At 32.3% G+C, this 248,223-nt stretch overlaps 10 protein-coding genes, 1 long non-coding RNA gene and 1 pseudogene across 25 annotated transcripts; 6 read left to right on the top strand and 6 right to left on the bottom strand.

Annotated features, from left to right (window-relative positions):
• Window positions 1-2,759: 2,759 nt before the first annotated feature.
• Window positions 2,760-10,666, bottom strand: LOC146530765 (hypoxia up-regulated protein 1-like). Its single transcript, XM_085199246.1, has 9 exons — window positions 10,505-10,666; window positions 10,076-10,392; window positions 9,648-9,790; window positions 9,103-9,263; window positions 8,580-8,734; window positions 7,837-8,047; window positions 7,073-7,305; window positions 6,413-6,524; window positions 2,760-5,875 (listed from the first exon to the last, which is right to left on the bottom strand). The coding sequence occupies exons 1-9, from the start codon at window positions 10,517-10,519 to the stop codon at window positions 4,505-4,507; spliced, it is 2,718 nt and encodes a 905-aa protein (XP_085055372.1). The 5' UTR covers window positions 10,520-10,666; the 3' UTR covers window positions 2,760-4,504.
• Window positions 10,667-11,144: 478 nt separating this feature from the next.
• On the top strand, window positions 11,145-32,035 carry LOC146530766 (forkhead box protein N3-like). Of its 3 annotated transcripts, none has more exons than XM_085199250.1 (9): window positions 11,145-11,298; window positions 17,225-17,439; window positions 19,969-20,066; window positions 21,086-21,150; window positions 24,550-24,828; window positions 25,220-25,294; window positions 26,478-26,702; window positions 27,377-27,541; window positions 28,124-32,035. In XM_085199250.1, the coding sequence occupies exons 2-8, from the start codon at window positions 17,225-17,227 to the stop codon at window positions 27,530-27,532; spliced, it is 1,113 nt and encodes a 370-aa protein (XP_085055376.1). In that variant the 5' UTR covers window positions 11,145-11,298; the 3' UTR covers window positions 27,533-27,541; window positions 28,124-32,035. The 3 variants fall into 3 exon arrangements, with proteins under 3 accessions (XP_085055376.1, XP_085055375.1, XP_085055377.1); XM_085199249.1 differs by lacking the exon at window positions 11,145-11,298 and adding an exon at window positions 11,544-11,814; XM_085199251.1 differs by lacking the exon at window positions 11,145-11,298 and adding an exon at window positions 11,563-11,814 and having other exon boundaries at window positions 26,490-26,702.
• A 1,163-nt stretch (window positions 32,036-33,198) lies between these two features.
• Window positions 33,199-38,856, bottom strand: LOC146530767 (E3 ubiquitin-protein transferase RMND5B-like). The gene is made up of 8 exons (XM_085199248.1): window positions 38,629-38,856; window positions 38,385-38,522; window positions 37,971-38,063; window positions 37,471-37,631; window positions 36,595-36,798; window positions 36,299-36,476; window positions 35,433-35,769; window positions 33,199-34,889 (listed from the first exon to the last, which is right to left on the bottom strand). Exons 2-8 carry the CDS (start codon window positions 38,518-38,520, stop codon window positions 34,823-34,825), a joined length of 1,176 nt encoding a protein of 391 aa, XP_085055374.1. The 5' UTR covers window positions 38,521-38,522; window positions 38,629-38,856; the 3' UTR covers window positions 33,199-34,822.
• Window positions 38,857-39,109: 253 nt separating this feature from the next.
• Window positions 39,110-40,361, top strand: LOC146530768 (prohibitin-2-like). Its single transcript, XM_085199252.1, has one exon. It carries the CDS (start codon window positions 39,213-39,215, stop codon window positions 40,110-40,112), a length of 900 nt encoding a protein of 299 aa, XP_085055378.1. The 5' UTR covers window positions 39,110-39,212; the 3' UTR covers window positions 40,113-40,361.
• Window positions 40,362-41,017: 656 nt separating this feature from the next.
• LOC146530769 (uncharacterized) lies at window positions 41,018-41,498 on the bottom strand. The gene has a single exon (XM_085199253.1). The coding sequence runs from the start codon at window positions 41,421-41,423 to the stop codon at window positions 41,097-41,099; it is 327 nt and encodes a 108-aa protein (XP_085055379.1). The 5' UTR covers window positions 41,424-41,498; the 3' UTR covers window positions 41,018-41,096.
• Window positions 41,499-41,919: 421 nt separating this feature from the next.
• Window positions 41,920-69,837, top strand: LOC146530770 (transcriptional regulator ATRX homolog). Of its 7 annotated transcripts, none has more exons than XM_085199255.1 (30): window positions 42,593-45,572; window positions 46,313-46,395; window positions 49,203-49,408; window positions 49,876-49,994; window positions 50,139-50,173; window positions 50,534-50,728; window positions 51,671-51,779; window positions 56,754-56,846; window positions 57,321-57,461; window positions 57,980-58,096; window positions 58,873-59,039; window positions 59,500-59,663; window positions 60,057-60,194; window positions 60,684-60,859; window positions 61,108-61,229; window positions 61,431-61,554; window positions 61,860-61,928; window positions 62,266-62,410; window positions 63,127-63,304; window positions 63,739-63,851; window positions 64,209-64,317; window positions 64,749-64,920; window positions 65,218-65,430; window positions 65,777-65,930; window positions 66,388-66,512; window positions 67,465-67,488; window positions 67,645-67,729; window positions 68,080-68,177; window positions 68,798-68,999; window positions 69,151-69,837. In XM_085199255.1, the coding sequence occupies exons 1-29, from the start codon at window positions 42,753-42,755 to the stop codon at window positions 68,987-68,989; spliced, it is 6,486 nt and encodes a 2,161-aa protein (XP_085055381.1). In that variant the 5' UTR covers window positions 42,593-42,752; the 3' UTR covers window positions 68,990-68,999; window positions 69,151-69,837. The 7 variants fall into 7 exon arrangements, with proteins under 7 accessions (XP_085055387.1, XP_085055381.1, XP_085055380.1 ...); XM_085199254.1 differs by having other exon boundaries at window positions 68,798-69,019; window positions 69,151-69,292; XM_085199256.1 differs by having other exon boundaries at window positions 68,798-69,004; window positions 69,151-69,292.
• Window positions 69,838-71,889: 2,052 nt separating this feature from the next.
• On the bottom strand, window positions 71,890-72,681 carry LOC146530771 (uncharacterized). The gene has a single exon (XM_085199262.1). The coding sequence runs from the start codon at window positions 72,535-72,537 to the stop codon at window positions 71,971-71,973; it is 567 nt and encodes a 188-aa protein (XP_085055388.1). The 5' UTR covers window positions 72,538-72,681; the 3' UTR covers window positions 71,890-71,970.
• A 385-nt stretch (window positions 72,682-73,066) lies between these two features.
• LOC146530772 (DNA repair protein Rev1 pseudogene) lies at window positions 73,067-75,996 on the top strand (annotated as a pseudogene). Its single transcript, XR_014878851.1, has one exon. The product of XR_014878851.1 is annotated as a DNA repair protein Rev1 pseudogene (transcript).
• Window positions 75,997-76,543: 547 nt separating this feature from the next.
• Window positions 76,544-105,251, bottom strand: LOC146530773 (tubulin-specific chaperone cofactor E-like protein). 4 transcript variants are annotated; one of them, XM_085199265.1, is made up of 8 exons: window positions 105,009-105,251; window positions 96,690-96,941; window positions 95,950-96,452; window positions 94,784-94,883; window positions 80,359-80,543; window positions 79,176-79,307; window positions 78,282-78,381; window positions 76,544-77,841 (listed from the first exon to the last, which is right to left on the bottom strand). In XM_085199265.1, exons 2-8 carry the CDS (start codon window positions 96,933-96,935, stop codon window positions 77,722-77,724), a joined length of 1,386 nt encoding a protein of 461 aa, XP_085055391.1. In that variant the 5' UTR covers window positions 96,936-96,941; window positions 105,009-105,251; the 3' UTR covers window positions 76,544-77,721. The 4 variants fall into 4 exon arrangements, with proteins under 4 accessions (XP_085055391.1, XP_085055392.1, XP_085055389.1 ...); XM_085199266.1 differs by having other exon boundaries at window positions 105,005-105,245; XM_085199263.1 differs by having other exon boundaries at window positions 77,582-77,850; window positions 105,009-105,245.
• A 936-nt stretch (window positions 105,252-106,187) lies between these two features.
• On the top strand, window positions 106,188-110,458 carry LOC146530774 (persulfide dioxygenase ETHE1, mitochondrial-like). The gene is made up of 6 exons (XM_085199463.1): window positions 106,188-106,401; window positions 106,765-106,882; window positions 107,351-107,495; window positions 108,500-108,714; window positions 109,053-109,323; window positions 109,916-110,458. Exons 2-6 carry the CDS (start codon window positions 106,766-106,768, stop codon window positions 109,954-109,956), a joined length of 789 nt encoding a protein of 262 aa, XP_085055589.1. The 5' UTR covers window positions 106,188-106,401; window position 106,765; the 3' UTR covers window positions 109,957-110,458.
• Window positions 110,459-119,904: 9,446 nt separating this feature from the next.
• On the top strand, window positions 119,905-232,303 carry LOC146530775 (amyloid-beta-like protein). Of its 3 annotated transcripts, none has more exons than XM_085199603.1 (17): window positions 119,905-120,063; window positions 223,797-223,958; window positions 224,126-224,261; window positions 224,640-224,861; window positions 225,130-225,321; window positions 225,439-225,596; window positions 225,872-225,979; window positions 226,242-226,367; window positions 226,660-226,797; window positions 227,135-227,281; window positions 227,640-227,735; window positions 227,887-228,069; window positions 228,320-228,505; window positions 228,806-228,904; window positions 229,136-229,237; window positions 229,633-229,791; window positions 230,050-232,303. In XM_085199603.1, exons 1-17 carry the CDS (start codon window positions 119,998-120,000, stop codon window positions 230,158-230,160), a joined length of 2,391 nt encoding a protein of 796 aa, XP_085055729.1. In that variant the 5' UTR covers window positions 119,905-119,997; the 3' UTR covers window positions 230,161-232,303. The 3 variants fall into 3 exon arrangements, with proteins under 3 accessions (XP_085055729.1, XP_085055731.1, XP_085055730.1); XM_085199605.1 differs by having other exon boundaries at window positions 225,932-225,979; XM_085199604.1 differs by having other exon boundaries at window positions 224,643-224,861.
• On the bottom strand, window positions 219,626-220,904 carry LOC146530776 (uncharacterized). The gene is made up of 2 exons (XR_014878868.1): window positions 220,241-220,904; window positions 219,626-219,859 (listed from the first exon to the last, which is right to left on the bottom strand). It is a non-coding gene; the product is annotated as an uncharacterized LOC146530776 (long non-coding RNA).
• Window positions 232,304-248,223: the final 15,920 nt, after the last annotated feature.

A 248,223-nucleotide genomic window follows, 5' to 3' on the forward strand; every position in this document is an offset into this window, starting at 1 on the left:
CAAGAGCTTTTCAAGCTGTCTCTTTAAAGCGTCAGCGCGTGGAGGCGTACATCAGTCCACACTTCGTATTTATTTTAATAACGACCCGAACTCCGAATTCCTTTCCTCTTAAAACGTTTAACTTGTTATTTAATTCTATCTTCACTGTTTTGAATTTACATTTTTTTATGTAGCTACAGTTTTGATATGACCAAATATATATTTTTTTTATCAGCTTCACGCCGTATCCCGCACACAGCAGGGTAGGCAGAGGGAACCTAGTTTTAAGACACTGTTCCCTGTTTCCTGCCGAATTCTGGAAATATTGCAGTTAGTACGTACTATATATATCTACTCGTATGTATATAAATAAACATTTTAAAGCAATAAACTTTGATATTTTTATTATAATTTATTCATCATGTATATCATAAAGACTGATAATGAAAAAAAACATCTACATTTATAATGGCAGTCCATCTCAAAACCGGTGTACTCATATGTTTCGCGTAATAACTCGTGTTTGAATCAGAGTTGTTCACTTTTAAAAGAATTTTGATTGCTTTCAATGGAAAACCGAGTGTAATATAAATCGTTTTGGTAATGTTTTACATGAGTTGTGTCTTGTAAATCATATTTAAGAAAATTACAGCAGTTTAATAGATTAATGTATGATTAAATAATAAAACTATTAAATACAGAAAAATTTCATTCAAAAAAGTTGTTTTTTTATAACATAAATTTAAAATTAAATCAATTTAGCTTCACGTTTTATTCCGCACACAGCAGGTAGGCAGTGGGAACCTTATGTTAAGAAACTGCGTTCCCCATTTTTATTTTAACATTTACAAAGAAAAAATAAAGGTATCAAGTAATAAAATACTTTTATAAAATAAGAGCCTAACAAAATAACCAGAGAGAGCTTAAAGTTACTATTTAAGTATAATTCCTGAAAATCCAAGAAAAATTTAGTTTGTTAATTTTATTTGAAAAGTAATAACAAAAAGTTCATGGTAATAGAGAAATGTTAGCTTATGAAATTTATATTTGAAGCCAAAAGTTAGATATACGTTTTGAAAATGGACTATCATAATTTGTTAACATTTTTTTTTTATTTTCTCCCTATGGTTTATAAAACACGGCGTTGAGCACCGTAAACTCTGGTGGAAACTACTACTATATACTGGACAACGTGTGAATCTAAATAAAACCGGCTAAGTGCTGGTTGAACTCGCGCACGAAATTTCCATACCATTATTCCATATAAGCAAACAAAAAATTCACATTTGCTATATGGGAGCCCCCTTAATTATTAGTAATTGTCGTTATAGCTGCAATAGAAAATTCCACTGCCTATCGCGGTTCATGAGGGTTTATCTAGTGACAAACAGACGGACAGAGAGCAGAGTCTTAGTAATGGGGTCCCGTTTAACCCCTAAAAATAAAAAAATGTATTTAAATCTCTATCTATTCTTTAGTATATGAAAACATAAACATCTATTAACAAAATAAATAAAAGCTCAACTCGGTTCTCATAATAAATCATTATAAAAATTGAAAGCTTAACCTTATCTAACGATTATAAAGCTACAAACGTCGCCATTACGATACAAAAAAACAACCTATCATATCCTACTAATGAATAAATATAATGCAATTATTTCCTTCGATTTCCGGAGCAATTTTTTTATAAGATTTATGACATTTCTCGTATCTTCATTCTTGTTCTATCATTTATCTCACATTTAATTTAGAATCGAGTTCTCGAGCTACATTCCGTACAGGTGAACGGAAACTAGGGTTTATTGCTTCGATAAAACAAAATATAAATTATGAATTACTAAGAAGACAACTTTTTACTAACTCCTAATGGCTCTCACGTTGTGGATGTTGTTAAACTAAAGAGATTTCTATCTAAATTTTGTTTTACTTTTAATGTGCATTTAATTCCGTAGTCAACGAATTAGGGTATTTGACGAGTTGTTATTTTTTATTTATAAATGGAAGTTTACACTATTATGAGATATTGAGGTACAAGTAGATTCATTAAAATAACTACATATATTCCAAGTAAGTTAGTACGTAGACGATCGAATCAAGTTTTTAATTTCTAAAATCTTTTCTATTTATTTTTCAGCTTCACGCTGTAAGTCACGCAGTCTAAACTCGTCTTTGAAAATTTACATATTTCACATTTCCTTTTACACGTATGTAAGTACCTATCTACAGTTTTTTTTAGATCGGGAACCTATATTACAAATATAGGTGCATTTCTTGAATTAAAACTAGACCCATTTAAGAGACTTAAAAAAATATAATGGCACTTTCTAAAGGAAATTGGAATACGTGTAACTAATAAAGCTTACCGCACGCAACGATACTTATGGAATCAAATCAAAACGTGTTGTTTTTATAGAACATTAGCTCCCATGGCGGCTAGCTGTATTAGATTTATTACACCAAGTTTTAAAACGTACCTATATAGGTACTAAAAAACTTCCGTACCAATTCAAGTACCCCACTTTCCACCGAATTGTAGAGGCATTGCATGTTGAGTGGCGGATCTCAACGCCGCGCTTTGCCTCGACACCAGAGCGAATAAATGAAAAACTTAAATATTTAATTTCCTCGAGTGGGAATCGAGCCAACAACCTTTCGCGTTTACATCCACACTTTGTAGCCCTGCGCCACGATTGGCCACTGTTATTCAATTAGATTATAATTCTTTATCTCATATTAATCAAATATCTAAAGGGATATATTATAAATAATAAAACAAATTAATCATTTAATAATTTATTTCCGTTTATTTGCGAATGGTTATTGAATATATCTCACATAAAACTTTACATAATACCATAAAGTTTCCCGGTACACATAGCGACATAGTACTTAACGCTAACACGACAAACATACAAATTATACATACTCAGGTATTTTTTTGTTACATCATTCATCCGTTTTACGCAGTATACAAAGTGACTCAACTTAGTGACGCTTCACTCTGCTCTCCACTTTCCGTCAATTTAGACATTTCATCGTGAAACAATAGTCAATACATCGTTTCTCTTAGACCAGAGAAATAAATATATTTTGTGTAAACGTTTTTTAGATGGAACTTGAACCCACAACCGATTGCCTAATAAATATAATATTTGTGTAGTTCAAATGTCGAATTGTAGAGTCGTAGTAATTAATTCATTTCAATAACATATTACATCAATGGCCAGCAAGTACCAGAACAACTAAACAGACCTTCCATTAGCTACAATATCACATAAAATTTCTCAATAAACATTTAGTTATTCAATGAAATAAAAATGAACTAGCGGTCCTATCTGGGGCTTCATCCGGGTTTCGCACGAAAATAAATAAGAATGGACGTAAATATGACAGTGGTGTTATACTCCGTTCCGTAAACATCTGGCCAAATAGACAATTACATTTTAATTTCTTGAAATGCCATTCTATATTAATTCTTTAATTATTTCATTGATTAACCAATATTATAATCTCATATGATTTGGGGCAAAAAGTTTTTCGAAATAGCCGCGTTCATAACAATCCGATAACAAACTTGAAATATTAAAAAAAACATTTTCATTAACAACCAAAAATAAATATAATGTTTTTGTATATCAGAACTAATTTGTATTTTTAATTGCTGCAAATAGTAACTTTGGACTTAAGTACTTAATCTTCAGGATTTGTCATACTAAACGAACATGTATTTCATTTTAATTTGAAATGAAATATTAATCAGTAATTTCATTTAATGTTAAAATCCATTTTATTACAAAATTAACCACATTAAAAATACAAATTAGTTGTATTGTTCTAAATAAGAAATATTCAAATAAAAAAAAAGGAATTGCGGCCAATTGAGATTTTATTAAGAGTCAAAACGACGCGTTCGCTTTTTGCACTAACGTTTTCTATTATTATTTCAGTACATGGTATTAAGTATATTAATATTAAATGAGAGCTTTGAAAATCTATAAATATAATATATGTAAGGGGTAAATGACACACATACAAACTTATACTGTAATAACTTAATTGTAGTTAAGCCTCCATTCCATAGGGGTATGACACTATTTAAGAAAGCATATTAAAAATAATCATGACAAATATTTTATAGTAACAATTTTTTTATATAGACAAACTTTTAAATTCGTTGCTTTCAGTAAATAAAGGGCTGATGTCACTATCAGAGACATCAATTATTATTTAACTGACAGAATAGTATAGTCAAACAATTAAGTAACCAATAACATTAACAAATAACAAAATATACTTAGTAAAATTTCAATGAGTTATAAGCTAATTAAAGTTTCTAAATACTGTTATGTGAAATGACTTAAAAACTTTAAAAAAATATATTTAATCATACCCCATAATTTATGATTGGGACTTTTTTTATCTAAACTTGTGCTTTGAATTCAGTACAAAAAGGGAACACACCTATTTTCAAAGTAAAAAACTAAATTAGACTAAATAAATTAAATTTTTCCACACATCACTATTATAATTCGGAATGTTCAACATTTTCTTCTAGCTGTGGTATTTCCGTAGTTTCCTCGGCAGCTTCCGCTTGGCCATTTTCTTCGACCTCTTCTGCTTCCTCAATAACTGGTTTAATGTCTTCTTTATCTTCTATGGTTTCCGTTTTGTTTTCATCTTTCTTAACTGGTTTCTTGGGTTTCCAAATTTTCATTTTGTTAAGTAAATATTTCACTTCCCTGTCGAGATTGGTTATTTTTTCTCTAATACTATCTACAGACAATTTGATATCATCATTCTTTTTCAAGGCATTCTGTTCCTCAATAGATTTATCCAACCATGATTCGGTCTCTTCAATTTTCTTTTCTAGAACATTTATTTCGACTTCCGTAAATATATCTCTTTCGGAATTTGCTTCTTTTGTGAAATTTTGAGCCATTTTCAAGAATTCCTTTGAACTATTAATGAGGTTACGTACAGCATTCACTGCATCTGGTCTCTCTCTATGTTCCCAGTGCTTGTAGAATATGGGATTTGTTTTTTCCTTCAATATGTTAAGCTTCTCCTCATACATTTCTGTTTCGGCATCATATCCATCATCGTACAGCCATTCAGAGATTTCAGCGCAAATCCTTAGTATTTCTTCTATTTGTTCAGGTGTACCGCACTCTGCGTACTCATCCATATTGATTTTCAATTGAGCATCGACGACGAAAGCTTCCAGATTATTCAATGCCGTTTCTCGTTCTATACGTTTCTTATCAACATTATTCAATTTATTTATTTTTGTTTTGGAAATTTTAAATTCGTCCGATGTTAGCGGCAATAGGGTTAGTATCTGTTCATCTGTTTGAATTGGCTCCTTCATTACTACGATTTTTGGTTTAGGTTTACTTTCAGCTTCTGTCGCATTTTGTTTTTCCGTACTAGTCTCATTTGCTTTGGCCGTATCATTTCTTGCCTCTTTAGGCTTTTCCTCCTCCTTTTCTTCGGGTTTTTCTGGTAATTCAGAATCCGAACTAAACAATTTGCTAATAGTGCTACCTATTTTGGACAAAGTACTATCTTTATCGTCATCTTCATCTGTAACAGTTTTCTCCGCAACAAATTCTACATTAACTAAGTTGAGTATACCAGAATCGTCCATATTGAAATGCGCTTTAATACCCTTATGTTCGATGTTTTCTCCTGTATTCTTAGCTAATACATCGCTAACACCAGACAGTACTACTTGTGATAGGTTCAATGACCCGATGCTCATTATTTCAGTCGACGGGATGTGGTCTAATTCTGCATAGTTAACATTAAAACTGAAATCATCTGAATGTTTGTTGAATGTGATGACTTTCTTTTGAGGGTAGGGATTCATTGGTCCAAATAGTGTTCTTTTTATCTGAAATATAGAAAATATATTTAATCCTCTAATTATTGTTAGCAGTAATCAAAATGTATGATGGAAACAATAATTAAAAGTAAATAAAATATAAATAAATTTAAGGTAACCCAAAGAAAACAGAAACAGAACAGAAAGCATTAAGACATTTAAACAAGATTTTGTAATAAAATTTTAAGCTTACAGTTTCCTGAAATGAAAGAAAAATAAATCAATATTTTAAAAAATCTACCATAAACTATTGTTACTTTCATATTTTCATTAATTATTTAACCAAATGAACTCATTTATTATGTAATTATTAATATACATAATATACATTGAGGCAGTCAGGGTACAGTGCGATGGCTGTGGTTTCAATTTTCACTCAGGGAAACAAAATAATTTCCTCGCTCTGGTAACAAGGCAAAGCGCGGTTCTGGCTTCCGCCACTCAATACATAAAGCCTCAAGATTTCGGCAGAGAGTAGAGATACAAGAGTGTCTTAAAGCACCTATAAGCGACATATAGCGTAAAATAGAAATTTAAAAAACTAACCAATTTATCATTGCCTTCAACATGTCTGGTGAACACAACTTGTATGGGTAGTATGACTGCATCTCGTACATTGAGGGGAGCAACCTTATATCCAGTTGCTAAAGATGCTGCCCTATAAAATATAACAAAATTATACATAATTATTACCATTATACAAGATGTACATCAGATCCACACAAATATTATATTCAGTAAGCATATAATTATGATTTATCTTCTAGTTCACATACACTAAATTTACAAATCCATCCATCAAGAAAAAAATATATAGTCTTAAAAAATATCTTAAACACAAGCGCTATATAATGTGCTTAGAGCTATAAACCATATGAACCGTAACACAAATGGTTTACTAGTACCCTCTGAAGAGATTTTATGCTCAAGTCCTGAATCCATCACCACACCAGCTCGCTATTAGCATGATGTTGTATTTTGACCTAAGCTACAATTATTACAAATGGTTCAAATTCTGATTGTGAATCTTTAATACAAAATTTACTAAGGCTTGACCTAATAACAATGTGTAAAACACAACAAAGTACACACGCTTCCAATGTTTTACATCAATAATTCAATAACTGAGACCCTATTCTACTTAAACAGAATGGAATTTTGGGTTATGCCATCCAACAACTTATGTGAGTGATGCATCATGCCTACCTGTAAACCGCTCCCATAGTAGCAGCTTCATCAGCATTGATAGATCGTGAGAGCTCAAGTCCACTGGTGGACTTTAGCACTTCCTGTACAGCAGGCACTCGGGATGCTCCACCGGCCACTACAAGACGAGCTCCGGTCCCTGAACCAGCTGCTGCGGCCACTGCGCGTTGAATTACGGCTGACACTCGTGGGTAGAGATCGGCGCACATTGATTCCAGGTCTGCCCGGGACACCTGTTGGTATATTTTTTTTTAAATGAAAGCATTAAAAGTAATTTTACATTTAATTTTGCCATATGTTTTGTCTACACTAAAGTAAAACTTTCAAGATGTAAGTATTATTTGTATGGCAAACATTTATTTATTTTTATTTATCCTGTATAAGTAGATAATGTACAGGAAACTATTTATTTATTTTGTCTGTTATCATATATATCAAATATATGATCTATATATAAACGAAACTCTACAGATACATACTCAAAAAAACATCATTGAGATGTGGGATTTTAATTTTGGAATTGCCAAACTGGTGAAGAATATTAATGATATTTAATATGGTACGTTATTTTCCATTTTTAACCGACTTCTGTAAGAAAATAATTAGGTTATCAATTCAACTGTATATTTTTATGTTTATGACCTTTACTTTAAAATCAAACTTGACTTCAAAAATACACTTTGCTTATAGTCACATTTTTATAATATTAAACAAGACAACTATAGACAAGACTTATTTGGATAAATAAAATAAGTTAAACTCACCAAGTGTTTGAAATCTTTATCATCCAGCAGGCTCTCAATTTGGGCATAATGTTCAGTATTGGCAGACAATACAATTTTAACTCTCTCTGCCTCTCTTAGTAACTTCTCCATAGCGCGAGGTGAAGCCCTGACGTCGCCGCCGCCATTCGCTTGCCACGCTTTGATTAGATGTTCCCGCAAACGTAATGTCATTTCTAGTCCTCCGAGTGTTCTTGAAATATAATTATAGATAGGAGTACGGAATCTTATGAAGACACTCTGAAGTTCAGTTTCCGCTGAATTTTCGAGACATTGCGATTTGCATGGCGAAATTCGACGCCGTGTTTTGCCTTTTACCAGAGCGATAAAATGAAAATATTGTGTATTTCATTTCCTCAAGTAGGAATCAAACTCACAACTGTCGCGTTTGCAGTCGCACACGATAATGCCACCCCGCGACGACATTCTCATTATATTTTTGGATAATACCAGACTCACCATTCTCAACTTTGTTTTCTTTCTATAACTTTTTTCAAAATAATAGTAGTAATTCGATTGGAGTAGCTGCTAAATCCCCATTCATAGAAATTATTACAATTAAATGATTTTGATTTCCTTGCTCTACTAAGATAATAAAGGTTGTGTAGAGTTATGCCACTCAACACACAATGCCTCGAAAATTGGCAGATGGGTGAAGTTCTGTGTCTAAACCCTCTACCTACCCTAAAAATCCTACAGAAAGAAATTTATATAACTTTTTATACCTATCATATCCAACACCAATGACTTGCAACTGTGGAACTGTCTCAACATAGCCTTTGTCCTTTATTTTAACTGTTTTGAATTCAACTAGGGCAGCTTTGGTGGAAACTGCTCCCATGTCAAAGAAGAGTGTGTACCATGCGGTTTCATTAATTTCCTGTATAAAAAATTGTATTTTATATCTTTTTTATATTTAAGCTATATAACTTTGGTATTAGTGAATGATGTATGAATAAAAGCATTTTCCAACTAAGATTAAGTGTAATTAATATTCCTATTACAACAATCTATGCAAAATCTTATCAAATTTAAAAGAGCCATTATGATAAAATTAAAAATAAGATCTTAAACTTAATAAAATTAAAAATAACTTTTTAAAAGTGTAATTCATTAATAAATAAAATTTCACATTGTAAAAATTAAATTTGTTCCAGTACATTATTATATGAAAATTAAATCTTAAGATATCCCAACAAACATATTTCTTGGGATATCTCAGTAGTTCATAGTGTAAAATAAACCCACCTTTCTCCTAAATATACCATAGTTTATGGCAATAGCTGTATAATCATTGATCAACTGCAGCACATTGAGACCAGCGAGTGCCGCTGCCTCTTTCATAGCTCTACGCTCAACTTGGTTGAAGTAACCAGGGATTGTTATGACACATTCAGATATAGGTTGACCTTAAGGAAAACATATAGATTAAAGATTAAAAAACTAAATAACACATACTTCTACACCAAGTACTACTGGTGCTACATAATCCTCCTGTAGCTGTAAATTATATGCTGAATGCAGGTGGCCTATTGAACCACCGAAGAGTTACAGATAAATCTAATAAAAATTGTTAAAAAACAATTATTTTTGTATTAAAAATATGTAATTACCAATTTTTAAACAGTCACACTATATCACAATATTTGTTAAAAAAACATATCAATGCCAAAAAGCAAACTTGTGAAAGTGTGAAGGGCCTTCTTTTGAGATATGACAATTTTGCTTTCCGGGGGCTATATATTTAATCACTTATGATAGTAAATGTAAGAGATCTATATCTAATATCATACCATGGCTTATTTCAGCAAAATCTTTGGCCTTCGCCAACAATTGTGCAACAAGCTCTTCAGGTGTATATTTAGTGTTGTCATCATGAACAAACTCAGGTGTCCCTCTGTCTGTTGGTAGTATATCATAGTATGGAAATCTTTCTCTAAAAAAATGAACAAATAATAAAGTAATAATTAACTCTGGCCTATGCAATGTTAGTTAAATGTTACAACAGGAAATATATTTCCCATATTTCATTATAAAATTAGAAAACTATGACATGCAGCCATTCTGACTTTTAAAATGCTATTACAAGCAGGTTTGCTTTATTATTAATCTAACTTGAAGTATAATAAAGTATAGGATTTCGAAGCAGCAAGTATAGCACTTGATAAAAAATAAAAATGTTTTTAAAATCTAATTCGCTTATAAATTGCATTACACTTACTTGTATGCTTGCACTAAAGGATGATCATATGGTTTTCCTAAGATGTCCAGGAGATATTTGTATGAATTCTTTGGGAATCGCACGCCTACTGTAACAGCGTCTTCTCCAAATGTCCTAACATCATCTCTAAATGCTACAACAGCTGGCGTTTTCCTCTTAGATTCTTTATTAAGGACAATTTCCATAGGGACACCAGGTGACACGATACCAACTTTCATCCATTCTGATCCGAAATCAATGGATATAACTGCTGCTGCATTTACTTCTTTGCTTATAAGTATTGACAATAATGCCAAGCACGTTACACTATACATTTTCTGTGAAAAAGAAGTATAATATTCTTTTTACATGATATGCCGAAATTTACTTAAGTAAATGACTTTTACCTGTCAATGCGGTCTCATGTTTTATAAATATATGTGAACTTACGATAAATAGAGCCATTTCCCCTTATAAATTCACATCCAGTCACTTAAACTTGTATATTTTCTCTGTTTCGATGCTGAAATAATTAGAATGTCTTGTACATTATTATTTTACTAAGTGGGCCAGCTACTTTAGTCCACGTCAAGTTTAACGTGTTTTCTTCTTTTTGGCTGATGACGTTGTTGCCAGAACATTGGTTAAAAATCTATAAATTATAAAACAATTAATGCGTGTTATTATTACAAGGTATATTAAATATACTTAATATTACGACATTTAATTTGTAATATGTACCAATAACGATAAGTTACTCACTTGTAAATTTTGTTCTATAAAAACTCAAAAAGTGTGATATTTGAAAAAAAAAAGTAATGAATTTTTAAAGTTATATTTTGTAATTAAATCCGTTGTAGTAGGGATGTAAAAAAATATTAAGGAAACTCTTATATCATAAATTAAAATTAAATTGTAATTATTTTATTTAATTTATTTAATAATTATCCATATTTTTTGGTACAATTAAATTACTTCTTTTCTTTTATGATAAATTATCAATAAATAAATATTTTTTTATAATAATGCCATGCATGTCCATCCCAGCAATGAGCTGTCAACAAAGTCATAGTAAAGACAAGTATAGATCATATGTTTATTTATGTAGGTTACTCTTTAGTTTATGGTTTGATTGGGTGTTTAAGGTGTTTGTTGAGTGTTGATTTCAAGTACGGAGGCCGCGGAATGCTGTTTATTGTTTTTAATTTCTAATTTGTGCGTAAAACATACATCTCATCTAAAAGGTGAGTTTATATTTATTATAATTCTCCTGAAATATTTACTTTTCTTATAGTAAAAGATCCCTGAATATTTGAAAATATAGTCATTTATAAAAAGACGACGCATTCATATCTATGTGCGCATTTTGGTATTGCTTCCTTGAATAACAACTAATGAATATCACGTTGCGACAGCTTAATATACAAAAAGCGTTTGGTATCGTTTACATGCGGTTCTAAAAATGTGACGGGGCGCATGACGAGCGCAGAGAAGTGGAAGCTGGCGCTCCTTCTAAATATGGAACTAGTGGTACTTGAAGCGAACTAGCAGTACGTTGTACACAGTAGTGGTAGACTAGGGTCCCTCTAATTATGTAATGGTCCTTCAAATTGCGCGTCAGCACGTGCATACGACGTTGCACGCGGCGTTCCACGTAGAAGGTTCAGCGCGCATCGCGCACGCGGTCACACTCTGAAATCCAGTTTCCTAGCAACACGCTGTTGACGCCACTGCTGACCCAATGAATACAAAAACACATGGTAATCATTGTTACATCACACAGACCACGCGTCAGTATTTTCGCATGTTACGTGCTGATAGGTATTTATAATTATCAAGACTACAATTTACAATTCTATCCTCGACTGCTTTTTGTGAACTTTGTGCCTCTCATTGTAAGTATATTTATTTATGAATAAAAATATGTTTTATAACATAATTGTGACCTTCATATTTATTGTCTATTACACAACTTTTCTTAGTTTTTCTTTTTGATAAATAAAAATATGACAGACACTTATTTGGCCTATATTGGTCATCATAACTGAAAGAAAATTATTAATATATATTTCAACCGTAAAATATTCTGCTTCTAAGTAAAAGTATATTTAACTCTAAAATTTTTCTTGCACATTATCAATTTGACTTTGTATATTTGACTGTAATCAAACAATATATAAAGCTGTATCAATATCACTGACTCCAAGGCCACATAATCTCACTATGATAACTAGATGCCAAGATACAAATTAAAGTAACTTTTGTATATTTACATGATATAATCAAAACATAAAAATTTGTAATAATTATTTTATTAATTGCTTTGTTGTGATATACAAGTTAATAAATAAATGCCTTAAGATTAATAAAATAAAATTTTAATAAAGGAAATTTGGAACAGTTTACATAGCTGCCGTATGTATCACTTACTTTCAGCTTTGCCCATATGGCACAGTAAAAATTAACAAGAATAGCACATAATACTTACTAAGTGTCCAAGGTAGAAGTAGAATCTAAACGTAGGTACACTGAGTTAAAGTAAATGATTGGAATCAGAACTTCCTGACGTTGGCACATTCAAACATACATTGATCTGGTTCTTAGTATAAGTATGGATTAATATTGCTACAAGTAGTTTGAAGTTTAAGGTATACATTGAAAAAATTGATAAAATGAAAAATTGTATGAAATATATACATAACTTCATAAGCACTTGAACATTGTGAAAGTTAAACAATAAAAGAGGATATATCTAGGTACCATTACATGCATTTTTTATAGACATGACATATTACTGCAATTTTGGCAATAAAATTGTCTTGTCATTCAAATAATATAAAAAAATTGCTAAAATAAATAATTTTATTTTTGTAATATAGTAAAATGGACTAGTTTCTGTAATTTAATGTTAATATTATTTACTGTTATGGTAATTTTAGTAATAAAATTATTTATTTAATTTACATAAGGAAGTGATCGTAAATCACGCGTCGTCGTATCAAACGCATTCTGTTGGTACTTAGATCCATATAATATTGGATACACGCCATGTCACTTTCTCTCTAGTGGCACCTTGTACAAGAAAATTGCTATAAGTTGTTTTTGTTAAAATTTTACGACTTAATGCTTACAATAAAGCTAAGATTACATTAGTATGGCAGAAGTCGAGGCCAGTCGTGGCGCAAGGGCCCAAAGTATGAATGTAAATGCGACAGGTTGTTGGTTCCATTCCCACTTGAAAAAATTGAATATTTAATATTTCCATTTTCTTCGCTCTGGTGTCGAGGCTGATTTCCTCCATTTAACACGCAATGCTTCCGGAAATCGGCAAAAAATGGGAAACGCAGTGTCTTATCACTAAGTTCTCTCTGCCTATCCTGCTGTGTGCGGAATACACCGTGACGTTAAAAAAAATGGAAGATGTCATTGTATACTACTAATATCACCATATTGCCTGTTGACTACACGAATAGTCTATTTTAATGTCGTGACGAATAATTCTTGTGTGTTTATTATACGTCGTAGTGAGGGATACATGTTGTGCTTGACTCGTGTTTGACTAAATACGGAACAGGAAAAGGGTCCTCTCCTCCTCCCATTAGCACAGTTTCGGCTCGCACGGGATATATTACTTAATAACTGTTAAAATACGAGTATATTACTGACAGCCTCGCGTCTATTTATTTTGTTTTATATTTTATAATGTAATATCATATTTAAGTGTCGTTAAATAATCTATGCGAAGTCATTTTTTAATCATAATTAATGGTTTTAAAATACGTTTCCCCTGATAGTTGGTGTTGGGTAAGTTAAAACCGTACCGTAAATATATTGTTTGCCTGTTAATCTTTTCTTGTCATGACTTTTCTCACTAGTTCCACCTTAGAAGTGACGTAAGCATTGTAAATTCTTATGATCCGGGCAGTTTGGATCCGCAAGATTGACGCAATACAATGAGATTAGTAAATGCCTGTAACATTATATCTATGTATTTTATTTTTTATTTGCTTTACGATATCCTACACATAACTGAGTAAGTAGAGGGAACATGGGAAACTAGTATTAAAACACTTCCGTTCCCCATTTTCCTACGCGTTCTGAAGGCATTGCTGGCTGATTGGCGGAACTCAAAGCCGTAACGTCCATATCAAATAGAGATTTTGGTAGATCGTCAATAATTAATATCTGCCTTACGTTCATTAACGCGTCTCTTATAATTTACTCAAGTATATTGTTGTTTGTTGTTCACGACCATCGATGAGTAATCGCTTATGACAAACTACTTGTAGTACTTGTAAATTTTGATATTCATGATATGTTTATAATCTGTATCGTTCGTTATCACTTTTTTTTCAACTTCACGCTGTATCCCGCATCTAGCTGAGTAAGCAAAGGGGACCTAGTGTTGAGACTAGGAGACTAGAGTTTGCGCCGCGTTTTCAAGGCATTGTGTGTTGAGTAGCAGAATTCATTGGTACCAGAACGTAGAAATGAATATATTAATATTTTGTTTTCTGCCGAGTCTAACAATTCGTTATTATAACATAAGAATATTTTTCTTTCAAATTAGATTCAAAATTATTTTTTAGAATCAAATGTTAGTATGTAATGTAGCGCGACAATTAGGCTCCCAACCTATTCCGAGACGCGTCGTTTAATTTTATCAAACGCTGCCCACGGGCACTGCAGATCCCAGTGCTGCAATATCGTACATCTGCACCAGGCAACTTTATTTTTTTTTAATATTCTGGTCTAAATTATCAAAATGTTTTAAATGTTATACATTTTAATATTTCTATTTTCATCGATCTGGTGACGAGGCAAAGCGTAGAGTTCCAGCACACAATACGCCTACGGAATTCAGCGGAAAATAGGAATCGGAGTGTCTTTAGACTTCCCTTAGGTTCCCTTTTCCTACCATTGCTGACGCTAAAAATATATACATCTTATCTATAAAATAACATCCACTATAATAATTTAAAAGCTGCACTCAGATTTGTACTATATTACATCATAGAAATATAATATTTTAGTGCATAAGTTTACCTTTTCAATGCTAGACTAGACAAATGCTAATAGTTGTCTTTTAGTTTTGCTGAAAGAAGCCTAATGTATAGTGAAGTAACGGCTAGTACTTATATTCTCATAATATATAAAAGTCGGAAATAAATTTATATGGTATTTTATCTCAATATGTAACTCGTAGAAACCCGGCGTTCAATTCCACCACTCAACACGCAATATCTCAAAAAAATCGACGGAAAGTGGGGAAAGACATTCCGTCTTGACACTAGGTTCTCTCTGTCTACCATGCTGTGTGCGGGATACAGCGTGAAGCGGATTTTTTTAACTTGTAGATTGTCTTGTGTTTCTGGATAAGCAGATAGAGAATATGACTACAACGCTGTTTTTTCATCATCTTTTTTAAATTTATTGTGTTATCATAGTAGTTTTATGACAATATCATATTAACCTAGTTTTTAAAGATTTTTATTGCTTAAAACTTAAACTTTGCGACCGTAAACGTGTTTCCAACTCGAGGAAACGAAATATTTAATATTTTCATTCCCTAGCTCTGGTAACCCGCTCTGGTCCCGCCACTCAACACTGAGAACGCAGTGTCTTAGCAATGGGTTCCCAAGTTATCTCTGTCTTCTATGCCATGTGTGTTATGCAGCGTGGAACTAAAAACAACAAAGATTATAAAACGACATTTTTTTTATTGAATAGTAACCTATTTACGATTGTTTCATTACACTTCAATTACACAATGGGGGAAGCAGTTGCTATAGTCATCATAGGATCAATTGGTCTGACACCCGTATTGTATGACATATGAATATATCTATATTGTTATTATTTACATTAATGATTATTTTATATTGGTATTTTTAAGGCCAGTCGTGGCGCAGAAGTGCAATTGTGGCTATAAACGTGACAAGTTGTTGGTTTGAATCCCAAATCGAGGAAATTAAATATTTACTATTTGCCATTTTCTTCGCTTTGGTGTAAAGACAGGGCGCGGCGTTGAGTGCCGCCACTCGCAATGCCTCCAGAATTCGGAGGAAAATGGGTAACGGGGACTTAACACGACGTTACCTCTGCTTTCGCTGATGTGTGCGGGATTCAGCGTGAAGCTGTATTTATACTTCCATTTTGAACCACCTATGATAAGGAAAGTTATTTATTATCAGTGTGTTATATAACGCAGAAAATATCTAAGAGATCTCGATTTAAAAATTGTATTATCAACGTCGCTACAATTTGTGCCAACAACTAGGAATGTCAGTTAGTCGGTCAGTGTGCCGTAAATATAGACAGTTGGAAAATAAATAGTAATTCAAAATGCTCATTTGAAAGAGATTTATATTTAGGATTCCATGGATTTATTTCAGTTCTGTAAACCAAGGTGAGGCAGTGCGCTTTTGTTTTGCAAGTTTTTCTTCAGCTTCACGCTTTATCCCGCATAGAGCAAGTTGGGCTAGGGTACCTTGTGTTAAGACACTCCTTTTCCCATTTTACGCTGAATTTTCAGGGCATTGCATGGTGAAGGGTGGGTTAACGCCGCGCTTTTGACATTGGTTCCAGAGCGATGAAATGAATATATTAATAAATAATAATTCATTACTACGAATAGGGATCGAACCCACAATCGTCGCATTACAGTCACCGCTCGAACCCCTGCGCCACTACGGTTGTTTAGCGATGATACACAAAATTTCAGTAGCGGCGTCTGCTGCTGATCGTTTGTTTATAGATATCGTACCGAGTCTTCCTACTTTTATTTGCTCTATCTAGTATACTAACAGGCGTTTACTATCATATAATTTCATCAAAATATATTCTGCTTTTTGACTTTAGACAAGTTTAATATATTTTTTTTAGAATGCCGGCGTGGCGTGTGTAACTCTATTTATAGACATCGAACGATATTTATTTTTAACTGCCAATTATTGTCGGTGTCCGGTTCACTATTAGTTTTCCTAACAATTTTTCTTCCGTATTTCTGATGACCTACTTTCTAGGGAGAATATTTATTAGTAATAATATCTCTACAATTAAAAGAAGGTAGAGAAAATCTCTACATTCCGCCCACTTAAGGTTCATCGCATCTTAAATAGAGAAACCCAAACCCGCGAATATTTAGTGAAATACTTTATCTAATTTTAGATGGCGCCGATGCGCGGCGAACGCGGGGGCTCTCCAGCTCGAGGAGCCAGGGCTTCCCTACCTTTGCCCCGTCGTCTCATACGACAGATTGCGAGGCACGTGGCCTCCAGTGGTCGGTCTCTCCGTCGCCTTGAAGTGTCCGGACGGATCATAGACAACTTCGACGACCTGGACGACGCCTCTGATGACTCTGATATGGATACGTTACAGCCTGCGTAAGTATCGAATATTCTTATTAGAAATCGACTTTTCCTTGTAATTAAATATTTATTTAAATTTATATTTTTATTTCTTCGCTCTGGTGTCGAGGCAAATTTTCTTAGTTTTAATTTTAACTTTCGAATTTTCCTTATTCAGAAGGTAGATAGGCTTTAATTTTGCGCAGGAATTTCTGCTTCCTTATCATTTTAAATTCATAATATAATTGTAAGCCGTTTTATCTAATTTACACTATTCGTCCGCATCATGCCATCAATCAATGACAAGTGGCCAAAATGCGTAGAGATAATGTTCCTTATCAAAATTTAAAGTAACCGAGTAAGACGGGACCTTGATAAGTTGAAATCGTGATGGATGTCGCTCGGTGGCTGATTGGTCGAGTGTGAGCGTAGGTTTGTAGGTCATAAATGTGGTATGACCTATATATTAAAACTAGCGGACGCGCGCAGCTTCGCTTACGTATTTAGGGGTGAATTCTAATAAACCATGAAACATGTATTCAATGAAATATTTTTAAGACTCTAAATTTCAAATTTTATAAGAATCGGTGGCGATTTAAGAATTTTTCCATACAAACTTTCAACCCCTTATTTGCACCCTTATGGAAAGAATTCTAGAAAACCATGAAACACGTGTTCAATTATATACTTTTAAGAGTCTGAATTTCAAATTTTATAAAAATCGGTGCCGATTTAAATTTTTTTCCATACTAACTTTCAACCCCTATTTCGCCCCTTTAGGGTTAAAATTTTCCAAAATCCCTTCTTAGTGGATGTCCATATTACGAAAGAAAACATCTGTCTAAATTTCAAGTTTCTACCATGAGCGGTTACGGCTGTGCGTGCGTCTTACCTCAGTCAGTGAGGACAAGTCCTTTTATATATATAGATTATATGCTAGCCCTTATCTTCTACATCATTTTTTTTCTGCATTTTCCTCAATTCGAATAAAAAAGAAAGAGATTCGCTGTTTTCTTTTTCGTTTATTTAGAGATGGCTTAACTAACGTCATGCGTTATTCTGTCTGACCAGTAAAATATTGATTTTTTTTTTCCAAATAATAAACCAGGCCAGGCGGAGTAAAATGCGACTAGTTTCGACTCGGGAAGTAAAGTATGTAATATTTTCGTATTCTTCGCGCTCGTGTCGAGGCAAAGCAGGCGTTGAGTTCCGCCACTGAACACACAATGCTTCCAGAATTCAACGATAAATGTCTTACCTCTGGCTACCCTGCTGAGTGCGGGATACAGCGTGACGATAAAAAAATAAACTAACCAAAGTTCTCAATTATTTCATTAATTCAAATAAGGTAATTTAATTACAAATGTATTACAATGATTGAAATGTTAAGGAAAATTTTGTTTGTTATTTGTATTACAAAACGAACGCAGACGTGCAAGTTGTAGTATCTACAATTAAAAATCTAGAGAGCCGGCCAGGCTGACTCAGTTGCCTAGGCGCTATATTTAGCTATAAAACTTCAATCTTTTTAACTTTACTGTCGTTTTTACTATCTAACCGTTGCTAGAATTAAACAGTTTTAAATAAATTTATTATTATTAAAACAAAAACCTCGAATGGAAAAAAATCGCTTCAAAATAATTAAAAACTGAATCTCAACATTTATTTTTGAGCTGTTTCGTTTATTACTTACTCACACAGAATGAACAATACAATGCATGTGCCCCCTCAAGTTCAACTTTGAGGGCAGGCATAGAGGGATGCCGAGTGGTTCGTGCCTACCTTAGAAATTTGACTAACAAAAATTGGGTCTGAAAAAAAAAAACTATAGAAACATATCTATCATAACTTTTCAAAGCTAAAATCCAAATCCTCCCCAGAAAATATATCTAGATAAGCCCGTAAGCCTCTTTTCAGTTCATAAGCAGTCGGAGTTTTTATTTCAATCTATATAATATTTTTTTATTAATCTTGTATTAAAACGTAATAATTGAAAGATTTTCGTATCATTCTCTCGTTACCATGTAATACTTAAGAGTGAAAGTACTATACAACGTAAACATGTTGGACTTGGCAATTGCTTTTGAATGTCTTTTCCTTCCGTTTATTGGAAAGTAATTATTATGTCATTTTAAATTTAAATGGTTTTTTTTTATAACCGAAGGCATATTTAGTATTAATGACAATAAAGTTGTAAGTATTTTGAATATAAAACAAGAAAGTAAATAATTTTTCTGAAAATTACAATTTTTAGGAAATGTCGGCCTGTTCGCGATCGTTGTGATTGGAAATACCACTTAAGATAAATTTTATTTTGAAGTTAAAATGTATTCTAGTTTTTCTGGTTTGATAAGATAAATTGAAGCGTTGGGCCACGCCTCCCCCCAAACACAATTTGTTTAAGGTAACGAAAAGAAGTAGACAGTAGGATTTAGGTTCTCCCTGCTTACGAAAAATTATAACGCTATATATATTTCTTAGATCAAAAAAGGACCTTAAAATAAAATGATAAGAATAAATTTCGAAGTAAGCTACTAGTTTAGTACATGTATGTTTCTCTGTTAGCGTTGCATGCGGCGGCAACGCCGGTAACCTGCCACCTGCGGACCACGACGACGACCTGACCAGCCTCAGTTGGTTGCAAGACAGAAACTTACTCAGAGGTATGTGGAGACTTGAAAATTATAGTTAATATATTTATTATATAAGGATTTCAATATAACATCTATAGCTTTGTATAATAAATTGTAGGTAGAATAAAGTAATTATCTCAAATATACCTATAGTTAATCTAAGCAACGTGACAGCTATATAATATCAACTTGTAAATTTAATTCCACGAAGATTATAAAGTTTACTTAATTAGAGCAAAATGTGTAGAGTGGAGAAAAATTAACTAGAGTCTACCGTAGGTATTGAATCATACTAAATAATTTAGTAATAAAGGATGAAATTAAGAAGAGAATTTTCTAAAATAAACAAACCTCCAAAGCAAATAAGATCCTAAGAATACCCGTTTAATGCAGTTCTAGCATCACTTATTATCTAATGTATGGCATTAGCCTATTTCCAAGTGGAAATTTGCGCAATTTCACACGGTCACGAATCGCAAGTCGCCGGTCACGCGAGCTTTTTATTGTCAAACGTTTTATGTCGCGTGTATTGCTTTGAAGAAGATATTAGTTGCGAAATAGGTAATTCCTCATATTATAACATTTATAGGAAATAATTGTTTTAGATACAGGTTGTCGAGATTTGCATTGAATAATGTGTGTCTAGAACAGTGGTTCCCAAGCAGTGGTCCACGGGCAACCAGTAATCCGCAGAAGCCTAGAAATAATCCGCTAACAATTTTAATATTAGTGCGGTGAGGCGTCGGACGTGGAAACGCTCACTTCATAAATAAATATTTCATTTCCTCTAGTGAGGATCGAACTCACAACCGTCACGTTACAGTCACACCCTTGTGCCGGCTGCGCCACGACAGCCCCAAAATTAAAATTTGGGTTTCATTATCACAGTTTTTATTGATTGTACCTACAGAGTGGTCCCTGCTAGCAATATTGATATAAAAGTGGTCCTTGAGTTAGAAAAGGTTGGGAATCTCTGGTCTAGAGCTATCAGTTTTTCTTAGTGTTAGGTTGTTCTATATTGTTTCCTTATAAAATATTTACTATTTCAGGTATAAATCTAACAAAAGGCGATATGGAAGACAGTAAAATAATAAGCAGTCATGTTATAGTAAAGGTATGTCGTATTATTTTGGATGTCGTCGTTCTTTTCTTTAAATAAGTTGTTTTATACCTATTTGGAAATTAATAAATATTTTAGCAAATAAAATAACTACTGCAATTCGTGTACGCAACTACAATAGATTTAAAATCATGAATAACGCAATTTTTTTTAGACAACCATTATAAATATCTCTCCGCTTTCTCTCTCTCTCTCTCTATTTCCATAAAGTGAACAAAATGAAAAATTATAACTAGAATTTATTATATAATATTTATAGAAAGAAATTATAACAAGATAATGTGCAATAAACTTTTCATATATGAATAATGCGTACGTAAATAAGATCCAACTTAAATATTATGTTAATTAACTTATTAACTCCGTGAAATATTATTCGGAAACAATGGACAACCTCCAATCTAAATTTTAATAAGAATTTTATTACTGAAATATTATAATTATTTCATATACATCACATAAGTAATAAATGTCTGTTTCGTTTTCTTACGGGTTATGATATTGTGGTTTTTTAATTTGGTTGTTGACATTGAAAAGTAATAATGCTTTATTGTGATATGTTTTATTGCAAGGAAATCTTACTAGTATGTGAATTTAATGTGGACAGTACATAACAGTGTTTGAGCCTTTCCATCACTTTGTGCTGATGATATCTTTCTGGGATATAGATAGATTATTTATATGATGAACCTACCACGGCTTTTTCAAATAGCACTAAGAAGTAATTTTGGATATTGTAGTTTTTTATAATATTGTTCTTTTCAAAGATTGAATGTGTAATATGTTAGTTATAGTATTAGCTAGTAAAAAATAAAATGGTTATTGATTTTTAGAGACTAAGTTAGTTAGTAAGTAAAATATAGCGAGCGAATCGTATATTATAAATGAATTATTAAACATTCTGAATAATATTTGAAACTACTAATATTGCCTACACATTGTAGGTACACGTATCGATTTTGCAATTTAGGTGAAATAAATATGTGCTTTAATAGATAAAATTGCCATTTGTCCATTATATAAACAAATATCGATAAAACAGCCAAAACTACACCATTGAACTTGACCTTCCCAGTTCATAATAGCGTACGTTTTCTGTGTCGTATTATAGTCGTATAAATTGCAAAGTAACGCAGTAACAATAGTATTATAGCTTGGTAGTCTCGACGGCTTGTTGTTAAATCAATATACTTACTTACTGCCAACCGTTCCGCAAAAACATGTGACCGAAGCAAGATTAAGCAAGATTTGTTGACTTTTTAAGAATTTCTGTAGAAAATTGTATTATTATAATAGATATAGTAAGGAAATATGTCTCGCTTAATTTGCAATGCCTCGAGAATTTCGCGGAATTAATTAAGTGTTTTAACACTATGTTTTAACTTCTTTAGGTTCACTCTGCCCCCTTCCATGTGCGAGATATAGCGTGATTAAAAAGTATATGTATAATAATCTTTAGGTAGTAGGTCACTTTGGCAGGTCTATTGGATAGTTAGCGCGTCTGCCAGCTGAGACATGATTATATATAGGCTTATTATACTATATTGTATTGTAAAAATGTAAATTCGTTTTTTATGGTATCTTCATAATAAATATTATTTTATTTATTATGACTTACAACATTATATCCAAATTTACGTTTCACAAAAAAAAAAATGTGATGATATTTACATTTTGTATTGTTTTTTTATAAATCAAATAAATTCCAATCATTTTTATTCCATTATAAAATTCTAACGTTTACAAGAGTCCGTTATACGTTTTTAAAGATAATATTGTAAAAAGTTAAATGCGCAATGAATAATTTATTTGTTTATTACGAAACAAAAAAACGCACCGACGCGACGTCTCACCTCGTTTTGTATATATTTATACAAGTGATTTACTCGTAATATATATTTAAGTATATATTTTTTTAGCTTTACGCTTTATCTTGCACTTATCGTGGTAGGAGCAGAGGGGACGTAGTATTACGACACACCGTTTTCCATTTTCCACCGAATTCTTGGGGCATTGTGTGTTGACAGGCGGAAACCAACGCCGCGCTTAGCCTCGTTACTAGAGCAAACAAATGAAAATATCAAATACTAGCGGCCCGCTCGCGGTTTCACCCGCGTGAACTATGTTATTATTAATTTCTGTATCCATGGCTATGTCCTAGTGACGTCTATGCAAAATTTGAGACTCCTAGCATTTGTAGTAACGAAGTTTCATACGAACTTTCGACCCCAAAAACAACCCCTTAGAAGTCGAATATTGTAAATTCCCGTCTTAGCGAGCACCTACGTCCTATAAATAACTCCTATGCAAAATTTGAGATTTCTAGCACTTGTAGTTTCTGAGAGTAAATGACCTTTCGATTTTATATGTATAGATTTAATTTCGTCAAGTCAAAGAAATCAAACTCACAACCTGTCGCACGCTTGCCTCAACTAAGCACTAAGTATATATAACATATATCTATGTAAGATTACGTAAAGTCGTTGTTTTTAACGTAACTCGTCTCTACAAACGCTAAACACTTAAATATATTTTATCAGCTTCCTCTACAATTTATCTTATATTCTTTATCTTAAGTTGTCACTCGCAATAGCCATCAAAAGGTTGTTTTATTACGATTTTAATAATATTATTAATTATACTTAAATAGTTTATGTGTTGTTATATTTTGTTTATTTTGACATTAATAATAATAATATAATTATTTAAATTGCACGAAATACTTTTCGATTCCGATATTACACTTTCCGATGAATTCTTGAGGCAATTTTGAGCTTGTTGAGTGGGAATCGAATCAACAACCACCGCCTTTACAGTTACATGCCTGTGCCTCTACGCCATAACGGTTTCGGAAGGTTTATTCAAATACACAAGTTTTACCAAAAAGTGATATTTTAAGATCCATTTTAAATAGAAATCATGTATAATATAAATTAAATTATATAATACATTGTGTATAAATAATTAATGTGTAATTTTTAACGCAATAAAATGCTTCAGATATGAAAACATAATTAATTTAATTAGCAGCAAGCAGTTGTAGGTCACGGGTATAGAAATAAAATTCGACTGTCACAGCCAATTAGATAACTAAGACCTGACCGCTATCAATCGTGAATGTGGCAGGAACGTGACTAATATATTTTGCGTTATTTTAATTTAAAATATTACTCAAAATTAAATTATCATAAATAATATAATATTTTAAGATATTACTATTTATGAAATAGCGTCCTTTCTTTCACCAAATAATCATTCTATGTGATATTTTTTTAGAGAATTAAGTTTAAAAAAATATATACTTTCTAAAAACTTTATAAAGATTTGGTTGGCCGTAATAAAAATGTAAATTAGTTAGGTATAGCGTATTCATTTATAATTTTTTTTTTTCAGAACGAATCCAAAACGCCACCGCCAATATGTCGCGTGCCCTCCCCTCCCCGCACCCCCTGCAAGGCTCCCCCCTCCCCACCCGCGAACACACATACAAAACCCCCCTATTCCTTCTCCTGCCTAATCTTTATGGCCATAGAAGCGGCCCCAGCGAGAGCTTTACCCGTAAAGGAAATATATGCTTGGATTGTAAGACACTTCCCATACTTCAAACACGCACCGCAAGGCTGGAAGAACAGTGTCAGACACAATTTGTCACTAAATAAATGTTTTCACAAGGTAATGTTTATTATACATACATACATAGCTTCACGCTTTATCCCTAGCGGGGTAGTCAGAGAGAACGGAGCGCCAAATGCTACGGTCTCTACACACCTATTTCGCCTCGTCCACTGTCATAAACCTCTTCATACATGCCCTCTGGAGGGTCCACATTCTTTTTACGTGATCTTCCTCCAGTATCTTTGATTCTGTGTTTTCGAAGGTCAACAGACGTCTCCCCCTAACTCTCCTTCCTTTACTACTTTTCCGTCATAAATCTTTTTTTGCCATTTTTTGCCACTCCCATATCACTTTGTTTCACTCCTTTATTATAAGCTGTTCTTTTTTTATATTTGTATGGTAAACTCATTTTTTATTAAATTGAGGTATTGCTTTTTTTTCTTTTTAGGTGGCAGCAGCACCAGGCTTAGGCAAAGGGTCGTTATGGACGGTCGATCCACAACATCGTTCAACGTTATTACAGGTTGGTTTAACTTTTGTTATTTATAGGCATACTATATTAGTACTAATATAATAAAGCGGAAGAGTTTGTTTGTTTGTTTGTTTGTTTGAACGCTAAGATCTCTGGATCTACTGGTCCGATTTACATTGTTTTTGTTTTGTATGAAAGCTGCATTCTTCAGAAGTGCTATAGGCTATATAACATTACATTACACATATATACTAATATATTTTAAAGTACTTTCTAATTTGACATGCAATTTATTCTGCCATATTAATAACAACCGTCGCGTCGCTAAGCAACCGTTACTGCGACATTTTGATATTCATCCTTATGAAAATAAATATAATAGTCACTTTTAACATTTTATCTAGATTGAAATTACAGTTTACTGTATAACATTCTAATAAATAATTAAGGAGATGTCACTGATTCGAAATGACCTAGCATTTGGGCGGCATAGTATGAGTATGACCGACGCGAAAATATTCTTATAGTTCAAGCAGGCGTAGCCGCGTCCGGGTCCACTAGTATTAGTATAAACTTATGTTTTTCTTAATTTTATCATAATTAATTATATAATAATACAAAACTTAAATGAAACAGTAGTAGGACATTAGCAAAAATAGAACGAAAGATTGCGATAACACTCGCTTGTGTCAATATGAACCATGAAAATGCAAAAGATTAAAATGGTAAGATAACAGACTTATTTCATCGACGCCAGATAAATTATTGCGAAATACTCGACGAAAACCTATTATGTTATATGTTGCTAATTGTATTAATAAAAAGGTATCATAGTTATCTTTATGTATCTAACTAGGAAATCATGAGAATTAAGTAATAAGTGTGCGATTAATGCTTATTTAACGAAAATAATTTTATTTTTCTCAAAGAAAATCGAACCTACAACCGCCAAGTTTACTTTTAACACTTCTCAAAGCCTTCGCCTCTGTGGTAAATGGAAATAACCAAGAATAAATGATATATCCTCGGCTTAGAGGGTAAACCTGTTAACAGCTTATTAAGCAAACATATTATACATAATATTACCAGAAGGTTTTACCATTTCAAAAATTGATTTATAATATATGAAATAAACTAAAAGTCAATTTGTTATATTTTTATATTTTATTTATTTTATTAGTATAGAAGTATATCATATGTATAATAATTTAACAATAACAATATAACTGTAAAGCGTTGTCCACAGGCGTTTGGCCGACAGCCTGTGCCGCCAGTAGAAGCAGAGACGACGGAAGTGGCCGAAGTCGGCAAGAACGCGCCCGACCCGCAGCTGTTCCCGTACCTGGCTCGCCGACTGGCCGACACACGGTCTCCGCCGGGCGCCGCGCCTGGAGCTGATGAGTACCTAGCGGCGGCTACTGTGCTGGCTATGAAGTATGGGCCGGCTGTACTTGATCAGGTAATTTTTTTTTCTTATTTTATTAAATACTAGAGTAATTATGATTTACAGGTGGATTTCGGAATTACTTTTAAGATATGAGATTTGATAGATTTAAGTAATATTGTATATAGAATTTGTAAATTGTAATTCTGATCATCTGAAACATAGAATTACTTAGCAGTTACCTACCCTGCCCATATGAAACCGTCTGATCTTAGTGGGACCCACTGTTATACGTGATACGGTGCTGAGGATTCTTTTGAAAGTACATATACACGACGGCCAGATCAGACGTAATATAAGTTCTTAATATATTTTCTCCCTCTGTATTGCGAAGATCGTATCCAAACCCCTGAAGACACGTTTATACGCCTTTGCTTTAGCGACCTGACCGTTGACCGTTTACGTTCCCCCAACTAAGATTACTTCGGTAGACTGTATAGCAAGTAGAACCTGTACATACTGCTCCCAGAATAAGTTATTTTTGTCTGCGCTACGTTATGTACGCTAAATTTGTAGTAACACTTTTAATCAGCACCCTTACCCGCATCAAGCCATCGTAGTGACGATTAACTTTAAGAAACCCATCCTATCTGGGTGGGTGTCCGGGATCGTGTACCTGTATACCCAAGAACAAACATAGGATAGATATTAGTCAGGGCACCTTTTAAATAATTCTCTCTATGTAACAGCTCCCGCCCGAAGCCCACCTGGTGATATCGCGTTGCGCGCGAGACGAGCACTCCTATGGGCGCAGTGGCTGCGAGGAGCGGCGCACGGCCGAGGCGCTGCTCAACCTGGCCGGCGTCACGCCCCCGCAGGCCGCCGCCGCGCCCGCGCACAGCTAGCGCGCACAGGTGCGTGCACATACAGACACACATATACGTACCCCATACACACTTATCCTGTTGATACAAGAATACACACACATCGCAGGCAGGTGCACATAAACGTTTTAATTACACTACATTTAGGCATATACATTTTTATGCAGGCACACACTCGCACGTATATATATAATAACGCACGCATTAGTAACTTTCGAGTACGCACACCTTTACGCAATTAACAAACACATACACACAATTTCTACCTCAATGTGTACATTAAAACATACTTAGTGAGACCTATGTACATAGTAGTTCAATATATTTTTGAAACTTTAATTTTATCATACAAATGGCAGGAATGCTTTTCATTCCTTTCTTAATTAAATTAAATATAAAGAGCTAAATAATATAAAATTACTTACGTACAGTACGTGAGGGACGAGGTTTCGCATCACTACGGTCCCTCTGCCTAAACTGCTATATGCAGAATAAAGCGTAAAGTTTAAAAAGAGTAATTATTTATATACATAATTTATACTATTAGAAGTAACAAGAAAATAAAATACAAATAGCGCTTTAAATGCTAAAATTCAAAACTAAACATTTCAGGGGGGCATTGGTTGTTGACGTTTCAGACTACCCGGTAGTGAAGATCGGGTATACGCTGAGAAAGGAAACATCAAGTGTAAGTCTTCCCAAGTAATGCTTCTCACCACAAACAAATAACATTATATTATATAATACTACCGACTAGTACTTTATGTACATTTAAAATTTACAACTACCCTCTATTATTTATTCCTATCGAGATATGCATATTATAGTAAATTAATATAATATAATATAATAAATAGCATTGTTCTGTGTGTACTGCTCAAATGTTTAATTTTTTATATATCTAAGTTATGTATGTATATACTTTATAGTGAAAACCTGCGGGCAAAGCCCCTTCGACATATATATGTGCGTTCCTAGAACAAAAATAACATAAAATTTGCTCGAAATCGTCTATTTGTGTAGTCATAGACAAAAGTTTACCATTCTCTAGTCCAATAAAGACAACACTAACTTTCAGTACACAGATGTCTATGGTATTTAAATTATGTAAATTAATATGAAATATCACGCTATCATAGATTAAGTCTCACTTCTTAGTTAAGAACTGACTATCTCCATTCTACTTTTTATATACATCACATTAGTATTTCTTACTTTTTAGAGGCCATTCATTAATAACGTCACACACATTTTCATGACTCTTTCTACTTTTGCGTGTAACTTTACATATTTTGCAATTTTTCACCAAAAAGTTATTAAATAAAAACACCAATTCGGAAATTTATTTTCGTTTATGGAAATTTCGTGTTTTACTCGTTATTACATTTTATAGTCACATAACGAAATTTAAAACTCCCCTTTCCTCCCCCTATGTGTGACGTAATTTATAGATGGTCCTTTATATGTTCGTCCGTTAGAAATTTAAAGCTTAAAATGTCTCTTTCGTCTAGCCTTGAGTTTTCGTGATATATAAAAATTTTCTATTGAGCAATACAAGCCAAGCGTTTCCTCTTCTAAACTAAATATTATAAACATATGTAGTCAAATTCTTAAATATCTTTTAATAAATTAACTAAAATTAAAAGAAATTAGAAAATATTAGTAATAGATGTGATACATAACATATTTAAAGAATGGAATAGTTAAATAGTTAATACCCCGCATTTAGGTTCCCATTTACTATTTAGAACATTCATTATAATAAGAAAACTATTGAAATAAGCAAAGTTGTTGTATTTCCGTGTGCTTAAATTTAATAAAATGCCAGTGTTGCCAACGTGCAAGAACGGAAACGGAAATATAGCATAGGTTTAAGTTAATATAATTTATTTCGCTTAAAAAACGACTTTTATATAGTAATAATATACTAAAGTGAGCAATTCAATGCGTGTTATGTGATCTAAGCGCAATGCATATCTTGTATTTCATTATTACCAGTTATCTTGTATTTCATTATTACATGATTGTTTTACTGAATAAGATAAATTGCTAACACCTTTTTTTACTTGAGATAATTATTAAAAGTAATTGATCATCAATTTTGGTAACAAATTCGTATAAAAACTATGTGGAATCTTTGTATTTGATTTTCTGGTTCAGGGTGATATGAAATAATTTTTAAAATAAAAGAAGTTAGCAATTTAGAATATTTTGTCGATGATATTGCTGTGACATTAAATAGAAATCATATCAATACAATCCAAAGCGATTATTATGGGTTGTGCTTCTACAACACTTAATGAAATCTTTACATTTTCAATATTTCTCCATATTTTTAATTTAAATAGCAGTTTATTAATCAACTTAATAATATTTAATGTCACAGTAAAATATAAGAATACTCATGAAACATTATAGGAGTAGAATTGATAGTTTAAATAAAAAATATATATCAGATCTTCTCCTATGATACGTCTTGCCTAATAACAGAATAAAGCAATACAGTGTTTATTTGAAAAGTGATAATTCAACCATAATAGTTTAATATTATTATTAATTATAAGATATTAGCTGTAAGCAAGCGGGTTTTGTGTTCATGACTTTGTGATCTATCGACTATCATTGCTTAAAATTTAGAAACTAAAGTTTCCTATAATGTCTTGCATATGATTAAAATAAAATATATCTTAACACCAATTAATATAAATTTATTGGAATTTTTAAATTTAATTCTGTCATAATATAATTTTTAATTTATTTTCTTAATAGGCTTTACTTTATTTAAGACTCAGTCGATATTGAATTTTAATAAGTAATATATTACATATTTTTGAGAACTAAATTTATAAGATGATCATAAAGTGCCTATTGTATGTGTTGCCAGTTTTAATGTGGTTTATTACTTTTAATTATTCAATGTTAAAATTTATTTTAATTGCTAATTTTCATCTACATTTTAAAATGCAAGCGATACATGGTAGAGAAAAATTGTTAATGAATATTATATCAACAATGTTAAACATATTGGAATTGCCTTTAATTTATTATATGAAAGAAATGAAGAATATTCTGGAAATTATTCGATATTTCAATTGTGTGGCTTCGTTTTGGTGTTTAGTGTAATTAAAGAAAGTTCTCTAGACTGAGCCATGACTGATTTGTAAAGCAATATTATTTATTAGAAAATAAAATTTGCGTTTTATTCTAAATGCAATATATAAAATTTTATTCTATCTATTCTTTGAAACTCTTTGATTGCAAGACATTACGTTGTTTCGTATTTGAATAGATGTCCTACACTAATGTTCGCTGCGTGCCAAATTATAATAAAAAAAAATAGTAAACTTTACCATAAACGAGCAAATCCAAATAAAAATATGTACCATAAATGTGAGCGTATTTATAAAAAGAATATATAACACATAGTTAGATTAGGCGATAAGTGATATTATAAATATATAATTTAATGCTAAATTAAATACATACATTTATGCTGTATTTAGAAGCGTCTTCCATCTTACTCATGATCTATTAGATAAGTGCGGTCGCGGTGACGTCAGTGATGCGATTCGACATCGATACTGGATCACTCCAATCGATACGTGATCGATTTAAAATATCGATACTAATCGATGGATTTACTTGCTGTGTTTTATTACGGGTTATTGTTTCGACATTATCGCGACCGTCACCTCACTAGCCTTTCTTTTGGTGGTATAAATGTGTAGTTAAAATTTTACAGCAATAATTAGTACCTAATGTAGGACTTGGCTGGTAGATGCTACGTGTATAATTGTGTGATACATTGCGATTTATTTACTAATAAGTGGTATATTATAAATGTAATATGGTTTCCAATAACACCGCGTAGTTTATTTAATAAACAAAGTTCAAACTGTCGAGCGGCAAGCTCAGTATTGGTGTAGCAATGTGATCGAAATTACCCGAGTTATATCGATATGATATTAAAATTGTTGCGGCTCATACTTTATCGGTTATAATTTATCGATTAATTTATTATAATTAGTTTGTAAGTTGTTATCGATTTTTTTTTGTATTAATCGGATTGTAAAACGATTCTTTCCAACTAGTTTTTTTTTTTGGTATTGGTTTGTTTTGTTTGATTGAGATGATCGTTTTATATATGTTTTATTTGCGGCGTTTCTCATGTTTATTGTGGTTTAAAGTGAAACTTTTTTCTTGTGATTTTTCCTATTAATAATAATCAAAAATAATGAAATTAATATAAATTATTAATATTTAAAAGGTCTCCTTATTAATGTATTAAAATGTAGAACATTTTTGTTTCACACAATCATATGGGGGACGTCGTTTTAGCTGAAATTTCAATACCAAATGGTATATCAAGTTGGTAAATGTAAAATGATTGTTGTTGTTATATTTAGTGCGGCTTGCAAACATTATTATAGCTATTGTTGAGAGTTATGCCAAAATTTTTATTTGTTCTAAAATATTTTGTCTGTACATATCCATTTAATAAATTATGTACTGAAGATCAATAAGGTGTTTTATTCATATCCTGATTTATTTTAATTATTATTAATTACTGCCGCCCAGTAGTGTGGGAGGGGCGTTATTTGTTATTAATTTTATTAATAACTAGTGGACCCGGACGCGGCTACGCCTGGTTGAAATATAAGAATATTTATTAAATATTATATAATATATTTATTTTTATAAGGATGAATATCAATACCATATAAGTTCATTTTGGGTGACGTTTTCTTAAAACAACAAAGAAACTTTGCAAACCGGTGCTTAGCAACGACGGTTGTTGTTAACATGGCAGAATAAATTGCATGTCAAATTAGAAAGTATTTTAATTTATTAGTACATATGTGTATTGTAATATTATATAGCCTATAGCACTTATGAAGAATGCTGCTTTCATACAAAACAAAAACATAGTAAATCGGACCAGTAGATCCAGAGATCTTAGCGTTCAAACAAACAAACAAACAAACTCTTCCGCTTTATTATATTAGTATAGATAGCCTCTTTATTCGGATATTACATTCATGCTACAATATTAAAAATATATAAATACAAGAAAGCAAGTTATGCAGCGTTAATCAATAAAAATCAAGCAAGGCCTCCGCTAATTTTCTTCATTTTTGATTTACGCAAAGTATTTCTGAGCTCCGACTTGAATTTTGAAGAATTTTAATCAACATATTGTAGGCTCAAGTGTGTGACTAAACGCGACAAATTATGGATTTGATTCCCACTCGGGCAAATAAAATATTTAAGATTTTAATTTCTTTGCTCTGGTGTCCCGATACTCAACAATGCTTCCTTAACACATTAGATACAGCATTTGATTTATATTTGAATTATTTTCAAATTTAAAACATTAGTAAAGGATTCGAATGTTATGGCTTCAAATCATTTGCATACGGTGGTTTTCATCGAAACGACTAACGTGATGAAATATGGCCTTATAGCCATTTTCGGTAAATAGACTATCCAAAACAAAATTATTTTTTCTATTTAAACTAGAACTTGCTGGGATTAGCGTTCAACCAAACAAACTTTTAAGCTTAAAAAATACTATAGAGAGACTTATAATAGAAAATGATTTTATTATAAGCCATATTTGTGTTTTTAACTATACATAATATTAAAGCCCGACTTATAATTACTCGGAAATAAATTATTAAAAAAAATAATTAAACATATTTTATTTAAAAATTCTATATAAATCACTTAACAATTCTAATTCTACATAAAGTTATATTTAAATTTAAAACTATGTAGAAAGTAGATTACAAGATATTTAATAAATTTACTTTGAAGCATTTATTACATAATGTAATAAAATGAAATAATAAACGTATTAATGACATTTAATATACATTTAATAGTACTACTTTAAGAAGAGACAAATAAATCTTGTTGGCAAGATTTACTTTTTTAATATTGAAACATTCTAAATAATATTTTATATTCTATATCTCTGTACATCTCTGAACTACATTATTTAATAACTATCTTACATATAAACATTACAGTTCCTAAGAATTTTAATCAATTCTAACAGCATTTTAATATTGACTTTTAAACTGTCTGTCAATAACTTAAATATAGGTTTGGCAGTTAAATATTAGATATTATATTGAAATTAACGGTTTTAGTTACTTTTATATGTCATACTGTATATAATATGTTTTAGGAAACAGAGAAAATGAAAAAAAAAAAAACACTCAAATGAAAAACGGACCTACAACCGTCGTGTTTACAATCCGATACACTAGGTTCTCTGTCTATCCTATAGTAGGATCGATATACAATATCGAAAAATCATACTTAGTAAGTAAATAATTAATATTTTATATATATGTAAGAATCTACTAGTAGTAGTTAATTGCTTGTATATTGCTTTTATTTTTTTATATTTTCTACTGAAACTAAAATTTATCAGCACACTTTTTCTAGTGCACTAATTTAGATCACTACAAATAGAATGTTACAGTTAATACTTTTAAAGTTAGGGACCTACATGACTACATGCATTTACACTGCTCGACGTTTAGCGTCCTACATTAGGTAATGCACTAGAAGTAGTGTGATAAAATCGCCGATACAATTTTAACAAGAAAGATTGTTGGTTCAAATGTTGAAAAACGTTTTTTTTTAATATGCGCATTTATTATATCCGTAGCAGTCGTGGCTAAGTTGACAAGCAGCTTGCATATACATTTTTTTTTAATCATAATCAGCTTTTTTACTCTTTAATGAGAGAATTATTTAAAAAATTACAAGTTTGATTTGTGCAGTAATATAAAACCTCCATCCATTTAGTCAAAAACATTTTTTTTAGCTTAACGCTGTATTCCGCACATAGCAGGGTAGGCAGAGGGAACCTAGTGGTAAGACACTCCGGTTCCAGTTAAGACATTTCAGTTCCCGCACAAAACTGAATTGAATTTGATAATAAAATATGTATGCAAGTCAATTAAAAATTTATATATTTTAATTGCATAGTGATTGTTAAAATAAAATGTTAACAAAATTTTACTTATTAACGCCTGATACTAATATATTTATTTAGTGATCATTCTAGTTATACCATGTTTAGACGTCTGTTATATTGCCCATAGTTGAACAAAAAAATGGCCAACAAAGCATTAAAACTACTACATAAAGCGATTTAAACAATAAAATATATGAAATAAGCAAAAAATAAAAAAACCCCCTGTATTCAAACATATAGTTTTGTTTGTATTAGTTTCATTATTAAAATGACAAATAATATTAATAATAGTCTTGATTTTGAGTATTTTTCTTTTTTTAGGAAAAGTATATTTGACGCGCTTCAGAAGGTGACTGCTCCATTGGACAATATGGACACTTTAATCTGAAAAAAACCAGTAATATCAAAAACAGAGTTGGTATATTACAATTAAATTGCAAATTATAATTATTGTATAAGTAATTATTTTTGATAACATATATTTCAAATTTAATTTTGTTATTTTCATTGCGTTATAGACCTTTTATATGCTTTAGAAAACACGACACTACAAAAAAATGTCTTTTTTTTGTACCATGTCGTTCATTAAATATATGCCATACGTAAAAATAATGAAAAATATTAGTTTAAGAAGCTTTTTCGTCAGGTCCTTATCAACTTATGGTATTACATTATTAAATCATCATCTGATTAATATGAAAAATAAACTAAGGACAAAATTTCTTAGATAGCATCTCTTTTTTTATCTAGCAAGGCCAATTGAAAATCGTTCAAAACGTTTCAAGTTAAGTGGTGGAATTCAAAAGCTCGCTTTGACCTCTAACCAGAGCAAAGAAATGAAAATAATTCATTATTGAGCTCTTACAATTGCCACAATACTAGAATAGTCTAATAACAATATTATATCATAATGAATAGGCGACGCACTTGAGCCCCATGGCGAGCTTATTGAGCGCGTCCCGCGATATGACGTGCCCGCAGAGCAGGCGCATTGGCGGATTGTGGTCGGAGGCCTGCTGGCGTAGGATGGGGCACGCGAACACGGAGTGGTAGGCGCCGCCCTCGTCGCCCAACTCCACCTCCAACGGCAGTTCGTCGTCGGCCCACGCGGCCAACACGTGCGGGTGCGACATTTTCTGGCGCACGTCGAGCAACGCAGGCAGCACACGCGCGCCCGCTAACACGGCACCCGCCAGGGGGGATGCAGGCGCTAGGCGTAGTAGCGTGCACGCCTCCAATACGAACAGCTCCGCCGCCTCCGCACCTGCGACCATCCCCCGCACATTTATTTATTTGTGTTGAGTTTTAAACCACAAAAACTTACGAAATACTTATTTCACTTTATTTCCGTCTGTTGAAAAATATCCTCAAACATACATTATGCATGTTTAAAGTTTCGTCTTATAATATTAAACTATATATGTAAATGGCCAGTTATTTTTTTTTATCTTTACGCCGTATCCCTCATATAACAGAGTAAGTAGATAGAATCTAGTGTAAAGACACTTCCTCCCTCATTTTCCGCTAAAGTTTACTCTTTGAAAGTCGGAATTCAATGTCACACTTTCCCAAAACAAAACAAAAAATGAAAATATTTAATAATCAATTTCCCCGCATAGGAATCAAACTTACAACTGTCGCATTTACAGTCAGACGTTCGACTACTGCGCCACGACAGGTTCAATTTTCAAATATTCAAAATTTGCAATTTTTATAAGTACATCAATAATAAAAGCACATCACGCTGCTCTTCCTCTTTATAATATCAGTAGAGAAGTATGGACGTGACGTACCCAGCGCCCTCACGTCGAGCAGGTGCGCGTAGTGCGCGGGCGGCGGCGGCGCGGCGGGCGTGCACCACGCCAGCGCGCACACGGCTGCCTGCAGCGCGCGCTCGTGACGCGCCGCGTGCGCCGGGAATTGTGCACGCGCGTACGCGATGGCCGCTGCCACGCCCTGCGTGCGCGCCAGCTGGAGGAAGGAATTACGGGTTTGATGAATAAAATAAAGTAGAGAACAGTGTCTTAGACATATATTTCTTCTACCTACTCTGCCATATACAAGATTGAATTGAAAAAAAAAACAATACCTTAAGCGCTTGCATCCTATGCAGTGTGAAAGGCAGCGGCGAATGCACCAACTCGTGTTCCCTGGCATTTGCCCATGCCAGAGCTGGGCCCGGGTCGCCCTCAGTCAGAGCTGCGGCACAACGCTGTAACTGGGCAAAGGTGCTCCCACGCTCTGCTGTCACACCCGCTTCGGTTACTAACGCATCACCTACTTCGTCTAGACCCTGGAAATGGAAAAAAATATTACTTTTCATTCATTGAATTATGTTTCTTTTTTTATTTTGGATGTAATATTTTTTTTTTATTGTAAATTTAAATTATGGACACCAAGTATTTTTTTCAATTAAAGATAACGGCAAATATCTTGTGCAGAACAGAAGCGACAATGTAGATGACATATCATTCTATGACTGGCCTACCCAGCCCAGTTGTATTTTCAAAGCACCCAGGGACATATCAGAATATTGTTTATATTTATTACGACAATACATCACTGCCTTCAAAAATTAAGGTGTGAAACACACAAACAGAAGTTTATTTCAAACACAAGATTAATAAATTATTAAAGGAAGGTACGCTTGTAACTATTATTCATTGAATAACTACTTTTAGCTTCACTCTTTAAAGACCCTGGGAACTCAGTGTAATGATACTCTATTCCCATTAAGATACTTCCAATCCCCACTTTCCACCGAATTCTGTAGTCATTGCATGTTGAGTAGCCCAACTCAATATAATAATAACAACTTATTTAACAAATAATAGACCAATATAAATAGAAATTAAAAATTATTTATAGGATAATTGTGTTTACACCCAGACTCTACACCATAATGGCCTTGGCAATTCACTTAAAACAAAATAGCACTTTGAATGTTTCTAAAAAATCTATTCACCTGTCTATACAAATGCTGAGCAATAGCTTGTTCCATGATAGGTCTATTTGTGTCAGAACAAAAAGATTCTGCTTTCGGTGCTACAGCTGCATAGTCAGCTATGAAGTGCCTGTCAATTGATTTACCTACTCTTGATACTGTTGCATGTAATTCACGGTGCTCTGAAAATCGCAAAATTTATGAAAATATATAGTTTTAAAAATTACATCAATGAATGTGATGCTTATGGGTTTGATTCCCATTCAGTGGAATGAGTTATTTACATATATTTTTCGGCGAAGACAAGACTAATGGAAATGAACTCCACCCTATCACACACAATGCCTCTTAATGATTACAGCGGTAAGTGCAGCACAGAGTCTTAAAATTAAGTTCCTTCAGTCTATTCTGCTCTATTCCTGATAATAAAGCTTACAGAAAGAAAAATATAATTCGTAAATAAATAAAAAATAAAGTATATAAATAATTAGGTTGTAAGTATATTTGATAAGACATCATACCTGTAGACAATTGAAAAACTGTTTGTTTGACAGAAGCAGCCAGGTCATTCACAATTTTTGTTTGGCCTTGTGATAGTGGTATATTTGGAGTTTCTGAAAATAACAATAATCATCATCATCAGCCTGTCCGTGTACAGTGCTGGACATAAGCCTAACAATAATAATCAACTAACAACATCTAATTTAATATTTAATTTCCTCATTATGTTTTATATAGTATATGTATTTATAAAATGTTAGTTGCATTAAGGATGCTTAAAAATAATAAAAAATAAAAAGGGCTATCAAAGTAACATAAATTATAGTCAAGCAAATTCATAAGCTATAATAAAAAGCTAATGCAATGATTTTGCATTTTTATTGTGCATTCTTTGAACTAGTAGAATCAAATTAATTTTAATTAATTTTACGTACCTTTAGAAATTTCATTTCTTAATTCTTCTACTTGAGTTATTAAATCTTCCAATATTTTGTTAGCATGGTCATTAAGAGTGGTGAATTTAGAAGTGGCTTTGTCCAAGTCTTGTTCTACTCCCATACAAGAATCCATTGCTATATAATAATAAAACTTTTGAATATAGTAGGTCTATTCAAATAAATGAAACATTTAATAAATAGTTTGTGAAGACTGAAGTCTAAGAAAATAACTAATGCTTACGTTCAAGCAATTTTTTCTTTGACAAATCACAAGTCAAATTCACAAAACAAAGGTATTTTCTTGCGTTTTCGCACTGCTGTTGACACAGACAGCGTATATATATAATTATCTAATCTATTTATTTTATTTTGTTTATATTAACATGTTCGTTTTATTATGCTACCATTTTTGATGAGTGCTTAATAAATTAAAAAAATATATATGACATTTAAAACTAAAAAATAAAATCTCACTTTTATTATAAGAATTAACAATAGATATCATTCAACCATTCATTCTTTGCTATGAATCAAACCGATATTTCAGTTTTTCTTAATTAATTAATATGACCATTAAAAGTAGAATATATATGTTATTATATTTGGTATTCTCATATAAAAATTGCTTGGTGCGCTATTTTGTGTTAAGGAATTTAAATTATATAAAATAATGATGATTTAGCCAGATTTAATTTTTATCTGTATAGGGTATAGACTTTGATATCGTTCATTCATCATTGCACAATTCGTAGTGTTCGCCGGATAGGTTAGAAAATTTATTCTTTTTTAAATTCTTTGAAATTTTCAAAGCTTTTTTGTCGAAAGATGGCCCAAAGTAAATTAAATGATATGGCGGGCAAGTTTGCTAAAGGGGGCCCACCTGGACTTGGTATTGGATTGAAAGTAGCTGCTGTACTAGGCGCAGGGGTCTACGGTATTTCACAGTCCTTATTTACTGTCGAGGGTGGTCATCGTGCAATTATGTTTAACAGAATAGGAGGAGTGCAACAGCATGTTATGTCTGAAGGTCTACATTTTCGTGTTCCATGGTTCCAGTATCCTATCATTTATGACATCAGGTCACGACCTCGTAAAATATCTTCTCCGACCGGCTCAAAAGATTTACAAATGGTAAACATTTCGTTGAGAGTGTTATCTCGTCCTGATTCTAGCAACTTATCTACTATGTACAGACAATTGGGTACTGATTATGATGAAAAAGTCCTTCCATCAATTTGTAATGAAGTGTTGAAATCAGTTGTAGCCAAGTTTAATGCATCCCAACTTATTACCCAACGTCAGCAAGTGTCATTATTAATAAGAAGAGAATTAGTTGAGAGGGCAGCAGATTTTAATATAATTTTAGATGATGTATCTCTAACAGAATTGAGTTTTGGTAAAGAATATACAGCTGCAGTTGAAGCTAAACAAGTAGCCCAACAAGAAGCTCAGCGTGCTGCTTTCGTTGTTGAAAGGGCTAAGCAAGAGCGCCAGCAGAAAATTGTACAAGCTGAAGGAGAAGCTGAAGCAGCAGAAATGTTGGGTAAATCTATGGGAATGAATCCTGGGTACTTAAAGTTGCGCAAAATCCGTGCAGCTCAAAGTATTTCTAGGATGATTGCTCAGTCACAAAATAGAGTCTTCTTGCCTGGTAATAGTTTGATGATTAACCTGCAAGACCCATCCTTTGACGACTTATCAGAGAAACTCACAAAGAAGAAGTAACATACGGCGGAGGAAGAGTATGAAAAAAGCCTGGAGCTAGTGACTACTCTTTCTGAAAATAATGAAACTGCAGTTATTTTTAGTGCCGCTGCTTCAGTTGCTATATAAGTAATTATTTCTTTAGGCATATTGTGGTGTTTAATATACACTTAACATTATAAAATTCTTTATTATGCATTTTATGTTAAATAGTTTGTAGGTTTAGTATGTATGGAGATCAGTTGGAATAAAGATTATGAAACATTATAAGATCTTTGATTTTAATAATCATTAAACATTTTAAATGTAAAACTGTATTATTTGCATAAATTAAAAATAAATAAAGAAAAAAAAAAAAAAAGAAATTTCAGCCTACTGTGTCACTTTACTCAACTTGCTATGCCTTAAAAAGAAAGGAATAAGAAAATCATTTAGCAGAAAGTGGGAATCAGAGTGTTTTAACGCTAGGTTCCCTCTGCTTACCCAACTATATGCAGAATACAGCATAAAGCTCGTAAAAAATATTCAAACACTGCAGTAGTCTGTGTTCACAGATGAGTCTACCTGTGAACAGACTATTGGAAGGTGTTCAAACATTGGTTTCCAAAAATATACAAAACTAAATATTTTTAAAATTATATATTAGCTTCAAAGTAATAAAATTAACAATAGAAATAACTATTTCCTACCGAGAGATATTAATTATTCTGCTACACAAATTAATAAATGTGATTAATTTCTTTTTATACCAATTTGACTGTTTCCAATTTAACATTAAAAATATATCTTTATGCATCTTCTTTGTAAGTAACATATTAACTCCTATTGTGCTAAGTTTGAGGCATATTAGATTAGAATTCTTAGAGGGCTTAATACTATTGAGGGTTAAAGGATTTTGTTGCCTTGATTTTTCAGAAAAATACAAATAAGGTTTGAAATTATAATTTATTAACATATATTTATGAGTTACCTAACACAAATAATATAAATATTTTTTCTATTATTCTACTTCTTCACAGCAGAAGGTTGTGGTAATCTAAATTTCGCCATTTCTATTTCTGCTTCAAAATAACTCATATTGTCGTAACAAAAATATTCCGGTACTTTATATGGGCCACTTTTATTGGGATCTACACCTGGGCCTAACGGTTCAGAGGCCTGATGGATGACTGCAGTGCTAAGACCAGGAACATTGGCGTTAACTTTAGCCTGTGATAGTGGTGCCGACGATGAAGTATCACTTGGATTTTGGCCAGAGATTTCGCTAAGAAATCTCGGAGAAATTTTGAGGATATTTCCTCTTAAAATCGTTCTTGGTAACATTAGAATCATATTACACAATCGTATATCGAAAATACAAAAACTAGAATATCTGTCAAAAATGAGATTAAAACTTCAAACTCAAAGTTGAAATTACCAGTGCCATGATTTTTAAACTTTAGTATGACATTAACCTTTAATAAATAAAGAAATATTTTATAAACATATTTTTCGTAAAAAAATATTATATATTTAAAATTATAAAGAAATATAAATATATAGATATTTAGAAACTCTATGTAGTTTATATAAAAATAATATAAAGATAGGTAATAGGTAAAATAACCATTTAAGAATATTTTAAATTTCAATAAATGTGTATCATTATGAAAGTAAAAATTTTATTGATTTCGTGATTTTAATAATTCAAGCGAATCGTTACATGGAGGTTTACCTTCCGTCTCTGTTTATACTGCAATCTCGCTTTCGCACAGTGCGTCTACATTCTCTATGGACCTTTTTCACGACTGTTTTGGATAGTTTACCTACCTTGCTTATTTCGCCGATTTTTCAGAATAAGAGTGAAATATGTGTATGATTTAACATTTGTTATGTACTTTGAGGTACAATAATGTGTTCAGATTATAGTTAAGTTTTCCCATTTGGATATATCACCGTAAAACGCTAGATCAGCCATTTACATGAAAGGTAAGTATAAAAAATTGGTAGCGCACGATTTTTTGTTTTGGTATATAGGGATAGTTTTACCTTTACGGCTCGAATGCTAAGATTTCTTAACCTTATTTTTAAATTGGTGCTTATAAAAGTTTATGTTATAAGAAAACCGTGCGTAATTATGCACAACTTATAGTATATTATATTATTCTTATATATTACATTGCCGCTATTTTGTAGTATATTTGTATATAGTTATACATATAACCCGACCAAGTTAAATAGGGCTTGTGCAAGCTACGTTCCTATTCACGCAGCATACGTCTACAATATGTGATAGTTTCATCAGATTTCACGGTAACTTAGATCTTATACCTCTATTTAGTGCATTGAAGATTAATTGTAGGTCGAAAATCAATACATTAGAACTATAATATTTAAGTTTATCTTTTCCACATTTTAATATTTACATGATGTAAATAAAGAATAGTCTGCATAGACTGGAAAAAATGTGTCAATGCTAGCCATAGTTTTAAAAAATCGTTTTTACTCTGTGGGTATATTTCTATTTTTGACTATTGCTGCCGCGAATTTGTTATTCCTGAAAAGAATTTGTAGTCTTACTATATCCTTTTTTTAATATTCTAACCAAATTTCTTATGACGACAATACAGAAATACAATAGTATATTACAAATTATTTTATGTGAACTAACTGATAGTGAAAATGGCGGATGCGGTGCCTGTTTGCGATGCCTTGTGTGAAGCGATAGAGTATTTGTCTAGACTTGGATCGAATTTACGAGTGCGCTCGGAAAATTTTAAACAAAAAAAATTACGGAAAGACAGACTTCGAAACACTCATGCAGTGCAAAAAGCCGCTAATAAAGTACTACTGATTTGTGAGCTATCCAAGAAGTCCATATTAAATGTTGAAGATGGAGTAAAGCAAATACTGACTCAAATTGACACTGCCCAAGGATCTAACAAATTTAAGAAAAATGTACATAAAAGCACTAAAAACATTGTATATGAATATTTTGAGTATGATTCACAGATGTTAAAAATACGCAATAAAATTAATTTAAAACATTTTACATCTGTTAAAGTGGTTACTAAAGCTATGCCTCCTTCAATGCAAGATAATTATCCGCTATATTATGTTTGCAACTTATACCATTTAAGAGAAAAGCGAGATAAACAGAAATGTGATCATCAATTAACTGAAATTGAAATGTTAAACAACAGTAGCAATGAAGATGAAGAATGTCTTAGCTCAATCAACTCTTCGAAAAAAAGTGATGATAACATTAATAATTGTGAAGTTGCTGATAAATCAAATAACATAGAAAAGAGTGATTCTGCACCAACAAATGAAAAGGGTCATGTAGAAAATACTGGAATAAGGAAGAAATCTTCACTAATAAAAAATAAGAAATATAAACATATTAAAGTTGTGGATGATGATAGTTCAGATAGTAATTATAATGTAGACAATTTACAAACTAATGAAAAAATTATACCTATTAATGATGCTGCAAACACTGAATCAGTTGATGCGAGTAGCACAAATAAAGAAATTAACATGGAGGTAGAAAATAGACAAGAAAGTAGTAATTTGGAAGATACTTTGGTTGATGCGCCTGCCCATGTTACTAGAGTAGAAAATACTAGTAAACTTACAAGTGCGAGAAACACAGAAGAAAATAAAAAAAATGCTGAAGATGTATCTTTAGATAGAACTGAGAAAATAGATACTGATATGATAGACACAAACAAAAAAGAAGACCAAATGTCAAGCCATTCTGATAAAGATACAAATGAGTCCAAAATTGAAATTAGTAATAGTAACACACATGCAGAAAAATGTGCGAACACCAGTTTACTTAATGACTTCTGTACTGTTAGTAATGTTGTATCTAATACAAATATAGCTATAGAATCAAAAAGTGAAGTTAAATCCATTTCAGACGATAATAGCTGTTGTTCTACAGAATCAAAGCCATTAATAAAATGCGTAAATATAAATAAATTGCTCAAAAAAGATAAAATTCCAAAGACAAGGGATTCTGTTATTGAATTAATTGATAGTGATACTGATGATGAAATGACTGTAAAAAACAAAAAACATAGACATATTAAAAAGAATAAAAAATATGAATCCAAAAGAAAATCACTAATAAATTTATCACTATTATCACTAATAAAATGTACCAAAGACTCAAATACACATAGAGGCTCAAATCCTCATATATGTGATGATGAAGAATTTTGTGAAAAAAAACGAAAAGAGTTAAAAAATTTTAAGATGAAACAGTTTACAGTAAATATAGTTAGAATGCCTAAATTAACAGAGCAATTTTTATATAAATATGGTTTGAACAGAATAATCCAAAATGGTTCTCCAGTATGTCAAATACCTTTTGAAAATGGAGGCACAAGGCTTAAACAATACAAATCTAATGCGCAGCGTACTCTAGATTTAAGGAACTCACAAAATGAAATAAAAGAGGTAAATGTGGTTAAAAGTGCATTACTTAATGATTCTGAATCTGATTGTGAGAGAGAAACAGGAAAGAAAGCTCTTTTACATGAATCAGACAGTCTTGAACAACAAGAAAAAGCAAAGTCTGCAGATTCTGGAGATGATAAAAATTGTGATAAGATTGTGAATAAAGATAATCAAAGGAGCGCGACACCAAGTGAACAGGAATCCCAAAATAATAATGATTCCTCAGATACAAATACCGAATCTAGGAAAAGAAAGAGAAAAAGCAGAAATAGCACATTTCCTTTAGCCTCTAAAAGAAAACGCATTATGAAAAATGTGAATGCAAAAAATATGTTATTAAACTGTACGTTGAGTTCAGATACAGAAGATGAAGAAGTTAAAGGTGTCTTAAAAAATATAAAGAATTCCTTACTTAAAGAGGAATCAGATAACGATATTGAAATAAAACAAAAGTCCGATTCTGATGGAGAAGTAACTAAGTCAAATCAAGACCAGAGTAATTCAGAGTGTGATATATCCACTAAAGACACTAATAGCCAAGAAAATACTGAAGTGAATTCAGATAACAATTCAGAAATTGTTAGGAATGAAATTAAGAACATTGAAAAATCCGAAACTGATGGATCTGAAGATGATAAAAACAGTAAAAAGAGGGTTAAGGAAAAGCGTAAGAGTGAAATACCAAGTGAACAAGAATCAGAGCATAATAATGATTCTTTGAAATCTCCTGTACTCTCTAAACGAAAATGCATTAAGAAAAGGCAAAAATATGCAAAAAAGAATTTATTGAACTCTTCCTCAAGTTCAGATACAGAAGATGAAGGAGGCAGAAATGCATTAAGAAACATGAAAGATTCCATACTTAAAGGGGAATCAGATGAGGATATTGAAAAAAAATCTGGTTCTGATGGAGAAATAACTAAGTCAAATACAAGCTTAAAAAGTCAAGATAGAAGTAATTCAGAGTGTGATATATCAACCAAGGGCACTAGTAGTCAGGGAAATGAAGTTGATACAAATAGCAGTTCTAAAAAGGTTAGGAATTGGTGAATTTTTTTTAAGTAATTTCCATTACAACATGTAAATTATAATTGTAAATATTTCATATGTTAAGATATTAGTGAAAAAAAAAAAACTTTAAAATTTCTTTTTAAAATACACTTATAAACATATTTATTGATAGGAGATAAGGCTTTGTTCACTATTAAGTACACAGGAAACAGGTAGGTTTCCGCTAATTGTATTTAGAAGCTGAATGAATTAATGGTTATATACATTCAGTAGAAACTCAATTTACAGGACTTGTCATTGTGCTCCAGTACATTATTATATGGATAATCAAATATGTACAAATACCGAGCTTAATATATTTTCAAATATTTTATAATATAAGTGATGGTCTTATTTTTTCAAAATTTTTCTTTTAATCAATGTCATATGTCTGTGTAGTGGATAATACTAAATCTGTATAATTTAGGGCCAAATAATCAAGTCTCCACTAATTTTTGGATAATGATTGATAAATTACAAATGCCATCAGACATTTTGTCATGGTTTTTATCCAAATAGGAGAGTAATATGGTTCCAATATGTCTATGGGTGTATTTTATAATAATATAATATAATAATAGGTAGTAAAATATTGTTATTCCATATAATAACAGATATTAAAATTAATGCAAACATTTGTCTTTTATTTTTACATAGCATAACAAAAGTAGGAAACTATCAAAGAAATTCAACAAACATTCAAACAGAAGTTACAATGATTACAGATGGGCCGCTCTAAATCTAAATCAGACGGTAGCAGCAGTCAAAGCTCAGATACACAAGAGTCGTATGAGAAAGACATAGATCGGTAAATATTTTAATGGGAAAGGGATAAAGCTTCTTATACTCATATAAAAAATATAAATATTTACTTAATTGAAAAAAATAATTATGAATTTGACTTGTTCATCTTTGATTGTTAAATTTTTTGCATGCTCCTAGCATGGTGTGATATGTAGCTTCACGATATATGGAAAAGGGGATTTAAATACATGAACATATTACTTATTTTTGATTTAAATTAACAAAATTTTTAAACACATTTGAAAAAAGTTGCGTTTGAATACTGTGTAAATTTTAAAATATGTTTTTTTTTTAGATATTTTATTGTAAACAGATAGCAGTAGATATTTGAAACTGGAAAAACATAAAGCGGCAAATTACGACTATTCCTTTAAAAATAATAAAGTTAATAAAAAATAAAAAAGGATTATACATACAAACACCATAACATATTTTTAAAAAGTTTTGAAGGCACCAACCTCTTTTTGGTTTTATGTTATAAATCGAGATATTGCAATATTAGGTCAATGTAACAAAAAAAAAGAGTAGGCACTTTGAGTGACCAAAGGTTCACGGCTTATTCCATACATACCAGGAATTGCAGAGGGAACCCGAGAACCTAGTGTTAAGACCACCCTATTTCTATTAAGACACTACAGTTCCTCACCGCTTTCCGCTGAATTCTGGAGGCATTACGAGTTAGTTGCGGTACTCAACGTCGCGATTTGCCTATTTCTAATCACGGTTCATGAGACGCCTACTGACAAGTGGACAGACAGACAGCGGAGTCTTACTAACAGGGTCCCATTTTAAGATTTAAATCTTAAAACGGGACATGGATTAGATAATTAAAGAGAAACATGGAGGAGTTATAAGGCGATGTGCTCTGCATCGTGAAGGCGTGCGTGCAAATGTGTCGGATCGGATGCTATTCATGATACTTAATATTAAGGACCTGATGGCATTTATCAACATTTCCCTATGAGTATGCCCAAAATGAAATGTACCTGAAATTATTTGAATGTGAAAAAAAGATATATAAGTAAATTTGATATGGCTTATTCTGGTATCGACCTGATTAAGAAGTTACTACAGTTCTCCAGCGTACAATCGGCATTGAACCAACATAGAAATAAAACACTTAAAATATTTACAATTTTTTTTGTTTAACATAAAAAAAAAATCCTTGTTTTTCAATAAAATTCATATCTATTAATTGCGAAGTCTATGTGTTATTGTTAATTTTTACATTATTATAGTAGCAGTAGAAGTATTGGTAAAAATGTAACACCCTCAAAGTCTTAGTAGTTCAGTTAGTAGGGCTACTCGGAAAAAGCATATGCAGGAAGATAGTAACATGAAAATATATACCTTAATGAGTATTAAATAATAATCATAATTCTATGCTATGCTATACAGACTGATGATTACAGAAATGTAAGTATTTTTGTTACCAAAAGTTTTGAAGGTTGTTTATTACGCTGCAAATACTTGTTTCTTCTAATGTTCTTATTAGAATTTTAATAGAGCAACCGCTGTAAATCATTGATGACTAATTATATCTATTTTTATTATATGCGATATTTTTACGAATATGGTAAATAAGATAGATATACTTTTTCTGATTTTAACATAACAGTTAAAATATTCTTCATATGTGAGCATGAAAAAGAAACATTTTAAATTCATTATCATTCATTCTAAATGATGAAATGAAAAGATATTGGTTTTATATTTTGAAATGATCAAATCATAAAGAACCAGTGCAGAAGAGAAGAATGATAATTATATTTATTTATATAATAGCCATAATTCAAAATAAATAGAAAATAGATCTGTCAATTTATTTAGTTTCACGCTATATCCCGGAACCTAGTGTTAAGACATTCCGGTTTTCCACTTCCCTCTGAATCCTGGAGGCTTTGCGAGTGGCAGAAATTAACGCCGCGCTTTGCCACGACCCCAGAGCGAAGAAATACAAGCAACATTCCTCGAGTGGAAATCGAACCTACAGCTTGTCGCTCGCATATGCCTGTGCGTCTCGAGTGGCCTGTATTATCCTAGCTAAATGATAATGAATGATATTCTCAAAAATAAGAATTATATTCGTATCCATAAGTTACAGCTTTTTTTATTGGTATAGAGAATTTTAACTACCTATCTCTTTTGTTTTGTTTTTAACTTCAGGCTTTTTTCATTCCTAGTGTGGAACTAGATTGAACGGAGTGCCAAACGTTACGGTTCGAATCTGTATTATTCATTATATTCAATATTAAGTAATAATCATATTAATTTTACAATGTATTAGAAATAAGACCCATAGAATAAAAATAATTTAGCTTTACGTACTTTCAACTTGATAGGAGATGCAAAATCTTAATTTTCATTTACCTTCTTAAAATAAATAATTCATTATAATATCGCAGCGGCTCAATAGTTTTTTAGTTTATTTAATTCCGTTTATTTCTCCAAATAAAAAATATTTAATATATTTCTTTATTTTATTGTACGTAATATGGAGTTTAAATGGTTCTGACAATATTGTATTGAGATTGTAAGCGAAGGAACTAATAGCTTCAATTACATTTTTAGCTTTACACCTCTCTTACATGTAGCATAGAGGCCACAAATGGTAATAATATAATGTTAGACGAACGAGTTATTGAGTGGTGGAACCCAACGCCGCGTTTTAACATACCACGGGACAGAAATGAAAATTATTTAAATCAAATCATTTCCTAGGGTAGAAATCAAACCCATAAATATCGAGCTTACAACCAGATCCTGTCTCGACATTAACAATTATATAATGTCCTAATCACCTTGTTCTAGGCTAACAAATTTAAAAACATTAACTAAAAAACGTCGGCTGCGACGACGGCGGCGGCGGCGTTCCACCTCATCTGACCACTCTCAGAGTACCAGCTCGAACAGCGTAAACAAAATGCCGAAGGTGCCTCTTATAAGTGAAGAAGGCTTTTTGAAAGCCGAAAGCAGTTCTGATGCAGCATCGCTCGCTGATAGCGACGTTGGTGAAGGTATATTTCTAATTATTTTAATGACATTAAGGATCAAATAAAATTAACACGTTATAGGTAAGTACTGTATTTTGCTATCCAGAGGATTGCACACGCATTGCACATTACAGAGTGGGCAGTGGGAAGTTGAGAACCTAGTGTTAAGACGCAGACGACTTTTTGTCGAATTTTAGAGACATTGTTTGTTGAGTAGCGGAACTCGACGCCTTGTTACCAGAGCGAGGAAATCAAAATATTTAATAATTCATTCCCTCTAATGAGAATCGAACTCACACTCAGTTACACATTCGGGCCTCTGCGCCACGCTCGTGCCTGACCTCAATTACCTAATTTTCGCCTTAATTCTTTTTCTTAAAATTGAAAACATTGATAAATAATTGAGAACAAATGTCCGCTATTTATCCGTATGTACATCTATCTTATGAAGACTTAGCATGTAATTTTTAATATTTTTTCTTGTTTTACAGAGGTAGAAATACCAGCAGTTAGTATGTCGGGGCTTAACGGCGACTCCATAGACCATCTCGCCAAAGAAGATCTATTGGAAGAGAGTAATTCATCCGATTCACATGAAAAAAGTTCTAATGTAAGCATTATTATGATTATTCTGAATTTTCAATTTGGATATTTAATAATTGTTTGCTAAATTAAACAAAAATAGAACTTTCGTTATGATTTGTAACATTTTTTAGTAGTATTATATGTTAACATATTTTTGTTTGTATTTCAGGATATTAAAAAAGAGGATGAATCAGAAGAGGATAAGTAAGTTATTCAACTTATCTTTGATCAAATTACGTCACATATAAATATTAAGTTACTTTGATTTCATAATCCATTTTATCTCGCATATAATAGAGTGGACACACATAAGATAATTTAAAAATATTCTGTTCTACGCCTTTCGACCAAATTCGAGGCCGATTCCGTATTGTTTTACTAGAGCAAAGAAATAGAAATATCTCATTGCCCTGGGTCTGAATCGAACCCATAACCACTGAGTACAGTAAAAACAGTTAAACGCTGTCACGGCCACAGTCTCATTTCTATCTTTATCGTTTTACAGATTACAAAGACTTACAACCATCATCCTGTGTTTTGCTAAAATATTTATTAAAATTTCAGTGTAAAATCAAAACGTCGCAAAGCAAACGCGATATCGTCCGACTCGGAGGCGGGCGGATCTCGTAGAAAGAATCGCGGCGTTAAACTCAGCGACTTTGAAGATTCGGAGGATGATTTCGAAGCCACTAAGAAGTCTAAGAGGAAGAAAAAGAGTAATGATAGTGATGCCTCAGTCTCTTCGTCTATAGATGGAAGGTATATATATCCATATATTTTGTAATATTGTATTATGAGACTTTTGTCCCGATGATTTCGGAATATTAATTATTTTATTTTACATGCTCTGGCAAGACAAAGGGCGATCTTAATTATCGCTGTGATCTTGAAATGGCAAAAAAAATTAAGGTACAAAATGTTCATCCCATAGCAAATACCCAGCAATTGGCGCCTTGCTTATACCAGGAAAGGCACGAGGAATTTAATGTTAAGACACCTCCTCACGCATCGTCCAATTTTCGAGACATCCTGTGTTCAGTAAGTTGAGTGTTGAAACTCTTAAAAAGGAATACAACCTACAACCGTTGTCTTTATAATTAGACAAAGTATTGCTTATGAATAATTCTTAATTTTTTTAGCTTTACGTTGTATCCCGCATGTAGCAGGGACAGCCTAGTGTTAAAACACTCCGCGCCACTTTGCGTCGAATTCTGAAGGCATTGTGTGTTGAGTCCACACCAGAGCAAAAAATTAAAATATCAATATTTTATTTCCTTAAGTGAGAATCGAATCGTAGGTATTGGCGATGAAGTTGAACGTTGTTTAGGTTTATTATATAGAAAATAGGTAATTGCGTAAAATAGATCAACAGATATCCCTTCCTGGTCCTGGAATATCTTTTGAGAATGAAGAGTGACAGATCGACAACGTTTAGTAGTATTTTTGTACGATGTATGTTTACCTTATTGATATCTATTCTTAACACGTAATAAAGTATGGATAAAAAATATGAAATGAAAATAATAATCCTACGTCTAAACTGTTGACGAATCTTGATTAATTTGTTTAGGTATGAGTTGGAAATATATATGCTATATGCTGTTCTCGTAAAAGGAGCGCAGTCGCTATCATCCTGTATACACTCAAGAACAATTAGGTTTTTATTTTTTTTAATAAAGTGCAACTTTTTTTAAATAACAGTAAAAAGAAACGGCGTCGAATAAAACATGTAGACGACAGCGAGGACGCGTCCGGCTCCGAATCTGAAACGGAGGGTAGAAATAAACACGGCAGGAAGAATATACGGAAGGTAATGTATTTTACTATAAAAAAAATAATAATTTATTTTTAAAATAGCTGTTTTCTTTATTTTGAAAGTCCCGTTTGAAGGCTATGTGATAAACAGTAGACATTTATTATCTTTGTTAAGTGAAAACAATAAATTGTAGTAAACTATTAAATGAAAATGAAATATTATTTGGGATGTGACGATGCACAGCATCTGTGAGAGGGCGCTGTATACTTCCCTTTGATTATCCAATGATTTTCACTTCCGGTTGCTGTCTTCGACCAATCAGCGATCGCCGGAAGTCACGTGGTCTCAGGTGGTAGGGCGCCGGAACGTATAATAGGCGACACTACGCTTCTTACCTCATAGCGTCGTTATTTCCCATTAGAGTAACATCGTTTAAAAGTGAAAGTGCTGTGGTAAGTGTAGTGTTGGAGGTGGAATTTCTTCACATCGTGAACTGGATTTCTATATCGGGCCTACTCCTGGGAAGGCCTCCAGCAAAGATGTTCATCCTCATCAAGAGAATTTGCTTTTGTGAAATTCAAAGGTAACAAAATGGACAACGGGTGAGTCATTTGAATCTCTTATGTAACAAGTATCTACATGCATGTAATACTGTTCTATTGCTTGGTATTATATATACCAATACTGTAGTGGATTCTGAGCTTACCGAACACGGCTGTATTATAACCTACAATAAGGTTAGGTATATGTCTCAGATTTTCAGCAGTTATGGCCCAATTTTATTCAACTAACGGGCATTGCAAAAAGCAAGAGGACTCATCGCTTGTTTAACGCTCTTGGAGACGTTCTCGGCATAATATCATGCGATGTAAACGGAGTTTACTAAATAAATCGGTTTTCACCGAGTTTACTTAGTTGTATGATCCATTAATATACTACCTTCGTTTACATACGATAATTCGTTAGGAGCGTATCCTGAGCGAGTTATCAAATATATAAAAAATTCTGTTCTCCTCATATATATCAGGGAAGCAGATTATTTAATAGTTGACAGCTGTCAAAACCAGATGGCGTTGCCTGTCACTCTGACGTGACACCGATCGATGACAATCAGAAATGGGATCGGAACAAGCTCCGGTCCCAACCACCTTATTCTGCGACATATATAAAAAGTCTATTTTTAGATAAATCTTTTTTATTTTTTTGTAATAGGATAATTACTAACGTTGTTGAAATGTTATAATCGCTGGGAGCATATCCTAAGCGAGTTAACGTATAACAATGGATAAATCTGCGTGGGACTTTCTTTTGGCTTCTTTTGACAATTGCAAGCGAATACTCGGAAGAATTAGACACAAGGATTCGAAGACAATTTCAAAGCCTCCTGGCAGGAAAAGTATTTCAAACACGGAATATCGGAGGTTAATTTTCTCAATCCTGGAGGAGTGAGGATAAAGGAATTGTGGATTTGCTGCTTATTCATAGTTACTGCCATCGCTGTGAACATCATAACATTTAGCAATGGGCTCCATAGTATTTTATAGTATCTTAGTTGCCTTAAGAGGGACTCGGGCTATTACTTGACATAAGGTATGTCCAATTATTTAAAGTGCATTTATCCGTACATTAGAATGTAAAAAAGCTCGGTACTATTTTAATGCTCTCAATTGTACGAGAGGGGGGGGCAGTTATAAGGAGGCTGCCTCTGAGCGTATCGGAGGCAGTGGCTGATGGTTTGGGCTCCGTAGGCCCTTCCCGGTTTAATCGCGGGAATGCATCTAGCCATTTACCTCCATGCCACCAATAATCCTTTTCCAAGATTATTTGAAGCAGTTAGACCTTCGTCAACCGTACATGCATCAAAAATTGAGAAGCATGCATTGAGTATAAAACTCTAGCACGTTTAATTATACATTAGCAATTGTCAAGTATCAGTGCATACCGCTTATCGGTAGTATGGAGTGAGAACCCGCCGACGGGTAACACAGCCCAGAACTTAGTACAAGGGTATTGCATGATTGTTAATAATTTTATTTAAATATAACCGTATCTTCCTGTATACATTGTGTTAAGAAATACGGAGCCTGCCTCTGGGTATATCGGAGACGGGTGTAGATGGTTTGGGGGCTCTGAAAACTCTTTTCGACTTAATAATGAGCATTCTCCATATCATCTCTGGCTTTATCCAATAAGAATTTTCAAGCGGTTCGAGAAAGCAAGGATAGAAAATAGTTCGACTCGCATTCTACAACTGATAAAGCAAACCAATAGGATATGGATGGTTGAGTAATGGATAAAAAGAAGCAATGTGTCAAAAATAATTAAAAAACTGACTAAAATAGTGGGTTCAAGTATTATAAAAAGTCGCCGAAAGTTTCTTTAGGCTAATTTGGCATTATCCTCGTGCAAATGAGTGCACATCCCCGCGAGTGCCGCGGCAAAAGTATTTTATACCTGACGTACTATATAATAGATACCGTGCATCCCTGTGGTGCATTCGAGTAGCCATCAGAATTGAAGCTGATGTAGTGGAAGAAATCTATAATCCAGCTAGAAGAAAAGCATCCAGCTAGAAAATGCGAAGGCGACTGATGTTAGTATTTGGAAAAAGAAGTAAAATTTGTATCTAGCAAGAGTAAGAAGCAGGAGAAAGGAGAAAAGAAGGCAGCTAAATAATTCAGAAGGCAAATCAAGACCAAATTAAAGTCGCCAGTTGAGCGACTTATTACTGAAGTTGTCAGATATGACAAAATATGAAATGCGAGAATTACAGACGACAACCTTTTATTACTAAGTTGTTGGATACCATAAAGTATGATACACAATAATATTGCAAAAAAGACTATCAAGAAGTTTCATCCGTTTTTTTGTAACTTTGTTTCCAAAGCTGAGGAAAGCTAATGAAAATAATCGTCTTCATGGGACATGAGGGCTGTGTAAAGGTAGTTACATATATACCTTGGCGATATCCACGTGCGTAACGTAGATATTCCGCCGCATATTGCCATGAGTTTTGCATAAACTGAACCTGGCTAGCGAGGTGTACACGTAGTCACAACTCCAATATGGCGGAGAGCATGTTGGATGTCTACGACATCATTAAGTCCGGGGAAGTCGGACGTTTAAATTGAGTACATCTGTATTTAAATCGTATATTTTGACACTGTGAAGTTGCTCCTAAAAGCGAATTTCAGAGAGTGAACTATGGTAGTTATAAAATACAGCTAAGAAGCGATAATTGAAATATTATAAAATTGATAACTTTATTTAACTTTGTAAATTAACTTTGTCAATGTATAGTAGTATCAATTACTTATAACTTTATTACACTTCGAAGAATGATATAATCATTAGTCGGCTTAAATTTTGTTGAAAAAGTAATGAGCTCATAAATTCACATTTTCTAACGCATCGTATATCAAGTCCAGTTTGCTTCAAAACTGTACCTAAGTAGCAGATAGGACATTCATATCATGAATTGTCGGTCTGGTTGCGGATCGGGTAAGCATTCATTGATGCTCTTGTGAAGTTGTAATACTCAAAGTAAGGAAATCAAGTCTTAAATTTTACAAATGCGTTCAAAGGTTTGACCAGGTTAAGAATATATTATTGGGCTAAGTACATAATATTTTATAGAGCAGTCTATTAAATACTCTAGTATTATTAATATGTTCTACTAATGGCATCTATTACAAGGTAAAAATTAACTCGGGTAACTACTTCATCATCATCAGCCTGTCCTCGTCCACTGCTGGACGTGGGCCTCTCCAATGGCGCGCCGCGGGGCTCTATCTTTGGCTCTCTGCATCCGGCCGTTGCCGCCACTTTGCGGACATCGTCACCCCATCTAGCGGGAAGACGTCTTTAATTACGCTTGCCAAGGCGTGGTGTCCACTCTAGAACGCGTCTCTACTTACTATAAATTTATTATAGTTGTTAAAAAAAGGAAGTATGGAGTTGGTTGCCGGTTCTATCTACGACCTGCTGTCTGAGCCGGAGATAATTTCCAATAGACCGGACGACATTTTCATTGGCATTTCGATCCTGCTCGTACTTTTAACATCATATTTCATTTAGAAATATTTTCGTGAAACAGGTGACCTGTCGAAAATTACGCTCTAGAGACGGTGGTGTCATCCTAAGAAAAATGTTTTTCTAGGTTCTACATTAAGAAACTAGCTAGACTACCGGAAACAGGCTACAAAAGGTAACAATTTTGTTGTGTAACTTAGAGGTGAGGCTACGCAAGGGCTTCATGAATAATAATCAATACTTATATAAACAGGTTATTAAATTATTATCAAAAGAAGTGAGCACGTCTAGCTTTATTATTTAGACGGTTATGCGAGCTTCCTTTACTACTCATGCTTATCAGCGAGTTGCGAATCATCTTCTAAAATTTGTTTGTATGCAAATTATAAGTAAATCTAATAATTGAAGTTAGATTATTTTGGCTCAGCTTCCGGCAGAGCGATTATTAATTGAATTAAAAAAATTAAGCGATTTACAATTTGCTTATAAATAAAACAATGTTACTCATGTTTTTTGTGGTTTTACAGATCAATTTATCTGAATGTATCAGAATCAATTTATACAATCATTCTGATTTAGATCACATAGCGTCGTGCGTGGTCACCAGGAGTTATAAACACGTCTCTCACAGATGCTGTGCATCGTCACATCCCAAATAATAGTACAAGTTTTACATAACAATAAAACTTGTATTATTGTGGAGAGACGATGCACAGCATCATTTTAAGGCTCCTGGTGAGAATCTGCTATGAGGTAAGAAGCGTAGTGTCGCCTATTATACGTTCCGGCGCCCTACCACCTGAGACCACGTGACTTCCGGCGATCGCTGATTGGTCGAAGACAGCAACCGGAAGTGAAAATCATTGGATAATCAAAGGGAAGTATACAGCGCCCTCTCACAGATGCTGTGCATCGTCTCTCCACAATAATACAAGTTTTATTGTTATGTAAAACTTGTACTATTTTTTTTACTATGAAAACTTTTTTCTCTAAAAGGTTATGGGCAAAAATCAATTAGAAGAGGCAACCAAAAAAGCGGCACGTGAAGAAAAAGAAAGAATTGCTCGTATCGCTGAACGACAGAAACTGGTAAGGTTTTTACATTAACTATCTTATAAGAAATTAATAAATAATATTATTCTATTAAAATGTACAAATGATCAAATTTCATGCGTTTTTCTTAACATTTTTTTAGTATGTACTTAAAGAACATATCCCTTGTAATTAAAATATCATCTATTCGAATTCTATTTTGCTAATGTATAACAAAAAATAAGAACTATTTTTTGGACAAAAATATAAGGATTCCTACTAGAGTGGTTCCTGAGAAACACGGGTTCAAATTCACTATGTCCCAATAGTTACACTTTTTTTAAATATTTTACATGTACATTCACCATTGAAATATCTTTTTTATTCATCTTTCTCCGCTAATTGGACATTTAAAGTTTTTAAATTCTCATAATGCACAATTTGTGATTTCCTAAAATTATATTTTTCGACTTTATTTTTTTAATAAATCACTCAAACACTAAATCTTAATGGAACATTTGATACTTACAGTACAACAACCTACAATTCGATGAATCTGGCAAACCCGACGAAGTGGTTCTCGACAAAGTGGTGCTCGACTTTGATCCAGAGACAAAGGAGCCGTTGATAGAAGTCGATAAGGGATTGGTGAAGAAGTTGAAACCTCATCAGGTGTTTATTTTTATACTTAAACATAAAATAACACATGTAGTATAATTATTTAATTTAGAAATTCCGTTAAAGCAAAATTGTCATTATATATTTTAAATTCCGAATACTAATATTACGATATTTAGGTAGGTAACTTTAGTTTTATTATTAATATCAGAGTTTAGATGACAACTGTATTTGGTTTTGCTGGCACTTGCTTCTTATAATTGTGAACACATTTAAGGCTCTTGTTCTCATATGGGTGCTCCCTTCTCTCCGACTACCCTGCAGAGATAAAGCGTGAAGTTAAGTTAAGACAAAGTGTAGTTTTGAGTTCCCCCACTCAACACACATGGTCACAAATACAGGCAAAAAGCAGAGAGTTTTGTCAATAGGTCCTCTCTGCTTACCATACCATACCATATAGCAGATACAACAGGGGGCTATAAAAAGCCAGTCTTTACTTTTCATCTCTTACTCGACCATTTTTACGCTCTCTTTTCTCATTGCATATCAAATAAAAAAATAACAAATTTCAGGCCAATGGTATTAAATTCATGTGGGATGCGTGTTTCGAGAGTGCGAAGAGGATCAAAAAGGATAAAGGCTCAGGATGTATATTGGCGCATTGTATGGGGCTCGGGAAGACGTTACAGGTGAAATACTTTAATAGTTAATATTAAATATGACGTTTTTTACAACATATTACAGTTATTTGTTTTAGGTATGTTATTTTATAACTTTTTAAAATTAGTCATACGAAAAGCCAATGTTTTTTATAAATATACGACGTTTTGAAACAAGACGTAGCAACGACTTTGCAATAGTACATATTTTAATATTTAGTATTAGGTCTGACAATTGCATACCACTATAGTTTTAAATAAAACTAAAGTGATATACTATATATCAGTATTTGCAAACTTTCAAACTTTTGTTTTCTTTTGATGTTTATACTGTGACATGTCATATCTCATTTTTTGAGGCTGACAATGCAAATCAATATAGTTGTAAACACTTAAAAATATTGATTTTAGCAAACTATGGCCAGTCGTGGCAAGGTATGACTGTAAAAGCGACTGATTGTGGGTTCAATCCCCACTCGAGGAAATGAAATATTTATTTAAATTTATATTTCCATTTCTTCGCTCTGGTATTGAGGCAAAGCGCAGAGTTCTGCTAGCAGCATTGATAAAAAAATAGCAAACATCGATGTTGTCCTTATGTTTTTTTTTAAATTATTTACTTCAGCACTACAGACACTTGGTCCGTACCCTTTTTTATTTTATTATTACATCTAATTTTCTTATCATACATATTAATTACATTATTGTTTTTATACATACCATTAATACCTATAATAAGAAAATATTATTTTTATCTTCACATTATTTTATAAATTGTTATTGTGTTACATACATTTTCCATACAGGTAGTGTCGCTGACGCACACGCTGCTAACGCACGGCGCGCTGACGGGCGTGCGTCGCGTGCTGGTAGTGTGCCCGCTATCAACGGTACTCAACTGGGTCAACGAGTTCGGTATCTGGTTGAAGCACTCCCACGCTGATTATGAAGTTGATGTTTATGAGCTATCTAGGTTGGTCGTTAGTTTTGTAGATAGACTCGCATCTCTCTGGGCTTTATTCCATCTGAATCACATGCATATATTTTTTAATATAAATAATGACATTAATGTGTAAATATTATTAATATTTTTTTTAAATTATAAATAGGTATTTTAAAATATATATTAGTATATTTTTTTAAAACTTTTTAGAAATATATTCAGACTAAAATATGTTTTGAAACTAAAATGGAAAACTTTATTTGTGAAAATCTTGTTAAAACCAATTCAATTCTCATTTCCGATATATAAAGTGTTCAGTTGTGACTGCATATCGTATTTTGTTATTTGTATGAGTACGAGGATACGAAAATAATGCAGTCTCATGTGGGACACGAGTCACACGAGCGGGAATAGAACCTACAACCTTCGCGTTTATAAACAAACATTAATAAAAACAATACATTAAAAAACATATATTTTATAACAACAGGCATAAACAAAACTCAGAACGCGCATGGCAACTTCAACAGTGGTTTAGTGGCGGCGGTGTATGTGTCCTCGGTTACGAGATGTTCAGGAACCTCTCAGCTGATAACTCTAAGAAGTTCAAGAAGAAAATGCTTAAGAGCTTCCAGGAGAGCCTTGTGGATCCTGGTGTGTTCCGAGTTGTTGATACAGAAGAATTTTTTTTGCTTCACCTGTATTCCGTACATAGTAGAGTAGGCAGAAATAACGTATTGTAAAGATCTCCATTAATGATATAAGAATAATTTTATTGTATTTTTTTTGTTCATTTTATATAGAGGCTGCAAAATATAATAGCATAGTTGTTTAAGTTGAGCAAAACTATGTATCATTATCAAGTCTTATATTGACATACATTACAGTATTTGATTAATTAATAATTAGTAAGTTTAGATAAACTTCTATCAGTATAATCTTTTTTATAAAAAAATATAGATCAACTGTTTCCTTTTTCGTTAAAAAAATATAATTTTTTTTTTGTTTTTAGAATATTTAATTATATTTCTACAATTATTTGATCAGGTCCAGATTTAGTAGTGTGCGATGAGGGTCATTTACTAAAGAATGAAAAGACGAGTCTCTCGCAAGCAATGAACCGTGTGAAGACGTTGCGTAGAATTGTACTTACCGGCACACCGTTGCAGAATAATCTCAAAGAATGTAAGTTTATATTCTTTTTATATTAATATTCTTTATTAATATCGACTGTACTTTTTTTTATATATTCTCTTTTTTAATTAATAAATTAATAATAAATTGAACTTTGAAGTTGAGTGTAGTTGTAATCAAATGGTTTAAATATAAAATTTAATATTTTATAATGTTATTTCGTCTTTAGAAGAGATAATACTCTGTAGAAAACATTTTAACATAGCTATATCACAGCTCATCAAATTTACTTTTGATAACAATAAAGAGAAGCGTTAAGAATTTGATGGAGCCTGACTAGAAGATATGGCTTAAGGGTCAGCATTAGGCGTAGGTCCAAATCTGGCTTCGTTCAACTTTTATTAAAAAAATATTAGTCATAACACATTTTGTTCTTCATTGTTCACCTAAATTCTCGACCCTAACTAATTAATATAAATATGAAACCAATATAATTTTCAATAAAACCTTACTACTAATATTTATTATGTTTGCTCCCAGATTACTGCATGGTACAATTTGTGAAGCCGAACCTCCTTGGTAAATACAACGAGTATTTGAATCGTTTCGTGAACCCGATAACTAACGGACAGTACACGGATTCAACGGAACACGATATAAGAGTTATGAAACGACGTTCCCACGTCTTGCATAAAATGCTTGATGGGGCGGTGCAGGTTAGTTTAGTTTTTCGTTTTTTTTTCTTCCACATATTGCAACTTTTTTTGCCCGAACTCAACGCCCCGTTTTTTGTTCTTACCGGAGCGAAGAAATGAAAATAATGTATTCTGAGCAAGTGGGATCGTTAAAACTCTAAAAAACTAAAAAAAAAAAAAAAAGTTTAACGAATAAATTATAACATTGAAATCTACGGAAAAACACTGAATTGAATACTATAATTAAAGAAAATATGCATAATTTACAGAGGAGGGACTACGGAGTGCTGGCGCCATTTTTACCTCCGAAACATGAATATGTACTGTTCATAACTCTTAGCGAAGTGCAGATTAAACTTTACGAACACTATTTAGACAACTATTCTAGAAGGTAACTTTTGAAATAACATTTATTAATTGTTAATATTTATATATTTTATTGTAATTTTTGTATAATTTGTTGGCCTTATAAATGTACAAATTCTTAGAATAAAAAAATTTAATATTGTCTATTTTTTATGTCACTTATGGAAATGGCTACAGAAAAAAATATATTATGTATATCATAGTAATATTACACATATATTTTTAGGCCCTTACCAGGAAAGTCGTCAGGTTTCCTATTCCCAGATTTCCAGTCATTGCAGCGAATATGGACACATCCACTTGTACTGAAATACAATTCTGAAAGATATGAAATTATGCAACAGAAGAAAGTAAGTTTTATGTAGTTTTAATTGATTATATTTTGACTGAAATGTATGAGTCCCATATATTTTAGAAACGGCGCATTTTACAGTAGGTAGACCATAACTCTTGTCAAATACTTTCATTTAAAAATGTGTAAAAATCGTTAAAATTATGTTCAGTAAGACATTCAAATAAGACATTATAAATTTTCTTTGGTATTATAAAAACTGTATTTCCTAATAATTCGCCTGTTTAGTGATACTGTAACATTCTGTATACAGTATGGAATGTTATATGTAAATACCTATGTTTTTTATATTTGTTTGTTTAGCGCGAAAGAGAAGAAGAAGATTCAGAAGGTTCGATAGCTGATTTCATTGATGACGACTCCACACCTGATGTAAGTAAATTTAATTTACAAGACTTTAATTTTCATAAATACTATAAATTTTAATTTAAGTAATTTTGAAAGCTGTAAATATGAAAATATATTTGTTGATTTCTAAGATATATGAGAAAAACTATTATTTAAGGCATGTATCTATGAAATAAAACCCAAAATAAATCTTTTATAAGCTGACGGAAATTCTCAACTTCTTAAATTTAGATGCTAAACTATAAATTGGAACCCACAATACAGATATACCTAGTTTGAGTACCATCAGATGTAAAAAAATCTATAAATGTTGTTTTATTAATAACTATATTTTAATTTGTTTTTTCATATTGTTTCACAGGAATCCTCAACAGAGGAATCAACGGATAGTTTGTCGGACATGAGCGATGACAGTCGAAAGAAAAGCAAGAAAAAGAAATCAGCTAAAAAGAGTAAAGGAAAAGATACTAAAATTACCACCAGAAGAGGGACCAGAGCTAATCCAAGTAAATAAGGTTTTTATTTACCATATCAGCTCTGAAATAGGAGATAAAATACGGAGTTTGGTTTAACACGCAATGTCTGAAATTGGGGTTAAAAGTGAGAACGAAGTGTGTTAATACACATTTATCTCTTCTAATCTTTCTTTATGCGAGACTAATATGCCACTAGGTATACTAAAGTTGTTTTTTAAAAAAATATAATTGTATATGTTCTTATAATAAAACTGTTACTCGGCGCTGTCTTTATATGGAAGATATATAAAAGAATCTATTAATGGGGGCATTTTCGTCTTCTTGTCTAAGCGTTTGTTCAAGCTAATCACAAAAACTTATTAACCGATTTAATTGCAGTCTTAACTACTGTATTTTAGCAAATTTCTCTTAACATTTAGTGTTTGTTTAATTTCTACTTATTCACAAGTAAACTTTTACTTGTCAATATGTCAATATAAACAATAACATACGACAAGCTTTAGAAATCAATGTTGTCTTTAAAATACCTTTTAAAGACAATATGCATAATCTTTAAAATATTATAGTTATTATATCATGTTATTAAGTTATTCATTCAGATGAGATAATAAATATTTGTATAGTACTACTATAAATAATAATTGTATAGTAGTTTAACATACACACAAATACACAACATACATATTGTTTTATTTGAAAATAAATTTATTTAACTTTGATTTTATTAATGTTTAATTCAACATCAGTTGAAGCAGACGACGATGACGTCATACTAGAAGACGAGGTTCAAGCAAAATCAGAAAACCCGACAGAATGGTGGATGTCACTCGTTACTGAGGACGAACTGGACGATTTGAGACATTCACATAAATTAGTATTATTATTTGATATATTGAGACAGTGCGAAACTATTGGGGATAAATTGTGAGTATTGTAGTATATTAAAGATATGTTATGGTTATTTATTAAATTAAATCAGCTTTACGCTTATCTCGCACATAGCAGGGTAGGCAAAGGGAACCTAGTTTTAAGAGACTCCACTACCCCCACTCTTTGAAGATTTCTGGAGACATAATGTATTGAGTGGCGTGGCCCATTGCACGCTTTGTCTCTACACCAGAGCAATGAAATGGAAATATTAAATATTTCATTTCCTCGAGTAGGAATCCAACCCACAACCTGTCGCTTTTACTGTACACACTTGTGACCCTACGCCGCGATTAACCTTAAATTATTAACGTACTATAAAAAATATGTACAATTTATTTGTAAAGTAAAATGCCAATTATGCTTAAAATGATTTTAAAACAGTCTAATTATTATTAATTATTATTATTAAATATTAAAATATTTTGCAGATTGGTTTTCTCACAATCGCTATACTCATTAGATCTTATAGAGCATTTCCTTGGTAAAGTTGATGAAGCGACACAAGAGGCTCGCGTTGATGAAAAGTTGAATGGACACGTTGGTAAGTCTGTTTTTTTGTTTTAAGGATTTTATACTAGTAATGTGACATAATGTCAAGTTCAAAAACTATTCTTTTTTTCGATTTCACGCTTTTTACTGTATTATGTATTGCAGAGTAGACAGACGGAGCCTAATGTTTGGTCATTCTTCTCTTTTTGCGTTATTTTATAGACATGCGTGTTGAGAAGCGAAACTCAACGACGCACTTTGTCTACCAGACTTCTATGAATAAAATTAAATATAATTGCCATCACACTGTTTCACTGAGCCGCGACGGTGGCCTCAACCCAAACTATTGATTTGGTAATTTCCATTTTTAACTAAGCCGATATTTAACATAATTATTTTATTACATCAGGTTCGTGGTCGCCGGGTGTGGATTATTTCAGATTAGATGGGTCGACGTCGTGTGAAAACCGCTCTATTTGGTGTAAAAATTTTAATAGAGAAGATAATCCTCGAGCAAGGTGAATCAGTTGTTAAATTTTTTCAACAATTATTAAAATTTCTTATGTGGTCTAACTTTTGATTAATTTTTATTTGAAAAGAACATGTGTATTTATTTATAACTATTTATTCTATGGAAATGCGATTAGGTTCCACTAAAATATAATAAATTTATTATTTAATTGTAATTCCAATTGTAATTCAATTGTAATTGATATACATAAAAAATGCTAAATCTAAAAAATATATAACACTAGGTTTTCAAAGGTAAAGTTGTGTATCACACATGAGCCTTGAGCCTTGCTTGAGTTAAGTTGCTACAACAATATGATTATTATAATGTAATATAGCCTATTGCCTTCTGTAATAGACTTTTCAATTTGAAAAGGTAGTTTCTAAGATAAGTGCATTCAACCAAAACAAATTCTTTAGCTTTAGAACTGTATTCCAGGTTGTTCCTTATATCAACTCGTGCTGGCGGTCTCGGTATCAACTTGGTAGCGGCCAACCGAGTGGTCATATTCGACGTGTCCTGGAATCCTTCACATGATGTTCAGAGTATATTCAGAGTGTATCGCTTTGGACAGAAGAAACCATGTTATATTTATAGGTTTTTAGCTATGGTAGGTCTGAAGTCATTTGTTTTTAGTTGCTAAGAAATAAATAATTATATGTATTAGGTTATATCTGCTAGTGTTGATAACATGTAAATTAGTACTGTTTACACATATACAACCATTTTTTTTTTTGTAGTTTAAGAGTTTATTATTTCATTAGACTTGTTCTTTAAGAACTTGTGTAAGACTTGTTTTTTTAGTTTATCGGTAATATTTTAAATTAAAAGAGAACGTTAGCTGTTAATTGTAATGTTAATATGTTAAAATCGTCATATACGATACCTTTCTAATTTTAATCCAAAGGGTACAATGGAAGAAAAAATTTACGAGCGTCAAGTGACGAAGCAAGCGATATCAAAACGTGTTATAGACGAGCAGCAGATAGACAGACACTACGCGGAGAACGACCTCGCAGAGCTGTACAAGTTTGAGCCGCGCCCGCCCGCGCCTCGCGAGCTTCCGCCGCTGCCAAAGGACAGGCTTTTCGCGGAGATGCTAAGGGAGCATGAAGCACAGGTATGTTATTATTTAATTTCTTTAGCCGTTAAAATGTGCGTTTAATGTGGCGGAACTTGATGCCGTAGTACGTCGTAGCAGAGACGAGACATTATTATGATCATTTATTCCCACAAGCTTCGCTTATAGTTTGTTTTTTATTTCATACTTTATTATTAACAGTGTAGTTTATGAGAACGAAACACCAATGCTGTGATCTTTATCTCATTAAAAGTCAATATATATTGTTTAATGAGTCAAGTCAATATATATTGATTACTATTTTTCCATATATCTTTTATACCTATATGCTAAATAGAAAAAAAATGAAGTGAATATTCTAATTGATTTTTTTCCAACACAACAGATCTACAAATACCACGAGCATGATTCACTTCTTGAGAATAAAGAAGAGGAAACTCTAACGGAGGAGGAGCGTAAAGCGGCGTGGGAGGACTTTGAGAACGAGAAAACTCGCCCGCCGCCCGCGCCCTTCTCCGCCTATATGCATAATGGGATGAGTATGTTTGGAAATGAGATATTTATTTTATTTTAAGCTTCACGCTGTATCGCGCATATAGCAGGTTATGGATGAAAATCCAAAGAAGCAGTGTCTTAACATTTGTTGGCACCACCATTGAGTGGCGCAAGTGCTGTAATGACAGTTAAGAAAGTAGAAAAACTTTACCAAAATGAAAATTAAAACACTTCAATTCCCGAAGTGTAAATTGAATCTGCAACCATTTTTTTAATGATATTTTACATAAGTGTATACTTATTTCCTAGGCCATTATATAAAGAACGAAATATTAAGAACAGAGAGTGATAGTTCTCTTCAACTGTTCTCTGATTTCTTAGTATCGTACCAAAATACGTTTCAGAAACCAAACAAATTCAAATTCAAACAGTGAGTGCTCATCCATTTTGCTCAACCACCAAAACCCGTATTAATAAATAACTCTCAATTCTTTTGGCCAGTGCCAGGTCTACTGCAGCAGCAGCAGCAGCTGGCGTACGCGACGTTTGCCGCATTACTACATAAGGAGATGCCGAATGCGAGCGACGCTCAGATACGAGAAGCTCTATATAGATCTAATCCAGCGGTGAGTTTTTAGCATTATTTATTCTTTCTTTAGAGATCAAATGTGTCAATTAAATATTACATAGGAATATATAATAAAATTAAATTGTCTGTCTGTGATACCAATACAGCAGTGTTTTTCTAAGTATAATATGTATAGTTATATATTCTATACCAAAACACAAATTGTCTGTTTGTCCGGACTTATCTCCGGAACAGCTGAGCTAATTTTTTATGCGATCAACACTGATGATAGAGGGGACTATGGACCAATATATAGGCTGCTTTATATCCCGAAATTTCCGCGGGATCGGAATATACTCAGGAAAACCCAAAGGAATAACTAAACATTTATCTAATACAACATAGTATTAGCAAACAAAATCATAAAAGATATGATTTATGAAGTTCTTAATACTATGCCAAACAAAAATATTTTCTCTAAATAGGGCACAGGTATATTTTTTTAATTTATTTACTTATCATTATTGTGGTGTTTTTTTATTTAATTTAAAACTAATACGAATGATTGTAGAGACATTGGGTACATTTCACCCTTCTTCACCATTTTTTTTTATTTAAAAATATTTTTTAAATTTAATTATTTATTCTAAAACTAAGTGATGCCTAAACAAGTATATTTTATATAAAATCTTTAAATTAATTTAATTTCTTAATAAAATATAACATTATGTTGTTAGAATTTGTATGGTTCTTTTTTAATTAATTTATTTGGGATGATATTTGTTAGCATGCATTAATTACATACAATAAAGTTTACATTATAATATTACATATTAATAAATCAAATAAAAGAAAAAAACTAAAGAACATCTTAAAGAAAATTCAAAGCAATATAATATTCTTTTAAATAATACACAATATTAATATTTATTATACATACAAATATTATTGCATAATATACATGAAAATTTTAAGTTTCATATGAAATAATGAAACATTTGTCTGTTCAGATGTTCGGTGGATACGACTACGGCGTAAGTTTATAAAGATACTATTTAGAAATTATATTTTACCTTTATTTACGCCACGTCCAAAATTTTTTTTAGCGCATGTCGTTATTTTTTTTGTATTAATGTAAAGTTATCATGTTTTTAAATTATAGTATATTAAAAGGTTGTTTATCTTTACAGCTTTTGCAGAAAATGGGTGAACTATATAAATATGCGCAGCCGGGGATGATGAATCCTGCAATGATGAATCCGGCTATGAATGCAGGTAAAGATATATAAAATTTTACTCTTAACCATTTAGTAAGAAACACTTAAAAAATTCATTAGCGTCTTTATTACTTATATATTATAACAAGGTTTTGATTAAGGTTTTTTATATATATATAATACAAACGTTAAAGTTACTTTTATTATATATAATTATGAAATCTTGAAAAAAAAATTAATTAGGCAATTTTTATAATTTTTATATAAAATCGTATAACCGAATATTGAATAGGTGGAAGAGTTGAGCGCTCATTTCTCCTCGGCTATCTTTGTTCATAGCGGCAAAGCAAATATCTAAGATCTTATTAATTTAAATAATGTATTTAATAATTGTTTATTTTTTTTTAGCGGGAGGTATGGCTCTGGGCGGCAGCAGCGGGCTGCAGTACGAGCCGCCGTGGCAGCGCCAGCAGCAGATGCGTATGCAGCAACTGTTGCAACAAAATGTAATACATTTTATTATAATCATGGATATCATATTGTCAAACATTAAGCCCACAGCTATGTTTTTATTTATTGCACTTAAAAGTGTCGCCTAAAATTTTAACAGGATTGATGCTCCTCGGGCCCCTTCTGCATATATTCGAAATACTAAATACAGAATTTATTTATTTAATTTATTCAAAATACAGAATTTTGCATATATTTATAAAATATATCCATTAAATTTCTAGCTATTTCAAACCTGGGCTATTTCTGGGACCTGTTATTGCTGAAATATAAAAAAGCTTATGATTCAAAATCTTTATAAATAAAAATTAATGTTTGTCTGTATATTTATAGAATCTAGAATCGTACACTATGAATTTGATCATGTGATCATTTGATGGTCTTTAGCAAAGTTGTGCATGAGCCCACGAAAGTTTCGGAGTTGGCACAACCAATTTGTTTTCTCGAAATGAACATAAACAATAAAATGAATTGAATGTTGTGTAATGTCTTTCCTTCAAATTTATTTTAGCTCGTGTGGCGAAGCTAGGCACATGGTACAGTTAGTATCATATAAATGATAACATATATGCTTATTTTAGTGCACAAAAATCTAAACTACTGCATATATTAACAGCAGCAAATGGGTGCCAAGTTCTACGCAGGAGGCCTGGGCAGCCGCGACCCGGTGGCCATGGCGCTGCAGCAGCAGCGCGCGCGCGAGATGATGCTGGGAGAGAGGGGGCGCTCGCGGGGCCGCCCGCGCCACGACGCCGCGCCGCCCGTCGCGCTCGCGCCCACCGACGTCGTCAACCTGGACTCTGATTAGGACCTGCGAGGTGGAGTTGGGTGCCAAGTTGTAATTAAAATTTATATAACATATATTCCGATCACAATATATTCCGTTCCGTACTAAGATAAATATAAAAAAAATGTAATTTACTAAGTTACTTTTCAACTTCTTTCTAATAATAAAATCGTCTATTTCAGACGCTCCACGAATAATAGACAGATGTGTACAGTGACTGTTTTAAGGTGCTACGTACCAGCGGGCTGGAACTGTGTGACGCAGGTTACGGCTTCAATATTACACAAAACCTTTCATCATTTTAACTTTACCTGCCACATTATATGAAACGGCCTTATTTCCTTACTTATTTACGACATTTTTGAATCTCATTTTCATTATTTCATTTATATTTGTTATATTGTGCTCTCGAACATGTTATATTTAGTAAGCAATTGGTTGAACAACGTGATTGGATTTAAGGATAATTTTGACGTAACGACTTATTTTGATATTTAAGTTTAATGCATAAAGTGATTCATTTTTAACATGTTTAGAAATGTTGTTCCACACTAAGAATAGAATACTAAAATAGTATAGAAAACGTAATAAAGTTTGGACGGTTTGCAAGAGGCGCGGGTTAGAATCCTGCTACAATAAAAAAGGTTATACTTTTTCTAAATAATATTCATAAAACAACATTATTTAAAGAAACATAAGCCGCGGGCGGTTGTTAATAAATAAACTTGTCCAACTTTAGAAATGTACGTACAAATACTTTGTTTTTTATTTCGTATCGAGGTGGTTGCAAGCACATATCAAAAAAATCTCCTCCAGACTCTGTGAGATAGTTTTATCTGCACAAACAAAATATATACGAAAAAAAAAAATCGAGAAAAGTTTGTTTAAATCATAAATATATAGTTGCACTGTAATCAGTGCTATCAGTTTTAGAGCTACTAAGGCGGTATAACTAATTTAGATGAGCATTAGGCAATTGAAACCATATATGTGTGGATGACATACAAACCCATTAAAAATTATTTCAAAACAATAGATGTAAATACATTATCGTGTAAGGATATCTTGTTTGTTTAATTTGCTTTTAAATTCTAAATAGATATGTACAGACAGCATTGGAATGTGGGTTGTGTGTTGTTTACACACTTAGCACCTCACTGGCATTCAAATGGAATATAAACTATCCATAGAAATTATGTCGTTGAGAGGCTTTAGTGTCGGCTTGACAATTTTAACTATATCTCTCAGTACAGGAAATTAGTATTAAGCTATATAATATTATATCAGTAGGTAGTAACTGTGTGGTGACCATCTCAAAACATGATGTGTGGAACTGAATTGTATCACAACGGTACACGAGCCGCAATCAGGCATTGGCTATATGTGAAAGCTTATTATATATATATATATATAAATACTATAATTATATATAAATATGTAACAAAATTGTTAAATTCATTATTTTCCACCTTTAAATGAACAATATTTTTGTGTTAAATGTTTATTTAATTATACAAATTTAAACTTTCAAATGCTTTAAATATTATTAAAAAAATAATGTTTTAGTGCATCCCATACTTGCTTTCAGTATCTTAATATATTAACAATCTTTTCCATTACAAATTGTTAGTTTCTGTGCAATATTCCTGTCGATATGAATGACATTTTCCAATAACCATTATACAACTCCCAAGTTGTGTTTTTATACAATTTAGCTCTCTTTATTTGTATATTATTTACTGTCACAATCTACTTATTATTAGAACTTATCATCATAACTACAATATTTTTTTTCTTAACATAAAACTCCTGGATGAAGGAATATTAATTTATTAACAATATCCTTGCAATAATATGTTAAGCAAGCATTCCAAATTTATAATGTTATTGCACTATAATATTCCTTATTAATATTTATATAATTTAGAATCTATTATATAGGTATCTTTATTTCGCACAATATCTACTATATGCTTTTTAACATATTTAATATATCGATCCTAATTTTTTGATATATCTACTAAATCAATCTGTTCTCGGACATTTTATATGAAATATTTAATTAAAAAAATAATTATTATATTTTTATCAATTATTTCTGCATTCTTTCTGAAACAATGGTTAACACATACATTTATAATAACCTATTTTAACACAAATGTAAAGAAAAATTCAATATACTAGGATCATTTTCAATTTGTTTGTGAAATAAATAATATATGTAAAATTCACATACTTCACTAATATTCATTAATGATGAAAACAAGTACTTTATTTATTGTTTTTAACATTTTTAAAGAAAAATATTTTTTTTAGAAAATATGGAAATTTTAAGTACCAGAACTTGAACCACAGAGTAGAGTAAATTTTTTTATGTTTTCTAAAAAATTTTTTTACTTTATTTATTGGCCTGGATTTCAGGTGTTTTAGTTGTGATATTGCCTAATCTTAAAATTTTTGTATACGTTTATTTTAATGGTCACCATTGTGACGCTAATGTTAGAATCAGCAATTTATTATAATTATATTTTAGATGGGTAAATACCACAATAACAGATAAAAGTGTAACATTTAATTTTAAGTGATGTTATAAGATTTTTTTTTAACTTGGGACATTTTGAATGTTGATTTTTTTTTACATATTTCTTAAATTTTATGCTTACTCTATGTTATTTATAGTTTTACACAAAGTATAATAAATAAACAGTATTTCATCTAGAATTTAAGATTATTTTCTATCTGATATATCAAAGTGACCTATGGACATTGTGAGATTTCTACTTCTACGTGAGGACTGGTATATGATAATGTAATGATTTACTTATTTATGTAAAATATAATTGTAACTGTAGAAAACTTCCTATTATTTTGTAGTACAATTGAAGTATAAATAAATGATTTGGAAATGTGTAATTGAAGTATTTATTTTTAGTTAATAATTTTTATTTACAACTTAAAAAACACTTAAATATTATTTCTAACATATTAATGCAAATTCTTGATCAAATATTTATATTTGGAATACCTGTTTTTAAACCTACAGATACTTCAATATATTTAAGTATTCTATTAGACACAAATTGAGCATCTTCCCTTTTAGATACATTTGAATTTAACATGTCTATTCTATTTTCTGAACAAAATGTTAATAAATCACTTGCATTAACAGCCATTGCGTTTACGGGTAAACCACTTGCGTTCACTATTATTACACGACGAACTCTGAGGTCAGGATGCACTTCTTCTAATACTTTACTTGCCCATTTTAAACAAAACATATTGGTAGTATCCATAGCAATTACTACGAAGTCTATAGCCTGTTTTCCTGTTAGATCTGATAGTTTCGCAATATTTTCTAAGCTGTGCGACCGTAAGACTACTAATTTCCATCTAACATTTCTTTTAGTGTGAACATCCACTAGAGCTTCTGAAAGCTTGTCAATAAAATCACCGTTTTCTGAAAGTACCACAACAGTTAAGCTGTTTTTATGACTTGTTAAACCGATCCATGGCACTATAGTAAAATCTTCTTCAACAGAGGGACGTGCGTCGTCTTCCAGAACGGACATAATTATGACCTTATCCAAATATATACTTAAACGTACTAGTAAGCTACAACTATTAAAAAGTTGTTGTGATTCTTTATTTATGGCGTTCTGAGATTAAAAAGTTATTTTAAATTATAAATGTGACAGTTGCAATATTTATTTTTTAAAATTTGACTACTATCGACAAAGTGACAAATGTCTCGTAGACCACAGACTATTATTTAAAATACAACACCACTCAATTTCATTTCAAACAAAAAAGATACCGTACCGTGTCGTATATAAATTGTGAGGACAAAAATATTATTTTCTTTTTTAATTCCCAAAATAATTTGTAAATTCTAATAAATCATAAGTTCTTTTGTGTACTTTGTCCTTTTTGGATACAATATTTTATAATTATTTTTTATATTAGAATTTAAAATATTCTAAATATTTAAGAAAAATTATTAGCAACTACGTACAACATATTATAATATATTATAGCGATTATACCGTAGGATACAAAAAAATATATACAGAAACATCACGACAGATCTCTTATCTGTTGTCTATGATTTACTTGTCAAAGGCGATTTCGAACAAAATTCGAATTTCGAAAATAAATTTATTAACTTACCTTTAATATACTAAATAAGTAAATATTTTATGGCCATAAGACATTTAAATATTTTGAATATATTACAATGCGACGTCGAGATGAACAATTTCCGGATAATGGTTTTGAAGCTTGGGGTGGATACATGCAAGCGAAAATTGCAAAACTCGAAGAACAGTTTTCTTCTGGAGCACAAAAGGAAGGAAAATTGTCAGATATCTTTAATGGAGTTAATATTTTTGTTAATGGCTTTACTATCCCATCATCAGAGGAATTAAAAGACTTGATGGCGAAACATGGTGGAGTTTACCATACTTACCAAAGAAGCGAAGACTTTATAATAGCTTCAAATTTACCCGACACTAAAGTAAAAAATATGTCATTAGTAAAAGTAGTTAAGCCTGAATGGATTACAGATTGTATAGCGTCTAAGCAATTGCTAGATTATAAAGATTATTTATTATATAGACACTCAAAATCTCAAGGAGTACTTAAATTTGAAAAAAAAATAAAAAATGAAGTAGCATGTAAGTCGGAATATAAATGTCCTGAGGTTGACAATATTACCACAATATTAGAATTCTCTGATGCAGACATCTTCAATCAAAACAACAAAAAGGAGATGTCTGTGAATGCTAATGATTCTTCCTCCACAAATGCCTCAAAAAGTGATAATCACATCCCGAAAACAGCAAATGATCCTAACTTTATAACAGAATTTTATAATAATTCTAGATTACATCATATTTCACAACTAGGAGCTTGCTTTAAGCAACATGTCAATGATCTGCGAGAAACAGGCAATTTTAAATACCCAGTCCGAGTTGACTTAAAAAATAGAATATTAAGGTCAAAGGATACAATTAAGAGTATGTCTCAGATAAATTTCAGTAATGGCAAAACTATTATGCATATAGACATGGATTGCTTTTTTGTTTCAGTAGGTTTACGTAAACGGCCTGAACTTAGAGGCAAGCCTGTCGCTGTAACACATTCAAGGGGTGGGCAAAGTCGGGCAAAAAGATCTGGTGTTGATAGAGAGATAGAATTTAACTTATACAAACAAAAACAAGTAAAAAAAATTTGTAAAGCCACTGGAATTACTGAGAATGACATTGAAATTGAAACTAGAGTAGACAACATTGCTGATGAAGATGATAAATTTGGATCTATGAGTGAAATTGCTTCATGTTCATATGAGGCTAGAGCTAATGGTATTAGTAATGGTATGTTTATGGGTGCTGCTTTAAGACTATGCCCAGATTTAGCAACTATACCATATGACTTTGAAGGATACAAAGAAGTGGCATATACATTATACAACACTATTGCCCAGTATACATTAGATATAGAGGCTGTTTCTTGTGATGAAATGTATGTAGATTGCACAGGGCTATTGCAAGAACTAAATGTAAGTGTTGATGATTTTGCTACTGCTCTAAGAGATGAAATAAAAGATAAAACTGGATGTCCTTGTTCAACAGGTTTTGGTGGTAACCGCCTACAAGCCAGGTTAGCAACCAAAAAAGCCAAGCCTGATGGACAGTTCTTTCTAACATCTGATTTAATTGAGGATTTTATGTTTAATATTAAACTCAGTGATCTTCCTGGGGTTGGAAGGCAGACTGCTCAGAAATTAGAATCACTTGGACACACAACATGTGGATCTCTTCAAAATTTATCATTATTTTATCTTCAACAACAATTGGGCAATAAAACTGGTGAACAATTGTACAACCAGTGTCGTGGGCATGATCCTAACCCATTAACATACCACACAATAAGAAAATCGGTTTCAGCAGAAGTTAATTATGGAATTCGTTTTGAAAACCAAATACAATGTGAAGACTTTTTAAAGCAACTCTCAGCTGAAGTAGCTTCCAGAATGTCTCAATTTAAAGTAATAGGAAAATGTGTGACATTAAAATTAATGATAAGAGCAAAAGAGGCACCTGTGGAAACTGCAAAATTTATGGGACATGGTTTTTGTGATGTTGTCAATAAATCAACTAATTTACCGACTGCGACTAGCGATGTAATTATAATAACAAGGGAAGCAATATCACTTTGTAAAAAATTAAATGTAAATCCGGTTGAAATGAGAGGCGTTGGAATTCAAGTAACCAAATTAGAATCTATCAATACAAAGCCCGGTATTGGATCTATAAATAAATTTCTGAAAGCGAAAAATGCTGTGCAATCAGAAAATGTTAAACCACAGAGACCTGTTAATGTTCAACCTGTATTTGAGTCCAGAACTCTTCATACAACGCCTATTAAAGAAAAAATCAGAAAAAAAGATAAAAAGTCTCCAATTATAGGTATCATTAAATCTCCTACAGGAAAAAAGAGAGGCAGACCAGCTAAAGCTAAAACCCATGCTGCCACTCAAAACTTAATGAACAAGTTTCTGCAAGGGCAGCACACGTCAAAAGAAGTTTATATTAAAAAGGAAGTTATACAAAAAGAAAAAATAGAAGAAACAAAGCCAAACGTAACAGAGAAAGTAGTTAAAAATTATGGTTTATTAGCTCTTCCATGGAATAAAGTTCGAGAATTATTACGCGCGTGGTTCGACAGTGGTCAGACACCAAAGCAATGTGACGTCGATCTAATCTCACAATACATGCGTGAAATGGTAGCTGATAAGAATATTGATAAGTTAAATATTTTACTCAACTTTATGAGACGGAGAATACATGAACTGAATAATGGAATGTGGAATGAAGTTCAAGATAACATCCTAGAAGAAATACAAAAGGCAATGCTGGCAGTGTATGGAAAGAAATTGTGGATATCTGAAGAATATTGAAATGAAATAAATCTATAGATAGTTTAAATAATAAAGAAATAAATAATTTATATAATATTGTTAATTTTAATCTCCAATTTTTATTTGCAACTATTCATATTAGATTTCAAAATCCTGAATAAGTTAAAATACAAAACAGGCACCGTCGTGGTGCAGTGACATAACGTTGCCTGCAAACGTGACCATTGTGGGTTCCACTCCCATTTAGGGAGCGAGTATATGAATTGGATTCATATCCTAGTTCTAGTTAAAGTCAAATAATTTTATTCAAAATAAATAGTTCATCAAATGAAGAATGTAATGTAATGCTTCATTTTATGAACGTCGAATAATCTACCACCAGTTCACTAAAGTTAATGCCTCAGACCTGAGAAGAACCGGCGCAAGAAACTCAGACTTTTTTGGGACTTTTTTTTACACAACAACCATACAAGACTAGCCATAACACAGCGTAAAATTTTATTGGAATTGCAGGTATTTATAGCCTTTATTTATTTATAATTGGTAATTTAAAGTGATTCAATATGGAACCAGAGAGGCAGCGGGAGTAGAAGGAGAAACTAGGAAGATAAATCTTTTAGTCAGCATAAAGGATAAGGATACAAAGAAAAACAATATTTATAATCCCATTGATTTATTTTTTAATTTGCTTCTATTAGATCTAAAAGTTGTGTCAAATTAAAAAATAACTTTTGAACGTTTAGCGAACTGCCCAAATCGAAATGCTATTTGTAAACTATCAAACTACATACATCGCTTGGCAGATTTCTCGCTCGTATTATTAAAATAAAAATAATATTAATAAAACACAACAGCTAATAGTCCACGTCCCACTGAAATATGAAAAAAAAATCAAATAAAAAGACCACCTTAAATCGTGGCAAAAATAATCTTATTGTATTTATGACTAATTTTGCAAAATGGCAGTTAGTATCACTTTCGTTAATAAGCATTAATTGTATTTAATGGCCGATGATTCGTTCACAATAAATAACACGCATTGGATACATCGAGATACAAACGTTTATCGAAATTTGATCTTGGTTTTAGTCATTTTATCTATAATTTACTATCACAGATGCTTATTGCAAAAAAAAAACATTTCATTTTCAAATTGTGTTGAATATACGTACTGAAATTGAAGTTGCAAAAACAATCTTATAAAGCTTTTAGCTTAGAAAATAACTTAAAGAACTAAATTGTTTGCGACAACCATTTATTTGTTACAATACATATAAAACAGTACGATTTGTCGTACAAAAAAAATGGCTAAAATACTATTAGGTTAGTAGGTACAAGGTTTATATCATTATAATTTATTTTCAGACAAAATTTGTAACTACCGTCAAATGTCTGGAGTTTGTTTCTTTGTGTAAAACACAAATAGTGAAAAATCCAGAAAAATGTCCAATCATTTTTAATACTTTAAATAACAAGTTTTGGCCAATTTCCATATATTTTGGCACAATTGATATTAAAATTTCAATTTAATCCATCTCATTGTCCATCTCATGTCCATTTTATTTTATGTAATAATGCGTTACATCTATATAATTCGTTACATCTATATCCTAATATAAAAGGCAAACGTCATAACATATGAAAAAAAAATTTTAAAAAGTTTATTTAACCATCACTGCATAATGTTAATACGATAATTAATCTCTCCATAAGTAGAAAATGAAAAATAACACCTACCCTATACAATATATAAAAATAACAAAAAAAAAAACAAAATCCAAACAAATGACGGTAGTTTCACAGATAATGTATATTTATATTACACGTAAACAATCTACGCGGTGGATCCGACCGAAACGGTGTGTTTCAATTTAGAATCTATGATGATCTCGTCTCCGGAGCGTATGTTGTACGAGTAGAGCTGCTTCGTGGGGTACTTCATCTCCTCGGGGCCCTGGAAGAACTCCATTAGTACGGTTTTAAGTTAATATAGTGCGTGTTTATTTTTAACTTAAAAAATATTACAATAATAAAATCTATTAAATGTTTGCTTTCCATATCGATATAAATTTAAGAAAAAATATAGGCCAAAACTATACAAGGAGGGGCCTACTTTAAGGTCATCGGTAACGCAGCAAGGACATCGTCTAACTATAGACGCGACAGTTCTGGGTTCGTTTCCTACTCAGAGGAATTAATTATTTTCTTTCATTTCCTCGCTCTGGTAAGAAGACTCCGACGTTGAGTTTCGTCACTCAACACACATTGCGAACACGCGAACGGAGTGTTTTAACACTTGGTTCTATTTGCCAATAATGCGATAAATAATCAGTCTATTTGAGATATTTCTTTTATATTTGAATTTTTAATTAAAATGATGAATTTAACATTCACCTGTGTGTCTCTCAATTCTTGGTCGACGTAGAAGAGACGCATCTTGGAAGCGGGGAATCCCGCGAGACGCTCCAGTCGGGACTTCAAATCTGACACGGTCCTATAAGAAATAAAATGTATTCAAATAATAAATAAATAAAATTATTGTCACATTTTTGAAAGTATGGAAATGGAAATAAACATCGAGGCTTTTAATTTTTTTTCGCTATTGAATATGGAGCAACACAAAAAATTGTTAAAAGTTAGGTACATTTTAGCAAAAATATAACTTCACATTTTGGTTCCACTCCTTTACTACGAAAATATATATTTTTATAACATTAATATAAATAGTATCAATTTAAAATTATTAATATATAATACGAAATTGAATATTTACCTAGTTTTAAAATAGAAATCGACAAATATGGCATCTATTAATAATGCAGGGAGGTTTGATTTGGCTATAATGACTAGATTGATTTATTTTATCCAATTCCTAGAAAATGTATTATAAGTAATTACATAAATCCATTTAATATATTAAAAAATTAATAAATGACTATTGTTTTAAAACAAACACAAGGTCTATACTTGTGGTTCATTTCAGACCTTAATAATTTACTTTATTCAATAATCTTAATTACAGTCGGCCACATACTCGTATCTAATGATTATTATTATTCACAGAATGTTATATAGTATAGTATAGTGGGCTATGGTAAGTAAAACTGTAGTTTTACTTAATGCATGGTTGTGAATTCGTTATGATTATATATCAATTATTTACATATTTCCTCTCTGCCAAGACATCGTGCGGTGTTGTATCCAGACATTCAGCTCGCAATATCTTAATTAAAAAGAGAGAGTAGAAAACGGAGTGTTTTAATAAATGTGTAAATATAAATAAAATACCTGTAAACATCGACGGTGCGCACTTCGCTGTTATCGCCGCAAGTGAAGGTGATCTGCACGCGCTTCTCGGGGCGCAAGTCCACAGATACCAGGGGATCGAGCTTGCCGTGGACACCCACCAGCTCCCAGTATCTGTAGGAACAATATGTAATAATGTTAATAAATTAAATTATTTATTGTTATTGTTTACTTTGCTTGACGTTTGGTGTAATAAGTACGAAAACATTCATATTTAGATAATAGGCATGTCGATTTTTTTAGATGAATAAATTATTTAGTGGTTTTCTCTCATTAGGTTTAAAAGTTTAAACCTTAAAAGTTAAAGCTAACCGTCGTCGGCATTTTGAATTAAATGAAAGGCGATTGTTCCCTGTACTAAATGATCTTGTAATTTAAAAAAAAAAAAACGTAGACAATGAGAAGTACTTCAAAAATGGAAATAAAATGCGGCTTTGAATTTCTGGAATATTTTTTTAAATAATTGATCCATAAAAGCTTACCAGATACATATACATGACTACTTATATGTGGGTACCTAGTATAAAATAGATTACCTATAGGTACATTTTATACAGAATAAACAATGGAAAATCATTTGAATCGATTTAGAAATTAAGGCTAACTTAATTTCGCACTCGCCACCTACAGTGCTCCTTATAAATACGACCTTCGTGTTACTTTCCTAAAGCAGATGTGCCGTTTCTTATTTTTCTCGAACAAGTAGTTATTTGCAACATAATAGCCTAACAGGGTCAGCCGTAGATTTCTTCATATACATATAATATAACGAATTATCTTGACTATAGTTTATCAAAAGAATAGGCTTACAGTTAAATTTTATAAATACAAATGTTGAAATTATTTTGCGATGAAATTGTATGTGCTAGGTAACACATCGAATTGTGTTCTATGTATTTTATTTATTAACTCGTATAATTTCTCATTTTAAACAACGTTGCCGAAATTAATTACCTATGTATAAAATAATTTAAAATCTTTAAATTATAGGTAGGTATAATAATAATAATTCATTATTTTAAAATAGACGCAACACCCATATCGCTACCTACATATCTACATTCAAAAATTTTATTCCAACAATTTATTTCACCAATAAACTTAGCAAAACCCGTTTCCAATATTTCATGAAACAAAAACCATTGTCCATACATTTCATCCTCACCTGTCAGGTCGATCCGACTCGGGTTTCTCCATATAATATCTGATGAAGGCTCTCTCAGCAGCGTCCCGTTCCTCCGGAGGTACAGTCCCTCCGCCGTTCAGGGTTCTGACGTGAGGTAACCTGGCCACGAGCAGAAGTCGCCTTTCGTGCTCCGTCGACTCGAATCGCTCCCATAGCGGCCAGCCCTGAAAGTGTGAGTCATTATTTTATTATGATATATGAATATGTGACATTTTCTTAATTACTTTATTCGTTGTTGTGGATATTTTACATATTAAAATGTTTACTGGTTAAGTTTTATTGGTTTTCGCGTCTTTATAAAAATATAATATTATTAGATCACGAAAGTAATTCAGATGAGAAAATAAATAATTGTGTAGTACAAGCGGGCGAAGCCGCTAACGGTACAGTAGTATTTTAAATATTTAATCATATTACTGCATATGCACGTACACTCTTCAATATTTTAAAAATCAAAGTAAATGGGTTTTTACTACTAGCGTAATATAAAAAATCACTACATATTAAAAATTAGTAAACACTTAATTAGTTGTTTGTAACATTTCCTTTTAGCACAACGATTGGCTTCGCACTATGAATTTTAATAATTTCAACAGAACTATTGTTTATTTACATCATATAAGAAACTAGGAGGAAGAAACTCCATGCTTATATGGTAAACCGTTGTAAGAAAGAAACCAAATAAGTGATTACTGACTACTGAATTAAAGAGTCACGACTCTCCTTGTCGCGACGATACACATATTTGTATTGTAGTGGAAAAAACTGGCAGGTGCTGTATTCTATAGAGTTTTTGTTCATCTTATTTTCAAGGCTCAATACTAGTTTCCATGTAAAGCCAAGGTGAAATAATTTTCGTATATATCTACTCGAATCTATGGTGTTATAGTTTTCATTTTAATACTATATTTAAAGTAGATGTTATAAAAAAAATTGTTGTTATATGTACCAAATTATAATAACGCGTAAATTTTGAGCCTAATTATGGCCTAAAGTTGTGTGCGTAGTGTCTTGACACTAGGCTCTCTGCCCACCTTGCTACATGCAGGGTACATACAGCGTGAAGCCGAAACAAAGCTAGGAATTTAATTTTTTTTTTAATAGCCATAAGAAACAATTTGGTAATTTTACTAGTGAGTTAGGTGAGTGTTCGTCTTAAAATAGCCTTGTTGTAAAGACTACCAAAGCTAATTGAAATCAATTTATTGGCACAGACTTATTGTGATTAATATATGAGATCAATGTTTAAAAATAACACACCAATGGCCTTTATTTGGATTAAATTCTTCTTATTAATTATTAAAATAATAATATATATAAAAAAAAGTTATCTAAAGCAATGTTTGACATAGGAAGATAGAGAATAGATTTTATTTTACAAAATTAACTTTAGAATCGATAAATGTTTACTTAAGAATCGATAAGTGAATAATAATTTGCATTTAATCAGGCATTAGGAGCTTAGCTTAGCATCGATTAAGACTATAAATGGATTTCCTAAGAATCGTTGCTAAACGAATAATTTCTATGATTCAACAATAAACATAATAGTACAGTGAGATCAACTAAATAAATATAGTATATATACTCCATCTACAGCTAACTAAGTCGGCCACAACTGGTTGACCGTACTGTACTTCAGCAGAGCCGAAGAGTAATAAAATCCCCCTTTGTTCACTGCATGCGCGCGCTCAACCTTGCCGGGGCTTGTTTTGCCCGAAAACGGAACGCGGAAAATGTACGTTGCATACATTAGACCCAACGGAATTTAAGATTACCGCATTATACAAATCTAATTGCATTTTATATTAATACTAGCGGACCCAGACGCGGCTACGCCTGCTTGAAATATAATTATATAATTTCTATAGAAATATTATTTCAATCTAGATGAAATGCTAAAAGTGACTATTATATTTATTTTCATAAGGATGAATATCAAAATGTCGCGGTCACGAACGCAGTCGCGTAGCGACGACGGTTGTTATTAACATGGCAGAATAAATTGCATGTCAAATTAGAAAGTATTTTAATTTATTAGTATATATGTGTAATGTAATATTATATAGCCTATAGCACTTCTGAAGAATGCAGCTTTCATACAAAACAAAAACAAAGTAAATCGATCCAGTAGATCCAGAGATCTTAGCGTTCAAACAAACAAACAAACAAACAAACAAACTCTTCCGCTTTATTATATTAGTATAGATGAAGGACATTCATTTATACTGTATTTTTAAATAATCTAGTCGAAAAGCAAGATTCGATTCCCACTCGTGAAAATCAAATATTCAACAAATCAACACGCATCGCCCGGAATCCAGAACTCCGGGGAAAGAAGGGTTCTTAATGGAAACGGAGTAACTGAACACTAGGTTCCCTTCTGAATTCCCTGCTATGTTCGGGATACAGCATAAAGCTCAAAAATCTAGTATTATTCCAAAGATCAGGAAAAAAAAGAAAACCTGCATTATATTATTTAAATGTGAATTACTGTGTTAAATAAAAAATAATGCTTAACGCCATATTTAATTGTTATATAAAACGTAGTTTTATATAACGTCTAGACTTGAATTAAAACTCAAATAATATAACAAAAGAAACGCTGGCAGACCAGTTTTAAAGTAGACAGCAATTGTGTAAAACATTTAAAATATGAAGTGAGCTACCTTGCCTCGTAAAATCTCGGCATGGACATTTCAGAACTTGAAAAGGTGCAGTATTCTGTAGACTAAGTACAGGATTTGAGGCTTTCTTCTTCTTTATGTTTTGCTTGAAAACATTTAAAATTCGCTACTGCTTTACATTTTAATACAGTAATGCATCTTTTATAAATGAAGTATATATTAACGTTTAAACATCCTCTTCATTAAAACATCTCATGTATAATTTCAACTTCACAGACCTAGTGTTGAGACACCCCACTCCTCACTTTCCGTTGAATTCTGATGTCATTGTGTGTTGTGTGGTGGCACTTAACGCCTGCCTCTACACCAGAGCGTAGTAATAAAATATTCCATGTCCTCGAGTAGTAATCGAACCCCACGACCTGTCGAGCTTACAATCACACGCTTGCCTCATACATTATATTGAAAACAAATTTATTATGTGTGGGGAAAAATACTACAAATAAAATGGGAACATCTGCTACAGGCAATTTAACCCACAGGATGTAATAGCGTACACGCAGTACCAACCCCAATTTATCGGCAGTTCGTGTAATGAAGTGTAGGTACATATGTAGTGTGTATGGCCAAATCTAAATTTCACCAGCACAGCGTCCGCCCGGTGCCGTACCACGCTGGAGTGGAACCGTTCTACATCATTAATTACGATATCGATTGTGAGTCAAATGCATTGGGTGAAGGGTGTTTTGTTTTATATAATAGGAAAACCCAATACCTTTTAGTTTTATAAAATAAAAAAAATATTTTTTTACAATGCCTTTTTTTTAAATGTCAGGGAAAGGCCATTCCGTATTTTCCGCCGAAATCCGTAGCGCGTAGAGTGGCAGAACTTAACTCCGCGATTTGCCTCGTTACCAGAGACAGGAAATGAAAATATTATACATTTCTTTTTTCCGAGTGGAAATTGAACCAACAATAAAATATTTAATTTTCTATAATATAATTTAAATGACTGTTTTTTATCATGATAAAAGTAACTGTAAGTACATTTCACTCGTAAATACACAAGTACAATAAATATATATAAACAAAGTGTAGTTGTAGTTGACCTAACTGCTATTGCAGTAATGCATGCATGGGTCACCTCGTTGTATGCCAACCGACGCTAACTGGAGCTTTAGAAATTCAATAGTAAAGCTAGTTTTCTAAGGGTTTGCTATACCTATATGTTCTTTTTTTAGCTTTACGCTGTATCCTTCATGAAGCAGCTAGGCAGAGGGCACGTAGTGTTAAGACACTCCGTTCATATCATAATAGTTCGTTTCCCTACTTTCCGCCAAAGTCTGGACACAATGCGAATTGAGTGGTCGGGCTAAACGCCGTTTTATCTCGTTACTAAGAAATGAAAATATTAAACATTTTATTTCCTCAAGTGGGAATCGAACTCACAACCTGCCGCGTTCAGAGATACATGCCTGGGCATTTGTACCACGACTGGCCTTAAATATAATGGAATATACAAAAATAAAATTATTGGCTTATTTCAACCTAACTAGAACTATATGTAATAAAATATAATATATGTAATACTTTAAGTATAACATGCCTGCACAACAACAACTAAATTATATGTTATTGGAATAACCAAAGTTATGTACAGACCGTAGGTCTCACAACGTTCTACTTAGACAGCTATGTGGAAACGAGTGTGGAGTGTGGAGTGGGAGACAAAAGATCAGGAGTGACTGCGAGTACCTACCTGCCTATGTAGGTATGAGCTGTGGAGTTCAACATGCATTTGAAAGGTGACAACGCGGTTAGTACGTTTCAATATTTGACATTGTTTTTGACAAAAACGACGTTAATTGTTCTTTTGAGAAAGTAAGAAAATAATTAAATTTTAGTTTTATAAACTAAAATTTAATTATTAAATTTAACAAAAAAAATACAAGTTTACATACAGTAGAAACTCAATGCTGCAGTATTTTAGTATGTATGTAATCTAAGAAAATATTTATGTACCTATGTGCAATTTGCATATTTAATTAAGTTTATTCTCTGTATATGTAATTAGTACTATATACCACACAAAACTCGCTTTTCTTTATACATTGGAGTTAAAATCCAAAATTTTATTTCCTTTATATTAAATACTAGCGGACGCGCGCAGCTTCGCTTGCGTATTTAGGGGTGAATTCTAATAAACCACGAAACATGTGTTCTATGAAATATTTTTAAGAGTCTAAATTTCAAATTTTATAATAATCGGTGGCGTTTTAAAGATTTTTCCATACAAACTTTCAACCCCTTATTTGCACACTTAGGGAGAGAATTCTAGAAAACGATGAAACACGTGTTCAATTAAATACTTTTAAAAATCTAAGTTTCAAATTTTATAAAAATCGGTGCCGATTTAAATTTTTTTCCATACAAACTTTCAACCCCTATTTCTCCTCTTTAGGGTTAAAATTTTTCAAAATCCCTTCTTAGTGGATGTCCAGATTACGAAAGTAAACATCTGTCCAAATTTCACGTTTCTACGCACAGCGGTTACGGCTGTGCGTGCGTCTTACCTCAGTCAGTGAGGACAAGTCCTTTTATATATATAGATAGACTAGCGGACGCGCGCAGCTTCGCTTGCGTATTTAAGGGTGAATTCTAATAACCCATGAAATATGTGTTCAATGAAATATTTTTAAGAGTCTAAATTTCTAATTTTATAAAAATCGGTGGCGATTTAAAGATTTTTCTATACAAACTTTCAACCCCTTATTTGCACCCTTAGGGGGTGAATTATAGAAAACCATGAAACATATGTTCAATGAAATATTTTTAAGAATCTAAAAATCAAATTTTATAAAAATCGGTGGCGATTTAAGAATTTTCCCATACAAACTTTCAACCCCTTATTTGCACCCTTAGGGGGTGAATTCTAGAAAACCATGAAACATGTGTTTAATTATATACGTTTAAGAGTCGGAATTTCAAATTTTATAAAAATTGGTAACGATTTAAAAAAAACATATACAAACTTTCAACCCCTTATTTGCACCCTTAGGGGGAGAATTCTAGAAAACGATGAAACACGTGGTCAATTAAATACTTTTAGAAATCTAAATTTCAAATTTTATAAAAATCGGTGCTGATTTAAATTTTTTTCCATACAAACTTTGAACCCCTATTTCACCCCTTTAGGGTTGAAATTTTTCAAAATCCCTTCTTAGTGGATGTCCAGATTACGAAAGTAAACTTTTGTCCAAATTTAACGTTTCTACCATCAGCGGTTACGGCTGTGCGTGCGTCTTACCTCAGTCAGTGAGGACAAGTCCTTTTATATATATAGATTATAAATTTTAATATTACCAACGGTTCCGTACAAATTAAAACTAATGGTGAAACTAGTCCGAGGTATTATTTCTTAAAGCCGTCGACACAACGCGAGGGGAGTTTTTGGGTCAAGCCAGTCTACGATAGTAGCGAGTGTTCCTTGATTTGCTACCTTTGACAAAGTTTATTGGCTAGTGTGAATCACGTCATTTGCTGATGACAATTCTTAAAAACCTCGTTATATATTCCAATCTAATCTTGAGGCCGTCGCGTCGTTCCGTAATGGCACAATGGTGTGACTGTAACGCGACGGCTGTGGGTTCGATCCCCACTCGAGGAAGTGAAATATTTATTTACGTTTATATTTCCGCTTCTCTGCTCTGGTCGTCACCAGAGGCAAAGCGCGGCGTTGAGTTCCGCCAATCAACATGCAATGCATCCAGAATTCGGCGGAAAATGGAACGGAGTCTTAACATTAGGTTCGTGAAGGTAAAAAAAACGTATGACACAATTTTTTTTCAATATTCGTGTTTCTTTTCGCTTATCCGTCACATTTTGGGAAATTAGTAAAATTTTAACTGTCATTGTTCTTTTCTGTTTAATTTTCCTTATGCAGGAGGCGTTGTATAATGAGTGTTATAGGTAACTACCTCTAAATATCCCATTGAATAAAGTTTGTATCATCTACATATATTTATAATTGCTTTTAATTATTTGGATTCTATGTGCACTCGACTATTTTCATACAATTGAAACTTAAATTTCGTCCGATAGCCGTACAACGAAGGTTAACAGAAATAGTTAAAAAGTTTTAAATTATAAAGACGATACTAAAACGTCGTGTCAGTGGTAGTTGCGTAACAGCAATTAACCTGTATACAAATTAGGTATCTATCTACGTTGAAGTAGACGAATCATTAAAAATAACGTTATACTAAACGAGCATCTGTAACCTAATGAACTATGAATAATTTTAATTACAAGAAGAGATAGCCACGTGAATTATATTAGACAAGTATTTAAATAACTTTTAAAAACTAGAAGAAAACAAGTTACCCTAAAGGAGAAATATTTTATGCAGTTAACTTTTATCAAATTTAATTTAGAAAATTTAGTTAAAGACAGACGGGCCGAGCGTCAAGTTCCTCGACAGAGAATAGAATCCACAATCCATCGCTGGTCTCAATAATTATTTTATAACAATAAGATCATTACAACAACAAATAAAATAACCATTTATAAAATAAAGTCTAATTTCCCAAAATGTGACGACAAAAGAGGTTGGCGGGGAGCAGATGGGTCCGAAGAGTTGAGGATCGAGTGTGGTGGCGAGAATTGGGGAAGGCCTATGTCCAGCAGTGGACAAAAGATGGCTGTTGATGATGATGATGATGATTTATAAAATAAAATCAAGACATCAAAAAAAAAACAAATAAAAATCACGACAAAACTTTAATGATTAATAAAAAAAACATCAAAAGAGTCATTGCAAGTGTATAAGAGGGGGTGTGTGTGGGCGTAATGGAAGTAACCGTTGTCTGGTCACACGTGATTCATATACCGAATACCGGTTACAATGAACTTAACTTTAATCTTTCAATTTACTAAAACGCAATTTATGTTTATGGATTTATGGATTTCCTTCAAAAACATATTGCGCATTTACGAGTAGGTATATTCATTGTATTCTTACATAGCTTTTCGTAATAAACATACTTGGTTATTATATTTGAGACCAGTCGTGACAGGTTATGACAGGTTGTGGGTTCGATTCCTACTAGAAAGAAATACATATTTAATATTTTCATTTCCTCGTGCTGGTAACGGGGCAAATCAAGCTTCGACACTCATTACGCAATGCCACAGAATGCAAAGAGAATATATACACTCTAGGTTCCTAGGTTCCCTTTGGTTACACTATCATGTGCAGCATGCAGCTGAACCTAAAGAAATGATCTGTTTTACTTTTTTTCTTCTATCTTATGTGCAACGTCTGCCTTGTCTGCAACGGCAACCAGATCAACGAAATTAGTACAGTAAATTCCCACGGATGGGAATCGAACCTACCACCGTCCAATCAGCAGTCAAACAATAATTACAAGCAACATATAAATGTTATAAAATATTTAAATTTAAATCCTATACCTTGGTATTAGGGCATGACAACTACGCAATTACAAAAACAAATAATGTAAATGTTATGCTAATCCCGCCCTAGATGTTTGCATAGAGAGCTCTACTGCGTCCTCGATTGTCAATTCCTGCTCCCCAAATGTCTCGTGGGTCAGGGGTATCTAAGTTACGTCATTATTTACTATATCTATTTTGTTATCTTTTTTTGTGGCTTCACGCTGTATCCCGCATAAAGCAGGGTAGGCAGAGGGAATCTATTGTCACGACACTGTATTCCCTACTTTTCGTTGAATTTTCAAGGCATTTTGTGGCAGAACTCATTATCGCGCTTTACCTTGGTAAAAGAGCGAAGGAATGAAAATATTAATAAACAATAATTAATTTCCTCAAGTGGGAATAGAACTCACATTCTCTATGGGTGTACAATATAGATTATTTTTATCATCAACAATTTTATATACAATTTAGGTCAATGGAATTTTAATTGACGTTCCAAATATTTGAGACTAGTTCGTGGTCACGAGTTCACTTGAAAGTCGGTTCGGGACAGTCTATGCGTGGCCGTGGACTACTTGTTCAGTTTTAGAAATATTGGGTTCAAAATGTATCCATATGTATATCTTAATAAATTATTAAATATACTTCAATTAAGTCACAAAAATTTGCTACTATTAATCTAATGTTTAAATAATCGATTCAAACAAGAATTCACACTTTACTGTCGTCACTTACTTTCTACTAAAGTATTTTAGAGTCAGTAATTTTCCAACAAAATATTCCAATAAAAATGTGGAAATGAAGGTTAACCTTTCTATCCTTACAAGTTTATTAAAACAAGGACACCAGACACTTTAATGGCGTGCAATAAAAGTGACTGCAGTGCTGGTATATAGGTCAAGTGAGAGTCACAATGACTACGAAACGTAACGTTCCTTGGATAGTTTAATGAATCTCAGCAATTTAAAAGCATTTTGCTTCACGCTTTATCCCGCATGTAACAGGGTAGGCGGTAGGAGACTAGAGCTGAGACACTCTACTCTCCATTTTCCATCGAATTCTGGAGGCATTGAGTGGAGAGTGGAGGGATTTGCTCGTTAAAAACATTATGAAAAACATTTGTCATGCTAAATAAATATTGTTACATTTGAAAATGTAATTTCATCAGATTTATATAAACTAATTTGGTTAGTAAATTGAGGCAACGCGGATTTGCAATTACAGTAGAGTGCAGCCTGAGATGGAAGTAATTACTGGAACGGCCTTTACCAGTTAATAATGTAAATGTTAATCCAATTCAGCGTCGAGCACAGTAATCATTGTATTATAAAAATAGTTTTTGTTTTTAGCATCACGCTATATCCCGCATGTAGCACGGTAGGCAGAGGGAGCCTAGTATTAAGAAACTCCTCCACTTTTCGCGTGATGAGTGGCGGAACGCCGCGGTTTGGCGGTGTCGACACCGGCACCGAAGCGAAAAAATATTTAAAATAATTAAATATTAGATTTTCCCGAGCGTGAATCGAACCTATCACCTGTCGCGTTTATAGTTACAAGCTTTTGCCCATGAGCCACTAGACTAGGCTTGCTTCACTGGTACATTAATAATTTTAAAAAATGTTGTTGACAACTTTTAATGATTTTTCATCCGGAGAACTCTACACACTTGGGTTTTTTGTACAAAAAAATGTCTCTAAAGTCTGAAGCTCCAACTCACATACATGTTTCTAACTGCTAAATATTATACCTACTTGCGCGTTTATAATTTTATATTTTTCTCATATTAGAATTTGAATAACTGCCGTGGTTTATATACCATTAGATAAATTGGTACATTCACGGGTTTAGATGAATGTATGATGATGAAGCAATGTATGAAATTATTTAATATATTGGTACACTGGTATAGTAATTTTAAATATTAAAATTTACAATCTATTTATATCTTTTTAAAATAAATAATATAAACAGTGGTAAATCTATTTTTTCCTTTTTACTTCTCTACTTAGTGAGCCTTAGAACTAAACGCAGCTTTATGGTAAGAGACCGAAGGAACAATTTTAAATCTATTACAAATATTAACAAACCCGAAATGTGAATTTAAAAATCTAGCACAATTTAAAGATTTAATCTTTTAATCCACTGTTGCAATCTCATAATTCTTAAGATGAACACATATCGTGAAAGGTAGGTAGAGAGAGAGGAACATACGGAAGGTTAAAACATAGCAATGTAGAGTGAAGTGAACGAACTGCATAGTGACGCATAATTACATTTCAGAATGAATCACCAAGCGGACCCCTTGACGTTTATTTTTCTTTCCTATTCGCTTAAACAATACACGTTTCATGCATTTATGGAATAACTCGAAAATATTCGAGTCAACATATCTATTCGTATATATAGAATTTTTTTCTTTTTACATTCGTTTTCTTCCTAGCTGTATCAAGAGGCCAGTCGTGAGATGGTGAAAGCTACAGGTTGAGGGTTCAACTGGGAATTCTCTAAGAAATAAAATATTTAATATTTTTACTTTCTTCGCGTAAACGTAGCCTTGAGCTCTGCCACTCAACACTTAATTCCTCAGTATTTGGCAGAAAATGGGGACGGAATGTGGGAATAGAGTTTTCTAACACTAGGTTCCCAGTTTCCCTTCCCTTATTCTGCTATATGCAGAATATAGCTAGATAAAAAGCTAAATAAAAAACAACTGCATTTACAGCTGTTGACGTCATTAGCCACTGCACTAAAGCTCCACTAGGGATTTCTAATTTTGTGGCGTAGTAATTAACTTTCAATCCACCTTTATAATGAAGTATTAGAATATTATAAAAACAAGGTAGAAACATAATTGTATAGATCAAGCGGGCGAAGCCGCGCCCGGGTCGCCAGTTAATAATATAATTAATAATTATACATAATATAATAATTATGAATTAGTAATTAAATTTCAATCCACCTTTATAATGAAGTTTTAGAATATTACAAAAACAAGGTAGAAACATAATTGTATAGATCAAGCGGGCGAAGCCGCAAGCGGGTCATTAATTAATAATATAATTAATAATTATACATATAATAATTATGATTTAGATAGAATTTCGTACAATTACATAAGTCGCACGCACTAATAACGTACCTACTCGTATGTCATTCAGAGCGGATATGATAAACACACAATGCTACGTGCAAACAGAAACACTTTCACGTCCCCTCTGGCGTGACGGTCAGCGCTGACGAAATACTAATAAAACATAGTATATTTTTTTTAATTTACTGTATCCCACACCTCTACTAGCCTGTAGGGAGATGTAGGAATGATAGTGTCAAGACACTCCCCACTTTCCGCTGAATTCTTTTGCCTCGTCACCAGAGCAAAGAAATCATAATAATAATTATTTCATTTCTACGAGTAGGAATCGAACTCACAACCTATTTTACAGCCGCACGCTTGAGCCCACGCGCCACGCCTGGCCTCGTATTATTATTGTATGAAGCGTTTAATCAAATTGAGTGAACAGGAAGTGCCCATGTGCATAGTCTATGCTAAAGGGCATAAAACGGAAGGTCTCGTGGAGCCATATTGTAAATTGAATTGAACGATTTAAAACTTTTTTGAATTATCTGTACGTAACATTTTAATACTAAACTTCCGGTTATCATTCGAATTAATGGTTTATTTTATACGTATAATAAAGATAATGAGGTCAAGCACGCGAACTAATTTCTCAATCGCTTACCAACATAGATTTTAAGCAATTTGTATACAAAAATGTTAACAAAAATACAAACATACATATATTCTATATCGTCAACATACCTACGTAATATTGCAAAATTATTTAAACGAGTCTACTTTAACAAAGCTGATGAATTCAAAAAACATAAATAAAAAATACTGGGCCAAACTGAATGGACAACTAATATGGGATCGAACAAAAAAAAGAATGCGAGAAGAATCTTTGGTTAATCTGTGAACATACATAAAAACACCAACAGAATACATAACCTCCTTTTATTTGAAATTGGTTAACAACTAAAACAGAGACCAAGGCTACTCAGCTATTTATAGTTATATTACAAAATTTAATGATAGATAGAAGCAAATGCAGTGTAATCTACAGTCTACAACACACGTTTTACACAATCCTCATCTCCCAATGATGGAACAGAATGTAAGGGGGGTATCAGATTCGGCGAGGTTGCGAAACCGAGCTAACACTAAGTGGGGCGGTGCTATATGCAGAAGACCTTCACCTATATGATTTCGTGCTCCCGAGGGACGTTACGCCTTGTGCTATTCAATGTTTGATTCACGGTACAGTTGCCATGTAAAGTGTAAAGTTTAAACTTTAGATTAAAAAGTTTACACTGTAAACTATAGAGCTTCTTTAGCTTCACGCTGCATCCCGCAAATGGCAAGGTAGGCAGAGGGAAGCGTGGAACCCAGTGTTAAGACACTCCGTTTCCATTAAAACTTCTGCTGCCCACTTTCCGCCGAATTCTGGAGGTATTGCGTGCTGAGTGAAGTGAGTTAATTATGCAAAAATACGTCTTTTCGACTGTTTTAATTAATTTGAGCTCGAATATATATGAACTAAATAGAAATAAATACATGTATTTTTAAAACAGGTTTTCCTAATAGCATTTAAAAAGATACGGAAATAATGCAGTCATTAATATGTAACGTCATTAAATGTTGTATGTTATATGTATATTTAAATTATAATTATTGTGATATCCATTATCCATACCGATACAAATTAACCTTCGCATTTTATTGTATTACACAATACACCTTAAACAATTTGGCTTCCTTACGTTATAATAGAAGTTTCATTTAAATCTATTTTTTTTTTAAATTAAAAAGAGTAAATATAAAAATAAAAAAAAACTGTAATAAATTATTAAGCAAAGCTAAATATTGTAAATAGTGTAGTAAAATATAAACAAAAAAACAAAAATAAATTTATAACAATTGTCCAAACGACTATACCGGGGACGTTCTAAACGCATAATGATGATGTAATGATTGGCGCGAGTGATGGAGTGTGCATTTGCAATAATAGATGCAATACAATTATATAGTGTATTGCTATGAGAAAGAGTTAAAAGTATGCATTTTATGCATAATGGCATTTCAAAATATTTTATGATAATTATTTCTTACTTAAAAAAAACTAGAACTATTACTACTAGACCTACTACTACTTACTTACTTCGAATGTAGAGCATATTTTTTTGTTTTTGTATATAATACCTAGTTGTTTAAACTATGTTAATATCATTTTTTATCACGCTGTATCCCGTACACAGGTAGCTTAGTGTTAAGGCACTCCGTTCTCCGATATTCCGCCGATTTCTGAAGGCATTGCGTGTTAAATGGTGGAAGTCAATACCATGCTTTGCCCCGTCACCAGAGCGAAGAAAATATAAATGTCAATAAATATTTCAATTCCTCGAGTGGAGATCGAACCTACACCCTCAGATATTATACAGAACATAAAAAAATATAATATTGCAATATTTGTCGGCGGCAACAGAGTATTTTGCCACTAAATCTTTCTGTATATATCTATTTAATAATAAAACGAAAATAAGAACGATAAAATTCTTTTAGAGAACATAAAACCTTTACGCCACGCTTTAATATAAGACAAGGATAACGTTTGGTATTAGTAACTGATTATACGATGCGAAACAACTGCGATCTACAAGGTTCTTGTTGTACAAACATCCTAGACTGTACGCGGAAATATTTCAATGAAATAGCTTTAAAAAATCTATAAGTAATGTATTAATTTTAGCAAAATAGTATAGAGTTTTTTTATTAAAATTCAATTGCGTGGATTCCTATTAATAATTAAAGCAATAATTTAAGCAATTTTTTTTCCACTTATTTACATATATGTATTGTTTGTATATATATTTGAAATTTGTATAGCATTTGACAATGCACGTATAATCCAAATTCACTACAATTTAGTTTTGAAAAAATAAATATTTTTAGATTTTAAAAAATAGTTGAAAAGTTTCTAAGTTATATTTTAGTAGGAGTAAGTAAACATGACGAATCTTTACAATTATTACTGAAATAATGAAATAAACAACGAGCAGTAGGAAAAGATAAGCATTCGCAATTCGTATAATGATACTGAGATTCCACTGGCTTAATCACAAAAGATCCAAGCTCCAAGATAATTAAGATACTTTTTCAAGGAATGTGAACTCGGAAGTGACAGTCAGTTCCCACTGCAACATCGTGTTCGTGACTATCATTAGAGTTGGCAAGTAAGTACTATCTAAGAGAAATCACTTACTTGCACTCGTAAACTCTTGAGAGCGGGGAACTTGGCAAGTCTGTCAACCTCGTCCCACGTCGCGAGACCTGTGTTGTTTAAATTTAAAAATCGCAGGTGCCTGAAAAAGATTAAACAATTATTTGTATATAATACGTTTCTATATATGTATTTTTTTATAAATAGTTTTTTTAATGCCGTAAAAGTTATATTATGACTTTTTATTGGAATGTATAAGAAAAAGGGTAATGTTTTTGAAGCGTATTTATGTATGTATGTCTAGTTTTTTGGTACTCCCTACAGCCTAAATCGTTTTTGACTTATGAAGGGTCGTTTAATTCTTATGAACTACTGTACGTTTGTCCCTACCACACATATATAGCCTTTATAGACTCAAAAAAAAAAAGGGGATGCTTGATATTTTTTCGCCTTCTAAAGCAATATGGATGAACATCAAATGAAAATTAGTGAAAGACCATTTAAATAATACAACTAAAACGTCAGAAATTAAATTATAAAAATAAATACCCAAATATGATAACTCTGATATTTTTAATATTAAAAGAATAGTATATTTATCAAATTAATTATTATTTAAAGATTTAATAATGGTATTTTTTAACATAAATAAATATTATGCGGCTATTTCTCTGTTCTACACGTCCGTATAACGTCAAATCGTACAGGTCCAGTGGGTCAATGATAATTATAAAATAGACTTTATTACACGCTGATAAGTATGACATTGAAATTTAGATATACGTCATTCGTAGCTTCAATTGCTATTTGGGTTAAAGACCAGATGATTAGTTGCATAAAAAAGTACAGTCGAATTGATAACCTCCTCTTCTTACAGAAGTCGGTTAAAAATAAACGAGACAGGCATTATTTAGTCTGGAGTCAAGATAACGCTAGGAAGCGCACATATTACTCTAAAATCATTTAAGTAATACAAGCTAGTACAGGCCGGCTTTGGGATTTAACATATTATATGAAATTTTATAAATGTGTATTTTTTTAATTAAGTCAGCCAATTTTAACATTGTCATTGAACGATTGAGCAACGAATATAGAGCAGTTCGAATTTTAACAGATAATAAAAATTAGTTTCATATTTGTTTATTTTTTTGTATAATCTATTTTCTGAATTGTAATGTACATATAATACCGGAATTCGTAACACTCACGGAAAGGCATCATGGCATTTCTTGTTTCCATTAATATCATCGCATTTTTCACATGGATCTGGTTCTAGTGTTGCTAAGGGACAGTCGTTGACCAAAAGGGTTTCCAAATTAGGAAAAGCATAACCCAGCTTTGCAATTTCATGCCAGCTATTTATGGGATTTCCGGAAAAATGTAGCTGTTTCAGCTGTTCATGGACAGGTTCAGTAGCTTCAATGTTAAGTCTCGAACACCCTTCGCAAACATCTTTTTCCTCCACTTCTTTGCCACTTAAATTCACATACGAATACTCATTAAGACTCAAATGCAGTTCTTCTAGAGCTGGTAGAGCCTTGAGTAGTCCAAGAACACTTGGCCAACCAACGTAAGTAGAGTTCAGTACCAGATGACTGAGACTGTCCCAGCGTGGATTCAAAGCTTGTGCGGCTTGTATTTGTGCAGAAAGTCGGTTGAAACTTAAATTAAGAAATCGGACACGAGGCGTCTGTTCCAGCACTGCAAACACCTAAAAATAAAAGAAACTATAACGCTTTCGTCCTTGAAGTTACATCATTAAAACTTATAATAATAATGTGTCGTTGTGAAGTGACGTGACAAGAAAATGGTGTAATAATAACTTAATTTCATAGTTTTACACACAATTTACTAGTTATTTACATCTATTTACAACGACATGGTGCAATTTTCGTTAAATATACTCATTATTTTCTAACCGTGTCTTACGTTATGTCCAACTACTCACCTCCTCCCAATCTGTCAGTTTATTATTGGCAAGATCTAGCTCCACTACATCAGCGCATTTATCAGCTAAGGCACTGGCGTCTCCCGCGCAGTCAATGTCGCAGTCATTTAGTACCAGCAACGTAGGTACACTAAGTCTGGGTGAACGTTTGGGCACGAATATAGCTACTGGCATATCATCTATAGACGGGTTGACTTCACCTTTGGCGCCATACTTGCGCTCCAGTGCTTCCAAAAGCGAGGGCATTTTTATCTGGCAACAAAGATTATTTTTTCTTAGACTTTAGAATTCATAATTTAATAAATGACAATATTTTTTTAAGATTTTTTAATAAACTTGTTTAAATTTCCTCTCAACAATAACTTACAACATTGTATATTTTTAATTTACTATTCATACCTACTTAGGCAGAAAACAGATAACGAGAAACATATTAATGAAAAAGCTTTTGATGTTTCTGGAATTGAAACCAGGATCTTGAGTTTAGCAAATAGTCTTACTTGATAAAACCATCGAACTAATTAAAAAAACTATTAATAGTAATTGAATAGTTTTGTTTATTAAATTAACATTTATTTGTATCATGATTAAATGTGCCGCAATTACTGATTGCAATCGCTTCCTTTCGAGACTATTGCAGACGAAGAGGCAATACTTTAGCAATAAAAGGTTATAATGGTTAATAGGGAACACTTCTTTCCTTTCTGAGGTTGAGGTTATGAGGTACAAGGCGTTTCTAAAAAGTCAATCATAGACAAAGGTCAGGGTTATTTCTAAAAGGCAGCTAAGTCTGTTGTTTCGTTGGTTTGGTAGTGAATGAGTCCATTGTCTAAGTAACAGATTTTTGTCTTAGGTATATGAGTGTATATTAATTTACTAGTGAGTAAGCTTCAGGTACGATCAGTATTTTAAATATGACAGATATTTTAATAAGAATTTTTAATTGACTAGTGGACCCGAACGCGGCTACGCCCGCTTGAACTATACGAATATATATTAAATATATTTATGAAATTATTTTCAGTTTTCAATAGAGAGATGCGTTAAGCAAGCTCATTTTGGGTGACGTTTTTTAACATCAAACTTTGCAAATCGTTGCTTAGCAACAGCGGTTATAAACATGGCGGAATAAATTGCATGTCAAATTAATAAGTATTTTAATATATTGGTACATATCGAAAATATTACAAATTAGAGAAAAAAAAGTATCCTATGTTCATCCCGAGACCCTCAAGTATCTCATTATGAGTATTTTATCACAATTAAATTAGCGGTTTGGGCCTGATTGCGTAAAAGACAGACAGACGGACAGACAGAGTTACTTTCGAATTTATAATATAGGTATGGATATCACTATAAACATATTGAAATAAATCACACCTACAGGCTATACTATAAGAAATAAATTATAATCCAATAACTATAAATTTGCTATTAGATGATGCACAATATATCTACTTATTATTCAAACTTATCATTATCTACAATGATGCATTTAATACTTTAATGATACTTAAATAGATTTGCATAACGTGAGAAGATAACAATTGCATATAATGTTGTACAAGATTATTTATGCACTTTACTACTTATAACATTATGATAAAAAAACAGGCGCAGTGGAACACCATGTGAATGGAAACGGTGTGGTTGGGAGTTAGATTACGAGCCAGGAAAGCCAATTAGGACAAAGATAAGGTAAAACTAAAGAGTACCGTTAAAATACAGAGGATAGCGAAGAACAGAGGGTCTGCAGGATGAGAATTAAGCCAGTAACACCAGGTTCTCTCTGCCTATCCTGTTATAAGCTGGAAATCTCTCCGACTCATTAACATGAGTGAAAAGTATAAATAGAGAAAACAAGTGTACGTTGATAACAGTATCCCACCAATTTATCACACTGCGACACTTCAATTAGTAATTTATCTGATGATGACCAGGCTATCTGACTCGCAGTTTTCAACAGAGTGAAATCGGAAGCGGGTTTTTAATTAAAACTAATTAATATTGCATTTTAGTTAAAATTAATGTATAAATTGTTGGAAACTTTTAATGACATTATTATTAATGGTAATGTTCAATTTTAAACTGCAATTAAACGATTCTTAACGACTCACTGATTGCAATTTAACATTCTTTAAGTTATACATATTTCAGGGATAGATATATTATGAGTTAACTAATTAATGAATTATTCTAGCTAGTTTTGAATTTGAACTAAAATCCTCCGACTCGCACTTAACCCGTTTTTTAAAACAAAACTCAATTAATGTAATTAATAATAAACAATATGATAGAAGGATTTTATTATTGAGAAAGTGTTAAGGTCGTGTCTTAAATCAAGGTTGCTATACTTCGTTTGTGTATACCTGTTTAATTAACCACTCGGCTATTTGCGGTTTGTACTTGATAATATAATAAAAGTGACCTTTTAATTGTTATGTTTCAATTTATATACTAAATATATTTTAAAAAATCGAAATTTTGCGTAAATAAAAGATTCTTGTAAGACTTTATTATACTATAGACATTACGTTCCTGATTCTACATAGGTTTTGTGGTATATATTTTGAAATTTTGAATTAAACTCAACTTTACGGTGTAGGCAGAGGGAACCTAGTGTTAACACACTCTACTCCCCATTTTCCGCCGGATTCTGGAGGCATTGCGTGTTGAGTAGCGGAACTCAACGCAGCTCGACACCAGAGCGAAGAAATGAAAATATTAAATTAAATAAATATTTCATTTCCTCGAGTGGAGACCGGATCAACTACCACAATTTACAGTCACGCCCTTGTGCCTCTGCCCCACGACTGGCCTCCATGAGTTTTATGAGACACTATTTCAATTATATAATAACGTTTAATAAACCAAACTTTTAGTAAGTACAATATGTATGCTATTACAAGAAATAAAAAGTTTATAAAAAAAAAAGTTTAAAAGAAAACCAAGTAAAGCCTCTAGCAAGTCGTGAAAAATAATAATTTCTAAGCAGATGCTCGTCTCAGAAATGTAAGACGGTGGTAAAGAATTCAATTAGTTGGTTCGGCGCGGACTAGACAATAGAGTCGGTTTATACTTTAGAGATAATAATCTTATTATACGTATAGGAGCTGCGCGGACCTTGACATGCAATTTCTGTGTGCAAATTAGATTTAAAATCATATGTTAGAAGTATATATTTATATAATTATAATATATATTAAAAAAAGCATAGTATAGTTTTTTTTTTCTCACGCTGTTTTCTGTAGATAGTAGGGTAGACATAGAGAACCTAGTGTTAAAATACAGCAATCCCCACTTTTCGCTGCCGCACTTTGCCTCAATACAAGAGCAAGGAAAAAGAAAATAATAAATATTTCTTTTCCTAGAGTGGGAATCGAATCCACAACCTGTCGTGTTTACAGTCACACGCTTGCAGCCTCTTTTACGACTGGCTTCAAATATATATTTAGATATATTAATATGCAAATTCTTATACTTTTACAAAAAATAAATATATTTATGTATAACTGATTGTTAAAATGTCTCTATTTATTCTTATTTAAAAAAAAAACTAATTCCAATCACAAATAAAAACTATATTATGGTAAAACATGATATAATCAATTAGGTCATATTAAACCATTCATTCATATTAATTCATTCATTACGTACAACTAACGCATCTGGTATATGCACTTTGAACTTACATTAAGCCTGGAAGATATTAATTATTAAAAAGGTACTCGACCATGAAAATGCTAATGTTGTATTTAAGGATATAGATATATGCATGTATAATAAATGTTAAATATTTCTAATAAAATCAAATTTGAGGTAACTTGAGTAAATAAGGCAATGTCCCTGCAAATTGGGCGAAAATTGGGGAACAGATTAACTTAACATTAAGGTTTCTCTGTCTACTGCCTCTACTATGCGGGAAAAAGCTGTATTTTCCTTAAATAGTTAAAAAAAACCTAAAATAAACGTAATGGAAATACAAACATAATAGTCAACTCTATACTACAGCTGTCTGTATAACAAAAATAGTGCTAGTGCCTACATAGAGAGGAAATGGCACCTTTTTGAGACTCAAAGGAAAAGTCACCGACTTTGCTGAATAGTGCTCTTAGCGAGATGTCGCATGGACTGTGGAGGGATAGAGAACTGGAAATAAATATTTTGTTTTGCATTCGCTTGACAGGTTATTGTACCTATTGTATTGAAAAACAAACAACGAGGAAATCTTTTAATTAGAATTATTGTACAATGTACTTACTGTATTGAAATACAAACAACGAGGGAATCTTTTAATTAGAATTATTGTATAATGAGGTAAAAAATCAGCTTCACGCTGTATCTCGCACACAGCAGGGTAGGCAGAGGAAGTGTTAAAACACTCCGTTTTCCACTTTCTGCCAAATTCTGTTGAGTGACGGAAGTTAACCCTGCGCTTATGCTATATGCGGGATAAATATCACAATTATTAAATATAAGTGCCTATTTTTAATAAAACATGATTAGATGAAAAAATATACATATACAGATTTTTTTTATGAATATTATGTGTATCTGTGACATATACAAAGTTAAATTTATGGATGTAATATTTTAATTTTTTTAACACGGATGACACATGCCCACGCCTCTTGTTCCATAAAAGATATAATGATAAGTATATTTTTAAGTGTATCTTATCTTTGACTGCGTCGTAGTCTCGACAATAGTTTTCAACAATAAATTTCAATGCCACTTTAATATCAATTAAATAAATATAAGAGAATAAGAAATTTATTTAATATTTATTTAGCATTTAAAAAAAAATATTTATATTTAATACTTTACTCTATTTGAAATAAATTTATTAAAAAAAAAACTAATGTTTGACCTCAATTCGTTATTTAGTTAATGCAATATCTTATTAAGTTTTACAATATATCTCACGCTATAGAGAACTTTACGGATAATTAAGTTTCATTCACGAGAATTTTACGACTTGAAGTTGTTAATATACTTTAGTAAATATAAAAGGATAGATCATAAGAATTTAATAAACAACATTATTTTCATCATAGAATTAGTTTTTAATTAAAACAATTTTTTAAATTGTAAGTATACGATATACGAATGACTCTCTAAAAGATAGTAAAGTAAAATATTTCTTCTGATACTATTTTTCATCTCATTTTAAGATATGGTAGAATTTAAGTAAAATCACGTCAGCCGCACCCCGGCGCGACGTCGGAGGGCGGAGGGCGGCGAACCTCTCCGTCTCGACCTTTGTTCTGCGCTCTTGCTCTTTAATAATTCGATTATGGATATCGTCGTCAAATATTAATTAACTTTGATGATAGGCTTGTTAGCTGTCTGAAATAATTTTTCCTATTATAATATGGATTTTAGTCCGTATGATGAGTACGAAATTTCTTTGCCATATTTAATCTTCTATATGTAAATTATAAGTTATGATTTGGAACCATACCAACATCATTATACAGATTTTTCTTTGACGTTTACTTAACGAAGAACTAAGAATATCCATACAATAGATCGCGTTTAATACGCGTTGCCATAGCAACGTTGAAGAGTTTGTTGGGTTTAACGCTCCAAGCTCAGGAACTACAGGAACTACTAATCAGAAATTGCGTCTTCTGGATAGTTTATATATCGAGGTAGGGTGGTAACTGGTCTATACCAGCTAGCTATATTATCATTAGGAGAGAAGAAACAAAGAAAAATTTTGCAAAAACGGGAGAATTCATACACAAGGCTTAATTAGTGCCATAATTAGTGCAAAGGTAGTACTATATAAACAGAGACTGGAAATACATAGAATTTAAATATTTAGTTGCTATGTAACAAACAAACTATATAATTACGTTAGTGATTGTAAAATCACAATACGTTGCTAATAAAGTCCAATCAAAACGGATTTAGCTAAGAACAACAAAAAAAAAACAAAACAAAAACCCGTTTGCAACACAAACAAACGCTAATCGCACGTGCTTAGCTGTGACGACGCGTGACAGAATCGTCCTATCGTCCTTCACTACAGCTATTAAAAAACTGTTTGCGAACTATTGCGATAAACATATAATAACTGCGCAGCGAAATACAACTAAATATTAATATAGGCTTATTGTTTTCGTTTATTTTTTTAATTTGTGTCAAATTATAAGACGTACCTACCTAGCCCGTATTTTAAATAGCTCTCAAATCTGGAATCGATTATCATACCATTTTCATTCATAGATATATTATAATTCATGAATGAAAATGGTATCTCAAGATCGATCTCAGAGTTTAGAGCGGTGAAAATCGCAATCAAGTTTCTATGCTGGTGAAATAAAGCAATAAACTTAGTCGATTATTGCTAAGTACACTACTAGTATTAAAATTGTTTTTATTTTCAATTTTACGTATAGGAAAAGCAGTACTACAAAAAAAAAAGTATCTACACTTAGTTAAGTAAATAAATAATTCACTAAGAAAAGAAGTATAATTTATGTAACGATAATTTTCTAGATTATCGAGTCCCTAACAAAATGTACGTCTAACAAAACATAACAGGCTTAGAAAATGCCAAGCTTCTATAATATATATAAACGTCAATATCAAAAGTATGCTTAGTTGGAAAGTAAACAAATTTAGCATTTTATTTCTTTTCAAAGGCTGGAAACTTTTAAGCGTGCTCGGAAATTTCAACAAAGTTGCGGTAAAGCGATAGGAATAAAACCGCAGTAATAAAACAAATGTAAAGTACTTACTCAGTTAAATGAATGTTTTGATTTTATATACTTACATTAAATTTATAGTTAAAACAAGTATCTATCTATCTATAATAATCTATACATAATAAAGTGCATAAGCCACAGCAATCTTTTATATTAATTATTTATGAAAGATAAATTGCTCCCTTATGCAATGTGATTCATGATTTATTTTCATATAATAATATTTTATATTATTAAATAAATAGTTAGATAGTTTTTGTCCAGTAAATATGTAGGCACGATTATGTCTAAGCACAAAACAAATACCTACCTACCTAACATGACAAAGGAAACCTGGGAACCTAGCGATTAGTCACTCACTCCATTTCCCATTAAGACACTTCTATTTTCCAATGTCCACCGAATTCTTGAGCCATTGCATGTTGTGTGGGAAAGCTCAGTGCCTCGGTTTGCCGCGTTACCTACCAGAACGAGGATAATGAAAATATTAAATATTTCATTTCCTCGAGTAGGAATCAAACCCATGACCTCGCGCGTCGCGTGTACTGACTGTCTTAAATAATACTATTTAAAGGTAAAAACTAAAAATCCAAACAATATGGACATCCTACAGGTTCCATTAGCAAATATACGAGTATAGTAAATGCTATGTCTAGGTAATAACAAATCTAGAGACATTAAAAATAAATTGACATTCTAATTACAAACCGCGAAACCTAAGATTATCTGTAAAACAATGAGATCACAATGATTAACTATTGAGCGGCTGTGGTAAACCGTGTTTCGCTCGAAACTATAACTCGGCAAGGACGGCTCTCTATTTCTGAACAAGTATTATGAAATGAGCGGGATTTTACGCTTTGCGCGTCAAAATCGAAATGTTACATTTAATTTTGGCTAATCTCTGTTTTAGTAATAAATAAAAAAAACAAAATGTACTTTTTAATTTGTTTAGGGAAGTGGATAACTAGGTCACGGTCGAAATCGATACAGCTTGACAAGCTTTATTGCAACTTCTATTTGTATAGGTGCACAATTGAAATGTATGAAAAAAGTATTTTTAACTTTGAAGAAATTATATAATTTTGAAGATTTTGTATGTAAAAAATTGTTTTTAAGTGATATGTTTTCCGGCACTTTAATCGTTTAAAAAATTAAGGCTAACTTGTTTATACATACGTTTGTACATGATAGTATAGACAAAAGGTAGCGCTATCTTAGATATTACGCATCGCAATATAATGTAATTCTAAGGAAAACACGTTTTAAAACACATTTTATTGTTTCCAATTTAGAATACAACATAGTGTTCTAAATTCAAAATAGCAAAAAAAAAATGTTAACAGCCTACATTTTTATTAATGAATGAAAAAATGTTATTAATGAGAAATCATTTACCTACTTTACAAGTTGTCAAAGGAGGAAATTGTATGAAAATAATCATACCTACTAAGTTTTTATTACTTTTAAGAAATACAAAAATGTTATAACAAATTTTTAAATAATTATGTAGTAATTACACTGACGCTATACTATCAAATATAATTTTAAAATTCATCAGGACTTAAATTAATAGAGAAAAAAAAGGAAAAGACGTACTTACAGTTTCTTTTACCGCCGCTGCTTATTCATTTATATACTAAATTTGCAGTTTTGAATTTTAAAAAAAATACTATTTACAAAATTGCATAACAATGCAAATAAACAACGTTTGTGGTAGATATTATAAACAGAAACCAGAGCACTTGTAAACAAAGGATATCGCACTATTATTTAGCAAATACTGTTCAAATATTAGCAAAAAAACCCGAATCGAGTTCACTTATCACAAACAAAAAAATTAAAACCAATTAATTTATAGCATCAGCTGTTTACATTTTCATTAAGATTCGTCTTAAGGATTTTCCATACGTTCCTCTAAACGCTCTGAAATGTGACAAGAGAATGTTTACATCAATACATGTCCCCGTGAATTGCACAGACGCGGGACGCCAGCAATACCAGTTTTCACGCACACTAGCTAGCCATGTTGTAGATGTGTGCGTGAATGCAAATATTGACTTGTAGGGGGGATGGACGAGGTCAGTGACGTTACCAGACGAAAATTATGTAAAGTGTATAATTTATTAAAAATTATTGATAAGTGATAAGTATTATATTAAAAGAAATGGTATTAAAAGGACACTATTAAATTACGTTATCAAGGTATTCATAATTCAAGTAATCAATTTTTACAATATTTGTTTACTAACCAATCTTGAATACCTCATTTAGTGAATTCTTATACAACTATTAATTTTTTAAACTATAATTTACGCTTATTCACATTGTAACTTTGAATTTATTTCAAATTACTCTTTCTGTGACAATGATAAGTCAAATTACATTTTACAGCCAGTTCTAACTGGCCGTAAAATGTTGAGTCAGAAAAGACATACGATACATAAATACGACATCTCTTAATAGTGAAGCAAGGATTTAGGTTGTAAAAAATATAAACTATTATTAACACGAAGAATAAACCATTTTTGTAAATAAAATCTGTTAAAAGAATATACATAATTATAGCATTTGATAAATTTTTCGGTATATGTATGTACTGGGGTAAATTAATGATTTTTTTCATTATAATCTGTGCATACAAATGATAGCAACACACGATGACAGAATTCAAGAATTTAAGTCATAACAAAAACAAAATTTGTCCTTTGTAGTCTTTATCACAATATTTAAAAACACATATTCGTAATTTTATAACTATGATATGAATTAATATTTTATGTAATACATTTGTAAAGTATATAAATGCATATTAAAATTTAAGCCCTTTTTAAATATTTATCCGAGAAAATACTTTATTTATTTTTGTGTTGAGAGCTTGTTGTTATATAAAATATTTATTTTTATATCTAATCAGAACGTTATCAAAGTGTTGATTACAGAAATATTATATCAATACATAGAAATAATTATAGTTGCTAAGACACATTTATCAAGTGAGTATTTTCATCATTTATTCTGGCACTCTGTTAGCTTTGCATAATATCTTTCTAAGGGTGTAAAGCTAAAAATATATATATTACTAAACGTTTTCCATAAATGTATAATAAATAACTAAATATACGCAACTAATCCGGTTTGTTTCATTTAAAATGTGTAATAACCGTGGAAACCCAAGATTTTATTATATTAGTAAATTTATTTGCTTTATTAAGAAGATATATGAACCTTTTTACTTGTATATAGCATAGATGTGCTAATAGAGTAAGATCACTTGAGTGAGCAAACAATCAACTGTGTACTTTGTCATTCACATAGCCACATACAATTTAAAGTGAATCTATTTTATTATTTTCCAGAATGATTCTAAAGCTTTCATTTAAAACTGTGAAGGTTACTGCTTTGACCTGCAATGTAGGAAAAGTTCGGAGTTTTTCTACTGGATTGCAGAAAGGATCAAATTTCTTTTTTAGACAGGTAGAATTTCTTAGTTATAAATATGTTTACAACTTATCAGCATTATTCTTGTAGCATGGTATCATTTTCTATAAAGGAATTTTATGTAACATATGGTGTAATGAAGTGGGTTGTGAGTAGCGGATTCCTTTCCCACTTAGGAAGTTATTTTTATTTCTCCGCCAGACTAAGCATGGTATTGAGTTCTATTGCTCAATGCGGAGGAAATCTCACACACAGAGAATAGTGTATTGACTCTTTTGTTTTTCTGTTTATCCTTCTACATGCAAGACAAAAAATGAACTAGAAATAAAGTATAGCTCTTGAACACTTTTGTTACTATTTGCTTTAATTAAATAATACAGCAATGCAAATATGCTGTATATTTCATGCAACTTCATCTATTTTAAGGGATATTTTCCTAATAATAATTTAGTTTAACTTATTAGTTTATTATTTTTAATAATAGTTTTTTTGTATAAATTTCAGCTCTTTGACACAGTAAGTAGTACATACACATATATATTAGGAGATGTAAATTCAAAGGAAGCAGTTTTAATAGATCCAGTTTTAGAACATGCAGAAAGAGATGCCAATTTAATAAAAGAGCTTGGTTTCAATTTGGTTTATGCAAGTAAGTTATAATAACTTCTGTTTTGCTACCTTAGTCAATAATTTAAGAGGTATTTATAGAAAAATCTTTTCTCTTTTATCTGCAGTTTGTCATTGCCAGGTATTGTCTGGATCTACTAGAGCAAAGATATAAAATCAAATCATTCCCCTGGTGTGGATAGAATCCAGAACTGTCCCATTATTTAATTTATTGCTTACCTATAATTGTTAGAGAAAGTGTTGAGCTTGCTGATGTGGTAGATTCCACAATTCATATAGTATAATAATTTATTAGTTAACAAAAATATATTGAAAAAATGATATTGGCAAATCATTTGCGTTTCATTTACTACATCTCTCATTTTCATTTTAAAGTGAATATAATAAGTAGAAAAATAACAGAAGTAATAAACTGTTTGCAATTTTCTCATACAATGTTTCATAACAGTGTACCTGTGAATACAACTATTATTTATTTAAAGATCATAAAATTCATAAATAATAAAATGTATTATGAACTTAGAAACAATAGACTATTATAGCCTTATAGCCATACAGTGAAGAAACAAAGTTGTTAATAAATTTCAAAATTTATATGTGTAATTATATAACCATTGTGTAGTAAGTAGCACATTGTTTGATTGCAAATGCGATGATTGTGGGTTCGATATCTACTGAGGAATATTAAATATTTTTATTTACCCACTGAGACAGGATAAATCATGGCTCTTGTAGTGAGTGTTATGACATTCAGACAGACTAATTGATTTGCATAATTACTTCATCGAGTTCATCTAATTTTATATGTAATGCCTTTAAGTAAGTAAAATATATGACAGAGATATTTTAAAAGAATTTCTCTCTCTCTACTTTCCAATATAAATATTAATATATTATACACCAAATTGACGTCCAGAATTCGGAAGGTGGGGAGCAGAGTATCTTAACACTAGACTTCTCCTGCTTCCCCTCCTACATTCAAACATCATAAGTATTAATGCAAATATAACCTTTGCTTAATTTTAGTGAACACACATATGCACGCTGACCATATAACTGGTACGGGAAAACTAAAATCTCTAATACCCAATACAAAAAGTGTAATTGGTAAGGCGTCAGGGGCTAAAGCTGATATACATTTAGTTGATGGAGATATAATAAAATTTGGATCGAAGCAGTTACTAGCAACTGCAACCCCTGGTCATACTAATGGTTGTTTAACATATATATGTCATGAACAAGTGAGTTTTATTTTTAATATATATTTTAGGCTTGGATATTTGATGAGAGCTAAGAGGCCAGTCGTGGCACAATCGTGTGAGTGTACGCGTCAAGTCGTGGGCTCGATCCTCATTCGAGGAAAATGAAATATTTTCATTTCCTTCATCTTGTAACGAGACAAAAGTGCGGCGTTTAGTTCCACCATTCAACACATCTGTAGAATTATACGCCAAGTGGGGAACGGGATGTTTTATCACCAGGTTCATCTGGCTATCTTGCTATATGCGGGACACAACTAAGTTATAAAAGAATACTTATACTTACTTATTATAATTATTTATAATAATAAAAATTTCAGGGTATAGCCTTTACAGGAGACACTCTCTTAATAAGAGGTTGTGGCAGAACAGACTTTCAGGAAGGTTCTTCAGAAACATTATACAACTCAGTTCATAGTAAAATATTTAGTTTACCAGATTTCTATATATTATACCCGGCCCATGATTATAGAGGACAAACTGCAACTACTGTGGGAGAAGAAAAGAAATATAATCCAAGATTGACTAAATCATTGAATGAGTTTATTAATATAATGGATAATTTGAATTTGCCGTATCCTAAAATGATAGGTAAATTATATTTTAATTTGAATGTTTAGAAAGATAAGAATAAAAACTTATAAATTATTTTCATTTCTTCGCTCTGGTACGACAGAGCGCGGCGTTGAGTTCCGTTACCCAATGTTTTTGGTTTATTTTGCTAAACGAAAAACATAAATAAAAATGATGTCTGTAGAAAGTTTAATTAGTGCAAATATAATGAACATGGTTATGGTTTTTTTGTATAAAAGAGCATTAGTTACTCAACTTATCAAAAATATGTAGACAAAATTAAATATCTGTATCCATACAAAAAAGCAAAATAATTATATAATAACCACTTTCTTCAGTATGGGAGAGTTAATAATTTTGATAATACAGCATTCTTGGTACCTAAAAAAATTATTGTGTAGTTTAAAGTACTTGGATATGTAATCGTCTCAAATGATTTTGATAACAATAACTTTTTCCCTATTAATCTCTTATATTATCTATTTGTCTTTCACTGCCCAAATGCCCCAATATGGCCTCTATTATTGTTACTTTTATTAAAGTTAATAATAAAATTTAACCAATATTTACTCAGAGCATTTTTTTATATGTACATGTTATTTTTTTTCAGACAAAGCGGTCCCTGCAAATCGAGTATGTGGCTTATACTAAAGGATAGTATAATTTAGACAAAGTAAAGAAATGTATTTTTTTATTTATTATAAGGATACTTGAAGCAATATAATATATATTCTTAATATATTATAATTGTGTTCATAGAGTCAAAAGTAAAAAAATATCTTTATTATTTTCTATTTTCATTACACATTTTGCAGTAATATGATTTTTTTATATTCTTGTTAAAAATACGTATTATATTTAAAAATTTTGTCTTTAAATCTAAATTAGTAGAAAAAAAGAAGCCATACAATTAAAGTTTAAGTGCTAAATGTTATCTATTAGTTTATAAGTGTTAATTATCTTTTGTTAAATAATTTAGATTTTTTTATATGTATAATGTATATTGTGAATCAAATAGTTCTCTTAATATAGGAGTGTCAATAAAAATGTATTTTATTAAGAAATTGTTTTATTTTGTTGATTTTGTTGATATTGTCATTTGACATGTGTTTGTGTGTTTAAATAAATAACAAAACGACAATAAGTTATGAAATTAAGATTTTTTATAAATGAATGCCATCTATAGTTAACTTAAAGTACTATTTGTATGCTTTACCTTTTTCTTTATAAGAAGTGTAAGATGTCGCTCAAGTTACGTATCTTCTTCTTAATATATTATTTGTCCTTTTTTTGTAGTGAATTAAAGACTTATATAAATCTATTCAAATCCACTGCTAAAACAGAAATAGAATCAAGTTCAGAACATAAAAATAATAAATACTAAAAATATTTAACTACTATAAAATACCAGCATTATATTAGTAGTTTTAGTTAATTTAAAAAAATTCTATCGTTGAAAACCGTTAAGTTTTTCCAATGTATCCCGTGCGGGGGGCATCCCCGGGCGGGGCCCCGCGGGTAGACAAGCATTTGCAAATAAACTACAAAGATATTATTAATGCTAGCCTTCACTGTTACTCAGTATTGGTTGGTAAAAGATAGTGGTTTTATTCAGGATTTAGGCATAGATATTATAATACTATATTTAGATGCCAGTCGTGGCGCAGCGGCACAAGCGTGTAAACGCGACTGGTTGTGGATTTAATTCCCACTCAAGGAACTCGCTCTGGTGTTGGGGCAGTGCGTGGCGTGGAATTCTGCCATTCAACACGCAATGCTGCCAGAATTCAGCAGAGACCCGAGCCAAGAAATTAAAATATTAAATATTCCATTTCCTCGTGTGGTGGTCGAACCCACACACTTGTGCCGCTGCGCCACGACTGGCCTCTGAATTATATAGGAGAGTCCTTGTCTTTAATGGTGAAACCTAATTTGTACAAAAAATAAATTAATATGAATAGCACAAAAAAAAACTTTACGGAATTGAACCTACCAGTTTGAGTTATAAATCACTGTTTAATTTAACTAAGTGTTATTATTTATATTAACCTAAATCTTTGTAACGTTATATCAATTTAATATTAGCAATTTCCTTGGGAAATATTTCCATAATTTATTAGGAATATTTCTAAGGTCACAGTGAAATTTTGCCGGCAAGTTTGACATTTTGCCAACTTTGGCTCGTCGCGTCCCCTGGGTCCTGGGTAAAGAGCCGGCATTAACACTGGCGAAAACACAAAATTATTAATGGCTGCCTTGAGCGTTCGTTAGTTTCGAATTGCTTAATTAGAAACTGATTTGTGTTGAACTAAAAGTTAACTTATATGGTTGTGAAATTATTGATGTAGTTTTAATTAAACACCTATACGTTATATGTGTAAAAATTTCCACATTTGTTTAAGGAAAGTAAAGATAAACTGGTGTTGGAAAGCGGAAAGCGAAACTGAACGCCGCACTTGTCTAACTAGACCGGCGATACTATGTTACGAAACGAATATAGCGGGACAACCCTATTGTGCGTATATTTTCATCCATTTCCATTTTTATTTTATAGTTACATTATATACCGCTTATAAATTTTCATTTATAAAAAATGTAGTGACAATAACCATAGAAAATTTTAAATATTTCAACAAAAATTACATTATATGAAACCAAACGCTGCCGTAAGTTGTTGAAGACTTAAGTATCTTACAAAGGCTATATTTAGGCACTATTGATAAAATATTCTTATACTAAATACTTTATCAATATTGGCAGACATTTGACATTTTTCTTAAATCATGGCTGGAAACACTGTAATTAAAAAAAAAAATAAAAAAAGTGACGTTTTACACAAAAATGCATAAAAAAATACATGTTTCCGGGCTATAATGTCACAGACAGACAAGCAGCTCTAGTGCAGTGATGTCTAATAATGTATATATAGTTTTTTGTTGACGTCAGAGAATAAATATATAAGGGCCATAAGTATGAGGTGAATTCTCTTAAAAGGAAAAAATCAAGGATCTTGGTAAAGTAGGTTAAAGTGCAAGTGCAGAAAGATAAAATCAATATCGAGTTCACACGAATTCAAACAAAAGTATAAAGTTTTGTGCGAGGAACCTCCAGCGGGCTTGACAAATAGACAAAGTGATTAGATACTTCCCACGAGCTTTAGTTTGTTTGTATCGATTTTTTTATAAAGAAACGGCAGGTATTTTACTTTTATATTTTATTTTTTTATTATAATATACGAATAGGCTGCCAAATACCTAATGTGCTTTAAATATTTTTACTTAAAGAATAATCTTAATTTTCGAAAAATATTTTTTAAATACTTGCTATCTACTAGATCTACTTAAAACGTCGTACAGATTTGGGGTTCGATACCTATCCGATGAATATTTTCCTTTTTCGCTCTGGCTACGAGGCAAAGCGCGGCGTTGAATTCCGCCACTCAACACGCATCGCCTAGGGAACGGAAATGTATTAATGAAAACGAAGTGTATTAGCTCTAGGTCCTCAGTTTCCCTCTGCCCTAAACTAACTAAGACACTGTCAAACATTTAGAGACATATAAGACATTTCTTTTACATAATAATATACATATATACGTAGCCACATAATATACTACCCTAGTTCCATTATAAATTTATGTAACAAGCGAATAAATTGCGCTACGTTCATTCGTTAATTAGTAAGAGATCCTATCTGAACTATTCAAATAACTTGTTTGAACAGACAGACATAACTATCGTTGTATCTTAAACAAGACGCACAAGAGAAACTTGGCAGTGGCTATTATTATTATGTGTTTTATAGCTTTTCCGTTTCCTTTTTGAGACTCGAGTGCATCACGATGACGCCCATTGATAAGGTAAAGAAATTACTAGTATTCGATATAGTTGTGTGCGTTGTTTATATTTAATTTAAATGATAACATTAAGACGAGTCCAGTCGTCAGTAAAGGCATAAGTGTGTGTAAACGCGACTGGTAATGGGTTCGATGCCCACTCGAGGAAATGAAATATTTAATGTGTTTATTTTTTTGCTCTGGCGTCGAGACAAAGCGCGGAGTTAAGTTTCGCCTCTCAACACGCAAGTGCTTAAAGTTTTTGGCGGAAAATAGGGAACGGAGTGTTACTTAACACGAGGTTCCATCTACCTTCCCTGTTGTGCGAGATATAGCGTCAAGTAGATTTTTTTAATAAGATTTCCTTAACAAACCCTACAACCATTATTTTTAGATAGCGATCGATACTGATTCATTTATATATTTGGCCACTCTATTTTCTTATTTTGGCACATTCTGGCTCTTTATTCCTGTTCCCTGTTATTCGGAAGCTTTCTTTATGTCTCTATACAGTTAGCTAATTTCTCTTTAGTTTGCCGTATTTCTTTCTTTCACCCATTTAGTTAATCCATCTTGTTCCCTATTATGTATCTAAAATATATATATATCTCAACAAGAAGATATTTTCATGCAACGCCATGTGATTCAGGGAAAAGTTGAAGGTAGCAGGCCACGCGGTAGATCCGCCATGCGATGGACAGACCAAGTGAAGGCTGCCCTCGATGACCCTCTCTACGAGTGCACCAGGCAGACAGTCAACCGCGTAGAATGGCGTCGAACTGTGTGGCGCACCACCAACCTTTAAAAAGGACGACCACGACTGTTCTGTCAAGAGTGAAACGACAAAGAAGAAGATCTTTTAAAAAACGCAATGACCACTCGTTCTTGTTTTTACTTTCCAGGGAAAGTGGGGAAAATTCTAAAGGCATTGCCTATTAAGTGGCAGAACTCAACACCGTGCCTCGTTATTAGAGCAAGGAAATAAAAAAAATATTGAATATTTCATACAAAAAAAAAATGTAAATATACACAAAATCACATACAAATAATTAAACAAATACATACATATATTGTATTTGTAATAACGTGCTGCCGTAATAATGTAGTCGGGTTAGCTCGCCCTCTTGGTCGAACTTGTACGTTAATTGCGGTATTATTGATTCGTGGGTGACTCATACAGTTGAATTACTTTGTATGAATGTAAATCTACTTGTTGATGATGTGTGAAATATTAATTATATATGCCTTACTATTAGTTTGTTACAAGTCTAGTATAGATCTAGTAAGTATAGGCTCGCGACAAAAAGTATGTACATAAAAAGAACATAATTTGTCTTCTTTGTCTTTTGTAGGCAGGTTGGTGGTTCGATTTCCATACAGGGAAGTAAAATATTTAATATTTCATTTTTTCGCTCTGGTGTCGAGGCAAAATCGCGGCGTTGAGTTTCGCCACTTAACATGCACTGCCTCCAGAAATTAGCGAAAACTAGGGAATGAATGAAAGGAAACTCTATCAATACTGCTTTGTGGCGGATACAGTGTGAAGCTAAACTAAGCTTTTTTCTCTTCAGTTATAGCAAGTTATATATTTATAGATATTTTTTCTTTTTCCAATTATTTTGATAAATCGTATATTACGTAATCTATATATATAAAATCGAAAGGTCACTCATACATAGGAGTTACGTCACGTTACTTATAGAACGTAGGTGGTCGCTAAGACGGGAATTTGCAATATTCTACTTCTAAGGGGTTGTTTTTGGGGTTGAAAGTTTGTATGAAACTTCGTTACTACAAATGCTAGGAGTCTCAAATTTTGCATGAACGTCACTTATAGGACGTAGATACTCATGGAGACAGAAATTAATAATAACGTAGTTCACGCAGGCGAAGCCGCGGGCGGGCCGCTAGTGTTATATACAAATTCAAAAAGCATTTACCGTTTCCTTTACTAACCTTCAAATTATCATTAATATAAGAATGTTACAAGAACAATAAAATTACAATTAACGTGAAAAAAACATTTTATTCTAAAAACAAGCAAATATCTTAAATAACGCCATACACATCCTCGCTGGCAGCTTGCCCGCGGCCCGCGTCTCCACCCGTGTACTGCGGGCCTGCAACTGTGTCAATAGCTCATGTACTTAATGTTAAGATAAATGTTCGAGAGATGCGCTTTAGAATTGCTTTTATCTACCAAATAAGTATGGAAAATGGTTATTTTGAGAATGTTTCGTGAGTTTATTTCTTTTTTTATTGATGCTGTTATATAATGTTATCTATTTATCAGCTTCGCGTTGTATCCCGCATACGGCAGTATAGGCAGAGGGAATCTCCGTTCCCCATTTTCCCCAAATTCTGGAGGCATTCCGTGTTGAGTGGTGGAACTTAACACCGCGCTTTGCCTTGACACCGGAGCGAAGAAGTGAAAATATACATTTTAAATAAATATTTCCTATCCTCGGGTGGAGATCGAACACACAACCAATCGATTTTGCAGCATACTTTGTGACCTCGCGCCACGACTTGCCACGAATATTATAATAAAAAAAAAAATAGCTTTATTCTCATAGTTTTTTTAAGAGTCAACAATCTTTTATATATCTTTTGCTATTTTATAATATATACAGCTTCACGCTGTATCTCGCGGAGGCAGAGGGTACATAGTGTTAAGACACTCCGCTCCCCACTTTAAATATTTAATTCACTCGAGTGGGAATCGAACCCACAATCTATCATGTTTTTAGTGACACTGGAGTTTATTATAAAAATCTTCTATCTGTTAGTATCTTCTACTTGATATAAAATAGTTATGCAATATGCCGACTTAACATTTTTATGGAGGAATATTACATAATCTACATGCATATGAAACCAGCAAATATTTTTAGTGCCTAGCTTTTTAGTGCTATTATTATATTTTGTATTAAAAATATAGAGACACTGTTTAAAAATCTTTGTCTTTGACAACATTTAACTTTATGTATATGTATAATATATGCTCGTATTGCATAATCAATTTAATAGCGTTCATTTTAGTACACAACAGAGATGAATATATTGAAGTTTAATAATTTTATAAAAAAAATAATATAAATGACTTTTAGTTCTATAACGCCAAAAAGTTACATAACGAAATGCATTTTGTTCCGAAATAACTCTGAAACTGTAAACACAAACAAATATCACTGCACAAACTATTTCCAAACTAATTTAACCAAATCTCATATAAATGTTAAAACGAAATGACATATTATGTATGTAATTATGAAATCAAATCAAACCGGCTTCAAGCTCTATTCCGCGCACAGCAGGGTAGTGACAAGAACCCTAGTGTTCAGACACTCCGCTTCTCACTGTCTGCCGAATTTTGGAGGCATTGCCTGTTGAGTTGCGGATCTCAACGCCGCACTTTGCCTCAACACTAGAACGAAGAAATGAAAATATAAATTTAAATAAATATTTCAATTCCCCAAATGGGGATTTAATCCAGAACCAGTCGCGTTACAGGCACACTTTGTGCCCGTACGCTACCATAGGCCTCTGTCAGTTATATTTCTGTCCGTATGTTTGTATGTATGTATGTATGTATATTATTCAGTAGTTATGTCCTAATAGTGTGCAGACGACAAATCGATACGAAGCACTCCGGGCGCGACGTAGCTCGTAGGCGTGGAGCGTGGACGTGGACTAGATCAAACGCGCGTTACACGTGATTGAAATATATATAATTGAATTGCAATTCTATTGGTTGTAGATTATGGAATTATATTCTTAATATTTTTTTGTTTTTGTTTTATTTGAGGTAACTATTAATAATCGCCATTATTACAAGCCCCAAGAATCTAAGGCCAGTCGTGGGTCGTTTCCCACTCGAAGAATTGAAATATTTAGTATGTTCCCATTAAGACACTTCTATTCCCCATTTTCCGTCAATTCCTGGAGGCAATGAGTGTTGGTACACAGATTGACACCACAGCGAAAAAATAAAATATTAAATATTTAATTTCTTCGAGTGGGAATGTGGAAATCGAACCCAGAACCTGTCGCCTTTGCTCCACGCTACGACTAGCCTCAAAATGAAAAAGTCTTTATTTAAATACAAATAATTAAACAAAGCTTAAGTAAAATCAAAATTATATCTTAAACTAATCTAAAACCAATATCTCTATTGTATGCAATCTATCAATGTTTCTCTTAACCCAATCAAATCAATCATGGGAACAGCCGTGCACTAACTAACATTGTAGATGCTAAAATATATACGAGACAAGAATGTATAGGTTCCTATAGTTCCAATAAGGTACCCTGGGCTATGGAGCCTCAATAATAAAGCAGTTAAGGCGGAGGCAGACATGAGGCAAAATTTGCGTATGCATTTTATATTTTGCGGATATTATATGTAAATGTTTTTTTTTTTTGTTATTTATTCTAATTTAATTTATAAAATAAAGGTTATGAGGTAACACGACGCGTTCAGTTCCTCCTCTCAATGCGCAATGCCTCTAGCATTTGGTGAAAAGTGGGGAATAGAGTGTCGTAACACTAGGCTCCCTCTGCCTACACTGCTGTGCGACCAAAGTGCTGCTTTTCATGCAATGTGCATATTTTACATATAAAATATAACAACGAATCTACAGCTTGTCTTGACCTTTGTGCTGCAATCTACCTACACCCACTTTTCGTTAAGTCAATAGAATGCTGAGATTGTATTATATTTGCTATCTATTGATCGTGTTCGCTTCTCAAGTGCAATTTTAACCAATTTCAAAAATAGGGGGTATTTTTTTACTACCATTTTTTGTTAAAAATAATAAGTAATGTTTATAATGGTATGAAAAAAACATCTCTAAATAAGTTGTAAGTAGTAAAAAATGCCTAACAATGCCTTTAACTCTATTATTTCACCTCAGCACGTAATGCCTTCAAACTTCGACGGAAAGTGGGGAACGGAGTGTCTCAACCCTATATTTCCTCTTCAAAATTCAACAAATCCCATACATCCGTTCTAACAATATCGTTAAATTTATCGCCGTCAATATTACACTTGACACCGTTTACAGTTTTATTACATATCTGTATGAGAGAGTGCTTTAAAGCTTTTAGTAAAGCTTGTGTCAGCTTAATGGAAATTACATGTACTCCAGAATGATTGGCGAAGTCTGCACCGGGGTCTCGTCCAGGATGTACCGGTTCGTCTGGCGAGTACGTGACGTCACTCGCCCCATATGCAAATATCTGGAACGATTTAGTTAAGTAATATGCTTTATTGCAAATTCTAATTGTAGTCTGTCACTCTGTTCTACTGAAGAGGCCGTCCCCGATCCCCACTCGAGGAAGTGAAATATTTATTTACGTTTATATTTCCATTTCTTCGCTCTGGTGTCGAGGCAGAGCGCGGCGTTAAGTTCTGCCACTCAACACGGAATGCCTCCAGAATTCTGCAGAATGTGGGGAACAGAGTGTCTCTGTCTATGCTGTATGCGGGATACAGCGTGAAGCTGATTGAATTAAATTTAATTTTTAATTTAATATAATTAATCGAATTTTATCTAAGTTTACCTAATAATAATTATGTATAAACAGTGTATTTGTTTATTTTGATATTACTATGATATCTCAATATTAAGCTATTGTATTACGCGAAGGAACATAATAATATTAAGCTGGGAATATTATTATATAGATATTGTTAGCTTTGTCCTTCTTACGGGAGATAAGAAATTCATATTAGATAAATAAATATAAAAACTATTAATAACACTAATATAATGGTACACGTTGTTTTTCTTAATGTTGACAGAGGGAACGTAGTGTTAAGACATTCCGTTCCCCATTTTCCGCTGAATAATGAAGGCATTATTTTGTTGAATCGTGGAACTTAACGCCGCGATGTAACTAGATAAGAATATTACAACATACATGAATGCTATCGTTCTTCTTTTTTTTTATTTTTTTTAATCGAATTACCAGAGTTTCATAATAATTTAAGTATTACGTAATAAATTAAAATGAATACTAGTCTAGACTTACATAGTAAAGTGCTTTAAAGGAGATTTATGTATCTCCTCTGAAGGATATGCGCAGAATAATAGTTTTAATTTCCAAGTAAATGACCTGAGTGGAATACAAAGCGACAGAGACAAGGAGATTGCGGCTAGACTGTACTGGCCCTGTAACGGGCTTTGTGCCAGAGCCTCGGGTGCCTTCCCTCTTTAAAAGACCTTCCATAATCTTTATCTAATACCCACTATTGAATGAGTTAGGACCAAGTTCGATATCCTTGATCCTCTTCGTTGTATTTGCTGAAGGAATTTTCAAGCAGTTATTACGAGGGCTAGATTGTCTAATCGATATTTACCTGAGACGTTCCCGATATTACTTTCTTAATTAAATTCAAAACTTGTACCAATGACTCACCAGCGCATGCCTTTTCAAAAATAGGGGCGAAATTGGAAACAATGTAAATCAAGCCATGTTTGTGATACGTATAATTAGCTGCTATTACAAATAGAATACAGACGATAATTGCATGGCAATTTATTAAAAAACTGATGCCTCATCATCGGGAAACCCAGACAGGGGCAGACGAAGACGGCATTCGTGATTCGCTTCGTTATAGAAGAAGTCCTTGCGTTAACAGCACTGCGCACGCGCGCTTCACCCTCGGCCCTCCCGTTTCAGCTCGAGGAGTGCCCGCTACCGTCCCTCTCGCTCCTGGGAGGGTCGATATATACGACGCTAGGTACGCGTACGGTGTCACACAGACCAACTAGTACGCAGGTTTCTGGCGTGGTGTACTAACGTCAGTAGTAGACGGACCCGAGCGCTTCAAAGCCGCATCGGCCGCAACCATGACGCGTGCCGTGCTTTTTATTAGTGTTTTTACTATATTTTTGGACGTCCTGCAAGCTAGCCAGGTAAGTTTAGTACTTATGAAATTGATTTTTAGAGTATATTATAGGTTGAAGCGGTGCGGCGTGAAGCCGGGGCCATTGAGTCTATAATCGATCGTTCATGAATGTTTTCGAGTCAGGCGTTAAATAGCGTGGACGGCTGTTTTCAGTCGCGGATGCCATAAAAGTTTTTTTACTATAAAATTTAGCTTGTATGGTATTTTTTTATGTGTAGGTACGATTACGTAATAATGGAGCAGAAGTTTAAAATATCGGCAATTCGTTACATGCGTCATTGTTATGACAGAATTGAGGTATAAAAGTTTTTTAGTTCTGTTTTTTGAAAATATTAAAGAATATTACCTATATATATTTTTATATTTCAAATTTGTGTAACTGAGGTTCATTTAAATATATATTTTTTTAAACAAAGAAATTAACATCATATTTTATGGATTATTCTTATATTGTTATTATTCTAATATGTCTGCTATATTTATTTCAAACATAATTCAAATATACCGAGGTCGTCGTGGTGTTAATGCGACGGTTGTAACTTCGATTTCTTTGGCGTTGAGTTCTATCACTTAACACACAATGCCTTAGGAATGCGGCGGAAAATGATGAGTGGAGAGTTTTAACACTAGATTCCCTCGTTCAGTCTGCCTTGATATATGAAGGATGGAGCCTTTATTTTTTGAATAATACAGCAATTAAATAAAATCACAACAAAAGAACTAAGAAATATACATTTTTTATTATTCTGTTTCATACTTTATTTTATTTTTTTTTGACAGTACTTAGAGTTAAGAAATTCCGTTCTCAACCAAATAAGATCCAATAAAATTTTTAAGTATTACATAATATATCGTGCCAGTCATGGCAGGGGCACAACGAGTTCCTTCTGCCTACACTGCTACGTGCAGGATACAGCGAAGGTATAAAAAAAAACTCCGATGAATTGAGAACCTTCTTTTTTTTTTACAGTCGGTCAAAACACATATACATATTTACTTTTAATAATTAAAAAAAACATTCACTCTTATAACAAAGGAATATAAGTTTGCCATAAATGTGAACTAACCTTTATATTTATTGATTTGTCGTATTGAAGTAATAGTTTCACGACAGTTTATTCATAGTTCACTCACGAACGCGGCTTTGCGTCGTTCATCTTTCTTCAAAAGAAAAAGTATCTCATAAAAGAATATAAAAAGATAATACAAGGATATAGAACATTGAGAAAATGATAGAAAACTATTCCTTTATTTTCAATTCCTTTGTACTGAAAAAATATTGAATATAACTATTTAAGGCTTCTTTAATTTAACTGTAATAATTAATTTAAAAATCACCATTTTATTCCTTTTAATGTATAATGGCATGAGTTGGACTTCTAATTTATGTTTAAGGGATAATTCAGATTAATTTGTAAATTTTCTTTAACCAAGGAAAGCTTCACGGTGTATCTCGCACACAGCGGGGTAGGCAGAGGAAAGCTAGTGTTAAAACATTCCGTTCCTGACTTTCCGCCGAATTCTGAAGGTATTGAGTGTTCAGTGGCGGAACTCTACGCCGTTTATTATATAATATATTTTCCATATATTCAATAGTTACGTCGAGGTCATGGTTGTGCAATATGACAACGTCAGACTGTAAGCGCTATCGGTTTTAGGTTTGGCCCTCACTCGAGGGTATGAATTGCCAAGACAAATTGCGGCATTGGATACTGCCGATAACCACGCAATGTCTTAAATTCGGGCAAGCTAGGCAAATGTGGGGGGTATAGTTTAAAGCTGAGAAATTATTACATATTTAACCGTATTTCTATAGTAAAAGATCTTAATTATATCTGAACCTATTATTAATAAATAGTGAAGACAAGAATTTTCACTAGCTTCCACATGTCAAATGTTTTAATTGTATTAATTATTAATAATATATTGCTTTGTTTATTAATAAATACCTTGTCCTATAATTGAATACTTCAAGTTCGGAAAATTCAGGACAGTCTCCGCGAACTTTCTTATCGATCGCGTTTCTCAAAAGTTCCAATGACTATTCACGTAGTTGAGACGAATTTTAAACTTAAGTACCTTTTCAATTAACAAAGCTCGATCGTTTCATTTCATGTAACTACCTAAACGTTTTTAATTACGATCAATTAAAATAGACTGGTCAAGTGCGAGTCGAACTCAACTAACGAGGGTTCCGTACTAATTTCAACATTCTGGGTTGACTTCCTGTTGAGGAAGTACAATTAATAAAAGTTGACAGAATTATTCCTTGTTTTCCATTCCAAGAACAATTCCTGAATCCTCACTGAACTAGTATTGAAATGAGATCTTATATTTGAAGGAAATATATAGAACAAGAGATCGTTCGTTTGAAGTCGCCTCACGTGCGTATGCTAAGTTCTTATTGATTACGTTCCTCTGAAGTCGAACTGTTTTTGAAACGTATAAGGAATAAGGAACGGCGCTATGTAATAATATACGGAATATTACGTAAATTTTATATTTGTATATATATATTGAAAATTCTTTGTTTTCTATATATTATTTATTTTTTGGCTTTATGCTGCAAACATCAGGGTAGGCAGAGGGAACCTAGTCTTAAGATATGCCGTTCCCCATGAATACTGGAGACATTGCGTGTTGCATGGCGGAACTAAACGCCAAGCTTTGCCTCGAAACCAGAGCGAAGAAATGAAAATATTAAATACTTTATTTGATCTGATCTCGATCCTCTCGTGAGAATCGAACCCACGAATCACACACGACTTCTGCGCCACGACTGGCCTTAATAATCTAATTCCATAGTAATAATATTTATTCTTTGTTAAAATAATTATTGAAATTTATAATAGCTGGTTTGATACGCAAATTGTAAATCATTCTCTCATTTGAATATATTACCGAATTGTATAATTATTATACTTTATATATTGTATAATTAATGTATAATTAATGAATAACTATTTGAACTAAAATAATAAACATTTTGAAATTTACAAATAATATGAATAAATAGATTTTAATTTTATTATTTTGTAATACGAAATACTAATACATACTAATACATAAAACCTATTAAAATAAATACTTAACAAAACGAAAATAATTCAGGTTTAAATTATAATACAATTTTTTATAAAACTATTTCATTTTTAAAATATTTTTCGCATCAACTTCACGCGGCGCCTGTCATTGCCGGCGGGTAAGAGGTTTTCGAGCTTGCCGAGCTTTCGCTTTAGTTTCCGCGTAAAAGCTGTATAAACGAACGAACGAAAACTGATTTAGCAAAAAGAGGTTTTATTTTTAAATCTTTTTATGTTAGCTTCGAAATTCCAATTATATATATATCGAGAGTTGACACGAAGTTAATTGAATTTTTGATCGTTTATTATGAAAAATTGTTTTTACTATTTGTTTAGTTTTATTTGTCTTGTGAAAGTATTTAGGTTAATATATTTAAAGAATATAATATTATTTTAAATGAAAAAGAGAGCCAAAACACCGAGAGTTCCGCCACTCAACACACACACCACACAACACGCAATGTTCGAGAATTCGTTGGAAAGTGGGGAACGGAAGTGTTTTAACACTAGGTTCCCAACTTCCCTCTGCCTACTCCAGAAGAATAAGAACCAAGATATCAACTGCCGATTTAGACATTATACTTAGCCCTTACACATACTAACTATCGTTATAAACATATAAAAATAAAATATCCTTTGTATTTAATCATAATGTTTATTAAGTCATTACATGTGACTGTAATGGTTGAACGGTTAGGAGCTGAAGTTCTAAGTTTTAGTGCTCATTTAGTTTACCAGCGTTTGTGTGACTAGCTGCTAGCACTAACAGTACTCAAGTTTAATTATACAATGCGAGGCAACTATTGATTGTTCGCGGGTTTACTTCCATATATTAGCAAAATAGGTTATTTAAGTTTGTTAATGATTTGAGACACACCAGTGAATGAGAAAGTGTCTTTAATTATATTAAAGTTAATTATTGGAAAGATATTTATGAAATGATAAAATATGAATCCTCTACTGATGAAATAAGCTGGTACTGGTGGTGTCGACTTCCTCAGGGGCGATCTCAACTAGCACTTGTCCATTTTTGCAGTTTTGTTTTGTTATTTTTATTATATACGTATTTAACTAAACTGTCACACACGTACTTTTATTATTTCTGTAACTGTCTACATAAAGTATACACCGTTGAAAGCTAGAAACATCTATAAACAAAACATTTAAAATATATGTAATCAACAGCTTATTTTTAATAGATTACATTTTTAGTTTAAAAAGAAATACCAATAAAAAATGGATAATAATAATACTTCAAAAAGTAATAGCAAGATATAAAAGTCCGCCACCGTCTAGACGTATCGTAACACGAAAAGCTCATATTGAATGGGGCGGATAGAACCAAGTTGGACATGTTTTTACACTTTTCAATTTATCTCCAATATATATATATCGACTACTTTTGTATTTAAACTGGTACAGAATAACAAAAGATCTGATATAAAAAGATATTTCAAATAACGCCTTATTAGGCAAAATCCTTCTTTTAGTCATCTTTACGCTTTACGAGATATAATAGGATAGGTAGATAAAACAAGTGCCTAGACACTCCATTCTTCGATTTGGACATTTCGTATTATGTGTTGGGGCTGAAAGCCATATTTTTTTAATGAAAAATCGATATATAAACATTTCATCGAGTAAATATCGACCTCATAATTACGATGGCGTCACAAATTTTATAGCAAATAAAATATTAGCATAGTGGTCAGTCACTCTTCAAGTCTCACCTCTTCAAGTTTTAGTATTCAATTGAAGCCTCTGTATGTCCAAAGCTAAGAGTACAGTGAAGTTAAATATAAATATAGCTCATGTTAAAGTGTGGACGTAACTTAAAATATACATTCGATATATATTATATCGTTCCAAGGTTCCAACTTATGTGTATTGATTATTTTAACGCTATTTCATTCTATTTTTTTTGTTTGGTTCACGCTGGGGACGCAGGGTCGGCAGAGGGAACCTAGTGTTACGACACTGTTTCAGATGGGGTCCGTCGTGGTGTAGCGGCACTAGTATGTGACTGAACCGCGACTGGTTGTGGGTTTGATCCCCGCTCGAGGAAATGAAATATTTATTATTTTCTTCTTTCTTTCTTCGCTCTGTAATCGAGGCAAAGCGCGGCGTTAGGTTTCGCCACTCAACACGCAATGCTTCCAGAATTTAGCGAAAAATGGGGAAGGAGGTCTCTCAACCATCGACTTTTAAATATTAAATTCTTTTATTAAATAGTTAATATTTGCCTTACCCCCCCTTTTAGGTAAGTACATAAAGTTATTCGACAGATTTATTAAACGACCGTACAACATTTAGTAAGAAGTAAGTATCCATGTTTAGTACATTTTTACGAGCCAATGCTTTTATGAGTAACTGTAAACGTTTAATCAAATATACATATACACTATACTAATATTTTATGATCCCTTATAGATTGTAATCAATGTAATAGAATCCAAAACAATGATTTTTGAAATATTTCTTTGTCTGCGCGTTTGTACACGCTAATCTCAGAAACGGCTTAATAACCGGCATACATATTTTGACAAATTAACATTAAGTTTTTGTTTTACTTAAATCGGTTCATAAATTAAAAAAAAACTTATATTAATATCAAATATTAAATTCGACAAAATTGGTACAAAATACTGAAACTTTACTTTTCAATGTAAGGATATTTGTTTTTAAACGATGTAATTCAAATTATTAAACAAATAGTTGTGTAGTCCAAGCGGGCGAAGCCGCGAGCAAGTCTAGTATTCTATATTTTAATGTTAATTATCATCTAGACGAATGGGAACAGAGTGTCTTCACTCTAGATTCCCGGGCCCCTCTGAAACTAAGCCTAAAAAGCAGAAAGAGTAGAATAAGACATTAAAGCTTTGGGATATATATATAAAAAAAAATCATCATTATTGGTTCAATTACTTTAGCTTTAAATTTAAATACCTACGTTCAAAATAATTAATTACCGTATTTTACGTGTCAAGCACATCGACTTTAACGAAGGAGGATAAAATGCTCCTTTGTTGGGAAATTGACGTGACAATTTAAATAAATACGTAGACGTGTTCCCGTATTTATTTTTAATTGTATTGAAAATATGAAACACTAGCGACCCAACCGGCTTTGCCTGCTTAAACTTGTATTTAAATTCCATGAATATCAACATTTTTCTATAAAACTGTAAACTGTAAAACTTCTATATTCTCGATGTTATGTTATATCAAAGGCATTATAAAATTTTGCTATTATCGTGACAGGCGTAGGCTGATAAGAGATATTTAACTATTAAATATGGTCATTATTAATAAAGCTATAATTGGTGGCAGAACTGATTTAATTGTTATTAACCTAACACTTCGAATATCACTTAAAACCACGGCAATGTATGTTTTTTATGCAAAACTCTTATATTTTTTTTGGCAAATAATATTTATTTAATTACCCTTAGACACGCTATCCACATTTATAATATTCCTGACATTCATCCAGAGATAATTAGACCTTGAGTTTCGAGGACGGCAAAGTAATCTTGTTTCCCAATATCAGAAATCCGATTTGCCGAAATTAGACAAAGAAAGCATTTTTACTCTACTGACATTGTTAACTAAAATTCGGCTTTGACGTGATTCGACGACAGTTGAACGTTTTTTTTTCGGTTACTTTGTGAGGATTTGGATGGCTTATGGAGGCTTGAAATATCATTACCTTTTGAGATATTATTACAAGCATTGTTTTAATATTTCGCTTTTGTTTTGTAAAGGGAGGAACTAAATGAGGCATTGTTTTCGTAGCTTCGAGACTTTGCATTTAACTTCCAAAACGTTTGGCCTGTTTGCTAATATTAATTATGTTTGAAATTAAATTTATTATTATTAAAAATATTTATCTGCTTAAGGAAGTGGAAGTGATAGTTTAATTTCTTTGCTTTACGGGGTTGAGTTCAGCCAATCAACACCTCAAAGCCTCTAGAAATTAGCGGCCAGATGCGGGAAAGTAGTTAAATTAAATTAAATAAAAAGTAGTTAAGTTTAATCAAAATTTTGTATATGTCAAAAATGAATATATCCATCCATACCTATATTATACTACTATACTGTCTGTCTGTCTGTCTGTCTGTCTGTCTGTCTGTCTGTCTTTCTGTCTTTTACGGAATCAGGGCCAAACCGCTAATTTAATTGTGATAATATAAACTCATATAGAGATACTTGAGGGTCTCGGGATGAACACAGGATACTTTTTTTTCTCATATTTGTATTATTTTCGATATATACCAATGTATTAAAATACTTATTAATTTGACATGCAATTTATTCCGCCATGTTAATAACAACGGCCGTTGCTAAGCAACGATTTGCAAAGTTTGTTGTTAGAAAACGTCACCCAAAATGAGCTTGATTAACGCATCTCTCTATTGAAAACTGAAAATAATTTCATAAATATATTTAATAAATATTCGTATAGTTAGCGGGCGTAGCCGCGTTCGGGTCCACTAGTTTTTAATATTTTCCTATAGTAATCGAAAAACAAATGCAAGATCTAATGTGACTAAGAATAATTTCAAAATTTAAAATTTTGTTTAATATAAAAATGAGTATCTAAGGAATAAAAACTCCATTTTCAGAGTTTCATTAGATAATGATAGGATTAAATCTTCATTATTATTCGATGGCAAAAGTCTGCTGGGTGCTGAATAGAAACTTCTATCCTCGTTTTATCGTTACAGCTGAAGAGTTTTAGACAACTCAAACTTTCAATAGCTGATTGAATTTCAAATTAGTACGAGTATTTATTGATTAAACTTACCTTTATATTAATTTAGTTGTTTTAATGATTTTAATATTAGAATAATAGAGACAAGTATATTAGTAAAAATATTCATAGTTTTTTATATTCTTGCTGTATCCCGCACATAGCAGGGTTGCAAAGGGAACTTGGGAACCTAGTGTTAAGACACTCTGTTCCCGTTAAGATACTTCCGTTCCCCTTTTTCTGACAAATTTTGGAGACATGCGTGTTGAGTCCCGGAACTCTACAATACGCTTTGCCTTGATGCTTGAGCGAAGAAATAAAAATATATTTTTCTTTCCTCAAATGGGAATCTAACCGACTATCTATCATGTTTACAATTAAACGCTTGTGCCACTGCACTACCACCGGCCTCCATCCCCTATTTATCCCCCCATTTATTGATTATTCATAAACTTACAAAATGAGAGTAACAAAAACAGTATCCATGAACATATATATGCTTTATGTTAAATTATATTTTAATTATTTAAACTAATTTATATTTACCAAGTAAAATTAAATTTTATGTGAGTTAGCTGAAGTAAGAGCGTAACTCTCGTACGTTCTTATTACCCTGGAAGTTAAAGGTAGAACCTATTTCACAGAGTGTGGAGGAAAATTTAAAGTTCTCTCATTAAAACTATACAGGTACGAGTACGTACTGAGTAACACCTGCTGTTAGATTATTTAAGGGTTTATTTTTGTTGTTGTTTTTCTAATATTTTTAACAACAATACTAACTTAGTTAGTTTTTAGGTTATATATTTTTTTCGTAGTAAGTTGTGATATGGGTCATAAATTATACTATTGTCAGCTTTTTGCTCATTTTGAATCAGATTCTACCTAAGAACGTACGATAATTAATATCAAAGATGTGAATGTAAGTTTGTTTGTAATGATTTCACGCAAAATTTACTCAACTGATTATCATTAAACTTTTTACACATATTCTTAAAGGTATTAAAGACAATGGATACTTATTAAAAAAATATCCTTTTGACTACAATATCAACATAAGTTTAACTAAGCAAGCCGTACTTGAATCCCTAATAATATATAAATACATATAATCTAACTTAACTATATTTAAAAAAGAAAAACGAAATTTTACTCTAAAAAGAGTACAAATTAAAGAAATTACCCTAATTATTAATTCTATTAACGAATTGACTTCACAAAAAGTACATTTTACAAGAAAATGGCAGTTAAAGATGAGTATTATTTCTTAGTGAACTATTTCCAGTTCCAGTTAGGTTTTTGTACCTGCAATGCGCTTAATCTGACCTCTTGGCGAGATGAGCTGGCGATAAAGCGTCCATACAGCGAGTGTGGGCTTATGTAAGCTTGCTTGTGTTTTAAATTCCAACTGGGTGTGGGATTTATCGAGTTTTTATATAAGAACTACTTTATTTATATGTTAGAACTATTTTATTTATATATAAGAACTACTTTATTTATATATTGGTTGTGGTAGTTTTGTTACATTTGTAAAAAGTCACATGTTTATACATAAATGTAGAGACCAATAAGTGTAATTATTATCTTTTATTGTTATTTTCAGAATAGCTTAAAATAAAAGTTAAGCTAAGTTATTATTTAAATAAGCAGCGTTTTAAAGCGTTAAATTTTAAGAGATTGTATTAAGATGTGCTAAACATATTCTTTTTTCTGCTATTTTGAAGAGAGAACGTAGAGCATTAGGTACTTTTAAACATCAAAATTGAAAAACTTTTACTTATATAAGGAAAATTATATTTTTAATTATTAAGAATTCATAATTATAATCTTACATATTTAAAATACATATACTTCCAAATACACATATTAATATTTCTCTTTTTTCGTTACAAAGTTACAATATTTTAATAACTTCCAACAATGTATGTTTTCTTTTCGGGCTTATTCTCATGAGAGCCACAAGAATATATGTATATATGTAACTTTAGAAATGGTAAAAAGCACCACATGAGCGACTTGAATATACAGTCTTAGTAAATATTTTATATATTTTAATGAATATGAAATATGAATACTATAGAAATACTTAATATCTTCGCTCAAGTAAATTAGATTTAATATTCAATATGTTAATTGGGAGCAAGAAAAATCTGAAATTTCAAGTTTAAAATTAATCTCTTGTAAATAAACCGTTGCATAATTTAATAATATTTATATAATAGGAACTATCAGTTAAATACCTGAAGACAAAGCCTAAAAGTATTTAAACAAAGTCACCAGCCGGTAGTAACTCCGGAACCTCCTTGAGACGTATTCAGTAGAACTTTACGGTAGTTTGCATGTAGTCTTTTGTTCGGGGAGAGCGCTCAAGGAGATATATGACGGTATGAGACGAAGTAGTAATGGGGGGAATACCCCCTCCTATTCTACTAACGACAATGATATCACAATTTACCTACGAGATGGTAGCGTTTTCTAGGGAGTTGTAATTACTATTTTTAGCGTTCTTTACGTCGTCGTCTTGTTCCCTTTTATTGTGGTTAAACGTTATCTTCAGTTATAAACATCGTTTTTAATTATGGCAATTCTGTTCCAGATTCGCTTTCGAAATGGTTTTCTTTTGACAAATAATAAAATGTATGATAAATTATAAAATGTATGAAAAGTAATAAAAAATATTTTTATTGATGTAACTTGGAGGATGTAATTGGAAATTAGTATTTATGACAAATGTTATCTTTATATAGTTTATTATTATTACATACTTATGTAGGTAAGAAAATTGTAATGTTGGAAAATGGTAGAGCCAATACAATATTTTTAAATGTGCGAAAAGTACAGAAAAGACTAATAATGTCTCTTTGTTCTCCGAAAACACGTTTACACGTTTAATATCTAAAAAGGAACAATAATTTTTATTTTTGTGTATTTCAATATAAATAAATAAATAAATATGTTATTCTGCAAAGTACAGTATTGAGTTACGCCACTGAACACATAAGTTCCCTCAGCCTACGTGCGGGATACAGCGTAAACCTAAAAAACACACATATATTATACACATATCAATAATATTTCACAAAATATATCGAAATATTGTAATCTGCCGAGCTGACATGAAATCTTTTAAAATATTCACAGGAGGATAGTGCTCGCAGGTACTACCTACTTGCCTCCACATGTAGAGCACACCATTGTGCTCTAAGAGGATTACATGCTCGTGCAACGTGGCGGACATATAAAAGGATTTTTCATAATTTCCGTTCACGTGTTTGTGCATGAGCTGAAACTACTTACGTATAAAACGGCTTTTAATTTGCTTCTATTACATTTAGTTTGAAAGTACTTTGTATTAGGTTTGTCTTTTTAAGTATTAGTTTTTATTAAATTTGCTAATTTTTATTTTGGCCCTATAAAAGTAGATTTTTGCGGTAAATAGGTGTATGAATTGATATTTTTTGGCTTTTTTTTTGAAAGTATACACTTGTAAGATAATAGTTAAAAAAGGTACTCGTGCTTTGAGTTTATATTACTGTATTCATTTGTTATAATATTTTAAAATAACTAAAAAACACAATAAACTTATAATATTAATTGAATACATTGCCATATTCTAAGCTAAATAATAAAAAAAAAATTGATAAAGATAATTATTTTGTTATCAGAAAATAAATATAAACATTTTGTTATTTGAATTCTATAATGTTTATATAATAGGCTGTCCAGGTTTCACGCTGTATCCCGCACAAACGGGCTAGGCAGAGGGAACCTAATATTAAAACACTCCCCATTTCAATTTTTCTGTTGAAATTGCTTATACATATCATATTTTATATGTATAACGTTAGCTCTCAATTAATATATACTTAATCAACATTCTATACATTAGAATTCCAAGCGGTCTTCGTTAATACTCACGGAATCGATTAAACCCTCACAAGGACAACGGTACACGGCTATCTAGATCGACCCGTCCTTGTCCTTTTACAGCACCATTAGGACTTTTTATACACATTTATTTATAGTTTCTACCTAAATGAAGTTACACTCTATGGTATATCACCATAGAGCTGGTGTTAGTGTTGACAGTTTCCACATCAGTCATGTAAAAGGTTGTATTATTTACTATAACGTGTTAGAGTACTATCTGGACAGCAAAAACATGTCTTCGTAGTAAGATGGTTTGTTTTTGCGGTGGTTCCCAGGCTCTGAGATGCCTATGCCACCTGAGAAACAAGAATATGATTGGAACGCTTCGATACTTTATTATATTGGCCAATTATTATACAATTACCAAGTTTTATTATATTTCTTTTATGATGCTAAAGAAGATATCAATTGACATAGGTTTGATCTTTTTCTAATAATACCTGTTACTTTTTCTCGTGTGCATTAACAAAGTGTGGGTATGGGTATTGCCAACCATCGTAACGACATCGTAGAATATAGCTCTATGACAAATGAAATGTCTCCCAGGTTCTCCCAGCCTGCACCTGTAAAGGGTACTTTGTATATGAAATCTTCTTTCTTAACACAGCAATTGAAAGATTTGAATATAGGTATCAAGTATAAAGATTTTTCTATTTTAATTGTAAGAATATAATGAATTAAAATTACTTCTACTTTCACAAATTATATTTCGATTATAATTCGAAAAATAGTTTCATATAGAATAATTGTCCCAACGTACAACTCAATTTGCGACATATAAATTAAGCTTTGAAAATCCATTACATAAATACCAACTAAATTGAACCTTTCATCAGCTCATACCCTATTTTATAGATCAATTTCAACATTGACTGGCTGGAACTCAGTAAAATCATAACCCGAAACTAAGAGATCGCTTCCAGGCCGTCTTGGTAACCTTGTTATAGCATAATACGTAGAAGCGGCTAATTGCATCAGGCCGCCACAAAATGGCCAATGGACCAGAAAATAGGCCTTCTGCTCCAGTTGACCTAACACTGATGGCCAGGACAAACTAATCCTTTCAATTTTATTCTACGCCGAGGCCCGTGAAAAATGAATTTCGAGGTTGTTCTGGTGAACACCCAAGGAGAGTAAATTGAGGTTGAATAATTTACTTTCCGCCGTTTCTTATTGCGTGCTTATTTGCTTTAAGAGGCAAATTTATTTTTGACGAGATTCAACGTGCCAGTTGTTTGTGGATTATTTTTAAGATGGTTTTTGTGTACTGGTTTCTTTTCAACTGAATTTTAATATTTTTACATAGTAAAATATTTTTTTGTTAACTTTCATTAACATATTACAAAATATAGTATATAGGGAAAAATACTGAAGAGGACATATCTAATAAAGACAGTTAAGGATTATTAAAAGTGCATAATTAGGTGTCCTCGGAAGCAACAATTCCTAATGAATAACTCAGAAAATCAAAATATTAAACAAAGCCATAGGTATTAAATTGTCAAGTTATACAATATAATATACCTATATTTAAATAAAAAAAGATTTATTATTATATTAATTTTATTAATATATAAATGTTTATTTAAGAACACTTTCAATTTTCGGCTACAATGCGTTTCCAATAGACAGATTAACACTACACCCTACTTATAGGTAGCCCGAAGTGCAAACTTAAGGGATGGTATTTGCCTCCTGCATACAAACGCCCCGTATTTGGTCAGCACAGCTTCTCACCATGTACCAGTCGAGTGGTTCCTAAGATTCATTGAATATTCTGCGGTCTAAACAACATGAGTTTACGATTTCCGTCTCTCTATTGGTTCGCAATACGGAGATATTGGAGCAATTACTTCGATTGTACGGCTGTTCTCGACTTAGATAGGTCTGCAACGTTATCAACTACTTTAAGTTCTGGTACAGCTGTCTGGATGCAAATTATTGTTTATTTTAGTGTTTTATTCTATTTAAATTATTGTAATTTGTTAATAAACTTAACCGATTTAAGTGCAGGTTTCATTGATGTATTTTAGTAAATTATTTTTAATATTTGGTAACTTTTAAACCGGCGAAGTCGCATAGGGATCGCTGGTTCAGAAACAAAACTAATATACAAAAAAAAATGTTTATATCATCATTGTATTAATTATTTTATAAACCTACAAAAATAACATTTCGAAATTAAGTTTGGAAACCTACAAAAATTATAAAAGGAAATTAGTCTAATAGATTTTTTCATTCAAACGGTTATATATCTTCTGTATAAAGATAAAGCCAGCAAATATCTTCTATTGACCTTCGTATAGAGCGCCCGGATACGTAATTACGGTATTCAATTAGAGCAGTGAATTCCCCGTCAGAGAATATTCTCCAATCATATGCGAGTACGTTCTCCAGTCAGCAAAGTCGAATTAGCTTCTAATCAATACTACGTATGTACATTTATGTTAGTTAAGTCGTTTTTATTGTAGTTTCTATAATGTTATATCAATATGGTTGTGTGAATTTTAAATATATAAGTTTCTGTTATTATTTAATACTAGGTTATACGAAAATTCATACATTTCAAGTTAGTAAATTTTGCGTGATTCACGAACTAACTAACAGACGGACAATGAGACAGACAGAAAAAAATCCGTTAAGTGATTTTAACTTCAATTATCAATATATTAACGACTTAATTATTTTGTTATTTGCGGCATTTTTATTTACTTTACTTATCTAACAAAATTATTTACATTTTAAATAAAATTAATTATTAATTGATTTAATTAAGCTTAAAGTTTCTTTGTTCCTTTCGATGCGATAGAGTATCGCGAAAATCCTTTTACGCGTAATCATGAATAATTAATTCGTTTTTGTAATTTACATGACAATAGAATTGCTATTTACTTTAAAACTTGTTTCTGGGTTTATAATTAATTATATCAGTTAATGTTATTTAAGTGTATTTAGGGAAAAATAATTGTTTATCTTAATATGATATTCTCAATATAGTTATAATTTAAATTGCAATTATAATTTAAATATTAAAGCGGTAGGTAAATACCGCGGGCAGCAAACGTTATTTTGACTCCCTAGACTCCAATCCTGAGATCCAAAGTAGTTTATACATGTATGTTGCACTATATCCTCCTCTATGTTTCAGTTAAAGTCGGTTTAGCTGTTCCGGAGATTAACTCGGACAAATAGTCAGACAGACAAAAAAAATAGTTTGTTTGTGTCTCAGTATCGTTTAAATAATTATATGCACTTGAAAAAACAGAATTATTTTAAAACCACAGACATACACTTCATTTTAATTTATATGTATACAATATACATGTATCGAAATAAAAAATAACCGTAGTTATTGGTATATATATATATCAATAATATCCAAATAGTTTTTTTAAGGTTTCGATTTTCCCATTTCATATGAAAGCAATTTCCTAAACATAATACAAAACTTGTAAGGTTCCTTCCTCGGAACTAGCTTTACAGTCTTCAGTAATTTTTTATTCAGTTAACTTGTATCGTGTTTCCCTAACGACCTCTTGCAAGTTTTCCGCTTTTTCCTGTACAAAAGAAAATTCGTGGATTCCCAAGTTTTCTTAAATGTAACAGGCTTCGCCTTGCTTAATATTGTGTAGGCGATTGCTTGTTAGCGCGAGAGTTAAAGTTTATGTCAGATGTTGTTTGTACTACTTTAAGATTTAACTAGCAGGCCAGTTTGCCAGATTTTCTTGTCTCTTTTTTTCTTGTTTTTTCTTCACGGTGTATCCCGCACACAGTAGGAGAGGAGAGAGCGCGCTTGTATTAGAACTCTCCGCTGAATGACAGAACTGACACCATAGGGAAGAAATTAACTTATTGAATATCCCATTTCCTTTATTGGGAATTGAACCCAGAACCTGACGTGCCTGACGGCTTCATGATATTCTTGTCTCTTATTTAAATTATACTGATTTTCTTTTCCTTTAATAGTCTAAATGTAGGCAGTACTCGTATATATAACGATAGGCAGATTCGTTCCTTTATTTGTCTAAATGAGAGTATTCCTTGGAGAATAAAGACATTATATAAATAGGTAAATGTAACATCTTACTTTTGTCGTTTATTCCCACATGGCATGATGTTGCAAAAACATTGTAAAAACTCCATCTTTATTATATTAATGAGGTACTTTATTATATGAGTATCATAAGTGAAAAAAAACAATAATTTAAATGTATAGAGACTAAGAGGAAATGTTCATTTGTTATAGGTTCTCCAAAAATCTTTTAATATAAAACAACTTTAATATATTATTTAATTATAAATATTTTTACTATTAAATATAACCGAGGTAGTTCATAATAATAGGTAAGTTTCATTATTATTTTATTCCAAATCTAAAACAAATATATAAATATGTTTATCAACTTAATTGATGTATAAAAAGTTTACATTTAAAACTAAAAGCCAATAAATCGTAGTAGGTTTTGTAACATCGTTATTAAGTTATTTCTACATAAATTGTGTGCTATAAAAAATATCTAACTCAGCTCGTTAACTATAAATTATCCGTTTATAGTATGCTAATGTTATTACTTGGGAAAACGATGTTTTAACTAGATGTATTACATTTATATTTTATTTTGAGAATATACTATGACTTTAACAGCTGGGAAGGTAGAGGGAACCTGGTGTCAAGGAACCCCGTTTTCTCCGAATTCTGGAGGCATTCCGTGTTGAGTGGCGGAATTCAACGCCACGCTTTGTCTCGGTAGTAGAGCGAAGACATGAAATAAACAATGTGACATCCACCTGTAACTTGTTACAATTATATTTTTGACTTCATAGCACTAATAACACTTTTGTATGTATATATATAAAGACAACAATATTATATTATTTAAAATTACTTTCCTTTTTAAACAAGTAATTTTTCATATAAAAGTACAGGTATAAAGTTAACGAAATTCCTTATTTTTTTAACTAACGCGACGTCTAGGGCAATATTAATATTGTTAGCGTACTCATGTAAAAGTGGGTAGATTTAGAAGAAAATAAAAGCAGTGAAATTGTGTCAAATGGGAACAGTTGCTTGTAGGCGGAAGCCCTGATTGGAAGGTATCTAGTGTGTAGTGTTGTTATTGAGTGATACATGTCACTTATTGTATTTACGTAGAACCTCTGTCCTCTGTCCGAGTACGTTGGAAACATATAGACGGTATGTATTTTTATCGTGTTTATTTTAAAAATGGTAACCGCTTCCGATTTCTATCAATATTATATGTTTTACAACTTTGGTAAGTCAGTTATATTATTTACTAGCGGCCCGCTCGCGGTTTCACCCGCGTGAACTATGTTATTTTTAATTTCTGTCTCCATGACTACGTCCTAGTGACCTATAGGCAAAATTTGAGACGCCTAGCATTTGTAGTAACGAAGTTTCATACAAACTTTCGACCCCAAAAACAACCCCTTAAAAGTCGAATATTGCAAATTCCCGTCTTAGCGAGCACCCACGTCCTATAAGTAACTCCTATGCAAAATTTGAGATTCCTAGCACTTGTAGTTTCTGAGATTTCGTGATGAGTGAGTGACCTTTCGATTTTATATATATAGATAAGAATAATCTTGTCCAAGTATAAAAAATTAAAGCTATGTAAATGTTATGTATATAATACCTCTATTTACAACTAGTTGCCAAAAAGTTTTCGGTGCTTGATGAAGGTTCAGCCGTAAAGTGTAAAGTGCATTCCTGGGACTCCACTCAGTCACTGTCAGTGTCAGGTTCGCACTAGCGTCTACCCTTTGGGATTGCTGAACTAAGTTTCAGTAAGCGCTGATTTAACACCTTCCGCTAAAATTTACCTAAAATTTTAGCCTGCTAACAATTATTTTCACTTATTTTTAATATAAATTTGGTTTGTAAAAAATCTCTTAAAATAGGAACGAGCAATTTACTTGAATAAAAACGTCAATATTATATAGAAGTTATCACTTGTGGCGTAATGTAACAGCGTCTACCTCGATGGTTGTAAATTGACCCCCTCTTTAAATAATAACTTAATATACAATATTAAAAACCTTTAATCACACCTTAACGCAAAAAAAAAACGAAAAGAAAACTATTCTATAAAAGCATTCCGATGTAGAAACTTGAACCCCATCAGACCTAGGTCCTTAAGAGGGCAACGATGCGTGCATTCACCGTCGCCGGTAATGGCATTGTAAAAGTTTAATGCGATTCCGTAAAGCGTGATCTCTGTGATGGATTCTCAGCCACGATTGCCCTCGTCTAAGTGTTGGCTGATAATCCACATTGTTCTAATGGAAAGGGATTTATGCTGAACAGTGCTAAGAGCTTGGGTGAGATAATGCCTTCGAGTTCCTGTATGTGGCTTCAGGAAAGATTATCAATTTGTTGGTGGAATTTGGTGTGAAAGAAAAGCTATTTAGTTTTGTTTTAGCGAAGCAATTAATGTAATTTTATATTGTTGAAATGTATTATTAACACGTAACGCCAGAGTTTGATAGAAAGTAAAGAGCGGAGTGCCTTAGCACTAGGCTCCCTCTGTCTCCCAGCGGGATATAGCGTATATAGCTGAAAAAAATATATTAAATAATCGGGCTAATAATTTCATTTAAAATTATTGTTTTTAATACAGTAAATGAAATAAATAAGAAAATATATAAATTTCATTTTTAGCTGTTGGATATATCACGCTTACACTCTCAAGTATAAACGACGTCGTTACACCGACTATCTCCATTCACCTGCCACGCTGCGAAGCGCTCGTCACCCCTCCGTCTCTAATAAATTTATCTCGTCAGGGGTAATATTAAGGAAGTTTAGGAACAAATTACAGCACAAAGTTCCTCACACCTTACCAGTTCATGTAATTACTGTGGCATTCTCCCTAATGTCCCTTCGTGGATCGTACTCCAGTATTCTGCGTACAGGCCATATCACAGTTCCGTTTTGGCGCAAACGAGCAGAGATAACCGCTTTATTACTTGACGTGCTGCCAGAATTCCTATTTTCCCAAGAATCAATAGCTAGCGTCCTCCGGCCCGAGTTAGACATAACGATACTGGCTGCATCACAAGATTGGCATCGTCGCCAAATCCGTTTGAACGTAGTATATTATCCTAAAAACAATATTTTGCTATTAAAATAAAGTTTGAGGCCGTGGTAGCGCAGGGACATGGATGTGATGGTAATGCGACGGTTGTGTGTTCGAAGCCACTCGGAGGAATGATATTATTAATATTTCCATCTTTTTGTTCTGGCTCCAAGGCAAAAGCCCCGAGTTCAGTTCCGCCACTCAACACGCAATGCCTCTAAAAATTCGGCGGAGAGTAGGGAACGAAGTGTCTTAACAAGTTTCCGCTGCCTATCCTGCTATATGCGGGATAAAGCGTAAACCAATAAATCTTCAAGAGTTTTTTATGAAAAGTTGCTGGAGATTCACGGGTTTATAGGCTTCACACTAACTTTGGAGCTGACGTTTTGTAACATTGTCGGTTCCTTTATTTAAGGCATTTTCAAGTTTATGTTCAGTTATTTTTATTACAAGGCTCCTTTCAATTTATTTTATCGAGACATCTAAAGTATATAGATGGTACGGTCCAGGTGTTCTTTTTATAAATATTCATTGAACAACTTTCTCCGCTTTGAACAAATCAATTTGTGTTTGATTGGAAAAGGCTTCTGTGTAGGTATTTTATGTTTTTAGGGTTCTGAACCTCTAAAAGTGAAAATGGAACTGTTATAGGATCACTTTGATGTCCGTCTGTCGTCGTCCGTCTGTTGCCAAGTATTTATCGAGAGATCGCGTGGATATATTGATCTGAAATTAATGTCAACGTCTACGGTCTACGGTCTCTTAGAGTATAAAAAAAAGCTACTTCTGAAATTCACTGCGTTATCAAATCCTATAAACCTATACTTCCCATGGACCTTCAGTTATGAAATTTGCCAAGGTGCGTATAAATAAAAAAAACAAATAAAAAAGTGAAAATTTATAGACATTTCTCTAAAAAAAAAACATTACAATGAGTAGATACATTACGTCCACAAACTTAAGTCTGTCAACTTTTTTAAATTGTACAATCCTGAAATTGGTATAGAACCATCAGTATGCGAATCCGACTCACAATTGACCAGTTTTCCTTATTATTACCAATTTAAAGCTCTTCTTCTTGAGCGTAGGAAGGCACGCACAGCAAGGATTCTCGTCTAAGAATGTCTGCAGCGGCCGCCAGGAGTGTCACTGTGAAACGGAGCATGTAGGTTAAGGGCCCTCCGCGCTTTGTTAGCGCAGCTCTAATCACTCCGGCCCTCAGAGGGCTCGAGTCGAGGGCTCGTGGCGCACTAGCGTTTTGTGCATCTCTTTGCCTATCTCCTACCACTCAATGCTTGCCTGGTACCTGCCGTTTGATTAGAATAGTTGGGAGGCGTTTTTGAGCTAACGATTGTTTTCGGTTTTATATTTTGTTAAGTGATTTTGGTGTGTTTTTAATTTGTATTTTTACATATATTACGATTTAATATTTAAAAATATCTGTCGGTTAAAAATTTAGTTTATGAAAACCTGAACTTATTGCATATTTTTAATATTTTAGCTTGACGCTATATCTTACACATAGCAAGGTAGGCAGAGAGAGATATAGATTAGAACCTGGGAACCTAGTGGTCCGTCAGTATTTCGTGTTCAATACAAACGCTTCAGGTCCCCACATTCCACCTAACTCTTAGGACATTGCGTAATGAGTGGCGGAACTAAACGTCGCGCTCTGCCTAAAACATGTATAATTAATTTTAAATTGCCATATTATCCACCACAATAGAAAATAATAAACATTTTCAATAGAAATCCATTATTGGACAGTACAAGTAACACTCCAGTCTCAAGAACTTCGATATATCTCCAAATAGATATATGAACGTGACGCTGCACTATGGGACGCTTTCTATAAAAGCGTGCCAAAAATGGTCGAAACAAAAGTCGTAATTTCAAAGTTCTGTTGATTGTTCTATATACTAGAATAGACTATCTTATCAATACAACAAGATTTTTATTTTTGATAGCAGTTTAAAGTATCCAAAATGACCTTCAAACAATACACTTCGATATTTCCCTATTTTCCATACTGCATATAGCGATATTTAAGCGTTAGTTTCTTAATAAATTTCTATAGTAACTATATTTATGTTATACATTTTTATAAAGCTCATTGTTTCTTCTTTAAGAAAATATAATTAGTGTATAATAAAAACCTATATTTAAAAAGATATCTTAAAATTTTTAGAAGTGTTATATTTTAACATTTTCATATTTTCAATTGGAGTTTTCATTGTTGCCGCTGCCTGCCGCTGCCGAGAAAACTATATGTATGTATACAAGAACTATTCAAAAATTAGGGGAAAGAATAAAATTTTGCGCATATTTGCGCCATTTTGATTTAGAGCAAAAAAACCAAAATGTAGTAAAATGTCAATTTTTGATATTTCATGAATACTGCTTTTATTTTAAATTATTGGCGTCCTATTTAATTCTTTTTTGTTCTATAAGTAGAAAAAAACTATTAGAATGTTTATTTTAACATGAAAAATAATAATATGTCTATTTTTGAAAGAGCATATTTGTTTTGAAATTGACATTTTTTGTGGTCATTCCAACCATGAACATGTTAAAATTATCATTTTTTTATGTGAATAAACAATATTATGTGAATACAAAATAAAATATTTAATTAATTTGATGTAGTTTTGCACAAAACACTTTTCTGGACAAGTATAAAAAGACCAATTATAACTAGTTGCTTTCATTAGAGTAACCGGACTTTTCCGCATTGTTTCTAATACTGTTAACTTATTAAAAGATACATATATTTTGTGCAACATGAGTGAATTCGCTTGCAGTAGACGTAACTTATGATTTTTTATAATTGAAGGGAGAAATACTTCTGAAATAGAAAACTTTTAAAAGGAGAACTTCAATTTATCGTCATCAGACGTACAAATTATAATGAACAACATTCAAAAAAATTTTTTATATAATTCTTCACACTATGTCATCAGAACTTGCCGTAAATGTCGAAAAATTAATACATAAGTGTATATTGATCGAATTGCGCAATTGTATGTTAACAAATGTAACAAGTATTACATGCCTCCTTCGGTGCATAAAATTCTTATACATGGACCCTCAACTCAAATTATACAGTACTATGCGATTCTTCCTATTGGGCAACTTTCTGAAGACGCTCAGGAAGCAATAAATAAGGTTTACAAAAGTATCTAACGAACTTTTTGACGAAGCTAAAGAACTTCTGCAAATCACAGAATAAATTCCTTGTTTACGTCACTATTTTTATTAAAATTATTTTTATATTACATATGATACTTCACTTTTTTGTTTAACAGCCTAGATTCAGTATACTTAAGTTACTTTTAATGATTTAAAAATAATAATAATTTTTAAACATCTTAATATGCTCTTATTTATGACAATTTCTAACTTTGAAATTTTTTTATTAAATAACCCTTGACTTTTATTAGTATCTATTTTATGTCATTGATAGCAAATATATTGAAGTATATATATGCAAAATTTCAACACTTTGCGATGAAAACTGAATGAGTTACGGATTTTTGACACGAAGCGGGTCATTCCGTCCCACTGTGCGCTGTCAGATTAAGCACGATTGGCGTCTGTCCAAACTTCTTTAATCTTACCCAGAGGACAGGCTCGTGTTTCGGGGAAAACAACATTGCAATATAACTTATTTTGATATTCTTGGAGTTATTTTAGACGTTTATATTATTTATATGCTTAAGTTAATCACTAAATTATATTTAGTAAAAGATGGAAATATCTAGATGGGCTAATTTAGTTGAAAGACTAAGGCGTATTGTAGAAACTATTGAATAGGCTCTTGTTCTCATTTTACTAACAATGAAAAGAATTTAGAATAAATTTCATGAAAAAATGGGGGTAACAAGTATCTACTGTTATATAGTTTTTCAATGGAAACTGAAAATAATTGTTCTTAGAACTTTGCTATTGAACGTTACACAATAATATGCTTTGAAGTGGTTTCAATAAAAAAAGTTATGTTTCAAATTAATTAGGTAGTCTAGGGACCACTGTGGCGTAGATTTATATTGTCTAACTTTAAGTTTAATAGTAGTGAGTTTGATATATCAATTATTTTAATTTTTGGCTCTCTTTCTTTCTCTCTTTAACATGCAAAGTCTCGAATAATGAAATGCAGAGAATAAAGCTAGGTGCTCTTTGTAAACCATAGCAGAAACTAGTGTCAACGATTTAAAGAGAGAAATTAAAATATATATTTTTTTTGCTTCCAAAAACATTCATATAATAATTCTTTGAAATTAATATTTATATCTTGTTTTCAAAATATTTATAAAATCCAAAAAGAACAAAAAAATATCCCATATTGTTTTCAGTTCAACATCACAGTATTGTATTTCGGATGGTAGTAAGGCCAGTACGTGGCCGATTGTTCTAAGGGAAATTTATGGAGTTGTGAGAGTCCGTGATCTGAATTTGTAATTGCATTTTGTTTTGTGGGGGTTTATTGTCCAGTTAAGCAATTATTTATGGCATCATCACAAATAAAACTCCTCGTAAATATATCTTGCTTAAAGAGATGTTAAGGGTAGTCCTTGATTGCTTTGTTAGTATACTGTTTTATCATTTGCCCTATATAGCTGGGTAGGCAAAGGGAATCTAGTGTTAGGGTAGACTTTCTGTTCCTTATTTTCCATGGAATTCGAGGCACATAATTGATAATTTCCTTATTATCGAATTGAGACAGAAATATGTAAAATTTAGTAAAAATATACTCCTTCTTTTCAAGTAATATTATGAAGACATGTGTATAAGCATTATAATGGAACATCCTTGGATAATTTAACCAGGCAGAGTCCATATTAATATGAAAAAAATATATTACTTAAATTAATATTCTGAATATGTATTGATGCTTCTCGTATGAATGCCTTTTTGGGGTAGCGTCGGGATTTACCTTAGCAGTGACGTCACAATACTAGAATATCCTACCAAAAGACGATAATATTATTATATTTAAAATTAAACATAACAATATTTTTATCAATTATACACAACTAAAAGAAAAATATAAAGAATATTAAATCACCCTTTTCTACAGTGTTATAAGTAATAAGAAAAATAAATTATTAAAGCATAAAGCATTCCGACAAGCTAATAATGAGGTTGGTTTGTCCCCTAAGTGGGAGGGGGGAAGTGGGTGGTGCAAAACTCATTTCCTGGCGTCGACGGAAGTCCAGTCGGCCAATAAACACGGAAAATTTTATTCAGAAATGTCTGGCCGTTTTAAAGCCTTAATTTTGTATTTCCTTTCTGGTGACGCTCACATAATGTTTTAAAGAGAGATTTTTGTGTGAAAACTATATTTTTTTAGCATTCATTCTTGTTTATTTTTGTGCCTATTTTAGAGAACGAAAAGGTTTTTTTTTCAATATTGCTTACTTATTTTAAGACTAATTGAAATCAGTGGTGGCGCAGGGGTACAGTGTGACTGTAAACGTAACTGGTTGTGGGGTTGTGGGTTCGATCCTCACTCGAAAAAAATAAATATTTACTTAAATTTATATTTATGTACAGGCTAAATGGATCGCTGCATGTGTGCAAGTGTAAGTGTCCAAAATTCGGCGAAAAGTGGGGAACGGAGTGTCTTAACACTAGGTTCCCTCTGCCTACCCTGCTGTGCGCGGGATACAGTGTGAAGCTGATTTAATTTTGATGTTATTTGATTTTTAATATTAATTTTACGAAATACCTTCTACATAAGCATCTATAAAGGAGTCTCGATCTCATAATATTTGTCAAAAACAGCACGTACATTGAAATCTATTGAAAAATATAACAAAATAACAATTTTCTATGACTTGTTGGAGAATGAGGGTGGCAAATATTTATTCTAAACAGAATTTTCCGTTAAAGTATAGCCCAGTACAATGGGCCAGGTTATTGTTAGTCTAGGTTTACATCAGGTCGTCCTGGCAACCCTCCAGGTTGGCAAGCGACATATGTAGGACATCAGGCTTTAACATTACGTTGCTTGTGGATTGTTGTTTTATCAGAGCATTTCTATTGTGCGATGTGTATACCATTTTGTTATTTTTACAATAAAAAAATAATAATATTTTGTAATAGAAGGACGGAAATCTGGCTATAGACGTTATATGGTATTAGTTTCGATCCTCAGTCGAAGGAACGAAATATTTTCATTTCCTCGCTTGGGTAAGACATTTTGCAGCGTTGAGTTGAGTTTTGCAGCAATGACTTGGAATTGAGCGGAAAGTAGATAATTTTCTGTCTCGATATTGAGTTCCCGTAATCTACCTTTCTATATGCGAGATTAAAGATGAAGTTAAAAAAATATCATTGCCAATTTTAGCATAAATTAATTTAAATAAAAATATTTCATAAATTAAATGTGCTTTTTACATAAAAGTCCATATTAGCAAAGGAAACTCAAGCAATAACCAAGTAGTCCATAAAGTACTATCAATATAAAAATTAAACAACATCACATAAAGATCGTGCTTTAATACCAGTATAGGAAAATAGTCAAAGAAAATGCAATGCGAAAGCGAAAGCCTCTTCTAATATTACAAATGAAAGAAATATGAATTATATTTTCTCGTATCATTTATTCTCTACAAACTATCTATGAACGAGACGCCGCGTAAAAGTCACGCCGCGCTCCATTTATCTATATCTTTTATATGCCGTTAGACGTTCGTACAAAGTTATCTCTACTGAAAATGTTTTCCCACTTACGTATACGATCTGAATATGAAATAAGGATATATATGAGATGTGTATCCCTCAAAGCCAAGCCTCTTTATATTCTAAAGGGTTAATATGGATTGGTAGGCTTTAATTATGTTAATTGTTGATAGTGATACAGTGTTTTCCTGGTTTATTACTGGTGATATAGTAAATTATATGATATTAAAGAGGCTTTCGTGGCGTAGCAGCACAAGGGTGTAACTGTAAAGCGACGGTTGTAGGTTCAATACTCACTCGAGGAAGTGAAATATTTGTTTATGTTTATATTTCCATTTCTTCGCTCTGGTGTCGAGGCGCAGCGTTGAGTTCTGCCACTCAACACGCAATGCCTCCAGAATTCGGTAGAAAATGGGGAACGGAGTGTCTTAATTCTAGGTTCCCTCTGCCTACCCTGTTGTGTGCGGGATACAGCGTGAAGCAGAAAAAAAATGATATTAAAACTAAGAATAGTTTATAACTATTAAAATTATGGTTGTTTTAGTATGAATAAAATATACAATTTTATTATATTTTTAAAAATAACGCAACATAACTGCTTTTTCTGTTTTGTTGAATAATTTAAAAAGGTTTTCCCGTTTTTGTAGTCTCCCTAACTTAATTTTCAGTAATGAGTTTGTTATAAGGTAGGTTTAAGTAAATTAAATAATAATTTTTGGCTTTTTATCTTATGTACTTAGCCTCAGGGAACAGTTTAGCGGAAAATATTTTAAATACGAAATGAAACAATTTTCCATTGTTTTTCATTTGTGCATATATTTCCATTAAAGATGAAAAAAATCAATAACCTAGCTAAGTTCTTATACAATACCACATTTATATTCGAATCCCATACTAAACAGACTTGTTTCGTAGATTTTGAACCATAATGGTTAAGTAATATTTTACAATCATTTCCTTTCATAAGAACAGCCCATTTCAGATCTCATCAGTGAGATGGATGTGGTGTTTTGTTTTTTATCGCGGCCATAAAGGCGATGCGTGACCTAAGGAACCACTTTTGTGTAACATTTTAAGAAGTTATTATTTTCCGCAACAATAAATAAAAAAAATAATAAGATTATTATAATTTTGCAAGAAAAAAATAGTTTCATTTGTTATTATTTTTTATATTAATCATCTACGTTACATGTTTTTATACTAGTGTTTTTAAATCATTATAAATGATTTTTGAACTGAAAAAAAAAAAACTATCTATGGTAGAAAGCTTATTATTTATAGGAGATATAGAAATTATTTAACCCTAATACTTCATGAACCGATTATTTTTTTATTTTAAGAGTTATTTTTATAATTATTGAAAGAAAATCAGATTTTTTATATTTATTATTATTTTGTATGAGGTTCACATTCTGTTTTTAATATGAATTAAAATAAACCAGACCCCACACCTAATAAATTGAAGAGAAATTAACAGAAAATGAATGGTAAAATTTCATTTCCTCAATCACATGTGCCCAGCTACGTTTGTCCGGATATTACTGACTGATGAAAACCGGATATCAGGGAAGTACTGCCGTACCTTTTGAACATGTGGAACCTGTTGATAGTAATCATAACTCTTATTTATCTTTTTACTTAATGTTTTAGCTATTTCTAGGTTTTATCTTTTATTTTTCTTGTGGAGTAGGTTTTTTTTAATGATATTTGTGGTGGGTTTTTTTATAGTAATTAGATTATAAAATTATTTAATTAGTTGTATAAGTGCTCTTCATTACATAGGAACCCTTAGATTTTTATTAAGAATAGAATATTAACCTCGTACGGAATCTTTATTCATAAGCTTTCATTTGATTCTTTCATTATTTCTTTTAAAGGAAATTAATTTAGCGTGCTATTTTTCTACTTTGAGTAGGTTTACTTACTTAATGTAATTAAATATGTTACGGATGAGTAAATCAATAATAATGTTGAATCTATTACTGCTTAATTTAATATAATAATAATTAATAATTGGGAAGACCTAACATATGTTTAGAAAAAGGCTGTTTTACTATGTATTTATAAATTTTCAGGAAAAATATATTGTCATTGGAATGAAAACGTCGCATATATTAATATGATCATATAACTTTGATTTACTTATTTCTAGCGATCCAAACGCGGTTTCGACCGCTTAAACTTATTTTTATACTAGCGGACGCGCGCAGCTTCGCTTGCTTATTTAGGGATGAATTCTAATAAACCATGAAACACGTGTTCAATAAAATATTTTTAAGAATTTAAATTTCAAATTTTATAAAAATCGGTGGCGATTTAAAGATTTTTCCATACGAACTTTCAACCCCTTATTGTCACCCCTAGGCGATGAATTAAGATAAACCACGAAACATGTGTTCAATGAAATATTTTTAAGAGTCTAAGTTTCGATTTTTATATAAATCAGTGGCGATTTAAAGATTTTTCCATACAAACTTTCAACCCCTTATTTGCACCCTTAGGGGGTGAATTCTAGAAAACCATGAAATACACGTTCAATTAAATACTTTTAAGAGTCTAAATTTAAAATTTTATAATAATCGGTGGCGTTTTAAAGATTTTTCCATACAAACTTTCAACCCCTTATTTGCACCCTTAAGTTAAGAATTCTAGAAAACGATGAAATACATGTTCAATTAAATACTTTTAAAATTTTAAATTTCTAATTTTATAAAAATCGGTGCCGATTTAAAAAAAATCCATACAAACTTTGGACCCCTATTTCACCCCTTTCGGGTTATAATTTTTCAAAATCCCTTCTTAGTGGATGTCCAGATTACGAAAGTAAACTTTTGTCCAAATTTAACGTTTCTACCATCAGCGGTTAAGGCTGTGCGTGCGTCTTACCTCAGTCAGTGAGGACAAGTCCTTTTATATATATAGATTGTAATCATATTATACAAATTCTTTACATAACTCGTAGCATGTGGTATTCCGATATTTTAACTGTAAGTGGATTGTTGCATCTCAATCGGTTCTGTAGTTTTTGCGTTAAACTGGAACAAACATTCATCCTCATTTATAATATTACTGAATTAAAGTACTCAACTACATTAAACAATTATAGAGCTGTCCTTTGTATAGACATCATTTTTAGCAAAAGCAAAAATAAATGAAATATCATTAAAATATTCAAAAATATTTCTAGAAACGTTGTTTATATACCAATTTCATACTTCAGTTTGTTAAATAACAAATATATTCGTAAACTCCTGGAAATTCGGTGAAGATATTTCGTAGCGTAAAATATATGCTTGTAATGATCGCCGGATGCCTCGTCGACCATTGTTCACGCTTGCAACGGACGGACAAAGCTGTGTCCGAATTACTCGCATAAACGAACTGAATTTTGACGGGAAATATATTTTCTGGTACAATTTAATATGTGAATAGAGTTTTAATTAAAGAATTTTTATAATAATGGTTGGCAATTTTTTACGAATATTTAGAATTTTCTATTTAATATACGTTTGTAAATACGACTGGTTGTGGGGTTGATTTCTGCTTGAGGAAATTAAATATTTAATACTGTTTTTTAATTTTGCTCTGGTAACGAGGCAAAGCGGGTCGCTGAGTTCCGCTTCTCAACACACAATACCCCCAGAATTCGTCGGAAAGTAGAAAACGGAAGTGTGAAGCTAAATGGGAGCAGAGTGTTTTAACGTTAGGTTTTCAGGTTCCCTCTGTCTACCCTGCTTTGTGTGGAATACAGCGTGAAAGCAAGCTATAAAAAAAAAACTATTAAGCTTTATAAGCTTAGATAATTTTTCATAATATCCAATTTTGTCCATTTGGAGTAGATTAAACTAATTATACTTATAATTATAGTTATAGTTACTAATTATATTCGTTGTCTAATATTCTGTTTGTATTACGCGTTTATCTTCAATTATAAAATATTTATCTAGTAGTAATAACATAACTTCACGCTGTATCCCGCACAAAGCAGGGTAAGTAGAGGTAACCTAGTGTCAAGACACTTCGTTCCTCAAAAACAAAACTAGAATAATATATAAAATTTTTGTTACTTTATTATCACCAAATCTTACTAAAAGAAATCCATTATCCAACTTAGGAATTTCCAAGTGAACGAAGGCGTTCATTCTACGTGAAACAGAGGGAATGCACGGAACAGATCCTATTTGTTAGTTTAGGCTTGTTTTGTTAGGCGCCAGCACATGTGCCGGTCAATTGACTTGTTTGATTATGCTCTTAAATGGAACTACTGGCGATTACTGTTTTTGGAGTAATTTATATGTGATTCTCTTTATATGTGATTTCTGAGATTAGCTTTTAGTTTTATAATGGTTCTATTATAAGATTTTTATTACTTAAATAGGTTCAAAACATTTTCATTTTTATATGACGCTTTCGTAAGGCTAGGTGGTGGCTAAGGTCACATTTACAAATTCGATGTTTTTTCGATTCGGTTCGATTCTCATTCGAGGGAAAGAAACATTTTAATTTTGTTGTTTTAGTAAAAAAATTAACGTGGCGTTGTGCCTCCACACAATGTTTGGAAGACTGGACGATGCAAGAAGAACGGAGTTTAGACTGAACATTTGGTTTCCTCCGCCTACCCTCCTAAATAAATAAATAAAGGATGAACCAGCAGAAAAAAAGACAAACATAAATTTAACAAAGAATAAAAAATAAATTATTATAAAAAAGTAGCATTACAAAATTGTTTAATTATAAATTTTTGTGGCGACCAGAGGCTATTTCTATACGACATATTTTGGTACACATGGAATCCAATTTGGTATGAAAATGGCGTCGGCGCGAGTACGTGGTATCGATCGCTACAATTCATTCAATTTCCTCAACGTATTTATATTAACGGCACGCTTCGTGTCACGCCTAAATACTTTTCCGCATTTCTTTTGTTCTATAATTGCTTTTTATTATTGTATATAGGAATAAAGTGGAGTTGAACCGTTTGTACGTAGAATTGCTGCAGTATGACAGTAATGTTATAAGAAGAATGGGAAAGGGATTTTTATTCTTTTATCTATAAAACAATAAAGGCGCGGCGTTAAGTTTTGCTTCTCAATAGTGGAGGAAAGGGAAGTGAAGTGGAGAGTGGAGGGAGAGGCTAAGTGTTTTAACACTAATCTCCTTCTGCCTATCTTATAAAATGTATAAAGCAATCAATTATGCTTGCTTATCTATCTATATATATAAAATCGAAAGGTCACTCACTCATCACGAAATCTCAGAAACTACAAGTGTTAGAAATCTCAAATTTTGCATAGAAGTTATTTATAAGACGTAGGTGCTCGCTAAGACGGGAATTTGCAATATTCGACTTCTAAGGGGTTGTTTTTGGGGTTGAAAGTTTGTATGAAACTTCGTTACTACAAATGCTAGGAGTCTCAAATTTAGCATGGACGTCACTTATAAGACTCATGGACACAGAAATTAATAATAACATAGTTCACGCAGGCGAAGCCGCGGGTGGGCCGCTAGTTATGTTAATATAAGTGAAAAATTTGGTAGCTATCCAAAAAATCTTAATTTATCTAGTGCTTTTATAAAAAGTGAAGGTGTCGAAAGTTATTAAAAATTTAAAGTATAACTTAATTAATGTAGCACTCTATTCACACTCTCACAAAAGATGCTGCATTGCGCCTATGTTTTTATTACCCAAGGCGAGTATAGTATGGGCGAAGCGATGTTTACACGACGACGTTTTACGTTTCGACTTTAATTTTTGTAGGTCATCTTGTTAATAATATATATATTTTTTATTTTTTTTATCAGTATCACAGTGGGCAAAAATAAGGCATACCGCGGCGTTGAGTTTCGAAACTCAACACGCGTTGCTTATAATATTCGATCCAAAATGGGGAACAGTGTCTTAACACTAGGTCTGCCTACCCTGCGTGCGGGATACAGTATGAAATTGAAAAAAAAGCATACCTATATAAATAATTATATAAATTATACCAGTACCAGCAGTACCATAGCATGCTATTAACGTGACAGCTGTGGATTCAATTCCCACTCGGGGAAATTAATGAAATTAATCGTCTAATATTTTCATTACCTCGCTCGGAGGATGGAGGTCTTAAAATTAGGTTGCCTCTGCCTACCCGACTATATGCGGGATACAGAGTGACGCTAACATAAGAAAAAAAACTTCGTATACTGTACTTAATAATTTTAGTTCACAACAGGTGTCTAACAAAGAATTCACACTATTTCGTGTGGAATGCAGTGTGTTATTTTGCGTCAAATAAACCATTTTCCTAAATATCGGCGTAGGGGAGCCTTTGATGCCTTTTGTTCAGGTTTAGTGTTATTTTCGTGGAAATTCCAACCTACCAGCCTGCCGTGGCTTATTAGTTCGTTGGTATAATAGTTAAATATAAACTTTATTTTATTGCACAGTGTATTTTTGTTCCGATTAAATGACCTGTGAAGTGGAAGTTGATAAAAACCTATAGTGTAAAGTGAGACATGGAAGAGATATCCAATTTAACTTTTCGTAGCGTTGAAGCTGGATACTATTTTAAAAGTTTTCAGTTCGTTATTTTAAGTTCATAACTATTTTAATAGAAAATTTATAATTAAAATGTTTTAATGACATTTTTAAAACTCAATGGACAGGACGTTAATTGTAAAAACAAATTCTGTATTTTGTGTAACCAAGCTTCAACTCTCTCTCTCTCTCTCTCTCCAATGTCCATTATTATTCCCATCCTGATGGTGGGGTCTGATTTCCTCGTCTTTTGTCTTCAACCAGGTTTCAACTCTATTACCATAAAAGTTCACCATAGATTTTTATACTTTTTTCATATATCTTTAAGCATATATTTTTAAACTTAAAAGCTTTCATAAAATCTCAAGATAAATATAGAAAACTCTGAACATTTTTCACGTTGTTGCCATAAAATCGATCGACACGAGGAAAATGATCCCAATATGGCCGTTGAAGAGATAAATGATGTATCCACCCTCAGTTCATAGCGTTTAGCGAGAGAAATATTGAATATATACATATATTTATGTATATGTAACTCTCACTGAGTGCCATATCTCAGCTCCCTTACCTCCTCTCAATATTAAATCTGAATTGATAACAAGTGTTGTCATGTTTAGGGAAAATCGTTTGTGATTTTCTATTAAATTGGGGAAAATACAAGTATATTTCCTTGTCGTTTGAAGGAATTAAAGAAAAAAATCAATTATGTGATACAAGTATCCGAATTTTGATGGGCTTGTGTCAATATTCAATACATATTTGTATGGAGATTTATATATACTGCTTTTAATAATTTGTTATTTTAGATGCTTTTTTTTGTAATGTCATGTTATATTTTTAAATTCCAAATATGTTTGTAATAACGAAACGCATGTGTCAAAGATATTCTTGTCAAATAATTTTTATTCATATTATAATTTAAAACCTTCTATTGTTATCTTCGCAATACACAGATTTACGCTCTAAAACTGTCAGATAACGACAATATCAGCCATTTGCATCGGCTGATATTTTAAGCTACACTTTCTATACCTACTAGAAATTACTATTCGAGACATGAGAAACAGAAAATTATAGGTTGTCAGGCAGATAAGGCTGTCCGGGACCGGTATCGCCCAGTCGTGAAACTGGCCCTCAAATAAGGAACCAGATTATAATTCTTAGTTTGCCCCTACAAAAATTTAAAATATCTGTAAAAAAAATTCTAACAAGTAAAGCGTATTACACTGTTCAAGAATATTTAGAGGATAAACATGTATGGAGTTAATGTAATAGATTGTACCATTGATTTTGAAATGAGCAACTGTTGAGTTTCTTGCCGGCTCTTCCAGCAGAACTGCCTTCCGAACCGGTGGTAGCTTTTTGTTGACATGTACATTCGACGATTCAAAAGTGCTTTTATAGTTTATTTGAATAAAGAATATTTTGAATTTGAATTTGTAATTCAAATTCTAAATAATATAAATATTCGTATAAGATAACTTCAAAAAGTCATTGTGCTATAGTCATGTTTTACCAATTAAAATTAGTTTAGCTGAAAAAATAATATGAATTATGAAACGTCATCTCTATAGAGACTTATAAACATATGTCACTAGCTGACTCGCCGCTTTGCGAATCAATTAGGCGAAGATTATCCCAACTTGTTCGAGATGACGAGTCATTTTCTCATTAAAACTTCTACGGAGGCCTACGTAACGACCTCCTTAATGGGCCCATGCGAACTTTCTACTGTTTACACAAATTTTAGCCTTATTTATTATCATGTTTATTAGTAAATTATAATAAAAAAAGGTATATTTTTTGGGTTACTTTAAAAGGAGAAAACGCAACCCTTGTGAGAACATTTTGGTGATTGTCAGTCCGTCTGTAAAGACGGTGAGTCCAAACCTATGGGGTACTTCCCATGGTTACCCATACCCTAGAAAAAATAAGAAAAACTTTTACTTCTTGTTTACCTCCTGAAGTTAAGACGGAACCCTCCGTAGGCGAGTTCGACTCTTACTTGACCGGTTTTTGCATTAAGACAATTACAACTGCTATCTAATAAATCAAATATAAGCTTACATAATTCAAAAAATATTAGATTTAATATATATTGTTCTTTCATAAACAAACGTCAGTAAAGGCGTAAATAATGAATCATCCATACATTAAAATTAATTCAATTTTCAAACTACTTAAATAACAAACAAACGGATATATTTCCAAATAAACCTAGTTGACCCACATGTCCCGGGGAAAACCTTGGACTAGTTTATTCGGGGAATTCACTTATAGTCTCATTGCGACGGCCCTAAGCTCTCATTACTGACACTTTGAGAACACTAAGCTTCTATATAGCGGTCTTTGGAGGAAATTGCTGAGTTCGTACGAAATAAGATAAAATAAACATGAACGGCTTAAATGTATTATATTTTTTTATAAAGTTTAGCTGAAATATTATTTGTGGGTTTTTGTTATTTGATTTTTGGTGTAATGGTTAATAAGCTTTGTTATTTCTTAGGGTCATAGGTTTGATTCTTATCTCAAGAAGTATTTGTTCAATAAATATGAATATGCCATTCTGTTCTCATACATATATATGTATGAGAACAGAATGGCATATTATGGAGGTATGTACCTCATCAGTTGCTTCCATAATTTGGTGGAAAGTGGGGAAATTTTATTTATGTACTGTAACAGAAAATAAATAATATGTACTATATTTATGAGTTGTTATATAATAATGATTTTTACTAATTTAAATTGATAAATAAAAATATTACTATTTATTAGAAATAACTTACTACAAGCTATACATATTTAAAAAGAGGAATGTAAAAAAACTTAACTTTTCCCTAACAAAATATATTAATATAAATTATAAAGTTACCCGCGTTATCCGCTTACCTACTTTTGTATGGAAATATGTCTATTCAAGAAACTTCCTCCAACGTACAGCATCCCCTTCGCTTTAAGTAAAAAGTCGACATTTTAGACGTCCCTGGCACACTGACTCATTTTCTATAGTCCAAATTAAGGTTGGCATTTGTATAAAGTCGAACAAGTTTAAACTGGTTACTGAAATCGTTAGCTGCAACTGTTTTTATAAAAGAGAATTAAGTCGTTTCGGTAAAGTGTTTTTATGGAACCATTAAGCTTTTTGTATTCAACTGGTTTGAAATTAAAGAGTTGTGCCGGCTTTTTACTTTAATAGTCAAAGAAACACGAAAAGTTGTATGAAATTTTATTATGCGGAAGTGTTCATCCATATACGTTAACTACTAAAAACTTACTATTTTTTCTTATAAATAATAATAATAATCCATACCTATATTATAAATTCTAAAGTAACTCTGTCTACCGTCTGTCTGTCTGTCTTTTACGCAATCAGGGCCAAACCGCTAATTTAATTGTGATAAAATACTCATATAGAGATACTTGAGGGTCTCGGGATGAACGTAGGATACTTTTTTTTCTCATATTTGTAATATTTTCGATATATATCAATATATTAAAATACTTATTAATTTGACATGCAATTTATTCCGCTATGTTAATAACAACCGTCGTTGCTAAGCAACGATTTGCAAAGTTTGTTGTTAAAAAACGTTACCCAAAATGAGCTTGCTTAACGCATCTCTCTATTGAAAACTGAAAATAATTTGATAAATATATTTAATAAGTATTCGTATAGTTCAAGCGGGCGTAGCCGCGTTCGGGTCCACTAGTATATATATAAATTAAACATATATACATACATACATTAGGGGAGACCTATGTCCAGCAGTGGACGTTGAAAGGCTGATGGATAGATGGACATAAATTATATATTAAAATAAATATATGTAATTTTTACTATAACTATATCTTTATAAACGCTAAGATATCTTCTAAAAGGTTGTCTAATTATATTATTTATCCAAGACCAGTTCTGATGGTCAACCCTAACTTTCTCTTAGAAATAACCTGTATATCAAAGACTTTCATTTCAAAAGACACCTCGCAAAGACCACTGCGGTCCACTTTGAAATTGAATATTACTCCGGTTAACGTGAAAGCAGTAATTTACTCAGATTTGCACCGATTTAATGAATACGAAGCGATAGCCATTAGCTTTTATAGAACCATCTTTTTTCATTGCCGTTTTGTGTGTGCTTTTTTATATGAAAAAATATGATTTATATGCATAAATTGAAAATCAAATATATGAATATTTATATGAAAAGTTTTATTATAATATATATTTTTTAATTTTTTACCGATATTTGAGGTCTAGATATTTTTTTAAGCTATAACATCGTCGTATTTATAAGAATTTTATAATATTATTCATATGATTAATTAAAAATAGAACTTTTGGGGTCAGTAGTGATGCAGGGGTAGAAGCGTGTGATTGTAAACACCACAGGTTGTAGGTTGAATTTCCAGTCGACGAAATGAAATATTAATTTAAATATTTATTTTCATTTCCTCGCTTCGATAACGAGGCGAAGCGTGGCGTCGAGTTACTCAACACGCAATGCTTCTAGAACTCGGTGGTAACGGAAGTGTTTAAATGGGAACAGAGTGTCGTAACATTAGGTTCCCAGGTTCCCTCTGCCTACCCTGCTACATGCGGAATACAGTGTGAAGTAAAAAAAAATTATAACCAAGTAATATATATATTTACAGGTAAAAATTTTACCTTATTTTTTTATATAGCAGGTAAACAACGACTCTCTTGTACCGACAATTAAGCAATTAAAGCGGCGCTCGTTGTTTGATCAAACATTTTTTAACGAAAAAGGCCAACGATTAAGATTACGCTCATAAAGTAACAAGGAATGGGAACGATTCAAGTATCGCAGCGGCACAATGGTGTGACTGTAACACGACGTTCGTGGGTTCGATCCCCACTCGAGGAAGTGAAATATTTATTTACATTTATATTTCCATTACTTCTCTCTAGTGTAAAGGCAAAGCGCGGCGTTGAGTTCTGCCACTCAACACGCATAGCCTCCAGAATGCGGCAGAAAATGGGGAACGGAGTGTCTTCACACTAGGTTCCCTATCCTGCTGTGTGCGGGATTCAAGCGTGAAACTGATTTTTTTATTACTTCTTTATTTTTTTAGCTTCTTTCCTTTCTTTCAAAAGTATCTATATACCTATGCCACATAAATTATATAATTTATGTGGCATGACATTGGACAAGGTCCTTGTAACTCGCATAATATAAAAATTCATTCTTGAGCTCTCCCGTCTCTACATAAGTAATTCAAAAATTTTATACTGCAAATTTGTTTCGTAGGATTTCGTGAATACAACGGCAAAGAATGTCAAGTTTGGCAAAAAATTACATTCATATTTCATCCGCTCGTGCCACTGAAATCATTATGCCGCTTGCCACTCTTTCATTATGCCGCCTTTTCGTCTTATCTCGAGGACCCTCACACCTTCCTTCCGAGTTTATCTTCGGAAGTGTTGGTACTTCGTAACTTTTTAAAAATGTTACAAGCTGACGCCTTGCCCTTGTCTCTTGGCGTAAACGCGTTTCTGTTCTCATTGGAATCTCATTTCATATGTAAGTTGGCTGTAAATTGTAATTGCAGATTCAACTTGTTTACAATTCAAATACAATTTCAATATCATAGAATAGCTATGAGATCATAGTAGCGTAGGAGCATAGTGCGATCGTTGTGAGTTCGATTTATAGTTCAGGAAATGAATTATTATTTTTCTTTAATAAATATTTTAATTTCTCCGCTGTGATATTAGGGCAAAGCGCGGTGTTGAGCTCCGCCACTCAACATTCAATGCTTCAATTATTCGACGGAAAGTGGAGAGCGGAGTATCTTAACACTAACCTATCTGCAATATGTGGAATACAGCTTGAAATTAAAAAAAAAGATAATATAATAAAATACACTATCACTGTACATACTGCATCGTTGTTAATTAAAACAGTAGTTGATTACAAGCAATTACAGATCCTATAAGTGCTCTTCTTTATACATAATTAAAATAAAATTGTATTTTTTTTATAAAATAATAAAAAATATTGAAAATTTAACTTAATTTTAATGGTAATTAAAAATATCTGAACATGTCACAAGTGCCACCTAATATAACGTATGACGTTATGCAGAACGTCCCTCCCTACAACCCTCCCCTCTTTAATCATGACTAATCACTCTCATCCCTCTCGTTTATTTTATAGCTTTATTCAACTGATAACGAATAGCAAAGGATTAAGATTGGGTTACGGAAATAGAGATTGACCTTATGAAATATTATTATTAAAATGATAAATGTTTATTATTTTGAGGCCAGTTGTGGCGCAGGGCCACAAAATGTGACTAAACGCCACAGGTTGCAGGTTCGATTTCCATGTGATTAAGTGAAATATGAACCGACGACCTGAAGAAGGTTGCTAGCTTCGATTGGACGAAGGCGGAGGATCGGGTGCTTTGGCGCACCCTGGCAGAGGCCTACGTCCAGCAGTGGACCCGAATAGGCTGATTTGAAGTGAAATATTTAATATTTCCATTTTGTTCGCTCTGGTATAGAGGCAAAGCGCGTTTGTGATTCTTATACCATATTAAAGACTCAAATATGTTTTACATTTTGTTTTACTTACTGATTTATTTTTCGGGACAGACTGAGAGCTTCAAGTGAAAATGTTTTTGTTTATTTAATTTTAATATAGTCCAATTCAGGAATTTGCTCTATTTTAAGGTAATTTGAAAATAAAATATTAAAATAAATACTAGAAACGACTTTTATAAGGATTAATATAGCTGTGCTATACAAAAATGCATCCGACCATATCTTCTGTTATAAATGTCCACCGTTGTCATCAACAACAAAAAAAAATACAATTTCCACAAAAGTACTTTCATATATTTTTATCTGCATTCCCATTCTTTCATTAGGGCGTTGTCTACAAAATGTTTATACAGTTTTTGACGGTTTTTATGAAAGTTTCGAAAGCATTTTCGTTTTTCATTTTAAAGTCATTCCGCATTTTAAGTTTAGTGTCACTATTTCATCGTTTAAATGCCACAGTGGCAACAGCTTTTGTCTGGATAACTTAAACTTTTATTACTTTTGTAATATCCACACAAGTGAAATATTTTATCGTGAAATCTTTCGTAGCTTTCATAAAATTAATGAAAAAATACAATGCGTGTGACTGTAACATTGATAGGTCGTGGGTTCAATGCCAAAAAAAAAATTCTTTGCTCTAATATCGAGGCAAAGGACATTAACTTCCGCCCATCAACAATTATCCTCCAAAAAAGAGCCGTGAGAAATATTTATAAACTAAGAGCGCGAGATTCTCTGCGAGATGTTTTCAAAGATGCAGGTATTCTTACAGTTGCTTCCCAATTTATATACTATAATATTCTCTTTGTCCGACAAAATATACATTGTCAGAGTAAACATAGTGACAATCATACGATAGAAACGAGAAATAAAGATAAGATTGTTACTCCTAGTTTTCGCCTCCAAAAAGTTAATAAATCTTTTATGGGTCTGAGCATACGTGTATATAATAAAATTCCACAGTGTATTCTAGATTTGCCACTTCCAAAATTTAAAATATCAGTAAAAAAAATTCTAACAAGTAAAGCTTATTACACTGTTCAAGAATACTTAGAGGACAAACATGTATGGAATTAATGTCTATTGAATTTAATGCAGGATAGCTGCCAGCTAATGTAATAGTAAAATATACCATTGATTTTGAAAAGAGCAACTGTTGAGTTTCTTGCCGGCTCTTCTCAGCAGAACTGCCTTCCGAACCGGTGGTAGCTTTTTATTCATATGTTCATTCGACGATTCAAAAGTGCTTATTATAAGTTTATTTGAATAAAGAATATTTTGAATTTGAATTTGAAAAAAATGAAATGCCTCCAGAATTTAGCGGAAATTGGGGAACGGAGTGACTTAACACTAGGATCCCTCTACTTACCCTGTGCTACAGTGTCAAACTGATTTTTTCTTTCTTTTATATGTTTATTTTCATATAAACCTATATTAATACAAATTATATGTAGCACAGAAGGAATATAAAGCTCACGAACACTTTTCATGACCTCATCGAGCTAATACGATTGCGCGCATGGACGAATATTTGGGTAACGTACAATATTTAATTCTTGTTGATTAAACAATTCATATTTAATTTTCAGGATGTGTAAGTTTGTATTTATATATATTTTACTTACATTTTTTTGAGACCAGTCATGGGCAGGGGCATAAATTATGACTATAATCTTAAACTGTTAAGGGAACCTATTTAGGTTCCCTGTGTGCTGTATGTGTATCAGCATAACGACAAAAAAAACACACACTTTAGATATAGGTAATTTACATTATACTGTATATTAGCAACGACTTGATAACTTAACGAAGAATAAAATAACTATGAACGAAATGAATACCAAGGATTTCCGTTTATCTTATCTAGAAGTCAGTCTGTTGATAATTTAGAGTAATATAAAAGACAGACATAACCATGTCTGGTTTCCTTCTACAAGAAGCAAGCAAAAAATAAAAATTATACTATAAAAATGGAAAGTAACTTAACAAAAATGAAAAAGAAAAAACATTTTCTCATTCGAAATAATGGAAAGCAATTTACAAGTCAGGTAAAACCAATTTCATTTGAACTGTTGGGAAATACCTTATATCTGGGGAGTATTTTCTTCATTTCAACGACAGATTGCGACGAATGTCGGGATGCTGTGAGGTTAGTCTCTTAGCAATAAATATTCGTACTCATATTTTATAAGTCTAGACAGAGACTTACATTTTATAGTTGTTTTTTTCATATTGGAATTTAAATTATAATTGTCAATTTGGATATTTCATCATAATTGTGTGTAGTGTCTAAAATCTATATTTTCTATACTTATTAGATTACTTTTTGTAATTCATGATTATTTTCTATTTCTCTAGTAAATTGTAATGGTATTACGTTGCAATGTATATTTCTTTCATTATTATTGTAAACAAAACCAAAAACGGTCAAAATAACATTTTATTTGTATTTGATTTACTTCTTTCTAATAAGAAATCTCGAGACCAGGTAAAATATACAATGAATAAAACATATTTATTTCATAATATAAATTGAAACAAGAATTGAAAGTCATGATTTTATTCTGGCAACAAACAAAAAACGTATGGGTTGCGAAAAGTGGATTAGGAAGTGTTGTGTCATACCGGAAGGGAAAAAGGACTGTGAAATTAAAAAATATCGAAGCGAGGTACATTTCAAAACCGATGAAATATAATAACGATGTCGTGGTTCAATTATACCTATATATTTTTTTGTAAGTTTATTTTCAATTTTATCAATAAATATGTATAAATAAAATGGGAGCAGTTGTGGTGCTGGTCCATAAACGACAGGTTGCGGGTTCGATTTTCACTCGAGGAAATGAAATAATTAAAATAAATAACCAAATCACTAAATCACTCTGGTATCGAGGCCTCCAGAATTCCTCAGAAAATCGGGAACGGAGTGTCATAACACTAGTTTTCCTCTACCCACTATGCTGTACGCGGGACACAGCGTAAAGCTAAATAAACATGATAAATTCAAAACAGATTTTTTGTTTTTGCGGTATTTAATGAATTAAATAATAAATTAAGTTTCACAAAAATGGTTATAGAATGTCATGAAAAATTCACAAACGAGTATATAAATGGCCGCCAGCACTCAGTAGGTACAGCCTCTACTGCCACTATAAATCTATCACTGGTTGTACGGAGTTAACCCTTTATTCACGCTGTCTGCTCCCGTTACCATTAAAATTGAGAAAATTGGCTTTGTTAGCCATTTTCTGTGTATAGATCTAAATATAGACAGAAATTCCGATGTAGCAAGATCAAATAGATTTAGATAACTGACATTGTTGAATTATACGTGAATTTTAGCATTTTAACGAAGTTAAACATTTTTTAATTAAATTAAAAACTAAATGCTTTTTCAACCACAGAAGATAACATTAAATATTAAGTTCAGAAATTAATGTTGAAAAAATTATTTCATATAATTCTAGGAAAGGTTGCCAAAATTTCTTTCATGTACCGTCAAAAATTTAGAAGATGAAATATTGAAAAAACATTCAAGAAAAAGCTAAAAATTTACTCAAATTTTCAGACGAAAATTCACGTAAATTGTAACATCCCTTGTAAAAGAGGAAATTTTTTAAGCCACTTGTTGTAATGCTCTTATTATAACTGCAAGCTGCAACTTTAAGTCAAATAGCTAGTGTTCAAAATTTTGTGATAACGAAAAGCATGGCACCAAAAAAAGACACTAAAAGAGGTCCTATTTGAACGTCGTACCTCGAAAAATCCATTTCCCTCTGAAAGTGTTGAGCTGCATAGATTCGCACTAAATGAGAAATTCCTGGAGTGGTACGTGTTGGAGCTGGTGTTGTACGTGATGTGGATATCCGTATGTCGACTATTTGAATATTCCTCTATATAGAACCACATTATTTTGGACTACGAATGTCTGTATGTAAATGTAGATTTATAAATAAATCTTTTAGTTTTGCCTATTATTGCTGATTTTGATTGCTGTCTGTAAATAGAAGGTATATGAGAAAATCTATTATGTAAGGCATGTTTTAATGAAATAGAACCCAAAACAACGATTTTTAAAGATTTTGTCTGTTTATGTCCGCTAATCTTAGAATAGAAGTAATTTTGTTTTTCGAGTGGGCGAAGCCGCGAGCGGATTGCTGGTTTTATATATAAATATGCCCATATTTTACAATACAATAAATAATATTTCATATTTGTAATCTGTGTTTTAATTTAATTTATACAGAAAACTATCACAAAAAAACTGCGATTACTTTTATATCGCTCGAGTGATTTAAATGATTTATCAATTATTTATTGTCAGTCATGTTTTCAGTATAGTAATTGAGCAGTAACTCAGTCACAGTCTCATTCACACGAGCTGAGCTCAATTAATTATTTATTGAATGCATATTAGCAACAATTTGCTCCAGAACAGTTTCATTACAAGCTTTTAAAAGTTGAACTTTATCGAGGTTTATATTTCGCTGCGCATCACTAGCGCGACGTAAATACAGCGCGAATATTTGGAGCATTAATTTGAGGTACGGGATAATATGGGGTTTATTAAAGTCTCTTGAATTTTTCCCTCACTTTCATGCCGGGCTTGGACTTAATTATTTTTGTAAAGCTTCCTGGAAAACTCGAGATATTTCTACGTTATCCTTCGTAGCTGAGTTGACGGAGTTTCGATTATAATTCTTGGGTATTTTATCTCAAATAATCACAAAATAAATAATGAATTGGGAAGCTCAAAATGAAAATGACGATGTATTTAATAAGGAAAAGCTTGTCGTGAATTTTACGTATTTTCAAGTAATATCTGATTACTTAGTAAGAAGTAAATCGTATCATGATTATAATACGAATGACGAATATATTTTATAATAAAAAATCGTATTATTTTTCTTATTCCTTCAATAAATCAATCAATCAAATCAACCTATTCCACTTTCGGTTCCACTGCTGGACATAGGCCTCTCCCAGGGTGCGCCAAAGTTCCCGGTCCTCCGCCTTCCGCAGTCGAAGCCAGCAACCTTCTTCAGGTCACCAGCCATCGGTATATATACATAGCCATCGGTCCTTAAAGAGATGTGTCCAGCCCTTAATATAAGTCCTTTATATGACATACCATTTAATTTAACCTACAAATCGTTTAATTCTGACCCAAATCTGACATCCGCTTAGAAGCTAGTAAATCACGATATATTATACATATTTGTCTTCCTTGCAACTCTGGGACAAAAGACGATTCATGTCCAAATATAAACAGATGACATGAATAGGAGGGTCCGGTCGGTGAATATCTCAATACAGGGTGGAAGACAAATGGCATCATCCGCCTCTGGACCTCAGCGGCTGTTGACCGACGTCAACGGATGTTTGCGAACATTGATACGCAAATGGTGAGAGGATTTGATATAAAATATATTAGATATATTATATGTGTTGATATTTATGTTGATTTAGATCCCTTTTTAACCATTTTAAGGTATTTTGGTGGTCCCTACGTAAAGTATCGAAAATGAACGGCTAATGTTTTTATTGCTCTTTTCAATACAGAAGTAGTTAAAGTCTAGTTTAAGCTTTTACTTACCAATACATGTACGAAAATATGTAGCTAAGCTTTAAAAGAAGTAAGCCTTCAGCTAGATATAATATTATAATAATAACTTATATATACTTAATTTTTATACTAAAAAATAAAAAAAAATCTCTTTAAATCTTTTAAAATGACTTCAAACAGTAATTTATTATCGCAGTAATATTTTTTTCGACATGACGTTTCACATATAGCCCCCGAGCGTATCACGAGGGCATTAACTATTATCCCTTCTGGTGAAGACAAATGGGAGCTCGTGAGTCACATCGTTCCTCATGTCTGTGCTGATAATGGACTGCGGAACGTGCAAGATGGGAATGCCACAGGTTATTGGCGAATATTACTTTTATTTAACTTCAAGCTTATAGTAAGATAGGCAGAGGGAACCTGGGAACCTGGTGTTAAGAGTGGTGTTTTCCACTAAGTTCTGGGGCATGAGAGGCGTCTCACATCCGTCGCGTTTACATTCAGGCTTCATATATCTTAGCTAATATAAAAATTAACGAAATCTATCTGTTAAAAATAGCTAAATATTCTTTAATATTATTAAGCTAATTGAAGCTGCGAAAAAATATTTATTAGCTTTATTATTTCCATATCATTTTTTTTATACCTGTCTCTTTTAACTGTTCAAATATAAGCAAATAAATGTTTAACTTTATATAACTATACAGTAAATATTATAAGTTGAAAACTTGTTTGCTTTCTATGTCCTATTTAAAGGACACCGAGTGGGTGGCAGACTGAAGTTTTCTAGAACAGCTCTTGGAATTTAACAGTTATTATAATGAAATATTATAAGATTAAAACGATTATTAAAATAAACATTATTAAATTTTTTTAGTAATTTGTCCTTTCTTTAAGGTTGTTTGTAACTGAGAGATTTCTTGAAATAAATAAATTAAAAATATATATCTTTTAGCTATAAAATAAAAATAAATTTAAGCGAGCGACGCCGCATTTGAGTCTCTAGTATATAATAATTAATATTTATTTCTTATAAATTAAATTATATATACAGGAACGTGCTACTAGAATCCTTTGAGCTCTTTTCAATCGAGCAAATTTTTTTTAAAAGATACGTATTTAACATATAGTATTTTTAGTAATATTTAAATACAACCTTAATTTAGGCTTATCACGTGAAAATGATCACAAAGGCTTTTGTTCTTGCATTTGTGATTAAATGATAAATTAATAATATCTTATAGTAGGTGACGATCGTGGACGCGTGGGCCGCGCGTGGGTTGCTATAGAAATAACGAGAGAGGAGTGGACTAAAATAACTTAGCTTGCACTTAGACTGAGGACAGGAGACTCGTAAATCCTATCAATATCTTTATCTATATAAGATATCTTATAAAAGATAATAATAGGTTTAGAGCAATAATCGAGACAAATTATAATTATTTGTATTATATGTATAAATAATATATGTATTAATAATAATAATAACTTTTATCTTGACTAGAGATGACTTTGCTGGGTTTTTGTATTATTTATTTATTAATTTGTATTTGATAAGCTTTTGTCTACTATACAATACTTAGTGACCTGTCACTCTGCTATTTGCTTTTCACACAAATATTTCAAAGAATACTTTTCTTTTCTTGCAAAATTTTTAGTCAGAAATTCAATTTTTAAAACAGAAATATTAATATACAATTTATGCATTAAGCTTTACGTTTTAAACTCCCTATTACATCTATTCTTTGAACAGCAGTTGCAAGTAATTTTTCAATACAAAAATAAATATTTACATATGAATACCGCCTTAGGGTTCATAAAATAAGCGTATAGGAATGCATAAAAGACAGTGCGTGGGCGAGCACTGACACGCGTAACAGTTCTGCTCCTTTCAATTTCGTTATGGAAATAAATTATATTTGCACGAGAAAATAATATAACTAAGAAACTGAAATAAAAATTAATTTTTAAATATCTATGTCCTTATAATTTTAAAGATATATCTATTTTAAGATTTTAATAATATGTAATTTTGTATACATAATAGTGTTGAGAAAATAGATTGGCTTATAATTACTTTTAAATAGTTTTTATTCTGGCATTCTGGTTATTACAAATATCTTTTGCGTCAAAACAGTTTTAAATTCAAACACAAGTCAATTAACTATCTACTTTGCTTATTACAACGTTTCTCTCTTAATAAATGAAAAAAACTTTACATCTCATTTCGTTGCAATTATCTTTTCTCAGTCTACTTCGAAAAATGTGCTAAATGGAAGCAGAAAACTGAGAAACATAAGAAATTTTGTATTTCAATATTTTTAAATTGTTTATTTTTCAATATTTCAGATTTTTTTTAATATAAAACGTGTATGTAATAGACGAAACATGCAAAAGACCGTGCAAATTGGAGTAGGTTGAGTAGGAAGGCACACCCTGGCAATAGCCGGGATTAATGCCAGGAGGAAGAAGAATAGACATACGCACCTACTACAGACCCCTTAAAGCAAATTGTCAGTATGTAATTCATCTCATATGCTGAATTCACCATCATACACGATCCTATCCTGAGGCTGAGGGCTATCAAATATAAATCATAGGGGATAGAACAGAAAAAGGCAAAGCTAGCCAACGATTTATTTAAAGAGGATCTATAGCCTGGCTTTGAATAGATAAATTGCGCAATAAAAAGTATTATTACTACAATTTTAGCATGTACATTTACGCTTGTTTCTATGTCTATACTAATGTTATATAATTGAACAGTTTGTTTGGTTAACTTAACTAATCTCGGGAACTCCTGGTTCGTTTTGAAAAATCTTTTTGTTTTGGATGCATGCATTTATTGGGAAAAGCTTTACCTAGACTATATTATACCTCGGTATTAACATTTATCGATACGTGCAAAACCACAGGCAAAAGCTAGTATGAACATATTTACGAGTATGTGAACATTAAAGGTTTTAGAAAGTCATATTCATGTTACATTTATTAAACATAATATCTATTAAATATTTATTTTACTTAAATTACTTTTACTTTTTAACTTTTAATGTTACATATTATTTTATGAAGTATTTTAAAATGTATTTTAATATACTGCAATTGATAGATTTGCAAGTAATAATTTAGTATTTAAATATATGAACCTCCATTATCTTTGAAATGGAGTAAATTTATTGCAGCAGTTGATCTCTAATGGGCAATTACGATTTTATTTCCACTATCTACATCAGATGGTAATTTCACGTTTAAATAAAATAAAATATCTATAAAATATATATTAATTTTGAATTCGTTGTTTATTTAAAAGATAATATACTTTTATAATTTATACTAAAACTAACAGCGGCGTGGCACTAATTAGTTTGGTTTTTATTACATTTCTGAGAAACTGTATAATTATACCTAAATCAACAAAATAAGTTTATTATTAAAATTGAAATTTGCTTCTGTTTGCTTAAAATAATTATTTTAAATGAAATATTATCATAAAGATATCCAGTAGAATATTAATTAAAAATTAAGGATGAATATCCTTGATAATACTCCGATTTAGTTTTCTTGTTTATTAGTAAAGGTTTTACATCGCATTATTCATAAGTAAATTTTACATTACTTGAGTATTTATTAAATAAGGTTTTAATTATCAACTATCCTATATTCCTTTCTATCTTCACTCCTAAAAATATATCTACAAAGGTTCATGATAATCGGCACAGTAGTTTTGGCATGAAAGCGTAACAAACAAACTTACATTCACATTACATATTACCTTGATTTACAATATAAACATAATATAAAAACATTTTAAAATAAATAAATTAGAAAATGCCTATTATTCTTATATTAAAAAAAATGTTAACATATTTTATAACCTATTAGTAAAAAGAATTAGGTCACTCTGGCACAATGATTTCGATTTGAATAGAAGCTATAGATTATTCAGCGGCTGAATAGAGTCAACTTGCGGTTATTGGGTCAAAGACCAGGTTTGCTGTAGCTCTAGTGTTTGAATTTGTGCCTTAAAATAGATTGTTTGGAGAGCTCAGGATTGATTGTTAGATAAAATATTTTGGATATTGGCTTTTATTATGTTTTTTCAAACATTTCACAGCTTTTTACAGTTGAAATAGAGATACCGACACATCGATCAATTTTCGAGAACTAGTGTAGTGTAGGAAAATAAAATAATTAACTCTCCAGGTGGAAATCGAACCTGTATTAGTTGTCCTAATTTGTTTTCTTTCATTTGGTGCAATTCTTAAGATACTTAAACAATATATGACGACTCTATACCATTCTTGTTTTTTCTTCAATACCACATTAAAAGATGTTTTAAACAAAAAAAAATATATACATCATCTACGCTTATATAAATATATAGTTATATTATCATTAACAAAGGCTTAGATATTCTGAGACATGTCTCGAGACGTCTCGTAGAACAATCCATCGTAGCGTAACGAGCCAACACATATGTAGACAATAGGGAGATTCATTTTAAAGCGAAGCCGTGCAAGCTTTCAAGTTTCAACAAGCTTTTCTACAATATGTCTAATCTAAGCGTGATAAAATTGTGCTTGGTGTTTTATAAAACTTTTCTTAGATATCCGCATATAGTAGAAGTAGGCAGAGAGAACTTAGTGTCATTACTTTCCGACGAATTTTCGAGGCATTGTGTGTTGAGCGAAGAATTTAAAATTTTAATAAATAATAATTAATTTCCCCGGCTGGGAATCGAACCCAGAAGCACCCTTGTGCCACTGCGCCACGGCCTCAGACTTTTCTTTGTTACAATGTATTTAAAATTATAGATTGTTTTAGCTATACTAAAATTATATAGAAATACATACTGTATGCTAACTAAAGCTACTGATTCCTAGCTCCTGAACCTTAATTCTGACAAAAAAAGTAACTTATTTTTCCATAATTAACATTAAAATATATTTAGTTTAAAATATATACATTTAATTTGGACTAAATCACTTAAATATACTGCGGTAGCCCACTTGGCCTTATCATTAAAGTCCATATTTCTTTTTCAGTACAATACAAAGTCAACCCTCTAACCTTCAATTTGTGCTAGTTGGAAAACGTTTGAGTCACGCGACTTTTCATACAATATTACTGAGGCCACGTCATGTCCTTCAGCTTTTGTTTCCAGTCGTAATCTTGAAAAAAATATTTAATTTTACTATGAAACTTAGGTTTTTTAAACTATTTTTGAACATGAAAATTTTAAATTTAGTAAAATTTATGGATAGCATAATAAAATTCGTAGATTATTAGGCAAACACCTCCAAAATACGAAGGAAAGTGGCTAGCGGAGTGTCTTAACACTAGGCTTCCTCTGCCTACCCTGCTACATATGGCGTACAGAGTGATCCTGAAAAAAAAAGACTACAATATTGTTTTGTTCCAATTATACTCGTATAGGGAAAAATATTAATAAAAGAACTTATCACAAAATTATACTTATCTTATTTGATAGAGAGATTATGATGATCTTAAGAAGGATTAATTGGGAATTATTAATTACTTTATTAATATATAAAAATATATTATTTTATATTATATTATATATTAGCTTATTTACCGTTAGCCACCTATATCTGAAAGGGCGTGCCATTTAGTTGCTTACGGGCCGGTGAGTGCTCAATCGACCTGTTCCGCCCTACTGGGCAAACATACAGGGTTAATTAATATTTATTAAAATAATTGCATTTATAAAATATATAAATTACTAATTAGAAATTGGATAGTTTTGTGGTGGCTATAGTGATGCATTTGTAAAGGTTGTAGATTCGATTTCAGGTCGGGGGAATTTTTTTTTTCTTGTACTGCAGACAAAGTAGGACGTTGATTTCTGTCACTCAATCCGCTATGTTATTTGTTTAACTTTACCTTATCCCCGCACATAGAACGGTAGGCAGAAGAACCTGGGAACCCTGTTAAGATACTTCCGCTCTCCATGAGTGTCTTACCACAAGGTTCCCATGCCTGCCTTTCCTGTTATGTGCGGGATACAGCGTGAAGCTACAAAAAAGAAAATATGTTTTATATTTAAGCCATATAAGCACGCCCTGTCAATAAATGATTCATTAGCGATCAAAGCGAGTTTTTTAAAGAAATGTCTCTGTAGAATTCTTTCATATATTTCATATGTGGGTAGTTCAAAGACGCAACTGGCTTGGCGCTCAGTGAACCAGAAACGTTGTTATAATGATACAAGGGTCTATGTACTAGTATAACCTCTCTCGTATAGATTATTCATTATTATTTTCTGTTTATTTTATACTTTTTCGTAATATATTTTTTCATTACAAATAAAGCTTAAAGAAAAAGTGTGACGTTGTGTTTTGCCACTCAACATACAATATCTCAAAAATTTGGCGTAAAGTGGGAAGTGAAGAAGGAATGGAATGTGTTAATAGTAGGTTCCCTCTGCCTATAGCCCCTTCTACAGGAACCTAGTGCCTACTCTATCTAGACCCTGCTTACTTGTATATAATGGGAACTGTAAAAAATCTACTAATTTAATTTATGTTTAAATTAATTTAGTTCATGGATAACGTACTCGTAACATAAATAAAATATAAGTTTGAGGATAACATAATAATTAACAGTAACATATAATAGCTAGTACATACAATAATTGAAATACATTTCTGTAAAATGATAAATGATAACTGATAGTAAAAATAATATAAAGATCGAAGATGTCTTCGACTCTATTGAAGCCAGTTCCTGATGCTCCCTCTGAAAGAGCATTAAGAGGTCTCACAATCAAAAGGAGGCTATTACCTCTTGCGTCTTGAATTGACGTCCATTGACATCAGACGAACAATATGAGGATTGTGCCCACATCGTTTGTTGAAATGATAATGGTTCGGAGTGACTAAATATATGCGAGTATATGAGAATTCTGATATAAGTGTTTTGTCATATTAATTATTGAATTGATAAATTTAAGAAAATTAAATGAGAGAAGAAGAAATAAAAAGTGTAATTTTTATTTTGTAATTTATTCATGAAAGATTAGTCTAGTAAATATGTAAATAGATTTTTCAGATAATCCATGATGAACAGGAAGTAGTAACTTAACTAAGAGAAGTGTTTAAGTTTCTTGTCATTCAAAATACAAACCACTACTAATCTGTATAGATTTTTAACACGCTTCAAATTTTAACCATCATCTCTAACATCGTTAAACATGGAAGACAATTCTCCGGAAGCTTATCACCAGTTTCTCGTGTGTAGTTTTAAAAGTAATGAAGAAGCGTCAGTAAATTTTACGAGCCGCCTAAACTTGGTGTACGATAGTTAGTTTTATGGGATTGTGTAAATAAGAAACTTCACTGGTGCTACTTTATAGCGACGAACTTTACAGCGGAGCTGACGCGTCTGATGCATGGCTCTTAAACTGAACAGCAAGTGTGGAAGAACAAAATGTGAACTTACTTTGTAATAATACTGCAACCGTTGCTAAGTAAAGTTTTCACTGGAAATCACTATATATTCCTTAAAGTATATGCTTCTTCTTTCTTCTTTTTGAGGCCGGCGCAGGGGCACAAGGTTGTGAATGTGATGGCTATGGACTCAATCCTATCTTCGCTCTGGCACCAAGGCAAAAGCCCGGCATTGAGCTTTGGCTCGAAAAAAATAGCGGAAAGTTGGGAACGGAGTGTTTTAACACTAAGTTTCTCTTGACTACCCTTGTCATGTGCGAGATACAGCGTGAAACTGATTTATGTATATAATTCGTTATACATAAAATAATAAAATTCATATAACCTTGAATTTATTTAACATTTGGGCCTAAAATACTCTATCTAATACAAATTGCTCGTAAGTGATAAAAAGCGGGATTTCCATAATGAAATTGTGTAGGGTCGCACTTTTTATCAAAGTTGTTACTTTTTGTTGGTAAGTCCACGCAAGCGTTTGAGGACTTCCTGACCTCGCCCAGCGAAGTTGGGGCAACTTTGGGCGTTACGAGGACAGAGGACAAACAATTCAAAAGTTTTTAAGCCATGTCATTTACATTCTATCTCGTGGATATTGTGTTCCATGCGTTATATTTCATATACTTTAAGTTTATTTTTATTAGAGTTATCCATTGGGGTAGGCAGAGGAAACCTAGTTTTAAGACTTTCTGTTCCCCTATTTTCTGCTAAATTCTGGAGGCATTGCATATTGAGTGGCGGAACTCAACACTGCACTTTGCCTGGACAAGTTTATTTATATTTAATTATTTTGAAAATATTTATTTATTGCATTATTCCTGGACGTCTCTTATTTTCTCTTTTTTTCTTCCTGTCTTAATTACATCCTTTTTATACTGTAAAGTAAAAAGCCCTTTAAAACTTAAGAGAAAAATAATTCCCTCGAGCCAACATCTTGTACGAAGCTCGTTAAGATTTTGCAGTTTTATTCAAATCAGTCTAATTGGTCTTATATTTTATTATAATTTTTTACAAGTAAATCTTCTTAACAACTTGTTTTCTAAAGAAAATAAATGTAAATTGTTCCTGTAGATATTATAAGCTGTCGAAGTATCGTATAAAGTAATGTTTTATCTTATACAAATAAAATAGGGTTTTCCTTTAGAGAGAACGACGAAGTTTGCATAAAGCATAGTGAGCCGAGGGAATTGCTTCAGAGAGAAACTAAATGTTTACCCATCAACCTTAACAGAAGGCTACATGGTCCCATTTACTTTACAACCTGCTATATACAGAAATATAATGCAAAATAGACCTTATGCCTTTGTAATTAGATGTATTCGAAAACTGTGATCGATCAAATTTGCAATACATGCTGCTAAAATCTAAAGTTCTCCATCTAGTATGGGAATATTATATGAAGTTATATTTTATAAGTTAGGGTTAATGCTATTATAGTTTAGTTGTGGCGTAGGAAAGTCAATGAGGAAAGACAATGATTTTTTTTATTTATATTTTCATTTCTTCATTGAGTTCCGCCACTTAACCCGTAATGCTTCCAGAATTTCTTCGGCGGAAAGTGGGCAAAGGAGTGTTTTAACACTAGGTTCCTGCCTATCTTGCTATGTGCGCGAAACAGCATGAAGCTGATTTATTGATTTAATTTTTGTATTACATATTAAATTAATTTGTTCTATTTCTCTATAGTAACTTGACACGGATTTACTCTTCGTGAAATATGAGCCGATATACTGTGTAGGGTAATGCTTTTTATTGCATGTGCCGAAGTCTGATAGGATTTGTAGAAAGTAATTTTATTCGAGAACAATGTTGGTAAAGCTTGTTTAGAACAAAGGGGGAGTATTGTGAGGCATATCGTTGTCTATAGTATCAGTATGCATGTACAGTAGGTTTACTCTTATTTTTGATTTGAATTTAGATTGGGTATATCTAAAGCTTTTCTGTAAAATTACAAATTTTCCAATTGTTTTTAAGATTACTACGTTATGTTCATATGGATATAAAATTATTCCTTTTGAGAAGCCAAATATCCTGAAATTTGATGTATTAGAGATTTTTTGGAGAGTTTAGGAGAGCACTAAGAAAGGTTTTAGCTAAGCAGGAACATGAGCCTGTAGGAACAGGAAAGAAAAAATACTTTTTGTGACCCATTGAAGCGAAAAATATAAAGGGATATATTTTTAAAGTCCACATTAAATACTTTCAACATGACAATACAATTACCGTACGCCATGCCATGCCATAAAATAGTTTATATTTTATACGTTTAATGATATGGGTTATTACCAGTATTACCAGTATGTAACAAACATGGCCAGCGCACAATGGCCTGCAATGATACCTATTACGGTAATAGCAGGTTTCAGGGGGTAATGGGGGTAATGGGAAGATAGATATATGGAATAGGAATATAGCTTTTATTCTGTGCAGTTTTCCGTCCTAGTTCTATGATCCTTTAAGTGGTAGTGTACCGTTGTGTTGAGCTCTTTGTTATGGATAGGCATTTGTGTTTTAAACCTGTTGTTTATTATTGTTTCTATTGTTGTGTTTTTCATAAAAATATACAGTTGAACTGCAATGTTGCAGGTTTTTCAGAAATCTCGAATAGTTTTATGTAGGATATTTATTAATATAAGTGTACTAATCTAAAGAACGGAGTACCATGCTGCATCCCAGGTGAACCTGATTTTCTTAAATAATATAGATTGTTTTTTTAATTTCTTTACATACATTATCGTATATCTATTATAAGAAACAAAAAGAGTCAATAAATTATATTTGCAATATATAAAATAAATAATATAAAAGATCTCAGTGACCTACAAGATTTATCCTAATGTGATTCTAGACATATTTTACCATATAAATTTTGAAAACCAAAATAATAAATGATAATATTACACAATTCCATACATGTTGACAGTAACCGAAAAAATTGTTTTTCTTTGTTTATGTTTATTATTTCAAGTTTGCCATAGAAATTGTTAGGACGGTAACGAATCCCGGGCGAGCGTTCCATCATAGTGACAGATCCCGGGAAAATGAAAACGCCTATGGAAAATTAACTCTGCCAACTTGGGTAATTTTCCTTACGAATGACAAAAGATTTCACGCAACTTGAGAGCAGAATTTCCATTTGGTACATTGAATAAAAAATAAATGTTTAATACTTTATTACTTCTGATCCATTCTCGATTCGTTAGGGAATTAACTTTATACGTTACCTAATGTACCCTATGTATGTGATATGTATAAATACATATTATAGGGTAATTTATAGGGTTTTTACAGTTAATTTCTTTTAAAAATTATTATTAAGTTAAAGATGGTGGTTATGGTGCTATTGAGGTGTTTATTAAAGTTCAAATTAAATCATTGAAGCAGATTTGTCAAATTCTCGGGAAACTGGCACTAAATATAGAAATTAATTTTAAATTCATTTATGCGAGAAAAAAGTAACCCTCAGTTTTTATATGACTTTTACAAAACGTGCAAAATGTCACTCATATTATATGACAAGTACAAAAATATTACATAAAACGTTTGTATAACGTTATTTTAACAACATTTTTTATATAAAATAAAGGTAATTTCCTTGCGAGTGGACTGAACAATGTCGTTCATGTAGATTGTAGTGGAAAAAAAAGCAGCCAACTTTGCAATTTCACGGCATTATAAACTCATTTACGCTCGCTCCTGTTTAAGTTTACACAAAGGGAAGTGTGCCGGGAAGGACGGGGCCGGGGCAGTACGAGCATAGTTAAATGCTAGAGTTAGTTTTTACGAAATATTTATATTACAACAAGTTGTTAGTTGGGGCTAGTCGTGGTGGTGAGGCACGAACGTGCTGTCAACGCGACGGGTAGTGGGTTTGATTCTAACTTGAGATGAAATAATTAATATTTTAATTTCTATGCTTTGGTAATGGAACTAAGAAGCTACCAGAATTCGGTGGTGGTGGGTAGAGGAAGTGCATTAATGGGAACGGAGTGTCTTAACACTAGGTTCCCAGGTCCCTCTGCCTACCCTGCTAAGTGTGTGATACAGCGTCAGCGTAGTGCGTTAAGAATTAAAATAAGAATAATTTCCTTCCGTGTATTTGACACCTGGACTATTAAGTCCAATAATTTATTAAAATTTAGATTTAATAACATTCATTTAATAACATTCTCTTCGAAGCGCCTCGACAATGATTATATAAAGTACATATAATATTGCAAAGGAATGTATATCTTCAAATGAGTTACATATATATAAATACACAGCTTCGTTGATGGTATAATCTTAACTATGACAAATATTTGCTATGCAGATGAGCTGCTAACTCCTCAATGATAATTAACTCTTGATATATTAATTAGAGCATATATAATTATTATTATGGAACTACTATAATAAATAGCATTCTAGATAACACACAAAATTTAAAACCGAAATATTTTTTGCGTAAGAACTATCCGTTTTTAACATTTCAAAGTGTTATTCCAGTTAGGAAAGAAAAATAGTGTTTTTAGAATTAAGCCATACTAGAAATTGATGAGAACGTATGGCATAGTGGTCATGGCGCTTGGACGGTTTCCTAGAGGCGCAGGTTGAAATTCTGCTACGGTCACATTTTTATATGATTTCGAAAAAAACGTATAATCTATTTGAAAAGTATTAATCACTTGGCCTTATATTACAATCACCTATGTAACTTACGTACCTATATTATTATTAATTTATTTACAAAATTAAAAAATAAACCAGTAGCTGTATCTATCTATCTATATAAAACAATTAAAAAGTTAAAATTTGACAAATATTTTATTAATCTTGTTTATAATTTTAATTGATTTATATCTAATTAACATTATATTTTCTTTTCAGGTAAGTCCCGTACGAAAGTTGTTGAAGAATCCGAGGATTTTTAATTAAAACGGTAGGAATAATTTGAAACAATTTAAAGAGGAATTCTTTGTTCTACTCCCAGATCGTTTTATCTATGATTCCTGCTGAGATATTTGTTCTCAACTTTAAGAGATCTCAAAGTTATCATAAAGCTTTTGTGTAAATAAAATTATTAGAGTTATCCTGTATTCTTACCTTGTTGTTACCTTCTAAAAGATTTCTCTTAATAGAAAAAAATCAAAACTTATTTTTTGGATTGGTTTAGATTGTTTTTCCTTCATTTAAGCTGATGTTAGTTGGGCATAGCATAATTATGCTGTATTTTATTTGAAAAACGGAGGTTGCTCAAAAAATTGCAATAAGATAGTCTAAGTTATTAAAATATTCCATATGGATATAGAAATTTATTATTTGGTGTATATTTACATTATTTTTTATTATTTACAAAAAGAATAAAAAAGAGTAGTCCAGTAAAGACGAAGATATTCGTGTAATGTCATTAATCCTTATCTAAGTCACTCGAATCTCGGAGTGGTTGCAACTAAAATTCGTGTGTCTAAATTTCCTTATATATCTTTTATTTCTGCAAATATGAACATAGTCAAATCTTGTATAAGACAAGACGAGTTATTTAAAAAATATTTAAATACATTAAACATATTTTAAAAATATCAAAACATAAAATCCTCTAAAATAACAAAAAGATATAAAAACTAAAAAAATTAAATTTCATACAACTATCATCCAAAATGTCTGCAATATAAAAACTGTAGGATCTTACGAGTGTACCAGCATATTCAGTTTTTCATGGAATGTTATGGTTTTTATGGGGCGCGGAAGCTGCAAATTGATCCCCACGGGCGTGCTTGTAACAGACAGAGAATCAACTGTGAAATATTTCTCTTTTTGCCAAATGTTTTATATTTTTCTTGTGTATGTTTTTGATAATAATAAAGAGTTTAATGTTCTTTTTATATGTAATAAATGGAAAGGAAACGTGTGTAGTTCAATGATATATTTAAATTTCCTTTTTTGAAATCGAATCTTTAGAAGTATTTACAAAGAATATTATAATTATACAGTTACTTAAGAAAGAAGCAGTATTTCTATTTCTTTAATCTATATATATAAAATCGAAAGGTCACTCACTCATCACGAAATCTCAGAAACTACAAGTGCTAGGAATCTCAAATTTTGCATAGCAGTTACTTATAGAACGTAGGTGCTCGCTAAGACGGGAATTTGCAATATTCGACTTCTAAGGGGTGTTTCTGGGGTTGAAAGTTTGTATGAAACTTCGTTACTACAAATGCTAGAAGTCTCGAATTTAATATGGACGTCACTTATAGAACGTAGGTCTACTCATGGAGACAGAAATTAATAATAACGTAGTCCACGCAGGCGAAGCCGCGAGCGGGCCGCTAGTAATATAATATAAATATACGTATATATGTATGTCCATATGTTAGAATTATTACCAAAAACAGTAGAACTTTCTCCCGTTGGAGTACAAAGACAAATAGCTAACAATATAAACGTTTATCGTATATCGTGCATTAAAACCCCCATAAAGAGGGTGAACGACCAATGGGGTTTATTAAGCCATTAGCAATGAAATAGGACTCTATCTCTCTGCTCTACAGATGACATAAATAAAACAAATAGAGGTCGCGTTTGTATTAACTTGTCTAATGTAGTAAATAAACAGTTTTAAACTGTTTTTCGAGTAGGTTTTTTATGTTTGAATTTTCATTTTGTTAGAAATGGAATCACTCCACTCTCTAATTTTAACTTTGAAGTTTTAGTGTTATTGGAAGCCATATATCAGGATGAACCCTTTAATTTACTAGGTCAAATAACTGAAAAAATATACGTTTACTTAAAAAAATATATATTTAAATATCATTTGAAATGTCCTTATTAACTCGAAAAGTAAGATATGTGAATATACTCGTACATATGTTTTTGATCGCACGCTCGTCTAATTAGAGTAGATTCGGATAGGTTTCCGGTAGCGGGCACCTCAAACGGCAGATTACATGCGGTGATGGGTGATGTCAGAGTAAACCGCTCCAGGTGTTAATGGACAACAAACAAAATCCAGGAGATCGATACTGAAACGTTGTTTAGGTGCTTTACTGGAATTTACGATCAACTTCTGTTTTAAGTTAGTTCTTTAGTCTACAATATTATAAAAATATCCAATTTTATATATGAATATATGATAAATAAAAAACGGTTAAGTGCGAGTCGGACTCGCCTACCGAAGCTTCGAGAATAGTAGAGCAACTTATAGTACAACTTATGAAAGTTAACAAACCTAAGTTTGCACTCAGTTTGTATGAAATGAACAACAAATATATAGATTTTTTTTGTATGAAATATCTTTATATTTTTAACTAAAATGCATATCTTAAAATATGTTATAGGTACTTTAATACGTATACATATAGCAAAACCACTTAAATTTAATATCAGAAAAATCCCGACTTTACTGATTTCCCAGTCTCGGGCATTCATCGTCCGTTTTACGAGTATTATAGACGTAAAGTTTTTACAGTTCCTTTTCTTTGTGACGCAAATAAATTTTCTGTATAGTCTCTTTTTAAGATGTATTTTGATTACTTCTCTTTAAGTTGGTATATCTTGGTATGATTAAATTTTTCATAAGTTATTTTTATTTCAATACTGGCTATATAGTTCATAGAGTTCACAGTGTAATATGAAATATTTTTATATCGATTAAGATTTTGTAAGGACTTGTGAAGGTTGTTTCTTTGTAGAATCGTAGTCCTTTGTGAAAGCCGCTGTGGCAAATCGGCAGAGAGATTGACTATAAAATTGATAGTCTGAAGAACGAATCAACTCTGGGGAATTAATTATATTAATTTCTTTACAACCAAACAAAACAAATAAAATACGACGTAGAGTTCCACTCAGTACTTTTCCTCTGCCTCACAAGCTATATGCGGGAAGTAAAAAAACAAAGTCAAATCGTTGAAATTAATCGATCATAATTAGATTAATTCTGAAAAATTAAAAGATTTTAAAATTTAAACATATCGAATTTGAAAAACATAAAAATGTCAACTAAAACAAAGATTATTACATCTCTACAGTATTTATACGTTTCTTTGGAAAAAAAATATTTGAAAAGTCAATAGCCAGTTCAAAGGCAAGGTGATTAAGGCCGGGGGTGACTTTTCGTTGTCGTTGATTTCAAACACGGAAGGGAGAAGTCCTATGGGAACTATTATCCTATAACCAAACCACACATTTCCTGTGAACTTTAAAATAATAGGAATAAAGCTTATTTTGCGATGGTAGGCACGTTTAAAGCATTTGGTAGGACAAAAACTAAATCAATACAAACACCTATTCATTTGCTCGAGGGTGCCTTTGAGGGTGTATTGCCTCGTCATTTCGGAGGGTGCGAATGCAAATCCTGGTTGACGCATAATTTTAGGTAATCCTATTTGTTTTGAAGTGTTGTTTAAATTTAAAGGTTAGAATTAATGTTTGTGTTAATTATAGTTTAATAACGTTATTGTTATGATAATGTACATTTTCTGAGTAAAGATAATTTTATTTATTTAAATTTAATATTTGAGCGGCGCGGCGTTGAGTTCTGCACCTTAACACGCAATGCCTTCAGATCTCGATGGGAAATGGGAAACGGAGTTTTTTAACACTAGATTCCCTCTGTCTATCCTGCTGCGAGCGCGATACAGCGTCAAGCTGATCTATTCATCCATCTGTACAAAGTTTATAAAAGTATCATTTAAAATATCGTTAGTCTACCTCTTTTGTTATTTAAAAATATAATTTTATTAGCTAAGCTCTAAAAACAATAACTTCCCTTCATATAAGAGACAAAAAACACAAGAGTTTCAATAAAAGGCGTTTGAAAATGTTTAAAAGCGATCTTCCCTAACGTAATAACGTGGAGAAAACTCAAGAAAAAACGAATTTAACCCGACAGTGTACGGATGTTTCATATTTTCGCAAAGCACGCCTCGAGCCGAGATTATTATGTTTGCTCTGACGTACTCGAATCGACTTTATATGGAAATTGAAGTCTATGTAATAATGTAAAAAATGTTGTTGACAGACGCACGACTTTCTTGCCATTTTAGATATATATGTATGTGTGAAAGCAATGGAAAGTGAAAATGTTTATAGTTATAATATATAATTTTATAATATAATATATACATAACATAAGTTTATAGAGCCTAGTCGCGACTGGTTCGAAAATGAAATATTTGTTTTTTTTAATTTCTTCGCTCTGGTGTGAAAAGATGTCGAAACGCGGCGTTCCGTTCCAGCACTTCCAGCAATCAACACGCAATGCTTCCAGAATTCGGTGCAAAGTAAGGAAGATTCTTAACACAATATTCCCCTCACCCTGGAACCACAGATTCATTACAACTATGATCTTTCACTAACTTAACAAATCAAAATTTACTTTATAAGACAACAGTAAGAAAATTAACTTTTACTTTTACTAAAGATCAATATAGCTTAGTTATTATACTCTCTATACGAAACGTGACAAAAAAGCCGCATTGCGTGTCACGCTAACTTGCTATCAAAATCAGCCAATGAGACGGAGGGTAGAAGTAGGGCGAAACTTTAGATTCGTTTCTCCATTGGCCGTGTGTGGCCTCGCTTATAATAGCTGATATCTCAAAGATCCTTTGGAGTTAGGATTAAGTAAGAGAACTAGAACTGAGTAAGAAATCCAGAAATGGTAGCCTCTCCGAGGCCAGTCGTGGTGCAGTGGCAAGTGACTGTAAACGCGACTGGTTGTGGGTTCGATCAATACTCGAGTAAAGGAAATAATTATTTAAATTTATATTTCCATTTTTTCGCTCTGGTGTCCAGGCAAAGCGCCGCGTTGAGCTCCCCCACTCAACACGCAATGCCTCCAAAATTTGGTGAAAAGTAGGGATCGGAGAGTCTGTACATTAGGTTCCCTCAAAGGTACCTGGTGCCATTTCCATCTAGTGGTTCTAACCTAACTTTCCCCGACTGAAATCAATTTTTCATCTTTTATATTTACAATGGCTTATATTAGTATTTAGTGCTGCTTGCGAAAAGCCGTCTTGTTCTTATAATTATATACGAACGAAATTATACAGTTCTACATTTACATGAATATACGTCCTACTAATAATACAATTAAGAGTGTTTGTACGTATTTATGTTTGTTTCTATACAGTAATACCGCTTATATATCAGAATAGTACAATGGCTATAACATAACAATAAATTGAAGCGGTCGAAGCCACGTGTGAGTTGCTAGTTTTTAAAAAACATAAATTAGATAATAATACGACATCTATACACAGCCTGATATTAGTAACTTTTATTTTTTATGGCGCTCGTTGGCAACGTCGCTGGTTGCAGTACAAATTTGGCAACCATTCCAATGGTTGTTTTGGTTGTCTTAGCGGTCGTTAGAACATTTTATGGGGTACTTTAAACATGTTACATGGGCGAATATAAAACCTTTTAAATTTCTAATTTAATAGTATTTCTATGAAAATGGTATATATTTGTTATTTGTCATATTATAACCTAACTAAGTGAAGGACGAATATCTCTAAATTAATTAGAACGAGTACTGTTCAAGCACAATGTATGGGATTGTATGGAATTATAGATAAATAACAGCTGTACCGCAATATAGCCCTAATAACTATGGTAGTAAGAACTAGCAGTTGCCGAGCACTTGGTGTAAGTAGTCATACATAGTCAATGCGATGTCATTTCGGACCAACTCCAGTCCAGACCCTTTTAGGTTGATGAGACCCAAGCGACTATAGACCTTATATTCTGCATGTTTAATATTATTGTAGACTATTTTGGTATTGTATTAATTGTTAGGTTAGTTTTGGGCTCTATTATAAATGTTTTATTAAATGAAATTCTGTTATGTAAATGTATGGATAATTTATACATATGTGATATCTTAATTTGTTTTTATTATTTATTTATGTTTATTTTTCCATTTTCTTGGCTCTGGTGTCGAAGCAAAGCGCGGCGTTGAGCTCTGCCAACACGCAATGCCTCCAGAATTCGGCAGAAAGTGGAGAACGGAGTGTCTTAACACTAGGTTTTCTCTGCCTAACCCGCTGTTTGCGGTATACAGCGTGAAGCTGATTTAATTATGGATATACATTCACATTTCTACAGTACTCCACTAGTTTTTAAAATACTTAGCTTTTATTTTTTTCGTTTAGTGCACTATAAAAATTGTTTCACAATGTTTTAAAGCACCTATTTCTCATATTCGTTGAACATTTTCTTTGAAATTTGGACCATAGCAATTAATATTATTTTACAAATATGTCACTCTACTTTGACAATTTTCTTAGGAAAATTATAGTTGATATTATTTTTCAGATACGAAAATCGATAAGAATGCTATCAGAATTTTAATAACCACCCTTCAGATAAAATCATTTCTTTGACACTAAAGAAATTCTCTAAATTACAAAGAAAACAGACAAAATTACTTCCTCCAATCTTGCAGTGGCATTTACATTGGAGTCACAATGTTTCTCTACCACTTCATTATTTCTGTATCAACCCTTGCCTTTTCCGAAGACAGAAAGAAAAAAGAAAGGAAAACTGGAGCGTGTTCGTCTTTTATCTTTTTCAGCGACAAAGGAACGTGAAAACATTGGCTCTCCCACTAATGAAACTTTTTGGTAGTCTTCGCAGCGCTGCCAATTCGATAATGAGTCTTGGAAAAACTATCTGATTGTTTTTCTTTTCATCGTTTGCTCGTAAACTTAAATGTATTGTGGACGAGTTTATTGCTTGTGGGTACTTGTTATTAAAGTTTTTTTAATTGAAATTTAATTTTCTTCTTTATGTGGTATTCTTTTGCGGAATATTTTAATTGAAATGATGATGAAAATTGTTTCTTTTTGTAGTCTGCATGTCACAAGGAGGTCCTTGCGACAATGTATTCCTCGATTGAGCTGGGTAGTTTCCCCTCCGCTAGTCTTGTGACATCGCAGAGTCCAGGAAGAGTCAAGGTTTTTTTTTTAATATACAAAATAATTTAACTTATAAATATTCTTTGCATTTACTTTTTTTTTAAAATACTGTTTTCATTTTCTAATCTGCCATTAAAGATATTACAAAATCGTTTTCCATATTGTATTCTAAAAAATGAAGACAAAAATTTAATTGATTCAGAAATATAACGAAAATACAATACGAAAGAAGTAACAAGTCAATATCAATTTACAAAAATTGAATTTTCACTTCGTATTACGTGTTTGCCTCATACGAGTATATTTGCTGAAGACAGTATGAGATTTAATTTCAGAGGAATCCATTTTTTTTGAGAGGAAATATTTTTTTGTTATTAAACATTACATCTAGATAAGCGATATATATATTTTTCATAATTATCTAATGGTTATCTAAAATGCACACATTTACTATAATAACTCAACGTCATACAGAGTGCTACATCACTTCACTGCTAATAAATAACACTACGCTCGAGGCACTTGTAGTGCATGACGTATTAATGGATAGTGTTTCGCAATTTGTGAGATAAAGCAACATGTTTCTGTCACTCTCTGTATAAAGTAATGCCATATTATTTGAAGACAGTCGAGGCGTAGTTATGGATTCGATTTTCACTCGAGGAAATTGAAATATTTAATATTTTCCTCCCCTCGATCTGGTAATGAGTTTTTCACGTGACGTGACTTCCGTCACACGGTGCACAATTCCTCCAGAGTCCAGCGGAAAGTGGGGAACGGAGGTGTCTTAATGGAAATGGATTGTCTAAACCTAGGGTTCCCAAGTTCGCTCGGCCTAACCTTCTATGCTAAAAAATCATTCAATGTATGAGAAAAATAAAAGCTTAAAGATTTTCCTTATATGACATGAAGCTCATAAGGGACTATCCAGATCTAATATGGCGTATGTACATATATATCTATCTATATATATAAAATCAAAAGGTCACTCACTCATCACGAAATCTCAGAAACTACATGTGCTAGGAATCTCAAATTTTGCATAGCAGTATTCGACTTCTAAGGGGTTGTTTTTGGGGTTGAAAGTTTGTATGAAACTTCGTTACTACAAATGCTAGCAGTCTCAAATTTTGCATAGACGTCACTTATAGGACGTAAGTACTCATGGATTAATAAAAACGTAGTTCACGCAGGCGAAGCCGCGGGCAGGCCGCTAGTCTTCCTATATATTTATAGTTAAAATGGTGATTATAAAAAAAATTATTATACATATATTCCAAAGTTATATTTTTCCTAATAAAAAATTTTGATAAACAATTTAAATGGGACCGTTGAACCTTCATTTAAACAAGACTAGGAGAGAGTCACGTTGCAATAAATTAAAATAACGTACCTCTCTCATTTCCGCAGAAGAAATACGTCTCACAATAAATAACGTTTAAAATTTGAAAGATTTAATTAAGCATTGAAGTCGTTTGCTTTGTTTAATATAATTACAAAGGCGAGAGGTGCCGCGGGCGGGCGCTAGTCGCGGGATAAACAGCCGTCTCCGGTGCAGACGGCGTTAGACCTTTAATTGGTTTTGCTAATTGCTGCTTCGAGACGGCTACCGGCTGCGCTAAAACATATTTATTTATAATCTCTGCCAACATGGCTTGCTTTCAAATTGGGGATATCTTTGGGAAATAGAAGCTTTTTAAATTAAAATCGAATTAAATTAAATTAGCTTCACTCTGTATCCCGCACACGGCAGGATAGGCAGAGGGAACCTAATGTTAGGACACTCCGTTCCCCGCTTTCCATCGATTTTTTCGAGGTGTTGAGTTTTTTTTGTTTGAACACCAGTGTTTTTGCATTGGTACCAGAGCAAAGAAATGAAAATATAAATTTCAATAAATATTTCATTTCCTCGAGTGGGGATCGAACCCACTACCAGTTGCGTGTACAGTTAACTGGTCTCAATAAGGTAATAGAAATCCATTGAAAAGCAACCTTAACTTGAAATTTTTTTCAAAAATTCTTTCCCTATTTTTCAATCAAATATTATTTACATTTAAAAATATTAAACTTTATATCTTTCTAATATTACAGTTGAAAGCTAGAATAATAAATTCCGCTGTAAGTGACATTTGACAGCGATATTTTATTCCAGAGCTAACTCGTGTGATGTAAATTAAATATATAAAATGTAAATTCCACCTGTATGTTTGTATGTAAATTGGATTGTTTGCTTTAGACACGTTGACGTTTAATTTTACATATATATATTTTTTATTTTTAGATTGAAAATTTTCTTTTATAAATCTTAATTAGCAATCTATTTAATTTTAAACATAAATAAATAACTTGAGAAATGGATGATATTCTTTTATTATCATATTTTAAAATATATTAAAGGTAGTGTTCAACAAAAACATGTTTTTTTTTAAAATAAGCTTTTTCGTATAAATGAAAAATATTCGCTTATTCCCAGGCGACCTATTTATTCTGTTTGTGAGAAAAATACCTATCGATAGTTTCATTGTTCGACTTTGTTGAATTGAGCGCTATTCGAAAAGACTATTTTCTATTTCCTTTTTTATTTTCAGGATATGTTTTCAGTTTTGGAAGTATTTTGAAATATATGATAGTACATGAGGTAAAGCAAACGCGACGATTGTGGGTTCGATCCCTAGTCCGGGGAATGAATTTATTATTTGATAATATTTTTATTATTTTTTTCGGTCTGGTGTAGAGGCAAAGCACGGCGTTGAATTCCGCCATTCAACACACAATGCATCCAGAATTCAAAAATAAATTAAAATTTTTCTCCCCAAAATTAGGAAGCGGAGTGTCTTAACTCTGCCTACCCTGCTACATGCGTGACGCTGAAAAATAAATTTTTCAACATATATATATATATATATATATGTATAATTATTCTATATTTTAGATAAACATAAATATCGATTCCCATTCCCATTCTATCTATCTAGAATTCCGCACGAAGTACATCTATCTCCATACATAAATATATTGAATAAAAATAAACTGTAGGATTTTTCGAAAGCACAATTGGGTCAGGCCTCCTCACTGCAAATGGAATTGCCTCGCGTCTGTTTGTCAACGCGTGATATGACTGGTTGAAATTATCTTTATTATAAAATACCTGGCTCTTTTCATATCGCTTTGTGGAACGTTGCCGTTTCGTGTTTATGCTTCGCGCTTTTAAAAGATTTTTTTTTGAAATAAAGAGATTTTTATTTGGTTTTACTTTTATTTCCGTTTTTAAGAAATTTGATTTTTAAGAAAGTGAAATTATATTTCTTATAAGTTTACACTGCCTAAGAACACAGTGTTAAGACACAATCGCCGAATATTTGAAGCATTGTATCTTGAATAGAAATGAAAATAATAAATATATATTGTCTTTCTCGAAATTCGAATTCACAACCATCGTATCCATGCTTGAAAAACATTCTAACCTATCAGCAATAGCGTCAAAATACCTTAAAACTAAAATAACATTTGCTGGTCTCATACAAATTTTAATTGTATGTAAATACTTCGTATAACATAAAATACCTCTGTAAATAACGCTTACGGTACCTTAGCGCAAATATTCGGGATTTCGTTTCGTTTTTAATTGCATAGTTTCACCTTTTAAATCTTATTTCATGTCTAACTTTTAACATAAATTTCACAAGTTACGTAAATTATGAAGGTAAAACATTTTAACACATATATATACGTATATAAGTGTGATAATATGTTTTTTTTCTTTAAAACTTACTGAAAATCTAATCTTGTTTTAGTAAAAATGTAATTTTGTATTAAAATTAAACTTTTTTTAGAAAATTCTTAAGGAAATATATTTAAAAAAACAGATTTCTTTGTGGTTACGAAAAACGACGCTTTTATAATAAAAATGTATGCTATAAAGAAAAACATTTGAAAACTCGCTACATGTTTTATGAGAAGAAAGTGTAGAAATAGTAACGAGGACAGGCGTCGTCTCGTCTTTGTTTCACCGTTCTGAGACGAGGCCTGCAGTAAGATTCATTCTATTCTTTGATTTCAACCACCATTATGCCACTGTCCGTGGAGCGCTTCGTAACGATCCACCCCTTTTGTCTTTAAAGACCCATTCCTTACAAGCTCTGTCTGATTGTAGTAATATTCAAATTCTTCTAAAGGCTGAAAGCTGAAGGCTTCTGAAGGCATGGCCGAAATACTGTAAAAGCCAAATACAGAAATATATTTTATTATTATTGTATTAAGACGTAGGCGTAGACGTGAGGCCAGTCGATTTCTTGTCTCTGGTGTCACGGCACAGCGCAGCGTTCTGTCACTAAACAAGTACTGTAGCAGGGTTAAGGGAAACTAAGCACTAGATTCCCTTAACCCTGCTACATGAGGGATACAGCGTGAATGTAAAGAAAATAAATCTAATCTTAATTTAAATCGAAGCAATACCTTCAGTTTAGTATATTCCAAGCACAATCTCCCAGTATTTAAGAGCCAACAGCACAGCCAATAAACTCATTAGCACGTCAAACGCGCTCCAAGAGAAGTTTCAATTACTGTACCTCTCATCAACAATGTATGACCCGGCCGATCCCGGGCTTTCATGAACTGATTGATGCTCTGGGAGCCTTTATGGCGTTGGGATCCCAACAATTACTTCTATCTTGTTTCTAATAGCGCCACTGATGAAACGTTATAGAGGAATTTCTTACTGTAATTGATGAATTTGTGATTGTAATACAATAGTTTGTTTTTCGTATATTGGTAGGTGCTAGATTATTGGTTTAGGTGACCAAGTTAGCGGAATAATTGTCTTAACTCTAGGTCACCAGGTTACACAGGTATGTGCGGACCCAGGTGCATTAGAGGTTCTCGTCACTTCATTCTATTAAAACTATATAAAGAAGTATATTAAAAAAAAGATAAGAAAGTAAATATGAATCAACTGCATTATACTTTTTGCAAAACAATGTTACACGCAAAACTTACTGTAGATATAATTCAAGTGCTCCGCCGGGATTCAGAGAAAAGTTTTCTTAAAATACGCGAGATTTACGATTACGTGTAAAACCGTTTTTGGTTGAATTAGTTCCCAAGTTATGAATAACGGTCCAACTTGCAGCGTGGGTTTACGATCCTCCCCGGGCTTGATGAGCTTGGGTGGCTATATAACGTTTATTGCCTCACTATATTATATAGTGACTTGAAATATGTTTCTGTATTAAACTTGGAATAGTGAAATGTTAAATTGTTTGGGATTGACTTCGTAGTGTTATTCATATCATTTTGGATGGAAAGTAGAGAACGGAGTGTCTTGACGCTATGGTTTCTCTGCCCGCATTATATTATGCGAGATATAACGTGAAGACGAAAAAAAATTTATGTATTTAATTAAATAATTAATTCTTTGATCCACTTAAATATTTTATTGATTTACGCAATAATAGCGAAAGATCTTATTATCATAATTTGAAATATTTGATATTGATTTTTTTAGCTCTGATAGAAAATTAAAAAAAAAATTAGAATGATGCTTCTTTCAAAGTTTCAAAGTGAGGGAACCTATTGCCTTATTCTCGTTATTTCAACAAACAAAAAAAACCTATTTTTAGTTGTAAACATTCCCATTGGTAAGATATCAACCTACAATCCATAACTAGCTTTCATATCATCAGAATTTTATATACAAAATAATATTTTTCTACTAAAATACTAGTCTAAACTTAGATAATTTATTATATCATATTTTTTATATCAATAAACTCTAAATACGTGTTTTATATACAGTAAAAGCATAAAAGAGTCACGCTTAGTCAAAAAGGCGTGAAGCGCTCACCTCACATGGATGCGGTTCAACACTTACCGTGAAACGGCTTGAAAGAGTAAGTTAAAATTCACTTCATTTGAGTTTATTGGCTGGTATTTCCATGTGGAACGGCTTTTAATTAGGACGTAGTATAACGAGACCTGATTATCATATAATGAAACAAAATTATAGCTTCGTTTTTATCCTTGTATTAAAAATCTACTTAATATTGTCTGTAGGAGTTTAGTTTTATTAAAAAAATTGTTAAATATTAAAATTATCATGAATTTTATCTTCATTTATTCAAGTAGTTATTATGTTTTTTTTAGCTTCATGCTCTATTCTGCATATAGGATTAGCAGAGGTTAGTGTTAAAACATTTCGTTCCTATTAAGACACTTCCGCTCCTCATGTAGAGTGCCGAAATTCAATGCCGTGCACGACACTAGAGCAAATAAATGAAAATATTTATTATATATTTCACGAGTGTGAATCGAACCAACAACCCATTGCCTGTATAGTTACACTTTACACCTCTGTGCCACAACTGGTCTTAAAAAAAATATTTTATTAAAACAAACATATTATTTATAGATAAAAAAAACGATCAAACTTTTTTCTATCTTTTAATAACCTTAAAGGTTAAAGTAAACGTGTTCACTAAGCACACGTGGCTGACTCTCAACACTAACACCGAGCGAGAAAAGACTTTGATGAGTATCCCAGCGCCGGTGCTGGTGCTGAATTTTCTGAATTCATTAGCTCGAGAATTTTCACGTAAACGGGCCTTCATTAAGAGGCATTACGCCAGCACATATTCTGTTTTGTGCCAGTCTCTTCCCATTTAAATTTTACGCTGGCCTTTGCTGTTTAATCCTTTTTTTTCTACAATTATAGTGTCGTTTCAACTATCCGGTTTTAATTTAACTTTACGGTTTTCGATTTGTTTGAATCTGTATAAATAGATGATATAAGTTTGTTTGTGAAGTTATTAGTGGATCAATATTACTAAATATTCTTTTTTATTATGACCATCCTATATAGAGTTTTGTTTAGACGTAATAGAAAATTAGGTTTTATCAAACAATTTTAATCGTTCAGCTTGTCTACAAAATGGGGCAATAAACGACTAATAATTTCTGTAAATGGAACAATGTTTTTTGACAAAATAAATTAAATAATTATAACAATCATTTTACTTTTGTTTTGCTTCTATAATAGAACCTACTACTATGAAAATTCTATTGTAAATAGTTATTTTGTACTACAATATGTTTCATATGAACGCCAGAACAAGGACAAAGAGATGCTATCGAGGCGTAATTCCGCGATAGAGCCGGACTCTGTGCATGTTAAAAACACAATGAAAATAAAAATAGACATCAATTTTTATTTTCATTTTAACATTTTTATTAAATTTTATTGTTTTTCTACTCTTTTGGGTTGGGTTTTTTTATTTTTATTATTATTATTTTATAATAATATTCGTTATTTATTCGGCTGGATGTGAAGAGCTGAAGATCGAGCTCAGTGGCGTGCCTTGGAGAGGTCTATGTCCAGCAGTGGACGAGGACAGGCTGATGATGATGATGATGATTATTATTTTAATATATTTAATATAGTTATAAATGTCCTCAAAACCCAAATTTTAAGTGCTTTAATATATGATAATGATCTTGAACTTAAATATATTACGGACAACACGCAAAGGGTTTCAGAGTTCCGTGAACGCAGTAAATTTGTACCACATACCTCAAGCTTCATAACTATGAAATGTACCATAGCAACCCCTTACAAGAGTAAAATCATATAATAATAAAAACGAAAAAACAATGATATATGAGCAAATTTTTAGAATCATTCTCGTCTCTCTTTAAACAATGATATACTCGTATGAGCAATTTCTTTTTTTTTATTTCTCTTCTCTCTTCAAGCAGTCAAGACAGTTCAAGCAGTAATTAGAAACTAATTTATCTTCATTTCAATAATAAAAAGAAAATGCAATATTTTGACTTTAATTTAACTTAAATTTTAAAAGATATTTGGCGTCCTACAAAATCTTACTACGGTATTTATTGCTTTACAAAAACAAGGTCTATGCGTTAGTCACGAGTTTTACAAATATCTCGCGTGACTTGACGTTATTATTATACATGGTGTGAGGGGGTGCAGTTCATGGTCGGTGGTCACAGCTTGCTATTTAGCGGATTGTACGATATGATAGGGTAGAGTCATAATAATTATTATTATAAAAAAAGAGGCAGTCGTGGCGCAGACTGTAACGCGAAGGTTGTCGGTTCGATTCCCACTCGAGGAAGTGAAATATTTATTTACATTTATATTTCCATTTCCTCGCTCTGGTGTCGAGGCAAAGCGCGGCGTTAAGTTCTGCCACTCAACACGCAATGCCTCCAGAATTCGGCAGAAAGTGGGGAACGGAGTGTTTTAACACTAGGTTTCCTCTGCCTACCCTGCTGTGTGCGGGATACAGCGTGAAGCTGATTTTTTAATTTAATTCTTATAAAAAAATGTCCTTATTAGTGTACACACTTAATTAACATCTTATAACTTAATTAATATCTTCTAAATTGACAGTCATATTATTAAATGATCTTTGATTTTAAAACTCGAGGCCAGTCGCGGCGCAGGGGCCCAATCCAGGGGCTTAATCCCGACTCAAGAAAATGTTCTGGTGTCGAGACAAAGCGCGGTGTAGTGGAGGAATTTCCCCTAATCCTCCAGAATTAGAGGAATTGAAAAACGAAGAATCTTAACACTAGGTTCCCCCTACTTACCCTGCTGTGGGACAACGCCAACATGTCAAAGTCAGGCGCTTGTGCCTGACTGGCCTCCAATTAATTTGTTTTAAGGTTAATCTAATCGATATAAATAAATGAAACCATTTACTCTAACTATACTAATAACTTTGAAGGAATGTTACAAATACCTGAATTTCCTTATATATCAATTTTATATCGAATATCTCGTATACGTATTTCGTTAATAACAAAGCTGATAACACAATAACGTTTCTCATAACATATTGTCTTTTTGTTCCAGGTGAGTGATCGCGAGCGCGTCCTCCCCCTACAGGTGACAAATATACGAGATCTGGGGATTATTGGATGATTTTATATTATACGGATGAGATGTTTTCATTTTCATATATTTTTGGCTTCCTTTTGAATTTTAAGAGGTATAGGAATTTATGTTATAAATAGACGGGCGAAGGTATATTAAATTTTTATTAATAGTTTTTTTTTTTCTACATGTTTATTGTTCATATTAATATATTAATTTTGTGGATCTTCTTCTTGTCTTTTATATCAGATTTTAGTTCAAAATTATTACATATACGTTCCTATAGCATATTAAGATTTTTAATATTCATGTCAATAAAAGAACACGTAAAAATTAATATTTTTCCAGTATTGATTGACTGTAATAAATGAAAAAAAAAGGAAGGCCTCGAGAAATTTTTCAACGTTTACAAAATGAAGACTACAATTGAATATTAAGCAAAATTAATTAGTAGTCTTCTCCTTTTAGAATTACTTTGAATAAATTACTTAATAACATTTGAGTTTTAAAGTAAACTGTGAGAATTAAAATTTTTATCTTCCCTTGTTTTATAAATGATTTCTACAGTTCGAATATTAGAAGAAAATTATTTTTAAAATTTCCTTTTTAGCAATTTATTTGTTATCTTTACGAGTATATATTTTACAAGATATAGAAAGAGAACCTGTGTGATAGGTGATAGATAGATTACATAATGGGAGTAACACTCAACATCTGGTACGATTACTTTTTTTCATTTTTTTCTTAAAATATGACAGGATAGGAAGGAACCTAGGGTTAGATTCCGCGTTCTGTTCTGCTATCTTTCAGAATTCAGTGCTATTGTCTACCACAGCAAAAAAAAAAGAAAAATAAATTTAAATACCACACCCCCGAGAGTGAAACGAACCCACTACCATCGTTTGCCCCACTGTGCAACGCCGGTCTCGCCGACATTTAATTGCATAATATTATTAAAAAAAACACTGTTATTAATTTCAATAGCGTGATAGTAAGGGAATAACCAGATGATAGGTTTCGAAATCAATCAATCTCAACGCCTGGATGATTTTAAATCTCGATTAGAACGAGCCGTATTTTTAAAACGGACGGTAGTTAAAAAAAAACGTTTTTCCACCGTTTCCTGTGCAGCATTGTGGAAGCAATCAATGTGTTCCGGTTTTATGAAACCGAATATTGGCCCGTCGCGTCGGCGTCGGCTACTGCTGTCCAGGACTTCGGGTTTCGTTACAATGAAATGTAAATAACTGTGGACTAAACATATTATATACAATTTTTTTGAGGCCAGTCGTGAGAGGAAAGTCCAGCGTTGAGTTCCGCCACTACGCAATGCCTCCGAAAATTCGATGGAAAATATGAGACTAAATATCTTAACATTATGTATCCTCTGCCTACCCTGGCATGCAGTGTGAAGCTGTTTTTTATTTCATATAAAAAAGGAAGTTTTTTTTTTGTTTTTAGCATTGTATAGTCTGTTTTGCATAGAATACAAAAAATACACCTTTTCTCTACTATACGAGCAAACTATCTATCCATCTATCTATCTTTAAAGTCATTTTTAATCAAAATGGCGTGAGTTGGATAATACTTAATATGTTTTTTTAAATCTGATTTTGTAATAAATATTATTCTAAAAATTTCCGTAATAAATAAATTTTTCATATATTCCGTTACAAATTGCCTCATACGAGTGTTGAAGCACTCAATATGTGTTCTGTTGATTGTAACTTTCAATCAACTGATGACAGGCTGCTGTCGAATGGATGTTTCGAAATACATACGAGTATATGTATGTATGTATGTGTCAATTATCCACTTCAAGCTTTTATATTTTCTGACAAAATAAATCTTATTATTTACTTAGAAGACTACTAAGATAGCCTCATTTTTCCTTTTCCTCTTTCTTCTCTGGCAAGATAAATCGCGGCGTTAAGTTCCGCTTCTTAACATGTTACGTCTCAAATATGGACGTAAAGTGGAGAGTTACAGTATTTGGATAATTAGTTCTGCTTCGAGACAAACTATGAAATTGCTAGCTAGAATAACTATGTTATAAGTAAGAGAAGAGGTAAGTATTCAAGTAAGAGATTGTTCTTATACTCGATAGAAATGTCTTTTTAGTTTAACTCGCTAATAAGATAGCTTTGTCTTTCAAGATTCCCATTTCGTCCTGTTGTTAATGAGATTGTATTGTCTTTTGGAACCTTTGAATATTAAAGTCTGGAATATTGAACAGACAGCAGCAGTTCCTGCGCCATGTATCTCATTAATGGTTTAGTTTTTATTTATTTTTAAACATTTCTATCAGATAATAAGATTTTTTTATATTTTTCAAGTAAATCTTGTATCAGAAACTCTTACGAATTGCAACATTTCATAAATATTCATTAATACTACATGTAAAAGACTCTTAGACTCACAATTTTCTTATTTATATGTCAGGGTCACTTTTTCCATCTCATGCATGAATTTTGTAAATGAAGATACTAGAAACTGCCGATGTGGTTCTACAGACGACTTTTAATCAACGCTATATGACACACTGATAACGACCGTTTGAAGCGACTACTATTTGAGTTGAAATCAAAGTAAAAAGTTCTCTTCAAAATTTAACATCACTAACGAGATGGTAAAATTAAATTTAGAATGTTGAAGACATGGCACATTTATTATGAACATACATTTTAGAAAATATTCTAGAGTTAGAGTTGTTACTTTAACCTTAGGTTCCTATTGAATTGTTTTCACAAATACAAAAAATATTTCGCAAAGTACTACAATTTATAAAAGTAAATTGGTACTGCAGAGTTATTACAAATTTTAGAACGAACTCATAAAATCCGAATCCCGAGTCACCTTTTTACATAAAAGTAATAAAAAATTCTGATTATAAAAGGAAGGATGTAGGGTATTTTGAAACTCCATTTCGCGTTACGTAATATCGCTGAACCAATCACACTGCTAGCAGACAATTCAATCAGAACGACGACTGATGTAGACCTGGACCTGACGTGTTTCGCTATTCGATATATCGTATTTTTTAAAGGCGTTTCTTATTTCATTATTATTATTATATTATTATACGTGTTAGATTTTACAATGTTTTGATGAAATTTAGGTAGTATTTTCAAATGTTTGGGGAAATTGTAGATATGAGAGTTTGTGGTTAAGACGTATGGCCTTAAGCTCTGCTACTCTATCAACACCGAGGAAAGAATCTTTCTCTGGATCTTTCTCCATATCTAGTTCTTAGTTTGTAGAGATAATTCATATAAGGTATTGTTAACAACTATTATTTAAAGCAAACGTTTTTTCTTTGCTTTGTTTATTTAACTAAGAAAAACAATTATTCTTTATACAATTTTATTAAAAATAAACCCAGAAAATATTAAATAAAAGTAAAATTTATATGATCGACGTGTTTTCGTCGTATGATATGAAACCACTCCACTCAGCGTAAACAATAATAAAGTTTTTCCAATTAAAAGTTTTCACGTAAAACACATGATGTTTTTTTTAAAAACAATTAAATTGAATCAATAAAATATTAATAAATCAATTTAATAATATAATTGAATGTAAAATATACACCTGTTCTTTGTTGTTCTTTGAAACGTTGTGTGTTGAGAACCTGAACTCAACGCCTATATTTGTTTTGCCAGAGCGAATGAATTAAGATAATGCATTCATTTAAAGATTATTCATTTGCTATTATTGTGCTGAGTGTGCCAACATATTAAATGGAAAAGTTACATTTAAACGAATAATTAAATATATTCTTCATGTCATATTGACATTATTGCATCAAGTCCATTCCAAGCTCCTCTCCATCAGTACCTGGAGCACGAACCTCGATTTTTATGACAGCCATTAAACCGCTTTCTGTTCTCAATCATTCATTCAACCCCCCACTTCAGTCCGAGTGGAGGGCGGCGCACCCTATCACAATTTCATTTCAGAAAACACTAGCGTTGCCTGATCGTAAAATTGACACGTATTTTGTACCAAAGGAACGATAGTAAATGGATTGTGTTCTTGTGTTAAATATGATACAGTTAGTTATTAGATTTTTTTGTATTAATTTTAGTTTTTTTAACTAACTTCTGTAAAAGGAAGACTCACAATTCGACTCTATTATTTTTAGGTAATAAATTTCAGAACCGAACCGACTTTGATGATTATTTTTTATTTCAAAGCTGGTGCCGAAAATTATATAAGTCTTAAATTTACTCCTTGAAGTTGGTTTTTGTTGTTGAGAATTATATTATTTGTTGATATTCACAGCTAAACACTGAGTCGCTGTGCCAGGACGACATAGTCACTGGTTGAACATTAAAACTGTTAATTATACATCAAAACGCGGCGTTAAGTTCCGCCACTCAACACCTACCTTACCATATGTGGGATAAAGCGTGAAACTGAAAAAAAAACATTTTACAATTTTACACAAACATTTACATACGCATACAACAATGAATTTCACCAAATTTAGCATATTTTATGTTTTCATCGTGTCAAAGCCATGTATGTGTACTTTAGTCGGTTATATTTTTTGCGCGTGAAATACCAACGTTTTTGGTCTATCCCGCCGTCACATCGTCATCACCGGTCGACACTAATTGCTCAATCTATTGCCTTTTAATGTGTTTGCATAACGAATGTTTTATTTCCATTATATTTCACTAGCTTTTTATGGGCATTCTGTTTCTGTTTTAACGATCCATCAAAAATACTTAAAGCTTTTAGGCGTTCATTTTGTATTCCAGGTTTTAAAATGGGCGGTGTATGTACTAACGTACTTAGTTGTAGATTGAATCTTGTATTTAGACAATATTTTTCTTTTATTAAGTAAGATTATTTTTATTTATTGTTTTATATGTTTAGAGTAAGTTTATAGCATTATTACTTCACTGCGTAGTGCCCGTAGGTTAAATGACTAGTATATTACTGGAGAATTGCAGGTAAAAAATTCAAACAACATAAAAATATAATACATTTTTTACGATTATATATTTTTTATAGATATGAAGTAAAAGAAAAAATATCGATAATAGACATAATTATGTATAGTTTTTATAGTTTCACTATTTTTATAGTTTCACTATACATAGTAAGGTAGGCAGAGGGAACCTGGGAACCTAGTGTTAAGACACTCTATTCCGATTAAAACTACAAAATGAATAAATCCCCCAATTGATATTTGAATTCACACTCTTCGCATTCAAATACGATCCAGTACACCACGATGATGTCACACAACCAGTTCCAAAACAAATTGTCTAAAACAAAGCATTATACGCCTAATTAAATTTTAAACCATATACATTTTGAATATCCAAATTTAGATGCATTTGACATCCATCTCATTAACGAAGCTTATTAAACCACAATGGAACACTATGGGCCACAACGAGACATAATAAATAGGCGGTAGGTAGCTCTATAAATTAACTTTGTTTTACGAATTATACTGAAAATGTATGGCGAATTATATTTTGTGTTATTTAAGTATTATTGGTGATGAAGTTGTTAATTGATGAAAGTTTTGAATTATGGAAGTTTGGTTTGTAATTAAATTTAAAATTAATATTGTTATTAAATTATGTACGACTGTATAGTATATGTCTATTTATATATGAAGTGTACTATAACCTAAAAGGAAATATTAAGAGTGTAATGTCTCAAAAGTTTTATCGAATGACTAACGTTTATGCGACAAAAGAAGAAAATAAAATCTTTGCTTAATTACAGAATTACTGTAATTCGAAGAAAAATGTAGGATAATCTATTTATCGATGAAGGTTATATTAACACAAAGGCACATCGAAATTTTATTAAAGGACTAAGAGTTATATTATAGTTGGGTTTGAGTTGTAAGTAAAAAATATTTTCATCCAAAATATAATTACAATATAAATGTGTATAAACTTTATTTAATATTTAATTAATTTTGATTACAAAAGTTCTTTGTCCTTATAAATAGAAAAGGAATGTCAATTAAAACGACTTAGCTTTTTCTGAGGTCTTCTTTTTCTACGTATTTATTTATTTGATTTGTCTTTGATTAAATAATTACAATCAGCATATTCAATAAGCAGAAAAAGAAGAAGAAAATTAACTAATATGCCTTTTACTTACTTGTAGATAGAAGTATTTTTAATATAAAAGCCTTACTGACTTTTCAAACTAATTTAAACACATCGAGATTAAAATTACATATATTTGATTTTATTAAACTTTAAAAGGAAAAAAAACATGTGTTTATAGCTAGAGGCTTCTCAAATGACCTTAATCTTAAAGCTTATAAAACCAAACCCTCATAATTATGAAAATTTTAAATTTATTATGACATATTTCGCCATAGAAAACACATATGAATTGTATGATCCATTACAACAGCCCACGCTATTTCAATTGTAATTGAACGCCGTGTGTGAAACAAATAAGGCACCTGATTCATTGGCTCTAGACGCGGCTATCGATTTGTGGCTCTGTGGACTGTGAGGGACGATTTGGTGACTCACATCGTCCCCTCTGGTTACTAAATGATGTTATTGGAATTATATTTTTAGGGGACACTAATGAACTTGGGTAAAAAAAATATTTTTAATTTTTTTTTTAGAAATTGCTATGATAGAGACATGTTAAGACATTTTGCAAGACAAAGAACATAGAAATGAGATATGGTGACAAAAACAACTTTTCACGATGGTTTCATAGAGAGAATAAATAATGATTAATTAAAAAGTTTACATATAAAAAATATGTAAATAATTAAATATTAATCTATTTAATTTCAATAAAGTTAAACCTTAATCGTATCCTAACCTTGAAGTCATGAAAATAGCAAGTAAATTAATAAACAATTTTTATTTTACAATCTAAATATTTTATATACTAAAAAAGTAGAATCACATTTACTTCTCTTCAAACATTAAATTGAATTCCCTACATCCGTCTCCATGAACAAACCAAGTTAACATTTAATAACGAGCTTTGTGAGCTTTGAAAGCTTTAATGAAAACGTTAGCATTAGATATATTAAACATTGCATTCGTAATTCGTATGGGCTGTGCCAGTATGCCAGAAGAGTATTGCGCAGTGGTGCGTTCATCCACAACTAATATATGGACACAACCGATAATTACTGAGCGGTTGTGCTAATCGATGCAATGAGCTTATTGACGATTGGCGGCTTCGCCCGCTTGAACTATTTTTTTTTAGTGTCACTATGTTTCCCGCACACGGAAGGGTAGGCAGAGGGAACCCGAGTGAGTGTTTAGATACTCCGTTCCCCATTTTCCGATGAATTCGTGGCATGCTTTGTGTGTTGATTGGCGGAACTCTTGCGAAAAAAAATGGGAATATTAAATATTTCATTTCTTCGAGTGGTAATCGAACTCCAAAGCTGTCGCATTTACAGTCGCATTGCCACGACTGGCCTCAAATTACATAGTTATTATTTCACTATTCTGCGTTACTTTCGTTTTTGAAATAATAAATAAAAATATTAAAATCCTTATCTATATCTATATTAAAAAGTAACGTTTTGGAGAAATCAATAAAACAATTAAATTTCCCATTGCGGTTTTTACATTTGTTTATTGCTTATATAAATTAATATCTTAATAATATAAACTCAACATGCAAAAATGTGCAACTCACGAAAAGATATAGAATAATAAATTTAACGATAATAAAGAAAATATTTTTCCATATTAATTACATCAAGAGTTCTGTTTACAATACAATATAATACAGAAGGGGTAGAAGAAAAGTAATTAATTAAAGTTTTTATAATATAAGACGAAGCATAATATTAGAAATAGCAATTTAAAAATAGTGGGAAGGAAGGGTAAAGGGTGTTAATTACATCACACACGGTATGATCGCCTCTAATATGATTAGACGGTACATAACTGAGAGGATACATTGAACGCTTAATGAGTAGAGTGCCTTCACTACTTTCAGTTAATTGCGTCGTGGATAGCGAAATGTTTTTAGCTTTAAAATTCTCTAAAAAGAATTCTTAAAGACTTTTTAGTTTTGAGTTTTCTGGATAGACATTAAAAATGCATATATATTAGAACAGTATATGTTGATTTTTTGCATAGCGTCTGACTGTTAAGACGATCGTAGGTTCGACTTCCACTCGGATAAATGTATATAAATAAATAAATCTTCAATTTTCATAAGACAAATGTTCAGCTCTGGTTCCACCGCAAACTGAGATACGGAACCTCTAGAGACTAGGCTCACTTGGTCTACTCTTCTATAAGCCAAATACAGTTTCAATCTGAATGAAAAAAAAGAAACAAATTTGAAATATTTGACAATTTTGATTATCTAATATTCCGATATTCCGATATTCCTGAAAAATCGTTAACATTAATTATTTACACGCAAATAATACAAATATAACATAAAACAGATTATTAAAAAAAACATTACAAAAGTTATTATCTTATTATTCCATACCATAAAATATCTAAAATGAGTTTTCAACATTACAATTAAGGTCCTCCAGCTCCAGCCGGATATACTTATCCTGGAAGCTGATGACGTATAAAACGTGACATCTCAACACCAATTATAATTTGCCTTGTTGTTTTAACGGTGGAATTTCATTAATTTGTTTGTCTTTTATTAACATATTAATATACGTTTTAAGCTTTTTAATACAATTGTATTATTTCTCTGCGAAACTTCTTAATGAAATTATTATATATTTTAATTTATCGCTTGAGGCTATTCGTGGCGTATGGCCACAAGCGTGTGTAAGCACGAGAGGTGTGGATTCGATATCAGTTCGAGGATATGAAATATTTAATATTTTCATTTCTTCATGGTATTAGAGTGTCTTAACATTAAGTTTTTAGATCCTCTGCCTTTTTTGCTATGTGCAAGCCTAATACTAAAAGAAAATTTGGTTTCCATTATTAGTTGGAGTGATTCAAGAGGGCTTATGTGAGGTGTGCAATCATTATCAATTATTTAACAGAATAAAATATTTAAAAAAAAAGGAAAAATTTCAAAATATATTTCTTGGTTTGTATTTTAAATATAAACATAGTATGGTTTAAAGTTATAATAATGCATAATAATCAAAATGCTAAGTTGACGTCCGTCTTCTCTTCTCATAATAAATTTTCAAAAGTTAGTTCGTTGGTAAAATGTTTCAGTTATTTAGTTGTTTTTTATTGTAAACATATTATATTAATATTCTTAAAAAAATCCACAATGTAAATTCATCATTTTCTGAAATTATTATTTTAAGATTATAGACTGAAGTTTTTAAAAAGATTATTTTTTTTCCTTTTTTTTTTCAGCTTCTTGTTTTATCCCACTTATAACAGGGTATACTACGAATGAGAGTCGAACCCAGAACCTTAACTTTTATAGTCAAATGCCCCTAGTTTGTCTTTGATTTATATATTTTCATTTATTCGTATAAAAAAATCAACTTAGATCGATTGATTAATACCTAAAAGTTTTCTAGTCTCGCGATAACCGCATTGCAGGGCCTGTTGACCTCTAAACTAATTTAGATAGCGTTAGATCGCGTCCGCGCTGGTTATTATACAACACTATCAAAGGCTTATTACATCCATGCATTACGTATGATGCATAGGATTAATCACTATTTTCTTTATCTATTTTTTTTTCCGCTTCACGCTGTATCCCGCAAGTAGCAGGGTAGGCAGAACGGGGTTGGGGACGCTCCGCTCCCTACTTTCCGTTGAATTCTGGATCTATTTCGCGTTTAGTGGTGGAACTCAACACCGCGATTTGCCTCGACACCAATTAAATTCCTCAATATGTTTGTAAAAATATGAAGTAATCAATGACTACGTCACCTTTAACTTTTTAATGTAATTGTAATTATACAATAAAGATTGTGTGCTTTTCCGAGATTGTCAAAACTTTTGAAAGGTAGTAAAATAATAGGCTCCCAAAAGATTCCGAGATTCCCTTCGGTCCCTTTTAATGTCATTTCTGAATAATTTCCAATTTAACTTCAAAGAAATGTTTTATTTTATAGGATTAAATACTTTGATAATAGAATGATTTCTTCGCTTCACGCTGTATCCCGCACAAGGCGGTAGATGGAAAATGGAATTTTAGTGTTGAGACACTCCGTACCCATTTAGACACTTCCGTCCCCCATTTCCGCCTCTCGTCCCTCGGTCTTTAGTTTTGTATTGTCTCCAATAAATGTTAGAAGGAAATATGCGTTAAACCACTTTTGGTTAACATAGGTTAAAATTTTGTTTAAAATTTCCCCAATCTTAAAAATAGCTAGTACATTAATTATACATAGTGGCATTTCAACCCAATTGCAATATATGATGTGATAAGAAGTAATAACAGCTATATACGTATAAAATTATATTATAACATTCTATTGCATTTAATTCCGCAACTCCAATGGCTCCAGAATTCGGCGGAAAATGGGATCGGAGTGTCTTAACACTACTTACTTACGGCTTCCTTTGCTTACTCTGCTGAAGAACAGATGCTGTAAAAAAACCATTTTTGCTATTAATTCTCGTGTAAAAAAACGATCTAGGAATCCTAACACAACGTCACTGTCAGTTGCAGTTTTCAAGTCTATATAAATAATCTGTATAGATAAAGGCTGAAGTTTTTACTCGAACCAATTTACTTGGCAATCAACTCGCCAATCGACCCTTTTACTTAGCTTTATTATATTCATAGTTGTCCGTCGCGTCGGTCCGTTCGACGCGAAATTGCCAATTTCCTGGAGAGCGTTGCAACGCGATGCGATTTTGCGTTAATATACATACGGAAATTTCTAACTTTGTTTCTCTAAACTCTTTCGCTTGCCTTTATGTTTTTATTATTTGGATATAGATTAGAGAGAGAGATCCAGATAAAGAGCCACTCAACACGGAATGTCTCCAGAATTCAACGAGTGGAAGCGAAGTCTCTTAACACTAGCGTGAAGCTGAAAAGAGGAAAAATTTTTAAGAGAGTAGAAAAGTAATTGCTGTGTCAATATAAACAGTGCATCAATTACTTTGATCTCTTATATAAATAGATTAACATTAATTAATATTTTAAAACTCAATTTAAAATTTTAAATCAACCGGTGTATTATTGCAATTATTATCTGCTATTTATTAACGAACCTCAAACAAACTCGTGTTGCGGGATTTAAAATTATTTGATATATTAAATTTTTAATTACTTTTATAACAAATAATAATAAAGCTTAATTTAAAAAAATGCCGCGATGGCACAGTGGTTGTTGTTGTGTACGTGGTTGTAGGAAAGGGAGTGTTTTAACACTACGTTTCCTCTACCTATCTTGATATACATAGGATACAGAGTAAAGCTGAAAAAATAGTACAAAATATAACCACAAAAGCCTTTAAAAATATAAATTCACAAGAAATAGCTTATTTTGTAATAACAGCAATTTATTTAAAAAGGTGGAAAGGAAATTAGACAAGCTATAAAAAATAAAAGATTCTTTAATAACCTAGGGCGATCACGTTGGAACAATATTTCCCTATTGGCATATTTATTCAATTTGATCGGGTAATACGACCGGTTGGCTCTGGCTGGCTCTGTGTTCCCTTTCTTTGCATTTTCTTTGGTATTTTTCTGTTTTAATTTTTATTTTATGTGGTCGTTAAATGGGAATTAATGTTAATACTAGGTTCCCGGGTTCCATTTGCCTACCCTGCTTTTTTGAAAAGATGCTCTTTAAAACGTGCGGAATAAGCTTAAGAAAAGAAAGCTCGATGGTTATTCTTATTACGATTTTCCTTCATTAAATAAAAATACTAAATATAAAAAATAAAAATTGTAAAAGACAATTTACGTAGGTTGATGTAAAATACCATATACCGACCTGTAAAATATCAAAAACTAATTTTCACGCTTCGGAACCTGGATTACAAAATAATAATGTTTATTCAGTCAACAACATATAATGCATATATATCTATAATATGCTGTCCAATATCTAACGTGTAATGGGAACATAAATTCCCCTTTATATAATCGAGATTCCCCAGCTGCATGCTGATGATATGATAAATAGACTAAAGTTCATACATTTTAAAATCGATTTGAACTGCTGCAAGCGAAATGTGGGTTAGATTCGGGTAGATTTTAAGTAGTTTTTTTTAAGTTATTACGAATAGAACTTTGTTTTGTAAGTACCCACTTTTAAATTGGAATAGCTATAGTTTCTTTTTTAATAAATCTTTTTCAAGATTAGGGAAAATTATTTAATAAAATTAATTATTTTAGTATAACATTATTTTTGGACTTGTGGTTCTAATGCTATTTAAGAAATGATTATGTACAGTAAGGCATAATGTTAATCCAGATTCTCAATGTTATGTAATGTATGTAAAAAACGTAACAACAAAGTTCCGGTTCCGGGAAAATTAAATAACAAATTTGGCAATTTCGATCGCGTGCAGTAATTTCCACTTAACAATACATCGGAAATTTCTATCCCATTTCCCATTTCACACAATACGATTTTCCGATATAGATATTTAATATAAATTCTAGAATTGATATTTTGAATGAAAATAATTTAAATCTGCTTTCTTTGTCTATATTTTGGGAATTCATTTTTCATAAAAAAAACCCAATAGTCAATAATTCCCTTTCCATACAGATACTAAAAATTTGAAGAATCAAGCAATAAGCCGATTTCAAATAGAAAGGATTCAAACTTCACATTTCATTGCGGAGTCCTCGTATCGGATATTACTTTACAATGTAAGAGCCCGCCGATGGAAAATCCATTAGGATAATAACAGTCGCGACTTCCTCACAGAGAAATTTCGACTACTCATCTAATGTCGTTTTAAATGGTTGACTTTTATTGTACTTCAGATATAAATGATATACTTCTTTCTTTCTTTCTTTCTTTTTTTAACGTCACACTGTATCCCGCTCACAGCAGGGAAGGCAGAGGGAACCTTGTGTTTCCCATTTTCGGCCGAATTCTGGAGGCATTACATGTTGAGTGGCGGAATTTAACGTTGTAATGATGATTGACATATTAAATATTTCATTTTTTCAAATGGGAATCGAACCCATAACCTTTCAAGTTTATAGTCCCACGACTGGCCTCCTTAAAATAACTTAACATAGCTAAAGAAAAATACTGCAAACCTTGATTTAAGTCAATAACAATTCATCTCGTCCGCTCAAAAGCGTTATCACAACCAATAAAATCTGTTAACTTTAAGGCACTTTATTCGAAACGATTGAAATCTTAAGAGATAACAACAATAACGAGCTCAGGAAGCTTAAATAAATAACTGTACAGTTTGAATTTTGGAAAATCTAACATTCACTGAATGAAGAAGATGAATAATGCAAATTTTCAGTCTTAGTAAGTTTACTTGAGATCTAAATATTGACTCAGCCTTAAGATCCTAGTGAATTGTTCGAGCACGTGTGGTTATTACTCCATATATTAAATCTTAGTATAATAAATTTATAGCTAAGTACTAAGTTAAAAGTACCTACCCTAAAAGAGGAGGCATGAATAGTGACGAAATATTCTATATGTCAATTTTCTTCCTTTCGTTTTTGAGTGTAAATTGTAGATTATTAAGATCATACCATACCATATTAGATGGCACTAATTAAATGTGATTTGAATGTTTGACCTTAGGCAATGTTTAATAAGCTAATGATTTAGGTTCTTATAAAAATAATAAAAATTACAATTGCAATTGTAAAAGTTATCTCATTCATTTTAATAGCCTATTAGCCTATTATCTCAAAAAGAAAAACATTCATATCTTGAAGCAATGGTGCTTAAGTTGAAATTATAATGCGTATTTCTTGTATGTAACGTATCGTGGAATTAACCTTAGGGATTCAGGCGCCCCTATAAAAAGGTTCGAATCGAAACGTCGTTCACCCTTGTTCCTTTATGCCCCCTCCCGCTAGGGTGGGGATTAGGGCTGCGCGCGCAAACAAAATCAATACGGTTAATGTTACGCACAAATATACTGTATAGGGATGTCGTTAGCTATCGATAGTTGTAGATTAATTAGTTGATTATTGTAATCTGTTTAACAAAATTACTTGAATAACATTATTTTAATAAAATCTGATAAATTTAATTTAAAAACATATATTGTCTTATATTTTTATTTCTTTTTAATATTGATAAAATGTATTCGTGACGAATATTTCCTGGCTTGTTGTTAGATTTCTTCTTTATCATTTTTACAATAATAAAATGCACCAGTAACAATTTTTTAAATTTCATTCTAGCAATATTACCAAATATAATTTGTTCAACCTATGTTCAACAAAACACATACAAAACACGAAGAGAACCAGAAACTAAAGTTTTTAAAGATTTTCCAATTTCTAAGCACGTTTTCTAGAAACTAGATTCTATATACATAAACAAGTATTAATTTCGTTGCCACAGAAAACTTTATTAGCGAAGTTAGACGAACACGTCACTTCTATAGAATATTGACACGCTAGGTATTTATAAGCATAATTAATTTTCCAATAATTTATTAAGTTTTAAAAGCATATGCACCAAGAGCGAAACCCAATTACGCGGGCAACTGTTGCTTATTTAAGTTCAATGTTGGCTAATAGCTTCGTAATAGTCGGGCTGGATTAAATTATCGACGTTTTCTCTCGACAGCGGCGCCTCCCTACACAGGTATGTGCGGGACATGTTTAATTAATAAGGCATTGAAATTTCGAGGCGTTTCAATTTAAGATCTTCGCCATTTGAATGTGTAATTAAAAATTTCGAGTTTTTAACGTCATGCTGAATCCTATTAGGGTAGGCAGAGGGAACCTAGTGTGCAGACACTCCGTTGCCCATTATCCATCTAATTCTGGATGCGTTGCGTGAAGAGTGGAGGAAAGTCAATACCCCGCTTTGCCTCGACATCAGAACGAAGAAAATGGAAATACTAAATATTTTATTTCCTCGAATGGAAATCGAACCCGCAACATGTCGCGTTTTCAGTCATACTTTGTTCCCCTGTGGCTGCGCCAAATTACCTGGCATGCTAAAGTTTTTAAATTGATTTGTCATTTAATGGTGCTTCATAATGTATGTGACTTAGTAAAAGTTTTATCTAAAGATTTAAAGAAAATTATTGGAGTTAATGAAGTAGATCCTTAAAGTTTGGTAACTTATATTCATATTTTATGATAATTCACGTTTCTCTAAGTGCTCAGTTTTAATAAGATCCAGATGAAAACTTTGTAATTCAGAAAAGGATTATAGAAGCTGAAAATTCTATATTTATATAGATGAAGAAAGAATGAGGTAGACAGTCAAGAGCCAAACACGTCCCCTTTACTACTACTAAATGGGAACTAAATATCATAACGCCAAGTTCCCAGGTTCCCCCTGCCTACTCTGCTATGAGCGAGCTAAAAATTTATTAATGAAAACTAATATATAAATGAAACGTTATCCCGAAATTTATTAATCCGATTTATTCCAAATTTTCAATCCTTTTAAATGTCACACAGTATAGCAAAGAATCTCCGTAATAGGGTTTCCTTCATCAAATATTCTAGTTATTTATGTTTCTGTTATAACAATATGTATGAAATAGTTTCTGATTTACAATATTCCACATCTCCTTTGCCTTTGTTAGTAATGTGAACTCCAAATAATATATTGTAATATTCCTTATGAATATTGAATAATTTTCGTAATATATATATTGTAAGAAACTATTGGAAATATTAAGTAAAGTGGGAAAGGTAATTAGTTTAAAAAGGCTTCAAGTAATTATTAAACAACTAAAGGGAATTATCTAGCAGTCTAATAACAATATCCGATACCAAAGAATTCATCGGGCAGAGTGACGTTAGCGATCTTCCTCTTTCGGTCGCCGTTGACAGCCGTTCCTATATAACCTCTATGGTAATTATTTCTAGCAATATATATTTAAAGAGGATTGTATCGTTGATAATATACTTATTATTATTATAATTATACATTAGCTGCAATATCTTTTAACTTATCAAACATTATAGAGCAATCGATTAAAAAGTTTTTATGAATCTACCCACTATTGTTTCAACAATCTTTTATATTCACTTAATTAAATTGCTGAAATAAATTTTAACTAAATACAGTAATAACACGTATAAACAAAAGTTCCATATAAATAACGACTCATTAAGGTCAAAATCTCAAGTTCCGCGGGTGCGTAATAGAGCCCCAAAGTCGGTTTTGCAGTTATCGCAGAGCAAACAATTAAAATATACATTGTCATTCAAAACAAGTAGCCCTCTTATTAGGAGCTATCCCATAAAACCTAATTAATTCCGCTGGTTTCTTGGTTGGCACGTGATTAAAATTATAAAAACTTCCATTATGGTATGTCAAAGGATATTCTGGTTATACAGAATATATTATTTTATTAATATATTTTTATAATAATATACTCAAAAGTATTATTTTTAATTAACTTTGATATTATTTAAATATTTTAAATTATTTTAATAATAATATGTAGATTCTTTCATTCCATTCCTCAACCCCCTACCGAAGCCTCCTTTCATTCCTCCTTAATTTCCACATTAAAATATTATATTGGTCCTAATCTTTTACTTATTAGGTACTATTTTTAGTGATGAATTATAACTAATGGATTCCATTTATTTGACTTGTTTACATAGAGTTGAAAACCTTAATCCTATTTTTTTTATTTTTTTTTTAAATTAGGGAGTTTCGCCTCATGTTCGCTTCGTTCACTATAAATACAAAAAAAAACATTCTTTAAAGTACAGTGATGTATTTATATTTTTTCCTTATCTTAAAAGACAACACTTCACATAAATTAGGCTTAAACCAAGAAATCTTTATCTAAATTGTAAGAGGGTGAATTCTAGCCAATTCAGTTGACAATATATTGGTGGTAGGAGATAATTTTGTGAGATCCCTCAATGCTCTTAGGGGGAGTGTGAGATTAAATAAATAACTTCCTATTACTCTACCCTCATGGAATCCTTATAAACGACTTCTATTCATTAGAATTCAGAAGTTAAGTATATTTAACCTAGACTTGCGTTTGTGATAACAACAAGAATTGAGATTAAATCTTTTATTTTAAACGATAATAAGGCCATCGAGGCAAAAGAGCACAGGTGTGACGCGACGGTTGTAGGCTCGATACCCACTCGAAGGAATGAATTATTATTTATTAATATTTTCATTTCTTTGCCCTGGTAGCAAGGCGGAAAGCACGGCGTTTAGTTCCGCCCCTTAAAACACATTGAGCCGAAATGCGGTGGAAAGAGGGAAACAGAGTATCTTAACACTGGGTTACTTCTGGCTATCCTGATCTATGCGGGATACGTGAACAATAAAGAAATAGTTTAATATCTAACAAAAATATTTAATTGTTATCATAGTTTATTCTTTAAATTCTTTCTATAGCTCATTATTGTTTTAATAGATTTTATAATCAACAATGTATACAATAGTTAAAAGAAATATTCTTATTTATTTTTAAAAAAATCTATTTCTATATTTTTCTACATACAAGAAATCTTCCTCTATAACAAACATGACATTTGATTTTCTAACGTTCCTAAAGGAAAGCAGGAAGCGTGCAGAATATGCGAGGTATATGGAATTTCAAATATAAATATAGTTATTCATCTTTCGCTTTGATATTTCACGAAAGTATAACGGAAATTAGAATTGCCTCATGTCTTGTACACTTTAAAAATTCTATAATGTCAATTTCTTTAAGCTTTAAGCTCTTAAAGTTCAGAGTGAGGTGTAATGTACATAAATACTCAAAATTATCTATATTTTAGAAATGTTTACTATTATAAATCAAGTAAAATCAGCTTCACATATAGCAGGGTATTCAAAGGGAACTTAGTGTTAAGGCACTCCGTCTCTCACTTTCCACTGAACTTTTTGGATTGAGTGCGTATTGGATTGCCTTGCCTAGAGATGAGATATTAATAAACAATAATTTATTCCCCCGAGTGGAACGACCGGCCTCCTTCATCAGCTACTATATTAATCCAATACCAATAGTAAAGCTAGTCTAAGGTGGTTAAGCAACACCAAAATGAAATTAAAACTTTAAAGGGCAATATAAAGCAAAATGCAAGGAAGCCTGATTGCATCAAGTCAAAGTTTCGACTAACTTGAAAGCTTTCTTAGTTGCATATTGGTGCTCTAGTATCTAGGTCACTATATGGCTTATATAATTAATCTCATACAAATATTACGAATTTACGTACCTATACTAATGTCAGCTACACGCTGTATCCCGCACTCAGCAAGGTAGGCAGAGGGAATACTCCGTTCTCCACTTTCTGCCTAATTCTGGAGGTATTGCGTGTTGAGTGGCAGAACTCAACGCCGCGCTTTGCCTCGATACCAGAGCGAAGAAATGGAAATATAAATTTAAATAAATATTTCATCTCCTCGAGTGGGGATCGAACCCACAACCACTCGGTTTTACAGTCACACTTTGTGCCCCTGCGTCTTGAGTGGCCTAATATTTTTTTTAATATTTATATTACTTTTGTCTGGGTTTTGCTTGTGCCTTTAATTTTTCTACAATCAAATAAAACTACGATAATTATTGAATAACTTAATTATTTGATCAGATAGAAGGCTTATTAATGTTAGGCGTTCAGAGACCTCATTTAATTTTAGCACTTTCACAAATTAGATAAAGCTTGACTATAAGCTATAATTAAGTGATATTACAAGCTATATTAATTGTATCCAATTAAAATTTCATTATGATATCTAAATTGCTGAACTAAATTTATTTTCGCACTATTTTTCCTAATAAACTTGGTTACAATCAATTATAAGTTCATCTAATTGAATGTATAGATATTAAAATTTAAAGCCAATCGTGACTCAGGGTCACGGAAGGAAGAGGGTCTTAATGAGAACGTTTCCCAGGTTTCTTCTACCTACCCTGCTATCATGTGATCATATACAAAACCATTATCCCATCAAACGCCAACATCAGCATGAGATTTTCCAACACCACAATTACATTGTCTAGACAGCTCAAAAAGATGTTTGCATCTTATCATAAGTGCTAAAAGGCTTTTCGAATTCATATTAAACCTCACGACTTGGCAACATGGCGGCGGCGTTAAAACCTCGTATTATGTAAATATACTTTTTCCCAGCCCTTCACAGCTAAGAGACAAATGGTTCCAACGTCAAGTTCAACCATTTATCATGTTTACTGAACGTATCGGTGCCGTCATTTTCAAAGGCGTGAATTTCGGAGGTCAAAGAGAGAATGTGCTGGTACAAAGCTGACAGTCCACGCCTTTGCTTTTCGAATAGCTGGTGTGGTATGAGTTTTCATATAACTCCTTTTGTGTGGCTAACGTCAGTTTAATGTGAAATTGAACATCGCGTCTAGTATGGCGGTATTGAAAACTAACCGGTATGAAATTTGATTTATGTTTAATATCTCATCGTTCGTGTTGTGAAAGGATGTTATGTCGTTATCTTTTTATGGTTTTTGAATATAATTTTATATAAGGAAAATGATGGAACTGGTCTGGTCTTTAAAAAGGGATTAGTCTGTATGGCTGTTTTAGTCCAATTTGTTTATATATAAAAGTTACGAATATAATAAGCCGTAAATTTAGCCAGGCACAACCTGATAATTGTTTTTTTAGTTTTTTTTGGAGACTATGTTTAATCAAGATTTTTAAATAAAAAATAATCCACCGAAGCACCGAGGGCTCCGCACCAATTTCAGGATTTTATGTCAACGGGAACGTGTTAAAGTTGACAAATTTCAGTTTGTGGGCGTATGCAATCGTTTTGTATGAAATGAACTACAATTATCAGTTTGTAATAATTTGTATGTGTAATTTAAATATAGATTTGTATTATCGGATTTCTCCTTTATTTTTACTGTTCTTACTTCTTAGCAAATTGTAGGACACCGGAAAATATCCTGTTTTGATAATTTGGTGCAAATTTAATAAAATTTAAAAACTTAAAGTTATTGACGTGAATTCAGGAGTAATCGAACCTACAACTTGTGACAACGCTGGTGCCCTGCGCCTTGATGAGCTGCAATTCAATCTATCCATATAATTATTTATTTTATTACTTCTAAACTGATGAAATGAAACTACCCAAACTAGAAACACAAGGTTGCCTTTTGACAGCTCTAATTACACAGTGATGCTTCAGCGGAGGAGTCGCGAGTAGTCTCCTCTTCGGAATCTCCATACATTTGCATAGCAACCGGAGTGCTGTTTATGAACTGCGGGGAATTTTGAACGTGGCTTAAGCGTACTTACTTACATTGATGTCGATAGTAATTAAAAATTTGTATTATTTTCTAAAAGAGTAATATATAACAATAAATAGATATATATGTATGTACATATATATAGTCTCTTTTTATTAGTGAAGTAGGCCATTGAAAAAAGATTATTTTAGCTTCTTTTTAGCTTTACGTTGTATCCCAAACAAAGCAGGGTAAGCATCAGGAAGGAACCTAGTGATAAGTCACTCCGTTCTCCATTTTGTCATTCATCTAGAAAAGTTCAGAAAACGAATAACATAATATAATTAGAACTTTTAATAAAAAAGTGACCCTATAAGGGTTCTGTTTTCATCTTTTAAAAGTACGGAACCCTAAAAATGCACAATATTGTCTCTGTAGTCTTTACAATTTTGCAACAAGCCGCAACATTTAATGTGTACCGATTTACATATATTTGCATTGTAAGTAAGAACAGCGATTCTCTTGTCGTTGCTCTAACTTGCGGCTAAATTGGCTTAACTTTCTGCTTCCTTCTTTGAAGTGTTCGTTTTATATTTATGCTTGGCCTAACTTAGTTTAAATCTTTTATAATTTGAAATAAAAATGCCGGTTTGTACACACCATTTTACTATGAGTACGAGTCCTATTCGAGGAAGTGATATATTTAATATTTTAATTTCTTCGCTCTGGTAACGAGGCAGAGCGCGGCGTTGAGTTCCGCCACTCAATGCACACTGCTTCCAGAATTTGGCGGAAAGTAGGGAACTGAAGTGTCTTAATGGGAACGGAGTGTCTTAACAAAAGAGGCCCAGGTTCCCTCTGCCTACCCCTGCTATGTGCGCTAAGGTATTTTATAACGGATTATTGGATGTCCGAAATAATCCATATTAATTATCAACTCTGGCAGTTGATTATATAACTTTACACTACATTCCACCATGTTGTTTTAAATTGCCAACGGAGAACCGCGTCACTATTCTCAATAGGTTCTAGACGATTAAAGACGAATTCTAGTTTAATTAAGCCTGACTCCTATAATAAATTACGAAAAGCACTGTCAGCCGATTCGAGCACATTTGCTGAGAGTGCTATTACGTACTCAGCCAATAACTTATTGCCTCGTACTATCACATATGACATATGTGCTTATAAATAGGTGATATCGAGGCCAGTAGTGGTTGATTGTGGGTTCGACACCCATTGGAAATAAAGAAATATATGCTTAAATTTATATTTTCATCTCTTCGCTCTGGTGTCGATGTTAAACGCGGCGTTGGGTTCCGCCATTCAACACGCTGACTATTATTTATATTTTCATTTTTTTTGTGGCGTCGAGGTAAAGCGCGGCGTTGGGTTCCCTTATTCATCACATAATGCCTCCAGACGTAACACTAGGTTCCCTCTGCCTACCGTACTGTGTGCAGGATAGAGCGTGAAGCTGATAAAAACAGAATATAGGTGCTATTGCTGCGACATGACTAATAGCGTCGATCCGGCCCTCTTAATCTTCTAGTTAAGATTTATTGCTATAATACGAAATTATGCTTTACCGACAAATTAGAATATTGATGGCGTGGTTTATTTATTTATTATATATCATCAATTTTACGTGTACGCTATAAATTTTGACTTAAAGATTCATATACGAGTAATAAATTATTACTAAATAACTAAAATATGGTAATATCTGAAGTGATGGTTATAGTTCATTGATATTTATACTAAGTGGGTGTTTATACTTACGTTTGTTACGTATATCTACTATCTACCAATTTTGCCGATTTTCAACTAAGCAGTTTCTCGCTGTATCCCGCAGACAACAGAGTAGGCGGAGATAATCTAGTTTTATGACACTCTGTTCTCCACTTTCCATCGACTTTTGACAAGTTTTACTGAAATTGACATTTCATAATTGTATACATAAATATTTCCTCATTGTAATAAGTAAGGGTAGAACTTCAACCCCCATCAACCAAAAGAACGACGGGAATGGAGTGTCGCGTGTTACAGTATATTATTAGGATCATTTAAATATAATTTTAATGTGGCACAAATTTTCGAGTTAAAATACAGTAAAGATTTTTTTGCGATTTGTTTAAACTAAAAGTGCAAGGCCTGGACTCCGACTGTAAGTACGACGGTTGTTAGTTTTATATTCTATCTTCTCGAAAATTCGACGAAAAAAAAGTAACAAAGATAGGCTTTTGTAGAAACGATAAAAAATAACTTAAATAAACGATAAAAAATAAAATACCTATAGGCTATTTCAGCTATCAGTTCTTTATGGCTAGTTACATACAAAATTTTTATCGGCTTTCCGGATCCTGTCCTCAAAATCAAATTAAATTAATATTGTTAACATTTCAAGTCAATTTTTTCTTCGAGAAGTACTATTAAATAAAAATTATAAGCAAAAAATCATTTTTAGAAAAAGCTTTTATTTAAACGCTTTAAAAAGGAGAAAATAAAATTTGTCTTTTAAATTTTAACTATCAACTCATAACCTCATTGTATACAATTTATATTAATATGATCATAAAAGCTTGTCGCGCGATTTACTTGTGTAACTAAACTAGTGCTAATTTAATTATGTAAAATCTGCTAAGTTTAAATTTTTTAAGTTTCAATAAAAATTGATTAACGCGACAAGCTAAAGCTATAAATTTCAACAAAATTTTATAAAAACACACACAAAAATGTCTCTACACCCAAGTCTCTAGAAACAATATATCACCTAATATATAACTTCCAGTACAGTGACATTACATCAGTCGTTATTCTCCAGAACTCTACCGTACTAGACTTTCCTCTTAGCTGCCTGCAATCTCGGTGGCCTTAATAAATAAGAAATAAAGCTAGTTCAAATATTTATTTGAAACATTGTATATTGGATAAAATAAATGGTTTTTTGGGGCTCACATATTATATAAGAGGATATATAAACCTACTTTCAATACACTCCGTTCTCCACTTTTCATTCGTATTAGGGCGACGAATTGTCTTAACACTAGGTTCCCTCTGCCTACCCTGTTGTGTACGGGATAAAGTGTGATGCTGATGATTTTACAGTGCAATTTTAATGAAAAAAAATATATAAATAAATTACTAGTGAAAATTATCATACATCATCATCATCATCATCAACAGCTATCTTTTGTCCACTGTTGGACATAGGCCTACCCCAATTCTCGCCACCATACTCGATCTTCAGCTTTTCGGACCCATCCACTTCCCGCCAACCTCTTTATGTCGTCGGCCCATCTGGCCATTATCCTACATATGGTCATATAATAAAAAATATTCCTAAATTAAAAGAAAATTCCATATTAAAACGATTTGTCGTCCTATTTTCAAACCACAAATCAATTACAGGAGATCTTAGTAAACTTCCAGAGCTTGTCAGTCACCTAACGAGGCAACTTGCAAACGAACGTGCCCCAGCACCGCAACTAATGCCTAACTATTTTGAATACGAACAATAATTTGTAAAGGGAAAGTTGTATACCCAAATGAAATTCCACTCCTGCTTTGGGACCCAAAGGGACCCCTTGAGCTATTTTTGAGAACGCTATTATTAATAATTATTATTATTTTCATTTTATTTTCATGTATACATGGACGTGGAGTTCCGTCACTCAATACTCAATTTCATGAAAATTTGAGCTTAGCGGAGTGTGTTAACACTACATTCTTTCTGCCTACTCTACTATATGAGGGATACGGCGTGAACTTTATAAAATCTTTTAGAGTTTAGGGAAAAATCACAAAACTATTGCTAGAATGGTTTACCCTTAACATAAAATATTTTTCACGTAACCTTTTCACAATAAGTGGATTTCCATACATTTATGTAATTTAATATATCTCTGCTTTGGAATTCCAAATATATATCTTGGAATATTCAGTAGGCAACCCATATCAAGCAGTGATCATCAACTGACAGACGCTACAATGAGATGGGCCGAAAATTCTTCTATAACTAAATATATATTTATAGATAAACTATTAAATTTGTGCAGTTATTTTAATATTAGGCAGAGAAAAACTAATATTAAGACACTCCGTTTCGCACTTTCACACCGAATTCGATATATTGCTTGTTGAGTGGTGGAACTTAACGCCGCGTATTTGCCTTGGTACCAAAGCGAAGAAGTAAAATTATTATTAAATAATAACTCTTTCCTCCGAGAGGGAATTGAACTCACAACCGTCGCATTATAGTCACACGCTTATACCCCGTTACGATGGCTCTTACTTAAGAAGTAGAAGAAGAAGAAGAGATTATCTTAAGTAGATTAAGAAGTAGAGATTATCTTGTTTTGAGTAATCATTATTAAGATATTGATTTTATGTTAATGCAATCTCAAGAATAGAATCTCAACAATACATTTAACTTCCTTGGAACAAATTATAATAGTTTCTTATTATATGTATAACTTAAATGAACCTATTTAATACTTTAATTAAAACAAATATATATGTATAATATATAGGTAAAATTTTACAGTAAAACAGTAAGAAATAAGATGTGCTTATATTTTATCATCTCAGTTTCTCACAAAATGTAAGTATGTATATAGGGCCTGTCTCATACACACGAGCTTGCATAATTAATGCAGTATATCCAGATATCCCAGACGTCTTTGTTCTCTTTTGTTTTAATATAACGATCTTCCAGGAGAAATTAAGAGAAGAATGTGTACTATAATTTAAATTTTGTTTTAAAGTATCTTCTTCTATATATTTACGCTGTATCCCGCACACAGCGGGATAGGTAGAGGGAACCTAGTGTTAAGACACTCCATTCTCCACTTTCCGCCGAATTGGCATTGCGTGTTGAGCGGACTCATGGCCACACTTTACCTCGACACCAGAGCGAAGAAATTATTTCCTCCAGTGGACATCGAACCCACACCTCTTGTGCCACGACTGGCCTCAACTTTTTTTCTACTACTACTCAGTTAAATGTTGTTAAAAATATCCTTTTCTTACTATCTCCCGAATGAAAACACAGTTTGAAGAGAGTGCACTTTATTTAATTACCCAAAAGGAAGTGGAAAGGCATCGTCAGGCGAAAACTTGGCAATTAACTGTGAAACGACGACTTGTCTAAAGATACGAATGGTATTAATATATATAACGTTGACTTTGACTTTACTGTCTGTATATTTGTATTGGTGATTCCAGTATAACGAGATAACTACCAAGATGATATTTACAATTTAATTAGTAAACTTTTGACTGTAAGCGACTGTACTGTAAATATAAATTGAAACTTTGTATTTAGAAATAATATATTACACCAAAAATGTAGTATATTTTATTAAAGCTATAACGTCATAATATAGCGTAAACGTAGACGTAAGCTATAGCGTCGGATACGATGGTTGCTGGTACAATCCCACTTAGGGGAACGATTTTTTAAGTATTTACATTTCTTCGTGCTAGTTAGAAAAAGTATTTCGTTAATGTTAGTTATTTAAGAAGTAATATATTGACGTTTTTGTATTTGTGTGGAAAATGAGGAACGGAATGTCTCAGTTTATTAATAATAAATATTACGATCTTACATACTATTAGTTATATAATTGAATTCATGTTGAAGCGAGTGTAGATTATTCAATTACATCAAAGGCTGTGCTAAAGGAGTTTTACTTGAAAGATAGTATTTACTTAAAAGACCAAAGCTTCATCTATTAGAATTCTCTTGATATTTAAAAAATATATATATTTCATTATTAAATATTTTTTATTATTTTAAGGTATTAGATATTTCTAAGACCACAAATATTTTTATGTCTTTCAACTACAAAACTTAATTTTCACTATATCTATCTAAATTTAAAAAATACGAAAAATTATTTAATAAAATGAGAAGGGTCACAAAATAATAACATTACGTACAATACAATTAGTATTCGAGCGCTCACAAACAAAAACGACTGGATGGTGTAAAGAGTACTCTATTAAATTACCCAAAAGGAAACAAAAGGGAACAAAAAATAAAATAAAGCGAAACGCCGGTAATTAACCGTGAAACAACAATGCTACAGAAAAAGAGATCGGTAAGAGTTGAATGACAATTGTTTATGGACAATTATTTTGTATGTTTGTTTGAGAGGAGATGATTGTATAGCTAGTAAACTTTTCTTTTGTTTTTTAAGTGTTGCCAGCATTTTAAACTATAATATAATATAGTAAAAGAAAAAAACAGATTTTGAGTAGTAGTCATAAATCCCCAATTTTTATCAAAGGGAAAAAATAAAAATAATTTATTCCATCGAGTGGAAATCGAATCCACAATCGTTGAATTTACAGCCAGAATCTATGCTATCAACAAAATGACTTTATATGCTTCCTATTAAATAAATCTCGAACGATAAGGTGACCGCGACCGCTGTCACGAGCACGCAATCATTTATCACCCTTTGTTTTCAATGTCCAAAGACACGCCTCTCATGTGAAGGGGATGAAAATATCACGTTTTAATTAAATTTAAAACGATATTTTTTTTGTAGGCAGAGGGAACCTAGTGTTAGACTTTCCGTTCCCCACTTTCCGATGATTTTTTCGAGGTTCCAGAACGAAGAAATGAAAATATTAATAAATAATAATTCTTTCCCTCGGGTTCCAACCCTCGTCTTTACAATCACACGCTTATGCCACTGGGCCACAACGACCTTACCATATTATTTACGCCTTAATAACGTGAAATATTAAATAATTTAACCAAAACAGTATGTGAACTTTTTCACAGAGATTTTTAACCTAATGATAAAGCTTTAAAAGGTTTCATTAAGGGGGGGGTAGGGTTTTGAAGGCAGAAAAAAACAGGTTTTTACAGATTTTTTTTTGGGCGTACGGTGAAAGTAAATTTATTTCTGATTATTGTACATTAAAGAATAGTAATTGAACTATATTCTGTGAAATATTGGTTGAATAATATTGAAAATTGACCGAATGGCAGCAATTTTTCGCAGGCGCCTCAGAAAAAATACATTTGGCGGTGCACGTCATACCTCAGCACTGGATCATCTGAAATGAAATAACCAAAGTTTTTCTTTTAATTTTTATGTCCCTCTAGGTATCTCTGTCGAGTTTTTCCATTTTATTAAAATTTTTGAATTTTTTACAAGACTTGAAAGTGAAAATACCGATTTTTGGCCTAAATTCATGACTATTGTTGTTAATAATAAAAAAAATAAAATCAAAAACGAAAAAAGCTCAACAGGGTTACCTCATAAATTATGTAAGGAAATACTGTAAAAAATTTGAGAACGATCGGTTGAATAGATTTTGAGATACAGAGGGCACCGACTCAAAAAACATCGATTTGAGAAAAACGCGTTTAAAGTTTTTCGTAGCGAAAAGACCCTGATAAAACTTAGTAAGCTATTTATTTTTTATTTTACTCACATAGAATCATCAATGCCGGGACCATAGAGTATAGAACTTTCGTCAAGAATGTCCAAAGCATCTTTTTGATCAAGTCTGCGGCGAATTCTATCATTTTTAGCGGTTTCAGCTGCTCGCTCATCTGCTCTGTTCATTCGAATATAGTCGGTTAGAAGCGCCCATCCATGACAACTTGGACCAGTACTGATTCGCATCTCTTCTAGGAAGGTTAAATAAGCTTTACAGCGTTTCATTGTTTCTTCGTTTATGCGGAGGAACTATTTTTTTAGCTTGATACAACTTTTTACCAGTCTCCTTTCTACACTCTCTGGAAACTTTTCTCGGCATTTTGCGAACAACAAAAATATCACAACGAAATAGAGTAAGAAAATACAACACGACTGTTACACTCCGGGCCTGCTTCGAAAATGAAGCAACACCAGGTACCGTTACAACGACCCTGTCTAAGACCTTTCTGTAAATTGCTTAGGGACAATAACAAAAGAGATTTAGGGGTTACAGCTTAGGTAGTCGTTCGAGACACACCTACTTCCAAAGCTATATCTTTGTGAGTTTTGCTCCGATTGACTTCCTATTAACAGACAACATTCTTGAGTTACTATACTTTCATAATATGCAATAAAAAAAAATCACTTTTTTTGAACCCTCAAAACCCTACCACCCCCTTAATTAAAATACACTGCATTAAAGCACTTTTAAATCTGCACCATTATTAAAATTCTTGAAATGGGTCTAGTAATTATACTAACATTTTAATCTAGTAATTAACTTTTTGCTAGTTAATTACAATTTTTTGAGGTTTTTTTTTAATATTTATAATATATTTACATATTATTTAGTAGTCCTAGTACATCGTATTATTAGGGTACCGCATCGAAAACGGTGAAACGGGACTTTATCACTAAGACTTCACTGTCCATCCGTTCGTCTTTCTATATATATGTTAGATATTTGAAATTTACACAGACAATATAAAGAAAATCAATGCCGTCTTTATAGATTAATGGTACGGAACCATTTGTGCGTGAGTCCGACTCGCACTTGGCCGGTTTTTTTTAACTATGCTTTAACTAACACTAGTAGAATAGAACTTTTAACTCAAAAGCTACCAATTGACATTCAAACAGGATCTCAGTCTAAATATAAAGTTTTCAAAACATATAAACAATTACAAAATAAACTTACCCCTCCTAAAATCTCATTTAAAACGAGTTATACGATTCGCTTTGTACTTTGAGCTTTGAAAATGTTATTTATAGAGAAACTAAATAAGTAAAGAGGCAAAGTAATCAGTGAAAGAAATGGAATAACATTAAATAAATCCGTATAAAATCGGCATATGGGTGAAAAGTTTAATAAAAAAATATATTTATTAACCTCTCTCCCTCTCTCTCTCTCTCTCGATCTTACTCCAGTAATGGATGATCGAGCGTTTATTCCTTTATTTATTACTCAGTAACAGCTTTTTTCAATTAAGCTCGATATTCAATATATTTTAATGTTAACCACATTGTGTTCGTCGGAACGTGTCGGATTGATACTTAAATGTATTGCATTTAAATAATTATCGTGAAAGGAGAGCTTTCGTGTTTTTTAAAAGCTCGCTCAGTACTTTTCTTGTTTAATTGACAAGTTAATTTATTATACACTCATTTAATAGTTTCATAAATGTATTTAAGGCCTGCCACGGCGCAGGGGTGCAAATGTGCGTGACAGGTGGTAGGTTTGATTCCTCGCTCTGGCAACGAGGTAAAGCAAAACGTTGAATACTGCCACTCAACACGCAATGCCTCCAGAACTGTGCGAAAAGTAGGAAACGGGAACGAAGTGTTGAACACTATTAGGTTCGTAGATTCTCTCTGCTTAGCCTTGTGCTTAAAACAATAATATTTCTATCTTTATGTTTGGCTATTTAATCTCCAAATCCTGCTAAAATTTATCATAGAAATGTAATGCAATCAAAACATTATAAATACAAAAACAATTTCAACATCTATAGCCATCTATAGCCGTCATCAATTTCAATGGTTGTTTTGTTATTTTTTTTTAATATCAGTTGTCAATCAATATTAATTAAAGTTTACCTGTCAAAATTTAAAATTATTCAAATAGGAAATGATTTGTTGGAATGTAACAAAATACGGAATACATAGATATTTCTTTATTAAAGTCTCCTTATACGCTCTGTTTATACAGGGTGTATTCTAGTGACGGAAATAATATCAGAGTATCAGTTACTAATGTATCCGGACTATTGGTTGTATAGTACTTTTTTATTAAAAAAAAAACATTATGAAGTCGTACAACGTTTCTAATTAAAAACGAGGCAAATATTACATTTTTTAGCTTCGCTTTTATTAACAGCAACAAAAGGAAATGCTATACCTTTGTTTTACGATTCGAAAAGGTAGGTGTAATTTCGGTAGTAAAAGATACGAATTTTACATATTTTACCATTTTATAAATATTTTATACGGTACGTGTCTAAGAAACACTGTTTTATAACCATTTTTCATATTTTTGAAATATTATTTTCAACTGTTTGCAAGTTTTAAAGTGCAAGTTTTATTTGAAGAAGAACAATGGAAGTGTAAGTTTTACCTGTTACTAATGTATAATTATTTCGTTGCAATCTTTGTTATTATTATTTTTTTCTCAGCTTCACGCTGTATCCCGCATTTAAAAAAAATAGGAAACCTAGTGTTAACACACTTAAGACTTATCACTTTCCACCGAATTTTTAGAGGCAGTGCATGCTGAGTGGAACTTACACTCGCTTTTGATACCAGAGCGAAGCGAAATGAAAATATTGATAAATTATAATCCATTTCCCCGAGTGGGAAACGAAACTACAACCAACGTCTCTCAACATGCAATGCCGAAAATTCTGCGGAGAGTGGGGAACGGAATGTTTCAACACTTCCCTCGGAGAATACAGCGAAAAGCTGAAAAATAAAACAATACATAAAAAAAACGACCATGTCCAAGAAAGCTATTAGCTAAGTGCAATAACATAAGAAAAGAAGTTATGCGTTCAGTGACCCCTGTGAGTCTGTCTACCAATGTTTTCCCAGGAACTACCCCCCACCCCGCCGTCTAGACGTTCAGAGTAAACACTATTTGTCTAACTCGCGCTCGCGTGCCTTCCGTACATTACAGAACAGATTCATATTGATTAAGGAATATATTACTAGATGTTTGTCATATAAATTAATGATAGAGATACTGATTTGTTTTCTTGATATTGAAGTTGTATTAATTTTAATGTTCTTTTTTTAATCGTTTTTCTTACCAGAAGTTAGATATTTGAATTTGAAATATAAATAAACATACGTGGATTAATTAATTAACAATCACTTTCACTAGAAAATACACATAAATAAAATTGAATTGTCTGTCTGTATTTCAAAATAACCGTGTCTTTTCCAAGTACATATAGGTATATAATTTTAATTATTTACAACATACTAAAATACAACATTTTTATTAACAAAGAACAGAATCAATTTGAAAATACAAAAATTGTCAAACTTAACCAAAACTTGTTAATTTCCAGGCGACCAGCGGTGCAGAGCCGCAAGTCGCGGTGCTATGCGAGGCCGGCGCCACCTACCACCCGCAGTACATGTCCGCAGCGGGGCGGTGGACGCCCGACCTTACGACGAAACCCCACAACTGCTTGAAGGACAAGATGGAAATACTTGACTATTGCAAGAAGGTAAAATTGTAAAAAAATACAAATAACAGAATAATACAAGAAGTATGAATATTAAAAAGTCAAAATCAAGAAACAACACAAGGCAAATCAAGTTAAAAAATCAGGAATATTTTAAGAAATTTTAACCCGTAAAAATATTTTAACTCTAGCAATTCTCTCATCTGCAGGTATACCCAAGCCACGACATCACCAACATCGTAGAGGCCTCCCACTACGTCAAAGTCAGCAACTGGTGCAAGCTCGGCTCCGGCAACGCCGCCAAGTGCAAAGTCACCAGATGGGTGAAGCCCTTCCGTTGTCTTGGTATGCATATAACCGATAAGATCACATTTTATAGGCTTTAATACAATTATTCATTTTATTATATCATCACCAATTCAATAAACATAATAAATAAGTACTTTTTTTTACTAAAACTAGAATACCTAAATATTAATTAAAATCACTCTGTATCAAGTACACGACAAAGGTAGACAGAGGGAACCTAGGGTTAAGACACTTCGTTCGCCATTTTTCGCCGAATTCTAAAGACATTGCGTGTTAAGTGGTGGAACTCAACGCCGCGCTTTGCCTCGAAAACAAATCGAAGAAATGAAAATATAAAATAAATAATAATAATCACATATCTTTATAATAAATTCACAAATGTCCACGTTAACTACAAAGATTATTTGGTGGCAGAAGGCCCATTCCAATCGGACGCGCTGTTAGTACCTGAGAGCTGTCTGTTCGATCACATCCACAACCAGAGTCGGTGCTGGCAATTCTCCCGTTGGAACGCCACTGCTGGACGCGCCTGCGCCCAACGAGGACTGCGCCTGCGCACCTTCGCTATGCTCCTGCCCTGCGGCATCAGCTTGTTTTCTGGAGTCGAATTTGTGTGCTGCCCTAAACATTTTAAGGGTAAGTGTTCAAAAATTAACTCTACTATTAATTTATATAATTACTGTACTAGGCCTTTTTTTGAGTAAGTATTGTCACTAGCTGGCTAATTAAGCCAAGAAAATAAAATTCTTTTTGAATAACATTTTCTCCCATAAAATCGAATTAGCAGTCGTTGCGTTACGAGTCAGGCAGTCCTTAACTATGCCACAATGGCGTAAGTTTTGAAACCATTCGTAAGGACTTATACTATTTTTTTAAATTTTTAACATGTCTTGGATTTTCACAGAGAATGTCAAGATGCACAAGCCCATGGATGTAGGCGTGCCGGTGAGCCCTGGTGGTGAGGAAATGTTGGCTGCATCTGCTGCTATGGATGAACGTGATGATGAACTCCTTGATGACGAAGATACTCTCACCGATGATGATGATGACACTCTCAATCTCAGCGATGATGATGACGACGACGATACTGACGACGGTAACTCAATTTATTATTTAGGAAAACTTGTGAATTATATGGAATATATTTAATATTTATTATTACTATTTGTTGTATAATTTTTGTACATACATAAATTAATATTTGTGTAAGCAGATATGGATGAGGATGAAGATGCTGATTTGACTCGTGATGATGACGCCGAAGACGATGACTATACTGATGCTGACGACTCTGCTTGGCCACGACCTGAATCTTCTGCGTCGCCTTCGACCACCACTTCCACCACGACTACCACTACCACAACTACTACGGTTAGTTAACAACTCGATGATATTTCTCGACACATGTAAAGAGACTTGATGATGAAGCTATATTAAAGCAATACAATAGTTCCAATACATGTCCTTATGTTTCAATTTATCCGTTTTTAAATTTCTGGAATTATTTTTTTGGATATATCGTTTCATACCTGACATTATGTAATGTTAAAATTTAATATATCTTAAGACATTTATGCACATACTTCACTACTAGGTGTTCTACTATACTTTGTTTCCTTTAAAGATAACCGGTACATATTTTGCAGGCTTCCACTGCTACATCCGACCCTTACTTTTCGCATTTTGACCCCCGGACTGAACATCAGAGCTACAAGGACGCACAGCAACGACTTGAAGAGACTCACCGTGAAAAGGTAAATTATAAGTTAATAATGAAAATTATAAATTCTAAAATTTCATTTTTCATAGAATTGGAGAGATTTTGAGTGGTGGTTTTTAACGCCACGCTTTATCGCGCCATAGCGAGAAAATAAAAAAAAATCGTTAGGATGGAATGCATTACCATCGTATAGTCTGACGACGTGCTACTGCGCCATGGTGGCCTCTATATATTTAATAAATTGTATATAAGGTCTAACACAATTAAATAAAAAAAAGCACTAACTTATATTTTAGATTACCAAAGTGATGCGTGAATGGTCTGAGCTGGAAGATCGTTATCAACAAATGATGTCCTCAGACCCTGTCGCCGCGCAAACTTTCCGCCAACATATGACTGCTAAGTTCCAGGCTAATATCCAGGTAATATAAAAAAAAGGTTTACAATAACAAAAACCAGCTTCACGCTCTATCCCTCATGTAGCAGGGTAGGTAGAGAGAGCCTCGAGTTCTAAGACATAGAGGCAGAAGTCAACACCGCGCTTTGCCTCGACGCGACCATAACGATGAAATTGTAATACATTAAAATAAATTAAAATATTTCATTTTCTCGAGTGGGAATCGAATCCACAACATGCTTGTGTATCTGAATCCAAGATATTCAATTATGAAAATCCCTAAACAAATATTATAAATAAAAAAATTTTATCTACAGTCGTTAGAAGAAGAAGGCGTATCTGAACGCCGCCGTCTCGCCGCCCTGCACCAGCAGCGCGTCCTCGCACACCTCGCTCAGCGTCGCCGCACCGCGCTCGCGTGCTACTCGCGCTCGCTGCGGGATACTCCACCCAATGTATAAACATTTTTGAAAATTTGTTATTTTGAAAATTTAAATGTCGATCATTTTGTTTTTTTATAATGAAAGTATAATTATGTGGAAGAAAATTTTCAAAAAATTAAATTATATCTAGATATATTTTTAAGGTGCTTTTTATTCTAAGCAAAACTATTCTACTTCAACTTTGCCTTGAAAATTTTGCTTGCTTTAAAATATTTTTGTAATAATAAAATTGAATTGAATAGTGAATTTGTTATGTAAAAGGATGAATTTGGAGTGTAACTTATGTAACTTAATATCTTGAAAACAAACGGCCTAAAATTATTTTAAATTTCTAAAAATGTATCATCAGGCTCACCGTGTTCAAAAATGCCTACAACGCCTGGTCCGCGCGCTGGCGGCCGAGCGCAGCGGAGCCCTAGCAGCGTGGCGACGCGCCGCGGCCGCCGGACGCGAAGCTGCAGCTGCTGAACGGGCAAGTGCTGCTGATAGGTTACAGGTACTCATTTTATTTCTTTATGCCTACTTTGGGACTTCTAATTTCTTCACAGTATCCCGCAAATGGCAGGGTAGGCAGATGGAACCTAGTGCTAAGATCATCATCATCAGCTCCTTAATAAAAAGTTAGAAAGAATCGATATAAAAAATCATACTCCAAATGATCGAACGACTCAATAAAAGGGATAGGTATATTTCTAAAGATATTATCTCAAGAAGGTCCTATTAGCAAAAAACTGTGTTTTCAAATGTAACATTTTTCTTCGGATGTGTCGAAATATTAGTCGTCTAAATTAAAGCTTACACTGGTAACAAAATTTTGAATTTCTTTGTAAATATTAATTCATAATTTTTATAAGGATGCTGACCGCGCCTTACAACGTGCTCTGACTTCTCTCCGCCGCCGCCCACACCTGTACGCAAGCATTGGAACTGCTATTGAAGACTATGTTCAGGTAAACTTCGGTGACCTATGTACTTATTAACTTACATAAATAAACAAAATTTTATAATTACGAAACAATAATTTTAAAAACATAATTATAACTAAATATCCCAAATCCATTCATTCACACATTTGTAACAAAATAAAAATATTTTTTACAGTCAATGCAATCCAAGGACGACATGGCCGTGTCCCTAATGTCTATGACGCCTGAAGCTGAAGAGTTACTTCTGGACCGCATCGAGGCTGAAGTGCAGAGGGAGCAGGCTGCTCGCGAACAACTCAACGCTAAGAGGGACCAACGCACCCGCCAGCGCCAGGATATACAGAATGAACGGGCTAGGGTATGATAAATATAGTTTTTTTGATTTTCATTTATAAATATGTTCATTTATAATTAAGCAATCTTAGGAAATATATCGGACTCAAAAAACAAAAGCTTGAAAATAGAGATTAAAAATATGTAAACTTTGATAAGAATTCTAACATTTTCTTATTGCGGAAAGTTGAACCATGTGGAAGAGAGTTTTTGGGTTTTTACGTAGCTATCTCGAACGTACATTTTGTAATATAGAATAAAATACCCAATTACAGACATCCAATGGTCTCAAAGAAACTGAAGAAACAGATGACGAGGCCAGTGAAGTGATCGACACTGAGGACACCACCACTACGCCGACCACGCAGACCTCCCCCGCGCCCTCTCCATCACCTTCAGCTTCTGTGTCCGTACATGACTTTACCACACGATCAGCTTTTACACAGGAAACTACTCCAACGGTATGATTAGAGTTTGTTTGTTTTTTTTTGTTTTCGGTTTCCACTTTGTCCCTCATATAATAAGGTCGGCAGAGGGAACCTATCTTTGGTATAAATTCTCCACTTTTCGTCCAATTTTTAAGATGAACCCCAATGCCGCGCTTAGTCTAGCAAAACGGGGATGGGGGAACAATTTAAATATAATCGTATTTTTTTTATTTCACCACTAAAAAGTATTACCACTTGCTTCGATGTTTTTTTTGTCTATTTTGCTCTCATTTATTCTATTATATAAGACTTTTTTATTATTTTTAAAATTAGGTTCAGGATATCATTACAAGCACGATGACTGATGCCCCCGAGACCGAGACCGAAACAAGCGAAGTTGGTGAGACCTCTAGCCGACGTTCTACAAGCGAGGTACTTTTTCATTTGTTCTTTTATAATTGTTGTATACTAAATATTATAAATAAATAATTAAAAAGTCATTTTGTATTTATGACGTCTATAAAATCTAGGTGAGCCGTCAGTTATTATTTGTGGCCTTGGTCAAAGTCAGATTAAACTGATAAGGATGTAATAAATTACACAAAAAGAATATATTTGTCATTAGAAATGGGTAAATAACTGATATTTATTGATTAATTCCAGACCGAGGGCGAAGGGCTACGCGCTGCATTGGAGCAAGCTGAAGAAAGGGCGCCGCCACCACCAGCGCACGCTCTCAAACATGAACTGCAACACTCTCAACCTGTAAGATTACTTACTTATTTTTTTAATTAGATTTTTTCATATTTTTTTTTCATTTGGTCTTCTCAATAACTATACACAAATTTTAAATATTAACAAATTAAAAAACATAAAATAATACTCTGGTTAAAAACAAAACGGAATTATCGTCGGAATTAACGGAATGACGCAGTGGTGAATGCCATTTCTGTCCGATTTCCATTCGGGGGAATGAAATATTTAGTATTTTCATTTCCTCGCTTTACTAATACAGCAAAAAAGCCCGGCGTTAATTTCCGCCCCCACAACATACAATGCCATGAGAATTCTGCGAAAAATACTGAACATAGTGCATAAAAAAATCAAAAAATTCCAAACATCCAAGCCCTCAATAATAACAGTATGATCGTGGTTCCCAGGGCTTCACAGTCCGCGGCTCGAGCGCCCCCAGCGGTGGCTCGGGCGCGCTGTACCCCGCGCTGTGCGTGGGCGGCGCGGCGCTGGCGGCGGCCGCGGCCGTCGCGCTCGCAGTCGCGCGTCGCCGCGACCGCGCGCCCTCCGCGCAGGGATTTGTTCAGGTTTGTATCCTCCTCAGGGCATGTGTGAAGAGGTTGATGACAGTGGACGAGCCGAAAGAGGTATGCAGAGGCTGTAGCCTTTGGTGCTCCGTTCTGTCTGGCCATCTTGCTAGACATACAGCGTAAAGCTATATAACTAAGTAAAGGATTTGTTATAGCAGAGTTTTCGTAATATTGTTATATAGTTTTATTTATTCTGTTTGTTTTTGTAATATAATATATTATATATAGTGTAAATTATTAAAATATATATTCCAGGTGGAGCAAACAGGCGCTGTCGCTCCCACTCCTGAAGAGCGACACGTGGCCAACATGCAAATCAACGGCTACGAGAACCCTACCTACAAATACTTTGAAGTCAAGGAGTAAATTAATGGCTACCTTCACCCACCAGACTTGCTTTGCTGGCTCTTTCTTACTTCAGGAAACGTAGGCAACGACAAGTACTTAGAAATGTCTCAACGATCGTTAAGCTTATCCTATCCCCTGAGTTTTCGAGCTACACCAACTTAACAATTAAAAGCACAATATTATAAAAGTCGTCCATTTTAAAGTAACAACGCCAACGGTTCACTAAAATTAGATTTTATAATCGGAAACAAGGGATGGAAACGTTTCGCTCTTTATTTGTGGTGTGTGCTAGATACCCCTAGTTTGAGTCGATGGTACCCCCCCTCCTTATGTCTATTTCCTTGAATAATTAATTCTTTATGGAATGAATGTGTGTGATGATTTACTAACTCTATACTGTACGTAAAGCGAGCCTGGTGGCGGAGACAGAGTTCATTTTAATTATAAAGCTTCTACGATTAGTCAACGTATGTGTATATTGCGGTCACGCAACCAGTCAAAGTAAACATAATTGATATTAGAATTTATATTGTTTTTTTTTATATGTTATTTTTTTATGTTTGCACCAAAATATTTATTTGTTTTTAAGATTTAGGTCTAAGTTCGTCTAGTGTCCTAGAAATCATAAGTGTCACTGTAGTCGAGTTGTTTAATTAAGTTTTCGAGACCGCACCTCGAGTGACAACTGCAGCGACGACCTCTCACTTTAATTAGTAATTATAAGTTAACTTTGCGCTTATCTATATGATATTTCGTCATTGATCTCACTTTAGAACGGTAATATCTTATTTATCAACTCACGGAGTTGAACGCTGTAAGTTGTCACTCGAGCCAGTGGAACAAACGTCCATGGTACGCTGTGTATATAGACTCCGCGTACAAATTTGAACCTAAATTTACTTACTCTTAAAGCCCGCTTTCTTTTTCTAATGTAGGTAGAACATAACGTGAATTTTATGTAATAAAATGCGAAAATATATTTTAATAATTATGTGTACTTAGCAAAGGGACGGGCGGCAAAGCCGGCGCGGGTGAACGCTTAGCCTTTGTAGTCTTCTTCTAGTCAAAGGAACCTTTTATAATCTGAGATTGCCTTTTACACGAGAACTCGATCGGGTGAAAGTATCTCGGATATACATATATCTCTATCTCTTTACCCCCCTTTTATCTTTCTTCGTTTACCCGCGGGACAATACTCATAGTTCCCGATAGGAAAGAACTGTGTACTCAAAGTGTGCGAGGAAAACAATCAACGCTCTCGAAGGAAGTTCTGACATGAAGAAGAAGAAGAAGAAGAAGTTCTTCGTAATATCTAGTCATATGGGTGCAGGATAACGGTTGTGGCGCACATTGGGTACGCGGCAACGCCGATACAGTTAAGCTTAGTGGGTGTATGTACGGTTATTATAATAAGTAGATGTACAAAAGTAATACATTATATAGATGTTTTAGCGTCAGATAAATAGATATAAAGCAAAATATAATTATATATCGCATTCGTCCGTTTAATGTAAGGGCTTGCGCTCGTGTCTACTCCCACGTACCACACCTAACGATACGCCGTAGTTAAGATGTAATTCTGCCTCAGTATTATATACATTTAAGCTTATTTGTTATATAAGCTAATTTATATACACTAATTCTATTCGTTGACGGGCGATGTGACGTTGCTAATTTAAGAAAGTCATATCAGATGCGTCACGGCGTTGAGCCCCGTCCGCTCGGCGCTAGATGGCGCTGCGTGTGCCACATGCGCCGGAGTGGGCGAAGCTCTAGAGGGCGCCCGCCCGTGGCTTGTACGGCATTTACATAAGTTTACTCACTGTATAACGTAAGTCTAATCCTGCATCAAGTAACCGCTGTATTTTTAATAATAACTAAGTAACGAGCCGACCACTTATTTTTTTAACAAAACTTTTTGCTCAAAATCAAGCTGTCTCTCGTCGGTTATTATAATTCTGTATCCATTCGATGTTTAATATTTCGATGTAAACAATATTCGATGTTAGTAGATTAATCCTGTTTTATGTAATTTCAGATCACTATTTCACGTATTTTGAGAATATAATAAATAAATGGTTTGAAATCTTTTGTGTTTCCTATGCTACATTTTATTGTGAGTTCGAAGTTCAAATTGAATCAATAAATAGGAATTTAAAAATTGGTGTTGTTAATGGCGGTGTTGCCACATCCTGTCGCTCTTTCAAGATTATCCCAAATAATAAATTAAATTTATTTAAATAAATGTAATGTAAAATAATAATGATAAACTTAAATATTCAGGTATTTAACTTTAAAATATTTGTAACGAACACAAATATAATATATAATACGAGTACAAAGGTATTTTATATACATTTGTAAAATATCAACGATTAAATAATTAATTATCCTGAAGTAATTTTCATGAAATATTTCTATTCAATTCTTCGTTTTGGTGCCGAGGTCAAGCCTCAAGAATTCAGCTGAAAGTGGGGAACGAAAGTGGAAGTGTCAGTCTTAACACTAGGGAAAGGATTCCTCTGTATACCCTTTATGTGAGATACACAGTTAAACTAAAAACAAAAAAATATATAGCAAAGTATATGTCATAAACTCTATAATAAATAGTTTAGTTTATAAATAAGTTATCATTAAAAACAAGGCATCACAAATAAAGAAAGCAAACATTATAGTGTAAACGACTTTGTCGACTAATCTGATTTATGCTATAAAGTACCATAAGGCCATAGGAGAATTATATTCTTACATAATTCTTAATTTATTAGATGATTTACAAAGGCGACATTTTTTATAGTTAAATTAAAATTTCTTGGACATAATTTGAAGTAATGTAATTCTATTCTATGAATGTAATACTATATTAGTAGAGTAGTATAGTATAGTATATATACTATAGTAATTCTATTGTATTAGAATGATTTCATAAAACTTCGTTAAATTTTTTACTTACCTGATATAAAGGGCATCTATCTCGCACCGCAGGCACTTAAACATTTTCAACCTTAGTATTTTCACTGTAGGATTATCTTCATATAGGTATATGTATTCTATTTCCCAAAGTATGGTTGTACAAAAACGAAAAGCTAAGTTCTACAAAATTTGTTATTAAAAATTTAAAAAATCTGCTTCAATTTGTATGCGCACACAGCAGTGTAAGCAGAGGAAACCTAGTGCTAAGTCACTCCGTTTCCCAATTTTTTCCAAATGCTTAAATTATATTGATTATTTTCTTCTTCGTTTAATTTGAAATAAGAAAACATAATATTGTGTTTTGTAACGACATGTTATGTCCAATTATATCAAATCCTTATTAACAGAGCGATAGGTAGCACTAGTTATATTTTTCGTTTCGTTTTCGTTCCATAAAATATTATTTTTCGATTCAAAGTACTGGAGGGCCACTCCCATGATTTGCATATAAAATGATATGTATCATACATCTATATATGCAGTTATTTTTCTACTGTAGCGCCATCTTGTATCGAATAGTTAAACAACATGCATTCTACTTTGTGAATGCTGCTACAGACATCTATTGAACACTTACAGAACTACTATTATAGTATTAAAGTCCTACAGAAAACTAACAGAAACTAAAAGTTAAATTACTTTCCCACTAGATGTCACCGTTGGACGAGAACTGCATAAATGTTTTTGTTTATTTATCACCAATTTACAGCCATTAAGGAATGTTTTTGTGGAAAGCGATTGTCAACACTTTTTAATTTTATCTGGATTTTCGAGTTCACTCCAACTAAACGTTGTTGGAAAACTCGAATTAAAATCGTCTACAGATTGTATTTTTGCACCGTATCTGATATTTTTAAAACTGACTGGTCTCTGACGCGCTCCCGTCACATTAGTTAATTGTGAACAATTTAATGTTATACCTCTCCTATGTTTGTTTCCTTTGCGATAGACACAAGTCCATATGACAGTGTGAGGACACTTACATTTTTTAATGACTTGTAATTGCGTACTTTTTCGTTTAAAATTTTGCTTACAAAATATTACTATTGTTATAGTATTCTAATTTGTAATTGTATAACGTACGTAGTGTTTATTAAAATCATAATTATTATAATAATTATTCCTTTTATTTGCATTTCAAATTATGCTACACGCAAAATGAACACATATCATCTACCTAATTGTTTTTATTCATTGTTATGAAAAATATTCTTTGATATAAAAGTATCTAAAATATTAATCTCTCTATGTATAAAAAAAGACTATTTATAACATTTTAAATTAGGTAGAAAGTAGGGAACGTAGTGGTTTAATATTATTCTCTCTCTGCGTCCTGCTAAATGTAATCCCTATATATCGATCAATTTAGCGAAAAATAGACGTTCAAGAACTGTAATCGTAATAATTTATTAAAAGTACAGTGTCTACGGTACCTAGTACCTATAGTACCTAGTACGTACAGTGACCGATATCAGTGCTGTGTGTCGCTTAATTAATGTAGTTTGGCCTCACCATGTAAGTTTTAAGAGCTTTAACGAAGTGATCCATTAATATTAGGTTCTTTCTACAAATCGTGGTCGATTCTTATTTTAATTGTTGTAATACGTTAAATTTAGTTTTGTTTTCTCCACTTTCCGCCCAATTCTGGAGGCATTGCGTGTTGACGAGCGGTGAATATAAATGTAAATAAATATTTCACTTCCTCGAGTGGGAATCGAATCCACAACCGTCGCGTTACAGTCACACCCTTGTTCCGCTGCGCCACTACGGCCTCAATAAGTCAATAAGTTTAAATATATTGCATTAGATATAACAAAGAACAAAAAATCTTACCCAATATAAAGAGAGTTCACTATGAATCAGCGTTTCCACATGCTATAGTGTAGATACACTGTACACACTGTGAGTTTGATAATTTTGTAATAAAAATGATTACGTTCTTATCATATCAAGTGCAAACGAAACCGTTTTTGTATCATATCTCACTACTTTGTATGGAGGTGGTCTAGCGCGTCTGATGACATTTTTAAAATATATAAAATTATATAGGCCTTGCGTGTTGAGTAGCGGAACTCAACACCGGGCTTTTGTTTTGGTAGCAGATTCAAGAAATGAATATATTGATAAATTCATTGCCTTGAGTTGGGATCGTACCCATAAACGTCGCCATATGTCGTCGTCGGTGCCCTTGTGCCGCTGTGCTGCGATGGCTTATGTGGGCAACGAAATGTATTAACACTAGGTTACTCTACTAGCCTGCTATATGCGTGATACAGCGTGAAGCTGATTTAATTTTGATTTTTAAGAATTCTTAGAACAAGTTATTTTTTATATGACAAAAAATAATTTGTTCTGAGTTGTGTTCTTGTGATAATAGGATATTCTTATAATTCTCATATTTGTAATTTGAAATTATACAAAAAAAATATATTTTAAGTGTGTAAGAAGGTAACAAAAAATACTAAATTGTTATTTATTTTTATATAAATTATTATTTTAAAAATATCGATTATTTTAAATGATTTCATCGATTCAAATCATTTACAACATTCATATTTAATAAAATAATTAAATAAAATGCAAAAAAATGATAAGAAATAGCTTAATTACAACATTATAAAGTAATATAGCCAGTTAGTTGTACGCGATAACAACTCACAGATTACTTTGCAATTAAACAATATGTACTCGTATCACACTTGTATGAACTAACAAGGAAAGTCCGAAGGTTTAAAAATATGTTTCAAATACGTATGAATAAAAAAAATCTGATTCACGCTGTTTCCCGCACACAGCAGAGTGTTAAGGTACTCCATTCCCCACTTCGACGAATTCTGGAAGCATTGACCTCAGTGCGAAGAAAAGAAAATATAAATTTAAATTAATATTTAATTTGCTCGACTGGGGATCGAACCGTCAACCAATCGCATTAACAATCACACTTTAACAATCACACTTTAAACACATATCTTGCAGATTAAAAAGAGAGGAGGTATTGTCGTCTCTTTCCACCGTTACGTTTCTACCTGTACTACGTTATACGAGTACTGTATCATTTAGGTAACGGTAATGTATTTTACTTTAGTTTCGCTCGCGTTATTCTTTTATGAGGTCGTCCTGGTTCAGTGGCACAAGGGTGTGACTGCAACGCGACGGTTGTGAGTTCGATCCCCATTCAGAGGAATAAATTATTATTTATTAATAATTTCGCGCGGCCTTGAATTCAAGCGGCCATTCAACATGCCTAGAAGGAACTGTTTTCCTTATTTAAAGTAGTGGGTTCCTTCTGCCTTCCCTGCTATTTGCAGGATAAAGAGGGAAGCTGATTTTATTTTTTTACACTTTAATCTCATCACTCATTTGGCGCAATAATTACGTATGAGCACTTTTAAAATATTTTAAGAAACGTAATATTTTTTTTTTAATTGTCTTTCCGCATACAACGAGCTATATTTAGATTGTTTCAGGGGAACATTTTTAAAGAGTTACTCGAAACTACGAGAAAGTATAACTTAGTAGTCTTAGGTACAGGTTCAAATCCCATTACATTAAAATTTTTATACGTTTCTATATAAGTATATTTATTAGTAAAATAGGTATATACTTCTTAAATATTGTTGTATCGAAATTGGAAATTGTGATATGAGTTATCTACCTCAAGTAGATAGCGTACGTAATAAGATTGGTTTATATAATTTTACGTAATAGTTAAACTATAGGTGCTTGAGCTTAATATTAATACTGTTTGTTTAACTGCGCATAGTAGAGTTAGGCAGAGGGAACCTGGGAACCTAGTACCTAGAGACACCCCGTTTCTCGCTGAAACTTGATTTTTCAATTTTTAACCTAATTCACGACGGCCTCAAACTTACTAAGCGTTTTAGTAAATTATTGAAAATAAGATTTTGTCTCATATTGTTTCCCCTAATAATAAGTATGTACCTACAACTTTTAGACATTTAGGTGTTTTATAATAAAAAAAATAATTTAAAAAGACTGAACAAAATTGAATTACTTAGTAAATACTAAATACACAATAAGAGTGAAGCATAAAAAAAATATGGGTCGCATATACAACCTCCTATTTTTCCGTCGGTTAACAAATGACCACAAAGGAAACCGTTTTCATTAATATAATAATTTCACATGTTATTATTATAAGAATTATTTATATAAATTTAATTTGAACCAATAAAATGGACGATAAGAAGTGTTGCGTTATGTAACGCTTGATTAAACGCTTATAAAAAAATCCTTGTAAATCGATTTTCACTGAATTCTGTCGTTATGGGTAAAATGTACTTACATGAACTTATGTTTTTCATTTTACAAATAAATAAATAAATCAATGAATAAGCAGAGGGAACCTTGTGTTTAGACACTCCGTTCCCCTATTATCTGCCGTATTCTGGAGGCTTTGCGTGCTCGACACCAGAGCGAAGAAATGGAAATATAAACGTAAATAAATATTTCACTTCCTCGAGTGGGGATCGAACCCACAACCATCGCGTTACAGTCACACCCTGGTGCCGCTGCGCCATAACGGCTTCTGGGTAAATAAATGGGTGTGTATTTAAATGGTCTGACTGCATATGGCAGTCGCCAAAGCAATAGAGTATTTGTATAATATGTTTATTATTTATTTAATTATTATTTATTAAATATGTGTTTGAATTTCGTACTAATTTCAGGACCCGACGTTAACTTACTAGTCAGCGCAAGTATAATTTATAAAAGCTGACAAACTTAATTTCTCATTTTGTATATAGTTTTTACCTATATGTAAATTTACTTTACTTACGAATTCTTACTTTATTTGTATTACAAGTTCTCACTTCTTGCCAAATTTCATAATTGTAATTCCAAATATGGGAAATACACTGCGAAACAAACGAATAAACTTAACAAATTCAGACCGCGGCGTTGTGTTCCACCACGAGGCACGCTGTCTCGAATATATCGTACTATCAAACACTGTAAAGATTAATTCTTAAATTAATACGTAAGTTACCTAATCATACGTAGCTACTGCTATCGGTGTTTGCATATTTGATATTTTGTCAATTATACCGTTTATTTTATCATCAAAGATATAAGGTACATACATGTACAAATAAAAGTAAATATTTACACGATAATAGACAGAAGTATTTTTAATTGAATACCTTACGTTCATTGTCTTGCATTTCGTACTGAAAATTCCAAATGGATCAATAAAGTATTTATATTCTACGCTCTGTTTAGAGCTCGGCGTTGAGTTACGCCACCACGCGATACTTTAGATTCAGATGGAATACGGAGAAAGAAGTCTTGACACTAGATGTTCCTCGATCTTGCTAGGCTTACTAGCTCACCAATAAGACTTTATTTTAAAACTTATCTTCAGAGTTTTAAGAACTAAAAAATCTACGAATTTTAATCCTATAGATATGTTTATATTATCTCCATATATAGTAGTTCTACTCTCCTGACGCCGCGGGCACCAGTCAGAAGGCAGGCCTGAATTTCACAAGAACAATAGATGCATATACAAACGTTATACTGACTGCCAAATGATATAAACATAATGTAAGTTATGAAAATTTGTATAATATTTAATATTTTTTTTATTATTTTAGTTTTCGAGGTCACTTGTGGCTCAGGGCCACATATAAGTGTGTGACTATAAACGCTATTGGCCGAGGGTTCAATCCCCACTCGAGGAAATGAAAAATTTATTTAAATTTATATTTTCTTCTTCGCTCTGGTGTCGAGGTAAAGCGCGGCGTTCTATTCTGCAACTCAACTCATAATGCCTCGTTAATTCGGCGCGAAATGTGAAACGGAGTATCTTAACACTAGGTCCTCTAACCTCTTCCCTACCCTGCTATATGCTTCCTTCTTTAATCATTTCCATAATAACCTTAAAATTTATGCACACGGGAAAAGAACTCACAACCCCCACACCACCTACAAAATCAATGGGAACTCTTAATCTGAGGCACTAAGGCCTTCTGTTTCGCGTTTACTATGTTTTCGTTAAAACTTGTAAATAATAAATAACAATCTCTATCGTAGTCGCGATACCATACTGTCGCACACGTGACGTCACGGCTTATCGCCAACGACTTAAACAAACGTGGCTAGTTCTTTTCCTACGAAACGTGCTAACAAAGTGAATTTTTATCAGTTTATAATATTCGCATATCATCATTCGCCGTTTATACCCTCTCTTATTTCATTTTTATAGTAAAATTTATTTAAAAAAATCGGTTAAGTGCGAGTCGGCATTGAAGTCGAATTTCATATAAAATGCAGCATTAATTCGTCTCTTCGTTTCGTCGTCTTGATGGCGTTGATTAAATTGACCTGTTAGACCGACAGACAGACAACAAACCTTATAAGGATTCCGTTTTCATTTTTTGATACGGAACCCTAAATAGATCTTTTTACACAACTACTATCAAATTCGAATTTAGAGTTCTAAGCAATATACTAAAAAATCAAACACGGAAACAAATTTAACCTTAGTTAAGTAAAAGTTAACCCAAAAACAATAGAGGCGTTTAGAACAAATAATCTTAATTGCCATCCGTAATAACCGAATGTGTGACTTGTAAAATCAGTTTACTTCGCAAACCATTAATTCACATATCGTTCAATAGTTATAGCGGCCAGACGTACTGACCCGCCTCGTCCCCCTTCCCAACATAACTTCACTAGGAAGCGGGGCTTTTGAAAGGTATGCGGCAGGTCAAGTGGACTGGTGGATAATAAAAGTTACCCTCGTGATAAATACAAAGGGCTGTGCCCCTGTGCCTAAGATGAGGGAATGGCGTGGAATCACTTGTTAGGTACAGGGATCGGTGCCGTTGTTGTTTGTAATGGTTTTAGTTCATATATAGATTTGAGAATTATTGATTGTGGGACTCCGCCCCTGTTTGCTGTGTAACCTGGCTCTGCCATAAAAAATATAGTTAGGCAGATGTTTATTAAAATCTAGTTCTAAATCGGTTTAGAACAAATTACGTAGCGTTTGGTGTAAGGAGTAAGACTTCCAATTTCCTGAATTTAAATATGTATATTAAAATGATGCTTGATATTTTTGCTATATGTTTTGCTATTTTATATTTAATGATTTTGAAAAAAAATATACTAAAACACTATAACATTTTTGACAACAATTATTAGATCAATCAACCAATCAATCATTTTCAAGCTGTACATGCAAATAGCAACAGAAGTTAGAGTTAAGACACTCTGTTCTCCACACAGCGACCAATTTTAGAGAATTAGCAGAACTGAACGCCATACTTTTACTTTACACCGGAACAAGGATTAATTTCCTCATTGGAATCAAACCCATAGCCGTCGCCAGACTGTTCTGCTGCGCCTCAACGACCTCCCTAAACGTAAAACACAAACGCTAGTGACCTAGTAATACATTATCTTGTATTTATGCATGGCTATACGTACTCGGTTGTATTAATTATTTATATTTGACGCCGTCGTACATTTGTGACGTACTACTTGTAACTAGCTACTAACACGCGACTTGCTGACTTCCAACTTAAACTCACTCGGAATCATGTTCAAAGTTGTAAGTTCAAACTCAAAACTCAAAAAACACATTTCTATCTTTTTATTTAGCACTCTGAGTACCAAAATGGGTAAATATGTTGGTGATAGGTATAGGATATATGGTGTTGATGCTAACTCCGGAAGCTATGATTGTTATTGTAAACTAGCGACCCTCTCGCGCTTCGCCCGCTTGATCTACACAATTATTGATTTACTAACTTTAAAGACAATATAATTTACACATTAAAAAGCCTTTTTTGTAGCAATTTTCTTGAACAAACTACTTTATATTGCTATTTCTTTTTTGTTTATAAACCAATTGAAATAAATACTAAATGCTAAGGGAAGTTTGCTAAAATACAATGGTGAAAATTCTATTTAAATCAGGTAAGCGTAAGCCGTTTTTGAGATTAGCACGAACAAACGCACAGGCAAACAAACATACCGGCAAAAATTACACGAAGAGATTTTGTCATTTTGTACACACAGCGATCGGTTACAATTAGTATTTTATTATGTGTAGATTATATTGTTAAAGAGTAGTTCTTGTAGTTTTTTGACGATTCTACTCACCAGAACTGCTGAGCCTGTGGTAGCTTCATGTTAGACTGACATTACTGACATTTTTTTGTAATTTCGAATCGCCAATATTCGAATGACCTAACTGAATGAAGAATATTTGGATTTTGAATTTTCACATTTTTTTTATACTATGCCCCTAACTTACCTAACAAAATACGGGAAAGTTCTATTGAACGATGTGATAGAAATTTTGTTATCGATATTTTTGATTTTTAGATTCTAGTACATTTTTTAAAGCCTGAATTTCAGAAAAAGCTCGAGGAAGTCTTTTCAATTTTTGTACGGAATCCAAGGTAGGTGAGCCCGACTCGCGCTAGGTATAAGTATTTGCATTACTTGGTAGGCAAATTACGGATGGAACATTTCGGAAGGTTTTAGTTGCGGTTATAGATATATATTTTTTATTTTACGTTTATTATGGCAGACTAGACTCTCCGTTCTCTTTAAAGCACTTTTGTTCCCCACTTTCCGTCCAATTTTGAAGGCAATGCGTGTTGAATTGCGAAACTGAACGCCGCGTTTTGCCCCTTTACAAAAAAACACGTTTTTGTTTTCATTATAGATTTGTGGTCTATGCACTATTTTATAAATATAAGTACTTTATAGCTTTATCTAAAAGATAATGTTTTTCATTAACTAGCAGCACATTTTGCTATTTCATGAACTGCTGAGCCTGTGGTAGCTTCATGTTAGACTGACATTACTGACATTTTTTTGTAATTTCGAATCGCCAATATTCGAATGACCTAACTGAATGAAGAATATTTGGATTTTGAATTTTCACATTTTTTTTATACTATGCCCCTAACTTACCTAACAAAATACGGGAAATGTGTGAAAATCAAAATAAATTAATTATTTAACTAACGTACCCATAACTTATACTTGTAAATTGTTTAGAAATCGAATTATGTCTATCAATGCAATACTACATTAAGTATGCTTAAAATCTTTAACGAAGACTTTCTCTAAATCCTACCGAAGCAAGGTCTTTTTGGTACTCGGACGTGTTAAAAGAAGTTCATTTGGTGCTGGTATTTCATTGATTTATACTTAAAAAAATCATCAATTATCTTTTAAATTTCAAGGAAATTAATGCGCAATTATTGTTTAGGCACATTAATTTAAATAAATAGTTTTGTAAATAGTATTAAAAAAACGATTTTTATAAAGAAATGTTAATATTTTCAAACCTAATTCCATATGCATGTAGTACATACGACTTTAGTGCACATTAGTGAAAGTTCTAACAATTAATTCAACTAATGTCGTACGCGAGCCAACGAAATAGAAACTTAACTTAAGGCTGGGTCAAAAGTCTATCTAAGAGATGTTATTCGTTCCTTACTTCTTGTCTGTCATTTACTATTTTTAGGGTTCCATTGCAAGGGAACTCAGTGCTTCCCCCTTATTAAGGTTCGAACGTCCGTCGATCTCCCCTTGATCGGGTGTATTGTATCAAATGTAAAAGGCTATCATGTCAGGGCCCCTTCCGTAACAATTAAAATGGGAAATAGTATGTATTATAAGTAAATCTCAACGCCGGTCTTTATAGCAAAATATAATATGACCAGGTTAGACAGTGAAAGTGAATTTTTAGTTTATTGGATATTTTTTAAGGTCATAGTTAGTTTTTAGTTTTAGTCTTTAGGCTGTAGTGACCCAGGCGCACAAGAGTGTGACTATAACACGACGAATGCGGGCTCGATCCCTATACGGGAGAATGAATTATTATTTATTAATTATCAGTTCTTTGCTAGCTAACTTCAACATGCAATGCCACGAAAAAATCAGCAGAAAGTGGGGGAGTGTCCTAACACTAGGTTATCTCTGTTTATACGCGGGATATATCGTGAAACAATTTTTTTTATACCTAGTCTAATTTCGGGTAAAAACTATTTCACATATATTACCGTATTATTATTATTCTGTAACTGTAATAACACTATTACAGTGACATAATTCCTCCCTAAGACGCATTTAGCTATTATACCCAAACATAGCGGCCACGATTTAAATATTGTATAATCTGTCGGCTGCACGGAACTACGTATATACGTATAACTCGCGCTTGACATTACTTCACTTTTAATTTTATACCTGATGGAGAATAATTTTTGTAAGTGACTGATGGAGAAACTCTTTTTTCATGCTTTTTCATAATTCTAAGAAATGTTAAGGTTATAGCTGTATTATAATTGGATCTTTTTTTAACGCTATAAATTAAAAACAGAACAGAATAGAACGAATATTATTGACAATCTGTCTATAAGAGTGCTTTAAATTCTGTATATGTAATCAATTTTAACCTTATAAGAGTAAATTTTCCTTAGTTACAACAATCTATATAAAGTATAACATATCTTCTATGTTAGAAGCAGAAAATTTAGTGATTTTTCTCACTCGCTTTGCAAATTAAATGAGTTTTAAAATGGGCAAAGACGATAACCGCTACAAAAACGGATAACTTATTTACAAAAAAGATTTGAATCTGTAACCTTTGACATATTAAGTATTACTAATTACCAAACAATTACAATATTTCACGTCAACCATCACTTTTAATCGAAGTCGGATAAATGACAAAGAGATAAACTACAAAAGTATCTGACGTTCAATACTAAAATAAACTAAGTGTGAGTCAGGAAGGAAAATGGTGCTCGCTCTTCAGCAAATTATATTATTGGGGAAATACATTTCAAGAGCAAATGCTAATTAGCTGTTCTATTGAACGATATGATAGAAATGTTGTTATCGATATTTTAGATTTTAGTTCCTTTTTTTAAGTTCAAGTTATTAGAACTGCTGGGCAGTTACGGATGTAACTTTTCGGAACTGGATACGGATAGACGAATATTATGATTTCGGCCACGGATATTTTTTTTTAGATTAAAATTCACTCTCTATCTCGCAAATAAAGAGGGAACCTGGGAACCTAATGTTAAGTCGCTCCGTTCATATTCATATAGAGACACTTCCGTTACCCACTTTCCGCCGAACTTTGGAGGTAATGCGTGTTGAGTGCCGAAACTCAACGAAGAATTTTGCTTTGCCTCTTTACAGAAAAGATTTCATTATTTTTGTCTAGGTTCTTACTATTTTATAAATATTAGTACTACAGCATTATCTAAAAGATAATGTTTTTTGTAAACTAGCAGCACATTTTGCCAGTTCATTCACGTCACATAAAGCTGTGATAAGTATTTGACGGCCTTGATATTTTTAAGTGGAAAAGATTGTTTTTCCACGAGGTTTTCTTCACACCTTTCCAATAACAGACCAAAAAAATATAAAGAACTAAATTTCTCCGTTCATTTTCCTTCTATCGCCATATTCCGGTATAAGCTATAGGGTAGCAGAAGTAATTAGTGTTTCTTATTAATTAAAAGTGTTACATGTATTTATATTATGTCTGACTGTAGGTTCGCGAATTTGAAGAATATATGAATTTTAATCAACGTTCTTGTGAGGAAAGTGGAGAACGGAGTACAGACAGGAGAACATTATACTAAGCAGTAGGTACCCTAGTCTAGGCCTGAACCAGCAATTGTTTAACGATTTGACGCCGGTTTCTAAAATAACACAAGTATTCTATATAACCTATATAATAATTATGTATTTTCCTTATATTTATTTTCTATATATCCTCGATTTAGTCCGCAATCAGTGTTTTTCTCGAAATGTGTACGACATTTGTAGAAATTTTGTCCATATATAGAAACTTCTGTAAACTCAATAGCAATTATAGAATTACTAAAAGATTTTGAAGCTTGTATTGATATTACGGCAACATGACTAACTTCTGTACAAGCTTGTTTTGTTTTTTTTTTATTTTGAACATGAGGTTAATGCTGTTAGCCCTATTGGCTTTTACAGCGACACCGGTTGGGTTGGGAAGAGGGTACTCTGTCCCTGCAGAAATGCAAGCACTAAGTGGCTGCCTGTGAGGAATTCGATGACTATAAGGGCGCCCCCTCCGGGACTCGAACCTCGGCTTGCGGCCGTCGAGCGGACTTGGATTTCACTTATGCTAAGCAAACCACCCGCGACAAGAAACCGCGACTAATCTAACTAACGGTCCCTTACAACTGTTTTGTTCTTAACCGGGTTTCACTTTTATATCTTATTATTTAGCGGAACTTAACGCCGCCCTTTGCCTTATTACCAGAGACATCAATCTTTTAATTATATAAGGTATACTAAACTCCGCAGATCTAGCGTTAGTTTGGATGCGCGACAACGAGAGTGATGTCATACGTTTAAAATGTAACATTTCACATTTGTTTGTACTAGCTGTTACGTGGCTATATTGGTGGAATTCTTAGTGGTTGCACTATCTAGACTAGTTGTTTATATAATAACTAGTTTATACTTTACTGAGAGTTATTTAAGTATTAGTGGGGTTTTTTTTGTATTGAACTTCTCATTATTAATGGTTGAATTATGTTTTTGTTATTAAATTGTGTTATAGATTGTTTAGATTTGGGTTATTGAGTTGTAATTCCTAAACTATGGATATGTGTAATTCAAATCAAGAATGTACTTAAAAAAACAGCCGAATTGATAACCCCCTTTTCTTCTTCAGAAGTCGGTTAAAAATAGTTTTACACTATATCCCGCACATAGCAGGTAAGCAGGGTGAACATGAGAATCCAGTGTTAAGGCACTCCCTTCCAATTAAGACACTGCCGTTCTCCATTTTCCAGTAAAAAAAATTGTGTAAATATACATATAAAATTAGCAAATGTATACTTTGAACTCATATCAGAATATAACTTTAATTGAACCAATTATCGATACTTGTAGAATTGGTAATTCCCCGCTCATACATTAATAAGACAATCATAACGTTTGTTGCTATATCGTTATAATATCATTAAATAGGACTTAATATCCCAAATAGGATCCCATTCCAAATAAGCTTTTAATTTAAATAATAAATAATTGAAGTAAATGTTGTATTTGTAAGTAAAATTCCACATATGTAGAAACGAGAACTAACTCGTCTAAGAATGTATGTTTGTTACTTACATTATTACATAATACTAAAACTAAATCGTTATGCCGGAGTGAGACAGTTCGACTTTAAATGCTGCAATTGTAGATTCCATCTCCACTCGGAGAAATATATTATTTTCTATAAGGCTTTGGTAAGAGGATATGCGGCGTTCAGTTCCGCCACTAAATCTGCTAAGCACTGATTCTAAGTGATAAACGGAGTTTCTTAATCTAGACGTTAAATTCTTTGTTCTACTATATGGGACAAAGCGTAAAACAAAAAAAACTATTTTTTATCTGTTGCATTGTATATTCAAAATATATAATTACTAGTGGACCCGAACGCGGCTACGCCCGCTTGAACTATACGAATAATTATTAAATATATTTGTGAAATTATTTTAAGTTTTCAATAGAGAGATGCGTTAAGCAAGCTCATTTTGGGTGACGTTTTCTAATAACAAACTTTGCAAATCGTTGCTTAGCAACGGCGGTGGCTATTAACATGGCCGAATAAATTGCATGTCAAATTAATAAGTATTTTAATATATTGATATATATCGAAAATATTACAAATATGAGAAAAAAAGTATCCTATGTTCATCCCGAGACCCTCAAGTATCTCTATATGAGTGTTTTATCACAATTAAATTAGCGGTTTGGCCCTGATTGCGTAAAAGACAGACAGACGGACAGACAGACAGACAGAGTTACTTTCGAATTTATAATATAGGTATGGATATACTTAAATACATACATATAAATCTCTCTGTCTGTCTGTCTGTCTGTCTGTCTGTCTGTCTGTCTGTCTGTCTGTCTTTTACGCAATCAGGGCCAAACCGCTAATTTAATTGTGATAAAATACTCATATAGAGATACTTGAGGGTCCCGGGTTCATCCCGGGACCCCCATAGGATACTTTTTTTTTCTCATATTTGTAATATTTTCGATATATACCAATAAATTAAAATAATTAATTTGACAAGCAATTTATTCCGCCATGTTAATAACAATCGTCGCTACGCGTTGCTAAGCAACGGCTTGCAAAGTTTGTTGTTTTAAGAAAACGTCACCCAAAGTGAGTTTGCTTAATGCATACATGTCGCGCGCCGATATAGATTTGTATATATTAACAAAAATTAGATGATTTCTGATTTTCTGAATTTAATATTCATCCTTATGAAAATAAATATAATAGTCACTTTTAGCATTTCATCTAGATGGAAATTATAGTTTACTGTATAACATTCTAATAAATAATTAAGATGTCACTGATTCCAAATGACCTAGCCTACGAGTGGTATTGTATGACCGACGCGAACGGGCAGATGACTTTGATGATTTTGTAAATTTTTATATATTTTCGAATTACTATTATTTTTTAAGTAATTATTTGCTGCTTATAATTAATTTATCTCAGTTCGGTTATCTATACCTATGTTATACACTTAAAATATCGTAATTATAATCATTTGAGATTTTATTTAATAATGTTTGCAAAAATTAATAATTATTTAATATAGAAAAATGTTTAGTACACGCGTACGGCAAGCTTTAGGTACTTTTTCTAATATTAAGAATTTCCTTTAGTTACTTTTATTTCTTTTGTTTGTTCATTTCGGTTACTCAGATATTTTTTCTAATAATAAATCTCCACTTATTATTATTTTTTAACTTATTTTAATTATTTAGGCTTATATGTTCGCGGGCGTAGCCGCGTCCGGGCCCACTAGTACTTATATAAGTTGACAAATAAATATTAAGTTTCAATTTTGTCACTGGCCCTGATGAGATTGAACTGGCAGAGAACACTTGGAGCGTAAATCCTTATTTCGACTTAGTCGGTGATTGTTCATGTATGTATTTATTAAATGTATGTATTTATTATATATATCCATATGGTTAAAACATATCAAAATTTATTTTATTATTTTCACCATTTCAGTCAATTTTTTTAAATAAGAAATC

Source organism: Heliconius melpomene, chromosome 16 (genome assembly GCF_056956725.1).
Source record: "Heliconius melpomene rosina isolate 202511_hmr_F chromosome 16, ASM5695672v1, whole genome shotgun sequence".
NCBI classification, from domain to species: domain Eukaryota; kingdom Metazoa; phylum Arthropoda; class Insecta; order Lepidoptera; family Nymphalidae; genus Heliconius; species Heliconius melpomene.

Bases quoted from the DNA above. Each gene is read 5' to 3' on its own strand.
- LOC146530765 (XM_085199246.1), bottom strand. The intron at 8,735-9,102 runs GTGGGTTTATTT...TTTTTTATACAG, and splicing joins ATGGTATATTTAGGAGAAAG to GAAATTAATGAAACCGCATG. The intron at 7,306-7,836 runs GTGAGTTTAACT...ATATACCAACAG, and splicing joins ATAAAGATTTCAAACACTTG to GTGTCCCGGGCAGACCTGGA.
- LOC146530766 (XM_085199249.1), top strand. The intron at 20,067-21,085 runs GTATGTGGAGAC...TTACTATTTCAG, and splicing joins AGACAGAAACTTACTCAGAG to GTATAAATCTAACAAAAGGC. The intron at 24,829-25,219 runs GTAATGTTTATT...TTTTCTTTTTAG, and splicing joins TAAATAAATGTTTTCACAAG to GTGGCAGCAGCACCAGGCTT.
- LOC146530767 (XM_085199248.1), bottom strand. From the start codon at position 38,520: ATGGATTCTTGTATGGGAGTAGAACAAGACTTGGACAAAGCCACTTCT. The intron at 36,799-37,470 runs GTGAATAGATTT...TTCCATTTCCAG, and splicing joins CTCAGCATTTGTATAGACAG to GGTCTAGACGAAGTAGGTGA. The intron at 36,477-36,594 runs GTATTGTTTTTT...TCCTTCCTCCAG, and splicing joins ATAGGATGCAAGCGCTTAAG to CTGGCGCGCACGCAGGGCGT.
- LOC146530768 (XM_085199252.1), top strand. From the start codon at position 39,213: ATGGCCCAAAGTAAATTAAATGATATGGCGGGCAAGTTTGCTAAAGGG.
- LOC146530769 (XM_085199253.1), bottom strand. From the start codon at position 41,423: ATGATTCTAATGTTACCAAGAACGATTTTAAGAGGAAATATCCTCAAA.
- LOC146530770 (XM_085199255.1), top strand. From the start codon at position 42,753: ATGGCGGATGCGGTGCCTGTTTGCGATGCCTTGTGTGAAGCGATAGAG. The intron at 63,305-63,738 runs GTGAGTATTGTA...AATATTTTGCAG, and splicing joins GAAACTATTGGGGATAAATT to ATTGGTTTTCTCACAATCGC. The intron at 63,852-64,208 runs GTAAGTCTGTTT...TTATTACATCAG, and splicing joins AAAGTTGAATGGACACGTTG to GTTCGTGGTCGCCGGGTGTG.
- LOC146530771 (XM_085199262.1), bottom strand. From the start codon at position 72,537: ATGTCCGTTCTGGAAGACGACGCACGTCCCTCTGTTGAAGAAGATTTT.
- LOC146530773 (XM_085199263.1), bottom strand. From the start codon at position 96,935: ATGCCCTCGCTTTTGGAAGCACTGGAGCGCAAGTATGGCGCCAAAGGT. The intron at 94,884-95,949 runs GTGAGTGTTACG...AATCTTTTTCAG, and splicing joins AAATGCCATGATGCCTTTCC to GCACCTGCGATTTTTAAATT. The intron at 79,308-80,358 runs GTGAGGATGAAA...TTGTTCCTACAG, and splicing joins GAGTCGGATCGACCTGACAG to ATACTGGGAGCTGGTGGGTG.
- LOC146530774 (XM_085199463.1), top strand. From the start codon at position 106,766: ATGATTCTAAAGCTTTCATTTAAAACTGTGAAGGTTACTGCTTTGACC. The intron at 108,715-109,052 runs GTGAGTTTTATT...TAAAAATTTCAG, and splicing joins CATATATATGTCATGAACAA to GGTATAGCCTTTACAGGAGA. The intron at 109,324-109,915 runs GTAAATTATATT...ATTTTTTTTCAG, and splicing joins GCCGTATCCTAAAATGATAG to ACAAAGCGGTCCCTGCAAAT.
- LOC146530775 (XM_085199603.1), top strand. From the start codon at position 119,998: ATGACGCGTGCCGTGCTTTTTATTAGTGTTTTTACTATATTTTTGGAC. The intron at 225,597-225,871 runs GTTAGTTAACAA...CATATTTTGCAG, and splicing joins CCACTACCACAACTACTACG to GCTTCCACTGCTACATCCGA. The intron at 227,736-227,886 runs GTAAACTTCGGT...TATTTTTTACAG, and splicing joins CTATTGAAGACTATGTTCAG to TCAATGCAATCCAAGGACGA.